General features: G+C 42.4%; 10 protein-coding genes across 17 annotated transcripts; 5 read left to right on the top strand and 5 right to left on the bottom strand.

The window, feature by feature from the left end:
* The first annotated feature begins 56948 nt into the window (after nt 1-56948).
* On the top strand, nt 56949-64880 carry tbxas1 (thromboxane A synthase 1 (platelet)). Its single transcript, XM_070907110.1, has 14 exons — nt 56949-56994; nt 57702-57840; nt 58033-58126; nt 58541-58593; nt 58760-58856; nt 58950-59066; nt 59704-59792; nt 59890-60038; nt 61949-62079; nt 62171-62524; nt 62656-62744; nt 62924-63061; nt 63512-63674; nt 64327-64880. The coding sequence occupies exons 2-14, from the start codon at nt 57737-57739 to the stop codon at nt 64438-64440; spliced, it is 1692 nt and encodes a 563-aa protein (XP_070763211.1). The 5' UTR covers nt 56949-56994; nt 57702-57736; the 3' UTR covers nt 64441-64880.
* Nucleotides 64881-66142: 1262 nt separating this feature from the next.
* Nucleotides 66143-71315, bottom strand: parp12a (poly (ADP-ribose) polymerase family, member 12a). The gene is made up of 11 exons (XM_070907138.1): nt 70968-71315; nt 69867-70002; nt 69471-69720; nt 69234-69380; nt 68912-69101; nt 68574-68748; nt 68179-68414; nt 67964-68051; nt 67723-67853; nt 67116-67267; nt 66143-66905 (listed from the first exon to the last, which is right to left on the bottom strand). The coding sequence occupies exons 1-11, from the start codon at nt 71285-71287 to the stop codon at nt 66649-66651; spliced, it is 2082 nt and encodes a 693-aa protein (XP_070763239.1). The 5' UTR covers nt 71288-71315; the 3' UTR covers nt 66143-66648.
* Nucleotides 71316-71733: 418 nt separating this feature from the next.
* cfap263 (cilia and flagella associated protein 263) lies at nt 71734-75562 on the top strand. Of its 2 annotated transcripts, none has more exons than XM_070907911.1 (9): nt 71734-71888; nt 72408-72543; nt 72939-73100; nt 73198-73347; nt 73907-74017; nt 74198-74296; nt 74436-74543; nt 74779-74934; nt 75133-75562. In XM_070907911.1, exons 1-9 carry the CDS (start codon nt 71734-71736, stop codon nt 75271-75273), a joined length of 1218 nt encoding a protein of 405 aa, XP_070764012.1. In that variant the 3' UTR covers nt 75274-75562. The 2 variants fall into 2 exon arrangements, with proteins under 2 accessions (XP_070764012.1, XP_070764013.1); XM_070907912.1 differs by lacking the exon at nt 71734-71888 and adding an exon at nt 71906-71919.
* A 3329-nt stretch (nt 75563-78891) lies between these two features.
* On the bottom strand, nt 78892-156625 carry srgap1a (SLIT-ROBO Rho GTPase activating protein 1a). Of its 3 annotated transcripts, none has more exons than XM_070908172.1 (22): nt 156562-156625; nt 126887-127082; nt 118689-118851; nt 113644-113706; nt 109673-109852; nt 108790-108918; nt 106980-107201; nt 106246-106347; nt 101580-101777; nt 101023-101107; nt 99875-99902; nt 98465-98570; nt 96339-96399; nt 95501-95578; nt 95158-95292; nt 92821-92926; nt 92391-92615; nt 90749-90828; nt 85863-86043; nt 84059-84196; nt 80125-80497; nt 78892-79299 (listed from the first exon to the last, which is right to left on the bottom strand). In XM_070908172.1, exons 1-22 carry the CDS (start codon nt 156623-156625, stop codon nt 78892-78894), a joined length of 3321 nt encoding a protein of 1106 aa, XP_070764273.1. The 3 variants fall into 3 exon arrangements, with proteins under 3 accessions (XP_070764273.1, XP_070764274.1, XP_070764275.1); XM_070908173.1 differs by having other exon boundaries at nt 80125-80494; XM_070908174.1 differs by lacking the exon at nt 98465-98570 and adding an exon at nt 97748-97781 and having other exon boundaries at nt 80125-80494.
* A 1493-nt stretch (nt 156626-158118) lies between these two features.
* On the bottom strand, nt 158119-162466 carry rxylt1 (ribitol xylosyltransferase 1). 2 transcript variants are annotated; one of them, XM_070907967.1, is made up of 6 exons: nt 162319-162466; nt 161982-162167; nt 160504-160606; nt 160040-160354; nt 159746-159916; nt 158119-159065 (listed from the first exon to the last, which is right to left on the bottom strand). In XM_070907967.1, the coding sequence occupies exons 1-6, from the start codon at nt 162464-162466 to the stop codon at nt 158663-158665; spliced, it is 1326 nt and encodes a 441-aa protein (XP_070764068.1). In that variant the 3' UTR covers nt 158119-158662. The 2 variants fall into 2 exon arrangements, with proteins under 2 accessions (XP_070764068.1, XP_070764069.1); XM_070907968.1 differs by having other exon boundaries at nt 161982-162131.
* Nucleotides 162467-162817: 351 nt separating this feature from the next.
* LOC139286665 (cytochrome b-c1 complex subunit Rieske, mitochondrial-like) lies at nt 162818-165002 on the top strand. Its single transcript, XM_070907552.1, has 2 exons — nt 162818-162997; nt 164279-165002. The coding sequence occupies exons 1-2, from the start codon at nt 162886-162888 to the stop codon at nt 164887-164889; spliced, it is 723 nt and encodes a 240-aa protein (XP_070763653.1). The 5' UTR covers nt 162818-162885; the 3' UTR covers nt 164890-165002.
* A 1180-nt stretch (nt 165003-166182) lies between these two features.
* On the bottom strand, nt 166183-172299 carry LOC139286415 (protein C19orf12 homolog). Of its 2 annotated transcripts, none has more exons than XM_070907199.1 (3): nt 172287-172299; nt 167146-167292; nt 166183-166966 (listed from the first exon to the last, which is right to left on the bottom strand). In XM_070907199.1, exons 1-3 carry the CDS (start codon nt 172297-172299, stop codon nt 166701-166703), a joined length of 426 nt encoding a protein of 141 aa, XP_070763300.1. In that variant the 3' UTR covers nt 166183-166700. The 2 variants fall into 2 exon arrangements, with proteins under 2 accessions (XP_070763300.1, XP_070763299.1); XM_070907198.1 differs by lacking the exon at nt 172287-172299 and adding an exon at nt 167752-167853 and having other exon boundaries at nt 167146-167306.
* uri1 (URI1 prefoldin like chaperone) lies at nt 170369-178419 on the top strand. Its single transcript, XM_070907197.1, has 11 exons — nt 170369-170648; nt 171705-171739; nt 174011-174089; nt 174362-174497; nt 175661-175752; nt 175843-175906; nt 176073-176268; nt 176373-176610; nt 176719-176870; nt 176984-177224; nt 177627-178419. Exons 1-11 carry the CDS (start codon nt 170577-170579, stop codon nt 177813-177815), a joined length of 1494 nt encoding a protein of 497 aa, XP_070763298.1. The 5' UTR covers nt 170369-170576; the 3' UTR covers nt 177816-178419.
* Nucleotides 178420-182178: 3759 nt separating this feature from the next.
* LOC139286318 (uncharacterized) lies at nt 182179-205378 on the top strand. The gene is made up of 5 exons (XM_070907064.1): nt 182179-182212; nt 182365-182538; nt 190978-192609; nt 198016-198951; nt 205143-205378. The coding sequence occupies exons 1-5, from the start codon at nt 182179-182181 to the stop codon at nt 205376-205378; spliced, it is 3012 nt and encodes a 1003-aa protein (XP_070763165.1).
* A 24190-nt stretch (nt 205379-229568) lies between these two features.
* On the bottom strand, nt 229569-246307 carry tshz3a (teashirt zinc finger homeobox 3a). 3 transcript variants are annotated; one of them, XM_070907195.1, is made up of 3 exons: nt 245990-246307; nt 231332-233810; nt 229569-231253 (listed from the first exon to the last, which is right to left on the bottom strand). In XM_070907195.1, exons 1-3 carry the CDS (start codon nt 246027-246029, stop codon nt 230494-230496), a joined length of 3279 nt encoding a protein of 1092 aa, XP_070763296.1. In that variant the 5' UTR covers nt 246030-246307; the 3' UTR covers nt 229569-230493. The 3 variants fall into 3 exon arrangements, with proteins under 3 accessions (XP_070763296.1, XP_070763293.1, XP_070763294.1); XM_070907192.1 differs by having other exon boundaries at nt 229569-233810; XM_070907193.1 differs by lacking the exon at nt 245990-246307 and adding an exon at nt 236786-236837 and having other exon boundaries at nt 229569-233810.
* Nucleotides 246308-274625: the final 28318 nt, after the last annotated feature.

The following is a 274625-nucleotide window of genomic DNA, read 5'->3' as shown; positions in this document are numbered from 1 at the left end:
GACAATAGACCAGAAGTACAGTTAAAGTGCACTCATGGTAAGCCTTCCTAGTCTACTGTTACTATCTACTACTTATAAAATCAATGATTTATTTAATTTGCGACGGTAATAAGGATTGCTCCTTTCTGATTGAGGGATGTGTATTGCTTTGTCTAATACTGTTGCTTGTATTTTGTTTTCAAAGTGCGCACTGAAAAAATAATGTGATGTAATGTGATGACCTACTACTGCTGCTACTACTAGTTCTACTACTACTATTCATACTACTGCTAAATGATTATGAATAATAATAAAAATTATGGTTATAATTTATAAAAATGTAGAGAAATCCAGTGAATAGGCTAATCAGTGTTACATGATGTAGTTATTGTCACAGGTGTTGACATTATTCACAGCCGTGCAAAGTGCATGTGGGTTCGATGACTCTGCGGGTGTTTGCTCATGCCTGCGCGGGGCTGAAGCGCTCCTACAGTCGGCTACAGTATGACGACATGAGATTTGCACAGAATGAACTGGAGCGGAATCGGATTACATAGGCTCACACAAATGTGAGTAATCTGTCATTTACCAGCGACCCCAAACTGCACTTGCAGCAATATGCGCACCAACCTCTAAATTAAACATGTCGATTTAGACATGTGGGCGGTTGTTAATGTGGCAGTGCATTAGAGCAGAGCAATTTCACCCTATAGTCTACCAAAGTAGCTACGCTCACATGAGAATAGATTTGAAAGCAATACAGGTCTCCACAGAAGTGGTTTTGGTGTCACTGTTGTGGGACAAATACATAAAGTGGAATAAAACAACCCAATATTTCATCACAAAGTTCAAATCAGTGATGATCTTTCTTTAGCAGACACTGTGCATGTTCTGAGCCATACAGCTTTGCATCCAGTTATGCAATTACTCATTCAGTTTAAGTATGTCACACGGCCTGCAGCCTGCACACGCATCATATAGGAGACGACCACTGCACGTCTAAGTGGTGATGTAACTGCAGGACGGGTCTAAAACGAGGTCTTAGAGGCCCACAGGGGTGTGCAGACCTATATTTGTTTAGCATTAAAACACCAAGTAATGCAAGTCTCCCATCAGCAGTGCATTGTTTATTCATGACACTTCCTCATCAAAAACCACTAGAATGTTCCGAAAGGGACCTACTGTATACGGCGGTGTGGTGAACTGCTTTACACTGAGAGTATACTGAGTGTAAGACATAACAGTCATGGAACAATGTTGGAGCCAATATTGAGAATATACTACAGTATACAGTATGAGTATGTCTTTATGTCCTTAATTATTCTTAAACTGTCTTATGGTACAACGGTACATGGATTTCTTCTAAGTCCTTCGGTTTAGGTTTATAGGTTTATTATTTCAATTTTATAGGTTTACACTGACACACATTTTTTGTAGTTGCTTTGAGGCTTAAACAGGTTGTGCAGGGAAGGATTAGGCAATAACGAAAAAAATGTTAACTTATGTTTCTTAATTACTGGTGCCAGTCTTTCACTTAAGGATGTGTGTTTGATATAGAGGCACATAAACACTACAGGGCCCCCTTCAGGACAATCAGCAAGTTTAAAAACCCTGAAATAGAGAAATGATACAAATCATTCTCCTGTTTCCTGCAAATCTGACCAGAAACATCTCATTTTAAATAAATGTTGTAGCTATTGTGACTCCCTGAGGCCTTTCAGTCCAATTATAAAAATGGCAGAGACACATCCTTCCTACCTTCCTCTATGGTTCCTAAGAACTATGGTCATTTTTTTATTTACCCATCAGTTGTACTACTAATATTATTATTTGTATAATAATATTGTAATAATATCACAAATTTAAACTTATTTGGAGATTTAAAAAAATGTGAACACCCACAAAATGTTCATTACAGTCATTCATTGCATTGCTAAACTGTGTTCACTCTCAATATGAAAGTCCACACTAGGCCAAAGTTGAACCATGATGTCGCTCTGCAAAAGGCATTTCCCAACAGTTTGGGAAATAACTTAAAAGTTCAATTTCACTTTTCACTTCCCAACAAGTGTTTTATGTGAAACTGGGGACTTCTTGAAAATCTTTTTGACTGCTTGTGTTGCTTTCCAGAGTGCACTAACTTAATCTCAGAAAAAAAAAAGTTTTTAGCTATGAAATATTACTGTTACGCAGAAGAACGGTGGTTAGAACTAGATCCTAGTTGAGGGAAAATAACTTTCCTTTACAGTGTGTTAAAATGTGTTAAGATTTCATCAACACAGTGTGCAACAGGTAATTAAACCAATGCTATATCACCCCACAATTTTCAAAATCATGCCCTGAAGTTTCATTAGAATTCAGTCAGGGGTGTTGAAGACATTGCGCATGACAGACGAACAGATGATGACATGTTGAACGACTGACAGACAGTCAGACAGATGGTCCGGAGGCAATTATGGTGGATTAATGCACCCCCCCCCCAAGTTCACCATGTAGACCAATTATGACTCACAGGCCAGAACTACAAAATCCCAGTGAGTGACAATGACACACAAGTTAATGTGGTGCATGTGGATATATTCAACCCTACAATAAATCAGGTAGATCAATAATTAATAAGAGGTGGGAGGCAGGCTGTGAAAGCTAGCCAGAGATAACTAGAATAACACAGAAAATGTCAGGATTTTCTATCACACTGAAAGTTAATAAAAGTTACTTAGTTGTTATTTTATTATAGGAAAAAAGACAGCCAACAGTGCAGTCTGTGCAACCAGGGCCCATGGCAAATATGTTTGAAGAGATTTGAAATAATCGCGCTGTAGTAATGTTACCCATGTTACCAAAATGTTACCCTGTTGCCCTGTTATGACCTGCTTTTTTATTTTTCACGTTCAATGTTTTTGAAAGCACACGTCTTCCCAGGTCACCTGCAACAACAGCCTCCCAGTAAGGTTTGTTTTCAGTCTCTGATATATGATGCCACATTCCCAGGGTGAGTAAGGACTATAAACTGTTATTAAGTGCGGAAAATGTGGAACATACGCAGCAGATAGAATTAAAACCCTTCTAATTACAGAGACTTACAGACTGTATTTACTCACTCGCAAGTTCTACTTGGTATTGGATGCTCCTGTTTGTGTTGATGCAGGACAGAGCGCAGCCTGCAGAGTTAGAGGACACACACACATTTTACCACATGGCCCGAGTTAAGTCTGGTTAGAGTGTGGTTGTGTCGAGGGTACACACAAAAAGAAAACTGCCTGACTTCAAACACAATATGAAAACAAATTTTTCAGCTCTATTATTACACAGCAATTGCCTATACGTGTGCTTCATAGACTGTTGGCTTCCACTCTTTCATTATCTTCTATTGCCTCGTACTTGTTCAGGTGTATCTCATATGCAAAACTGAGTTACGTAGGTGGTCCTATATAAACGAATATCGTCTTCCAGTCTCTCATTATGTTAATTTGGGCTGCATGTGTGCTCCTTTGAAAATGTCTTTTTAAGGGAAGTCAAGGAACCAAACACGTTTCTTCTGTTTTCCCTCTGCCCCTCCTGTGTCGGAGGGAAAACATGCTCAGTTGTTACTGACCTCTCACCTCTTGTATAGCACTGAAAAAGCCTGTGTGCCAATTCAGACTCCTAACCACGCTGTACTCCATCGTTGAGTCCCACAGGTCCAATTATTACCTCACACATATTAGGAGCAGGGGCCTTTTCTTGGTTCACTGACATGGATGACATCATTGACTTAAATTGACATTTCCATGGGAAAATCTCTTTCACCCAGCTAGATTGCGATGTTAGAAGATTTGTTTGGAAAAAAATGAAAACATGCCTGAATAACAACCTAGTGATTTTTTTTCAATCTGTTTTCATGTGTAACATAAAAAAAATTGATGCATGGATATGTAAAGTTGACATGTGTAAGTTAATGACTTTAAGAAGTAATTACAGCAGGTCATAAAACATCCAGTCACACACACAGGAGCCATCAACATCCATTCAAGTTTTAAAAAAGATGTATTGATGTCTGCATGTTGTTCAGTTCCATGTTGTGTGAGGGATTGTTATATGGTGTCTCAGCTTTAGCATTACAACTTGATTACTTACTCTCAATGACAATTAAGCTTCATAATGAACTCAGTCAGAGGCACCCACTTATATGCCAGAGTATTCATTAAACCATCTATTTGTCTTATAAACACCTGATAAAGACTTATTTTAAAAAGAGGAAATAAAACTATGGCAATAAAAACATGGCTATCTACGTTGTTATATGCGATGATGATATGACAGTTCTCCTACACAGCAACAGTTTTTCTTTTGTATGAAAGACGTTTTGTGGTTTTTGTTGGTGTGATGTTTTTCCTGCCTGTGAGAACTGGTGGTTTACCAGGCATCTCAGCAGAGTAAACAGAATTTAGATGCGTCTGACAATGATTTTTGGCATTGACTACCTTTTTTGATTGAGCTATGATATTTCTTTAGCAACAAGCAAGCCGCGTACATTACAAGCCAAAGCTGTAAATGATTATCCCATATGCTTCACACGCAGCAATGCATGCAGGTCAACAATCAAGCAATTTATGAAACCTAGAGCTCTTTTACTCTTTTTTATATGTTTTCTCAAAATGTGCGCGTGCTTTTGCTGCTGCTCAGCCTGTGATGGTCTTCTGATGTTCCTGAGAGGTTTATCATTGATGCGATGTTACTGAGGACGAGGCGGACATGGCCTTCTGGGTCCCAGTGGAGGGGAAGGGTGAGAGCTTTACCAGGCTTCAGACAAAGCTGCTGGAACAAATAATGGACAGGTTGCCTCGGAAACCAACACTCGTAGCCAACACTAGAAGAAAGTAGCATTTCGCTGCCGTAATTTCTAGTAGCAAGAGGTTGCTTATTAGATAAGGCGTTAAATGTAATAGCTGAGTCATCACATAATCATTACAGGGTCATCCTTCAAAATGTTGACACATCAAGTATAAACAGCTCTGTTTTTCCTGTCATATGATCTCTTTGCTTTGCACTCTGCTTTTCTTCTTCTTTTTCATTCAGATGCCATCTGTCTGCAGTTACATGGAGTGTCACTGACATCAGAATCAGCAATACTTTATTGATCCCGGGGGGGAAATTATACAGTCTATGTGCAACAATGTTTTCACAATCATCTTTTTCTGTCTTCTGCTACGTTCTCTCTAGGAGCCTTGATCAAGGGCCGGTAGTGTGCCACTAAAGGGTCTTTCTTCAGTAGTCTGAGCTGGATCTTAATGGGCACTGCTGGTCAGATGCTGTAAATTGCTCAATCAGATCGCTGGAAGAACAGACAAAAACAGCTTAACTATGATTAACTTGGTGCAGCTTCATGACCGGAGGATTGTGATGATGGTCAGTTGACATGGCTGTTGTGAGTGTTTTGTTTGGGTTTGATGGGTCCCCAGCTTGACCAGTAAGATACCAGAACATGACTATCAAAGACCAGTGTAGAGCACCAAAAGCATTTAATGTGTTCAACAATTTGGTACAAAATGTTGCTGTTGCAAGTTTTTCTGCTGCACAGAAATTGTGGACATGAGTGGAAGTCCTACTCAGTGACGTAACCCAAGCATCACAGTGGAAGTCAACAGCTACTCTCTGTTTGACCAGCGTCTTAACAGACGTATTACTGTAGGCCAAAGCATCTACAACACCTGATAGACTATCAAGTGGTTAGAGGGTTGACGTTCACAGATTGATGTAGAAATCAGAAAGTGGTAAATTGTAAAGAACTGGTGTCTGCTAAGATTAAAGGGACCAGTTTACTCATTGTGGGGAGTACCACTCAGCCTGTGAAAACTGTTGTATAATGTCTTCTGTGGCTCTGGAGGGAGCTTTTTAAAGTCTGAGAAAATAGCCCTGACGATGTCCTCAGGCAGAGAAGGTTTGATGAAAGATGTGGTCAAGTTGCATTATGGGAATTGTAGGATCCAGTGCTTTCAAAGCTTGACTTATGTGAAGGAGTAAAAGTTGGGATACATCTGCCTTCTTTTTTAAATCTGTTTCTTCCAAGTCCCCCAACTTTAACAACACATATGGACATGTCATCTGTGCTGTTCATGGGCTTCTGTCCCAGTGCACAATATATATGTAGTGTTCACACACTGTGTTTGTTTAACCATACTTTACTTATCTGGTTTTGACCCATGAAAATGAAATCCAACCTGCATGCCAGCAGTGGTCTCGAATGTCAGACAAGGGATATTCAGGGCTTTAAGTCTTTGTGTAATCAGTATAGACTAACCAAAACCAACACCACCGCATCTGAGAAAAGTCTTTACAAAGTTAACAAGGTTTCTACACACATTAGCCAGAATTAGCTTGTAACCAAGCCTTGCACGATTGATCAGCCAACTGCAAAAAAGGGAGAGAGCGAATGCAACCCCTCCTATGCTGCTGCTTTCTCTCTGAGCACCGTTTAGTGCTACAACAAACCTTATTTGCAAGCAGAGTGCCTGCCGTGTATGGTGTACCTTAAAGAGACACAGCAGGTTTCAGCTCTTCTATTGTGGGATGAACATTAACCACTTAAGATGTAGCACTTTCCTTCAGTTGGCAAGAAGCTGTGTACAGTGTAAGTGCTTTTGATCCAACTTTTGCTACTACTGAAAGTGGTGTTTCCACTATTTTTATGTGTGCCCATGGAGGTACACAGGGGCACGTTTGCAAACGTGCACACATGCCCATGCACTCATATGCATGCGCAGGGAAGGGAGAGAAAGAGAAACTGTGTCCAGAGCATGTAAATTCCTGTCTGTTTGTGAAGCTGCAGCTGCTGTTGAAGTTATGTAACCTGCCATCAATATAAATGAAGATTTACATGCTACAGAACACTGAAGACGTGTATATGAGTTTACATTGCGTGAAACCGCTGTGCATGAAAGCAGCTGTGCCCCAATGATTAGAAGTGACAGGGTTCAGGGAAGTCAAAGTCCAGAGACAAATAGAGAATTACGCCCACACTTTCAACTTCACTCCTCGGCAAAACAAACTAAAGGTTGTGTCCTTGAAACACAGCCTGTCAGTGGTTTCTCAAGTGCTGTAGGCCTATGCACTACCGTTTCTTTCCTGTCTGACATACTGAACAGCACAAGCCGTGCATGCCCTGGGAAATCAAAAAGCTTCCCTTCGTTTTCACAGAAAGAATGTCTCTCCTCTTCCATTTCCTTGAGATGAATGCTCCCACGGCCTGCACGCCAAAGCCACCAAAGAGCGTTAATGATCGTTATCTCGAAAATGGCTTAAATGCTCAGCTAAAGCAGTTTAGTACGCACAAACACAGAGGTAGGGGCATTTTTTCAGCAGCGAGGAGAAAACATTTCCTCCCCCTGGGGCCGCGGGCTCCGCAGAGTGTGGCAGGCAGACTGGGTTTCACACTGCTCTGCTGGGCAGGGTTGAACCTCTGGTGAACTCTCCCATGGTGAAGGCAGAGCTATGACTGAGTGAGTGATTGACTGACCCCACCTCTTGCAGCCCTAGCCAGGTTTGGTTGGTGGCTGCAGAAACTTGCGTATGTCTGTACTGGAGATCACAGGTTAGAGTGACACCTGCTGGAGTCTGCAGAAAAAAAAAAATTGGGTAATCTTCCCACAACATAATGGTTTTGTGATTTATGATTCCACGAGTGTTGAATGCTGAATAGTGAAATAGTGAAAACACAGGGGATTTAAAATCTTTTTAAAATCATGTTTTTCTGTAACCGAGACACCTGGGACGTACAGAAGGAAAGCTTGCACAAAGCCTACAGGACTTGCTAGATACTAGTCGGCCACTGTGCCCCAGATAACCTTACATACAACAACATATCCTGTTTTACTGAGAGAGAGAGGCATTTGTTGCTCTGTAAATAGAAAAGGGAGGTAAGCCTTTACAGCTCAGGGCAGTGTATGGTTTGGCGTCCTCATAATAAGGAAGCTGATAGCATGATGAATGTTGTCTGAAATACAATGCCCCATGGCACAGTGACTACCAAAGTAATCCCCCTCCTCTCCTCTCCTGTTTTCTCCTATAAAATGCTCTAATGGTAGCTAATCACTTAAGCTGTGCAGTATGCTGCATAACTAAAGCAGGGCCCATTCAGGGTCCCAAGGTTGCGAGTGGAACTGATGACATATTCTCAGATGATCTCACAACAAGTGAGCTTTGAACTATTTTGCTAATCCAAATGGCTCCTTTTGCTCACGGACAGAGTGACTCACAGGTCAGGAAGTTGATGCTGATCTTTTTTTTAAGGGGAATGAGTTACATTACTTCTCATCAGTTATTGAAAAGTGAGATTCAGTGCAGTAATGAAGTTGTGTTTTGGCAGAACAAACCAGTTTCCAGAGTTTAAATGAGATCTTATAATCCACTGAAAAATACATGAGAAAGACTCTCTAATTAATATTAAGATAATGTTACAAAACATGACTTAACGGTAGCAATGCTTTCCCTGTTTTTCCAGAGGACAGATAGGATGCTCATCCTGCTGGGAACAGCTGGATGCATCTGCAGTGTAACTGCTGACTCCTTAGTGGTAATAAAACGCTCAATGTCCTGTCCAGATTGTTCAGGAATGTTGGAGAGGAGCTCAGTGATCCATATGTTCTTTTCCACATGGCGCTGCTATCTGGACTCTTTAGATCACATCCAGACCAATGTGTTTCATTAGAGCTGGCTGTACACGCGGCCTGTGGGGGATTAAGTCTATAAATCACAGCTGAGTTACTTATTGAAATCAGCAGCGGCCTTGTGCGGAGATATTCCCCCGCAAATCTGAATCGACTGATTGCTGATGAGAGTAGTAGTTGCACGATTTTGTTGTCCACCAGTCTGCAGGAGTTTTTCATTGATGGGGACAGCAGTTTTTTAGGGGATGTGTGTGTTCGTGTGTGTGTGTGTTTGTGTGTGCGTCATACATGGAATAGACATTAGGGTACACAACCAGACAACTTTACAAAAATACATTGCAGAATTGCTCTCCAGTGGCAATAAGGAAGTGTCACTCACCCACACATCATAGCTGACACTCCTCTTCATGTGTAAAGAGGTAGCTTTGTTAAAATGTTTAGCAAGCAATGGGAAAACTATTAAATAAAACTGTACTCTCACTGTATTTTTATTTATAGCTAATCATCAGTATCCACCAAGCTAACTAAAGCTGTTGATCAATCATGTACTATGTAAAGTATTCTCTATTAAATGAGTAAATACTGGCAACTTTGGTATATCATACGGCCAACAAAAAGCTTAGGTGGAAGAGTCAGGGGAAGCAGAACACGGCCATAAGAAACGGCTAAAATGATGCAAGTTATCAGCAGGCTACAGATAGCTTGTTTTCGAGTTAGCTTGTTGACAGGCACAGTGTTAATGCCTTAAGGGCTATTTCGCTTTTTATTCTGAATACTTTCTTCTTTTTTTTTTCTTCAGCCACATGTGATTCTACACAAGTGAGGATTACCTTATTGGCCAGTTAGCTTACAATAATGACAAAATTATACTGAATCCTGTTTGATGTTTACAGCATATTGAAATTTGTTAACTGACAATCATTTTACCTGCTATTTTAATTGTTCTCTTCCAAATCGCACTTCACTTTTTGGTCTGCTACCAGTAGAAAGGTATGAGAGATTATCAGTCAATTTTATCTCCTAAATTATTACACATCATATTAGCAAAACATGTTTTGGGGAAACCAGTTCTATCCAAATGAAGATTTCTCTCAGTATCAGTGAATCAGGTGGTACATTCAAAGGCTCTCTGTAAATGCAAAAATTGTACAAAACACAAATTGTTTTTCATTAAATATTCCTTTAGTAGGGTTTGCATGGCAACAAACATAGGCTACCACTTGTTTAAGGTTCAGATTGAATTCATGGCTAAATAATAACAATGAGAATTGATGGGTCTGCAATGCCAAAGGCAAGCAACCTTCACAGTAGTTTCTGCATTGGCACTTAAAGTTGCCATTGGACATAAATCACTAATACAGAGCAGTAATTGTTGGAGACAGGGTTACTACATCATCTCAGTGACAAGCATTGTGCTTTCTGTTTTGTAGCTACAGACAGACTTCATACAATCAGCAGGCTGATAAGCAAAGAATCTTGGAAACCCTGAGCACTTCCTCTAATTATTCCCTTTGCATTTACAGTCATGTTTTCCGGCGCAGTTAGGAGAACACAGGAAGAGACATGATGCCTACATGTTACTTATTCTAAGCTTATGGCATAATAGCATCTGTTTTTATCTTCAAGACACATTTGAAAATCCAAATAAACAAGATAATCTTGTAAATATGTTACAAAAAAAGTAACATGAGTTCATCTGTGCATGTGTTTGTTCAGTAAGTGTGCTAAAGAGGAAGAGCTGCTATCTCTTATATCCTCTGTAAAAACTAGGATTTCTCTTTGCTCACAAAAGGTGAAGCCCTGACAAGAGAGTCAGCAGCTTCTGCTAAGGTGTCAAAAGACTGTGTGCATCATAAAGCAACCCACTGCTAACACCCTTAACACACACACACACACACACGCACACACACAAAGACACACGTGTGGATCACCGTGATAGTGGACGTTCGACAGGTCTGCTGACTAGGCAGCCCCAATGACCTTCCGCTCTCTACGTGCAGTTTGACTTGTGTTGTCATTGGCCGACATGGATGAGTGCTTATTGTTTAATTGGGGCTCATTGGATGACTCAAATCTATCACAGCGTCTTATCATATCACAGCACGCAACTCTGTCACAATTTGCTATTTTGAGAAAATAACATGACTATATGTGATAAATAAATCAACCATCAGAGGAGTAAGATCCTCTTCCAGCAACTAAAAAAAGTCAGGGTATAGTCAGGGTAGAAGCACATCCACTGCTTTCTTTTCACATTTTCAGTTTTGTCCACTGTCAGAGAAATGCACATAAATGCAGATACCACTGATAATGTTGATCCCATTGATGCCATAGTGTGACTTTGGAGCTTTGTGGAGTTTCATAAATATTATCTCACTCTACAACTGCCTTATAAACCACTGGAACTACGCAACTAAAGGGTGATGAGTTTTTAGAGTAATATTTTAAATTACGAGATGTGAAGTAAGGGAATAAGGGGGTAACAAAGTGGGAAGGAAGTTATACTGTAGGTATTTTTTCTATTATTATGGGGTAGATTATGACCTACTGAAGGAAATGAAATAGAACTTAAGTATTTTTACCGACAGGGTACCTACTCTAATATTTTAGAACTACACTGTAAATTGGGAAGAATTACACTGTACGTTGCGGACTGTAATCTCAAGAGTTACCCATTTTTAGCACTAAAGACCTAAAGATGTCATGGCCATACTGGTGTATAGATTGTTACTTGCATCAACAGTGACACCTGATATGGTAGAATGAGCAAAAGGTCCTGTTCAAGTGAACCTGTAAAGAACAATCTGACCTGACAGAGAACAGTTCACTCTATTTCTGTCTGTCCCTGCCCCCTCCCCTCTCTCTAAATATTTCTCTTTTTAAAAGACATTCAGCCATCAAAAGATGAGACACTCAGCGCCTCCTAGCAACAGGAAGAGGGTCTGCCCCCCTCGGAGAGCTCCTGTTAATCTCTACCCTCGTCTCTGCCTTTACGACCACGCTGACGTCAAAAGGCCAGGCCTCTGTTATTGTTTCTCGAGGACTGAAGTGCCTCAGATTCAGGGATTCACACCAGCGTCGTGCTTCCTGCGGGAGTCTAGAATAGCTGTCCTCTCTCTCAGACTGGCAGCAATCATTGAAGTCACCTACAGTACTGCATGTGCCGAGAGGGCCGGCTTCGTGACAAGAAACCCGGCCTCCCGTGGGGGTCTGGCTGTAAATATCTCTGTGGTTGTTGAGGTGGATGATGTGCTCTGTGGGTGGGGGGTGGGTGGGTGCACAGTGTTGTGTGTACGTGTGTGGTTGTGTTTGTGGGCAAGAGTGTAAGAGATGGCGGAGGTAGGGAGGATCCATGTGACTCACAGCGAGTGGAAAGGCTATGGATTAAGGGTCTTGCATCTTTTGCATTGCTATAGGAAGGTAGAAAGGCAGTTTGTCATGTAGGCATGTATTTCTCAGAGTACACCTGGCTGATGACGCATCTGCCTCCTTGGTGTTTATGTCTAACACATGACTTAATAAATCATAAGCATAACCTTTCTCGTTTTCTCTCATTTTTCCGCTCTCTTTTCCTTTGTCTCTCTCTCTGTCCGCTCCTCCCTCTCTTCCATGCTTTGTCATCCGTCTTCTTTCTTTTAGAGGAAAAACATTCCCCCTTTTCTCCTGCCTCAGTGCTTCGTTTCTGTCTTGTGTTGTTTGTGGAGGCTCAATGGAGCGTCACTTACTGGCCCCTCGACAGATTCCAGACTACACACTGCAGCTGCGGCTATAGAATAGACGTTAGAGCTGGCACTGCGTTGCTCCAAATTACTCGCTCTGCTCTCAGTGTTTAAATAATGGTCTTAGCACAGAGCTAATGGCAGTAGTGGGAGGCCAAGTGATGAACACACTGTTTTCGGTGCAAAGTGTTCCAGCTCGTGCAAGCTCAGGATGGCCCGGGTCCCTGGGTTAATAGGGACCGGGGAGTGATATGTTGTCTTAATGGAAATGAAGGCTGCTTGAGGGAGGACATTACTGAGACTCTTCCATGTGTGATGTTTTGAAGAAGTGAATGTGGCTATTATTTCCTCCCATTGCTTTCTCTTGTTGCATCTTTGGGGGGGTGGGTATTAGCGTGAATGGGTTACAGTGAGCTAGTGCCCTTTTGTCATTAGCTTACACTCAATAGGACATAAAGCAGCACATTGATCAACATGCGCATGTGTTTCTTTCTGTCTTTCAAAATTGCCTCTTTCTTTCTCCACTGTGTGCTTTGCAATTGTACATATTTGAGAGACACATAGAGACAATGTATGGACATTCCTGTCGCCACACAGCCTTTTTCATATTTTTTTTCTGACTTCCAGGCCTGTGTTGCAGTAAGAGATTGTTTCATTAGGGGAATATTCATGGGTGGGGAGTGCAGGCTCAGTTATTGATGCAGCTCATTGGCTTTTTGTGAGGCACAATGGGCTCTCTTGATTGATTGCACTAGACGGCCGATGATGTGACACAGAGGAACGCCAGGCATGTAGAACTACAGCGTGAGCTATAGTCAGAGATAAACCCCCACTGAGTTGCACACGTTGACACACACACACACACACACACACACACACACACACACACTCGCACATAAGCATACTGTAAGAACATGTCTCTGTAATGAAGACAGCTCTGTGACGGTAATGAACAACATCTAGTCCTTTATGTTGAGGAGATTGGCCCTCGCTCAGACAAAACAATTAATTTTAATGCTTTGCTGGCAATTGAATAATAGCTGAGATTCATGCTCGAGCCCCAGTAGGTTTCGATGATAAAGGATTGGGAGCAGTGGAGGGGTTTCTGGGTGAGCTGATTTTGGAATACAACTTTTACAGACTGGATAGGCCGAGCTAGGCTGGTCTGATCTGGTCCTGGCTTCCCAAAAGCTTATCAGACTAAAGTAATCTTCCATTTTGGAGGAGCAAGATCAATGATCTGTTTAGTTTTTTGTTCATTTTTGGGAAGGATTGCAGCCTGGAGCAAACCAGATTTGGTTAGAGCGGATTCTTTTGGCTTGTGACTCTGCAGTGCCATAGCTTATTAATCAGAGGAGTGTTCTGCTCTCTGTGATAAGCCTGCGCATTGTGTGTGTGTGTGTGTGTGTGTGTGTGGTGGTGCAACTGTGTGACCACCAGCCAGGATGTGGGAACCGGGGCTGAGCTAATACAGACAATGCTCCACAGTGCAAACACTGACACATGCACACTCATACACGTTCGTTCACCATTGACAAGACGCTACGTTTCAAAGTCAGCGTCACGCGCCCCCCCCCCCCCCCCCTCCTCCATCCTCCCTTTTTCAGTCTCTCCTTCCTCATTCTCTCTTGCCCGTCTGGACACATCCATTTATTCAGCCTCATGTCTCAGTAGGCCAGTGTGGTGGTCTCAGGCAGGCAGATCTGATGCTGGCACCCTCTTGTCCATGTGACTGCCTCATGCACACTCTTTTTCCTCTCTTGGCATCGAATGGGATTGTGTGAGTGTGTGTGTGTGTGCTTGTGTATCATGTATGTTCACCATCTGGGGGAGCTTACCCGGGTGTGCACAAATCAATGGTCATGTATCGATGCCGTTTTTATGAGGCACTTAACAATAAAAAAGCAATAAGCTATGACATGGATAATGCGGTGGGGCATCACAGGCATTGCAAAGCAATTATAACAGCTCTGCTCCTCTCCGTATGATTTACAGACATGCCTGCAGTCTTAAAAAGCTCTTTGATACCAACAACATTTCCAGGAAGTGAAAGGAGGATTTATAGAACTGTTTGCCTCACTCATCACGTGCTACCTCTTATCCATTTTCAGGCTTTAACTGATATTGAGCTGAAGTGATATCATTAATAAATGGAGTGACTTTGCTTCTCCCTGGAGCCTGAAGAGCATTACACTCTGCCGGTGGGTGCGTAGGTGTTTTTAAATTGTCACATATCACTCTTCACAGTCCATCACAGCAGATCTCCTGTACTATATGTTCACCACTAATATCATAAAACCCGGTTATTGCGTGATTGCGTGTGGGTTGATAATATTGTTTGTGGATTTGCCCACAGCTTGCCGAGCTGCCGATCATAATGCCGGATTATTCATGAAGTGAAACTGCAGAGAATTACTGTGAGTGTAATTATACAGCACCTCAAATCAGCCTTATGTGGGCGCCTGAGACGCAAAACTCACAAGACAACAACAAACCTCCATTTGATTAAAACTTTTGTTTGCAGAATGTTTCCTAGGTCACCCCTTTTGATCACAGCCTGCTGTCAGTTTTACCTTTGTTTTATTTATTGTCTCATATGTAATGTTTCTGTGTGTAGGTTTGTTTTTCATAAATTTGCAGTTTATTTTATTTGAATGATAAATTAACACGCTGAGTTTACTTTTTTAAATGTATCCTGTAAACTGTTATATAAATCTATGTGTTGTAAATATGTAGCCATTATGGGTGTGGTGAGATATTTCACAATATGTCCAACAAAAGCCGGTTTTAACAAAATAAAGTGCACTTCAGTTACTGTCACAGTTGTCTTGTCAGTTTGATCAGTGCAGATTAATTCTGTTCCACAAAGATAGTTAAACATAAATCTTTGCGACAATATAAGAGCATTTTATGAGGCTTTCAGGCACAATATTATAAAGTAAAGTGCAGTTTTCAGTCCTTAAATACAGTGTACTTATTAAATACTGAGCACTGTTACACAAGCAGTGGCTTTTAGGTTAAACACACCAACAGTGTCTGTTTAGAAGCACACAGATATACATCAGCTGTTAATATTGTTGTTTGATTGAAGTTTTAATCTCTTTCTTCATGTGCTTCAAATGCACTGCATGAACTCTGGCAGCAGCTCAACCATGTTTCCCGGGAGGAAGTGTGATTTATGATGATGACGAAGCTGTGTGCTCAGGACGCGGTTAATTGACATTAGAGATCGAAATGTGATCCTAAATTAGTGGCTGGCTTTTAGGAAGAAAAAAATCCAGCCCCATCCCCAAGGACCTCTTGACCCAGGCCTGCAAAGATTAGAATTTCGTTCACAGGTTCGCTAACGTCTCTCACATGTCACACGTCATTGTGCCATGTTGCGCAGCACTGTGTATGCGTGTCACAGATTCTGTGTTGAGGAGTATTTATCTAGACATTCATGCAGTCTAGTGCGTCAGTGGCTTTTGTCACCCATGGCAAAAGGGTTAGAGTTAGTTATCTGTGATTCTGTAAAATGCTTCAATTATTTGCCTTAAATGTTAATATAAAATATATTTAGATACCTTTCAGAGCCCAGTAAACTTAAAGGAACATTATGCAAGAATTGGTATTTTTTGCGAATTTGCGCCCCTTCAGTTATCGGAGTGCGATTCACCCTCATGGACCTAATTTTTACTCTTGTCCGGCCTCGTGCTCGGTCACTCTCTCTTTTTCTCTTCTTCCTCTTCGGTGTCTTCGCCTCTGCCATGCCGTCCGTACTGAGAATACTGAGCTAGACCCATGTTTGTCGTCGTGCCATAAAGCGTTACACACTTCTCGTGGGAGATCGTACTCGCTCAACCCAAGTTACATAGTGCAGCAACAGGCTTTTCGGGCGCAGAATGAAAGAGGCACCATTCTCTCTTTTACAAGTCAGTGTACCATCTAAATGACTTTGAAGCTCTTACTTTAAGGTAAGATAGTTACATAATGTTGCTTCACTGTATTGTCTGACTCATATGTTGCATATTGCACTCACCACTGAGTGTAACTAATTGCCCACAGTTTGAGCAACAGCAAGGTTCATTTGCAACATAAGACTCTGCAAAGTAAACTGCAAAGACACATTTGGTCTGCTGAACCTGAAGTGACTGTGCTGATGTTATCTTTGAATCCAAGAACAACCAGTCTGTCATAATCTAATCTAAGAGCCCTTCACACAATCTGAGCTCCCTCATCAAGGGGACACTGTCTGATTACTGCTATGTGTATGCATATCATCTTATATGCAAGCTCTCGATTTAATTCAATTCACTGTGATGATGATTATTGTGATTATTATTGAAAGCTTAGTTCTCACACACGTCTGTTTCTTTCCCTGTTCGTTTCAGATTTTTTATAACTGAGTGGTTTCTACATGGTGTTTGTGTTTCCATGCTTTAGGTAAAGCAGCTGTGAATGTATGAGTGTGTGTGCGTGTCTTATCGTGCGTATGTGTAGGTGTGACGTCTGGATGAACCATTGACGTTGCACAGCCCCTCATCACGCAGCATGCGACCACACCTCCTCATCTTTCTTTTCCTCCCTCCTCCGCTGGCTTTTATCTATCCTCTGTCTCTTCATGCCAGACTTCTGCCCTCCATAGTCTCTCTTTCTCTCTCTCTCTCTCTCTCTCTCTCTCTCTCTCTCCTCTGTCCTCTGGTCTATTCTTCACATCTATTCTCCATCTTTCCTCTAACATGTGTAACCATAACACAGCTGCCCTGGTCTTTTTATATATTCTTTTTACAAAGAGAGTCTTACCCTTCAGTATGGTCTTTATATTTTCCCAAAATGTTTCCACACAGTGCTGCTCAAATGCTTCGGTGTTGTGATTATCCAATCAGCACTGCTTGGCTTGTGTCCTCCTCTATTTTTATTTATTAGCTTAGTTTATTGACAGGCCCAGCGGAAACATTTTGCTTTTCTTTGTCTCATCATAAATAAATCATCTTCTTATCTGGATATTATTGAATTCTGACCTCTTTCTCCTAACAATCAATCAATCTATCAACTTTAACTCAAATGATCCTCCTTTGCTCTACAAATACTGCTCTTGTTTAGAAGGCATTTGAAACGTATTTGTGACAAATCAATGAGAAACTGAAGTCCATATGTAGATCTTGTTTTGACTCTTTTCTTTCATAGAAGTGAGACAACCCTGAGAGCAGATAAAATACAGAGTTGAGACTTGAATTTGATCACTGAGACACATTTCTGATATTGTGCAGGCTCATTTAGAAGCCAGTCAAGTTTTCTTTCAGATCTTACTGTTATCTCAAGAGCTGATTATTGACAAATAAAGATCAGTGAGAGAAAGAAGAAGAGCATTTTAAGATTTTAAATTAGGATTGGGCTGAGACAAGCGGAAGGCTGTTTCTCAGGAGCTGAATTCAAGAAGTGTGAGGAAATCAAAAGCAAATCAAAGTCTCATATTGATGTTAAATTGATCTCAGTCATGTCACGGAGAAATAGGCTTCACAAAGAAGAGATCTTCATTCGAATTTTCTGGGATCACAAAGCAAACTACTTCATAGACTTTACATTTTTACTTGTAACAGGTCATTAAAGTTTGAATATTTAATTTTCTTCAACATTGAACGAATGTTTGAATTTTGAATAAATAGTGACAGCCCTTGTTGTGATTATGAGAAACTAAGACCAGCAATCATGGACAAGGTGGTTAACCTGAGTTTATTGGTTTGTATCCCAGCAACCTAAACAACCCCCCCCCCCCCCCACCCCCCATATTGGGCTAAAGGAGTAGCTGCAGCTCCCAGAGGCTTGTTCCTTATCCCTCCCTTCGTCCTTCCACCCCCACTCCTCTCCTCCTGCTTTGTGTGAGTGCAGGAGATGCATCTCCCAGAGAGGTTTGTTGCTCATCTCTCTCTCTTTCTCTCTCCGGTAAGAAAGGAAAGGAGTCTCTCTCTCTCTCTCTTCGTCCCTACCAATATTCCTCACTCTCTCCACCCCTGTTGCCTTGTTTTGAGGGAGAGAGAGAGGGAGAGAGAGAGAGAGAGAGAGAGAGAGATTCTGGCTCCCAGAGGCAGACTGCTCATCCCTCAATAACTCCAGCTGGCTCCCTGTGGTGCTGAGCCCTGTCCTCCACCACTCAATTACTCCCCTCCATAAAGACGTGCAGATGGGCTGGGATGCATACGTGCACACACACAGTCACACATAAGACTCTCACACACACACACTTAGGCAGGCCTGTGCACGTACCCATGCCAATTTACACACATTTGCAGTGCACACAGTCAGAAAAGCACATATCCGCGTGCGCACACACATGAATCGCTGTACACACACATTACACACACGTCCTGATCAACCAGCAGAGATCCCTTCGCAGGTTGTTTCTGTGCCCTTCCTCCTCTCACAGGCTCACAAATGAAGAAGACAAACCTTTTCCATATTTAAAGGATTTGGAGCTAAAAGCTTCTGTATTGTTTTTCTTTCTTTCCCCTTTTCTCTTGCAGCTGCTTTCTTTTCGTCTTCTTCCTTCACTCAACTGTGCATCCACAGGCGGTTAATGAGAACACAGCACCGATTGGCTCACCTGCCTGCCTTCCTGCCTCTGTTCAGCAGAAACCAGCTCAGAGTCTGACAATGACTCACACTCAGTACATCAAAATCACCAATAAAGGCTGTAAAATAAAGACTACCCCACTTAAATACAGATGCACACACACTCACACACACACAGAAAGAGGTTAATGCAGGGGCAGCACCATATCCAATGGTAATTTCCACAGTTTATAATGGGACAGTATCACTGTCTTGTTTATGCGTGACATTTCGGGAGGTGTACAGGTAAGGGACTTTCGTAGTGCAGCAGGCACATGTTGATGAGACATGACCCACCCATGATCATCAGACCCCTTAATGCCACATGCTGTCTCAAAAGATCTTTCTCTGTCCCTGGTTTACTTTCTTGAGTTACTGTTCTTTTTTAATTAAAAAATTCTGCTGATATTCTGTAGAAAAAGCAGCATGAATTTGAAGTAGTAATACTTCAATAAACTTAAATATTGAAGAGATTAATTCAAAATTTAAATTTTCAACATGCAGTGTAAGTTCAAAAATGAGAAGAAGCTGACTTTAGCTGGCAAATTAAAGCTAACTGTGGTATCAGAGTGCTGTGATTGCATCTTTGTATGTCTCAGAAGGCTCGACCTCAACATGAGTTGAGGGAAATTATTTTTAATTGAGAAAACTGAACATATAATACATACATTATAGATTAAAGTAATCAGAGGGAACTGAGCCTTAATCAAACACAATAGTTTATGCTGTTTATTGTCTCCAGACTGTGATTTTATATGAAGACAGCTCATGAATCCAGTTCAGTTTAGTGGCCAACATAAAGTCCTGTGTGAGATATAGTATCTTGCAAACAAACATAACATTCAAGCAATGCACTTGATTTTAAGCCATTTAGCTCATTTCAAATTGTACCTCAAAGTGCGCCTTGCAGATTTGTTACATTTTTAAATTCAAAGCATTAGTATGAAAACTCTAATTTATCCATTTCAAATACAATATCGGTGGGCATATTTTCCATATTCCTCATCCTATAGTTTCTCAGTTTTCGGCTGCCTCTGCTGATAACGATTATTTATGGTTTCTGTGTTACAATGATGAATGTATTATTTGGAAGGTGTGACACAGAAGGCTAAAACATTCATATCTCTGTCTGTATATCTAACTCCTGTGCAGCGACAGTATGCAGTATCTTGACAGTCGTAAGTCATCAGTGTTATGGATTAGTCTCCGATCTTGTCATTCAAAGTGTTGCAGTGCTGGTCTCGACCACATGCTGCACACAGAGGCCTCCACTCAGACAGCCTTGACTACAACACTGCCATCTGCTCTGATCAGCCGGAGACGCAGTCAAGCACACACAAACATCGCTGCACAGGACTTTTCATTACCTCATGTCTGCTGCGTGTGTGTTTGTCACAGCAGGAACCATAATGTGTATTTTGACCTAATCTGACTTAAACTCGCTGTGCTATTATGCATTAAGTAATGTTTTCCAGAGTGTGAGCACTGCTTGTTTCTCCACCGCTGCAACTAATATTTTCATGCCACAAAGAAATTAGAGCTTGTTTTTCTGTTCTTAAACCTGTGGCTGTTTGTACGGCCTCACATTTGCTGATTTTATCAAATCCAAGTCAAGCATGGCACACGTTCACTGTTGACATCAAGAAAACAAAGCATCTCTCTCACACACACACACACACACACACACTTCTCTCTCTCTCTCTCTCTCTCTCTCTCTCTCTCTGCAACATACACACAGTGAAACTTCTCCTCCACGGCATCAAGGCAAACATCGTTTCTCACCCAGTCTGCGACGCTTACACTCACATTAGACGCCAACCGCTGTGTCACTCAAAGCCACAGAATACAATCTATTGAGCACAATAGCAGCTCAGTGTCAGACGCAGAGCAACAGAAAACTGTGTACGCTATATTATACGTGGGGTTTTACAGCTTAATAATGAGCAGCATTTCTGCTGAGATTATCCCACACAAAATACTGTTTATATCAACACAGCATTCTACAGATGCTCTGCTCCTTTACATTGTTCAGGCCATTTTGTTTACTATTTCTCACAGGCTCTGAGGTTATTTGGGGCACGGGGTTCCTCGGGTACGCAAGAGATGCAAGGAACGTCAGGAGCGCAGGAAGGAAACACTGCTGCTGTTTGAATCCAGTGTCCAACAGCGTTCTGAACAGATGTAACCTGCTACCAGTGGCATCCACATCACCCTCCTCTCCACTTGTTCTGACACACTGGCCCTTGTCTCAGTGCCAGTTAGCAGGTGAATAAGCCAATTTGTCATATTCAAGCCTATTTATAATGCAGGCAAGTTGATTAAGGCCAAGGCCTATATTTAACACGTGGAAGAGGAAGTAGAAGAGGACTCCCTGTGTGTGTGTGTGTGTGTGTGTGTGTGTGTGTGATGTATGCAGGAGCCCTGTCTGTCAATTCTGACACATGCAGTTATAATTATCACACTGTCATTAAAATGACTCAGTCTGAGTGCCTGGCAGGCTGCTTTATTGCCGGGTTTAATCTATGACCGGTTCACATCTCATTATTAATATGGTAATGGATCTCCTTGAAGAGATTAAGGGCTGGAGTGGTTGGTGGTGACAGTAAAAGCTATTTTAGATTTTAGAATCAGAGAGGGCCCGGGGGGGGTTTGATGCTGCTGTAGATGAGTACTGTCGTTTAATGTAGAGTGAGTTTTTTTTTTCATAGCTGCTGTGATCTTTTTCTTTTTGGGGTATTTTTTAGTAAGTTGTGAGATGTGAAAGTGCACTTGTATGTGACTTGTTGATAAATATAATCTGATATAGCATTTTTGCAGTTGTTGAGAGTGCCTTTTTATGAGTCCGTGTGTACAAGCTGGTGTCTGTGTCTTCAGTCTTAACAGCTTTATTTGCTGTCTGTAAATGCCAGCACCGCGCTGTTCCTCCCTGCACACAGCGAGGAAACCCATCCAGTAATTGGCCTTTCATCGGTCAAGACATCCGCTGCGCTCCACCACCAAACCCCTTTCTTTCTTTCCTTTTCTTTCTCTCTGTGGAATTCATAAGAAAGCTGCAGAGCAGACACAAGACCGACGTATTACATGACTGAATAACATCCTGCCACATCCCACAATGTCCCTCAACCTCAAACAAAGTCCTGTAGTCCTCCGCGCATGTCCAAGGACTTGCACGTCAGCAAAAACTGTGCCGATGTATATGAATAATGCATGGAGGAGGTTTTAGGAGTCTTGTTGGGGGGGGATAAATCCATCAAGTGTCATGATGTTATGTGTTTATGTGAGGAGACGCTTATGTAGTATATTCAAGAGATTAGATGCAGTAATGTTGGCTGGAATTTCTCCTTTTATTTGCTTTTATGCATCACTCATCAGGACACCTCTGCACTTCTTTCTTCTATAAATTCAGTCTTTCCCTTTTCCTCTCCCGACATGAAATTAAAAAAATCCCAAGGCATCGCCTTTCCTTGGCAACACAACCATGTTTCAGCAGGTAGGATTAGACTGAGGAAGGTTTGATATAATCTCCAACATCTGCTGCACATTTCCATCCAACTTTTTCCTCTGGCTATCTTTTCTTTTGTCTTTAGTAAAGCATTTCACCCATGTCAAAACTACTTAAGTCCTTGAGTCAAAACCCCCCATACACACACACATTCACTCACATACAGGCATAACACCCCCTAAGGTGAGAGAAATCTTGCTTCTAACATATTACTGCACTTCATTAGATTTGTTCATTAAAGAAGGCTCACAAGTAATGACTTTTTTGCACCATGTGACCACCAGATAGATTACAGTATTGATAATTGCATTAGTTTTGTGATGAATATGTAAAAAGTGGAAAAGGAGAGTGGGCGTGTGTAATATCGCAGAATTAATAACGTTTTATTTCGTATCAGCCTCAATTCCTCCACGGTGACTAAGGCGCCGAGATTTTTCAGCATCGTGTGTTTTACTGAAGGGATTATCAGCTCAGATATAGAAGATGTCTCCACAGGATGAATTATATTCAGGCTGTTATCAACGCAGCTATGAAAGGAAGCAATAACAGAGAAAGATAGAGATGAGATGAGAAGAGATTCACACTCTCACATATATGCATTTATATTTTTTCATCATATTAAAATGACACAGGATTTGATGCCAAGCGGATGTGTCTCCGCAGAGCAAATCCTGATGTGATTCAGGGATCAATCTTCACGAGGTAAAGTGGACACGGTTCTCCTGGAGCTCCACTGCAGACATTTTAACCTGCTTGGTCATGACACATATGAATGGTCCATTCACCCCTCGGCCTTTCACTCCATCTCTCTCCTTCCATCAATCTAAGTTAATTTTCGATTACAATTTCAATTTGAAATGCAAAGGAAATAGCCGGCAAAGAGAAAGCAGACAGAGGTGATTATGATACAAACTGGTTATAAAAGGATTATTAACAGTGAACATTAAAGAACGTCTCTATATATCATGTGTAGTCACTCTTTATGTGTCATCCAGTCTGATTGTACAAATTCAGAAGCTCCATATATGTTAATGTCATTTATTATACATTTGATACATTACGCATATTATGTCATTAAGGACAAATGTATGTTTACAGGCTATTTGTCAGTCCTCTCCCCTCCCCCTCTCTCCCTCCCCCCCCCTCCAACACAAACACAAGTTATACGTTATATTAACGTACACCGCCCCTGTCCCCCCCGCGTTACATTAACGCACCCACCCCCTACTGGACACTTTATCTGGACACTTTATTTTGGTCACTGCACTGTTTGCTATTTATCTTCTCTTATTCTTTTACCTTTATATTTTTACATGCTGGTTTTCTGTCAGATTATATGTTGTATGTAGCACCATCAGACCACGGCAAATTCCTTGTAATGTATGTTACTTGGCAATAAACAGTTTCTGATTCTGATTCTGACAAACTGAGCTGCTAGAGTCGTTACGCCTAAACATTGATAATGTTTATCTTGATTGCACACATACTGGTTCAATGTGCAGGTGACAGTGATTACAGATGCGTTCTCATGAAGTGTAGAACTTCAGAACAGTCATGAGACAACAAGGGGCCATGTGTGTGTGTGTGTGTGTGTGTGTGTATGACAGCAGGATGAAGGCTGTGTCTTTCCTGGTCTCTCCTGGTTGTTGCTGCTCTCCCTCATTGGAAAGCTACAGATCAAACACGCAGACAAAACAAACATTTTGTCCGATACCATGCCTGTTAATGAGTTTTCATACAAGCACAACCTAAATAAATGCTGCGTTTCTTATTCATTCAGGTTCCATCAGCATCACGACCTGCGCCTGCACCCACATGGAAGCTGTTTGCTTTTGTCTCTGCAACATGACCCTGCACAGGCACATGCAAATAGAAAATCTAAATAAGAAGCTATGACCTGAAGTCCAGAACGAACCGAGGAAAAGGCAATGAATGGAGGAGTTGTGTTGGCAGTGGGTTTGGCAAAACGCAGCAGTGGAGCCCTCTTGCTGCGTGATGGCAGGGAAAGCTGTGGCTGTGACAGACTGAGAAGGTGTTACTGCTGCTCCTCTACAATTTCTGAGTCTATCACTCAGAGAGAAAAAATATAACCCATCCATCTGGCCTTTATGCAAGATGATTCAATTTGACCAATCTCAGCTCAATACAGCTCAAATGATGTTTAAAAATGGAAGGAATTTTGTGTGAGTAACAAAGGGCCAGCATGTATACATCCATCATCTCAGACTGCCTTCCTGTAATTCTTCATGTTCATCAAACAAAATAGGAGCGGCAGAACACTCCCATTTGACTGAGATTTGACTTGTTTCCGATGCAAATCAAGTAACATCATCTTTATACCACAGCAAGTTATTGTTTCATGTAATTTCAGGCGAATCTGCATCAAAAACAAGTGCATTTACAGGATTTCACCCCATTTAGCAGAATAATCAGATGTTCAGACTCATTACAGGACTAAATGACTTGTTAAGATGGACATTTTTTTTTTGTAGTGTGGGTTCATGCTTAACCCACTACCACCCCCTCTGGTCCCTGAATACCCAGCAGTACATTAGCCAGAGAGCTACTGTTACAGAGCTCCAGTTCCAGAGAGCAGCTACGGAGAGCTGAGTGTTACAGTAAGCCCCCACAGGTTTAATGGCACAGGACTTCTCTCACCACCTCGCCAGTTCATAGCCAGCTCTCTCCAGGAGCACCAAGGTCACATTAAAATGGAGGACACAGCAGCCTCCTCGTGTGTGTGTGTGTGCGTGTGTTTCTGCATTTGTGCATGTGTGTGGGCCTCATACTACAAAGGCAGTCATTAGCAGGGAAACAGCAAAAAAGGGGTGAGGTTTTCTCCCTCTAGCCCTCTCCCATTTTCTCTCATCCTAAATGTGAATGAGAACGAGGTCTCGCCATCCTCCAACACAAATGGAAGTGTCTAATCCCCCTCAGTAAAAGAAATTCCGATAGGACAAACTTCAGATCATTCTGCGTTGCGCGGAGTCAAGAGTGCCGTATTGATCTGCTCTGTCTGTGATGAATCCACAATTAGAGCCATGGCAGGCCGCTGGGGAGTCTGTCCTCTGTTTGATTGAGCCTGCCCTCTTTGCCTTCACGGCTACAGTATGTGGATGAAACATTAAGCAGGATGGCGAGAGCGGTAAGTGCATGCGTGTGCATGTGTGACAGCTGTGGCAGGCAGGAGCTACTTCAGCAGCAAGGAAAGAAAGAAAGAAAGAAGAAGAAATGAAGATGGAGGCGATAGATTGCCAAGATGCTCACTGATATTACAGACAAGGAAGGGGCTGAACAACAAAGGGGGACAAGGAGACATCCCTTGTGGCCGATGTAGTCCTACACAATGAGGGTATTTGGGTGGCGGATGCACACCTCTTGGGAATCAGCAAACGAAGGGAAAGAGAACAGAGGATAGAGAAGATTGCCAAGAGTAGAGGGGGAATAGAGACAGTGATTCTTAGAAAGCAAAGAGAGAAAAGCAGTATGAAGTGCTACAAAATGAGACTTCTGGTTGTAGGTGTGTGCCCCTTATGTGGTTGGGGGGGGGGGTTCAGCCCGTAGGAATGCCGGTGTCAGGGCTCAGCAGTGCATAGAGAGAGGACGTGTGGGGGGTGGAGGGGGGCATCCTGCCAACTGGGTCTGCAGCTTAATTAACTCTAAAGCAGGCAAGCTGCGGGCTGCCCCGTCGCCTTGCATATCAACGACCTGAGCGCTTTCTAAGCACCTTAGCAGACAAGCCCTCCTTTGTGAGCTGGAGGAGTCTATTCAGCCGGGGCCGGTGGAGCCCAAGGAGCTCCTCTCTTGTCTCTCCTCCTGTGTGATGGGCATGTACTGGTTTTGCTCACATAAACATTTGAATGGGGCCGTGGTTCTAGTCTGCTGACAGCCAAGGCCTGACAGAGAGCCCTAGCTGCCTGTTTTATGAGTCAAAACACGGGAGGGAAACTTATGTAGGTGTCCTGTTTGTGGCAAAAAAAAAAAAAACCCAAGATAAAGACATTCATCTTTTGGCTTATGTGGATATGATAAAGCAATTTTGCTTCAGGTTGTCAAATCAGAGGGTAAAGCTGGTTATTAGATTTCTGAATGTTATCAGAACAACATCAGAGTGTTTGCAGCCACAGTGTCTGATCAGTCCTTTGGTGATCTGTTCTTATCTTTGAGAAGGTCAAACCAGTGCCTTCTCACAGACAAAGCTTTATGTACTAAAGCGCAGCCGTCTTGTTTGATTCACCACGAGCATCACCTCGACTAGCCACTGACCTCTAGTGGCCTGTGACGGAATCAACCACTCATCTAAAATTAATTAAGCGTTTTCTAATGAGGATGAAAATGGAGGTGATGGTCAAGGGGGCTCTAGTTTGCCATTTAAGATAATATATGATAACTGTACTCCCTCATCATTAAATTTACATTGAAAGTGCACATAGCTCAGCGTTTTCTGTTCTGATTATTTTCCATGAGCAAAAGCATCACACTCTGATAAAAGGGCAGCAAGTCGTCTTTTCTCCTTCTGTTACTTGCTTTTATATGTTTGTATCTCAGCGCATGCCCGCTGTTCAGTGATGAGAGATTATGTGAAGCACTGCGCGCACACACACACACACACACACACACCTCTCACAGAGCAGCAGTGCAGAGGTCAGGCCTGATATATTCTGCTGAGAGCTCACCATGATCTGTGATGAGAGCAAGTGGGATTATTAAATTTGGACCTGCTGGCTCCTCCAGGTTGGCTTGCTGGCTGACCTTGAGTTGCTGGCTGGCGGTGAGCATGATGACGGACTGGGTTTGTGGTGGTTGGCCAGTCAGCAGACTTATTGACTACACGCATGTCTGCAGGGAGGTCTGGCCGACAGGCTGGCTGCCTGTTTTGCTGCCTTTTCACTGACTGACTGACTGGCTGATTGATAAGTTGCTGATTTGTTGGTATTTGATTGGCTGGCTGGCTGGCTGGCTGGCTGGCTAGCTGCATAGATGTCTTTCTGCTGTATATTTCATTAGGCCATCAATTTCCTGGCAGCTCCACTGTTACACAGCCAACACTTCACACACATCTGCTACCACCAACACACCTTTATCACCCTGCAGAGCACTGCATGTGTTGAGTGCGCAGATGGACAAACCAGTCTTTTGTTTGATTAAATCTTATTTTATAACACGTATCTCTGAGGCTGAGATGAACAGGTAGGATGGAAGAAAATGAAATGACACTTTCATTTGATGCAGTTAGAGGGACGAATGAAAAGAATGTGTTTGTGAAAATGTGTTTTTTACATTGACAAAGCTCCAAAGACACAGGTAGACGTATACATGAACATACCTACACACATGAACCTGCTGAGGGTTCCCTGGAAAGCAGCTGAATTAATAAGTAAAAATGTTTTAGTCATAAATGTGTATTGTGCAATGTGTAATATACAAACACTTGCATGTGTACTCCCCTTCTTTTGTTTCTTTCCCTTCTGTTGTTTCAGGTTCAGTCAGGGATCATAGTTGAGTTTCAGTGCTGCCTGTTATATGCAGCTCTCATGGAGACAAGCAAAACAACCTGGACTTACAAATTACATTTAATGCTGAACAATTCAGCTGTCACCTTGTTTCGTGGCTGTGCCTAATGACGAATCTCTTACAGGAAATGATTTCATTCTTTTGAATGACTCACATCTCTCTCTCAGGTTTCTGTTTGATCTTGTATTTTTCAGGTGTTTTCTCAACTCTATTACTGATGTCATATAGACACATGGCACAGTGTGTGTGAATAAGTAAATGAGATCTCTCTACAACATCAGTCTGTCTACATTCTGCCAAACAGTTCTATAAACAGCATTGTATTGATTTAATTTCTGACACAGAATGCAGTGAGAAGAATACATGTATATGAGTAGAGAAACTGTTGTTACACATGCACATAGTATAGCATATAGCAGTAGAAGAAATGCTTTTATTCCAAATCCTGTTAGGTAACAATCTCCCCTAACCTAACGTATAAGACTAAATTGTATGTACACACAGTCTTGTGTTTGCTCTCAGGATACTTGTCAGGTAACAGAGTGTATCAAGAGTAGCACCCCACCATATCAGCCTCCCAGTGGGGACGCCGGTATTAAAGTGCCACACTCTAAGATGCTTCGCCTGATCAGTCTGGGTTGAAAAGAGGGGGTGCTTATGAAAGGCAGATTTCTGTCTTAAGAACACATCAAAGCGACCGGGCCTGCTCACTTACCTCCTTCCACACTCTGCCGAGGCTGAAGAAAGAAAACAAGAAAGGAAGCAAGGTTGGGAGGAATAAGCGCAGCAAATTGGGTTTGCCATGGCTGGATTTGATGCCAAGACCGGACGAACTAAGTCAGAATTCAGGGATATATGCCAAAAGAAATTACTACAGCTTTCAGTGAACGTAATCCACCACTTCAGTGTGTATTTCCTTTTCTTTTCACAGCGAGAGAGAAGCTCATGGCTTCTTCACTGAACTTCTGCTGCGTACAGTATCAGCTGTCAAAGCATGAAGCATTCAGTGGAACAGCTCTTTCAAAAAAAGTGTATGTTTCTCTCTGAAGGATTTATAATTTATAAGTGCTGAGGTGAAATTTGCTTTGATTTGAACTGTATTAGTTGATACTGGCAGTCTCAAATATTACAACTCCTCAAGCAGGAAAGAACTGAAACAGTCTGGGATGAAACAAACTCTCCTTGAGGTTTGTCCCTGCAATTACAATGTATACTGTCACCATTAGCTTTTCCAACATGAGCAAAAAGGAGCTGTAATATGATGCTTGCTATCATGAATAGAGGAAAACAATGTTAGTGACCTTATATGACATTTAATAAAGGCCCAATTCCCCCTGGAAACTAATAGCTCATTATCGCCTTACTGTTCAAAAGCTGCCAGCTCACATTTACACATTAAACTCAGGGCGACTTTGTGCACATCCTTCATGTGTTCTGTGTCCACAGGACCTGAAAGGATAACCTGCAACTGTAACATGAACATGATGCCCTGAGAACTGTCAGTTCTTTGCAGAAGTGGAGCTTTTGATTCGTAATTTGTGTGGGTGTGAGTGTGTGTGGCCCACCAGCAGTTAGAGGGCAGCGTCTGCAGGGGGGCCTGTGGATGAGCATGGTTGTCTAAATCAGTACTGACAGCCTCGCTGCTCTTCTTGTAAGTGTGAACGCAAACCGCGCGCTGACAGCCGAAGATCAGCTTAGCCTGTGAAAGATTCTTCCATATATTCATTTTCTGAGCATCTCCCTCAAAAACATTTTCTGAAATCTCCGGAGTAGTTGCTGGGTATCTTCACACCTCGGAGATGAAAATTAAGCTTTTTAACACCATCATGCTCAATTAATTGTCACCCCAGTTTGCCCAGAAGATTTTATATCCAATTATCACTTCAGCAATAAAAGGGTTTAAATTACCTACACTTTTCAGGGTTTTTTTTCTTACTCTCAATTTTCCATGTGAAATTGATTCTCATTTAAAAGGCTCCTGGGAGTAAAGACAGTCTTGTGTTACCTTTTAACCTCCATTTTTATACTTAATGCATTCAATACTCAAGTTAAAGTGTTCTAATACTCATTTGAGCTGGAACAATCTGTACAATATCTCAGATATTTAACTTAATTTTGCACTTTATTGCTAAATTATATTTATTAGGAGTTGCACCTCGCCTCTCTCTTACAATGAGTACTGTTTCAAGGTGCTGAATTACAGACTCAAGGGCTCACTTTTTGTGTGTGTGAGTGTTATTTTAACAGAAACGAGCACTGAAGGCACACTTGTATTGGCTGATTGGCATCAGCTGCTGGCACTATGCTTTACAATGATTGGCTCATTCACAGCTGTGTAGCTGGTAGCATCCAATCATTTTCATGCAGGTACAGCGTGGACATTATAACCTTATAACCTTACTCCGATGATCACACTCACGCCGCCGCTTTCCACCGCACCTCCGTTCTTGTATGGTATTCCTTGGCGCTGATTTAAGTGAGATTTAAAGTACGTGTATGTGTTTATTATATCCTGGTCGCTGCTTGGATTCATTGAGAGTCTTTTCCAACAAATCTGACTGTATAATAATTTGCTATAAATGGTCAGTTTCTTGATGTAAGTATCTCTGAGTGAACTATTTCATGTGATTCGTTCATGCTTGCCCTGCAGGATTCTGTATATGTAGCTCACATGTGCATTCATGTGTTTCTGAGTGTTCCTGCGGGTCAGATCAATACATCAGGCAATGGGATTTGGCTTTATTATATCAGATACGGGTTAGTCATTCACCTATTATGTTGTGAAGGTAAAAACATGTTTTTTATTTATGTCCTGCCAGAAGGGAGGCTTGCCTTAAGATCATTTCACTGAAAAGTCTACATATCCAGTAAAGGTCAAAATGCTGTTTCACAAACTTGTCACCCTGACCAGAAACAGTGAAGGCTTGAAATTTCTACAGAAACAGAATATCAGCACAAAATGTGTGCTCTCAGCAGTTTCAGTATGAAAAGATTTATTTTCAGGCACCATAGGTCAAACCAGTGAGGGCTTCTAATATCCTCAGACTCCACTTCAGGTAGTCTTATTCGGTCCAGAGACCCACAGTGTTAAACTATGACATGCTCAGACAGGTATAGGCAGAAATCAATGGTTTTCCTATCAGATTAAACACGCAGACACACACACAAAACAACAACATGTAAGTATGTTGCTTTTGATACAAACAATAGAGAGTCTACAGCCAAGCTAGTGGCTCTGTGAAGCTGTATTAAGGCACAATTAACGTTACCATGCTAACGGTAACATTGGCTAATTAGATCGAAACACAGCGGAGTCTGATGGGAATGTCATTAGTTTCACAGGTTTTTAGTGGTAAACTACTGTCAGTACTAAATGTCATGTTAATCCATCCAATAGTTGTCAAGATATTTCACTAAAAACAATAATGTCTACTTAATGGCGCTAGATTAAAATTTAGGTGGTCACCAAAGTCATAGGGATTCATCCTCTGTGGACCATGAACGTCTGGGCAAAATCCATCCAATAGTTGTTGAGATATTTCAGTCTGGACCAAAGTGGGGGACCGACCAACCAACATTACCATCCCTAGAGCCATGTCGCTAAGTGTGGCTAAAAACACAAACAGAAGAGGTTGTAAGGCAAAATCTATGTTATCACCACAAAATCACTTAGTTTCACTCTTGCAAATCCTGGATAGATATTTAGTGATATTTCATTAAATGATCCATGAAAAAATATCTCATTTAACAGGGTCCTAAACCATGTGGAGTCATCTGATTCAAAAGCTGCAAAAGAGTATGTCTCTCAGAAAGGATTTTTTACTCAAAAGCCCTGAAGCAAATAAGTATCACTGCCTCATTTTCTCATACAATCCCAAATGAAACCCTCTCCAACTTATTCCATCAAAGCCAGGAGGGGTCGGCCTTGTGTATGCCCCTGTATTGTGAAAGGATGATGTGTGTTTTCTGTACAAGTTCACGCTCTGTGATTTCAGAACAGTCTTTGGGGCTTTGGTGTCCTCATCCTCAGATCCCACAGCTGAACCTAATACAGGGGAGAGGTGTACGGAGGGAAGAGGGCAGGGAACAGAGCGTGAAGGAGCAAAGCAGGGCAGTGCAGGGTGGAGGAGAGCAGGGCGGTAGAAAGGGAGAGTCTGGGTGGTAGAACAGAATAGAGAAAGGCAGATAGAAACAGAATGAATAGAGGAAAAGTGAAAAGACTAGAGGACGATGTAGAATTGTTAGCGTAGAATCGCTAAAATGCTAAATAGAGGAGAACTAGGCAGAGCAGAGGAGAGATCAGGATAAATCAGCATATAGCAGTATCTCAGGATGCTGCAGTCACAGCTAATGAAAGGCTGAGACACACATCAGACAGGGTTCAGAGGTCACAAGGCCACACTGGCTTTTATCATCGTGTATATTGGCTCTGGGCTGTACAGTGTCTGTGAAATGTCAAAGGGGGGATGAAGCCAGCTGGAGGAAAAATCAATGCACTTTGTAAACACTGTGTGGCTCCTGCGCTTTGTTTTCAGCGCACACACACACACACACACACACACACACACACACACACACACACACAAAGGCATGACGCAGACCTGTTTTGACATTTTACCTGAAATAAATCGGTCTGAGCTGTGCTTTCAGCTGGTATTGTGGGAGGCATCTGCTTTAATTTGCTATATCACTTCCCTGTAATGAAACGCTCCAGGAGCTGCAGGGGTGAGTTTTCTTGAATAGTGTAGAAAATGTGGGCCTGTTGTGTGTGTGTGTGTGGAGTGAACATGTACAGATATAAGCCTGCCTCTTCACTAAAGTTTCATGTTGAATTGTGTTTGGCCTATTGACCATTTGATGTTTTTTCAGCCAGCATTGCCACAGTTTGTTGTGTTGTGTTGCAGCTTTTCACTTTCAGTGTCTGAATCAGACAGCAGCATTAGCAGACCCATGAAGAGTCTGTGGAATTACTAAAAATATTAAATTCCCCAATGGCTGTTGTGTACACAGGCACTCTGAGCCAAATAACATTGATTTAGTTAAGTCAAGTGAGTGAATTCACTGTACTGTAGAAATAAAATGTGCCTTGTCTGTGCTTTACTTCTGCAGCTGTCAGATTCGAGTTGAGTTACACGGCCATAGAATGTATCAGACAAATAGCTTTATTTGATATTCTGTGTTTCTGAGAGAGGTTACTACTGAACCTCCTATGGTTATGAATGTCATGCAGTTAGCAAGAGTGTAGACATAAAGTTAAAAGTCAAACCTGATCTTTCTGACTTCATAGGGGTCAATAACACAGGCAACTCTTCAGTGAACTCTTCCTCCAGGAAGTAGGATAGTAAACAACCAAACTTTGATGCACACTTGTCGATTGGATTGCCATTATAACACACAAGGAGGGGTTACAAGTTAGCATGTTACCTCATTTAGCTTATAACAACCAGGGCTATTGATACATATTGATACTGATCATAATGAGGATACGTTACATGTACACACACTTGTCGTTGCAACATTTTATCTGATCCATATTGAAGCCTTCTCATTCCAGAAAACACCATCAGCTGCTGAAGCCTGTCGGGCTGCAGTTTGGTTTGTATTCCTCCTGACTCCTGCTCTCCTGTTGTATTGCTGTCTCCGAGGCCCAGGCATGGAGGGATGGAGGATTTAGCGATGATCAGACTCACTGGATTGAACAGGAAGAACACAACGGGACGGGGCTCATCCATCTATCGTCGTGGTGATTTGACCATCTGGGGTGCTGGGGCCGTGGAATGAAATAATGACCCAGAGAATTGTCGACAGAGGATGGGGGTGATGGAGGGGGCAGCAGAGGTGGGATGTGGTGAGCGGAGGTGTGGACAGGAGTGCTGTTTTTCTGTCTCGGAGGCATTTGATTCCCTCGTGTAATGTGGACACAATTTGGAGGAGGGGGAGCGTCCCGGAGAAGCCTTATCCCATCCTCCAGGATGAAAGAGATGAAAGTGCCCTCCTCAGCCAGCAATGGTCCTTTTTCTTTACATCTGACGTCACCTTTTCTCCATCTTTCTCCTTTTTCTTCTTCTTACGTTCTTACTCTCACACCAGCCTTTTATTTGCACCTGCTTTCTCTGTGTCCTATATCTCCTTTACTTTCACGACAGTCACTCTAAATCCTCGGCATTCGTTTCTTTCATCTGCTTCGGCTCTGACACCCATAAATATTCATCCATCCAGTATTTATTTTAATAATTTGATTCTTACATGCATGTCCACGTTCACATTGTCATCATATGCTCATCTTTCATGCCCATTTATATCTACAGCAGCTGTTTCTCCTCACTATTCACGGTTTGATTGTATCCGACTTGACGTATTGCGTCTTGATTTTGGTCGTCAACTACAGAAGTCTCTGTCACTCCGGGTCTGGATCTGCTATGCTGTTGCAAGACTTTTCAAACAAGTGGAGCCATTTTGCAAACATATTCCCAGTGGGACTCGTGAGTGTGACAATCGAATTCCCTTCTTCCATCTTGGAGGAAAAACCACAGCATACTAGATTCTTGACATGAATCCACACAAAAAAAAGAGTCAGTGGACCAGAGCTGCATGCTCTGTAGGTTTACAGGTTGCAAATGTGACAAAAATGACACCTTGTCGCTTCTTCATTTGTCATTGAGTTCATGTTTTTTTAAATTCCAGCACAGGTAAACCAAAAAGTAGAGAAAAAGATTTATTTTGCCACACGGCTGCGTTTCACCCTCTCTCCTCATTGCCACTGTATCACTCCTGCTCCGTCTGTCTCCTTGACCACTGCATGGGTTGTGACACCGTGACAGAGTGCCATTTGACGAGGCTCTTTTTTAATCTGGAACATCACAGCGAGGGTCTATCGCTCGCTGTGCTCCTGTAGCAGTAGTCTTCCCTCTTCACTTATTTTCTCTCTTCCTCTGCCCTTCTGCGATAGAGAGATAAGTGGCGGTGGCACCACACACCTTTGTAACTCAGCCTTCTAACTGCTCTTCCATTATGGAAATACAATACACTGCCTCTTTCAGTGAATATTTATGCAGCGGGAGCTCATGTTAATAAAATAGTGCAATATTCTTTCAGCAGTCTTCCACTGCTTGCATGAATAGGGAAGTGGTTTACATGACCAGTTCACTGCACAAATGTGCGCCGCATATTGATTTTAATGCTGATGATAACACTGGTACACTAATGTAATGAAACAGCAAACAGCCTTTTAGCCCTGAAGAAAAGAATTCTCTCTTCTTTTTTTGCCTCTATTGTTTCCAGACAGGATTGTTTAGCTGTGAAATAAAAAAGAGGCCAACCACAGTGCTTGGGTGAGCTGAGCTGAAGTCTATAATTACCCAAGAGACGCAGGGGAAGAGGAGAGAGAGGTGGTCATTTAGATGGGATGTTAATTGTAATTACCGTTCTGGTGGGATGTCGCCATAGCAACCTTAGCCACCGTTGGTCTCGACCTGACCATAGAGACTGTGTGAGTGTGTGTGTGTGTGTGTGTTTGTGTGACAAAGTAGGAGCCTCAAATGTCCACAAACTAACAGTCGTGCCACTCAGAGTCCATTTTCAACATCCAGCTCTTTCAGGCACATGGAGGAGATCCACCTCCTTACTCCACCACCCCCTCCATCCCTCCATCCCTGATGTCTTTCTCCTGTGGCCTCTGTCCCTCATTTCCTATTTTTTCCCATCCTCCTCTCATGCTTCCATCTTCTCTCTTGAACCTCCTATATCTCTTTCACTCATGTAGCACCCTCACCTCTTCCCCCTATCCATTTCTTGCTCCCCCTGGCGCTCCCTTCCCGTCCACGCTGACCCAATGTTTTGCTTTCTGCTCCGCTGCTTCCTCCTCTCATGTCAGTCATTAATCATACGCAAGCAGTTCATGAACAGTGTGTACTTACTTGCTTTCTGTTTACAGCATATCAACCAAAGGCTCTTCTATTTTTCCACATTCAGCACGTAGCGTACTTGTGTGTGTGTGTGTGTGTGTGTATGTGTGTGTGTGTGTGTGTTTTAGCTCCTGGGGAGGAGGGCTTTGGTTGAGAACCGTACCGATTCATGCCATCCAAAAAATAGCTCATAAAGGAAATAAGGCATGCTGGGAGCTCAGCACAACACCAGAACTGTGGTCTATTCAATAACAGTTAATCACTCTTTACTGATTTTGGTTTGCATTAGGGATATTACATTTTTTCTTTGCATAAACATGTTTTTCTGGAGCTAATGTTAGTGGTCGGTGGTGAGTGTGTGTGTGTTTTTTGTGTGCAGTCGTAATGCGATGCTGTAAGCAGGATTGCATTATCTTTGTTCACTTTACACGCTGTCCAGCGGATTAATGAGACCACCAATTACAACTTGGTCTATGAATTCAGACTCTGAGCCCCAGTCCACACACACTCATGTCTGTGTCTATCTTTCTCTCTCTCACGCACACACAGGAAACACTGATCCAAGTTTTAACATGGGAGACTGAGTTCAGTGGCAATGATCTGGTGTGGTCATAAAAAAGCGTCTTAAATGGACCTTACAAACCCCGCCAAACAAACATATTTGACTTTCTCACAAATGTTATCTCGTTGCCCAGCAGAGTTTCTGTTTACTGCTTCATGCCTGCTTTGCTGTGTTTGCGGTGCAACATGGAGGGGCCAGTGGTTAGGACTGTGTGGAGCTGCAGTGTACAACAGAAAGTCTTGTCAATGAAGCTTCCAGTGACACATGTGTGTGACTCTGTGCCAGTGTATTTGTATTATTAAGCAATAAGACACAAGAGGTCTGCTGTGAACTGTGAACAGGCAAAAAAAGGCTTATTGAACACAAATGTTGAAATTGTTTTATTGTGACACCCAGCCCATTCAAATGGATTACAATTATCTGTTTTACAGATATCTGTATTACATCACACAATCACCTAAAATGTAATATTAGAGTAACAAAAGTAAAAAACTCCACGCTCAACACCCTTTCACTACTATAGTAGAGCAGATGGATAAATTTAGATGACCCCTGTGGTCTGCTGGATAACACGAACGGGGAGATGAAAACCTGAAAATCCTGACAGACCTGGTAAATGAGGGCCTGCTGTAGTCTAAAGGTGTGCTGGTAAAATGCAGGCCAGCTAACAAATAGCCATCAGGGCAGCTATTAGAGGAAGGGCAGCTACCTAATACACAGTACTATGTGCACATTTTATCCCTCAAGCCACAAGTGACTGGTGAGGTAATCATGCATATCAAGTTGGAAAGTGATTAAGTAAACACACAGGACCAGAAAAGAGGCCAGTTCGCTAATAATTAGTGCTGTGAGATGAAGGCCAATAAGTGGCGGTTGGAAGATAAAGTGTAACTTCTATAATAATCGATCAAAATTGGTAGTTAGCTCACAATCCGCTGTATCAGCACCTCCGCTGGCTGTTTCTGTTACAAACCGACTGTGAGAAAAACACAGACACAACCAGAACAACATGATACCGCCTCTGTAATCGACTCAAACTGTTAACTCATAGTTCTTCAGAACGAACATTTCCCATTTCCCATTACTCAACACTCTGATCAACTAACTAAATTAAAATAAGCTAAATTCATCGAATTCAGTGCCCCATGTTGCTATTTTCTACGCAGCCTCCCTGGGGTCAGCTAAGAACAAAGATAGTCATGTGTAAATCTGTACTCAAGCTTTACAAATCCGTGTGCACAGTTTATAAAGTGTGCTCTTGGATTCATAATTCATGGCAGTAAAATGCCTTTAGCAAGATTGTAGCTAAAAGGAGAAGCTAAATGACTAAGCTGAAGGACTAAGCAAATCAAAAAAAAAAAAATATATATATATATGTATTGACTGTTTTATGTTGTTTTTGTAAATCCCTTTATAAATTGAGCTGTTCAACGGATTAATATTTCTTTCGTAAATTATTTTACAATTCCGTTTTTTATTACCCATTAAAACATTATATAATAAATTGCTTGTAACTGTATTGTAATTTAAGCTATTTATTTACAGATTAATGTATCTATTTGTAAACAAATGGATTAATGCCTATTCTTATTGTACAATTCATTATAAATTCATGAAATACTTAATTACTATTGATTACTACTATACCATGACATTTGTGGTTTTCCATAGAAGAAGTGCTAACACGAAGTCTGACCTTAAGATATTGGAAACTTGGACTGAGACAGCAACCACAGAGCACAGAAAGAAAAGAGGCTGTGTAGAGATCAGAATAAAACCTGATATCAGTACATCTCCAGGCAGATTCAAATAACCAGACTTTTCAGTGGCCACAATATACTGCATTTCTAAAATGAAAATATTTAATATTTAACCATTTAACTTAATAAAATGGCTTATCCATACTCATACTAATTGTGTGGTGATAAAAGATGAATGCATATACAGACTGATATTGAGAAAATGCCAAAGCAGATAATCCACAAACAAAATCTGAAAAAGAAGAATGAAACCTTCAACAGAGCACAAAGTGAGTTTTGCTTTGCCCGAAGGTTCTTCCTCACACTGCTCTTTGACTGTACTGACACCCGTCAGCTTCATGATTAAAGAGGTTATTTATCTTTTACCTGTCCAAAAGAAAATAAGCAACTTTTTGCCAAAAGTCCTTGGTGCATCATCAGAATTGCTCAATATTTTCTTCCATTTTCCTCTTTCCTTTTGTTTTCTCTTTAGGTCCAGGTCCAGGTTTCAGACTCACCATTTCTGAACAGTCTCCCGGGCAACCAAATTCAACCAAAAAAATATTGGATTTGTGCTCTAACCCTCTATTTTGATCTGATGAACTGTGTTGTCTGCTGGTGAGCATCAGCAGAAAAAGAGTCAGGGAAAATGAAGCTTTTTGCCTTTCAAGATGCCGGTTAGACAACATAAGAGAGTCAAAGTAAAAGACTCAAAGGAACAAATATCTTGTATTGACTCCTTTCTTCCGTATTTTCTCAAGCTCATTCAAATCAAACTCAAGATGAACCAAACCCCTGAGTAACCCCAGTGATCAGCAGGTGACGAAAGTAAGGTCTCAGTGACAGGATGGATTTAGAAGAATGAATGAAAATCTAGCAGAGCTGTTGTAGATTAGCAGGACGACAGATTGGATGGTATTTTTAGGAATCATGCAATAGATTGGAGACCTCACCCAAACAACAATTTTCAGTTGCAGATTCAGGTGCACAATTGAGATCCAAGAAGTGCTGAGGTTTAGTGTAACCCTGAAGACCGACAAAATACCTCTGTTGGAGAGCTGAACAAGGATCTGAGTAGCATAAGACTGTGTTTAATTAACTAAGCGAGATAAGAACCCCCCTTCAGCAAATAAAAGAGTCACTAAAGGCTGAATCGACTGCTGCCTTAACTTGCACATTTGATCCCTTTAAAACGGATATGATTTTGATGCAGAATGAGCTTTACTCAGGGAAAAGATAGTGGCAAAGTGTAAGTATGGTGACCAAAGTGACAGCAGTATATAAACAGAGGAGAGACACAGCACATAACTTTGGACCCTTAGAGATTGGTTCCCTGACAAAAAAAAGGAAAGCACCAATTTGGATGAAGTTAAGCATAAGCTTTGCTAGTGGCTGCTGCAGGCTGAATGAAATCTTTGTATTAAGAGCTTTGGGATACCTTGAGTCAGTCACAGACTTCCTACCAGCTATCTCTGTAGAGAAAAGCAAACCCATGGGATGACAAAGGCAGATCAGATGGCGATAGAAAAGAGACTGTGACTGAGACACTGTGAGCATCATTAGATCATTTGTTTTTATTGTGAATATCATCTTTCCTTACTTATTAACATTTCATCAGTGCAGTATATGTGTGACTCTACTTCGCTATGGATGTGTCTATATTTATGTGCAAGTGTTTTCGTCTGTGTATTTGACAATCAGCATGATGTAATGCGTCAGACTAAGATTGGATAAAAAAGCAGGACTTTATTCCGTCACTTCCAAGTATGTGCGTGTGTCTTTATGTGTGTGCCTGATGTGCACTATGGTCCACCAACATTTAACTGACCAGTGGCTTCTTCTAGCCCGTGGAGGTCTGCTGCCGGCGTCATGCCATATAGATTTTCATTTGGGACACTGTGCTGCAGAGGAGGAGGACACTGCTCTTGTCACATCCAATCAGCTCACCTGTTCTTCTTCATCTAACCCCCACCCTCCCTTCTGTCTGCCTCAGCCCATGACCTGACATCCACCCTCCACCCAGCTGCACTCAAACCCCTACATCTCGGCTTTGAGTCAAATCGTACTTGATGTCAAGGAATGGTATTGTTTCAGATCGCAGCATTGGAAGTCATCCTGTCGAGGACATGACGGTGGCCTGAACACGGTGTCCTATCTTTTTCACCAATCTAAAGACCTCATCTTTCATTTAATCCAACATGTATCGATTGGCGGGCAGTGTGGTGTGCCAAAGTGGACAAGAAATGGGAGACAGCAAGAGATGGTGAGGGGAGACAAGGCTGAGATGTGTCTTCCCATTTTGTCTTCATTTCAAAACCTACATGCAAATAGAAAGAGTTAGCATATGTGTCTGGTTTTGCCTGTCTCTTCTCCTCTTCCTTCTTTATTTTTTTGTCTCTCACCCCCCACTTATCCATACAAACCCCTCCGCTAGCCCTGTATCTCCAGGCTGAGGAAGTAACATAGCATGTTTCTGTCATTTCCTTGGCCTCTGGTCCCCGAGCCATTTGAGGAAGGATCAATACCAAACATTAATGTCTGCTGCTCTCTAATCACAGCTCCACTGGTGGGAGATGAAGCGGGGAAACAGACTGTGAAGCCCCCCCCTCCCCCTTTTTGCCTCCTTTCCTTACTTGCACCCCTCGTCTTTCTCCGCAACCAGACTGACACCTAGCGTGTGTGTGTGAGTGTGTGTGTAACCCAGCTGAAAGCAGCTGTCCTTTGTGGTGCCAGAAAATGTCTATGTGTTTTAGTGTCGTTTGAAAAGCAGCCAATACCCTACACTGGCAATAAGTTGCCTTTGATGTTGTGTTCACGTTTCATATTCATATTTTCCGTCTCATGTCAAGTTTTGATGTTTCTGCAGAGACGCTGCACTTGATGTCTAACGCTCCCTTTCCATTTTCATTACATTGCACTAACCATGCTTGCATGAGAGCTGCACATTAATGAATAAATGAATTAATTAGATCTTGTTTGATCCACCATCATCATCAGGCGTCTCTCCCCCTTGGTAATGACCTCAATAATGGTGCTGACTTTAATGGGATTTTAATTGATTTAGCTGCTTTAGTTTTCTGATGTGCATGTATCCTGTGTTGCTCAGGCAGAGGTGAGCAGAGGTGCTGATCCTTAACGGCTCAAAACATTTTCTGTCGTGTCCTCTTTTACCAACACGTTTCTAAACTGTAAAACATCAAATCGAATCAAATCAAACCAACCTTTAATAGCACCGTTCACGTTCAGGCAAAATTGTACAATAAAGTAATTCTGATTTGATTGACTATATAAATGGTAGGATGAAAATATCTTTTCAGCCCACCATTCATATAGTAGGCTGTAATCCGCTGAGTAAAAACAAAGAGCAGGATCTCAAAGGCTGTTATAAAACTAAAACGTGCATTTATTATTCATTGTTCTCTTGTGATTTCCTTTACCTCGCTCTTGGTTACTGTGAGAAGATAGATGATTTATAAGACATACAACAAGAGCACAATCCTAAAGAAACACAACATATAATCCTGGAATGCATCCTGAAGAGAAGCATACTGTACTGGGCTGAGCTACGATAGCTAGATCAAGAATATGTATCATTCCTATTTTTCTTACCGTCCAACAGCTGAAAATACTGAGGAAACTTCTCTAAAATGTATCTTTGGGGAGTATGAAAGCAGTAAGTGCAAACAGAAAATTTAAATTTAAATGAATATGACTTATTCACATACTGAACCAACAAGTCTTTTACAGTAAATTAAGGAACTCACAGATGTAATACATCTCTGGTTTTGGTGGACCTACATCAGTTCCTTTACCCAGTTGGAGTGGCAGCCTTCCGCAAAGCAGCAGATTACTACATTTTTCCACCATAAAACATGAGCAACACTTACATTTAATGTTGTGAAACTATCTGGCAAGATAGTGATGTGTATTAAACAATATTATGTGAAAAGTCAGTATCAGCGGAGTTTCCTTCCATCATCGGATCATCGCCTACATCTGGGAAAGAAGAAGAAATTAACAACAATAGGTCAAAGACGCATCCAAAAGTTCAAATATTTCACCATTCAAATATTTATTGTTAAATCCTGAATTGTGGGGGTTTATGCTTTAACACCAAAATAAGCTGCAAGTGTGGATAAGCACCCTGAGTCAATTGGAACAGAAAACTCAGTTCCTCATTATACTCTCACTCTTTTCCTTTTTAATTGCCTGTGACAGTTTTGTGGTTGTTGTCCATGTGTCATTAGTCCAGGCGCCTCCACTGATAAGCTTCTGAGTGCAGATAGCTAGTAATGTTCCAGCTCCTGTCATAAATAAAGTACATTACCACTGCAGCTGCACTGTAATAACCTCCTCTCTGCCGTGGAGGTAAAGTGGGTACAGAGTTTCGTGTATGTGTGTGCTTGAGTTGAACTCAGGATCTGTTCATCCAAATTCCAAAAAAACAAATCTTCCCCCTAAACCTTAATGGTATCTATTCAAGCACATTGTTTTGTTTTATTTGATCAGATTTTGATTTAACTCATTGAGTTAAATATAATGGAGGTAAATGGAATTTTGTTTGGGGTTAACACAGCATTGAAAAAATTGCATTTGAAAATTGAACAGCAACTTGTCTTTCCAGACACAATAAAAACAATTCCTATTGTTAAACTATCAACAGTGTTGTCAACAGTTTTCAACATCAGTGTGGTGGATTGTAATGTCTTGCCTCAGACACTTGTGATGCTGTCACAAATGAGAGAGCATGTTTAAAGCTGTTTCCAGACACACAATATAATCTGAAGTTATAATGATCAGATCAGATGTTGACAAACATCCACTACTCCGTGCGTGGTGCTATATTTTATTGGAAAATCATAATACTTCCAAATATGGGAATTAGATCAACAAGATTGGTGTTTATGAACTCTGGTTCATAACACTTATACACACCAATACTGCCCTCGTACGTCTGAGTGGCTGTGCGTTTCTGCATGTGTGTGCGCCTTTGGGGATACGTTTGTAGCTTATGAAAGCCATTCTGTCCTCTCCTCCATACTAATGCCCTGACCATGGCCTTGGCTCTCCACGCCGTTCTCGGGCAGCCGGCCGACCGGAAGGCAGGATCAAACACAGGAGGAGGAGATCTCAGTGACTGGAGTCAGACGCTCTTTCATCTCTGCTCTGCCATGCCAGCACACACTCTAATGCTTCATTTTCCCCCACGCACAGGGGAGGGAGTCTCCACAAAGAGAGCTTTCTGAGTGAACTCTCTCTGTGTCTGTCTCTCTTTTTCAATTCCGCTTTAACTGAGTCATCCTTGATAGAGATGACGATCAAGATAAACTTAGTTATGCACTTCACTTTTTACACGCATTCCCTTCTCCCTGATGTGGGAAAGAGTAAATATGTGTGTTTATTTCTGCTTCTCCTCTCAAGAGATTTCAGAGCTCTTGCAGACTGTGACTGCACAGTGCAGTGAATAGCTTTGTCTAAAAGGACTTTTCCCTATGCGAGGTAATGAGGCTAGTAGTCGTTATATTCACAACACATGGCTTCAGCTGCAGTATTCATGGGAGTGTTATGTTAATTGAAATTGGGATGATATTAACCAAAAATTAATCATTTTCTAAGGGCAAGTCAATTTATGCTTTTTATATGAAACGTGATAAGCTACACACAACTTCTGTGGATAATAACCGCTTTCAAGGTCAGCTGAATGAGATCTGGTATCGTTGTGTGTCAAGATTAGCCTCTCTAAATGACCTGCTCTCCATTTCACAGCCTTTCAGACCTGAGAAAGAGAGAGAGTGAAAAAAGTGTGTTTTCATCTTAAATTTCATTCTGAAGCCCACTGAATGTCAGCTGACATCTTTATAGACGGATAGATCTTCTGGGTTTGGTTGGTCTTGCCGGAAAGCTGGTCACTATTTCTGCAAGTTTAGCGAAGATGGGCAAAGAGAAAGTGAGAAAGATTAAGATCAAATGAGGACACAGACCCCTGGATTAGTTGACTTGTTTTCCAGAAAGTCTGAACACCCAGGTCAGTAAAACTGAACTTCACGGACTCTTGTGAAAACCTGGATTATCCACTTTGATGCCACTTCCTATGATGCATACCATTCGTTCACATCATATACATTTACATCAGACTAACGAGGCAAGAAAAGTCCTTGATATCAAATTGCCTTGAGTAAATTCAGTCTGAGCCACTATTTCAGATCTGCAGACATGCAGGATTTAATTATGCTGAATTAGCAGCCTAGAAGAAGATGTGTAAAATTTGAATATTCTCATTAACAAAGAAATAGGAAAAGCCTCTCAGCAAGAGAAACTTGGCAGGGGAAATGAAAGAATAAATGATATAGTAGAGAGAGAGAGAGAGACTGTGAGACGTCAGCATAGTCACACAGATACTTCTTACCTGTTCTGTTTAAATTATGTATTCATATCCTGACAGGCTGGAGTAGAGGAGAGACTGGAGACTCTCGTTGTTATCTCTTAAACACAAATATGAGACCAGTCTTTTTCCTTAATGAAATTCAATAAGCCTCCAGTGAATCTGGCAGGGTGCCTCTCTGCAACAATCCTTGACCTCCGACCTGTAACTGCGCTCTGGGTTCGAAAAGATACTTATAGTATGAATTAATGACATTGACTTGCAATCATGAAACGATAGACAAGATTTACTGGAAAATGTAAACTAGATGTCCCTACATTTTGTTTTGTGATATTTTTTATCTTTTGGATGAGAATATCTGAAAATCAAAGCGTATTGGAAAGCGTCGTGGCCATGGCGTAGATAGGTTTACTAATATCTTCTACAATGGGCGTTTTCTTCTGCCATTCAATACATCATGAATAAATATTTGATTTGTTTTCCCCGCATTGGAATGAGATGAAAGCTGGCTAGCTGTGGTTGGCTGAGTGACCATGTGATGTGTCTGTAGGCCTAACAGTACAGTGAAGTATATGAAAGAGTGCAGAGGTTGGTATAGAGGGCAGCAGATCAGACAACACCCTAAAGGGTTTTCCTGCAGAGATGCCACAACTCTCGTGATAATTTGGACGGAAGGCTGACAGAAGAGCAGTCCAGTGAGCTTCTACTTAGTAGACCTCCAGCACTGTCACCCCATGACCCTAGAGCACACAATAACCTTACCCTGATAGAGGGGGGAATGGAAAGCATGATGTAAAGAAGGGAAACTGGTGAAGAGACAGATGGAGGTGGAGGAGAAATAATCTGTGGGACAAACTATTTGATAATAAAGATCTGACCCCTCAGATATATTTTATAATTGGCTGAAATCTTACACCATTGATAGATTGTGTAATCAACAAAAAAAAAGAAAATCTTCCTGCATTGCCTTTTCATCCCAGTGAGTGGCCTCTCCTCTCCGCTCCCTGGTGTTCACAGATGCCTGTCACGTCACCATGAAAAAGACAAGAGAGAGGGAGAGCCTGACACAGATTCATCCCCCCCAGACGGAGAGACAGGGTGGATTGAGAGGTGTAGCTGATCCCTGAGAAGCACTGCGGGCTTAATATCCCCTCTATATCCTTTCTTCGTGCCGCCTGGTGCCACGAGGCTCGGGGCTGACGTCAGTGTTATTTCTGTCCATCTCTTGGTCAGGGAGGGGGTCATCATCTCTAATGCATTATTCACACGAGCAGCGTCAACCTAGACAGATCTTATCTCGACAGGGGAAAGCAACTATCACCCCTGGCTCAGTGGCTGAATAAACACGAAAAGCATACAATAGCTGTGGCTTCACCGTTTTTGATTAATACTGCTGATTTGAGTTTGGTGACTTGTTGTTATCTGTTCATTCAAACGCATGTTAATGTAATTTCTCTCCGTGGCAAAACTGAGTATCTACTTCACTATTTTTGTGGCCTCGTGTTATGTATGTTTTGGATTGTACAACCTCCGGAGATGAAGATACTACAATGGTTCTCTTGAGAAGGAATTCTGAAAGAAAAAGACAAACTTGTGGGAAACACGCAGGCTCTTTAGCACGCCTGTCTTGAATGGTGCTATACATAATGTTGAGTTATTCAGCGGCGGCTTTCTTACTGATGTTTTGAATGTCAACAGCTGTCATGCGGCACACATTGTTAGATAGGCCGTCTTTTCCACAGTGGACCCATGGGAAGTTGAACCACACACACACACACACACACACACACACACACACACACACACACACACACACACACACACTTATTGAATACACAATAAAACACACTCTCTTCCTCTCTGTCATTAAATACAATACTCAGTCAGGGTAATAAAGGAAAAAAATCCCTCATCTCTCATTTCGTGTGTTTTTACTGATGCATGGTTAATTGTGCCGAAGTTCTTGTATTATCCTCTCCCTGATGACAGTGATAGTGAGCTGCCATCCTCCACTATATCTCTACGATCTGTTCTCTTCACCACAGCTATCTAACAGCTTGAGTCGACAAAGACCTACTCCCATAAAGCCTTGAGGACCGCGCTGTGATTCAGTCATGCTGCTGATGCCTGCTATATCAGTGCTCTCAGTAAAAAGTACAGAAACATCCAGAATAAGAATGAAAAAGAATAAACATTTTCCTGGGTTAGCATGTATCTTTGAAATACAACTACACTGTGAAGGTTTCAACACAACAAAACTGCTGCTTTTACTTTGACATCTGGATTCATGATATGCCATTTAAAGATATCATTGATTTATATTTATATTGTCAGAAGCGGATGTAGACATGATTTGCATTCTAGCTGGATCCTGAGATGTGGAGAGAACTAGAGCAAAGAGCGCCCTCTCTCTCTCTCTCTCTCTCTCTATCTCTGTCTCTCTCTCTCCATCAGATCCAGCTATTAGGAGTAAATATTTCTCTTACTTCCCAAACACAGTGTGATTACCCCGAGAGGTCCTCTGTGATCCTCTCAGAGAGGGAGAGCTCTATGTAAGTTAAATGGAAGTGGATAACCTGTCTCGTCTTTACTCTGACGTTTCATGATTTACAAAATGAAAACAATGATAACTGGAATTGTATAAATTCGTGTCAGTTTCTTGAAGCTGATGATTTGCTCTTCCACTATGGAGGTAATAGTGTTGACCCTAACTAATATTTTTATTCATTTGGATATCAGCAGGGATGTCGAACTCTCAAACAAATGAAAGACATATTTCGGTGATCTATATTAGATTTTGCTAGTAATGCAAACCTGCCTTTTATTCCTCTATATGATCACAATAACAAAAAATGATGAAGATAAGTAGGGTTTTTGTTCTGAATCAAGGAGGTTCTTGAGGTTTGCTTGGCGGCGAATCTTCTTCTTTTTCTTTTACTCTTTCCATTCCCAAACCCAAGTGCCGGATGATACATTAGCTTGATTCATTCTTCATACTTGATTTTCGCTCTATGAAAGCAGCCATTGTAGCATAGCATGACTGATATTTTGATCTTCACCTGGTCAAGATCCTAGACATATTGTGATTTCATGGTGAGAAGATCCAGTTAATCTTATGATAACTCTAAATGAACACATTTTTCTCATCTCATATAGGTGTCAAATATAGATTAGGATTAGGAAGACTCCAGTTCTGTCTCTGCAGCATCTCCTTTTTGGGAGATGTAACACAGACAAAACTGATCTAGGAATGAAGGGATCCAATTAATATCACAAGAGCAGAAAAGCGTCATCATGAGCAACATATTTTTCCCTGTGGGGTGAGCAGTTGGAAGACAGAAGTATAAAACATGTTTGCAGACAACAGCTTACAGTCCAAGCAGTAAGGCAAAGTGGCTGTTCTAAGACGAGAGTTGCAGAGTTGGGTGATAATTCTCTGTGGGTTGATCACAACGAGCAACCCCTCTCACATTACATGTAGTCTGATCTATTATTAATACAAAAATATTAATCATAGCAGCTTTAAAAAGGCTGGCTTTAGTGTCATCTCTTCCTCTTTTGCAACCCCTTTTTGTTTCCCATCTTCGTCTGTGTAATGGGTCTGTGGCTCTACACAGTATTCTCAGTATTTTCTAATCATGAAGGCTACGTTATAAACAACACTCTTGTAGGTGTTTAATGACTGTCCAGCTACCTGCATGTGCGCTGCTCACTGCAAGACCCCCTGCTAGTCTGGCAGGGAAACCCCATGGCTTCTGAGCTCCTACGCTCTTTCATGTCACTCACAGCAGGAGTTTCTGATAGCTGTTAATAGTTCAGGCTTTTTTTTTTTACATCAGCTATTTCACATATGTTTCTGTTGATTTAATGGAAACAATGCTTCCCAGTGCCATCCCATGTGGTCTAATATAAATAGCATCCATACCATCAGCACCATATACCATCACATATGTATGCATTTATTCAAACCACTCTGCTGTCAGATTTTCTGAGTAAATATATTTCTGGTCCTCACAGTACAATGTTTGTCCATGTCTTGAACAGAACAGAAAGGACTCTTTTTTTGCCTTCAGGTAATTCATTATAAATATCATTTCTGCCCCCATCCCTTCCCATGATCCTCGGCTTATTGTGTATAAATGTGGGGTTGAGAAGAAAGGCAGCTGATGGATGTGTACCACAGCCATCAGCCTCCACCAACACAATAATTGAAATGGTAATTTTCTGATACTGCATGATGACCTGTGTTCAGCCAGAAATCTCCGGCCTTATTGGATAGTGAACAGGGAGAGAATCGTCCCATCAAAACTCATTGGCGGAATCACTCACAATTCACTGGTAGAATAGAGCAGTCTGTTCGTGTGTGGTGTGTATATGCACAGTCTATGTAAAGTGTGTATGTTCTTCAGTCAGTGTGAATTTAGCGCTGCATCTTCCTCATCTTCCTCTTCTCTCCGTTTCTCTTCTTTTCCATTCTGCATCAGTAGAAGACTTGGCTCTGATATGCTAATAGATTGTGAAAATCTACCCTTTGATTCAGTGTGTACGCCCTCAACAGCTCTCCACTACTTTGCCTTCATGAAGACAAAGTGTGGGTGGATGTGGGTGTACATGTGTAGCAGTGAATGTCTATGAATAAGTGTTTGTGTAATTGAGTTTCACCGGAATCTTGACTATCCTCTTTTTTTTTCTTTCATTTTTAAATTCATTTATTTTCCCAGAGTAACTTTCATCTTCTGTTCTTTGTTTCCCTCTGCCTCTGTTTGGCATATGGCCTGATAGGCCAATGCGGTGTTATTTGTACTGTATGCCAGGCAGGTATCTTTGTGTTTTTGTCATTCAAATCATTATCTTAATTGCTTTGCATTGCTTTGATGGCTTAAAGGTGGCTAGTCAGTGAACCTGAACAACCAACTCGTAGTGACCGCCTCTTTTTTCACTGCTTTTGTCTCTCTCTGGTCTCTTGCCAGACAATAATACAATCAACCCTCCCAGCGCCCAACACACACACACACACACACACACACACACACACACACACCTTTAGCAATTACTCAAACTAATTAACAATTTGGCCACTGGAATAATTACCTCGAGTAAAGCAGAGAGGCACACTGGAGTTTTTTGTCATAGCCTTATTCTACCATTTGTCTTTAGTATTTGATCAACAGATGAATGTAGATTTATTCTCCACCTCAACACTGCAGGAGCTTGGACTCTTCATTAAATCTGCAATGAATTATTTTTGGTCACTTGTGGGCAGCCAAAACGAGCTGGAAACACAGCACTGACATATTATCAACTGTTGATACAGAGAACTTGTTATTAGCTTTTAGTTGTGTTTCTGGCAACCAGGCAAATGTTAGTCCAGTATTCACTCTCCTTTTAGCTTTGTTATCTGGCTCTTATTTATATAATATTCCACTTTAAGTCCCCCAGCTTGTCACTAACTTTGTCTGTTTGCCGTTTGGTGTTGGGCAAGAAGCGTAAAGTGGGTTTTTGGAGCTTTTTTGCTGAAAACATATGCTGTAACTGGAAACAAGGTTGATGAGAGCGTCGAGAGTGAACCAAAACATAAAAGCTTTGGGCCCCAAAACCGAAACAATGAGCTAAATATGCCAAAATGCTTCGTAGAGCTGAGGAGAACTGCAGAGTGGGGTGATAATTCTCCGTGGTTTGTCACTACAAGCAACAACTTTCACATTACACATCTTATGTTATTAAAATAGTAATTATAGCTGCTGGTATAGTTTTTTGACATGATCTCTATAACTGGCCCCTATAGTATTCAGGCTTGTTTTCACAGTCCCTTCTCATTGTGTAGGATCCCACAATTGACCCCAAATTTGCAGTGAAAGGGTTTTTCCCCTCTGCATTGCGAGCTTATGGGGAAATTAAAGAGACATCTGAACCTGTGAGATCCTGCTCTGCTTTGCTCTGCACTGTGTGTGTCCAGTGTCTCTTCTCGTCTCTCAGCAGGCCTCATTCTAATAGGATGTAATATAATGTAAATAGGCCCGGATGAGACTACAGCGGGAGCAGCCAGGGCCAGGAAGCCAGGCAGGCACTGACTGGAACGAGAGGCAGGACAAAGGAACGTGGAGGCCTGAACACAAAGACAAATCAGGCATGAAAGGGAAAGGCCTACCACAGCTGACATTATTTGCACAGTAATTGGTTGTTTTTGTCTCCATCAAATGGGGCCTGTTAATGAATGGATAGGAAATAAAATAGAAGTAAGGACACCTCGGCTCTTTAGGAGGCAGACCACTGATAAGAGATTGCACTGCATCCTAAGCTTTTTTAAAGCCTTCATTAGGCTAATATAAGCATACACAGGCTGTTTAATGTTCTGGCCTGGCAATGCTTGAATGTCCCTTGAAGTTTTTTGGGATGCCCCTTTGAATACAGGAATATTCAAGGAATTTCTTTATGCAACATTGCATTTGTGGTTTGAGCGGTTAGACGTTATTTGACACGTCGTCTTGCGGTTAATGTTTATTTTGAGGTAACTGCTTCTGAAGGCAGGGTGGTAGGGATTTTCATTAGTTCCCTTGCCCCTGTCTCCCAGCAAACATTTTACCTGGACTCATTAAGCGTCAGACACATCAGAGAGACTGTTCTGCCAGCGTTCAGGCTGTTTTTGTGCCAAGGTCTGCCCTCGCTGAATAACCTGCTAGAGCTGAGAGCTTCTTTTCTCTCATGCCCTAAAAAGCCGCTCTTCTTTTTGTGGAGCACATTTGTCTTAAACTGAGTATTTTGTCCAGGCAAAAGAAAAAAGTGGCTTCTCCTGATTTGTGCAGGACTGTGCAGAGAAGTCAAAGGGTGAAGCTGTATTTATCTCTCAAGAGCTTAAATTCAAACCTTTTAAGAATTTCTTTTGGGCCTCTTTAATAAAGAGCTAAGGGGCCCAAACTGTCTAAAATCAGCTTTCCTTCTCTGTTCTGCCTGCAGGGAAATTCCACCTGAAAATAGAGTTCAGATGTACTCTTCGTACATCTTGAATCAGTCAGTATTTATGAACATGAACAGTTTGGGAGTGTACTAAAAACACACAAATAGCTCTTTCGCATGAATTATAAATTTCAGCACTCATCGTGTTTTATATGAGCTTGGACATACAAATTTTATAAAATCCACTCAAGCACTAGGATGCCCAAATATGTTCTCTTGTGTTTTGTAAAATGAAATGAAATGTCTTGACTTAAGAGATTACTTGGATGTCTTGTTCTGAGGCAACTCTGACATGCATTGTCTGAATTGCAAATGAACTACATTTCTATTTGAATTTTAGTTTTTTTTTTTTTTTCTTATCTTAACAAAGATGAGGACCAGCAATAGAAGAACAGAGTGATATAACAGTAGGCTGTGAATCTGTGTATGACGGAAGCCCTCCTGCAGGTGCTTTGCCCTTTTAAAGGTTGTCCTACAGACGGTGCCCTGATGGAGTCTGCAAAGATTGTGAATGGTTTAAAAGGGGTCTGTGAAGGTCTCTGAAAAGGTCCACGTTTTCAATGAGTCTTGAAAAAGGCAACACTTACTGAAAAATAAACAGTTAGATTGCATATGCTTGCCTATGTATTTGCACCACCAAGTGGGTTTCAGACTGCATTCAGCCATACGTCAAACTTTGACTCCCAGTGGCATTAGGCAGTCTGAGTGGTAGTAGACTGGCAGAGGAGGGGGAGAGGGGTCTTCATCATGTTTCATTTCAGGCTCCCAGTGCCCTCTGGCGGTCCTCAGAGCAGGCAATACCCAGCTCCTTATTTCTTCCTCAGCTAGTCTCGCTATTAATAGCTTAGTGCCGCTCCAGCTCCCATTGTTATTCCTGCCTGGCTGCATGCTGCGCAAAGGATGTCACATGTTTATCAGACCAGAAACATTGTGCATCTCCACTTTGGGAGAATGAACTTTGAGAGAAAGCCTCCTCTGAATCCAGATGTCCTCGTCTTGCATTCTAAAACTTTCTTTATCTCTGTCAATCTCTTTGACCTTTTCTCCGTCCCTCTATGATCTCTTAGAAAGAGCTCGATCACTGAGGCCAAAGGTAACCAGCGCGCCCTCTCTTGCCTCCATCGTGGGCCAGAGGGGCCTTTGAAAACAAATAGGAGTGTGCATTAATTTGTTAGTAAAAGAGCCAATGTGCACAAACAGCCCACAGATCTGTGCACATCCTGTACACTGTGACATGCCTCTCTGCAGAAAGATGCTGATTGATTAATCACGTCACAATCTCACACACACACACACACACACACACACACACACACACACAAACTATGAAGTTGTAGAGTCAGCTTTGTTTAACACCTCAAAGGATTTGGATAAGTAACTGTCATTGAGTCTGCATAATTAGGACACTATGTCATCTAAATTCAAACAGCCCAGTTGCCCTGGTGATCTGTCACTTTTCCTACTCATGAGAATAGCCAATGTGCACATCAGCAGTATGTCACTGAAAGAAGAGCATTGCTTGCACACTTTGTTATGCCATTAAAAACACATTTTTTATATATGTGAACTAAGCTGAAGATGGATGAAATGCACTGGGCTGTTCTTCTAAGTCAATATTCAATTATCCTATGCTGTGGACACTTATGTAGTATCTCAGTGACAGTCTGTGCAGTATATGCCAAAGGTCTTCACATGGTTAAACAGGGAGTCATGAAGGCCACACTGACATGCACCCTTTTATTGTTCCTTCTGAAAAAAACGGATCCAAATGATAACATGAATGAATTGTAATTCATTTAATGCGCCCCGTGAACTTGCAACACTGTCAATAATGAGAGAGAAGGGGTGTGTTATGTGGCAATGCCAAATGAAGATGTTTCAATACTTCTGCAGACACATTGAGCCATGGGTTGAAATCAAGTGTCATGTGTTAAATAGATGGTGAAAGGTGTTCAGAGCTGAGGAGAAATGTGTTTCAGAGATTTACGTTGGAGTTGGCTTGGCCAGCGTTGATAGTGTTACACTTGTTTGTATTGTACAATCATCAGTACATAGATTATATGGTGTGTGAATGCACTCTACAGGCAATTTTAGGAACTGCAACAGGCAGCCTTCTGGTTTTATTAATGTAAGACTACAACCATTTGGCTTTCCACAAGTCACATTTAGGCATTTTCCACAGCAGGAGCATCCATAACATGATGTGTATCCCTTGTCACGGATTCTCTGGATTGTTATCTTTACTTTATCCTCTATGATACAGTATCCTATCCTCTTTCTTCTTCAACATTTCTCTTAGTCTCTTACCTCTTTGTGCTTGAAACTTGCAACCTACCCAATGGTAACCCTGTAATCAATATGTAGAAATGTACAAAATGTGAGGATGACACACCAGCTTGGACTGAATACATGTGAGAGCAAGAGCTGACATTGAAAATGCATCAATATTATGATACACACAGTGAACCCAGATAAAAACACAGTACATTGTGTCAGTGAGTTGTGCGGTTGTGTCACAGGAAAAATCCAGGATAGAAAAGGAAGCGCTCCCAATGACAGCAGCATCAATAGACCAGATAGGAATACAGTGATGTTGCATTTTTAGAAAGTGGTGCAACTTTACCTTTCTCTCAAATGGAATAAAAATTCTTGCTGTGCTTGCTGTGACTATTGCACCTTTTTCTGAAATTACTCAAAGGGCACACTTGAGATAAATATGATGGAATGCAGAAAATATATATTTTGACGACATAACCTTTGAAATGTAAGAGAAGTCTATATGAGGGTGGATCCTTTCATCCTTTCAGACCTTGAATAGTGGTGGGAGATGACCTGCCCTGTGCACACATGCACAGCAACCTCATACCTTTAATACCTTTAATATATAACCCTCCAGATCTTAGTATGTAGATACATTTGTTTGAACATATATGCACATAGTATTCATGTACACTTCTTTTAAAACATGTCATCACATGTTTGCCTTTTGATAAATGGAGCAGGGTGCAAATTGTGCTCTGAAAAAGAGCACCTGAGCAATATGATATATCTAGTGTTCTAGTGTAATCTGGAAAATGGACTGATGTAAAAAGAACTGCTCTTGATTTAAGTTATCTGATTTAAGCTCTGGAAGTTATCTGAAGAACTCTGTATGTCTGCATGTTGAAACAGGCCCCTGGTGACAAACTGTGTAAAGCTGCTTTGAAAGCATTTCAGCCATTATTACAAACATCATGTCACCAGCAAATGATTCACTATTTTATACATTATGGTAACCTAACATCACTTAAAGTCAAATAAGTCACATAACACAGAATCAGTTTAGATGTCTGATGTTGTCTTTTATTGAATTCAACACCAAACCAGTCAAGATGCCAAAAAAATAGTCAACAGTAGGCTGCGTGGGAAGGCACAGTCTGGACCGATCCAGGAGGCTGCCATCCTAATTGTTGACTCACTGGCTCTTCAGATAATGTTCTGGGTCTGGAAGCAAGGAGGGTGCTGAGAGTGGTTCAGTGTGTTCGGTGGACTGCTGCGGCACGAGTGTGTCCTGGGATGATTGGCTGGTCCAAATCCACGCTCAGATGCCCCAGGAATGCCAAAGACACAGGAAGAGTCCTGCCCTGTGAAATCAAAAACATTCATTTTTACGTCAAAGTTCCTCCTTTTGGTTGACAGACATCATGATGTTCTGCCACATTTCTCCTGCAGACTCAATAATCTCTTAACAAACCAACTTCTGTACTGTCACAGATCTGTAGAAAATGTGTAGGTTCCGTCTTTTACAATGACTATTGGGAGCGAGAGAATATTATAAAAGAAGAAAGCTTTAAAAATATGTCACCTTTGCTACTTTTGTAGTCTAAGTAAGGGCTAACTTACTTTCTTACTTTAGTAAAACGCAGGTGACCATCGCTCTCCAGGTTGTCTTGTGGTCAGCCAGTCTTCTCATCTGGATGAACAACTTCTTTGTCATCAAGGAAACTGCTAGAAACTTTTCTCACCCTCACACAAAAACATAAAAGAAAAACAAAGTGAGTCTTCCTCCTCATTGGATATGGTGTTGTAACCAGAGTCATCACTGCTGATGAGAAGTTAATACTGTCATCGGCCTCTTCATCCTCATCATCGGAGGAGAGCGGGAGGATGACCTCACCTTCTTCATACTCATCCTCAACCTCACTTTCCTCATCATCAGAGAGAAGTGGGCGGATGTCCTCAGCTTCGTCATACACAATCTCAGGTTCTCATCCTCGTCATCAGAGAAGAGGTACACAGGGAGATGACCTTCGTCGTTGATCACCGGCAGGAGCACCTCAGCACACTCAGTGATGCTGTCTGAAGAGGAGCCACATGAGGGGAAAAGAAGATACATGCACATCAAAATTGTTTGTTGTATAAATATACATAAACATGAACGACTGCACTCTCAGTCACTTTGAGCCAGATTCAGATTCTAGCACTCAGATCCATTTTTACAGTAAAATGCAACCAATGGGACAAAGAAGATTAAGGGGACAGGACAGAGGAGACAGTGTTCACCCCATCCCTTGATAAGTCCTATGAAACGGGTTTTATCTCTGAAAGTGACTTCCAGAACAAAAGTCAAATTACATTGGCTGGATTGTGTATAAGAGGGCATCCAAAGGACTATTCATGCACAGCAGCAAACTCTGTTTATCTTTTTGTTGGCGTGAGACAATCAAATTCAGCCAAAACAGTGAGTCACAACTCAGCCCTATCTAACTATATTGCAGTTGTAGCAGGTGTTTAAAAAAGAGAGGAGAAGAGCTCTGAGTGAACAGGTGGTTCTGGGGGAGTTTAGTGCCAGAAGAGATTATTTTCCACGGCACTATATGAATTGTTCATATCCTAAATGGCGTCGCTGTCTCCATTACTCCCTGTGGTTTGCAAAGAACGGTGTAAAATACTGAGATGTAGCCAACCAGTTTGATGAATGTGGGACAGCATGCATCATTACGCACACTGAACCCTGGGTACCCTCACCCACCTGTCCCCTCCTACAAATTAATATTGTAGTTTTGGATTTAATTCATTTATTTAATTGTATATTTTGTTTAATTTATTTATGCTATGTATTTATTTATTTTGAAGGCACATGAGGCTGCTGTCAGCTGCTCCAGGTGTAAGGAACCTTTTACTATTATATAATACAAACACTCTACAAACTCTCTCTCTCTCTCTCTCACACACACACACACACACACACACACACAAACACACACACACATTTGTACTCTGTCACTCAACTCTCAAATTCAATTCTTGTCATCATATCGTATGTCATTTATTTATTTTCCTTTTGTTTTTCCACTTCTTGACACTTGATTTCTGTATATAGGCCTACACGCACCAGTAAACTGTGTTGGGCGCTTTACGCTCCCGTACAGCAGGTGGCAGTACGCACCTCAGCTCTCTGTTGGGCTGCGACTCATTGACAGAACGAAGAGGACATAATGAAAACGTTGACAAGGAGAGTGAGGTGAGTGTAACTTACTGACGTCCGTGTTTGACAGATTATGAACATCACAGTATGAAGTTTCTCCAGATGTAACAATGCTGCTGACATGGTTCATGAAAATGTTACACGACGAGAAACAGAGACATTAACGAGTCGACAACCTGCTATATTTTGCTGTAGCTAGTAGCCTAGCTTCACAAATGACCTGCATTATGACGCTGATGTTTTAAACGCAGCTTTAATAAAGATAGGCTATGTGGTAGCTGCTTTACGGGAATGTGCTTTAGCTATAATAATAATATTGGTAGGGTTTTTTTTTCCATTTAACTGTGGCATGTTGACAGGTTCCAAATGCAGCATTTGTGTACGCCAAACAGAGGTGAGTATAGGAGGGACAGACCCTTTGTTAAAAATACAGGGGAAAGGTGACCACTCTCATGGCTTCAGACAAAGCTGCTAAAACAAATAATTAACAAGTTGTTTTGGAAACCAACCAACTAATCTACAGCAGACAAACCAGCCAGAGAGCATAGTCCACAAAGAGATGTATGAGTCACTGTCATGTGATTTCCTCTGTTGAAGAAGTATGGTATATATTATGACATTTAAGACGAGGTCTACTTGTAGAGACTTTAATCTGACAAGTTATACAACATTTTGATTTAAACACCTATTCAGCAGCTTTTACACAGAGCTAATCTTTTTCTGTTCTCCCTTTTTCTCCCCAGTGGCCTTGATCTAATGAAGTGAGAGGAGTTTTTTCATGATGGAGGCTCTAGTTGACTCCCTAAATCTATTCCACACCAAAGCCAGTGGATTGTCTGTGACTCTCAGCCTCTTCCTCATCTTTCTGGGTCTTCTCTACTGGTGAGTAAATGCTTCAAATCCCCCTTCTGTTTGTGATGCTGCAGCTGCTGTGGAAATGAAGTCATTAATGTATCTACTAATAACATAAAACACAATTATTTTTTGGAAATGTTGGTCTGTATTCTTCACTGTATTTGCTTTTATTCTTTTCATTCATCACTCATCAACACAACTTTGTGCTCTCTCTTCTAGGTATTCAATTTACCCCTTTTCGGTTCTTTCTCGATGTGGCATCAAACATCCAAAGCCAGTACCTTTCTTGGGCAACATATTCATGTTTCGCCAGGTAAGATGTTGCTGTAATTTCCATCAAACTGAGATTTACCCCTCGTTCTCTAAACCTTTTTTTTTCCATCTGTCTTTAACTTCTGTCAAAATCTGGACTATGAGACATTTCACCCACTGATGTGGGAAAGATCTGAACTCAAAAGCAGCGATATTTGATATACTGTGTAACCCCCAAATAGGTTAATGTATTCATAATTCTATTAAGATTATTCTGTACTGTGTTTTACTGAGGGGATTAGGATTTTACAACTTGGATAAATTATATCCTTAGTTAAGAAGAATATGCACTTTGTTTTTATATGACATTAAACAATGATGTTCCAGGCTGTATGGTATACAGATGTGTCTCTGCTCAGCAGAATCTGACGAGATTTAGTTATTTAGTTCACACTTCTTTTAACTTTCTTTTCAGGGTTTTTTCAACCCTATCAATGATCTCATAAAGACACATGGCAGAGTTTGTGGGTAAGTAGTAGAAATACTTTCTACATCAGCATCTGATAAAATGATGGTCTGAACATTTTATTGATTTAAATTCAATGAAATGAAATGAATACTTGCTTGGTAAAAACCCATGTTTGCAACATTAAAAGTGTTTGATTTGACAGAGACTCTACTTGGTATATTTTAGGTATTATTTGGGCCGCAGACCGGTGGTGGTGGTGGCGGACCCTGACATGCTCAGACAAGTGATGGTCAGGGACTTCAGCAGCTTCCCAAACAGAATGGTGAGGACTGTAACCAAAGCATGCACATGTACACTATGTGCTTCCAGCGTGTGATGACAACAGACGTTTGTACTCTCCTGTCTCTCTGTGCAGACTCTTCGCTTTGCCACCAAGCCTATGACTGACTGTCTGCTCATGTTGAGGAATGAACGTTGGAAGCGAGTGCGGAGCATCCTGACCCCGTCATTCAGTGCTGCCAAGATGAAAGAGGTGAGATATGAATGTGCCCATTGATTGGGCGCCAATTAGAATATAATATAATATTTATTACGAAAAATCATTTTTTATGGTCTTAAAATTTTCCAATTAGAAAAGCAGATCATAAATGGCTGCATGATCCACCTCACAGACATCTGTGGCGTCCATTCGTTTGGTCCAAATTCTCTTTTCTGTCGAAACACAATTTTGACTTTTTGACATGATCTTCTTTCTTTTCTTCTTTAATTACTCAAATTAATGAAATTGGTTTACTTTAAAGTTCAATTTTATTGAGACCACATAGTCACATTTCATGTCAACCGTCCTGAGTCACACACAATCTATAAATCCTTTTTTAACTTTACTGCACATCTACTTTCAAAGTACATCACATGTTCATCTTTTATTTACATCTTAAAGCAGTTACTGTACATCCATTCAGTGTGTGTATTTATTGTATGTTGATCTACAGAGACATTTTCAGCTGTGTTTTGTGTTTGTGGAACCACATTGACCTATACCTAATTTTTGTGGTATTTAGGGACCCATTTTTCACTAAAGCAACATTTGCAGGATTTGCGTGTCTTCCCTTTCCCAGAAAGTCTCAGCAGCTCTGACAAGTGTCACTGTCTTAAATATTTTCCTGTAGATGGTTCCGCTCATCAACACAGCCACCGGTGCCCTGATGAACAACTTGAATGTCTACGCTGAGTCAGGAGAGGCCTTTGACATCCACAAGTAATCACACGCGCAATGAACAGAGACTATTAGAATGATGCCGTCTTTTTCTGCCCTCCCTCATATTTGCATGTGTGTGTGTGTGTGTGTTTTGCAGGTGTTTTGGCTGCTTCACCATGGATGTAATCGCCAGTGTGGCATTTGCAACTCAGGTGGACTCTCAGAACAACCCAGATGACCCGTTTGTCCGCCATGCGCAGATGTTCTTCTCCTTTTCTTTCTTCAGGCCCATCATGCTGTTTTTCAGTCAGTCCATTTGTATTGTTATTCTTATGAAAATGAATTACTACATTAGGAACATTTATATAGAAATGCAACAAAGGAAAAATAATAAAATATTATTAAAGCATACACCAGAAGCTGGAGGGTTTGCTATCCTGTGTCACATGTAAGATGTACATGTAAAAAAAATGTGAAAATCCAGAGTAAAATGAAAATATGGTAATATATAATTTATATATATATATATACACTACTCACAATAAGTTAGGGATATTGTTATTTACGTGAGTGCTTGTCCTATTTGGTCTGAATTTTAATGAAATAAGTAAAAGTTCCCTTTGATATTACTAATAATGAATGAGAAGAAACACCATTGTCATTAGTTTGATATTTATTACCCCAAAAATTTAGACAATAACAAGGATAGCCCCAAATAGCAAAAATTGACAATGTCAGTCGCGGGTGTTTCCACCATTTGCCGCAATGACAGCTTGACAGCGACGTCTCATGCTCCTCACTAGCCTCATGATGTTGTTCTGAGGCAATGCGTTCCACTCTTCCACAAGTGCTACACGCAGTTCTGCCAGGTCACGTGGGGGTGGGGTACGATCATCCAGTCTCTGCTTCAGCTGGTCCCAGACGTGCTCTATGGGGTTCAGGTCAGGGGACATTGCTGGCCGTACCATATGAGGCACTCCGACTTCCTGAAGTCGAGCTGTGACAATTCTGGCACGATGTGGTGGAGCATTATCATCCATGAACAGAAAGTTGGGGGTGTGCTGGCGGAATTGGGGGATGATGATGGGTTCTGTGATGTCTCTGAGGTAAGAACGTGCAGTGACTGAGCCATCTACAATAACCAAATCTGTTTTGCGCTGACTGGTGATGCCTGCCCAGACTGTTGCACCTCCTCCACCAAAGCGAACCCTGGGGACCATGTTGACCTCGGCGTATCGCTCACCTCGCCTTCTCCAGCAACGCTGACGACCATCATTTCTGTGCAAGGTGACCCGACACTCATCAGTGAACAGGACGGTAGACCACTGCTGCATTGTCCAGGTCACATGGTCTTGTGCCCACTGCAAACGTTCACGGCGGTGTCTTGGTGTCAGTGGAGTCACCTGCAACGGTCGTCTGGCATTCAAGCCAAAGCGGTGGAGTCGGTTGCGAATGGTTTGTCTGGAAACCCTAGTACCCCTCACATCTCGTAAACGGGCCTGCAGCTGTGTGGCAGTTGCATAACGATGTCTGAGTGCATAGGTCCTTAGGTACTGGTCATCGTTGCGGTCTGTCACTCGTGGGGCTCCACTCCTGGGTCTGTCACGAACTCTGCCAGTAGTTCTGTGTCTTGATGCAAGTCTGCTGATGACACTTTGAGACACACGAGCAACATCTGACTGCCTGCCACCGACCCGAAGGCGCGCTATGGCCAGGTGGCGCTGCTCGTCCGTTAAGTGACGTCGTGTGTTCATGGCTGTTTGAATGATGAACTTGGAATGACTTACTGACGATACCAGCTTTTAATACCCACAGAATGTTGAAATTGATGCCACATTGAAAAGGGTTGTCTTTTGGTATTTTTTGGTATTGGCCCCAATATGTAAGGCACACTGTACACAGTGAGACCATTACGTGGAAAACACAAAATGAGGTGTGTCTATCACCCCAATACAATTGCCTCCCTATCCCAAAAATCTCTGAAGTGAAACAAACACCGTATGTATGACATCCACTGAGTCTCTCACAATATCCCTAACTTATTGTGAGTAGTGTATATATATATATATATATATATATATATATATATATATATATATATATATAATAAACAAATATATTTTTTAAACATAAAAGCATGATTGTAAAGTCGTGAGAGTGTGCAAAGTTGGCATTTCAGGTAGGGTTACACTAACAAATTTGGTTTGTGTGTTCAGTTGCTTTTCCATTCATCACGGCTCCTCTGGCGGGACTCATCCCCAACAAAAGACGAGACCAGATGAATCAGTTCTTCATCAGCAGCATTCAGAAGATCATCAAGCAGAGAGAGGAGCAGCCTCCTGAACAGGTGAATCTCATGGACATTTAATAATGATAATAAATACAGTGCAAACTTTTCATTTTTTAAATGATTTTATGGATTATTTTTTTGCATGCAGAGGCGTCGAGATTTCCTTCAGCTGATGTTGGATGCACGAACCACTAAGGAGGGTGTGTCTCTGGAACACTTTGACTCTGCAAATCCTGCAGGCGAGCTCGATCACAGGAACCAGCAGACACAACGGCCGGCCTCTGATCAGGACGATCGTCTTCACCCACATGAGCTGCCCACCAGGCGTCCGCAGAAAAAGATGATAACTGAGGATGAGATCGTGGGTCAGGCCTTTGTCTTTCTTCTGGCAGGCTACGAGACCAGCAGCAACACGCTGGCCTTCACCTGCTACCTCCTGGCCATCAACCCCGAATGTCAACGCAAAGTACAGGAAGAGGTGGATGACTTCTTCACCAGACATGTGAGTGTGTTGCTGACCTTTTTCTTCAGCTAGTTACGACTGATATGTGATAACAAGACAATTTCATTTTTATGTTTAAAGCCTTTACTGAATTATGCTGAATTCATCTTGTGTTTTCCCTCTTGTTGTAGGAGTCACCAGATTACACAAACATCCAGGAGCTGAAGTATTTAGACATGGTTATAAGTGAAACATTGCGCCTCTACCCTCCTGGATTCAGGTAAATTAAGAACATTAAATGAGGATAAAAGATTTTTACTAGAGTTAGTGTCACAAGGAACAAGTTCATTTCTTTTTGTACATACATACAGTAGATGTTTAGCTCACTAATTAAAAACATACAGGAATCACAGTAAAGACGGTATAAAACATGCATCCATGGCATCTTTCCCTGCACAGGTTTGCGAGAGACATCGACCAGGACTGTGTGTTGAACGGCCAGTTCCTCCCTAAAGGAGCGACGCTGGAGATCCCAGCAGGCTTCCTCCACTATGACCCAGAGCACTGGCCCGAGCCTGAGAGGTTCATCCCTGAGCGGTAGGAAGCTGTTCTTACAGTGAATAAGCAAAACTATAGTGCCTGCGCCCCATCATCTTCTAAATCTGCTAGATTGCTCAAATGCATTTGCTGACAGATTTATCAAGGTGACATTACAAATTAATTTTATTAAAATTGAACTGTCTGACAGCTCAAAAACTAAAAACACTTTGGACCTCCCTTAAAAAAATAACGAACACACTAAAAAACACTGATTAAATAACAGAAGGCATTTTGACATGTCACAATAGGAAAAGCACAGGTGTAAATAATAGCATACTGATGGCTGAATTCCATTTAGCTGCTTCAGTTTCAGGGTCCTGGCATTGTGTATGCAAGTCGAAGTCTTCAGTATTAACACGTAATTAATATATACCACCTTGATACTTACTTACTTGGACTACTGCTTTTAATTCATTCAAATAAATCAAACTTGTGGTTGACTTCCAGATTCACACCAGAGGCCAAGGCCAGTCGACATCCATTTGTGTACCTGCCGTTCGGGGCCGGGCCCCGTAACTGTGTGGGAATGAGGCTCGCCCAACTGGAAATCAAAATGGCTCTAGTGCGTCTGTTCCGCAGATTCAGCATCGTGGCCTGCTCTGAGACCAAGGTGGGTCGGCCACTTTAAACAATCAAGACAACAATCTGTTACAAACTATTTGAGTCTGAGAAAGGATTCATATGCACAGAAGACACACTGACACACACACATGTACACTGTAAAAACAAAAAAAAGGAACTGTTAGTGTGCTTTACCACTGGCCAAGGTACAGCCAGCCACATTTAGTAGCTGCTCAGGTGAAAAAACATCTGTAGAGAGTCAAAATAACTATAAAGCATGTCTGCATTTGTATCTGTTGACATCCCGCCATCATCATGCACTTTGGGATTTAATCAACATATGACAATCCAAACAGACAGAGTCGTCTATACAGAGAGTGAGGGCATCGGGGTGGACAAAAGCAACTGCATCACCTCATTTTTTTTTTGTACATGGACTATCTGTATTAATGTAATTTGTTTCTCCTGTCAACATATATGATTAATTATCAATAATAATAATAACTATATATAATATTAGACATTTGAGTTCACTGTAATTTGTAAAACAATTAAAAAATGAAGCAATGGGACTAATTATGTAATAGTCAAAATTCAATATGCATCTGTCAGCTATTTACATATGTGGTTATGAACGTAATCCTACATTTGAAAAACACAAACATATTCCTTTTACATGTTGTGTTCTTTTCTTTGTGCAGGTTCCTCTTGAGCTGAAGTCGTCAAGCACTCTGGGACCTAAAAATGGCATATTTGTGACAATTCAAAGAAGAGAAGAGGGAGAAGGTCAAGTGAATTCTCCTCCAGAGAATTAGAAACTTCTTTATTCTATGAAAAGTTCCCAAGCACGCTGCAGGTCCGTGTTGTGACAATGACACTCACTGTCAGTGTTAAGGATTTGTTCCTTGACATGAAAATATCTCCATTGGCAACCTAAACATAACCGAGTAAATGATAAGCTACAGTACACTGTACACCTCGATGATAGGGCCTTTCCTAATTGTATTATATAGCTTTGATATACTGTAATAATTAAAAGGTGTGATTGGTCCACCTGTCCAGTACTGTGGGGGACAGCGTTCAGGTCCCTCTGAGCTCCCCGCTGATGGCTTCATCAGTTGTTTTAGTGATAAAAAGATAAGTGAGAGAGCGAGAGGGAGCTGGGGGGCATACTGTATGAATAAAGAGAGCAACTCTCAGTGTGTAGCAATAGTGATAAGTTTTTTAGCTGTGCTTTTATGTCATAAAAGGCTATATACGGAAAGCATTAATCTGACCAATGGTTTTAATTTCACTATAACCGGGTTACCATTTTTTTCTTCCTTGCACTGTAGAATTTCTTTTATTAATTTGCAAGTGTATTTAATATTTTAACTCATTTTATGGTCTTCACAAGTTACTGCAGTTAATTCAATGAACAGACGAAAAAGCACAAGTTGAAACCTGTACGGTGTGTGGTTAAATGTAATAATAATGATGAGGTCAGAACTGGTTCAGCCAGAAAACAAGTGCAATGCTCTAGATCAAATCAGTCCTTCACCAAACAGGCCGTCTGTTGTTTAACTGAGCTGCTCACTTTAGTACTGCTTCTTCCCATACGTCCACACACCACCACCAGCATCATCCCTGCATCCACGCGTGCTTTATTTGCTTACATGTGTTTCCCTACACAGCTGGTACTGTTGCTATCACCCTGCAGTTTAGTTTGTTCAAAAATTGATGCTTGCAGGACGTGGTTCACACGTAGCTTTCCTGAAATCTGTAAATCTTTACATTTATTAAGTACGAACTCTCTGATTCAGAAGATGAGTGGTATGGCTGGGCAGCATTCATTCAGCTGCTACTGTCATGTCCAAGGTTGACTTGAGAAGGGTACATGTTTTGGGAAGAGCATAGGGTTGTCACTTGTGTTGGGTGTTACTGATTATATTTGAATATACTGAAGACTTTGTTTTATGATGCCTTACACAGTGCTGTCATGTTTCTGCGTCTTTTCATCTCAACTGAAAGCTGCTATTTTAGAATGAAAGGATAGGAAATCCTGAGTCTGTTTATCAGATGTTTCAGAATTGGAAACTGGACCCAACTAGCCGACGTTTCTCAGTGCATATTGGGTCCAACTGTGAGGCGTAGTCGTAAAAGCATTTTATCACTTTTCTCTCGATGACCTTCTTAAAGGAGAACATTTACACCTTAATGAAAGGAAAACGTTTTTTAACTATTTCTCACGTAGTTTGGTAAATCTTAGCGAGAATTTTAGCCAATGTTTGGGAGTTATTCGGAGATACTTGAATGAATTGATTTTAATTTTGAATGTATACATTATGAGATTTACTGGTGAACAAGTCAAACATGTCTATGAAACATGTATATTTCAGGTTGTGATCAAAGGTGAATAAAGGCAGATGACTGTTTGAATCATGTACGTTTAAACTGGGTCAAATGCTACTTGTGTGTATTTACACATGATGAAATGTCTTTGTTGGTTTGTTCTAATGTTATATAATTACATTGACATGGCAATTTGTAATATGTTTATTACATAACCAGTGAATTTCATTGCCAAACACCAGATAACTTGCCACCCTCAGTATCCTTCATTTAGACTTTCATTAATGACCTTTGGCAGACTTTCTTTATCACAACAAAATAGAAACCTCACAAAAACAGACATTCACCGAGACAAGCTGTAATAATCACACAGAAAAAAATATTTTCTACTTAACTCTTCAACTCCACTACACTTCAGAGGAAGTATTGTAACATCATCAGTTTATAAGGTCTTAAGCATTGCGATATCTCAAACCACCAGAATTGTATGCAAAATTGTTCAAATTAGCTCCACCCCAATCTGCCTCACCTGTTTATGCATTATTGATGCATAATAATCCAATAGAATTACACTCACAGGAACCATTCTGCTGAATAATAATTACTTTTACTTACAAAGTCACCAGCTGCTTCCAGTCAAACTAAAGCATCCAGACCAAAATCTGCAGAAAAGGAACCATCAGCATTGTGCTTTATGAGTAGTTGATAAGATACTCTGGATAAATCTGTTGTTTTTCAAAGACAACATAGATGCCGGGGTCGCTCTCGTTGTCAACGCAGCTGTCGTAGAGGGTTTTGCTGTGTTCTTTTGGCGGGGGCCGGACGTAGCTGCTCCTTCCCTTTGTGTATTCCCCCACCAGGACCAGAGCAACAAACATGATCTTCTTCAGGCTTCTTTTGATACTCGCATATCTGTCTGAGTAGGATGCATCTCTGGCAAAGTAGCTCCCTAAAAAGTAAGATAGAGTTACTACTGACACAGTCCAAAAGGAAAAGTCTGACAGGTTCTTTTCTACTGCCATGGAAATAACTGCTTCCACACCAAAAGACAACACAGCACAGTACATTTGCCGAAAAGACATTTCTTGTGGCTTGTCGATATTGTATGCCGTTTATTCATCATATTCCTGAAATGGCTGCTGAAGCCTACTCACTGTACCTTTGCCGTAGGCTGTGCCGTGGATGCCACACATCCTCCAGTCAAAGTTTTGCTCACAGATGGCCTCAATCAGGGACTCGTCCGTCCCGTGGAACACATACTTCTCATTCACAGTGTGCCCTCCATTCTTCTTCTTCATCTGCTCTCTCTGCCTGAACACACAATATAGAAAATCTTGATGTGAGGACATGTAACACATTTTTTACTTTTGATTAATCAGTTATTTTTTGCTTAGTTGATTAAATGCTTCTATATGCTCTTTTGGTCTCTACCAATTCCTGAGAAATATATTTGGCTCTTCAGCTGCTATATGCTCCACTAAGATCATCAGCTAGTCTCTTTTCACTGAAAATAGCTCCCTGCTGCGGCCCAACACAATGCTATGAGAGTGACGAGAACCAAGACAATAAAGCTGTGGGCCGGACAGCTGAAGAATGAGCTGAAACTCAATATGAAGCTCCGTAAAGATGAGGGGAGCAGCAGATTCCAGTGATAATTCTCTGTAGGTTCATCACTACGAGATGAGCGACCCATTTCACTTTGTCACATTGTCATTTGATACATTGTTATTAGTAAAATATTGATTACAGACAGGGCTATGATTTACCATTGGAAGACTTTCCACAGAGAGGGGTTCTGGATCCTCTGGATCTTGTTAATTGTACTCTGGGGCAAAGTGCGCTTAAACAGCTTCTCCAGCATAATGTACTCGTTTGCAGATTGGGAGAGAGGCACGAGCTGAAAGAGTCATTAATGAAGGGTATAAGTATATATTCAATGTTCAAGAAGAAACAAAAGTAAAGTAAAAACAGAAATATTAAGCACAATAATACATGCTATGAAGATACCTTGTATCCAAAATCTGGTAGGGCATTCTTGTCCCAGTGGGGTGGAAAACTTTCAGCTGTGGAGGAGCTGGAGCTGTTTGATGATGCACTACAGAGGAGATAATAATAAATGTCTGACTAGTGGAGTCACTTGAGACGCAGAGAAATCCAAAACAGCAATGTTTGAATTGCAAGGATAATACAAAATCTTCATCTATAACTGAAAATAAAAATACCCCCTCAGCGCCACCTCCACATCATGAGCAGACAATAAGCGAGGCCTTCGCCTGACCTCTCTCTTGGTTTTGTATTTTACATTCTGCTGATACATCAGCTGCGCTCCCAGTGCATCTTTGAAGTGGAGGATATACTGATGTTTGCCAGCACTAAAGGGAATCTCTGTATCTCTGTCTGACAGGTACACATTCTCCAGAGTCGGAGATGTGACAGAGGCTGGTGTGTCACCATCACCCTAAAGAGGAAAAACAGAAGAGACAGTTTTCCATCAAAGTCTGAATGTAGATTGCAGAGGGGAATGTAGTAAATCAAAATCTACTTGTTCCCTCAACAGGTTCTATAAAGGATCAGAACAAAGACAAATGGCTGTGTTATTGGTACGTGTTCGACTGACCTGTCCAAACTCCAGCCATTTCCCGCTTTCATCCTTCCAGTACCAAAGCCACTGTGTTGTAAAAATGTAGTGAGGGGGCTTTGAGACGGAGGAGGCAGTGGACAGGCGACGAACTGGAGACCCACCATATGTCATTGTCACGAAATTGACTGACTGCACAACAGGGGCTGCAGAGCTGAAAGCAAGCAGGGTAAGTAAATCAACCATTCCCTCAAGGGCAGAAGACATTTCTAAAGACTTGAACTGATGTGAATAAATGGTTAGAAATCTATATGTCGCTCTAGAATACATTTATAAACCAGAGAACTGCTCTGTGGTCTGTTTATTCAGTCATGCACCTTCGTAAAGACAGATATTTGAAAATCCCTAAGGGGGACAACGGTTCATCCATGCAGCTTTTGTCATGTTCTGGGTCACAGTAGGCCTTCTCAATGTCTTCCATATTAGGCAGGTCGTTCCAGGTCACACCGTCGCTGTCTAACACCTGCCATCGGTAAGGCAGGTGCCAGTGGACCCGAGCACACTTGTCTTGGGAAAAAAAACAATGATACAGAAGCACTCATTAGACAGTGGTAGACGTATAAACACCATTGTCTCTTCACACAGACCTACACACACGTATTGACAAGTTACTGTAGATATGACTAGTTTGAGTGCTACCTTTGAAGCTGCAGTGTCTGCGAATGAAGAAGAGGCAGATTTCATTCCTGTCAGCATCGCTCATGGGTTTAGATGGAATAGAAGTAGTAGTCAGGGATCCAGGGTTGCTGTGGGGAGGCTGCTGGATGGGGACTCTCTCTGGCAGCACTGCAGGAGTCACACAGACATATATGAAATCTATTGTGCAGACTACAGCTCTCTTTAGTTCAAAAAGGTTTCTATTAAAGTCCTTATTACCAGCACCAGCAATAGGCGGCCTCTCCTGCTGACCCGTGATGATGAATTTGTTTCTGTAGATCTCATGAAGGTTTTTAATATTCTCCTGACTGAATCCTCTGAAGATCTTCGTTCCATGCACATCAACATTATGGGGTCTCTTACATGAAGAGCCAAACTTACAGTTGCCCTGCAAATAGTGCTGGCAGATGTGCAGCTTGGTGCAGGAGGTGCTGAACTTGCAGGAACCCTTGTTGTAATGTGAGCAGATCTAGAGGGGCGTATGGAGGGGGGTGGCCACATCATTACAGCAAAAATATGACATTTCATTCAGAAACTTGCATAATTTTCTACACAATAACAAGATTCTGTTTCTGATTCCCACCTCTGTCTCCTTCTGTTGCCACTACAACCTACCTCAGGAAGCAGATAAGGATCATTCTGCAACAACAGCTGGAACACCTGTTTCTCCGTCAAATCATCAAGACCATATCTCTTCAAAAGCTCGGCATTGTATGGAACAGCCAGACTATGTGGATTTTTACACTTGTGTCTGAAAAATAACAAAATGAGTAAAACATAATTTCAGTTCAGGGTTTTAGTTTTACTAAATTAACCATTGAAAAAAAGCTTACTGGTATCCATTTGGTTTCTGTAAATATACAGGCCCCTATAGATTTAAAAAGTTACAGTACTATATTACTGTGTTGCTATAGTGTTGATACTGGTGACTCATAGCCTCATGCTGGCCCTCAGTCTATATAGGTTTATAGATGGCAAAGCACTAATGTGTGCACGGCAGCACTCATTGGTGCTTTGTCATTGTTTACTATCAGTACAGTGCCCAGTCAGAGTGGGTTATTCAGGAAAAACGATAGAATAGGATGCAAATTACTGCCATCTCCTGGTCAAACAAAGGACTTACAAGGAACGTGCACAAAACACAAATCAAACCCTGTTTTACATTCTGTTTTAAATGGTTCCGTTTTAAGCAAAGTTAAATAAAGCTGTAGACATATACAACGTTACCTGATCTGAGCTCAGTGTTCATACCCTGCATGTACCTGTAAGGCCCTGCCGTCCCACACAGGTGTTTTCAGTTATCATTGATCAGACCTGAGGGTGGGCGGAGCTTTGCTGGCTAAACTTATTGCACATATAAAATGACAAAGATGGGCGTCGTCCTGCCGCAGCAGAACAAACCAGCCAACCTTTCGGTACACGCCTTAATAGTTATAGAGAAAACGTCTAATCAGACCACAAAAATGAAAACACCTGTGTGGGTGTGGATGGCTTTAAAGTTTAAACCTCCGTGACCCACTTCGCTTCTACCGCACTTACCTCAACATTATGCTTAAAGAGGATTGCCCTACACAAATTAAGCATTTAAACTTGAACACTTACCAACGGTTTCACCATTTTTTGATTGTTATACGGATATTATTATAATTAAGAGTACTGCTTGGCAATGGACACATCACAAACCCTCCAAACGTAGCACAGCAGCAGGCTACTCACCCGAACGTGCACTCTCCGCAGACATAGTACTTGCACAGGTGTAACTGGCCGCACTGTTGACACTCTCCGGCCTTTTTCTGACAGATCCGCAGACTGGTTTTAGCCACCACCAGACTGTCTGGGCTGATTATTTGACTACCGACGACCTTCTGTCGGCCCATTTGAATTGCTATTTTACCGTCGTCGAAGAGGACGCTCCGCAGGACCTGTTCCGCGACAGTGAAACTCTGTCCGATCTTCTCATTCAGGCGAATGTAGTCCAAACTCCCCTGGTTGTCGCACAGGGTCTTGACGATGAATTTAGAGATGACTGAGGTCATCCTGAAGTTAGTTTAGCCAAGTAACCGACACTGTTCTTAGAGCAGGGCTGAGCTAACTTCCTGCAGCCAGGATGACTTTTGATGTCACAGAAATGAAACTGAAACTTAAAAAAAGAAGAACGAAAGAAAAGAAGAAAAAGCCCCTAAAATAATTTATCAACTATATAATCATCAAAAAAACTCAAACATTGAGTTATAAGGGTGGTTATGATATGAAGGGGGACATTCTGAAGAGAGAAAACTAAAGACAAGTTTTCTATAACGTTAGTTAATATATATGGACGTAAGTCAATGTTTCCATGCGATTATTGTAGGTTCAATTAACGTCTTAAAACCACAAATATAGTCCTCAAATGAATGAAAGGTGACATAATGTGATCATTTAAACCACGCTTTATTTTCTGTCTTTATTCGTTGCAAAGTTTGCAGATTAAAGAGTTTCACCCATGCACGTGAAGGCAACACTAGCCCTAGCAACCACTGCGAGGGTTCAGTGTACCATAGCGACCATGGAGGATGAGCTTTCGTTGACGGAAGAAAAAGGCAAAGAAGTCGCACAAGATCAAAAACAACTCATCTACAACCGAGTCGAAGGACTAAAGTAATGGAAATAAATATTCACGAACACCATTGTGTGTAATAAATAGCTCAACCGTGACGTCTCTTAACCTAAAAATGGCATTATTAGCTTAACGTTACCTATTTCGTGCTAACTACGGCCGCTAACGCTAACGTTAGTTCTGTTGTTGAGCAATATGGTCATAGCAGTTAGCTAAATAGTGCTAAATCATAACTATATTATATCTTTGAACCATTAGTTAAGAGTAGAGGGTCAGCTGTGGTGCCACATATTAAAGTAGTGTAGGTTACATTATGACTCAGCATACTTCAGCAGATTTGTGGAGTTATTTTGCATTTGAATATTCTCTGTATACTAATTTACCTAGAGAAATTATCAGAGGTGAGTGGAGAAGTTAAATTTGACAGGTGGTTAAGTTGTAAACACACTGAACCCTCTTTCTAAACCTTTTAAGTTTTCGAACTTTAGCAACTAAACTTTTAGCTTCAAGCATTTTTCTTTAGCTGACTTTGAAGTTGCTGATATTCACTTCCACCCAAGATGTTCCAATGCAGCCCTCCTGGCAGAGATCGACATGTTTGAACGCTTCATCAGCCGCATAGATCCTCAGGACCTGGTGTCCCAGCCTGGGGGAGACGGTCCGGGGCCAGCAGGGGCCTCCCAGCTGGAGGGAGGGGTAAGTGCTTGCCAGAGACAAGACTTCTTTACAAACTCAGTATCTATTGTGATTGTAGATTTTCCACTAAAAACAAACCGGGAGGACAGATTTTGCTCACTCTGCACAGAAAGAAACACAGTATATAGATTGAATATATAGTTTTTTTAAATTATTCTTGCTCAAAGTCGCAAAACTGGATTAAGAATTCAAAATACAAACAAAGGGGCACACTCAAATACCTTTTAGGTTAAAATAGTGACAGAACATATTGCTGCATATTAGCAAACATTTATGTAGCCTGCTGAAATCTTAGAGACAATCCTGATTTTAATTCTGTTCCTAGGACAGATGACCTCTCTGCACTGTGGCCCTGATAGCCCCACATGATTTTGTATATGTGTGTGCCTTGTCAGGGTCGTGAAAGGAGGCGGAGGTCCCGGTCCAACATATCAGATCGCCTCCAGCAGCTGACCTTGGAACAAAAACTTTATGTGGCACAGACGGAAGTAACGGAGACACGACAAGACCGGGAGAAACTCAAACAGAGATATGAGAGAATTCAGGACAACTACAAGGTCACAACACCCCTTGCACAAAACCCCCCAAAACAAACTAACAAAAAATGCACACTTACAGTACATATGTCCTCAGTGATTCTGCTTACCTTTCCAGGCCTCTCTGAAAGAGGCAGAAATGCGTCTTGCAGAAATCAGGAAGGCCAAGAGCCAGTTTGAACACAGACTGCTGAAACCTGTAAAGGACAACAGGTTGGAAATGAAGGAGCCTGAGAAGGTGCTCCAGTACATGGTAGACAAGTCAAAGGTAAAAATTAGGTTCAGTTTAATGACATCAACTTCTGTAAAGTAGTATTTGTATAAGTTTTGAAACATAACTGGACTACTCATTTCAGTTAAGTCATTACATCTGCAGCTGTTCAAAGTAAATTAAATTTCTGCACACTTCTCCCAGTCGAAATTGTTCTGTTATTTTTTCCTGTCAACATATCACATGGTTGTAAGTTCCTGTATAAACTTTTCCACCTTAAAATGCCATGTTAGCATGATTATTATTCCATGGTCAAACCTGTAGGTGGACCTAGACTCTTCCTCTGCTTCCTGCTTCCTGCTTCCTCGTAGCACTAGGGAAATGTCAGTGAAGCTAACATGCTATATAACGCATAATAATCCGATCCCTTTAAATTGTAAATACAAAGGGCAAGGATATTGAGTGACTATTACTTTTACTCTGTGACAGTTTTTTTTAAATTTTTTTATTGATGTTATCTGCTTTCTCCAGTTCTGTCGCAGCCTCTACTTATGTTCATCATCTTCCCCCCTTTGTCCACATTGTCTTTTCTGTAAACAAACACACACACAAACAGATCACCCAGCTGGAGAAGTTTCGTCTGAAGAACCAGGAACTGAAGGTCCATGAGAAGAAGCTCCTGCAGCAGCTTCAACAGAAGAAAGAGGCGGGAAAAGCCGAGTACGAGGTAGAGAATGAAACTGTGAGGGTATATCCAGAGAGGCTAAGAAAGCTGGAAAAAGAGACGGTTTTATCAAGTATGTCTCGATAGTTTGTGAGTTCAACTGTTACCCAAGAGAACAGTGAATCTGTGATCTGCTTTTTTTTGCCAAATGTAACAATGTATGGTGCTGTGTGTTGTTTTTAGGAAATTTTCCAGGAGTACAACGAGCAGAGAATCGTCAAAAACCTGGATGAACTTCAAGTGAACAGTTTGAAAGTACAACGTGTTCTCAGTTCACACAAGGTAACTCATCGGACATGTGGGGGTGTGTGTGTGTGTGAGAGAGAATTTCCTGTAGATGTATTAAACCACCTTTGCAGTTGTCACCCTGACCTTAGCTCTAGCTTTTCAAATCTATGTGTGTATATGTGTGTGTCAACAGGAGAAGCTGAGGAGTGTGACATGGGAGTCCACAGAGCTGAGCAATGACATCACCAGCAGGAAGCAGATGCTGGCAAAAATTGAGGAGGAGATACAGCATGCTGAGGAGGTTTGTCATTACTCCAAAAATGAGTCAAACTTTAAACCAAAGTCAAATGTAATAATTCATACATGTTTTGGTCCATTGGTTACTAAAGAGCAGCAGTCATTTGCATTCAATTATGTAGGGCAGACTAAAACACATGGGTCAGTTCTTGAAACTTTACTCATCTTCAATTTATTTTTATAATAAATTTTTAATTCCCTTTGTGTACCCCATCCTTACTACTTTCCTCTCTCTTCAGGAGCGTTTAAAGGCAGAGGCTCTCAACCAACGCCTTCGCCGCCAGTTGTCAGATTATCAGGCTCCTGATATCGTTGAGTACATTCATGTCAAGGGCAAACACAAGAAGCTGCAGCAGAGCATTCACACTTGGGAGAGGAAGGTTGGGATTGCTGAGGTAAACCGTATTTTTCTCTCTCTCAGATCACCACTGTATAAAAAAAAAACAAAAAAAAAAAAACGGGATATGATTTTGAAGCGTATTATGTTTTTGCTCTACTTTAATCACACCACACCCAGCCTCAGTCCAGCTGGAGAGAAACTGTTGTGCGACAGCGTCTGAAACAATGGGCTCTCTCTTTTCTGTTTTCACCAGATGGCCTTGAAGACCCACACTAAAGCCTGGAGCACACAGAGAGCCACTCTTACTCCTGCAAACAGTGCTGAGGCTGGAGCTAGATCTGGGGAACACCAAATCCCAGTAAAGCTCCCATACATAGCAGAACACAGCATGTAGAGAATCGGAGAGCCTGTTGGATTCATTAAAACAATACGTTATGTGTGCGGGAAGAAACCTTTGTTGGGGAATGTGGAGAGAAAACAATGAAGCTTTCACTATGTGTCCTTGGAAGATTTTTACCATGCACCATTGTGAAGAATGAAATGTACAGTAGATGTTCTGTCAATGTAAAACCTGGCTCCATTAATCCCTTTTCCCTTTAATTGTAAGAAAATCTTTGTGTACTGAATTATATTGAATAATAAAAACAACTGGATTCCCTACCATATGCCATCATCATGGTGTACTCAGTCCACTCTCTTGATGGCTATGTTTACAAAAAGTTGTGAGTCTTTGCTCCTTGTTTGGAATAAGCTCCCACTGCAGCTTCAAACTCTGTCAAGATTTTCAAATGTAGGCTTAAAACACTTCTTTTTTCTCTGTGCTCTGGTCTCTCATAGTTTCACTGACTGGGCAAACATTCAGATGTCTTCAACCTTACAATCAGTAACCCTGGTGCTGGTATTGTCATTGTATTTATTATCATATTTGTATATGATATTTGTATATCAACTGTGTTGATTGGGATTCTGCCTGTGTGTGTTTACTCATACCATAACGTGTGCATAGACTCCTTGGGTGATGTTCCACTATAAACAGTGGTGGAATTCAACTAAATACATGCACTACAGTACATTTTGAGGTACTGCTGCTATACTTAAATATGCTACTGTATACTTCTACTTCACCAGATTTCAGAGGCAAATATTTTACATTTTACTCTGCATCATTTGTCCGACAGCTTACTGTCGGGTACTTTGCATCTTTAGATTTTACATACAGAACGTATGATCAAATATTATGGATTATGGACAATATATAAAGTAGCTAAAATGATCTTCACTTTGACCAACTATAGCATTTAAGCACTGCTTCCATTAACATGGAAGCGACCTTTTACTATTACATTATTAAGAGTAATACAATAATCTATATATAATAATATAACACTGGAAGTGGCCATTCTGCATCATGAGTACTTTTGACAATTTAGGTACATTTGGTTGATAATACTTATTTGTAGTACAATGTTGAATTCAGGACTTGTAATAAAGTCTTTATTAGTATTTCTACTTTTACCTGAATATTTCTTCCACCATGGACAATAAGTAAACTAAAGCTGAGGTTACTTGATATATAAAAAGCGGGGGGGGGGGGGGGGGGGGGGGGGGGGGATCCACCTCAGACTCAACAAACTATTTCCTTTATTAGAAAGAAATCCTTGGAGGTATAAGCCCTCAAAGAACTCTAGATGTTATGATGTTACATGCCATATATACAGTTCTATACATAAAAGTGCAATGTCACAATGGGTAAGCTGTTTATTTATTATTCTTTCTGTCATATAACTGTTTTGAAAATGGCATCATTACTTATTCATGTGTCCTCTTCCTGCACTGCATTTTTCTCAAAAACACAGCATCCGACATGAAAATGCAACAGTACAGAAAGTCTCAAGTTCCTCTAAAACATTTTCAAAGGCACTTTCACAAGTACATACTACAGATGTACAGAACACCACAGAGTAGCTTAAAGCCTACAGACGGCATAACTGAGTCCTACTGTTGATGATGTGAACATGGTGACAAAAGCACACTTTATTTTTATTTTTTTTTGTTTTTACAACTGGCTTCATACTGTAGGTGGGACACCTGTATCTCTGGATATTTATTCTACATCATTTGTTCTAAGTCGTTTCTACCCAGAAACTCAACAAACATAACAAAAAATGATTACAAAAATAGTGAAAGTTAGTAAGTCAGAAATCAATTATCTTTTTGATTATTATACACACAATATCTGTCAAGTCAAAGATAGTGTAAACCTGCTGTTAAAGAGCATCACTTATTCATTACAAACCAAGTCTTTTCTGTGTTATTACATTAGCCAAAACATTCCCAGGACATGCACCCACTTCTGTTATTTCTACAGTACAGAGGTTAGTTTCAAAAAGACATACAGGGGTGCAGCCACACAGCTGGAACTCGGGCACATACAGTTTTGAAATTATTACTGGACCTGGACACACACACGAGCTGACTGACTGACACGGGATGTTCATCACTGATTGTGTGAGACTTCCTCCTGTTTTACATGAGCTGCTTTATGCCACATGTTTAGATGCGTCGTCATCCACAAATGCAGAAAATCCACAGAGAAAGCCTCAATGTCAGTCAGAGAACAATACAAAATCACTATTTGTGACATTCTCACCTGAACATAAAAACAGACTAGCGGGACACAAAGCAAGCTGCTGTTTTCAGAGACTCTAACAAAGAGGAAGCAGGGTGAACACATCAGGAGGCTTTTACACTAACAGTCATTAGGTCCATGGCTACCGGCAGCACTCCCACAGGGCGCTGCCATGAGTCTAAACACGTCAGTCAACATGAAGAATGCCTACATCACATATGGAAGGTCAACATCCATGCTTTTTAACTTGTGTGGTCATGTCTTTGGGTAGATAAAGGCGTAAAAAGAGGCTATGGCATGAGTTCCACACCGTATAATAGCATGTGTGTTGTATATATTGTAGGTAGGAGATGATTTGTCATCATAATCTTTCGCACTGCTCCCCATAGGTTATACAGATGCAAAGTTACAAGTTATTAGGCATATTTTACCCTTGCATCATGAGAATACATTGAAATGTTCAAACAAAGTTCATAATGAAGTAGTGGTTTTATCCATTTGATCTCACTCCAGGTAATAAGTTCAAATAAATGTGAGTGAATCCAGCACAGAGGTGATCTTTGTACATTTCTGAGACACAACAGATGGTATGCCTTGCCAAAGAAAGTTGCAGAGTTTACATGCTAGTGGGGGAAAAAAAGCATACTGCTCTCAAGACTATTATCTATTAACAAAGTATCGTTAGTTGTTATGGGCTCTTCAGGCCCGTAATCAGTCCAACCTTCAAACCATCTCTGTCCAGGCAGTCACAGCACCTTTAGAATATTTTACATGTGAAATCAGTCACACCTCAAAGTCAGTAAGGCCTGCCCCAGTTCACAACACCTTCAAGGGTACGTAAGAGCAAAAAAACTCTAGTATAATCTAGTTCTATGTGTGAGAATGCCACTGTGGTCACTACGGTTCTCATCGAGCTCCAGGTTCAGGTTCAGTGGTAAACAGAGGAGCTACATGCAGCGTTGTTTTGTTCAAAGTTACACAGTCCAAGAATGTCTGGAAACTAAACTAACTAGTGTACATTTTCTAAAACCTCGAAGGAAGCCTTTGTGATTTGTTGTTTGAGTTTACTTCAAAAAAGACATTTGTTAGATAATAATATCCTAGCATATTAACACATAGCTGTGCATGTGTTATTGAGACAAACCTGTCTACGTTACAACTTCTACATCAGTCTCTCAGATCCTGTAAGAGTCCTCTTTATGATCCTGTCTTCGGCTTCAAAACACCAGGAAACATCTTTTCCTGTCCAGGTCCATGTATTTTACACGCTCTTAGATATTATTTGCTGGGTGTCTATGAAGTCTAGACACTGGTAGCATTTTGTGGCCCCCTGGAAGTTGATTGAGAGTTTTTGTTTTACATCTCTGGTTCATGTCCAAGAGGTTACATGGTGCAGGACTTGTCCAGAGGGTCCTGAGGAGATGTAGCTGCAGGCTGCGAGACCTGGCTGGACTTGGGTAGGACCATGGGCTTGGGCCTCAAGGCGGGGGGTTTTAGCTGCACCCCCATGCGGGGCGCTACAAGAGGCTTGAAGGTGCTCATAGTATCGCTGGAGGAGCTGGTGCTGCGGCGGATGGGTGGCTCAGTGTTGGCGGTGGACCTCAGCATGACGCCGTGGATGGGGCTGAGGGACTCGCTGGAGCTGGCCGGCGTGGGACCCCCGCCGCTGCTGCCGGAGGTCTGCCGCTGCTCCAGGGTGTCCAGCACCACGTCAGGGGCGTGCTTGGCTGAGCTCTGCCGCTCCAGCTCGCGCAGCTCATTGAGAGCAGTGTTCATAGTTTCTTCTATGTCCTGCAGGAGACAGAGAGAGCATATGTGAGACAGGAGGGGGAGTATGAAAGGATGATGATGACATTGCTGAGCGAGAGACAGGAAGGCTGGGGTTAAACATGAGAGAACACTAAAACGGAAGGTAGGAGGGAGACATGAAAAGAGTGAGAAAGGAATGAGAGATGATATGACGTGAGAGAAGGGAGAGTACGGTATCGTAGGAAACATAAAAAGCGATGTTAACAGAGGACCACAGTGACACTTTTTAAGAAAACACCAAGCATGCATTATACATGCAGAGAGTTAGTAGAGACTATTACTTTGCACCGGCACCTCTCCCTCTGCATGCTAATGACTTTGGATAGCGCAGGAGATGCAGAGATGACAAGATATGTTCATCTGAGCATGCTCGCAGTAGGCAGACAGACAGCCCAGCACAGTTTAAAGTGCTCTGTGACCTCTGCTTTCCAATGGAGGCTCTCTACAAATGTCAGTCATGGCTTTACTACTCACAATTATGTGACAACAGTCAAACTAGAGCCACCGCCTTCCTATCAGCAGTGATGCAAAAACTTGCAAATTATAACCAGTTGGGCATGGATATATTTTGTGATGGCTTTTGTATGCTCACAAGCAGGACTACAGTCGATATATTGTGATGAGTCCCAGTGTCAAGCTATGCTCCTGCTGTCTGCCTGTGAAGCTAGTCTTTTGCGTGTATTTAGCACACGGACACAGTTGCAGCCAGAGGACAGAAGACAGGGACTGACTATGTTTTTACAGGGCGGGGCAGGGCTTTGATGGTGGAGGGAGCTGCGGTCGGGTCGCCGCTCGTCCCGCGCTGACCTGTGCGATGGTCTCCGGATCCAGGGGCTTGCCGCCGTGGTGGTGGTGGGCATCAGTGAAGCCTGTGTACTGGCCCGAAGAGGTAGAGCGGCGGATCGGGGGGCTCTCCATCTTCTTCAGCGACTCGTGGCGGCTGATGTTAGTCAGGCTGCCGTGGCCGGTGCGGCGCCGGCGTTCAGGGCTGTCCATTGGCATGTGGTTGCGACTCCGCAGCATGTCCCGTGGGCTGAAGTGACCTAAAACTGGGGAGCCCATCTCTGGGGTGCCTCCATGTCCTCCGTGACCATGCTGGGAGGGATGCACCATGCAGTGGACGTCGCTGGGGCGGGCAGGGGGCCGCCGGGATGGCGGTTCTAATCTTTTCTTGTGCCTGCTGGGATAGAAGAGAGGGACGGAGAGGAAACAACAAAGGGAATTTTTTTTTTATTGCGTTACAGATTTCATATTTTAGTACATACCTTGCACCCAAACTCCTCCAAACTGGGTGCACTCGGTTTTCTATATTACAGTATGAGGGCTCACTGAGTCATCTGGAGCCTATAGTGAACCCTCATCAAACATTTGCCACTGTGGAACAAAACAATCATCAGCGGTGTAAGAGGAACCCTGATGTCAGTGCCTAGCAGCTTTGACGATCTTCTTTGGACAGCAGGTAGAGTGGACCTGGCTATCAGCCAGAGGAGGGACGCCTGTGGTTCATCAGAGCACCAAAACAAGTTCCCTGGGAAAAGCTACAGCTGCTTCAGCACTAGTGTCCTTTATCTGAACCTGGACCAGCACACCACCATACACACCTAATCTGACACACACATTTGAAACATGGAGAGACAGTGCTGAACATGAATGTCTGATCAGACACACACACACACACACTCCTTCACACTCATACAGACACGTGTTTGCAGAGTTATGCATGATGTTTCTCCACAGTAACATCTCCTCCCTTGAAGCAGTTCTCTTCCTCCATAAAAGGCCAATAGAGCAGCACATCCTCCTCAGTGTGGCTCTAATAGACTCTGCTCTCCATATTCATGACTGCCAGCAATACAGTAGCTACAGACAGCCTAACTCAAGAGCTGTAATGTTTAATCAAAGGAGCTACCATCACTATCAGTGTAGCAGCTGATGACTGAAAAAGATATTTGAGCCTGACTGTTGGCAAAGAACTAAAATTTAATAATATAGTTACCTCATATTTATCACACGACATCTCCGAAATTCAGATGAATATTTTAAGGTACAAAAAAAGACTCAAAATTGTATTATCATGCAGTCACTTTTTCAGTTGGTATTACAACTTGAAATATTAAATCAATAACATCTGAAAGCTGATTCAGGTCAAATTAACCATTTTAATTCAGCATTATTGGTTCTTTGTGATGATGAACAAGCAGTGAATTACTCATCCTTTAATCACTTCTCGGAGGCAAATGGCTTCATTTGAGAGTTTATGTCTGCCTCATGAACGCCGTCTCAGCCATTATCATTAAGATTTACAGGCAGCTTCATCGCCGTGCTAAACAAAAAGCAATAACGAGGATGGATATGAAGCACTGCTGAGGGAATGTAATTGCAGTTGTTTGCGCAAAGCCACTGTGCTGCGGTGTCTCCCCAATCACATCATTTATCACAGAAAACTACTCATCTACATGAACTAGAAAGTTTCAGGTTGACCCAAACGGCCCTGTGTGCTTATGTAAGACTGTGAAACCCTAACCTGCTCACACACTGCAAAACACTCGGTAGTGTGAACAAAATGTCTTCATGTAAAAAAGTATGAATGACTGTGGACAAAAAAACCTTCCTGACAGCACTATAGCTACTGATGATAGTTCAGACATTGAAAAATAAAGACTGGTGGAGTGGTGCAAGCTGGTGTGCCTGGTGAGAGAATTTTTTTTTCCAGACTGCAGTGAGAAATCTGGGATAGTAAACAACTGCAGGAACCACTGACAACCTGCAGAGGGTGCAGTCTACATTCATAACACCAGTCCAGTCCCCCCCCCCCGGGACAGAGTGAACAACAACAGGCACTGCAACTTACTCTACATGCTGTCACCACACTGACTTGTCACCCTTTGTTTATTATGGCTTTGGCTAATAATAATGTAAATCACAAGACATTCCATGAGTTCCTCTCCCTCAGAGCAGAAAATGGATTAACTGTAACACTTTGGTATGATCACGTCAATGTGCATCCTCTCCACTAAAAGAGGCACCAACATAACTGTCTTGTTTACTGACGCTTGCTATGATCGTCATGCCAAACTCCACTAGACGTCCCGTCTGGTGAGCGTGTTGTTGATTGAGAACACTGGGAGAGGAGGATATCTAAATAAAGCTCAGAGTATAAATGATTCAACACTTATGAGGATTGTTTGAATGGAGGAGCAGAACAGTGAGTGGGAGGTAGACGGGGGAGATGAAGGGAGAGGTGGGTGTCACCTGGGAGCTGGTGACAGGTAGAGAGTGTTGTAGACGCGGGCTTTGGGAGTCAGAGGAGCTTCATTAAGGCTGATGGGGAAAAAGATGATTCATTCAGATATATTCTCCATCCGCCTACAAAATACCTGCAGTGGTGTAAACATTGCCTCTAGTATGAATCATCAACATTTCAACAGTGAAGCAGAGGGAGTGAGTGTGGCTCTGAATAAAATAGCATTCGTTCATGTGTTCGGCGAGAGCCAGTAACAGACGTTTCAAGGTCGCTCACTCCACCAGCAGAAATGCAGCAATGAAGAGAGGAGCAGGAGACAAAATACTGGCACGCAACCAGCAGACGCTGCCAAAAAGACTGAGGTGTGACTGGATATGTGTGTGCCATCCCTCCCCGTGCATGTGTATGTACAGTATGCTCCAGTGTGAACAGCTGTTGACTAATCGCCACTGTGAAATGGGTATTTAATACTCATACTTTCACAACTGTCTGGTCACTGGGAATAAAATAGAGTGGGAGAAGTTTATTTCTTCGGTGGCAATTAGGCTGAGGTAGGTGAGCCGAGGATACAGAATGGCAGGGGGGAGCAGCGTATGTAACACTAGGGACTGGGTGCATACTGCACAGGTCTTTCCTGCTTCCTTCAGTCTTGTTCAATCATATAACAAGGTGATAACAGGCAAATCAAATACATGCTATTAACAGTCTCGGTGCTAGCTTACTCTGAGGACCAATCACTCTAAGAACATCTCTATATTATAAAAATGTAAAGTTTGTTCATTTTTCAAGTGTCTTGAGTTTATGTGTGTTTGTGTGTATGTGTGTGTGTGTGTGTGTGTGTGTGTGTGTGTGTTGGTATTCACACCTGAGGCTGTTTAAGCTTCTTGGATGATGCAACACTGAGGTTGTCGTAGACATGCTACTAGACTGTCAGTCGTTATTGGATTGGCCGTCTCTCATTAGATAAAGCCAATGTTGAGGTCATACATTGGTTGCTATGGTGATAGGAGAACTGGCACTAATTAACACAGTGTGATTGCATTGTTGAGTGAAGTAAGGAATCCTAAATACCCATCTTTATAATGAGCACAGTTATTCTAAAATACTGCAAGAACCTTTATGAACTTTGGTGAAATCACGGCTGTTTCTCGTCATGTATTGTGACATTGTTTCCTTTGGATTTAAGTGTGAGTTTCTCAAGATGGTGCTCTTTCTCTGTTCAGCAGTAGTGTCTATCACTTTTCATGCTAACATTCCCTTTCCAAGCAGATTACTGCTGCTGTACAACCCAGACAAACACATAAAACTCAACATTCCACACAACACAACACCAGGTGTTTAAAACAGCAAATGTTCAGACTTTTGTTAACTGTATAGAGAATGCAAAACATTTGAAATGCTTGATTCCCAATGTAGGTCCCTTCGAAAACTTGTTTATGAGAGGCTTTAATATTGCAGTTCAATATAGAGCAGCTATACGGCAGTGTGAAAACCAACCTGGTAATATAGGCCTCAGAGATCCTGGTGTCAGTGGGCGAGCCGATGTCTTTTCCCGAGCATTTATCCTCTCCAGCATGGCCGCTGCTGGCCTCGCTGTCAGCCTTCTGACTCAGAGTGTCTGAGAAGTTGTCATCTCTGGGACACAGAGACAGAGTGACATTGAGACATGGAAAGAGCAAGGGGAAGTGACAGGAAAAAAAACGACAGACAAAAAAGGAAAAAACAAAAAAGCAGAAATCAGCATATCAGTCGATCTTTCATATTTGCACCATTCTTCGATGACAGTATTTGATATCAGTTTCCTGCGAGTCAGCACGTCTCCCTCTCTCCCCGAAGGTCCAGAGAGTCAGATGAGTCATATTCCTGGGGCTCTCAGTATTCTGGTGATGCAATGTGGTGGTGGCACGCACACAGACACAAGCCAGCTGTATGTGTTTCAGTGAGGTGTGTGACTGGATACTGGGTACAGTTGGTGTACCTGTCGGGTGGCAGTAATCAGAGCTACTGAGCTGCACTGCTGCTTATTAAAAACACTTATTTAGTGTATCCACATGAATGCACACAGACACAGACAGACGGAGCAAGGACGAACAATTCTCCAAAGCAGAGGCAGCAATAAACTACATTTCCAGACAGAAACGAGAAAGTTTAAACACCCCAACAGTCGAGTCTTGAGAGAGACATCCTGTGCTGAAGTGCTCTCTCATATGTATCTCTGCATGTTTTATTCTGGGCTCTTTTATGGGACAAGTGAGGATCACAACCCTGTGTGCTCTTACACTCCTCAGCCTGCTCTGTTTAAGGATGTTATTACGCTAGGGGACAACCCGTACAGCTGTAAATTCCCCTGCTCTTTCATTAACTAAGACGACACCCCATCAGCAGTGCCCCTCCTGGTGAATTATTGATAGAGGCACACTGACAGGACAGCAGCAGGAGAAAAAAGAAGGGGGAAGAGGGGAAGGCATTCTAAATGGCCGTTTTGTCGGCCAGCTACTAAGTGATTGGAGTGATCCTGTTCCCGTCCTAACGAGTCAGTGAATCCAGTCCATTAGGCACCAACAGTCGCCATGGCAGAGTGTATGCGGGGGACAGTGACAGAGAAGGTCTGGCTGAGGACCCCAGACATGGAGAATGCCCCACAGCTGAGTGGGGACGACAGCGTAGTGCGGGACAAACGAGGCTGGAGGTCCTCTATGCACGACCCTACAGTCAAGTGATGGCCCACGGCCTCTTATAGAGCAAAGTCAACAAGGACAAGTTTGTTGTTTGACCTGCAGGGACATGATCAGGGCTGGAGGATTATTCTTTAGAGTGGAGCTGAGTAGTTCAGGAGTAACTCCTCCATTAGTTTTGCAAGTAGTAAACCATAAACCAAAGTATACCTGATGTTGGTGCTAGATGAAAAGTGAAGGAATCATCAAAGTTATTATAATTTATCCTGTTGAGACCATGAAGATCAGTTCCACATTTCATGTCAATCCATCCGATATTTGTCCAGACATTTCATTTAGCTTTAAGGCTACAGCACTCTCACACAGTTTATGGATAAAGAGATGTCTGCTCTATAAAGTCATATTTTTACTTTGTGTCTTGGCTAAAAATTAAAAGACGAAGTCGTTAGAAGCGATCCCATATCTAAAGACAACAGTGCAACCTTTAACCTTTAATCCCTGTATCAGTATAAATTCATCTGCTATCGTTCAGCCTTGAATCATACTCTCATAAGCTTGACGCTGATTGGATACATCTATGCATTGCTAAGTCACATCTAAAATTATGCTCAATGAAAAACACTCACATGTCTTGGACCACAATATACTGGTGTGGCACCAGGCCATCGATGCCATTGTGCCGTCCCTCCCACCAGTCCTCTGACGCCCGCTGATACAGCAGCAGGGAGGCGCCCTTCTTGAAGGACAACTCTCGGGAAGACCGCCCAACGTAGTCAAACTTGGCAATGGCTTCAATGGGCTCGCCCTCTGTCAGCGGAGAGAGGATTAGACAGGTCAGGTATGTCAGACAGGGCAAAGACATCAAGTACAGACGGCTATTATCGCATGTGCAGACATTTATATTGATTGATACAAGTGGCGCAGTCTTATGAAATAAAAATCTTAATCCGCATAGACAACACATGCACTTAAAACACATGCTGGCTCTGATGCAGGAAAGTCTAGTATCAGGTCTAATACTGGCATGTTTGTGCACGTGGAGTTCAAGTGTGCTGAGCCAGTTGTTTATTTTAGTTGTAGTCAATAGTAACCCGGCTCTACAACACCAGGCCAGGGCCACAACAGGCCCTGAGGAGCTTTAGCAGGATAATTATAGAAGCTGGGGAGAGGAGATCTATATGACTCAGGGGCATGTCAGTCACTGTATGGATCATTAGACTGGGCTGATATCTGCTCAATAACTGTACAAGTAGAGCCCTGGATCAGTGACATGGGAAATGAACATGGGAAAGACCAGGACAAGTTATTACAGACAATACTAACCAGTGGTAGATTGAGTAGTTACTATTATGCTTTATTTCAATCTATCTGTATTGATCGATCTTTTCAAGTCCATAATGTTTCACCTGAAATCAGTCTTATGTTGATATCTATACGGAAGAAAACATCTGTGGTTTTAACAACAGCTTCAGTCGACTCTCCTGTTCAAAAGGTACACGTCTCCAAGCCAATGTGCATGCACTACAGCAACAAAGGTCTAAAAATAGCTTCTTTATTCCTTCCTCACGCCTACCTCTGCCCTCCTCCCATCTCACTTCGAGTCAGACAGGGGGTCCCTGGACAGACGTAGCCTCACCCCAACTCAGGCTCTCTATATACACTGGGAACAGAGCAAATGGCTGAAGCTTGTATCGGCTGTGAAAAGCCATCGTGGTAAATCTTTCACTAGAGCTTGAAAGTAATTCCCAGATGAGAGGAAATACTGGAGTGATCCTGAGCAGAGCGGAGGTTTCTTAATTTCTCTCAGTGTCTATTCGACCTTATTTATATTTCTTCCAACCTTTAACTTGCCACTTTCCTTGCTTCACTAGGTTGTCAGGATCGACAGGGTGGATGTGACGTGGCTCCAATGAAATGTGACAAGCGGGAATTTACGGTCTGAATTAATTGGGTTGCACTGCAGCGGACAAGGCTGTTAATAAAGTTGACGGAACCCTTATCGGTGCAGGGGATTTCTTTTCCTCTCTTCCTCATCTATTTCTCTCACTTCAACCTATCCATCCATCTGCAAATGTTTATCCAAGGCGGGCGCACACACACCAATACTGCAGTGACGTGGCTGCGGCTGAAAGCACCAAGCCATAAAATCAAATCTCAGTGCAGTAAAGGATCCCCTCTGTCATGTTGTGCAATTATAACTGAGAATGGCTTCAGACCCAACCACCCGAGGTTACACACACACACACACACACACACACACACACACACACACACACACACACACACACACACACACACACACACACACACACACACACACACACACACACACACACTGTGACTGGAGTTAAAGAAATCTTGAACCATGAGAGCTGGAGGCCTGTGGTGTGAGGGATACGAACTGTCAGATGTCTTACACAAGCCAGTGAAGCAGAGTCTGTGTGGATGTTGCTCTACTTCCATGTTCATACATAGAAATAGGGGAGCAGGAGCCTGTTGTGAGATATGGGTAGGATCAATACAATAGGAGAGGGGATAAAACACTTTGTCATCCTTTTTCTCTTCTATCTACTCTTTTCTCTGAAGACAAATATTAATCTCAGTTGCTTGCTGCTACGAACAGAGCAGGAGTCTTCATGCTGGCTTTTTATGGGGAAAAAAGGATGACCCTTCTTGTACCGCCCTGTAACATCTGCAATCCAATATACAGTATGCCTTCAGGGACAACAAGGACATCCGGCTATACTCGTGCAAAAGTGATATATAATCAATGTGCCAGTTAGTTCACCTTTGACCTTGTGGCGAATTTACCAGCAGATATAACATCAATGTATTGATGGTGTACGAGAAGTGCCCTCTCTGAAATCAGGCAGTTCATCTCCAGGCATGACAGCCACGGTCCATGAGACTGTCATGTGTGTCAGCCCTGAGCAGAAATATGCTGAGGGACAATCTATGGCTCTATTTAGCCCCAGTTTGAGCCTCGCATGTATCAACATTGTTGTTCCTTTAATCAAGTGTTAGTGGACAAAAAAAAAGCATCAAATTGTCCGGAAAATATATTCCTGATGATATTTGAAAAACCCAGAAGGTCATTTAACAACACTTATCCCTGTTCTGAAAGAATCTCAAGAATCTTCTAACTAGTTTAAGGATAAACTATTATTTTGTTGGTTGCACGATATAAAAAGATGTGTCACTTCTTTCTCAAATTGCGATTGTATTTCCTAATCCATGAAGCCAGAAATGACATGTCTTTGTTAATTTAGTAAAACATTAACGAAAATAAAAAATATTAACGTGTTATTTTGTATAAAATATCAGTAACATCAATACAACTGATAATAAATGTTTTATTTTTGGTTCATGTTGTACACAAAGGAGAAAAGTAATTTCCGGCAACCATCTTTGTTCGAATCAAGAAAAAATGTGCTGCCGACAGAATATTTTTCAAACAGATGGTTAGAAAAGTCTTTGAAACCCCCAGAAAGTCATTCAACAGCACTAACCACTGTTCTGACTGTATTTCCATAATCCTCAAAGATCCCAGGGTATTTATTTTTTTGGTAAATTGGATGCTTAGCTCTGTGACTCGAATGTAATGGTGATATGAGACGCACAAACCCGGGCTAGGCTTTATAAAACGCCAAACATGACACCATCTTTATCTTAAAAATCACCACGCAATTGTCCTCCTCTTCATTATTTGTCTGCTAACACCCAATTAAAGCAACAAACAGTTAGCATTACTTTCGATGTGTGCTCTGTGTAAATCTGGCAGGTCTGGATCATCTATCTGAGCTAATGAGCGCTAACACACTTGGGGGGGAACATTTCCGGACAGCTACTTAGACCAACATGTGGAATGACTTTTACTCCTCTCTCTCTCTCTCTCTCTCTCTCTCTCTCTATGTCTCTATGTCTCTATGTCTCTTTATGTCTGTCTTGTGTTCACTTGAAGAGGGCAAACACATTTTAAGCCTTGAGAAGGGAGGAGAAAGAGTAAACATAACAACTATTTCAGCCTGCGGAATCAAGTGCTAGTAACCAAACAGGAAAAGAAGTTTGCTTTTGTGTCTGAAATCCAAATGAGGTCATGGGGATTTAAAAATAACTGATGACAATAACTTGACCACAGTTCAGGACTCCATAGGGAGGAACTCCAGTCAGTGAGGACATCCTCTGAGTCCGCTCAAAGAAACTTTTGGAACAAAACCATGGTAGCAAGGGACTTCTAGAAAACATAATCTTCCAATAATTACTCAAAGAGTTGATAGCTGCCATCTGTGTTTTGCAGTGGGAATCCTCACACACAGAAGTTTCCCGGTCTAATCAGATGTCCTTTTTAGTTATAAAAGACGATGAGATGAGGACTTTAATCTGTAAGCAGAGTGATTAACAGCTGATATATTGAGAAGAGATCAACCATATTTGCAAACTCTGGTGAGACTGGTGACAGGGAGCCACTAAAAATCATCTCTGGGTGTGAAAAGTAGACAGGATTGGGGCCATTGTTGTCACCATGGAAACAGGTTTAGGGAAGTCTGTTACTAAGGTAAGGTATGAAGACTTTGCTCAACTATAGGTTGGCTCTTTTTTACTCACATTGTCTACATCTGGTCAGCTCTCTGATATTTAATCACTTTTTAATGAGCTGGAAGTTTTATTGTCTTTTCCTGCTTTTCGCTGGATGTTAACAGCAACGTCTGACCTCGGCTGATATTTCAGTTTCAACTAACTCACTCACTATTTGATTTGGACCGGGCCAACTGGTATCCATTTCACTCAAACAAAGGACCACATGTATGATCACACAAATACACCGTATCCCACCATGTCTAATAGAAGTATATTGTATCCTCCAGTGTCTACATGAGCCTGGTGTTTTTTTCCCCTCATATTTTCTCTTGGACACATGGAAATGTTGTTTAAGGTAGACAAAACACAGACTGTATTATTTTTAAAACTAGTAAAACCTGACACTTTTGACACATACTCCATATGTTTGCTATTCTTTTACAAATTACTATAACACTCATTTCTCACAAGGTAATGAAAAAATAAAATTGAGGGAATTGAACATTTTTAACTCAAGACTGTGACCCATGGGAATCAAGATTTCTCTCCCAAGGGGTCCAGTTGTGTAGACCACCCTGGAATTTGTAAAAGGGGGATATGGAAGTGTCCCCGAGCCCCCGAGGGAGAAGCAGAAGCATTAGAATATGAATGGCCGTCCATCATTGTGAGCCCAGTTCCCTGGCCCTTCAAGGTTACTGCATTTAACAGGCTGAAAGGCAGGATTAGCTGCAGAGAGCTGGGTTTAACCCTCGCAGCACCAAGAACATGAGGGAAAGCTTAAATTTCGACACAGCATATGGACGAGACAGCCTTTTACTTTATGTGTTGTGGCGTGACAGTTAAGCTTATTTAATGTGATTTTCAATGAACGTTAAGAGTTTAAAATGCTTGGTGGAAAACCACAAGATACATACATGTTTGTATAGTTACTCACCATCCTCGCTGGTGTGCGTCTCTGTCCCTCCCTCGTTTTCTACCTCCTCCAGGGCTCCATGCTCACTGTAGGGGCTCTCACTGTGGGGGACAACATGAGAACCATCAGGGTCACAGCCAAGGCAGGGTCAGGGGTCAAGGGACAGTTTCAAGAGTGTAGTTTTTTCCTTCACTTCTTTTTCTTTCAAGAGGTGAACGTAGGTTGAGGACAATTTATCTCCTAAGTCAGTTTGCAAGACTTTTATTCAAATCTTATTTTGATGAAGATGACAAGGAGGAAGGGAGGTTTTTACAATTAGTAAGTCCAGTAAGGGAAGTTCAAATAGCGGTCATTGTCAGTATTCTGTGAGAGGCTTAGATCCTCTATCTGAGGTTGGGCCTCTTTTTCTAAATGGTCTTCTTCTGGCATCATGCTGAGAGAGCTGGTAGTAATGCCACACACACACACACACACACATCTCCACAGATTACCCCTGCCAGAAACTGAGTGTCTCCTCCCATGCTAACATGTCACCAGCCGCCTCCTCTTCTGCAAAAAAAAAAGGAGGCAGCCAAGACAACAAATCTCCCCAGGGCTTCTTGTGCCTTGCCGGGGGGACATGGTCTTGCTGAGATGGCTGATTAGCTCTAGGCAGGGATAAATCCCTGTCAGCCTACGGTGATGTGGGGACATAGAAAAGGAGAAACAGAGACAGATAACGAGAGGAAGAAACAAGTGATAAGCACTGCTTACAGATGTGAAGCTGGCAAGGGCCTCAGGTTTGATCTGTTTGACTCCAGCATGTGCTGCAATTCATCTAATGATCCTTTCCCTGCCAGGTGACCTTTCTTTTTCCTCCTTCTGTGATCGTGGTAATTAAAGTGATTGTTTCAGCCTGTCTCACCTAGAAAAGAGTCCACCATCTAAAACATGCTCTACCTTGTCATGTCCCTTAACCACAGACGCCTAATTGGTGTATGTAATTACTCCTATCAACTCCACTCACATCCTACAGGAACACGCATACCTGCACGTTGAGTGAGTCCCTAATGAAGAGGTTTGGCTGCGTGCCTTTGTTCCATTCACGGTACATTAAAAAAATGTGATAAAAAAAACCCCACCAGCGTCCGTCTGACTCTCAAACCTACAGCTCGTTGTGTCAATCTGTCCAGCTGCATGAAGTGACCTCATCAGAATGCTTTCCATCTTTGCGTTTAAATAAATGGTAAATGGTAAATGATCTCACTTATATAGCGCCTTTCAACCTTCACGGTTCCCAAAGCGCTTTACAGCTAAGTCTCATTCACCCATTCACTCACACATTCACACACCAATGCAAGGTGCTGGTCTCCATCGGGAGCAACTTAGGGTTCAGTGTCTTGCTCAAGGACACTTCGACATGACGGGGGCAGCCGGGGATCGAACCCCCAACCCGCTCTAACCAGCTTTACCTCCCGTGCGACAGTGCTAACCACTGTGCCACCATGCCGCCCAATCGTGGAAAACCCACAACTTGACCTTCAGACACCAGTGACAGGGTGGCCTAGTGGCTAGACAACTGAAAAATCATGTAACTCAAAGATCAGAGGTTGAAACACCATTTGTGAAAAAAGCCATTAGTGTCTTTCAAACTTGTTTGGATAATGCATGCATCACTCCTCACCAATAGTCTCCACCAGCCATACACTTCTCATAGATGGGCCCGTCTAGTTCTTTGGCATCAGGAAAGATGGTCTCATGGTGGATGATGATGGTCTTGATGATCTCGTTGACATGGGCCTGGCAGGAGACCTGGTCCTGGCTGTCTGGCGTGGGCATGAGCGTGGGGCCGAAGCATATGGCCAGGTTGTACGGGTCCATCATGTTCTCGTCACTGTACTGGGACAGACTGGAGAGAGGAGGGTGGATGGAGGGAGGTAAGAAAAGGGAGATAGTAAAGGCTGACTGAGAAAAGGACACAGCACTGGGGCCAGTATTTCAGATCAAATCATGAATGACACCTGTGGATGCTCATAACTTAGAATGACATGAGGGAGCAATCCTTAGAAAGTGAAACACATGATGGATTTACTGGTTGGTGTCTATAAACGTACTGGTTGAGGAAGGCAAAGAGGTAGCGCATGACGATGAGGACTGATCTGGGAATGGTCAGGAGGATCTTACGGATGTACAGCGCTCTCTCATACAGGTTGTCTATTCCTAGAGCAGCAAAAAAAAAAAAAGGACAGAGAGGATTTGATGTTAATGCAGTAAAATGCTATAATACAAGCAGAAAAATATTGTTAAATTAATAAGGACTGCTTTGTTTCCGTCCTTTCACCTCTGCTGCACGTCAAATGCACTACCTTTGCGAAGCCGTATATTTAAAACACTCATCTATCTTATGAAGTCCACATATTGATTATCAGCACACCACGTCCCAGCATATAAATACAAGAGTATATTGAAGCTGTGCCAATTACTTATCAGAATTGCTGTAAGTCTCTGGAGGATCAGCAAAGATTTACTAATGCACTGATATGTAAAATGTGTGTGCGTGTGTGTGTGTGTGTAGAGGCAACAGGAAATGTATCAGCTGTGGTGGTGACCTTCACCTCAGCCCTCAACCTTGCTCTGCTCTGATACCACAGAGGAAGAGGAGGAGGAGGAGGAGGAGGAGGAGAGGGAGGCTCTAAATGAAAACAGCATCTCTCCAAAACCATTTGCTTAAGTTCTCTGCACTCTCTTTTTTTCTGCCTTGCAGGAATGAGGATATTACAACACAGGAGTAAATGTTTTTCAATCAACATGTTTATTGCAGAAACATTATCATAACTTTAAGTGAAAACAAAAGCATTTAAAATCCTTCTAATATTGTGCTTTATCAACATGCTACAGAATGCCAACCTCTGTGTCTTTCATTACTATCTCATTTGTTCTGCTGTGGCACTTGAAGCAGCCTATTTTATTTGGCTGAGCTGGGGCTCTGCTGGCTGCTAAAAATAGCCCTGTCACCCTCCAGCCACTCTGTGCCATCTGGGATTTGGGCTTCTGGGATAGTGGTGATGTATTTCATTTTTCATGAATCCCTAACTAGGATTCGGCAAGGCTCCTGAGCACTTCAGGGGCTACCATTTAAAGATGTACTTCAATGTACGCTCATACATCACCTACAAACACACACGTAAGCACACCCGCACAAAACATCCCCGCTGCAAATTCCAAAATGAAAGATATCAGAAGCTGCAGTACGCGGCTGTGGCAAAAAAAGCCCCGTCAACTGAGAGGAGTTAAATGGAAAAGTGATCTCGTAGCTGGTCTGAGCTGGTGGGCATTCAGCCCACGCTGCAATCACTGCCATGTTGAACTGGGGAATGTAAACAGGGAATCCCCATCACTCATCCTGCACAAATGTGTAGCAGTACACCCAGGAAACACACACACACACAGACACACTTGCGACTACACAAAAGCCTACATGAACATAAAAACACACATGGCACACTCAAAGCTGCACAAGGTATTACAGCACACGTTGGGTCCATGTGACTCTGTTCATGTTCAATTGTTCTTCAACAGAGGCTAAAAGTCCCCCATGTAATGTCTTAAAAGATCAGAAAAAGCCACACAAAGAGCTGCCTGATCTGTGAACTGACTCACAGCAAAATGACAATGTGACTTTTCTTATGAGGACTTCAGTGTAGATTCAGCTCTGGATTCAAACGCCTAACATTCCACCACGATCCTGTAAGCACGGCCAGCTTTGTGCCACTTACGACAGGTAATATCCTTCTCAGTGCTCAACCAAACACCAAACAGTGCTATCAACATAAAGTGTCAAGGACACATAATAAAAAATATCCAGGAAAAGCATTAGAGAGGTTTCACCTACACAATTATCAGACAGTTTCAATATAAACAAACATAGAATCTGTACAGCCTCACACTGTGTTCCTGACCATAGCACACTGCAGTCCTGCAGTTGTAGGTCTGTAGGAGATCAAAATGAAGGCCAAGTTCGAAGATGGGTGTGGTGTGAGCCAGGGCGCCGGAAGTTGGGGGGTAGAAAGTAGAGAAGGGGCCATTGGTCCCCCCCACTTTACACCCCTGGCCCACATTCATTTTAAGTTGCGGATCACTGTATCACTGTATAGATCCCATCGCAAGATGCTCTCTAGTTGTATAAATGTTTTTCAAAGTTTCAAAGGGAGAAAAGCAATGTGAAGTGTATAAAATAAAGGAAAACTGTGCTCCAAAACTACTGGGGAAATATATTTTCACATGTGCTGTACACTATAGCTTAATTTGTACATGCTAATTTGCTTTTTAAATAAAAAAAAGAAGAAAAGATTCAACAGAAAAACATGTTTTGCCATCATCATCAACAAAGCAATGCACACAGAATAAAACTACCTCACTGAGACACTAAGTGAAAATATGTGTGTTCTTACTGATGCAGGACAGCAGGTCATTGAACCTCTCTTTGGGGAAGAGAGGGTTCTCTAGACCACGGAAGTAAAGTTTGAGAACGCCAGCCACCGAGTTGATGTCATGATTATTCTCGTCGTCCGTCAGAGGGTCATTTCCTAAAACACAGACAAGTGAGCTCATGAATTTATGTTAAACATACCTAATTAAAAACTCAAAAAGCCAAATATGGTTGATACAATGTGTGATAATTAGTTCCTAATTGTACCAAACATTTGGATCTGATAACAATGAAGCAAAGACAAAGATCATCTATAGTTCCAGGTGATAATGTGTAGTTAATATAGTTTAACAGACATCATGTACCTCTTTCAAATGAGTTCTTGATGTCATTGACTTCCAGGTGGGATCCAGATACACGAAATATTCCTTGGTGTTGGAGGCCTGCACAGAGAAAGACAAAGAAAGAAAGTAAAGGAAGAGCACAGACACACTCAGTAAGTCCACTCTGATGGTCACAGAAAAAATAAAGCCTATTTTAGTTGGACCTAAGAGGCACATCCTGTTCGTTAAGCCCCTTCACTTTTCTAATTAAGGATAATTAATGAGTCAGGGAGACCGCAATCAAGCTTTACTAAAGTGTCTTTCAGCTGGGATTAGGACTTAATAAGGGGAGAGGTCAAGGGTCAGGAGGAGGCATGATTAGTCTGCTGCTTGTCTTTTTTCTCTCTCTGTACGTCATCAAAGATGCAGAGGACGAGCCTGCAGACCATGAGATCTCACAACTGTCATATCTTTAAGAGTTTACATTCTCTCAGAGTGTCTTTTTCAATCTGGTTTAAAACCAGTACTGTAACTCATCACTTGTGCCAGGCTACGCTGTCTGTCTGTTTGTCTCACGGCATGTTTGGGAAGCTGGGATGGAAAAGGGCTGCGCCGTTGTAAACAGGATGGAATCTGCATTTTCCCATGACTGCAACACACTGAAACTCTGACATGAAAAACTATGTACACGCCCCAACAATTAACGCCTGGCAATCACTGAAGTGTCACTTTTCACCAGAGTCAGATAGACTTGGAAATGAAACAGGTTGCAGTTGATTTATGAAAAGAATTAATCAAAGAAAACTAGAGATAAATAATTTATGGTTGCTTAACTGAAGTGACAAAATGTCTATACACTGTACAACAACAACCAACTCACCGTATAAATTTATGAAGCGAATACAGCTTTCAACCACACGGGGGATAGCTTGTCCAGAGTCCTTTGAAGGCAAAGTAAAAATACCCAACTGTCAAATCATGTATGACTTTTTTTATTACACGTACAAGAACTAGAGCCCGACAGATACTGGACTTTTGAGAACAATTGAGATAAAAATCTAACAAAATGTATTGTCTTTTCTTTGTTTTTACATAAATTAAAAAAATACATTTTGTGCTAAATATATATCAAAGTAGAAAAAGTTGTGTAAAAAACTTTTTTTTTTAACCAAACAACAACAAACCAGTACCAGTAAATATTAAACATTACATTTTGATCAGTAAACATAATATACAGATAAAGATTTCATATATCTGTGATGTCCCTATACAGATACAGGTGATATCGGCCTGCTGGTGTATCGGTCGGGCTCTAACAGAAACCGGTTAATGTGATGTTAAAGTATATAAACATGCACACCCAGTGTAAGTGAAGTTGGTAGGTTAAGATACAAAGTGAGGGTTACCTTTTTGAGATCTTACTGAGACAGACTGAGTTCTGACTTCTCCACCTGTTTGATTGTTCATGCCCAGTCTCCTATAATAACTCACTGATTATGAAATTTCGCAAAGTTACAAAAACAAGCATGTACAAACCTGTTGTCAAACACATGTCAGTTGGCCTCCAGTGTTGCTAAATATACTTTATGTCTTGTTATGCTAGCAATCAAGTGCACCCTGTGTTTAAATCAACGAAACCTTATCTAAAGAGCCACACACTCAGTATGGAGCTCAGGGCAGAAGTGGTGAGATGAGAGGAGCTGCACTGTCCCCCTTCAGAGAAAACACATTCCTCTCACGTACTTAGACGTGGACTACACTCCTGTTCCACCTCGATGCCAGCTGCTCCTGCGGCTCAGTGCTGGACAGGGACTCAGTACATGCTTTTAATGATACAGTGGATCTGTTTACAGCCCTCGGGGGTATACACCCGGTCCAAACACAGCGACCATGCCAAAATCGACTATCTATCGTTGGAGTGGAGCTGTGAGGGTTGAAGCGCAGGCCTGGTGCTGCAGGATTATGTAATACTATCCCTTTGGATGTGTGAGACTGGGGATGACTGCTTTGTATCACATGAATTCAATACCAATTTTGAAGTTGGGAAACGGTTCATGCTGGGAATTTTCCAAACACAATTGAAACTAAAGATACAATTTGCTGCAACATCTCTGTTTAAGGAGAAAACCTTCAATTCAGTCTGTCTCAGTCTACTCACAGAAGTCAGGTAACAAATACAAAATACAGACAAACACAGCATGAGGTGAAAGTGTTGTTAAGGCAGGACAGATAAAGGAAGTGAGCGCAGGCAAGCAGCATGGGCCCCCCAAGACGCCTCAAGGTGTCTACCTGATGTCGAGCGTGTGAGTTCCGTCGTCCGCGGCTACAGAGAAGTGTCGCAAGAGCCAGAGATGGACGGAGAGACAGAAGAGAGAGAAAAGCAAGACCCAGATTAGGACCACAGCAGCTGCCCACCAAAGCTTTTACTAAGAGCGCACCCTCATTCCACTCTGTGCTGGCATCAAACCCGAAAGTAAACGATAGGAACTAGACAGGACCAGGCGGGGCCGGACATGGTCACCAGCGAGAGGTAGTGAAGAGGCCGGAGGAGGGAGGCAGCACACCTTATCAGTCTGGCATCCGCTCCATGACTGCCATTTATCCTGCTGTTTTTCACTGGCCTCTGCCCTCGCTCTGGAGGAGGAAGAGAGAATATCTCTGCCAGAGCAGCTCAGTGATGCCAGGTCAGCAGTGAGTCAGGGGAGCTGACTGAGACAAACATTTATCCCTCAAACTGCTGCTCCTCTCCTCCTGCAGCCCTCCGAATCTATCAGTGCCACCCTTACATCTCAGACGCAGACCGACAGAGCTCACTGACTCATGAGGAAGGTTTCCAGAATCCATCTTAGCACAAATATGTTGTTTTTTGTTGTTGTTTGTTGGTAAAAGATAAATCAAAGCTAAGATGCTTTGGGGGAACCCACCAAAATGGCCAGAAAGCCAGAGCAAGACAGAAAATAGATAGGAGGAGGAGCAATGTCAAGCGAGCAGACTGGTAATCAGTACCTTGATAAATGACTCCAAATTGCCATTAAATAACCTAACATTAAAAACAGAGCGGGGTCTAGCCCGCCGGGTGCCAGTGAGGGTTTTGAACGGCCCATTGGGATGTCTAGAATACAAAGAATGCATCAGAATAAGTAAACAATGCAGTTTTCCTTTCAGAGTTGGTTCATCTATTCTCCAACAACCTTTGTCCTTCACAAACTTGAACTGAAGTTGAGGCTGACTCATCTTTAAAACCCCTCGACTCAAGATGATGGACAGGTGAATGAAGGTATTTTCAGACGCTGCTGAAACCCGTGAATGAACTTTCTATCTATTCTATAATCCTGTCTTTTCTTTCTCCACAAGATATCACAGGCCAGTGAAATATCAGACCCACTGGGAGCATCGTATGTGTCAGCATCCACCTCATGACGGGCCCCGCGGGGGGGTTTGCCTCTCTTAGTTTGTGTGGATGTGTATGTGACTTAATGCAATTTGGCTTCTTGTAACCTGTAGGACTGAAATAAAAAAGAGTCAGCGACTTTGCTGCTCAATCATAGTGACAGAATTATTCAGCGAGAAAGGCCTGAAGATGTTTTAAATATCTGATCATGCCAGCACAAAAGATGAAACCCTTGCTAAAACATCATTAGGCACCCCAGCAAGGAGTCAGCAAATGTTCTACTGTCCTTCAGCCTTGACTGTTTTGATTATAAAAATAGCAACAAAAAAAAAGACAAAATAACATGTAGAGGCAAAGTACAATTAATCTTCTCTTTTCTCCTGACTGATCATTCACTACGAGTGGCTCCATAACTGTTAAGCCTACACAGCTCATGGTATATATATTTAATTTCTGTAAAATCATATATAAGTGAAATATGCAGCCTCACTAAAAATAGTGACCAAAAAAAAACTCAATTACTTAATTAGCTACTTAATTACAGTAATGGGAGTACAAGTTGATTCCACACTTGAACATAAATGACGATCTGCTTTCAAAGATTCAACTGATCCTTCTGTTCCTATTCGCTCCTCTTTTGTTCTTTAAAATTGGCTCTAAAACATTTACATTTCATGCAAATTCTTTCTCCTCTCGTTTCTTAGATTTAACATTCTCCACTCCACCACCTGTCATTCTCTTTAAAAGGCCTGACATACGGTTCTGTTGGGAATGGGAAGAACAGTAACGCCGCCACATGACACCAGGTTGGGCTTAGAAAACATGGAGGCTGGCACATCTGCTCAGTGCTCCTCTGCTTTCATGGTCACAGAAGACTTGACTACATGAGAATTCCCTGAGGCGGACTGTCGTCGCCTTGATGAGCTGCAACACGTCACGAACGTTTCTGTCGCTGCTGAAAGGAGAGTGGACTGGATGTGTAACTTGAATATGCACAGGTCCTGAAGTGTGAGTGTGTACTTTACCTTGTGGTCATGTAGTCAGCTCTGTGGCCTGCGGGAAAAAGAGAGAAAAGAGAAGAGATGACAGGGGAAGTTAGACGTGTGGACACGCTAGGACCTGTCTCTGAGGTCCCTGCGGTGCATTTTGCATACGCCTAGTGAAGCATTTGAAGCCTGCCATCTGTCCGCAACCGCTGGCCTCTTGAGCAGCACAAACAAAACCCATACACACACCTACTCACACAAACAACTCATAGCTTGCACAGAGACCTCAACAGGCAACACTTAAGCTACATTACAATTACAACACGAACAAACATCCAGCAGGGACACAGCTGTACATTTACAAGTGACGTAGGCACACAGACACACTCATCATTATAGTAATACACAGAGCTACAAGTTTGGACAGGCAAAGTAAGATTAAGCACAAAATAGCTTCCAAATGGTTTTTGGAGAACAGGAGTAGTTTCGAATGTGTGGACATCTGTTCCCATGAACATTGTCTGACCTGTCTGTGTGTCTGAGTGACTCATACTGCACTTCAGCTCATTGACAACAATATGATTAAAGGAGCATGTGGGAGAAGCAGGAGGCTTTTCTCTTCCTCGTTAGCATGCGGCTCCATTTGTCATTAAGCGGACAGTTTGACTGAGACCACCAGGACTGCTGGTTAGAACAACGGCTGTCAGACACTCTCTGGTTGACAGAAGATTAGCTGAGGGCCTCCAGGAGATCCCACCAATGTAGAACAAGGAGAGAGCGTCGGTAATGACCGCCACCCCTCTAATACACGGCAGTCCATTAAGTTGGGAGCAAATCAATCACTAAGACGGATAATACAAATTCACAATCCCCCTCAGCTCTGGCTTGCCTGGCTAAAACCCAGATTACAATCTAGGAGCTTTGAGTAGTGGAAAAAGAAGGCAAACAATGGGAAATTTGCCACGGAAAAGACTGAAATTGCTCAGTAAGGAGACAGAAAATAAAACAGATAAAATTCAACAATTATTAGTTATGTTGCCTGTTTAGACACTGATTAGGGCTAATACGTCCTTGTTTTGGCTGGAGGACGGCGACACACAGACGGGTGAAAGTGGATTTGACATTGAGAGGTAAGAATCACTCAGTGTGACAACAGGGGTATAAAAGTAAAGGGATCGTGACTGTACCTTCACCGAGTGTCCTCTTCAGCAAGTCATGTTTGGCCTGCAGTTTGGAGATGAGATTACTGCCCTCCAGAAACTCCCGGAATTTCTGTGGAGAATTGAGAGTAATTACACGGCGGCCCCAAGTGCCAGCCAGAGCACCCGCTCTTAAGACAGCAATCTACGAGCCGAGGGCAAAAGGCACGCTGAGAGTCTTTTTAAAGCCTTTATCAGAGCATGTCCATCTTCAGACTGGAACAGGATAGCAGTTAGCCTTACAGAATGGAAATATTTTGGGAGACTTACCTCTCTGCCAGCTGATCAAAGTTTTCAAAAGCGGCTTGGTGCATGATATTCAATAATAATCCTAATAATAATAATAATTTTCCAGAAATTAAAGTCCAGATAAAAGCTTTGAGTTCATTTTCTCAGAGTATATAATCCGGCATTTTCACTTCTTTAAAAACATCAAGTATAGAAAGCTAACCAAGGCATCAAAGAGAGTCTATACGAGAGATACATTTCTATTTGCACACAGAAGACATCTCTGAAGTCTTTCGCCTTTGTATTTCTCCACTCACCATGAAGTAGAACTGCTCTGTCTCCTGCTGGTTGGCCCTCCTCTTGGCAATGCTGGGTTTGCTGAGGTACGTCTCCGACACAGTGGACTTGACCGACTCGGTGGACCGGCTGTGGTGGAAACACTCGGACACGTCGTAGTCTTCGATGGTCACCATGTCCTGGATGGTGGTCAGGGTGGCCTCTGACGTCTTTTTGATCTGGAGACACAAGTGATGAGGGGGAGAATGAGGAAGAGTTGAAGAATTGGTCGGAGCAAATCTTCACTATCACCCTGTTACCATTACAGCATAGCTTGTATATCACACTCCCTGAAAACCTCTCTTGCTATCCCATGACACTGAAACATTCAGGTGTTTTCTGACAAGATGCATGTTCCTAAAAAATCCACCAGCCCCTGAACATGACTTCCAGCCAAAGCAATCAATTTGTGTGCACTCAGAGGGGCCAGAGGTGAACAGTGTCTGCTGGAGATGGTCCATTCAGTCGCAGGCTTTTAAGATCCATTTTAATAACCGCCTCTTCCCTGTCAACAGGAGTGCTTCTGCCAGAACTTACAGACGTTAGGACTTTGCCACGCAAAAGACGTTCAGCCAGTGCAAGTGCTGCAGGACTTGACTGTGTCCAGTATATGATGACATCAGATGACAGAGGATTTGACTAACAAATGAGAGGGCAAATGAGTTTGTAACAGTTCCATAAACATTTAAGAGACCAAAGCAGACACAAATTGATTGTATAGACCGTAAATAAAGAACTTGCAGAACATCTGTGAAGCATTACTTTAGCATGGCGGTGCTTTGAGCTCAATGCTAACATCAGCATGCCAACAAGCTCACAGCGATACTGAAAATGTTACTACGGGGATGGTTAGCAGGTGTAATGTTCACCATGTTCACCATCTTAGTGTAGTGTATTAGCATGATAACAGTTGGTAATTAGCACTGAAAGTGCAGCTGATGGGAATGTCATTGCAGGTAATACCTTGAACCAATTAATGGCGCTAGATTGAAAGTCAAGGGATCACCGAAGTTATTCCAATTCATCCTGAGGCGACCGTGAATGTTTGTACCAAATTCCAGTTCAATCCAGCCACAGTGACCATTCTGCCTTATGTTTAATCCTTCAAATTTGCTGACGAACCGCCCAGTTTACTAAAATAATACCATATAGAGCCATATAGGCTAGGGATATTTGCAGAACAAGGAGAAATAGGAATAGGAAGAGAGTTAAAGATAAAGGAGACAAACAGACAGAGAGGAAGAGTCTAGAGACTGTCAAGTGTGAGAATGAATCACTGATGTGGAAAAGCTGCAGAGGGAAAGAGACCATGCTGATGTAGAAATGGCAACAACAACCTCTCAGGAAAAATTCAGCAAAGCGCTTCATTCAACAGAGACACACCGGGGGGGGGGGGCTCGATTGTGTGTGGTGTTAAAAGGTGGGGGCACCACAGGTCAACGGGGCCCAAAGTGAGATGCAGCTGGAATTCCTCCTAATTATTCTTAATGGTCAGGACCCCCACTCAAAGGTAGTGACCTCATTTCTTAGTCATTAAGTGAGTCTGACCTCTGTGCTAATGAAAGAACAAGGTTGATTCCTGGTATAGCTGTTACACACACCGAGACAACAGTCTATTATTGCATGTTGTTTTTGAACAGCTTGACCTGTGACTCATTTGGCCTACAAAAAAAGAACAAAAAACCCACCTGAAAAGCAAGCTGGACATCTCTCTCATGTGCTACACTGATGGATGACAGTGCTGACACACATGCTTGGGCACACAATGTGGATGTAGTTACAGTGTCATCCATCCCATCATGAAGCAAAAACAAACTGCAGGTTTGAACACGAATAATGACAGCGTAGAAAAAGTAAATGGGGGATTCTGCTATCAAAAAACTTTGCAAAAACATCATCCTGTCTTGGGACAATAGTCGGGGATTGTCATTTGGTGATCAAAGGAGTGATTTTCTGCACGAGAATGAGATAGACCCTGCTGCCAAAAACAGACACAGGAAACATCACTTTACATGCGCTGGTTTTATCCACGGCCCCTAAAATAGGTAACTTACAGTGACTACAGTACAGTATAGTCATTAGTTACACGTTCTGAGTGAGTTCGGTCTCTGTCGCCCCGTGTCCCTGGCCCCCGTGGAGGCGAGAGGCCCAGCTGTCATCATGAAGACAGGACCCATGCATGCGAGAGAATCGCTCCCAGTGAAAAAGCTGTCAGGTTTATCCATTATTCAGCTGACGAATAGTTACCAGTGTTCATTGCTGGGCTCAATTACAAATAGAGCTCTTAGTGAGACTCGGTGGATATGCCCATTAGTCCTTGTAGCTGCACAGCAGACCTGACGAGAGTTCCTGGGATTGAATGAAGTTTGTTTATTTTTAATAAAGAACCATGACTCAGGTATTTCCTACGGTGGCATACAGACAGTGCACCAATATGAGCAGCTATATATGAGTCTGGCTTTCTTACAGCTGTCATTCACTGGACTGAAAATAACTTCTGTACTGTCAAAGTCCAAAATAATTCCCTCGTCGCACTTTAAAATCAATGTTATTCTGCAGGGCAGCGGCACAACATCACTAACAGTTATTTCAACATCCATCATCACATCTCAAAAGGCAGACTGCTGTCCATAGCTTTCAACGGACACTGTCGTAAGTGTGTAATCTTCTGATCATCCTGCACACACATACAACCCCCCCCCCACACACACACACACACACAGGCTTTGATGTGCCTCCCTGAGATTTATCCGAAGAAAAACAAACACTCCCTGCAAAGGAGATGGTAGATTGCCAGAGTTTAGCGTGAAACGTCTTGAGAATAACCGTTCAGCGTGCTTGTATATCTTGTGAGACGAAAGACGAAAAAGAGCAGAGGAGGAAGATCAGTCTCTCTTTCACACGGAGGCAAACGAGATCTAAATGGCCAGATTATTACATCGAGAAAAAAACCCGAGATGAACCACACTGACTGAGTAGCTGAAATGAACGATGTCCTCAGAGAGCAGACTTTTTAATGAAGAAAAATTCAATTGTAATTTCTGCTGTGAGACACCCAGCAGGGCTTAGAAAGAGTGAGATCCACGTCCACGAGTTTTCTCTCCACGTCACAAACCCACCCACCACTGAGTAAATTATTCAGCAATGTTTTCTTACAGGAGTCAAAGAGGTTTGAGGAAACAGCTGCACTTCTATTAAGCACTGCCCTGCAGCCTTTCCTGGCCGGATAAAGACAGACTCTCTCTTTCTCCCTTGTACATTTGACAGCCGTGCTTGTAGGTCGTCACAGTGCTTTGAAAGTTCATTTTTCAAGGATGTATCTGGCACACTGTGCCCGGGGAAGAGAGGCCATCTGGTGATCCTAACACAAGGCAGCAGCGCCCTCCAATTCTGACCCACCAGGACATCCGCTTCAGCGAGGCAGGCGGAAAAGGACATCAAGCAACCAGGGCTTGTCATCATACCCTCACACACACAAACACACAGGGGTGCATGTGTATGTGCCCAGTTACAGAAATACTGTGCTGTATACTGAACTGTGATGACACCAGCAGGACCCTGACCAGCCCTGATACACAGCATAAAACAAAACACTGGGTCTGAATGATACTTGGTGCTGCAACTTCAATTTAGAACGATAGAAAACACAGAAAAGCAAATCCTTACATCTGAGAGGCTGCAAACAGTGAATATTTGGCACTTTTGATTGATTAAATGACTGAATCTGTTATAACATTGTGACTGATTAAATGTCAGTTGATTGACTAATCGATTAATTGACCTTTTGTTTCAGCTCTAGTAATTAACATACTCAAATAAGCCCAAAAATACAGCTATCCTATCCATCATCTATCATTCCAGTAGATGTATTTTCAGTCAATATAACTAAAGTGTCGACAATGTGATCAAAAGGAGTCTGAAGTCACAGTGGATATATAGGAAGTTGAGTGAGAGTTGACTCCTGTGTTTGTGTTAGTCTTTGTAGCGGGATAAAAGAAAGAAAGTGCACTGATGTGGAGGGAGGGAGAGAAACAGAGAGGCAGTGAGAGCTCAGAGAGAGGAAGCAGGTCAGACGTGATTCAAAAGGGCAGCCTGATGGACGTGATTGCACTCTGTGAAGCTGTGGCGCTCATGGTATTTCTCCCCTATTGGCTTTTGTTTTATGAAAAATGTTGGAGTTAGTCAAGCATGCTGCAGACAGATTAAAACAATACAGCCTGAGAAGCAGAGACCCACCTCCAATGTCAAAACAGAGAAACACAGGACAGGTTTGTGCAAATAAAAAGCGAGACAGTGAATTCTACCGGTGGGAGCAAAATGGAGACTTCACAGAGAGGGTTTGATGGCTTCCTGCAGGGCATGAGAGAGAGGAAAATACAGAGTGTGCATGTGTGTGTCTGTGTGTGGTGTGTATATGCAGAGATCATCAGCAACTATTCTCCGTCTCACCTTGGATGACTTCTGGCTAAAGTTAACTTTCTTTAGTAGCTGTAACGTTCTGTAACAGTTAGCATCTTGCAACCAACAAATAGCAGCATAACGAAACTCCTGCATCTCTGGCAGACAACTAAACGGGAGCAGCAGCAGAGAATAGTTTTGACCCCTTCACACATCACCTATATAATTAATTTATTTGCGCCATTTTACCTCTTCGTTCTCGATCTTCAGAGTAGCCAGGCGAGACTGAAGCTGCTGGAACCTCAGGATGAGCTCTCCATTCACCGGTGGCTGCACCGAGATCTGACACACCTGGAGGAAAAAAAGAGGAAACACATTGTCAATGAACAGGAACCTGAAATTACAACCTGCTGAAGGAACAAGGAGACCATGTAACCTCTGGTTTAAAACAGGACGCAGGCATCCAAATTCTTCTTCAATTGCAGAGCAAACCGCAGTGACTTCTGCCAAATGAATGCAGACAGCCACACAACAACAGCTAGTAAACAGACATGATATCAGCACTGGTAGTGCCAGCCAAACAGTAAAACTCATAACACATGTTGAGCTACATGGCTGCAGGGGGAGAATTAACACATGATTTGTCAAATTCAGTGCCCCATAAAACCTGATCTGGCAGCCCAGGCGCAGTAAAACGCAGCATTTAAGCCACTGAAAATCAGACCTCATTAACTTTGAGACTTTTTTTTCATCAACTCCAAATTCACTTCCATGTTATTCAGTGTCTTGTAAACAAAGCATCTTAAAACTAATGATATGAGTAAGGTTTATTTTAGCAGTTTTTTTCTCCAAATACAGTTCTGGGAATTTTAGAGTCATTGTAATTTAACAAATTAATCAATTTAATTATGAACCATAATATAAATATAAAATTATCAGATATTTTCAACATTATAGCTGCTATTGTTGACAGAACTATTTACCTCGTCTCCCATGTGAGGCTGGAACTCAAATTTTGTCGGTGGGCAGAAAGCCGTAGGGTACATCTCCATGAACCTCTGCCGGTCACTTCGTGGGTCCAGACTGTCCACGGCATTCTCTATGATGTCAAGACCCTCGTGGCGTGACGTCTCCAGGTTGTATTCGGCCGACAGGTAGGTCCGCAGGGCCCGGTTCAGACTGGCGTGGTACCCCAAATCACAGCACTGGAAGAAAGGAAAGAAGAGGGTCAACTTCAGATGGAAAATCAGGAAGATGAGAAGTTGGGCTAGGGGTTTAAAGAAATTATAAGAAATTAAAACTTGAAATAAAATCCATGATCCACATGAAAACAAAAGGTTCAGGATCCCACTCTGACAGGAAAGATCCTACAGGTCTCATAATACATAACACTAGACTACGGCTACAACTAACAGTTATTTTACTTATTTTCATGAACGACCTGCTGATTACTCAAATAGCTTATTTTGTCTGGTCATCTGTCCAAAATCCAAAAATTATATGTCCAAATGTACCTGTAACTGACTGTTATCGAAAGGTCAATCTGTATTTTTTGACCATATAAGACAAATATCACCAGTAAACAGTCCAGCATTTTCTGAGCCAGCAGTGTTGTCTTGTGGTTACATAATGTTGCCTCCAGGACCTAATGCTGATTTTTAATAACTAGAACCTGGGCCAAGGACTCTCATGGGAAGACACACACGCCACAGGCACCCACAAAAACAGACACACAAGCACGACATGGCCTGAGTGATAGACAAACACGATCACTACCAGCCAGCTTGTACACTTTGTTTTCGACTATAAAAAAGTCTGCTTCATCAATAAACAAATGTGTGTGAGCCTGCACATACAACCCACGCAGAGCGCATCCCACACAAGCACACACACACACCCTGGTGAGATGTGAAGGCTTGTGAGCAAAATGGGGAGAGGGGTAATTTCAGCGCACAGCATGCCTCTGAATAGAGGTTGCATTTCTCTTCTCCTTCAGTCCTGTCTGGAATACAAAACCTCAAAACGATGGCCTTCTCACATTTCCTTAGAAATGTCACAGAAAATGGTGCAATTACTTTAATTCTCTAACAAAACAATAACAACCCAGGTGAGCCATTATAAATAAGTCATGTTTATCTGTACGGTGGCAAAAAGGTCAAACAAAGCAAAGTGCTTGTGAGGCAGAGTAGAGAGACGTGAGTGCTGTAGTGAATGGAGTGATGGCCCACAGCTGTACATGGGTCAAGGCCACTCCCACTCTCTATTCAGACTGTCTGAAAGATGTGGAAACATTTCAAAACAGTGACAAAATGTCAGGAAAACACAGTAGAACTGAATATATTATGTGGGTTTTCAATAATGACGTTAAGAGAAGGAAAAAAGGAAAGAATAGTCTTCATCACAAAAGTTAATAAGCTGCTTTAATTCTGTCCTGCACTGTAATTTCCATCCCACAGTCTGGTGTCCTACGATCTCTTTTATATCAGGCCCGGCTGCTAAAGTCATCAGTCTCTCCTCTGATCATGATTTTTAATCTCTTCTTAAGGTCTGTGAAAATACCCCTGAATAGCAATAGGTCTTCTGCACGAGGAGCACAAAGAAACATAATAAAGTCTACCTTAGGAGAAGGGGGTAGGAGGGTCGGCCCATAGAAAGACGACTGCAACGTGTGTGTTCTGTTTATGTAAGAGTGTCCTCAGCAAAACCTTTTCCCGGTCTCATTGGAGACAAAGAAGGCTGCTGAAGAAGCCGTCTGAAAACATGGCTGACAAAAGCATGCGGTTTTATACTCACATCAATTAAGTCTGACAAGTCGTGGATGTAGTATTTGAAAACGGAGGAGTTTGACGCTTCCAGTGTCAGCAGGTACTCGTTCCGTGCTTTGATCGACTTCAGCTTGTTCTCCGAGTACTTGGCTTGCCGCTGATGAGAGAATTAGAGGCAAAAATGAGAAACAGACAACAACAGAGCAAACGAGGGAGGATGAATTTAATGAGTCGAGAATTGCCTTTTTGACAAGTGATCGTGCTTTTATGTCTCGGCACGCACTGTGCGTCTCAGAGCTGAGGCTGGATTACTGGCAAAACAACAGCTTCAATAAACATTAGAGGAGAAATAAGTTAAATTCTGTTAAAAATAGCAACAAAAAAAAGGAACAAGAGCGAAAGAAGAAAAGCCTAAACTAAAAGCAGACTGTGTCCTTCACTTCAACTAGGATACCTCAATGTGAGCCATCTGTCTTTGTCCGACACTTCCTCTCTACCAGACAAACACAAGGCTGGTAGTTAGTCACCATCTACTGACCAATGGGCTCTGACTCACGCACTTCCAAATCATCCATATTTTAACACTTCCTGAATGCATTCCGTGAAGAGTCATGTTAAAAGGGCCATTTAATCATTTGTCACAGAGGTTTAACAGAAAACAGGCCTGTTCTGAGAACACAAAGCCTGCTCGTTTGGCTGTGACAATGCTTACAGTGTGTTTTCCTTTACTCGGTCAGCTGGACCGCTGAGAGAGCTGCGGCCCAAATGAAGCAAGTTGTTTTGTCTTGTTCAAACTACTAAAAGAAAATGCCTAATGGAAAAGTGAATGGTGTGACTGCTAACTAAGTTTAAATGCAATTGTCACAATTGGGATTCAGGTTGTTGAGGATTGTGATCCTCTGGCGTCTTACCTTCTCTTTCATCTTCTCGATCTTCTTCACAGAGCTGCGCCTCTGGTATTTGTCCTCCATTCGGATGCTGAAGACCTGTTCTCCCCTGCCGATCTGCTTCTCCTCTTGCTTCTCAGCCTCCTTCAGCTTGCTCTCGGCGCTGATGCTCTCCGAGTGGTACATGTGGTAGGTCTTCATCACCTGGAGACAAACAAAAGTGTCAATAAGCTGAAAAGAAAAGGATCTTTAAAAGGCCAGTTTGTCATTATTTCCTTTACAAGATTGGCAAAGGGCAACATCCTGAAACCGCATGCTGCATTAGTTAAAACATGTTGAGTTTCAGGTCCGTTTCTGTGAGGTCAGAGGTCAGAATAATCCATCTTCATGGTCGAGACTGACCTTTTATAACCCACAACTAAGGCTTCCATCGTTTGACCCGCTCATTCATCACAAATCGATTCATCTCATCTCTCAGCATTCGGTTCGTCTCTCCCTGAACCACAAACCAAAGACAGATTCTCTCCAGTCTTTATATACCAGTTGCTCATACGACCACAACAACCACAAATCACTGCAGCTGAATCTAACATGCTGCCTTCATTGCTCTGTGTTTGAAAAAAAAAACACTCAGAGGAGATTTGGGTTTGCCCTCTGGTTTTGACATGAGGTTATTAAGAGGGAGGTTGACTGCTCTCTGAGTGACAATTCAGCTCCAGGCTTTAAAGTCAATATAATTAAAGTCAAAACAAGTAAATGGGATTAACAACACATTTTAAAAAGGGGCTTTAAAGTATTTTTATTCAGATGGTTAGGGTTAGAGATCGGCCTCAATTTTGGACAGCAAATGTAGCCATTATGGATCCATGCCACAAGGACTTCTGGGAATTGAGGGCAAATATTTTTTTGTATATACCATTTTATTTCATTTCATTTCATTTTTTTATGCCTAAATCATTGTATTTTAAAACATTAAACGTACTAGTCCTGTGTTGCACCTTACTGGCTCTAACAATTGATATTTACGTCAGTTTAATATGGAGCATATACTTCTTTAATATGTCTAAATAGAAATAATTATTTTTGTGAAGGCTATAATCGCAAGTAAGTTTAACCCTTCCGCCCATTGTGTTATCACACTGTCGCTATTTAGCACAAGGGAAATGCATTGCCTTGATGGTGAATGGCTGATTAGCACTACTTCCTAAAGTTTGAGTCATCGTCATCATCATCATCATCATCATCATCATCATCATCATCATCATCATCATCATCATCAGAAGAGTTTGGAGTGTGAGCGTTACTCATACATACTCCATGGATCCATTTAGCAGTGACTCAACTGTTAAGCAGCAGGTAAACCACGAAACACAAACAATGAGTTCTTCAAGAGAGCTGAGAGATTATAAGAGTCCCACGTCGTCAGGAGAAGGGAGAACAAACACACATCTGGGGGCTCCGAGGACAGAGGAGATGAATCACTGGCTGTGGGAGAAACGTCGAGGCAAGTCCTTGACGCTGACCGGAGGTCATCAGCAAGAGGACTCACTGACCCTAACAGATGCATGAAGATTAATACGTAGGATTCACAGTATAATCACTGATTTTAAAATAAAATAAGTAATAATTATATGGGTCCCCTGCCGCCCAGACACTGCAGATTATTTTCCCAAACAGAATTCTGGTGTTAGGTAAGCAAGTATAAATCAGCAAAAAGCAGGCGCACTATCAAGAGAAAACTGCATTCAAATGTTAAATGTTTCATCTCATTTGTCCTCCGACGTCTCACTGCCATCAGCTGTCGACTTGCAAAGTGTCGAGCGCAGAACACAAGTTAATCCAGACCTTACAGAGATCACGGGTGGAGATGGGGAGGGGGTGACAGGAAAGGAAAGGTGACAGAACCACCAAATAATCAACCCAATATAGTTTTTTTTTAAATTAACTATATTGTGTTAATCTGTCATCAGGTATTCCATTTAATCAAACTTTTTCTAACATTAAATCGGTCTCCTGTAAAGCTTTACGAGCCTGGGTTCATAGCAGCTAGCCAAATGTACTGAACTGAGCACAAAGGCAGAAAATACATTCAAACTCCCAGGAGAAGGCAGCAATATAGAGCACCAGTGGTTTAACCCGGAATGAACCAACTCCAGCAAATTACAGCTCCACAACCTGTGTATGCAATACACTTGTCTGCACAAGACCTCAACTTCAGTACAAATAGAGACTCACCCATCTCAAAATCTAAACATCATTCCCCCAAACTGGGTTATTTCTGTACGAGTGGAACAGCAGAGCAAAGCCTGATTTTGTCTGGAGCCCTCGGCCTTTGGAGGGGTTTGGCTTAACTGGAACCAGTTTAGAGATGGGTGACTGACCTTGGGCCCTGTACTCCTCACTTACTGGTCTGGAGTCTGCCGCTGCTGTGTTTACTTTGGTGTTTCTTTTAGAGGGACATATTTAGAGACGGAGCAGACCTGTTATTTCATTGGCGGAGGCCAACATCGGGGCTGTGGTTGTCTGATGCAATAGCTACCCAGTGTGTGTGTGTGTGTGTGTGGGTGTGTGTGTGTGTGTGGGTGTGTGTGGGTGTGTGTGTGAATATGTGTGTCTTCCCACAAAGGCTAAACCAGGTCAAACCTGGAGTGTGGACTGTGGTGAGAGTGACACACATTGAGTTTGGAGTAACACATTGTTGTGTTTGGAGCCATCGGCTGGAAGTGTAACCACTGTAATCCTCTATAGAGACTAACTGGAGACTACAGTAACAAACTGAACTGCTTTTCACTCCATCTCTTGGGCAGCAGTAACAACTGCCTCGACTTGTATCTCCATCTGTGTACATCCCATGACGACTAATGAGGAGGCTAACACGATGCCATTGATTAACAGTATGGCTGTTTCTCTAATACTTTTACTTTAGTGACACGTTTTTTTCTGATTCTGAAATCATACTGCCTGATCAGTGTTTGTTGATGCCTGTGAGTGACCTTAAGTAGCTTATATGACACCATAAACCCATAGCAATCATACATAAACAACATGGCTTCTGACTTACACAAAATCAGGCCTCGATTCCATCCAGTCCTATCTAAGAATATGCCTGCATCTAAATGTCCAACAACCTGTATGAGGCATTAAACTAAGCCAGTAGGCTAGCGGGGCAATCAAGGCAGTGGAATTAGGTATTGATTCATGATTTAAGTACCTTTCTCCACCAAGGTCAGAGCTACACGCAACGCAACGACTTACAGCAAAGTCATTGAACAGAGGAGCCTTTATAGAAACCAGACTAAAGATATATAGTTTGTTTGATGGTCTGGTGAAATGTTACTATGGCCCAGAGAAAATTTAACCTCTGGGTTCAAAGATCTGCATTTACCATTTTGTGTTTCTCAAAATATATATGGCGGGTGTTCCTGTAAGCTAGTGGTCTAAGGCACATACCATGTAATCATAACATCCCTGACTCGATTCCGACAAGGGACCTTTGTTTCATGTAATTTCTCTCACTCTCTCCTATCTGTCTCTACTGTCAACTATTGAATAAAGGCAAAAAAACACATAAAAAAAGAAAGAAAGAAAATGTATACGGCAAGTTGCTACTTGGTTCCAACCCCCTGGTGAGGCTTTGTGTGAATTTGTTTTGAAGAGCAAGAAAACTCGGCTGATAGGGGCCATTAAAAACAGAGAATATGACCTCTAATGAGCCAAGCAAACATAAAGTTGATACTTCACAGTGTGAACAGCCAGTTCATGAGGCTAAAAGAGATTGTGTTTCAAAATGTTGTGCTGTAAAAGAAATTAGACAGACTTCCCGTACAGCTTGAGCAATCTTTGGTAGCAGTCTACTTGCTTGAAGGTTTAATATTTGATCCCTCAGACATCTTTAAGCCACAGGGTTAAAGACAGCTAGAAGCTAGTTAGCTCTGTGCAATAAACCAGTCTCAACCACAGCAGAGACCACTGTACTTGAGTGCATTACTACTTACTGTGTATAACTCATTTAGGACCTTCATTAAGTCTTCCTGGAGCTGAAAGGCTATTTCCTTGCTCTGAAAAAGAAACACAGAAGAAAAAACAATTCAGTAAGTTGACACAACATATAATAAAATATTGTTAATACCCCTTTCAAACACTGATGTTAACCTTGTCAAATCTGTTTAGCAAATGCACCGTTGTACTGTACATTAGATTTTATATGAATGGTGGACCACGACCAGACATTGACCGGTGGTTTCAACGGTACAAATACAAAACAGTGGATTTATCATCCTGTGTCAAATACAGGGTTTCTGTGTGAAATTGGTATCAGTGTCACAACGGCTTTCAACTGTCGAACACAGCTTGAGTTTCACTGTCCACATGCTCAACACATTATCTGGCTTCTACGCCTCAATGTGAACGATTTTCCCAAATATGTTAACTCAATCACCCGTGCCACAAAGCTGACTCAGTAATACTATCACAGACACACACGCCCGCATTAATGCATCTCACGGTTGTGGGATACAGTTAAACAGTGATGCCGTGATGGATTTAGAGGCTTTCACTATTAATTGAACTGTGGAGCTCCCATATTTCCTTCACACCGACTCATATACTGTATCACATGTTTATGAGATTATGAGTCATGGCACTGAATATTTGATCTCTCTACTACAGTTGATACCACGCACTGCTACCTGGAAGATGTTACAGCCTTGGCCCGCACTCCAGGTCTTTCTCTAACCCAATTATCCTCAGACAAATCTCATTCTGGGAGCCGCTCCCATCAAAAGAGGGTACTGAGAGGGTATTGAACCACCTAGTGTAGTGGGATAGAGAGGTGATTTACTTCTGATCAAGAACGGAGTGCGTTGCAGATTTTTTTTAAACGGCAAGGATTTTGGGTGATGTTTTTGTGAGTGGGTCCCCATTATGTTTTGAAGATGTACATAAGCAAAAAGGCATGAAACATTTGTCTTTGCAAATGTTTTATGAGTACATAAATAAAAAAATACATATAAATGTATTTAACACATTTGTTAAACCTCAGGGTTACACACGATAACTCAGTGAAATACTGAACATAAACATAACCCTTGTTTGTATACCAGAAAACAGCACAGGGTGCCTGCTTTATAAAATATGCGTTAAACAGGATTCATGACATATAAGCCATGTTTTTATAATGGTTGCAATGTGACAACCAGAATTTGTGAGCAGTCCATCTGCTGATATTGGCTGCAGGGTCCAGTGCATACTCAGAGGTAAGCTGAAGCAGACCAGCTAACACCAGGACCAAATAATCACAAACTCTCAAACTCAACACATTTCTTTGTTACATTGCATGCCTCTGGTTGTATTTGAGCTGTCTTCATGAAATGACTACCAGTTACTCAAATCCTGAAGCAGTGTTCATGACAACACTGAACAATATATGGGATTTCCTGACCCAACATTAGTTGAGTCAGGAACACCCACATGAGGCCACACGTGTGCGAGGTAACAGATAAGGTGAGTTTCAGACATGCTCCTTCTGATGCCAATTTCCAGCTCTAAAAAGGACTATGCTGAACTGTCAACATGCAACAGACCAAGACAGCAGCAATCTTGTGAAAACTCTCACTCTTGTTCTTCACAAGTCACTTGCAGGTAAAGCTGCACGATGTCCAAGCATGTGAATAGACAGCAAAGAGGATTACACTCTCAGTTACCGGCTGCCAGGCTGGTGTCATGCTGGGTGACTTGGCCGATTGGCAACATCTTCCCAGCCACCACCTGACCTGTCAGTTCCCTGATTTGTAGCTCTTACCTAATCAGAGGGATAACCAGAGCTGTAGAAGCACCAAACTTGGCAAGCGTCAAACTCAGGCATGTTTGAGAACTGAGTATAGATGATAACAGTACATATTTTAAGTAAATTGCCTATTAATTGTGGATTCGTGTATATCATACAGATCACAAAGCCCTTCCCCTGTGGGAAAATCCATTAGCAAGCGTCAGCTCAGAGGACAGAACCTTTGACTATCTGTCAGACCTAAGACTCGTCAGCTCTTCTCCATTGAGAAGGCTGGGAAGTGATCCAGAGCTCAATGAAAAGCCTTCTCAGGGATCACATGAGCTGCGAGAGAGACTGTGTGTGTGTGTGAGAAGTAAAGACAGAGATGAAAGTAACGAGGCATTACATTCAAGACATGTTTAGAGTTCTTTCACCGAACATGATGCTTTTACGAAAAACTCGAAATAATCTCTCTTTTCAAAGTGTCGCTACATGTAACACACACTGTATACCTCAAATTACAAGCAATATGGGCTGTTTACTAAATGCTGTGCTGTGTAACTCATGTCATTGATTTAATTTGCCCTATCATTTTAAAGGAATCTCAGCTGGGGGGTGGGGGGGTGGTTTCCATTTTGGTCTAAAATCATTAAAAAGATCCTACAAATGGGTTTCCCCTTTTAAGCTCATACCATCTGCATTCCAACCACATTAGAAAGATGAAAGAACCCCAGAGAGGACAAACTAAGTCAGCCTTTGGGGAGTGGTGGGTTTCATATTGCCACTGACATTAATCATGGTATAGAGATGGCAGTTGTACACCCTGCAGGGACCGCGCGCGTGTGTGTGTGTGTGTGTGTGTTCTGAGTGTCTTGTCACTATAAAACAGACACACAGTTAAGGTACACAGTGGAAACTCTGACAAGGTCTTAGCTGATGTGTTTCGTAAAAACAATCTTTTACCAAATGACATAGATATGTAACCCTTTTATTTAAATGTCAAAAGAACAGTTTAGAGCTGGAAGTGGTTAGCTTAGCATATAGACTGGAAACAGGGGAGGGAAGTTATCCTGGCTTTGTCCAACATCAAACAACTCTTAGCTGTCATATTTACACACAGTGTATTTTGTTTGTTTAAACTGCATGTGAACAGAAATGTAAATAATAACTTCAACAATAAACTTCATTTTATTATTTACACCTGAGCTTTTCCTACCATGAAATGTCAAAAATTTCTTACTATAAAATAAACACTACCCCACAACCCACCAAGCTTTGCCTGCAGAAAAGTTCAACACTGCCTCAAGCTTTGAGAAATCCACCTTGTAGCTGCAGCCACAGAACGTGACTTCCATAAATAAAACAGGGCAGAGTAAAACAAAGAGCCAGTCGTATGAATAATGAAAACTGAATACATGTGATAAGATCTGTCCAAGCAAAAAAAAGAAAGAAAGAGAGTTCCACTACTTGACTCTTGGATTCAAATAAAAAAAAGCCAAATGGGATGTTTCCAAAATAATTTGTGGCCGTTAGGGTTGTTTGAAAAGGTGACCACAATGCAGCACTGAAGAAATAAATGCACATGTCAAACGGGTCAACCGCAGGATGTTGACGAAGACATCGGGGCTACTCTGGGGTCCTCCTCTGCTGTTCCACCTCACAGCATGACACCTCAACATACAAGGAAATAAAAACACAGGTCTTTGATGTGTTGGAAGGATGACAACCATACAGCTGTCTCCTCGAAGCTGTGAGCGAGCCCATGTAACATGGGGGACTTCTCTGTTGTTTGTGCCTCGTTACTGAAGCTCTGCTGAGATCAAAGGCTCAGGGAAGCTTTAATTAGAGGGCGAGCGGCGTCTCGGGTCTCCTGTGAACCGGGACCTCCCACCAGTCTGCCGTTTGTCTTCACAATGTCACCTGGATCCACTGAGAGAACTGCATTACAAACTTTTAAAAGGACATCTATTACACAATGACTGCAGATTCCACTGCAATAACGATGCAGGTGGAGCAATGATGTGGGGGTGCACTACCCTGCAGATTGTGAAGATTTAGAAAGTGAAGTTCTGAAAGTGTTTCACCAAAAATGTAAATCAGCATTTGATCATCAAAGTGTGCTGAGTCAGGGGAGGAAACGAGAGTAACATCCGAAAAATGACTGTCTGTTTCACATCTGGCCTCATTAGCAGAACCATAAGCCTTTAAACACTATCAAAAGGAAATGACTGCTGCAGCTTCCTGTTTGTGTGTTGGGGGTTCGGGTGAGTATTTAAAGACCACGCCCCCATACAATCAGATGAAACCACAACCATCAAGAGATGTTAATTACTTTGAAAACGAATATAAGAGCCTCAGTTTTAACTTTTTGAATCTGGAGGTTAGATGGTCAGAGTTTGCAATAAAGCAGAGCAACAAAAAAAAGAAAGAGAATCAGAGATAGAAAAAAAAAAGTCACACAAGATTAACTGACACAAAGGCGCTCCTCTGAAGAAAAGCCACTTTGTAATTTAGGCCTGCGGTGAGTTCATGTGACTCCTGCAGCATAGGAGCTCATAATCTTGTAGGGAGTTGTCGTCTTTGTGGTGGAAAAGGCAGCAGAGGCCCGGTTTCAGTCATGAAGCCACAGTCTTCAGATGGGAGAGTGAAGGCATACTGATCTGACCGAGGCTCCTCTACATTACTCTTAATTCACAAAACTAAACCACAGGAGCCCAACAGAGTATCATCCCATCAAACGCAAAGCTGAATACATACTGTATATATCCAGCATATCATACAAGTAAATATACTCTGTTGTCAAACGAATGGGTTAATTGAAAGTGAAAGACTGTTTATATAACATGAGTGACTGGAGACACTGCTGACCGATCTGACCATGATGAAAGATCTGGATTGCGTTAGTGGTGAGTTCAAACTTCTGCTTTGTTGATCAAAGAAAAGTCACATGTGACCTCTTCTAGTAGAGGTCAAACATCAGTACAAGAAAGTTGAAGCAGGTTGAAGCGGTCAAAACGAGACTTCAGGGGCGTAAAAGAGACGTGCGAAATGACAGCAGGCTACGTTCACGTAGTCAGGTTGTCCATTGTGGTTCTGGTTCAGGCCATAGTTGAATCACCATGAAAACAAGGAAGTCACTTCAGTTGTAGAATATAGTTGTCGCTCTATTTTATGACCAAAATGACAACAATGTATAAGCGCTCTCTTTAGAAGCGCCCTGACAATCACATTTAGCTTCAGTGTGATCACAGTTTATGTGTTTTCCTCCCTCACCTTCTTGAGTAGCCGTGTGGAGTCCTCACTGATCTGCATGAACCTCATGATGACGTTGTTGAGGTAGATGTCGCTCAGTGTGGCGTGGTCCTTACTCTCCCTCCTCACCTGGTTCAGCAGCAGGTACCAACAGTTGACTGGGGACAGCAGGTTCTGGTCTTTTCTAAATAAAAATCAGGGAAACAGTGAGGTGTCAGATCAGTTGGCAAAGATGGATGTGGATTTACTACATTTTACTAAGAAGAATTAGAAATAGGAGGCATCAGTGTATATGACAGAAATGGTTTTAATGACTCAGCATTTTCTTTGACAGCTTGTCTGTAAAGTTACATGTGTAACGCATTAATAAACAAGAACACGAATGGCCACAGACTCTCCATAGTTCGGCAGTATTGCTGAGACTAGCAAGTACAAGTACCTGCCTGTGTTTGTGGTTTGCATCAGTGCAGTTCAACATTTTCCTGTGTGTCTGCATCCATGTCAGTGTCTCAGCCCTAATTCCTTTAGACGATATTTGTCATTTTCACAAGAAGATTGTGGCAGTTCCTCGACTAGCAGGATGTCTACAAACAACTCAAGTGCACCAGGGCCTGCTACAGAAGCAGAAGAGAGATGCATCACAGACCTCCCTTGGCATTAAATGTCCCATATACTGCTGGTTCAGGGCCTGAAAAGCTCTCCATATATTATATGGACTACGCAGTTAACTTGGAAATACTTTGTATCAGTGACATTTCTGGGGCAGAGCTCTTGCAATTCTCTGAGCCAACCTGACTTCCTACAACCAGAGAGGAGCATGCCACAGGCTTTAAATACACTTAGTGAAATGAAGTTAGAGATGCCATGTATGCATTTTAAGTGTAATTGAAAAGTAGAATTATGTATGAACTATGACAGCAGAAGACAGACAAGCAAGGGAAGAGAGGTCACACAAACGGGGAAAGATAGAGATCACAGCGCTAGCAAGCTAACGAGTAAAATAGTAGAGCCGGAGTGCTGTTTCCTGTGCTGTGTGCCGGCTGCTTCCAACTGTAGGACATTGTCCAGGCCAGAGCAAGCTGGGGCCCTGCGTAAGCACTGGCCTGCAGGCTTACTTCCTCTATGTTAATCTATAACATTCTTCCTGCCTGCTAAGAGCAGCACAGAATATGAGTGTGTGTGTGTTTGGGTGAGGTTTAATGCTTGGGCCTGGGGTCAAGTCTTGCAGGAACCATATGGAGACTCGCCTCTGCTCTCCTGTCACAAAGTTAGTTTGCATAGATAGGCAGCACTTGTCAACACAACAGGTGAAACTCTGCGCTCGGCAAGTGACCCAGCCCTGAACTAGCCTTCAGCCCTGGCATAACATGTGCTTGCAAGAGCAAAAATGAAGCATCTCTCTAAATGAATAACCGGAGACTAACCACATGAAATGCTCCCGGAGGCTCTGCAAAAACAGGAAGCAAACTACATTTGATAAAGACAGAGCCAAACACGCTGACATGAAAAACATCCGAGAGCATTCGAGAGCACAGTCGTTTCTCAAAGACAGCAGGAAAACAGTGAATGAAAAAAACTGATTAAGCTAAAGCGGAGTGATGTACTGATGCCACATGACCAGGCTGCAGGACACGTGCAAAAGAAGAGAAAGCTACAAAAGGAGAAAATAAGAGATGCAGTCCCAGAGTGCTACAGCAGCAGGACTGCTGGACAGCAACACACATACACACTGTCAAAGAGCAATTACCATAAATCCTTTCTGCATTATGTATCAGCAGAGTGCAATACTTCCATTCTGTGGCACTGAATCTAGATATGTGAAGACAGCCTGTGTGCGTGTGAATGTTTATTAATTCATGCTGACTGTTGCATGTGCAGATGCATAATGTCCAGGTGGCCACTGACATGAAGCTGGCCATAGGACATCATGAGCCTCTGCTTAAGTGTATAAAATAACCTCCTAGATTTTGTCATTTGTTTATGTCCCTGTTTCCATCTGTGACCATTTTGTCCCAGTTGTGAAAAAACTAAGCCAATTTGATTGGGGATACAAAACAGTGAAAGCAGCCTATTGGAAGGATTAACCAGACAATTTCAGTCAGGACTTGAATTGTCTGACCTCTTTGCTTCAACCCACAAAACACAGGTCTTATAGAAATTCAGTATCATAATAGACAGTCAACAAAAGTTCTAATGAAGTCAATTTTCTTTTAAGGGAATGTTACATCAAACACAGGAATGACCCAGGATTCATTATAAAACAGTCAAAGAATAAACTTAAAAAAAATAAAAATTTTGTTGCACAGTAGAATTGGAACAGTGGAAGTCATTGTTCCCACGAACACTTCAACAGTTCTTAAAGTACCTTGTATGTTTGTCAATGGGCTGACCTACTAAATCAAACTGGAGGCCTGCAGCGAAAAGAGGACAGAACGAGAAAACAAGGGGGGTACTGACACAGGCCGTGACGACAAAATAACCTCTGGGAGTTGCTTACCCCACATAATGGCAGGAAAATCTCTCAATGTCATCATTTCCCCCTCAGCCAGGGCAGGAACTGGGTCAGACACACTCAGAGAGAGATAGACGGGCCCCAGCGGGGCTAAAACACAGGTATGAAAGGGAAAACGAAGGTCCAGGAGGGCAGGAAGAGAGACGAGTGAAAAAAAGAACTCATTAGCAACTTACTGCCTCCTATCAATGCATGTATATGTGTGTGTGTGTGTGTGCTGTCCACTCATGCAGTCTACATCCAGGAGTCACTGGGTCAACGTCAACATACTTGCACTCTCATACAGTAGCAAGATGCTGACAATGGAGGATAATTGCCACTTCAGTATGCAGGGTATTGAAACAGGAGCCCTTATCAGCATCAGAGGCAAAATGGCAAAGAGCCTTCCTGATAACATCTTTCATTAATGAACAGCGGTGGCGGCCTCCATAGCTGCAGCACAGTGAATGGTGATCACCTGTTATGTAGGCGTACTGTAACTGGTTCAATTTGGAGCAAGACTATCACGTAGCCTAATTAATAGTAATTCTAGTTCCAACAATTCTGTGAATACGTTTAAAAACAAATGGTGCTAAACTTTACTCAAATGAGAATGTTATTAACTATTTTCTCCTCTTTGCCACTCAAGCTGAATGCAGTGCAGATGGTAATGTCAGGCAATATGCGTATGTAGCATGCAGCATGTTCTACACCTTCTCTTTATCCTCACAGACAAAGAGAGGAAGTCCCTTAACCAGGAACTTAATTCTGGATAAAAGCAGCATATTTAAGATGATCCCATCTGTGGCTTTGGTATTATAAATAATTTAATGATTCCTCTGCTCACCATCTCCATGTCCCTCCCTGAACAAACTTTGCATAATACAGTATCTGGTTTGTGCATGGGTGTGTATGGGTTTAAGAAAAACAGAGAGAGAGAGAGAGAGAGAGAATGTTTGGCCATATTTGTTCATTTATGTGTGTGTGTGTGTGTGTGTGTGTGTGTGTGTGTGTGTGTGTGTGTGTGCTGCAAACACTGAAACACAAATGCAGTAGGCAGACAGGACTGGATGGCTCTCTAACAGACTGCCGCTGTGGGCCACCGTGACGTGGGTCTGTTGTTGTTTTCTCACAGGAAGGAAAAAGGAAGACACTAGTGGAACTGAACGTTTTCCTTTTTCCTCAGAGAATTTTGCTGCAATACAACACATGACATACATACATACAATACATAATGTTGAACAGCATGTGTTCTGTAGAGTTTCCTAACTACACTATTTAACAGCTAATTAACAAGTTTAATGGCAACTCCTTGCAGCCTCTTCATATCTAATTCTGGAGCAAAAGAACAATGTTTGAAGTGCAACTATAGTCAATATAGTGTCACTTAGTCATACCACTAAAAAATGTAGGCTAATACATGTTATTCAAAAGCAACGGGTGTGTTTGGGTTTTCAGCATGTAAAACAAACCTGCAGCAGAGCTAACAGCAGTGGCTTCTGAATGTGGCAAAGAGACTGTTGTGTTTAGACTGGGCATATAATCATAGGCAATAGTGTTAATAAGAAACTAAATAAACCTTCTGCATTGTCACCTCTTATCTCATAGTGAACTATTCTATTGTTTCTGTATCCCTGTGAAAAAGCAAGTATTCTTACGATCATAAAAGCCTAGCAGAGCTACACTCACCATTCAGAAACAAGCACTATTAATTATTAAAAAGGAGACTTGATTCTCAGGAGGCTATTTTTTCACAGACCACCACTCTAAATAGGAAACTCTTTGTTAATCTGCTCTAAATATATCCCTTTAAAAGGGGTGTGATAAAATAAAAATAAAAATATGAATGATATGAAGTCTTGACTGTTGTGTGTCATGTTGAATGTTTCTAAAATTGTTCTATTAATTCAGCAACAATGTCTACATGTTTTTAAAAACAACAATCTTTACTTTAGAGTTGGCATCATCCATCTTCCACCACTGTCTTGCCACCAGTTTTGTCAGACTCAGACACACAAACACAGCTCAACACGGGGCTCCTCTCCAGCAGTGAGCTGGCGCTATACTCCCACAGGTGAGACAAAGTCACACTAACTTCATCTCACTACTGTAGAGGATTCTGGACTGAACTCCTGCTGTGCCAAAACTTTTTTTCCTAGCTCAAAGGAGCACGAGAGACAGGCAGATGTAGACCTGTGTGACATACAACATATAGGTGGTGCAAGAGCAAAATGTTTGCCAGCCACCAGCAGAGGCCTTGGTTCAATCCCCAGTAGGTATAAGTGGCCATGTTCACAGCTTTTGGAAGCCAGTGTGGGATTATGTCTGTGTAGTTTTACTGGCAACATGGCCTGTATGGAGGGGGTGGGACCATGACGGGATAGCATCAACCTCCACATGTATTTCACCCTACTGGTAAAGGTTCTTGGAGGCAGCTAAAACAAATACCCCATGTACAGTGCATCCGGAAAGTATTCACGGCGCTTCACTTTTTCCACATTTTGTTATGTTACACCCTTATTCCAAAATGGATTAAATTAATTTTTTTCCTCGAAATTCTACACACAACACCCCATAATGACAATGTGAAAAAAGTTTTTTTGAAATTTTTGCAAATTTATTAAAAATAAAAAACTAAGAAATCACATGTACATAAGTATTCACAGCCTTTGCCATGAAGCTCAAAATTGAGCTCAGGTGCATCCTGTTTCCACTGATCATCCTTGAGATGTTTCTGCAGCTTAATTGGAGTCCACCTGTGGTAAATTCAGTTGATTGGACATGATTTGGAAAGGCACACACCTGTCTATATAAGGTCCCACAGTTGACAGTGCATGTCAGAGCACAAACCAAGCATGAAGTCAAAGGAATTGTCTGTAGACCTCCGAGACAGGATTGTCTCGAGGCACAAATCTGGGGAAGGTTACAGAAAAATTTCTGCTGCTTTGAAGGTCCCAATGAGCACAGTGGCCTCCATCATCCGTAAGTGGAAGAAGTTCGGAACCACCAGGACTCTTCCTAGAGCTGGCCGGCCATCTAAACTGAGTAATCGGGGGAGAAGGGCCTTAGTCAGGGAGGTGACCAAGAACCCGATGGTCACTCTGTCAGAGCTCCAGAGTTCCTCTGTGGAGAGAGGAGAACCTTCCAGAAGGACAACCATCTCTGCAGCAATCCACCAATCAGGCCTGTATGGTAGAGTGGCCAGACGGAAGCCACTCCTTAGTAAAAGGCACATAGCAGCCCGCCTGGAGTTTGCCAAAAGGCACCTGAAGGACTCTCAGACCATGAGAAACAAAATTCTCTGGTCTGATGAGACAAAGATTGAACTCTTTGGTGTGAATGCCAGGCGTCACGTTTGGAGGAAACCAGGCACCGCTCATCACCAGGCCAATACCATCCCTACAGTGAAGCATGGTGGTGGCAGCATCATGCTGTGGGGATGTTTTTCAGCGGCAGGAACTGGGAGACTAGTCAGGATAGAGGGAAAGATGAATGCAGCAAAGTACAGAGACATCCTGGATGAAAACCTGCTCCAGAGCGCTCTTGACCTCAGACTGGGGCGACGGTTTATCTTTCAGCAGGACAACGACCCTAAGCACACAGCCAAGATATCAAAGGAGTGGCTTCAGGACAACTCTGTGAATGTCCTTGAGTGGCCCAGCCAGAGCCCAGACTTGAATCCGATTGAACATCTCTGGAGAGATCTGAAAATGGCTGTGCACCGACGCTTCCCATCCAACCTGATGGAGCTTGAGAGGTGCTGCAAAGAGGAATGGGTGAAACTGCCCAAAGATAGGTGTGCCAAGCTTGTGGCATCATATTCAAAAAGACTTGAGGCTGTAATTGCTGCCAAAGGTGCATCAACAAAGTATTGAGCAAAGGCTGTGAATACTTATGTACATGTGATTTCTCAGGTTTTTTATTTTTAATAAATTTGCAAAAATCTCAAAAAAACTTTTTTCACGTTGTCATTATGGGGTGTTGTGTGTAGAATTTTGAGGAAAAAAAATGAATTTAATCCATTTTGGTATAAGGCTGCAACATAACAAAATGTGGAAAAAGTGAAGCGCTGTGAATACTTTCCGGATGCACTGTATATCAAGAGGAGACATGTGGCCGTCTGCAGGGGAACTGGGGAAATGATCTTCCAAACAAACTAAACATGTCACACATAGTGTACATTAATGCACTCTTGACTGTTAGAATGACATCTTATCAACTTGTCTCAACATCAGTTACGTAAACCAGATTTTAAAAAATCAGTGGCCCCCTTTTGAATGCAGCTTGTCTAGACTAATTACCCACAGATTTAGCTCCTCATTTTAATGCAACTTTAGCGTTCTGCTGCTCTGCTAAGCTGACCTGTCTTATGAATAGTGGTTTACGGCTACAGGCGGAATAAAAACGCACTTTTTCACACCACGGACAAGTCTGTCCAATGAAAACAACCTAGAGAATATGGAGAACACAGAAGCCTTACTGTATGTGTGTTGTTTATGTAAATACAAAAATATAGGCCACATGATTTAAAACCCACAGGAAGGTTTTAAATGTTATTCAGACGTCTTGTATTTACTTAAGAAATATGCTGCTAGGCACTTGCCAAATGTCTAACCTGTGAATGAAGTGACCAGACTGTACATCACGCGATGAAAACCACAGAGCGCCATACCAGAGTCCCTCACCAGCTACACTCATGGGCACACACAGCTGCTAAAGCCATCGAAGCTTCAGACAGTGAGCAGGGGCTATTTGCAGACGGCGAGGACAAACATGCGTTTTATTTTCGTTCCCACCACAAGTTCAAACAATATGCTAATGTCGGCTTTTTCCATGAGCAGACTCCTACAGTGTAATAAGGCCAAAAACTACAGCACTCTTAACTGTGTCAAGATCCTTAAAAAGGATCAGAGTCAAAGATAGAGGGAGAGAGGTGAGGGAGGGAGACAGAGGGAGAAATAAGATGGAGAGAGAGAGAGAGAGAGAGAGAGAGAGAGAGAGAGAGAGAGAGAGGAAAAGGTGACAGACACAAACTTCCTCTAGGGAAGTTTGATGAAGAATCTCAATTCATTAGATTTCCATTGACAGGTTAAATTCTTAGTCTTGCTTATCATATATTGTTACGACTTAAATCATTACTTAGACTAGACTGTAGACTATTTTATTCAGGCAAAGTATAGCTGGTTCTGTTACACATTAAACACTGAAGACTTGAGAAGTTTATTTAACCCCAAGTTAAATTCTTCTTTTAGGATTTTTAAAATAGTAAGTAATAGTTTTGTATTGATGAATTTCCTGTGCTGGAGAGGTAACAATAGGACTAAAAAAAGAGAGCAGCCTGTCATTAGAATTTCAGATGACATAATATTTGCAATTAAGGCATTTGAGAATGACCGAAAGATAAATGACAGAAACTAACATAAAACATCACATCTGAGCTGTTGCTCTGTCTTCATTTGACTGCCTTTCAATGTGAAACAAAGATTGCTATAGCTCATCAGCACGATAATCCCATTAGAACATGGAGATCCTATCAACATTACACTGAAATCCAGTATGACTTCCATCTGGCTGTCACAATAAAATTACTTTTTTAAGAAACAAATTAGACCCACAGACTAAGAATGACATCCTTAATTCTGATACTCAAAGAGAGGCCCAAAAATGAACCCAGATGACATCACGAACAAATTGAGCGCACACAAACACTAAGAAAGCTTCTCCTCACTTGTACTGCTGGTGATCCTTGGTGCTGCGAGTCTTTGCCATGAAGCGTTCGGCCAGTTTCTCCAGGTTTCTGGAGTATTCCATCTCAATCTCTGCCTTCTTCCTGAAGAAGTCCTGGAGGTCCTGCAGCAGCTGGACCCTCATCTCTGTCTGCTGGTCCAGACATTTCTGCTGCTCCACCAACTGGGCCCGGATCTCTGGAGGAGAACCAGGAAGAGAACAAATAGATTAGGTTGGAGCCAGAACCTGAAGGCTGAGAAATTAGGTTTATATATTATGGAAATGTAGAGAGATCAGAGAAACACAAACTCTAGGTTTACATGGTAGATATGTAGTGTACTGTGTCCATTCTGTGTCTACTCTCTGTCTTTTCAGACAAGGACACCATCTTTGAGTGAGGCGGCATTGTAGTAAAGACACCAGCACACAAAGGCAGACAACCAAACAAAAGTCAAGAGTTTCATGTTTTAGCTAGCTTAAATTTGGCCATTAGAATCAGTTATAAGTGCAACAGTTGCAGATGTTTATCATGATCACAGCTCTTGTAGTTTGAAAATTACCTAAAATCTTTAAAACCCAGCAACTGTTCAGGTGAACAACCCAGATTAGCAAATCAGCATGCAAACATTGTACATCCATAATCTATCGATTGGTGTAAAAAGCACAAAGAATCAGCAAGATGAGTTGTTACAGTACAGCATATGTACACATCAGTACTACAGAACAGCCCAATGCAGCTTATTATCCCTCAGTTATGGGTCCTCTGAACGCTTGCAGAGATGTGAGGTGAGCAAAACTGGTCTCAGGTGTTTCATTAAGGATGAAGATAACCCCAGGATGAATGGAACCTGATTCCCATCACACCCAGAGTTACAGCACAGAGCAGGACACACACACACACACACACACACACACACACACACACACACACACACACACACACACAATCAGTGCCTGTGACTGAAAATCCATGCCACTTATGAAAGCAGAGGGGTAACAGAAGGCCTCACTTAAACAACTTGTATGTGCAGGTAAATTACCCTCTGAGGTCCTTTCTGAGGCATCACGTCTGTCAGATCACCCCTCATTTAAATTTACATCCTCAACAACAGGACAACTGGGATCTAACACACACACACACACATACACATACACATACACATACACACACACACACACACACACACACACACACACACACACAAATTGTTTCCTTTGTGTGTCCTTTCTGGCCAGGGCCATGTATAATGGATTTCTCCTAATGGAAGGTAGCCTGGGCCAGACATCTTCAGCAGAGGAAGCAGATTAATGAGGTGATTTAGAGCCATGTGGACACCAACAGAGAGGGACACGGAGCAATCCCTTGTAATAAAAGGCAAAAAACACTAAGGCTGCAACATGCCTTCACAAATTATTTGTACAACTCACTGGACTGAGTGTCATTATATGTATACTTTTAAAGATGCTTTTTTGGGAGGATTTTTCACCTATATTAGACAGCAGAGGCTGACAGGAAACAGGGGAGGGAGATGCAACAAAGGCCATAACATATACCTGTCTATTATACAAAAAAATGGGAAAAGGAGCTGCCAGTTAAAGTGTCCCAAAACGTAAAAAGGACAAGATGAACTCATTGGGATACTACATGAATAAACACACAGATACACATTCAGACCACGGCAAATTCCTCGTAATGTATGTTACTTGGCAATTAACAGTTTCTGATACTGATTCTAATTCATATAACAAACAAAGCTGATTTTGCACTCTGTGACACAGAGATACTGTATACTGCAGAACTAATTATAAACTGGTGTCAGTCTGATCCCAGCTGTCTGGATCACTAGTTGATCAGCCACAATAAGATATGTAGTACTGTTGGGAATCTTTACTTCCAAGTTAATCTCAACAATTTTCATTTTGTTTTGTCATTTTCTTTACAAATGTGGGAATGCAAATGGTGACCGGAGCACAACATATTTTGCCATTCCCTAAAATACAGACATATTTTGGAACATTATACTATAAAATTACACACCGCTTTCTTAGGCATTTATCACTTTTCTTAAGAGAAAAATCTAGTGCAGTGCAGGAATATTACCAGTGATTTAACTGTTTATTTAACTGAATTAGTTGAATGATGATGAATGATGATAACACTGTATTCAATGGAGGTATAACCCAGTAATCTTATGCCTTCGAAATTATTTTTACTACATTTATACTTTCATTCATGAGATTGAATTTGATTGATTTGTTGTACATTCTTCCAATTTTGTTGCTTTTTGCTCCTATGGCAGGTTATGCAGTTCTGCCCAGTTTCATATGTAGGCCAGTCCTGAATAACAGCTCTGCCACAATTACCAGCTTGCTGAATGTTACAATGCATCAGTTTTGCTTTTGTTACTCACAGTTCAGAAACTGTCCGTCAGTCCCTGGCAGGGAGGTTCGACTGGCGACTAAAATAATTTGGTTGTTTTTGTGGTGAATAGACTATCATTTTGGCACTGACTATTTTTCCTCCTTTAGTGACTGGAGATCTGTGTCACTGCTGACACTTGCTTCTACCAACATACACTTTTCAACATAGAGTTGTGTCGCAGTCTCTATAATTGTGATTTACTTTAGTTATTGTAGCAACATCAGTGCATGTGCAGTTGCTCTTGTAATTATCTACCTCCCTGTTTGTGGCAACAGCACTCACTCTGATCTCCTAATGAGCTGTAAAGTTAAAAAGGAAAAATTCTTTCAGTTTATTTCCATGAGAAACTTACCAGTTCAAATGGTAATAAACATCACTTGAACTAGAGACAAAAGTAAACCAGAGCTAGAGGAACTGCTACAGTGAAAACGCAAGCTTGACCAACCTGCTGCTTAATGAATACTCACATTAATATGTAAGTAAAGTGGACTGAAACAAAGATGCGTATTTGACGAGACAATTAGACAGCAACAAATGCCTTTGCAAAAGGCTCTACTCCATTCATCAGCTTTACATCTTCTCACAGTCTTGATAAATTAACGATTTACATCGGGTCTATTAGAAAATGTTGATTATTTTTTGCACTTGCAAGTAGCAACTCCTTCTGTCTGGCACTCACAAGGAAATAAACCACTTAGATAGAAACAGACGGGACACAAGGGAGGCGTTTCAGCAATACTAAATCTGAAAGAATGCTTTAACAGCATTAACATGGACGCTGCAGAGGCTTGACTGTAATCAAGAACTCAAAACTCCAACATCAAGAACATCAGGTCATTGACAAAACCAGGAGACCATCAATGAACACTGAGAAGGAGGCTGGTTTTAAACGTGAATGCATTAAAGTCCACCAGGCCTTTTTGATGAATGGGTAAACCTTGCAATTGTTTCCATCTCCAGAGGATGTGGGGATTAAAACAAAGCTTCCATGGCACTGACACAAAGAAGTGTACTGGATCATTTAACACAATTACATTCATGACTGCACACGGAAACTCATTAAATCATTCATTTTCCGAGTCAAACATTGGCCATTGAAGCTGTAACACCAAGTTGAAGTTTGGAGAATTTAATGTTAAAAGGCAACCACCTGTCAGAGGAAATTACAAGTTTGGCACTTCCAGAAACTAGGACGCGCTATGAAAACACAGTCTACCAGCGCCGTGACCACAGTAAGGCAGATTTATTTGAAAATGCATCTTTTTCTACACTAAGCTGGTATTTCAACCCAAAATTAAAGCTTTTTTAAAACTGCCTTCTACAAGATTTCACCTGCATGTTAAGAAGGCTGCTTTCTGTCGCCTACAACTCTCTCTGTGATTCCTGATTTTGAATCTCAATATAGAGAATCACACAACACAGCTGTTGTCATTTATCTGTGTTTCTGTTACTATCATCAGAGAATCTGCAAACATAAAATTAATGGTTACATTACAGCTGCTCAGGAATTGCAAGATACTGAAAAATACAGTGTGTCAATGAGGACAACTTCTTCCAGATCTCAACAATTTGTTATGTGGAAATGTGCATGAAGCAAGCTGATTGGTTGCTTCAAGTCCTTGATGGAGGTGGGCTAGAAACAGAGAAGAGAATAAATGTCAATGTAACACAAGTTGTACTGTTGTACAAGTAAAAAAGAAAGAGCCACGCAAACGTCTCTGAACAATCCCTGTGCACTCCTGCCAAGGTAAAGCCTGTTTCAGTCTCACTTCTCACCAGGTGATGGCTGTAATGGACAATATTGTTGTTTACCAACCAAAACAGAGTAAAACAATGCAAAAACAATCCCCAAAACAAAGTTAAAAAAGCATTGTCAGGTCTATCTGCCTTAGTGTGGACATGACCTTAGATTATGATCTGACAATTACATAAGAGACGTTATCGAATCTGTAGGCAAATATCTGAAATGAATAACTAAGCCACTTCAGTGTTTGAGGATAGCCGAACAGCTCCCTTTGATCATACTGATGCTCCATGTGAATCCCCTGCTGCAGGCAACATCAGCTATCTGACTGGTTTCTTACTAAGCTAACACGGCCAGCCGACTGGCACACGGGACTTCTTTAAAAGTCTAACCACTGTAATCCTCGAGGTAGATCCATGTTACTGTCATAGCCTAGAGTGTTCCTCTACTATAACATGGTGCATTCCTGTCGTTCTGAGGTCATCTGTATGGTAAACACGTGTGGAGGCCTCTGTGCCAAGGGATTTGGGTGTGGGGAGAGTGTGTGTGTATGTGGGGGGGGGCATCAAAGCCCTTTGTGATCCCTTTCAAACTGGGGAGCTGAGGGGAGATGAGAGCACCTGCGCACTGTGTTGAGAAATGACGTTACAGGATACAGAAAGAAACAACAGTGTAATCTAGACTAGCAAACAATATGACAAGGCTCCACGGGCTTTTATAACCATATTCAGCTACATGTTGACATGAGTGGATAGCAGCTTGCAGAATTAAAACAGAGCCTATAAAGTTGTCAGCAACTATTTCAGCTGACTGATGGACATCCAGTCAATGTGGCCCTGAATGCACATGATGTTGATATGGACAATGAGAGAGGGCTGTTTGGTCTTTGTGGTGATCAGTTTGGACCAAAGCCCTTTTGTTTCTGAACTGGATGTTATCCAATTGCTCCTTTGGAGGCCACATCACATACTTCCCATAACCCCATTCATGGCGACAAATATGTCCAAAGTTTGCAGTTCAGAATGGCTTTTGATTTGCCAGATAGGCCTGTTCTATTGTCAAAGAAACTGCCTTGTAAGCAGGATGGGTACTGACCCACACTGTTGACCTCCAGAGAGAGAAACTGGGCTACAGTAAAAACAACTCACCCACTGTCGGAGGGCCACAGACATACGTTTTTTCTTTCTCCCTTGAACCCAACAATATGCTCTTCCCTGATCCTCCCAATTAACCTTACTATGAATCAATCTGTCTAAAAGACATGTATTACTTTTGCTGAGTGCAGAAACATGTTCCTCTATGGGTACCATGAAAGACAACAAACTCTCAGAGTTTCTATAGTTTCTCCTAGTTGATTACAGTCTCCACCAACAACAATCTGGGACATGGCCTTACCACATCAGTCCCAGGGCTTGCATTTCCATTTTCAGAGTGGCTCATCAGCAGCACCTGAAATAGCAGCTGAGGTCTGGGGAGGGACGATACAGGAGGGTGCCCAGCCCCACCATCTGCTTCAGATCTAGGGTTTGGGACTAGGGGAGTTGTCCGTGCCTCTTCTGGAGGCTGGATACAAGACAGGATAAATACCATCAAAGGTAATTACGAAATGGCCGATCAGTTCTTAACGGAGCACAAGCTTTCAATTACAGATGGAGTGGGATCACATGCCAGAAAGAGCCGAGTATCTACAGTACGTCTTCCTCTGACATTTTTTGAGTAGTCTGATAATCCAACAAGGATCGACTGCCATACTTAATTATAGCAGGGCTATTATTCATGATCTTGCTACTTTGATAAACGCATACCATATGGCAAAAGTTGTACAAAAAGTAGTCTCATCCAAGCAAGTGGACTGGTAAAAGATGGGCCTACCACGTTGCTAATTTCCATTCAGCATGACTCACTATGTAGTGAGCTGGTTTTTATGTTGAGTCTTGTGGTAACCAGGGATCTGTTGTTTGATTTAGTTTATCTTCTAATGTCTGTACACATTTTGTTTGGAGCTTTCCAAACAATGGACTATACTCATGTGCATTCCTGCCAGTGAAGAATGCCCTGTTGTTGTTAATACATTAATGTGCCAGCACAAAAGAAGGTCTTTTCTTTGAATAATCAATGCAAACCATGTGACAATGCCATGTTTAGATTGGATATTAAAGAGAAGAAACATGCAGGAACTATTGTAGATGGGAATTTGGGAGATATTAAGTTGGACTCGTTCCCAAGGCAACACATGGCACACACCTGTGCCAATGAAGCTACCAGCACAATCCACACAGTCTCAGTGTTCAAGAGATTCCCACTGATGAAAATTGATGAGCCTCATTCCTTTTGGTTGGATGTTTAAACCCAGATGTAAAATTCACTACTGTAAGCACTCCGATCCTCTTGGCCGTCGTCTTCTATCTTCACCTGAAGCTCTCTCTGCCTTCTCTGCCACAACGTTAACGAGAGGCAGATGGATGTGAACTCAAGGCCTGTAGGGCAACTGATTCTTTACCAGCACTGTTGCACTAGGCTGCCATGGAGCGCTTTATCTCTAACACATGGCATGCCAGGCCCAAGAACAGATAGGGAGACACTTTAGGGACTGCTACGACAAACACTGACAAGTGTCTTGTGACCGATGGAGGCAGACAATGGCTTTTCGGGAGGCTACAGTAAAGGTAGGTACTGTAAAAGTTGTAAACGGCAAAGTGATTAGACCAAGCAGAATCATCAGAGGAGCAGACAACATGCAAGTGACAGAATCAGGAATTTACTGGAAGCACACTGTGCTATGTCAACATAGATTTGTAAGCAAATCTATGAGAAGTCCTTTCATCAGTTCAATATTATATCCTTTGTTTTGTCATGTATAGTATTACATTTTTGTTGCTTAGTGACAATAATAATGGAGGTGCAAACCAAGAACAAGGTACTTTTGTAAAATGACAACAAATGCAATTTTTTAATAATTATTTTGAACATGAACAGAAACATTTCTACCACTTTTTATTAAAACTCAAAAACAACATTGAGTCAAAACCCTCAGCCAACAGTGGCCTGTAAGCCACTGGTCACTTGACCATCATGCTTGCTGTATCATCCTCAATAGTCTCCCAGACGGGAGAAGTTTCTACATTTGACATCCTGACTCATTAGGGCCAATAAGTCATGACCCAGAGAGTCACAAACAATAAACTTGTGAAAAACATTGTGCTGTGACTAAAGCTATAGAAACCACATGGTATCCTTGTGATGGAGGACTTGTGTAATGACTTCACTACGTTGGTGGGACCAGTAAGAAAATCATCATGTAATTGGTATGTCAGACATTGTTGGACACTAAGGCAGAGGGGGTGCCTTACATCTGGGCACGGCGGCGGGAATGTGTCACCGCTTCCTGTGTGGTTTTTAGCTGAGATTACATCACTACTGAGATCAAATTACTGATATCCAGGTCTCCTGTTATTTACCAACATGTGTCATACCCGCTCTGCCTGTGATAAAAGATATAAAGCACTGAAAAGGTGACGCATCCCATTTTTGGCTGTAATATAGCTGGACACAGTTATGACTTGAGGAATTGTAAGGTCTGTCTGTAACTTGCCAACAGGGCTAAACAGATTCTCTCCAAAAGCCTAAAGCACAGCCAAACTACGCACAGCCTACTGCCAGCTTTGCTAAAGCATTTTATCTCAAAATATTACAGAACTGGCAAAGTGGGCCCCATTACAACATCTGACTGACATGTTAGCAGCTTCCAAAACCACAGACAGAGTTCCAATGGAAGCACTGTAGGCTACTGTGATCCAGAGAACGACTGTTAAATCAGAGTGGAAAAGAGCCTGGCCCATAATCCCCTGCTTCTTTCAAACACTGTGAGCTGAACCAATGTCCTTTGGGATATTTCTATGATCCAATAGGAGTACAGTGCTACCCATGTGAAGTGACTTACAAGAGTTGTGTTATACAGCAGCTTATCTGCACTGGTTCCGCATCCATACTGCTGAGGAGAGGAAGACTATCAGCTGCTATTAGCTCACGTAAATTATGATTTCCTCTGACATGGACACACACACGTAAATGCTACATCCCTCAACAATTCCAACACACACACACACACACACACACACACACACACACACACACAGGAAATGCAGTAGTGAGTTCTTGTGTTTTCTCTCAGGGCCCAGGAGCATTGTGGGCGGCAGACCCAAAGAGCTTAGGTTCCTTCCTGCGCTCTGGTTTTCATAGTCTGATTCAGAAACAGCTCAGCCATGGCAGCTAACTGTTCAAACACAATACACTCCAGCAGTCAAAAAAAAAAACAGATGTTAGACTAGATACTTCTAACTGAGCAAAATAAACAGTTAAATCTATGTCAGTACCATTCAACGACGCAATATTTAAATGTGTAATTTCAATATGTGAAATGTAATAATCTCTGCCAATTAGATTTAGCTCTGCCAAATGGCATATGAGCCAAAAAGCCACGGTTGCTAAGGCAATGCCCCCACAGACGAGAGGCCTGCAGCGAGCAGGCGAGGGATCAATCACCGCTGACATTATGGTGGCCTGTGAGGACCACCGTTTTGATCCAAACAAAATAAGAGAGTGAGGAGCTGAATGCTGGGATAAGTAAGCACACTTTAGAGGCAGAGCTGTTTGTTCAGCTGCTGGTTAACATCTAGACATTCTGTTTGATCTGGACACCAGTCTGCTGTGTGTTTGGTCCGTCAGATGGGCCGGCCGAGATTTGTGTGGCTGGATGTGTGCTTGTGTGTGTCTGTTTGAGTATGTAGGTTTGCTTCTGTGTCTTGGTACATGAATGTTCATGTGTTTACTTTCTTAAAGGAACGCTTCACCTGTAGACTTAGAAGTGGCTCTAAAAAGTTTGTAGCTTCTTCCTTCCAGCTGAAACTGCAGTCGGTTTGGATTCACAGGAGTAACAATGGATTGCAATGCGACTCATCCACATCCACAGAAACTTCTCACATCAGTATAATCTACTTCTCCACTTTTGATACGTATGTTAAGTATGTTCCCAACAATCATAGTTTCTCCACAACAGAGCCGAATACTTAATTCCTTGCAGTTAGCAAGCTAGTTAGCTTGGTGGAGTTCACACAGTTCATTCAAAAAACATAATTATATCACAGACTTCTGTCTTATAACTGTATGCAAACCATTCCTCTTTTGTGGACCAGTGTGTTAAATAAAACAACAGCAACACAGCTGATAAGCTACATTAGCTTCCTTCATTTTGGACTCTCCAGCTCTCCATCCTCAGAGGTCAGCACTGTCAAGATGGGTTGCTTTTAGTTAATGGCACAAATATGTGTGTCAAATATCACCAAAGCTGAATTTAACATGAGAAATTTGTGCCAATGTACTTTGGCCATGTGAGCGATTCAACTGATTGCAGTGATTTGCAAAATGCTGCTGTTTAAACACTGGTGTGAAAAGGCCTTTATACAGCATAAGCTGTTTGAAAAGTTTCCATGGACAATTTGCTTCTTCTTCTTTTTTTGCAGTAACTCTGGGTCACCAGTGGAATCCTTTTGTAATTGCCGTGAATCAAAGCAGACCACAGCTGCAGGCCTCTGCAAAGAATCAAGCTACAAACTTTTCACAGACACCTTTAAAGCCTGCAGGGGAGTGAGAACTTGATACTCAAAAAATACATTTTTCGGCAGAACATCCCAAACAGAACGAGAGACAAAATTATCAATGCTGCTTCACTTTAGCGCTTCATGCTGAAGTCGATAAGAATGTGGACGTGGAAGTAATGCTCAGGACGGGAAGCGGTTACATCTGTGTGGCTCAACATCAGAGAAAGGGGAATCTATGAGAAATACATTGATCTCTTTCAGTATCGTGGCCAGACCTAACCCACTTTTTTCATTCATCTCTAGACCATAGCCAGCTGCTCTGTCTGCTGCCCTAAAGGGACCATTGTGGGTGCTGGTGTGTGAAAGAAAGAACGAGAGACATAATCTGTATACTGAAAACCAGTCCAGGCAAAGGCATGTTGTAATTGAAAGGCCAGTCCGTACACTGAAGTTTAGAAAACTCCACTGGACACAGCTTCTACACCTCAGATTTACAGACTATTTCCATTTTCCCAAACGAAAAATGACACCTCGCCTTGTATCTGGCCTGCCTTTGTCCTTTTGTTTGGGGATATTAGTGATGGCAGAGATAAAGGGGCTAAAGCTCATATGTCAAGGCAGCCTCTCATTCTCAACAAAGCTAACCTCAGGCAAAAGACTTGGCTGGGCAGGCCTACAGCTCTTACAGTTGGGATGTTTGTTTGGGGTAACAATACTATGAAAATTCTGCGGTCGGACAGCTGAAGAGATAAATGCCTTTAAAAAGGGTGTCTCACGAGAAACATCTGGAACGGAGGCGCACAGGCTTTCATCTATAGGAATATTTACTTCCCCCCGCAGTAAACAAATGGAAAATGAAGCATGCTGGCAGAGACTAACTCTGAAAGATGAACCTAAAGAATGGCAGAGCAGTTATGTGGCCTGCGGTGATAAGCGTTTGAAGGAGGTGCTGTTTCCAAGAGACTGTGGATATATTCCCTCCTCATGGGCCCCAAGGAGGCGGGAAGGAGAGACAGAGAGAGCATATAAATGAATAGTCACACAATGTGGTTCCTCACCCACGCACCTGCATACACTCTCAACACACACACACACACACACACACACACACACACACAACAGGTAGAGGGGGGGAGTGTGTGCACCTGTATGGGGATTGAGTGCATTACATTTCAGGTATGCAGACCTGACTGCTGAGACATTTACAGCGGGGGAGATGAATCAATTTGACAGCTCTGACACCAACAAGCTCCCTGCCATCAGTTCCCAACACTCCCGTGTACCTCCTGACCTCTGCTCTCCACCCGTCTCCCACTACTGCACACTGGACAGTTTTGGTCTCGGGTCAGGTTTGTCAACGGCCTCTGGTGGCACTCAGATGTGCAGAGGTGTGCCCTCTAATTCTGCTGCTTATTTCTGTCTGTAAGTCAGTTTGTTGGTGTCTCTATTACAGTGCATTTACCTGCAGAGAAAAGCAGCAAATCAATTTTTTGATAAATCAATTGCCAAACTGTTTAGGTAATTTCTTGTTGAACGACTAATCAAGTAATACTATATATCATTTTATCACTAGAAATATAGCATTTTATGAATGTTTGTCTTCGCGCTGTCAGCCTGTTTGCCTACCTGCCTCTATTGTCCATCCATCTGTTTGTCTCAATCCAGACAGTCTACATAGCTGACTTCCTATGCCATCTGTCTGTCTATCTGTCTCTCTGTCCAGCTGTCTATTCTCCCGATGTGTTTGTACATCTGCCTTCCTTCACAGTGTGCACACCTCTATTTTCAAAAGGCCCGTTCTTTTGTCTGTCTTCCCACACAGCAGCGTGGAGACACCAGAGCTGGGCAGGGACACCAGGATCCATGGCCCGGAGCCAGCTGGAGCCGCTGCCAGCTTTGGTTGACAACGTATTCCCACAGTCGGGACACTGTGGCACCGTTGGGCCAGAGGAAAGTATAGGGGGGGAGAGGAGATGACTGTACACAGCTACAGCTGAGGTGTCACTGACAAAGCTGGACCACCCAGCCAACATACAACCAAAGAAGAAGAACTTGGTAACTCAATCAAGGAGTCAGATTATAAACAACTTCTTTATGTGGCAAGCTATTATATTATTTCCATGCACTGCAAAGCATACAGGCATAACCATGTTTTTTTTTTGTGTGTGTGTGTGTGTGTGTGTGTGTGTGTGTGTGTGTGTGTGTATGTGAGAGAGGTGGTTATGAATCCAGCTTCCTATGAACTCTGACTCAGTGAAAACCCTGTAATCCCATCATTCAAAGCCAAGGAGCTCCCTTCAGTTACACGTTTTCTGAGCCTTATGCAGGAGATCCATCTATTATTGTTGAAAAGACCTAAACTAAAGAACTAAAAAAAAAAGCAGATGACGAAGGATGCCATGCAAGAGACTAAAGAAGCTACAGTATTATTGCTGAGTGCTTGCTAACATCCAGGTTAGAGCAGCCTGCTGGCTCAGGAGCTTAGAGAAACGAGTCCCACTCTCACAGTGATCTCTGTTAAAGCCTCCCAGTCCCCCCTTTCTACACACTCCATCTCCATAAACACCTGCCTTGATGTGTCCCTTCAGACTCTTCAGAAAGGTTGAGGTCCTTAATGCAATCTTAGTGGACAGCTCTCTTAAATGAATTCTACATATTGCCGCAGCAGAGGAAGGGGAAATACCTAGGGGCTATTTTTTCATTCTCCTTCCCATGCTCAAATGTTTCATCTTTCAGACTTTATGAAAACAAATACCAGCAAAAAGATTGGCCTGTGATTAACTTAATCCATCTTTTAATGACTCCAGGAAAAGATCAGTAGATGAAGGGAGGATGTGAACTTCAAAAATATGTTAATGCAGAAGCAGTGTCAAACCTGGGCTTTAAGAACACAAACAAAAACACAAACAGCACAGCCATAGAGTAACAGACAAGCTCCTAGTGGTTTGAGCTTTGATCAAGGTTTGTCCTGCAGTCACAGCCAGCATTTTCACTGTCTAAGACTGGGGTCATGCGGATGAAAACACTATTTCTTGTTTTCTTGTTGTCTAACATGATAGGAATATTAAATCTCTTTGGAAATTTGGACTGTTGGTCTAACAAAAATAAAAACATGTGACGACAACACCTTGGGCTCTAAAAATTTTTGGCATCTTTCACTGTTCTCTGTCTCTGTCTGTTTTATAGACCAAACAATTAATCCATTATTTGAGAAAATAAACGTCAGATTAATCGATAATGGAAATAATCATTAGTGGCAGGCCAACAATGTTCACCATCTTAGTTGAACATATTAGCAAGCTAAAATACTCACTTAAAACAAAATGCAGCTGAGGCTGATGGGAATGTCACTGGTTTTTCAGGTTTTTGGTCATAAATCAAAGTATTGGACAAATTAAATATCTGACCTACTGATGGTGCTGGATGATAGGTGGAGGATTGCTACTACTAACTTACTACAATCCATCCTGAGGGTAACATGAGTGTCTGTATCAAGTTTCATGGTAATCATCCGATAGTTGTCGAATCATTTCACAAATGTCAAATGTCAACATCATGGTTGCGCCAGAGGAAAAGTGAGGGGATCACCATTGTCATAGGGATATACCGTCTTGGAACCTCAAATGTCTGTTCCAATTTTGTGCCACTCCAACCCGTAGATGTTGCGATATTTCATTGTTGAAGTGAAACATTTGACCTACTGGTGGCACTAGACTAAAAGTCTGGGGATCAGCCAAGTCTTTAGGATTCCGCCCTGGGCACCATGGATATCTTTACCAAATTTTGAGGCAATCTATCCAATATGTTATGTGTGGAGCAAAGTGGTGGATCAACAGGCCAAGAGACCGACCAACACTGCCATTTCTAGAGCCATGCTGCTCACTTGGCTAATAAAAAACATACTTCTGAATTAGTCCACACTGCAACTTTACGTTTACTGCTTTAAAGGTCCCATATTGTAGAAAGTGAGATTTCCATGTCATGTTTGCTTATAAAACAGGCCTACGTGCTATATAAATACTGTGAAAGTATCAAAACGCTCAGTCCACAGAGAAATGCACACAGCCCGTATTCAGACACTGTGCCTTTAAACCAGCCGTCGGGACTTCCGTACGGTTGTGATGTCACAACTATACAGTCACCGCACTCAGCCACGCCCCCAGCAGGTCATCTGATCTAGGCACAGCACACCACCAAGTACGGGATGCTCATCTACCTGCTCAGTCTGTATAAGTTATTCAACCACTCTGCTCAGGATGACTCTTCAAGTTTTTGGAGGTTAAAAAACGGCTTGTTTCAGACAGACGGTGAACTGAGGGGCTGCATAAAGGACCCATATAAGATAAATAAGGACTTTTCTGAACTGTGAATCATGTAAAGCTACTCTAGTGGAGTCCCAGAATACAAATATAGAGCTGAAACGAGCATAATATGGGACCTTAAAATGATATAGGTTAACATATGGAGCATATTTCTTCCAAAAGGTCATAAGTCCACAACAGTCCATGTTTGTGAATGAAAAGTATTGTCTGTCAACACAGAGTGTGTGTGGTTATTTTCCTACAGTCTGGAGGGAAAAGATTTATCTCCACTGATATGTTGTTTGATTCCTCCTCATTTCTTTCTGTGGTTGGGTCAATGATTGACGACACCCTTCAGGAAAACAAATGGTCAGCCAGCACGTGTGCCAGAGAAAGCAAGAGCGACGGCCAACCTAAAACTTCCACATTAGGACCAACATCAGAGGGGCGCACGAATACCCTGAATTCAGGGCAAGCATCAGCCATTCCTTCATAATTTGTACTGTATCCACAAAACAGCAAAGAAAAACATCATCCTCCACTCATGTATTTTCCCTCTCGTTACTGACCACCCCTTGCTGCGCCCCTCCCCTCACCCTGCCACAAAAAACAGCACCTCGCAGGATGTGTGGTTTCTGGGCCTTTGATAGGGTTACGCCAGCAGAGGAGCTGGAGGGACCGAGAAGGAACAACCCTACTATTCAAGACCAGGCCTGTAATTCCAGAGGCAAGGACATGTGCTGCAAGCCCGCTGGGGAGAGAGAGGGAGCCAGAGAAACAGGGAGAGACTACAGAAATGGTACAAGGCCGGTTATTAGTTGAAAAAGTGTTGGGGAAGAGGGCTGAGGGCTGAGGGCTGTAGTAAATTCTCAGACAAAAAGGAGCTGAGTTGTACAGTTTGTTATGGAGGCTGTATATTTGTTTCTGAACGTTACAGAAAGACTAACTCTAAGGTGACTTATTTATTTTAAACTGACATACTAACGTAAACTACAGTTGGTCCAGGACAGAGAAATGCCAAGGCACATTCAAGGGCACTTAAATGTTGGTGCACAGATCCTATACAGTCTGTACACCAACAACAAAGACAATGCAAATACACTGAAACATCATGTAGAGAAGGACAGAGTTTCATTGGTGGGAGAGAGTTCAATAGAAAGTTAAACGGACTGCACTTGTCAATGTTCACACCACAACAAACAATGGAGTCTTTTCTCAATTGTACACAAAAGCTTCCATCTGTTGCTCTCTTCTAGCTAATCTGCAAATCTGATGATTGCTTTAGTAGACTTTCTTGTCCCCCTATTCCTCATCTTGCTTATCTCCCACTTCAAAACAAAAGTTTTGGAAAAAAATGTCTCCAAATTCAATTTAAGATTTGCTAAATAAAACACAAAGGCTTTCAAAACTTGTATGAGCTCCAGTCCTCTCTTATTTGGATCTTCATGGGACAAGTTTATGGTCAAAAAAGATGGATAACGCATCATATCTGCAAAGAAGCAGCTGGCTGAGACAAAGCACAGCTGAAAGTTTGTACTATCTATGCACACACTACGCACAGACACACGTGCCCATTCAGCCTTCTCTAAAAATACTTTTACAAACCCCACTGTGTCTACACACAGGCAGTATTGATTACTAGGGTAATGCCTTTAAATTAGACTCTAAAGTGGCACACAATGTCCTTGTGTGGTAGCCTTGTGAGTGTTAATTGGATGCATTAATGTTTGTTGCTGCTTCGCTATCTGTACACACTCACACTTTATACACTGTCATCTTTCCAATCTTTCTGTGTGAATTGGGTCATTTGACCAAAAAGGTTTTTACAGGTCAAGTTCTACAGTAGTGGAGTGGATTTAGTACACACACATGTATTCACTAATCTCATAAGTACGTTTATTCCATCAATTTGTTTACTATAAAAAAATAAAATGGGCAGCAGCCAAAATTAAGTAAACCATTGGCCTTGAAAATGTATTTCATAGGTAGCTGACCATAAAGGGCATTACAAAGAGATGACATAAAGATAAAACCAGAGGCTGGCTACCAGTTCCGGTCTAGCTATGAGTGGCAACAGGGACAAGGGAAGAAAATCACTCCAGCACTAACAACCAAAAGGCATCCATCCTTCTATTTTAAACCTTTCTGGGGTGTGGATGGGCTGAAAACATTTAACAAGAAGCAGAAACTTCCCCCAAACTCCTCTGAGAAAAAAAAACTGTTCATCTTTTCCCACCTGGTGCTCAGAGTTGTGACAGCTGAAATAATCCACTCGTGGAGACGGCTTCAGCCTCATGTAAACATATTCACTTTGGGGAATGTGGAGTCTGATCTCTGGCAGGAAGGGTAGAGTGATACAAGAGCTGTCTTTCAGCTGTACTAAAATATACAGTCTTCATTAAACTCCTCAGAGTGTTTAAGATGTCTGAGCGAGAATACATTTTATTGAGATTATAACTGCCACAGATCAGTATTAGTACACTGAGAACATTAATAGATGTGTCAAAACGTTAAATTAAATCTCAACAGTGTCTCAAGGTTAGAGTCTGTCTGCCTGCTAATGTTCACAGTGCTGGATCTGCTAGATGTTGTTAAATGTCATGGCCGACAACACCTGCTGAATACAATTAAGAATTTTGGACATAAGAAACAAGCTAAACTGAAAAACTATCTCTACATTGGTTCCCAGTGAGGTTACGTGGTCATCTCTCTGCACAGTGGATGACTTCACCTCAGTGGGACATGGGGATCAGAGAAAAGGCAGATCACACACCTGACGTATCTGGACAGCTGCTGTCCCATGAGGAGAATGTGAGAGCTGGAGCCAAGGTCCCTGAAGCCAGATGAGTCAGATGAAGTCTGCCTCCTACTTTCTCTGTTTAGCTATCTCCCTCCCTCTCCACTGTTTTATTAATCTACAATGCTTACAAAAAGTCCTGTAAATGTGCATCACGTTGGTACTATCAATCCATACACCATCTTGTGCACAGAACCACTACTGAGATTTCCCACAAGATTAAAAAATCTTGACACCAGTAGGCTAACAGAGGGAACCTCAGATTGGGAGCAGTATTGATGAGGAGCACAGGGAGTTGAGCTGAGAGCACTTCAAGAAGTGACCAGCTGCTCTGTCCAAACTAAACCTGGTCTGATCCCAAACTAAAGAGACTTGTTTATGGCCTCTATAAATAAAGACCTGGTTGACCATTGACGCCTCAACTCAGTCTGAATGTCAGAAGAAGAGCATCAATATGACTTAGGCCTTCAGGATGAGGATTGAGGACACAGGGGTTGAGGCTATACGAGGGGCAGGTTGGGGGTTAGAGTAATGAGGTGCGTGGATGGGTGAGCTAAAGCTGGGATTGAAGATTGAGGGTAGAGAATTAAGGGCAGGTGGAGGAGAGGAGGGGGGGGGGGGGGCTTTGCCTAAGAGCTGGAAGTTTAAGCTGGGGGAAGGATCATTTCACATACACAAGAGGAAAGGACTCCCCTGGCAGTGAATCCACTTGTGCACAAAGCCAAATCTGATTAAGTGATCTGTATAATGATATTATGGACAAATGGATACATAACACTGGTTCACAAGAAAAAGAACAGATATTTTGTTTACTTTAACAGCACTATAATTAGCCGATGTTGACATTGAATGAAAACTGAGAAAACTAATCAAAAAATGTAGATTCAAGCTTATTTCCATCAACGCAGACATTTGTGGAGGGACTTTTCCTACAGCCACAGGAAAACGCCACTGAAAATTTGCCAAGAGCCAAACTTCAAAGCAAAAGCATAATCTAAAATCAAAGAGATATAATTATGCTGATCTGATACACTTCAGAGTTTCAACCAAATATGCACACATGCATTTTTAATGGCTGTTTAAGAGCTGTGAATGAATCGTCAGAGCCCAAGAAAGAGGAACCATCTTAAGCCTACAATCATCATCATTTTATTATCATGCAAGTTTCAAACGTTCCGAGAATCGAACAAAATATTAAGTAGAACCCCATGTTTCTTGAGCTGCAACTAACCAAACTGACAGCTCAAAGCAAACTTTAAAAGAGAGGGGGGATTTAACGCTGTACTTGAGGATTCCATTTTTTTTGCTCTCTGTCTGATGCAACAACATCTGTAAGGCCAAAGCCGCACTGCGAGGGCATAATAATGAGGCTTCCTTGATCGAGACAGCTCACTGCAGTGCAGTTGAGTTTGCGGGTTTAAACTGAGGCACGGATAAATATTTGCTTCACATTCCTTTTCTCAAACCTTGAGATCAACCTTAGAGATCCTCACCTGACAAAGAAGGCAGGATAATTACAAGTGTGTCAGATTGAGATTACACACAGAAACACACAAGCAACACAGCACATCTCTCAAGACAAACTCTCAGTTGTACCACCATTTGATAAAACGGAGGTTTCGTTTTTTTCCACTAAACTTAAATTTGTGCTCACAACTTCCCTGTGCACTGGGAGTGGCTGAATTCATGTCCAAATACATATTTAGCCATGCTAGCACCGTGGCTCTAGGGATGGCAATGTTGGTCGGTCCGTCAGTTCACCACTTTGGTCCAGACTGAAATATCTCAGCACCTATTGGATGGATTGCCATGAAAAGTACAGCCTCGCTGAGCTGCTAGTATGGCTATAGACTCCTAGTTTTATTTAACTTATAAATAATATATAGCTTTCTCTCAACTTGACAAATACAATGAAGTTGTGAAGTGGCGAAAATGAATGAATGAATGAATAATGCTGATATTCATTCACCCATGTTGTCTGCTATATGTTGAGCTTTGCTTTTCTTTTGTTTCTATGTTAAGCCATTGTCATTGTCTCTAAACGGCTTTTCTATTTTCCGGGTCTGGGTAAATGACAAAATATCTGACATCACTGAAAACCTTGTTCTATATATAACATATATAACAGGGGATTTGTGCATGAACACAAGCTCACACATATATTTTGCTGCTTATTTGCTTTATATCAGTTACTTACTGACCATTATGCATAATGTCATCATTATGTCTTGCCCAGCATTGCTGAAAAAGATGTAGCTGTAGTTCAAATCACACCCCTCACTCAGGTTTCAAACTGAACGCCCTCGCCGCGTCCCGCACTTCAGCCGAGGCCCAATCAGGCCCCTCGTCACAGTCCCAGCCAGCAGGGATTGATTTCTCACAAAGCATCTGCGGTGAAAGCCAAGCCGTGGAGAATGAGGAAGTCCACAATGACACCCCCCACAGCACCCTTCCTCACAGGGTGCCAGAGGCCAAGACATGCTAACATGATCAGCTCCAACACACACACACACACACACACACACACACACACACACACACACACACACACACACACACACACACACACGTAGAGAGAGGACGAGAGAATGCATTCACAAAGACCTCATTTCCAGATAATTATAGTGGAAGCCAATATGGAGGAAGTGACAGAGTTACGTGCTGTTATCTCCTCTGACCTACCCTCAGGGAGGCTTTAACTGCCAATCCTCTCCCACTTTTCTAAGTACCAGTGGCCGACTCTCTCTCAGCCTGGCTCTCAGACACTGAGATGACACGTCTCCCACCGAAAAAATGTCTGTCAGAATATCTCATTAAAGGCCTTTGTCATCTTCCCTGCGTGAACACAAATTTAACAAGACGGGACAGGTGAAACCGGACGCCAGTTTTGCCTGCAGGGGGCAACGGCACACAGATCCACCCAATGCTTTCGGATTACCATGTGAGATCTGAGCCGAGCCCGGCCACAGAATGCGATCGACCTTAGGGCAGCTGCTCAGAGTGCGAGAGCGAGGAGAGAGAGGGACAAAGAGGGAGAAAGAAGAAAAGAACAGACAGATCAGCTTTCACTGCTCTTTGTTTCTCTACACTATAGCGAGCAAGACTGGGGCTTTCTCTTTTCTGTCTCCCACAGAGCCGGGAGATAGAGGCCATCCTTTCCTGAGTGTGTGTGTGTGTGTGTGTGTGTGTGTGTGTGTGTGTGTGTGTGTGTGTGTGTGTGTGAGCCCACTGTCCAGTCATGCCAAGTGCCACACACCCAGCCAGGTTGCCATGCATCACACCCCTGTGACACGCCATTAACCTGGACAAATCACAGGACCCCAGGGGAGATGGTAGCTTCCTCCACACTGCCTGATTAAAAAGTAAGATATATGAGGCATGTCCACAGAGTCTGTGTCCATGCTGAGCAGCTGACTGAGCAAGTGTATGCACACACACACACACACACACACACACACACACACACACACACACACACACACACACACACACACACACACACACACACACACACACACACACACACACACACACACACACACACAAACTGTGCTGACATTTTTGAATAGTACTAAACAATCTTATTCCTCTAGCTATAGTGGTGCTTCAGCAATTTCTGTCATCCTGCTCTAATAGCAGATCACAATCTATAATTAAGGAGGAGATAAAAGTGTCCTCTGTACTATTTTCTTCATGACCATTTGTGTCAGACAGGCTTTGCTCTACTTACGGTTATGAGAAAAGGGGCTGACCAGGACAATATAACGCTTGTTCTATTTCCAGACCAATCCGATCTAAAAAACTAACTTTGCTTTGCAGCTCATGCCACTCCTATTAAACTATAATAAAATGGGCTGTTGGGAGTCTGCAGGGACTTCTTGCAGAGAGCGATGTGCTCCACTTCATCCTAAGCTAAGAAGAATCCACCAGAAGAAGATATGACACAACAAAGATTTCCAAGAACTGAGTTGCAGCTACTTGCAGTGCCACTGAACTCTGCCAGGCTGCTTCCTTCACAGGATGTCCTCATACAGACATCATTGAAACAATTAGTAGATGGAAATGTGGTAACAGAAGCTTTTAATGACTTTGTTAGTCTAAAGATCAGTCTCTGACTCTACTGTGGAAAAACACTAATGGACACTGTAGGAACTTTTGCCCGTCACCCAGGAACAATTAGAAACTTTTGTTTTCTTCGTTCGAGTGGAATAACCCAGGACTACATTTAGTTTTGGTTGCCACTGTTATCAATACTAGGACGGGGGACAGATTTGTAATGCAGCCTCAATCCCTGCGGTCAGCACAGCAGGCATACCCGTCTCTAATTGAACAGAGTTGGCAGAGCTGCGGTCCAAGGATTCAGGTCAAGGAGGTCAGTGGTTTGGTGACCAGAGGGTCAAGTTGTCCTGGACAGTGGGCCGCCAGCAGGGGGGTCAGTGAGAGGACAGAGACAAAGGGCAGCACAGACAGAAACTGGATACCAGATAAGTTGCATGTCGATAGCATGAATCAGTCTCCTGTGTGTGTAAGAGGTCTAGAAATAGTTGATGACTCCGTTGGATTCTTTTCTTTCATCAGACTGTAAACCATGGACAAGAAGAAGATGCAAAGAAATACCAGCCATTTCATCTATTGCATAATAACCGCATGACATGCAGTCTCACGACAATAACATAATTGTGTTATTTATGGAAACGGATGACCAACGTTGCAAAGCAGCTAGGAGAGTTTTCAGGGAATGCAAAAAGCTTCACAAATGCTTCAAAAAGATAAAAGAACTATAAATACATAACTTCATCATCATCACTCACCTTTAGTTTATTTTACATTAGCTGTTAGCCATGGAGAAACTCTTTGAAGTGTAGAAACTGAGTAAGTGAGAAGGGACATGACATAGCCAGAGGACTGAGACTTTCTCCATGTGTGACCACTGGCAGTGACACAGTGAGCAGTGGAGAAACATGGCTGACAGATCTTTATCCGTAAATGGCTCTTTTTTTAATTTCCAAGCACCCCACACATCCGTGGCTGGAACCACAGCTATGGCTCCAGTTTCCATCTCGGGGGAAGGGTGGAGGAGAGTTCAGGCCAGAACTCACAAGACCTGCCTGGGGCTGCTAAGACACCAGCCATGGCCGCACACTCGTCTCGGGTCTCCTCCTGCTGCAAACCCACAATGAGCCTTTATTGTGAGGCTGATAAGCTAAGAGCGGAGACCATGGGAAACTCTTTGTCTCTGGTTCTCTCAATGCACTTGGTCTGTTTTTAGTAGTGCAGAGAGGAGTTGGAGAGGGAGAGGTGACCACATAAAGCAGTGTAGACATCTTGGGATGTCCGCAGCAGCGAGACTGCATTATATTTTCAAATAAAAGACGGGGTTGGCTTCTTTGCTTTGAGCTATAATCAATCAAGCTTGCAGACACAAAGGGGATGAAGCCTTTAGTTGACATTTCATTGACCGCTTCTTTTTATAACACTATTTCCTTCTCAAACTTCTCCTCAGGGCAGCAGCCCAACATGGCTGCTGTGCCTCAAGGGGTGGTCTCTGGCTATTGATTAGGAGGGCAGCCAGCTTGAAGCCTGCTTCCCTCAGGTCATGAGGTCAATGTAGAAGAAAGGAAAACGGGGGAGGGGGGACCAGGAGGAGTTGTGCGATCAGTAAATTAAACTTCTGTTCATCAGTGTTATGCGTGGATGAGAAAGACTGTTTACGACAGAGGGTGGAGGGAGGAATTGTTTTGTTTTATGTCTCCCATTTATCAGACCCAAAAAAATATTTGAGGGTTTTTTGTATGTGTGTGGTTTTTGAGGTAAAAAAAAATTGTGACTTTACAGTGGCTTTTAAAAATGTGATGCAATTTGCAAGAAATTGTGGTCTGGGCGTAAGGCCCGCCTGAGAAGACAACTCCTGGGGAGTCCGGAAAGATATAATGCATCTGTAAAGAAGTTGGGTTTTTATCATCAGGGATTGATTTAGTCTGACTTGTGCTCGTAACTTTAGTTACAAATTAAATTCTTTATGCAGAAAATAACAAGGAGCCTTCCTCCTCTGTGATACTTAGATAGGGAATATATGTCTGCATATATATAGATATACATTTACTATATACCAACTCAAGCATACAGTGGGAATGATATAAGAACAAGTGTTTTTTTCTACAAGTCTTCAGCAAGTCGCTAATGTAATTTGGCAGGTGCAGGAAATATGACCATTCATTTGATGAACGCAGCTGAGGCTTGACTTGTCAGCACAATAAAAGCCGCCTGGTTGTCATTCCTGCCAAACATTTGATTGTTTTGAATAGCATTATTTCAGGAAAGCTGGGAAGCCTGCCAGCTGAAGGCAGTCTGAAGTACAGAGATATACAGGCACAAGAGAGGGCGTGTACATCTTCTAGTTTTTAAATAAGGCATTTCTTATCACTTTTGGTTTTGGATTGTTTATGTCTCACTGCTCTAATGAAGTCAAAATACTACACAGGGCCTTGTATCATTTTAGACAAAAAGGTGGAACAAAGGGAAAAAGTTCTCAGTCTGGCACTAAAATGAGCCAATTTCTTAGAAGAAAACTTTTTTTCAGTTCAGCCATCTGTTCTATCTCTTATGATAATATTGTACTAACAAAAGGAATTGCTGAAATCTAGTAATGCAGCAACCTGCAATAAACTGTAGTTTTCCTTTAAGAGTATCCTATCCCTGCACTGCATGCACACAAACAAGTACTGTAGATACAGAGATTACAGTGGTAGTTCAAATAAGACTTTCATTACCCAGCAACCAGAGTCTATACAAGATGTTGGTAGTTAGATTAAAGGGTCCCTGTGGAGTTTTTAGACCTCTAGCAGCGCTATGGAGCTGTTTTTGTATGTGTCCCCGTTTTGTTTATCACATTCGTGCACAATGCACAATACAGATTCCTTCCAATGGAGTCACACTTTTCCACTGATCTATAAGTGGCAGTAACAAGCCAAGATATGCAGCAATGCACCAGCAAAGGCATGGAAGCTACTTAACATGAATGTACACAATGCTGGATTTAAAATACTTACTAGGAACAGGAAATAGGAATATAAAAACTTTTGGACTTTAGCTTTGTTGCAGTGGGCTACATTTTCCACCACTGCTAGCCATGTAGCTGTCTTCAAATCCAAAGCTCTGTAGCCATTTTATGTAGTGAAACCAGATTATGCTGTACACACGCCAATTGTAATTCAAAGGACTGATAAGAACGCCAATTGTCAATTTAGTTACGCTTACTACAGTTACAAACTTAATGTGAGTAGGATAACCTGATTAAAGTGTTAACATGCCTGTTACAATGATCAGAGAACTGCCTTATTTGGGTCATAATCAAATTAGTGGAGTGGATGTACAAGCAGTGTGACATCCACTTATGACACTCCTCTCTGAACACATCAGTAGTTGATCTGATGACTTAATGACTCACTGGTTTACATCACTTAGACATCAAGAGTTTATTTGTTGTCATCTATACATACATCCAAAGTAAATGTAACCAGGAGCAGTCTCATATGGAGTTGAGGTAACATCTTGAGCATAGTGAGGCATTGCCAGTGGGGGTGGATGGAGGACTTGGGACCCTATAAAACACAGCTTCAGTTCCCAGAAAGGCTGATAAGACTGGAGTACCTGAGCCAAGCAGCAAGCCACATCTTGTGAACAGATTGTTGTGATCAGTCAAAGCTCCGACACAGAAAAGACACGGCCAAAGTGACAGATGTCACACTGTTTAAGTGAACGCAGGAAATAAGAGCCAGCGAGAGACTTCACTTATAACATGTTTGTACTCATCTTAAAAAGATTTCGCCACCGCTAAACACATAAACGGCTTACATTTGGCAAATGAATCGGCTGAACACACACACAGACGCAGATTAAAACAAGTCAACCAAGTCAGAGCTTATGACCTCCTCCTTCACTTATTCCTGCACTGACCTCATCCCCATCCCCCAATCTCCTTCCCACTAATCCAGCCCTACTGGGTGGCAGACAGCAGCATGGCCTGATGGTCAAACTGTGTCTGTCTGCCTTCCTGTCTGTCCATCTGCTTGGACCCAGCAGAGGTTCATAGGAATTAAAGTTGTCTAGAAAGTTGCCAAAATCTCTCCAAATCCCCCTTCAACTCTCTTTTTTATTTCACTTTTCCCTCCCTTCAGTCTTAATTCCTCTGTTTTACTTTCCCTAAGCATGGTCCAATTCCATTAACACCCTGCACCTCCTATTAACTAAGCAGTACAGCTACACACTGAATCTCATCCAGCTCATTACCAGGCACTCCAGTCCCACACAGAGATTCTTCTCTACGCCCAAACACCACCAACAGAGAGGGGGGGACTAGCAGCAGAACATGGCACGCGCAGCAACTTAGTCAAAGGAACGGTACGTGGGTTTGACTTGATCTCTGGGAAGAAACTGAATTAACCAGCGTCAGTAACAACACACCAGGCTTCTTCTTTTGTCGTCATTTGCAACAGTGCCACTTGAATTGCAGCCTTTTTGTTTGGTTTAGGGATGCAGGGGCATGGATAGGGGATGGCTTTGGGATTTTTTTAGGGGGAGGTGAGGGGTCAGGGGGGGCTGCACTAATGTCTTGGTGGCCTTTAAGGCTACATTGAAAAGCACAGCAGGGAAAGTGAAGCCTTGCTTGTGCTCAGCAGAGTTTATTAAAACTGCAAAAAGGGTGAGTGGCCACAGATGGTGCCGTCAATAACCATTCACCCACCCATGCAAACGAACGCTCATGCACAAAACACACAGCAATGCCACACCCAATACCATACCACTGGGTGGAAACACACACACACAGACAGTTATACAGGGGGTGTAGTAAAAACAGATGGTAAGAGTGTGGATGGATGTGTGATGTTGTGGAGTGAAGTGCTTCAGGGGGCGTTAGGATTCCGTTAGTCTTTCAACCTCTAACCTCCATCAACGTTGTTAAGACGGAGCATCACAGATCCACCAGTATCCACTGTTAGCTACAACTTAATGCCAAAATGACAACATCTGCTCATTGAAATAGCATATTGAGGACATTTAGATTGCTAGAATGAGAAGACAGCAAGAAAAGTAGAGGAAACTTAAGCTAAATTAGACTATTTTGTATATTTATAGTCCAGTATCACATGCAATATTTCAATGGGCTTCATGGGCCCACAGTAGCAATGTCTGCCAAGTTGCCATTCCCCTTCAGGTGTCCTACTTTCCCAACAGATTTTTGGTTGACTGTACACGCAGAGAGAGGCACTTCATCACATGGCTCCGGCACGGTGTTAATGGGACTTGACTGTCAGAAAAGGTCAGGTTATAGTGACAGCTGGCCTCAAATCTGCTCACACTTCCAAACTCACAATTAACAATTTACTAATCAAGAAGGAAAAGGTGACATAAAGACACGGGAGTCAGACAGCTGCAGACAGTAATTTTCATATTCGTTCTATTCTCAAAGTGCATCTATTGATAAAGATGGACTTGTACCCAAAGCACGACATCATGTCGTATGATTAGTCAACTTGAGCCTGAAGAACCTTTCTAAATACAGAGAAGGCAGCTTCAGCGCACCACACTGACACACTGGATTTATGTCACCAAAAAAACATGAGACACCCATTTAAAGCTTAATTAAAGTTCTGACTCTGCATAATCCAGATGTCACACATATGTGACATCTGGATTGTGTTATGGACAGTGATCAACACATACATGCTCAGCCACGCAATTGGACACCATTAACTCTCACTATTACTAATATAAATAAACCAATGACTTTTAACCACAAGACAAATCCTATTAATTGGAAAGATAATCAAGACCGCAGCACCTCAGAGCAGTTTTCTGCCTTTAATCCCCCTGCATACAAACATGAGCAGACTTCTCTCTTTGAGTATGCAGAGGGGCAGGGCACTGATTTCAAACAGCAGTGAAGGCAGGTCAAAGGGGACAGCCTTTACGATGATCTGGGAGAGGACCCCTGACAGAGGCTCGAGGGGTCCTGTCATCGGAGTCACGACCCCCAGGCCACAAACAGCAAGCCACGGTCTGACATCAAACCAACACTTTGCCCGAGAGAAAACGCGGCAGTGTTGCTATGCCCTGATCCACCAGTCCACAGAAACAGAGGCCCGCAGAGAATGCCAATGTGCCCACAACCTTTCCCTACTCCGCTTAAAATGACTTAAATTGACTGCAACCGATGTGCGCTGTAAAGCCCAAACAAATTCCACAGTCTTAACCCAATCTTCTTAATGTTTTTGTTTTTCCAAAACAAGCTGACTACTGATACCGATTTTCAAAAATTAAATCCTCATGCTACAGAGCTTTTCCAATAAAAGGTTAATTTTCTTGAATTGCCAAAATGACGTCCACTTTCATTTCATCTGTGGGGGGTAGAAAAAAGGCTGTTGGTGGGTACTTAAGAAGTGAATGTCAGCTGAATGACAAGTCTGGCCTGAGAAAGGTGGTGTCAGCCATCATAGAGAGGCTTTCAGACAGTCACCATAGAAAACTTCATTAAATACCTCACATCGACTGACTTGAATAACAATGCCACTCAGCACACTGTTGCTGTCATGACTTATACGGAAAATGCATGGATATAAAAATGATGGGAATTGTAGGTGTAAATCTGCATAACTGCTGGATGACGGCAGATGGCTGCAGCGCACATGACATTTGTCAAAATCGGGACAGAGGGCTTCAGGCTGCAGATCAATGTGGTTTTCTGAAGATGAGGCTAAACTGGCCACCAGATGTCTATCAAAATATTGGGAGAATTTAAACACATTTCTAAACTGTGAGATAGAGGGGATGTGGCCCAAAAGATCAAACATTGGCTCTGGCTGTTTTCTGAGCTGCTTGTTGTTCTACTTCTTGAGTAATCAATGTCTGTTCACCAGAATCTGCCTCTGGCCGTCAGAGCTACACTGCAGATGAGATCCCGCTCATTATCACTGCAAACTCTTAACTCATAAAAGGCTTTACAGCTGCAAAATCAGGAGCTGCTCTAAAAAAAGAATATTTAATGGTGACTGAATGCATTTTCTTCCACTACCAACTACTGATATCCTAATGAGCCTGGCAGCTTTGCATTATTCCAAAACAAACAGGGTCTGCGTTTGCAGGAGTCACCTGACCTACTAAAAACTCTCATTGTTATGCCTGACAACAATCATAAACATATAGAGACAACACAGTATGTTGTGAGAATACGTAACATAATGTCTCTGTCGTGGTTGATTACAGTGAGTGGTGTTTGTGTATTTGTCCAAAATTGTATTTCAATGATAATAAATAAAGCAACTCTCAAATTGAATACCAGCAGAATATTTGCAATGCAAAAAGAACAAGTACAGTATTTTATGCAAATAGCTAGGCACTACCTGTGATGTTCGTGCAAGGATAAAATAAATAGGAAATATCCTCACAGGACTATTTACAATGCATGACAAGCCTCAGTGCATTACCTTCCGAATTGAATTCTACATCGTCAACAAAACAATGCACCTTAACACTGATTTACTGAGGCTCCGGTGGTCCTATCAAGCAACAGCTATTCTCAGCAGCATCAGGTTGTTGTTGTTACCCCGCTGGGTTCTGCTTGACAAATGGGAGGCTTCGCCTTCTCTTGTTCAGCATCCCCTATGACTGTGCATCATCCTCTATTATAGCCTGAAAGGCCTTAGTCATCCTCGCAGGGAGAAGAAAGGGTGCTGAACATTCCTTGTAAAAGGGAGCTTGTGCTCAACCTCATGCTATCTTGTAATTCCTCAAGCAGCACTGGTCCCTTCTCTACTCTACCCCCACTACCCCCCCCCCCCCCAAACCTCCCCCCTTTCTCTGGATTTAAGGTTGTATAGGGGGAGGTGAATAGGTGGTATTTCAGCATGCTAACGGCGCTGAAGAACAGAGCTGTCTGGCTGGGGGCCAAGTCCCCATGGTTACCCTGGAGCAGCAACTGCCTCTTTCCTGTGCTGGTCTGTCTGGGAATAAACTACCTCTGCTCTGCATGTATGGGGGGGAGGGGTTGAAGCAGAGGAGACAAGATAAGTTAGGGTGGCATCATTACGGTGCCTTGCACACATCTAAATCACCTGCCTAAATCAGGGCAAAAAGCAGATTTATGCTTTGTAGTGAGTGTGTGGGCTTGTGTCCTTAATCACAGGCAACCCGCTCTTCTGAAGTGCTGATGAGCAACATGCTGAATCTTCATGCAGGTGTGCTGCCTGAACTTGTGCTCTTCCTGTATTCATCGTGCTGTAATGCTGTGGGAACACACTCACACCAACTGAGAAAACTCAGTGACTAGCCTTGATAGTAACAGGTTGTTAAACACCTCAACATAATAAAATGCACTTGGCCAAGAAGTAGTAAAAACAGATTACTTGATGGGCCATACCTGTGAGTGAAAGATAGGGATCTCAAAGTCTGCTGAGCACTTTGATCGGCTTTCACATGCAAAACTACCAAACAAAAGACTAAAAAGCCCCCCTGAACTCAATTACCAAGCGTTTTATTTTGCTAATGAAGTTGACGCCCCTGTAATGCTGACATAACTACCACTACATTGTACCAAGCCTGTAAGTAATCTCACCACAATCCAAGTTATATGAAGATGTTCTGGACATGTGCTGGTCTGCCTTCCAATTGGAGGTCATATTTTACCAACTTACACTACATTAATGGCTATGACTCACATGCAGGTAACTTAGTGATGAACTAACGTTAGCCTGGTCCCAATTAGTCTCCCAGCGCCTCCAACAAGCACATTTCCAAGCGAAACATTCACTCTCTCTTACCTTTGACTTGACTCTCGTAGTCCGCGATGATTTCTTTATCCTTTTTGAACCTCGGCGTGGACATTTTCTCAATTCTCGTGCCCGAAGCTTGTTGTAAACTTCTTGTGAAAACTGTCAACAAGATCCTACAGCAGCCGACGCATCCCACACAGGACGAGAAAAAAATGAACGCGACAGTGAAGAAGGAGCGCTAGACAAAATGACACTTTGGGGAAAAAAGGATTTAACTCTGCAACAAGCTCGACTTGGAGCGAGAAGAAGACGTTTAGTTCTTCATTGTTGCTCTTCCCTCCGGATAAACGGTGGATATACAGCAGGGCCAATGCGCAATCCTGCTCCCACCAATGAATCCACTGAAGTATCGGAGCAGTCCGCGCGGCGCAACAGCGCTGCTGCCACCACAGAAGAAGAAGAAAAAAAACAATCACGCAAGTTTCAGGGTCTCTGTGGCGGCTTTTCACAGCTCTCTGTAAAGTGGTGCCAACAACCTGTCCGGAGGGCTTTAAAGTCCTGTGTGTGTGCTTTTTAGGTAGTGGTTTCCAGTTTGGGACCCGCACACACACACACTCACACACACACTTCCCCCCTGCTCGCTCTCCCTCGACGGTCTCTCCCTCCAACTCCCAGCAGGCTCAGAGGCAGACAGGGCAGGCCGACTGCAGCACACAGCAGCTGGAGCCCGGCAGGGAGAGGAGAGGGAGGGATCTGCACACCCACATCCAGCTAGTGGACACCAGTGGACTGACAGCCCCGCTCCCAAATCTGATGGCTTGTTTTATTTATCCATGTTAGTCAGCTGTTGGAACATAATATATATATATATATATATATACAGCCAGAGGGACTAAAGGATTCTGCAAATTATACATAATGGGTTTCCTTAGTGTTACTTGCTATAAAAACCGTTATATGTTGTGTTTTCATTTAATAACAAATACCCAGGCTTAACTGTGGCGTTTAATTCACATAATCACATTAAGACATCAAGGATTTGCAATTACTTTTGCCCTTATTTAATCAAAAGAAAGATCTCATTTTGTTGATATCTTTTAGTATTATACAGACATCCAGTGCTGTACAAGGTGGAATAAAAGGTATGTACAGGAGCCCACACCTGCAGAGGGCCCATAAAAGGTCCAGTTAAAATTCGCTCAGGGGCCCCATATTTCCTCACCACACCCATGCACTCATATAGGTTGCAGCTAATATAGGTGTGTCCCTAAAGTAGTATATTATACATACACTTTGTTAAGAAGTTATTAACCAAATATTCCAAAAAGACAGTAAATACATTATTTGTCTTTTAAAGCCCCCCAAAACAAGCTTTGAAGATGCCACCATGCGTCTGCTCCACTGATGACCTGATCTGTGTTTATTTGGTAAAGTCAAAAGTTGAAGTTTTTCCCCTTCATTTTTGCCCAACTTCAAAGGTCTTTTGCATTTAATTTCCACTGAGATCATTGTAGCCACTGAAACTTAACTGGTCCACAGCGCCATCTGCAGGGAAAGTAAAAGCAAAGGACAAGCACATCCACAGATTTCTCTTCAGGACAACACTCTTATTTACTTTATTGCACTTTCTTAAGAAATCCATGCAGCACTGCACTGAAATAAATAGAACAAAGAGGAAATGTTTTTGTTATGTTTTGATCAGAAAAGCGACATGCCACAGCAACAACATCCATTTTCAAGCTGGTCACAATACAAAATAACTATGTACCATTTTCAAACAAGGCCTAAAAACACATTACTGTCTCATTCTACACCTAATGTTTAGTGTTCCCTAAAAATCACACATCACATAACATAAGGACTTTAAAATGCAAAGGCAGTTTATCATTTGGACATTCCACCATTGTAAACATTAAGATGATAAATACACAGTAATGTCATGGGCCCTTTACTGACTAGTAATGGCAGCTTTACAACTTTACTACATATATAAATGCTTTAACCCACACAGGAATATTTCACTGAACATAATCAGGTACACTACACCAGAAGTATGTCACATTTCTCCACAAACCACAAAATATATTAAATCAATATTGAACGTCTACCCCTGTTTATCTTTTAAAGGTTTGTTAATTGAGCACCACAGTCAACCGCTTTTGAAGAAAGTCTCCTCGATGACCTCAGTGAACCTCTCCTTCATCTGCTGACGGAAGCTGGCATACCACTCCAACAGCCTCCTCCTCCTGTCCACCCTCTGCTCCTGGCTCACCCCCCTCTCCCTCTCCAAGATGGCCGGCAGTTCTTTCCAGTCACTGATGAAGATGAAGGGTGCCCCTGCAGCTTTGAGCAGACGTAGTGGGGAGCTGGGTCCGGCCGCACAGGTCCCAGGTGTCAGTACGTCTTCTACCACGGGCACTGAACCATAAGAGCAGGCCTCGTAGATGCGGTAACACTCTGTGTTGATCCCGACTGGGCAGAGAGTGAGCTCACTCTGGGCCAAAGCTGTCTGATAGCGTCTCAGACTGTCTGCTGTCTCCTGAGGGAGCCACCTGAGGCAAGGAGAGAGGAAAGGATACTTTAGTCAGTTTAAGCTACTGTAATATTTAAGCAATTCATGTTGTATATTGTAGATATCTCACCTCAACTCCATTTATAATCTGTAATTTGTCCCTGACAATATCAATATTCAATTGTATAGCAAGACTGCCAACTGTATATACATCATGATATAAATATCTCAACCGGAGACATTCTCACACTGCATTACGTACCAAATACAGGAGTGAAACCTGGTAAAAGAAAAACAATTAACCACATCCCTCTGTGTGTGCAGCAGCCCTAAAATGTGTACGTAAAGTTTGCAAACTACTTACATCCAAGTCTGTCTTAAAACAAGAATTGCCACTGTGATTTTAACCAATGTCATGTCAGTCCCTGAAATGTAATCTAAGTACTTGAATTAGGCCTCGAATTTGATGTCTCAGTAAGTGTGAGAACCCCAATGACAATGAAAACATAGTTTAATCATGATTAATCTAATTTTTTATGTTAAAAAAGATACAATAGGAGGGTCTCAGTCAGAAGTTATTGATGTTAATAATCACAATATCCTTATTTTGTTATCAAACATGGCAATATACAAGCAATACAGTCATTAAAACAAAATCCAAAAGTTTTACTCCTCCATATCAGTCATACACAATCACTCAACAACTGAATAATGACTTACTTCTCCCTGGCAGTGGTGATGCATTCCTTATCCAGTCCAGATTGTTTCAGCACCTGCATGAGAGTTTCCCTGGAGGAATTTTTGTAAACAGTTCCAAGGAAATTGCAGAGGTATGGCCTGTTGGAGGTGATCAGTTGGGCATTAGGCCTGATCATAGGAAACTGCCTGTATCTGCTCAGACAAGCAAAACAGAGCAACATGTTAGACAATGTAACTCATTTAAAAAGACAACCACCACAGTTTAATGTACTGATATTGAGCACTAATGATGTACACATCTAAGAAATGACATACGTGGCGACGCCAAGAGGCCACTGGAAGACATCCTTGTCGTTGATCCAGGGGCTGTCGTACACTACAAACAGCAGCTCCACAAAGCCACCATTTCTCTTTAAGTAAGGGCCGATCCAGTCATTGTTGCAGTGTTCATTTCCCAGCATGACCACAGCCACATGTGACACTGTGTGGGACTGTACCAGAGCTTGGACATGCTCCAGCCACCGTGTGGAGTAAGAGACCTTCTGCTGCTCACGGCCATTCAGAACCAGAACCAGGCTGTTCATTTCCAGAGGGACATGACCCTGGACCACAGCAGGACCAGTGTAGAAACTAAAGATGGAGAGGCAAGAGGTGAGGGAGGAAGAACAAGTCAATTTGATTCAGTCAGGTTCTGTCTCATTAAGTGGTTATTATATAACGTGGTGTATTTCACAGAGTTGTTTTCACAGTTTCTAAATATCACCTCTTTGACTTGTTACCTGAAATCAATCTTTCCTGACTGCAGCTCTCCCTCTCTCCATTGTGCTACCTTGTCAGTCGGATTGAGGGGTCCCTCTAAAATATGTTCCCAAAGGTAAAGCCCTGAGGAGAGAAGAAGGCTTCAATGCAATTTGCTAACAAAGTTAAAATGTCAACATGTGCAGTGCCGTTATGTTGTACCATTGCCAGGCTTCTGCAGCTGAGCATAAATAATCATCATCATCTATGTATGTGGAGTATATGCAGTTAATGAGCCCCTAGCAGCAAAGGGGAGGGGGAAAACTCTAGCTAAAGCTAATCACAACGGGTTTTGACTAAGACATTTTTTACATTTGAAGCCTTACTTATTATTCCAAATGCAAGAAAGAGAATACTTTTTGCCCAGAAGAAGAAAGAATTATGAGTGAGCAACTCTTTTAGTCTGGTTGACTTTATTTTATTTACACTCTGAGCTACATCAATATGATTAATCAACTACTACATCTACTTTACTTTGAGAAAAATCTTTTTGATTCTGGACATTAAGGCACTCAAAATTTCTTAGATTTTTCCTTATTAACATTTATAACATTATTATTATGTTTTTTTAAGATCTATTTTGTTGTTTAAATCTAAACTCTGTTAACCTTCATCACCATCATCAAGTATCTTCCTGCCCTCTGCAATTACACTGGACACTGTAATGTAATAACAACATCCCGAATCTCTATTATATTTATTATCAGAATCAGAATCAGAAATACTTTACTGATCCCTGGGGGGAAATTATACAGTTACAGATGCTCCCATTCAAGAGAAGAGATTATTATGTTAATTTAATACATTTAATCATGGATTTAACATATGAATATGTTTTCTTATTAATGTATATTCAACATCTCCATATCCTCACCATGTACATCCATCAAATTTAAAAAGTATCTTGGTTGTTCCCATCATGTATGTTTTGTGAGGTTTAACAATGAGAGTTAGAAATGATGGGGCAGGGGCAACTAACATAAGGTCCGAGCTGCCAGAATGCAGAGCTTTTTTCCTCAGGCTGTTAGACTTTCTGCTTTTTTTCATCCCACTATTCTACATTTGTTGTTATTAACATTATGTGCAGCTTTAGTCGTAATTTTTGATATGACACACAGACTGTACTGTTATTTCTTATGTTGTATTACCCAGTTCCTGCATCTCTTGCACCTCAGCCTCAATGGGGAATTCCATTCTGTTTGACTGTATAATTTTATATGAATAAATAAAAATACCTTGAACTCCAAGAGCTTTGAAAAAAAAGGTATATTGTTTAAAGCTGAAACAACCGGAAGTCAAAGTAAATCAGAGAAAACATTTTTAAAGTTCTGTAGAAGTGAATGCACACATGCAGATGAAGAGTGCCACTGTAAAGTCACAGTATTGTAATTTCACGCCCACATCACATCACAGACCTTGTCTGCAGGCTGTGATAGATTAATAGCATCTCATGACTTACCTATGGCAGCTTTCCCCCAGATTTGGACCCTATGTCTTTTTGGTTTGTTCTTGTCTATTCGACCCAGGTGCTGTTTGAAGGCCTCTCTCTTTTTGATAAGATCAGAGTTGTACTCCACCTGTTCATCCTCCCATGGATTCCAATCATCTGCTAAAAATGGAGCAGCACCGCCATCTCTGACACCACCTACAAAACACACAACACCATTCCGCTTATGGGCATGCACTTCCTTTATCTACCATAAAAAAGAAATGAGTTTCTAACTGTCAATTTATGAAAATTGTAGGCAGCTTATCTGTAATTGGGGCAAGATGACGGTTGTGTTAAGTGAAATTACCCGAGAGTGCTCCTGTCTCTTTCTTCACCACCCTGTGAACGCGGGAGATAACTTTGGTGCTGAAGAAGACATTGTATGCAGCATAGAGTGAAAACGCCACATACGCAAAAATAATTAGAAGGAATAGTTTTCTTTTGGGTATTTTCATTTTTTTTTTTCGTATTTTTTCTCTCAAGTTACCATTGTGTAGGCCGTCTCCGGATTTTGTGAGAGGACCCTTGTTTACATCACGAGGACCGCTGGGTGCAGCTGACTTAAAGAAATGCCTGTACCAAATTAGCCGTTATTGTAATTTATGTATGGTTTCTACAATTTTCGATCACATTATCACCATAAGTCAACATTAAATATATAATGTTTAATTTTAGTGTTAATTAATAACTGTAAAGTTATATAATAACTCGATGTATTAGAAAAAACGAAAGGGAGACTTCGGTCAGACCTCACGTAAAGCGGAACGTTGTATAGGCGAAGCGGGTTTCTGGTAAAGCAGATTAGAGAGGTGCACTCAAGTTTTGTAGGTCGTATTCCCAGCTGCTGGGTGGAGGTCTTTTATTTTGGGCAAAGATGATGTCCTTAGCCGCTCGTCCCGGGGCTCTTTCCCCGTACTTGCAGGCAACAAAACACACACTTAAAAGCCTCGCGTTCCCTGGAGCTAAGGAGCTGGTGTCTGCTGCTGGTAAGGTCGAAGACGGACATGTTGCTACTCAACGTTACGTTGGTCTGAGTTGGTTGTGGTGTTGAGCTGCGTTATGTAACGATACAACTTAACATACCTACATCTTACTGACTAAGTTAGCATTTCCATGTTAGACAACGTGTACATCTGATGTATCTTTCTTTATACCGCCCTTGTCTGCAAATTAACACAACACTGGTGTGGCTAGCCGGAAATAGCCGAGGTGTTATAACTGAAATCTGTGACCTGACAGAGAGGGTCAACTATGGATAAAAAGTCTTGGTCGGGTTGGCAAAATATAGACTAGTGAGATGTAAAGAGCTCAACAGATAGACATTAACACTACTGTCCACCAGTTTCTGCCATGACATCAATCTTAATCTGCGACCCTATAACTTTGTGTTAAACAACTGTCAAAGTACGGTATGTAACCATGGTTAAAAAAAGGTTTGCGTTGACATGCCGATACGGGTGAAATGCCTACTTAGGTCAACTAATACGGTGTATTGCTGGTTAAAGTGCAGATAAGATAGTACTCAAATAAAGATAGTTCCCATGATTATTCAGTTCAAGGTTGTTTACCTCCAGATAAACAGTTTGTCGAGTATTCGGTTAGGGGATCAATTAGGAATAGTAATCTATAATTTAGGTAATTGTGTAGGCCGTTTTTTGAAGCAAAATGGCCAATCTTCCAGCTTATTAAATGTACATATTGGCTGGTTTTCAATGATGGCATTGGAATATCTTCAGGTTTTGGACTGAAAAACAAGCAGTTTGCAAATGTCAGCCTTGGGAAATCGTTATTTTTTTTTACACTTTATAGACCAAACGATTAATGTGTTGATCAAGGAAATGATGTCACATTAAATGAAAATGATAATAATTGTTAGTAGCAGGTATACTGACAGTATCATAATTTCTTGATCTATACATGATATGATGTGCTTTATGGTACGTGGGGAAACCATTCAAATCCTGATTTAGACTGGTATCATGATGTTTTTAAAAATGGTCTCTTTGGTTTCAGTACTCTATAATGACGAATGTTATCCAATTTCCAAGGTCACATAAATGCACCAGAAATCATCTAGTGCGCATTTTTATCATTATTAGATCTATTATTAAGATTTTGAAGGAGAAATGTGGTAATTGAATGTTATAAATACTAAATGTTAAGCAATGACAGATGAGCATTACTTTTAAATGTTTTTGTAATTTGTAGTTTACAATCCATTTGCCAATCTGCTGCTTTTGTCTTTAAAAACTGCGTCTCATTTCCAGCTCCTGCAGGACTCCGCCTTGCCCACACAGATATCAAGATTCCTGACTTCACAGACTACCGTCGCCCCGAGGTCACCGACCCCAACAAGTCCTCCCAGGACAGCAGTGAGGCAAGAAGGGTGTTCTCTTACCTTGTCACAGGAGCGAGCACCGTGGTTGGTGTCTATGCAGCCAAGACGGTGGTCAGCCAGTTTGTCTCCTCGATGAGTGCATCGGCAGATGTCCTGGCCTTATCCAAGATTGAGATCAAGCTCACTGACATCCCCGAAGGCAAGAACATGACCTTCAAGTGGAGAGGAAAGCCCCTGTTTGTCCGTCACCGCACAGAGAAAGAAATCGCCACAGAGGTGTCTGTGAATATGGGAGAGCTGCGTGACCCCCAGCATGACAAGGATAGAGTGATCAACCCCAGCTGGATCATCGTCCTCGGCGTGTGCACCCACCTGGGTTGCGTGCCCATCGCCAACGCCGGAGAGTACGGCGGCTACTACTGTCCTTGCCATGGCTCCCACTATGATGCTTCAGGAAGAATAAGAAAGGGACCTGCTCCTCTTAACCTGGAGGTTCCCTTCTATGAGTTCCCTGATGATGACACAGTTGTGGTGGGATAAATACTGGAGCTCTGTCTCAGTTCCTCTCTGTAATATGTATTTTTAAATGGCTCTGTGTGAGAGTTGGGGGTGACATATGTGTATTTAATAATAAAGAGACATTTCCAACTCTATGATTAAGTCATCTTTGCACTCTCAAAAAGTGAGGTGTTTTTTTCCCCCTCCATTGTTCTGCATCATTTATAGGGTTTCCACAAAGTCTTGGAAGTTTGGAAAATGCTTAATTATAATCGTCATGTCGTCAAGGTTAGGAATATACATGAATTTGAATATACTCCTTGAAAAATGCTTGATTTTCAACATAATCTGGAGTTTCATATACACAATCACTCATGTAAACTACAACTCTTTTAATATTTGAAATGAAACAATCTCGTCGTCATATTTGTTTGTTGTGTCCGGGCGTCTCACACCAAACACGGAGCTGACCGGAGCTATATTGACTGGGTGCTGAAATGAAAAGAGGGCCGTTCCACTTCCGCGTCTTGTGTAAACCTGTCGTCATGAGGGCGACCATCCGCACTCAGAATGGAAATTTTTGGTTTAACTGCCTTGAGAAGTGCTTGAATTTACTCTTAAAAAGCTGTATGAACCCTGCATTCAGCTTGATGTCTTTGATTCACTGCAGTTTTCCATTGGGATTAATAGAGTACTTCATCTGACTCAACAGATTTCTGTCATTGCACACTACTTTTAGCTTTTAGTTGCAGTGAAGAAGGAAGCAAAATAGAACTAATGTCAGACATTGACTGATTGAGTGCAGAAAATGCTAAAAACAGGAGAAAAACAACGAGAAGCAGAACCAGAAATGCAGAACGAATCCACAGCCACAACAGGTGGATGAAAGTAAATTTTAAAAAGGCTCCACTCAGGCTTTAAAAAAAAATAACACAAGTTTCAAGAGAGTTCTACTTTGTACTTAAGAAGACATAGTCCCGTTGATTGCAATTTTCAGATTGGTTAGATTGGACACTGACTTTCTGTTTTCCACCTTCTTTTAGGGGGTGGTTGGGGTCTGTTGCATGGTTATATACATACAGTTGAGTTGTCTTAAGTGCTCATGATCTAGAAAAGCCACTGACAACCTCGGAAAGTATCTGCAAGATGTAATCAGATTCAGGAATGTGTTACACAGCTGGAAGGAACAATATTGAGTTCAAATGAGATGACAATTTTATACCAGTAATGGCAGTAGCAAGGAGTGTCTAAAAATAAAGCGCAATTGTTTTATAGTCGAATGACAAATGGATTTCATGCTGAGGACTAAAGTGTGCCATGTAAAACTGCATGAACCACTGAAATACACAATTTTATTGATGAAATCATTGAAAGCTCAGTGATTGCAATACAATATCAACATCAACTCAAAATACTTCACACTGTACAGTTACAACTCATTCAGTGCACGATCCTTTGTATATAAATATTACTTAAATTATAATATTGAAACAGTACTTCATTGTAGTAGAACCACTCGATCAGACTTTAATTCAGAGTAACTTTGGACACCAGACATGATTATCAGTGCCATTAAAGGCTCAATGAATACTTGGTTCCTTCAACTGATAAGTGCACTTCCCATGTTAAATAATCCAGTTATACGGCTGCTTTAATTCACTATAATGTGCTAACCTCATATTAACCAGTGTTACCTGTTACCAGGACTGTAATGGTGCCATTTTACAATATGTGATTTCACCTTTGATAAAGAGTCTCTCCAGCTTCACAAAAACAGCTCCCATTCTCCGTACTCCTGAGAGTCCGTCCTCCTGAGGACGTGGGCCCCCCCTGAGTCAGGTTATCCACAGACACTAATCCACATAGTGCACGTCTGCCTGGAGCTCCTTGGTGATGTACGCGAGGAGGGCGCCTGTCAGCTGCTGCTTCAGAGTGGCGTTGCCCATCACTAGAGCAGTTAGCTGAGCCAAATCTGTCCACTGAATGTTTTCCAGGATGACCATTAGATCACCATAAAGCCTCTGCTGCTGCTGAGGACTGAGCTCCATTATGATCTGAGGCAGTGGTTTGAATTGTCCACTGGTCAGCCAGCAGCCCAGAAGGCCTCCGACAGCACCACCTGCAGGGGAAGAGGGTTTCAAACTTGTGAAATTTAGCAGCAGTATTCATCAGTCCTACAGACCAAACATGTCTGCAATAAAGCATGTGCCTCTGTGAATACCAGTAGTCACAAATGAGTCAAGATGATTGTACATGTTTTTCTACAAACTAGAGAAACTGTTGCATCTTTCCACTCACCGACTGCAATGCCAAGAGGACCCCCGACCAACCCCCCAGCGAAGGCCAGTCCCCCCGCTGCTGCTGCTCCCTTCCCTGAGCCTTTCACTGTGGTCTGGATCTGCTGATTGGCAGATAACTCACAACACAGCTTCATGACATCATCAACTCGATGACACATACTGTGGATCAGATTTACAACTTTAGGAGACATGGCAGAGATGTGAGCTGGAGGCTACTTAACAATCTAAAAGTAAGAATAGAATAATAAGAAATCAGGAGAACGCTGTCAGCTAAAATACGGAAGATACAAGTATTTGTTGTTAGCTATTCACAAGTCAACTATTTACAAAATCACATCAGACACAGACACCATGCAATTTGAAAGACTACACATGGTCCTACATATATTGAACATTGTGGCACACGGTCATTATATAATGTAATTATCTAACCTTACAGATAACAGTGCGATAGTGCAGTAGTCCTGATTGCATCAGACAGTATTATAAGACGTAGGCTAGCGTTACACAGTGTGGCATCTATAGCTCCTTTCTACACAATATAACCGCTTCATTAGACAGACCCCGCTGTGACAAACAGCCACAGCAAACGTTGTTAACGTACCTTGCTGCGTTATGAAATCCTCATCAATTTTTGTTGGGCTTATTCTTCTAGTGTTATTATGATATCAACTATGCTCTGTACCAAACAGCTACTCTTGATTTCTGAGCTTGCGTGCCCATTGCCGCAATGCTTGATGGGAGCAACAATAATGCTACGTTCAGGGACATTCGACCAATCCTGTATTTCCCTGCTTGTTTGTCGAGAAAAAAAAACAATAAGTGCATACAACCATGCACAACACACACACACACACACACACACACACAGTTGTTCTTCTATACTCGTGAGGACCCTCATTTACACCAGAGATATATGTTTCACATACCATTTTTTGGCAAAGTATCTTCAGATATGTTAAAAATACATTAATTCTAATAGATTTCTAATAGATATACAGATAGAGACATCAGCTCTAGATGAACATCATAAATACCTTTATCTAAATATCCAATATCCAATCCAGTGATCAGCACCTCACCACAACCCTTGGTGTGCCTTATTTTTCTATTACAAAGGTGTTTTCTTGGGCATTTTGTTTTCACTGATGAACCTACCTACCTGGATACTATACTTAAGGTGTTTGTTTTCAGGGGTAAATTAAGAAAGAATTGAGGAGGACCCTCTTAATCCATTCATAATATCTTGAATTGATAATTATAGATACTATATCCTATACTATATATATACTAGATCTATTTATTGAAAGCTTTATGAATTGAGGGGTTTAGTATTAGCCTCTTATACTTTAACCACACCTACAATTGATAATGAAAATGTACTTGTCGATATATTATGTGTAATTTGTGGGGAAAGTCATGTACCCCTTCAATTCTTCTTAATTTGTTGGGTAGGGTTTTTTCAAATTAATATTTGTTAAAGGGGTGTGGGTTTTGCCTTTTCAAAATAATGGACACATTAAGGGACCTCTGGCTACACAAGAGGTAAATCATGGATTATTTGATGTTTTTAAGGGATTCTTGATTCTTGTTTCACAGTGCATAGTTTGCACTTCCATATAAACTGGTACTTGTGATTTTTCCGACAGCAAGTAAAAGCAACAAAAACAACCAATGAGCGTCTAACAAGAAGGGGGCTGGGACCACGGGTGGATTAATATTTTGAAATCAAACTTGTCCGTAACAACTGCCTTCTCTGAGCTCATTTATCTCCACTGATAGCTATGTGGACTCTTCTATGTATATGTGTGTGATTAAATATAATGTGTAACTACGATGTTTGTGCAGCTACAGACAGATCCACCATGTCATGTGAAACCCACCGACACTTTTATAATAGATGCATCTCTGAAAATGGCCGTGCTTGTCATTGTGTCACCGTGTGTTGGTCAGTGCAGCAGGATGTTAGCTCGCTACAGTATGTCGACTGTTTACATTTGTGCAATTGTCCACATTTACCCAGAGTACACCGGGAGACACAGAGGAGCAGCTGCGTCAAGTTGGCTGAATGCGGCTGAAAAACGGAAACTTTGTTTTATTTTCAAAATAAAAATATGAAACGGGACTGAAGAGAGGAGAGTGTGTATGTCAATGACATAGCTGTACTGCTGTTGACAGCTGTATTGGTTATGCTGTATATTAACAATTTACACACAACAAATGTGATCACCTTGTAAAACACAATACATTGTTGTAGACATTGTAGTATATTAATGCATTTTTATCAACTCCACCTAGACCAATTACAAATTTAAAATGCTGCTAACACAGTAATGAAGGCATGCATATTCAGAAAGGAATCCACCAATACAATAATAACAAAATAGTACAGCAATAATTTAACACTGACCATTCTGTATGATTAGCATTTTTATATTTGACATTTTCAATACATTTTGCTGGCTTGATTACTCAAGTCTTGATTGCCAATCTGGTAAAGCTGGCAGCTGACCTGAATACTTAGACCACTAGGGCCCAAAAGGCTTTGAGCTCACAGTGTGGCATTTGTTTTGTGGTAATTTACTTAGTTGTCATTTTGTCTTGGAATATGGGAATAGGGGCTTATGGTGGGTCTTGCTTCATTACTTGATCTTGAGGTCCTGGGTGACAAAATCTAGTTTTTAAATTACCACATAACAAATATGGGTCTGTGTTATATTCCAGGAATAGGGATATTGTGCGCATTACCCAGACAATGGGAGGAGCTGGGGGTTAAAAGGGGCCCAGAAGCCCATTTATATCCCGAGGGCACCCAAGCAGATGAATCTGGCCATGCTTTTACTTAACTGAATTTTTGAATGCTGACATTTTACTTGTAATGGAGTAGTTTTAAAGTGAGGTATTTTTTGTTAATGAACCAATTAAATTACACGTTTACCTCTGTTCATCCCCAGGTGTTTTCCTTATTTTATATTAGTATTGCACCTTCAGACCACGGCAAATTCCTTGTAATGTATGTTACTTGGCAATAAACAGTTTCTGTTTCTGATTCTGATTCTATTATATGAAAAAGCGACAATGAGGTCTTTTACTTTGAATATTTTGACCGGAAGTCCCGGTGTTATTCCCGGTGTTCTGACGTTGGACCAAGGTGCACGTCGCAGCAAGAGTGTCGAGGAATATTCGCTAATCTTTGGAATATTAAAACCGTGGATCTTTTTGGAAATCATGCAGAAATCTTGAAATGAGAGTGTGAGATGGTATCACTATCGAGAGTGAGGATAACTACCAACGCCCCATTGATGAATACGAGCAGAACGGGTCTCAGGAATAGCTGCTGCTGCATTCATAAACACTTCTTTAGGACTCACAACAACCCCTGAGCTTTGTTTTGGGGTCACATATTCCTATTGTGCACGTGGGTTGACAATGGCTGATGAAGATAAAATGAATATAGAGCATCTCGGCGGAGTTGTCAGGCTCCGAGAGGAACACAAGAAGGTAAATGAAGCAGTTGACACGAAACGTTTTTGCTGGCTAGTAACTAACGTCTAACGTTAGCCAAACCACAGTCAGCCACTGGCCACGCGGTGGACCAGCAAGTCTTTGAACCACGAGTGGATCTGCTGAAGTGGCTTTTACATTAATATATATAGTAATAAGTCTGTGCACTAACTGTACTAACCTATATGTCATAGTAGTAAGTTGTTTTGACTGTCCGTTTTCGAGAAGCTTCCTCCCCCTTCAGCCACTCACATGTTAAAGTTCTTGTTAAGAAAATGTTACCTGGAGGTGTGTTTAGTTTCGTTTCTTTGCACTTCTGAGCTCCTTCTGCTAGTTTTACGTGTAGGCATGTCGGATTTGTTGGCCTCTTGAATTTAATTTATTTGGGGGAATTTAATGACCTGTCGGTCAGCTAGTTAGCTAACGGTGGAGGATGTAACGTTAGCTGTTTGCTAGAATATTCCATGTCAACGTCCCCCAACAGATACTCAGCCAGGAAGTCCAGTGGTACAAGTTTACAACAACACGAGCTATGGAGTTTCACTTCTGTGTAATCGGTATAGAGAGAAAGTTTCAAGTGTAATCAGACCAGGCTTTCTTCTAGTACATCCTCTTACTGTCCAATATTCAGATTATTTGATGTTGAAATTATACTAGTATTTCTCATTTTGTGTGGGACGTCATGAAGACTGTAACACACTTTGGAAACCGTTGGTTTACATAAACTGTATGTACCACCATATATCAGTGTTTGTGCAGATGTCCTGACCATTTGGATGTCGTTTTGGCAGCTGTGTTTGTCTTCCTCTCCTTTGATTTTGTTGGGTATTTTGTCTGTTTCCCTGTGTGTGTGTGTGTGTGTGTGTGTGTGGTAGTATTTGCAATACCTGTCAAATGAATGTGCTGATGACAAAATGTTATTGAATTGGGAATCTGCTTGTGGCAATAATCAAAGTTAACACTTAACACGCTATTAAATCCTCGACACAAGACTGTGCTAGTTGCATAGGTTTTCAACGTGATTCATATTGAAATCATTTGTCCTAAAAACAGGTGGTGAAAGACTGTGAAAGTCGGATGCAGCACTGGTAAGCATTACAAAAGTCCCATGTATTATTTCAGCAGTTGCATAGTGATGGCATGCTTTAGTTTTTTGCTTGCTTTTGAAGACACAAAATCTTGTCACACAAAGCAGCTGGTCAATACAGGATCTAATATGATAGCCTTTTCCTTGAAGAGATAGAAAACATTTATATCTGTGATAAGAAAAGTCATTCTAAAGTTCTGTGTTATTCTTAGAATTTACTTTGTAAATGTTAAAGACGAGTCCTATTCTGCCCAACTCTTGCTAACTCCTGGTAAGTCCCAGATGAGATTTGTATGTCTCTGCATTTGTTTGTCTCTGAGTGATCAATTTCTGCAAATCTAACCAGAATCACCCAGAAATTGAGCTTCTGTCACTATCCACTCTCAGTTCTTTCAGTGAAGTTTTTTGTTAAGTCAAGGCACAGGTGGTAGAGCTGCATACTTTATTTAATGATAATAACCTTGAGTTTGACTTCCACAATTAATCAAACATGATTCTGTTTAGAGTGCTGGCTCTGGTCAAAATCAACCAATTAGACACTCCCTGACCAATCAGAGGCATTTGTTTCAAGCGTGCCGTAATTAGCCCGTTTATTCCTGATTCCCAAACACGGTTTGCAGTAGTAAGAAGGATCAGTTCTCAGGCAACCTTAAAGGCCCTGCAGACCCCCACAGGGGTTTTCAGTCATTATGTCTGATTAACTACCAGATGGACCAAAACAGTTTCCCACCTTTTGTGGACAATAAAGTTGTATTCCATTCTATTCCACAGCATTAGACCTCTGCTCAGGTTCAAGTCGGGACAGGGCTATGGTGGGAGCTGTGTGATGTCATCAAACTCAATGTACCAACAGACGTTTTGACTGGTCACAGTAGGAAAAGCGCAGGTGTTACTAATACCATTAACAAAAGCTCCGTTATATTTAGGTGCCACAGTGAGCCAGCATGCAGGACCCTGAAACCAAATCAGTTAATTGTAATTCAGCTGTCAGTGATTTTAATGTTTTCACCTGTGCTTCTCCTGCTGTGACATGTAAAAAATGTCTTCCCTGAAATAAGGCTATTTGAAAGATAAAGCTGTTAGTTTCATGACCCAAACAGATGCAACAAACATGGCGCACCCACGCAGGTGCTTTCACCTGTGTGGCTGATTAGAGCTCGTCTCTGGACTGTGTGGGCTGGACAGACTGTGCTTGACATCTCTCTGACTCTCCTGTCAGTTTTATTGGGCCAAATGACACTTTTGTCATTCGTATTGGTACATCGAGTCTTGCGACCTTCCCAATAATAATATATATATGCTATACAATAATAAGCCCCTTGATACAAGTTACTTTAGTGGTGACTTTTTAAGTAAAAAAAACAAAAACAACAAAACATTGTAAAATTGTTCTCGCTAGTTTGGGAATTTGAGTGTTGTGATGCCATATTATTGTAATGTGGGTCCAAAATGCACCTACAGTCGGTAATTACAGGAAGAGCACACTTGGTTTAAACCAAGTGGAAAAGTTTCTTTTTCATGAAACAAAGTTGAGACATTCTCTCTCTTTGTTTCATGTTTATGTCAAGCAAACACCAAGTTTAAGTCAACAATATTATTAAAATGCTGTATCAAATGCAAAACTCAATGTTCCTACTTCTGTAGCTAATTAGGTAGCGTAATGGTAACAGTCACCAAAAAAAAAAATTTAGTTTGGGCCACTTTCTTTTTTGACTAAAAACTACCTGAATTTATGATAAGTTGTATTTACACGAGACTATTCCAACTACTATTCATCACAATAGAGCTATGAGATAAAGTCAATAATAAGGGCTTTTGGAAGCACACTGCTTTCATCTTGCTACAACACACTTTGTTTATGTTGCATTGGCATAACTTCCTAGGTGTGTTAGCTTTACAAACTGTGCTTTTTATCTGCATGGAAGAAGGGATCATAGTACAGTGTTAGCTGCTTTCTGTCAGTTACTCTTGTTGTCATGTTTTTCTCTGACGTTTTCCATTGTCCAGTGGCAAAGAGATACAAATGAATAAGAGCAACACCATGAGGCCACTTTGGTCACACCAAGTCTCTCTTCTCCCCCTGACAGGGAAACGGTCACTCCTTCATTACTCTATAAGCTTTTTTTTATATTACTTCCCATTGTTCTGTTCAACATCCCAAAAATAAGCCAAATAAACCGATTTGGACAGAGGAGAGCCATGGCTTCAAATGAAAACACATTTATTTGAATAGATGTTGGGCTGACATCATTGTAAATCCATGTTTTTGCAGGAAGAAGGTGTCAGGTGACTATGAAGCTCTGAATGACCGCCTTCACACTCTTCCAGATCAACTGTCTTATGACATAATGGTGAGTGCTAACCTTAAAATACACAGGAAAGAAAACATGTGCATCGTGGGATAGTTTTAAGATGAATTCTTGTTGCAAATGGTGTACCATTTACCAGTGGTTGATATAATTAACTTTGCAGAAGCTGACCCTAAATATATATATTTTTATGACTTCACTGAAAGTTTTATTTCTTCTTTTCTCCCACTTTCATGTCTAACATTCTGCCACCTGCTTTTATGTCAACTGCCTCTGTCGTTCTGCTCTTTTCCCCTCCACTGTGCTGTATGCAGGTCCCGTTTGGCCCTTTGGCCTTCATGCCCGGGAAGCTGGTGCACACCAACGAGGTCACAGCGTTGCTCGGTGACAACTGGTTCGCCAAGTGCTCCGCCAAGCAGGCTCAGAAAATTGTCGATCATAGGATGAAATGTGAGTCTGTGTTCGAAAAGACTGTTTGTTTGTTGTCCTCTCTCTCAAAAAAACGGCATTGTGGGATTTTTAATGTAATCACTCGACAGTGCTGTTATTCGTCCAGCAGAGGGTGTTGCTGCGTCAAGTCTGAACACTGAAGACTCACTGAAGTGACAAACTTACTTTTAGCTGGGCCTTTATGTACCACAAGATTTTGGGAGGAACTTTTTAGGGATATGTGTGGTGAACTGTAATGCCACTTCTAATAACTGTACTGAAATGCTGGCGCATGCATGATGTTTGACACATGCAGGGTGCTTTATTTCACATGTGGGCTGCAAGGCACATATGCAGCACTCGTTTGCTGTTCTGCTCTTGCATTCAAACGTCACAAGCCTCTGTTGTAAAGCAATTCTCCCGTGGTCAAATCAAGTCCTGTATATGCAACATTTTTGTTTGATTGAGTGCAAGAAACCTTTGTAGAAGAAAAAAGAAAATGTGTTGGTTTTAATGCGGGTTATGTGAAGCCACACTTTGCCTGCGTTTTCCCTGCTGCTCATTCTAGGGCTGAAAATCTCATATCAAGTCAAATGGGCCCAAGTAACGATCTCTGATGTGAACATTATTAGAGTGTTTAGTGAAGCAGAAATGTGCTGCCACAGCCCATCCGCAGCCGTCTGCCGCCCCTCACCCTCCTCCTCCTCCTCCTCTTCCTCCTATCTCCTGACCCTGCCCAACCCGCTATTACAGAGCTAAGTGCTGTAATACAAACATAGCTAGCTGAAATGTGTCAGACAGCGGCTGAGTTGTCAGGCCTTCTGTGTTTGACCTTTCCTCACTTCCAGTTGATGCACTGACTGGAGGGGCTCCAGATCGCCATGGAAACAAGGGCCCTCTGCTGCTATTAGTAAAAGGGCTTAATTGTTGTCAAGATTTAATGATCCGGAGTAGTATTCAGGGCAGAAGATATTATGAACTGTTTGTGTCATCATTTTTCAATTTTTTCCCCCCAACTTGTTCAGGATTTTTAACTCTTTAGCAGCTGGTTGTCATTGTTACATTCAATGTGTTCTTTAAATCTCTGTTAGTCTGCAGCCATTTTTTTTGCACGTTGGGTTTTGTCAGTCTGCCTCCAACTCTCTGAATGCACATTGTGGTGATAACGCACCTGTTTTCTGCAGATGTGAAGAGTGAACTAGATAATCTGTCAAAGACGATGAAAGACTTTGAAGCCAGAATTGGGTTTGTGAAGGATCTGGAAACCATCTCCACCGTATGTTGCATTACTACAAGTAGTCTCACAGATAACATATTTCGTAAGACATAAATGGGGACAGATGTATTGACTTTTCTTCTTCTTCAGGGTAAAGGAGACTATGTTGACATTAGAGAAGATGCCGAAAACAATGATGCTGCTGTCACCAAAGGTATCTTTGTCAGCCTTTCTTCTGCCTTCATTTTACTTGCACATCTTGGCTTATGAGAAAGCAGAGAAAGCCTTTAACCCTTTGTTAAATTCTGCACCAAACTCAGATTGACATTTAGGCCACAAAAAGGTTCAGGAATAACTTTCCCATCTTGGTCTGTTTTAAGGAAAGCAAAGAATAGCTCATAAACCAAACTCCAAGCCCAAGCTGGACGAAGTGTTGAATCTAAAAGAGGAGGATGAGGAGAATGAAGGAGAGGGCAGAGACGGAGGGAGGCGAAAAGGCGTCATGACTGAGGAGGAATTGTGGGCTCGATTGGATGAACTCGAGAAACTGGAGGAGCTACAAGATGAGCAGGACAGGTAGATGAACACACTCGGGGTGTTTTATTAGTAGCCTTAATAATTGCATGTTTTTCTAACCTCTGGCGAAAATGAAAACATCTCACGGAAATGTTTTTCTCCAGACTGTCTGATAATGCAGACATGAATGGTGAGGACACCTCATCCATTTCCTCAGAAGAGGAGAAGGAGGCAGATGCTGCACCTCCGGTAAATGGACTGAATCTGAAGCCCAGCTGGACCTCCGTGCCTCACAGTAAAGCGCCATCCAGCATAGACAGGAGAGAGGACGAAGATGATGAGGAAGAGGAGGGCAGCTGTTTGCCTACCATCTTTTTTTCTCACACAGTCGAACCCAAGAAGGTCAGAGGGATACATATCTTTGAACATTTTACAGATTTGCTTTTTAATTTGCAATTTCATTTGGTTTTGGTGACTTTGTCTTTAGCCCGCTTCTGTCTTTTGCTTCAGGTGAGGATAAACACAGGAAAAAACACCACCTTGAAGTTCAGTGAAAGGAAAGAGCAGAAGGAGCACTCGAAGAGGAAAAAGAAAAACGGCCACAATAACGGACACTCCCATCACGAACTTCACAAAATCACAACACCAGCAGACATTTACAGGTAAATCGAGTTTACTGAAGTACCGACACCATGAATCTCTTACCAACTAAATTTAGGCAAATCCCAATTTTCCTCTCCTCTGACTGGTGAAACTGGTCTATTGTTTCCGTCAGGTTGTTTGTGGATGTGAAGAACGGGGAACTCATCCCCAGGAAGTCCATCCTGAAGTCGCGCAGCCGAGAGAACAGCGTGTGCAGCGACACCAGCGAGAGCAGCGCGGCTGACTTTGAAGAGCGCCGGATGATTGGACGCAGTTTCAGCCACGATGAGGCAACGCACAGCGACACCAGTGATGGCATCACGGAGGAGGACAGTCCCACAGCGGTGCCACTGCACCCTGCCAGCCGATTTGAGGTAAACGACATATAGTTGTCTTTAGTTCTGGTGTTACTTACATTGTATAGTCTGTCATCTCAATTACAGTGTGAGGGAGTCTGCAATATACCTATATTATGAAGCAGTTTATGAAAATTACACCTTTGAGCCTCAGATCCCTTAATGAGAACATAACAAAACTCCCACCAAAGCCTCTTTAAGTTAAAATGGGAGCTGCATGTGGTCGAACAATCATTAAGTGTTAGTCACAAGAGGCGATATGAACAAGTAAACGCAGCATGGAAACAGTATAAACTCTTTTGTGACCCTGAACCTTTCCCCTACGCTCAGTTTCAGTGAGATGAAAGTGATCAGTCCTGGAATACCAGGAAGTGAACACCGGCTTCTTTACTATTATTTCTCTCTCTCTGTCTCACATAGGCCTTTTCTGGTACAGTAGTAGAAAAGGACCCGATGCCTTCAGCTGTTCCCCATCTCACCATCGCTCCACCAGCTCTGCCGACCATACTGGAGAGGAAACAGGAGGAGGTGGCGCCCGACGTGGCCCCGCCCCAGCAGGCCCCCAAAAGGGTGTCGAAGTTTAAAGCTGCCAGGTTGCAGCAGAAATGACTGTTAACGAGCAAAATATCCATATTTCACAATAACTTCTTGTTTTTTTTTTTGTTTTTTTTAAAAAAGCTTTTGATTCTTTTCTACAACTGATGAACTGGACAGACCATCCTCTCCTTTCTTTCACTTGTAACCATACAGGTTTTCTGTCGGTGAGTATGACTGTTCATTAGGAAAAAGCACAGTAGCAATGTTAACGAATAAGCCTTTTGTGTAACACTGCTTTTTAACACTGGTTAATGCAGTCTCTCTTTCTTATCTACTCCTACTGTATAAACGGCACTTAACAATTGTCCATCTTTCTGTGGGGTTTGTTTAAACCGATTGCTGTCGGTCATATATTTACCTGTCGTCTGCTTTCTGTTGATCCACTGCCTATTGCCAGTTTAGGTAAGACTCTGAGCTTTGCCACTTAGGATGAGTTGCCTTGTTTCTTTTTTTCAAGTATTGATCATTAAACGGAATCAGGTGCCCACTCGCTCTCGTTTTACCTTCTCTTGACCTGCCTAATGAATGTATGTATTCCTTTGTGACAAGCTTTATGTAAAGACAAAAAAAGAATATTGATGGAAACTGAAAGGAAAATAAACGATTTTGGCTACAAGTCTACTTGTTTCCTCTTTCTTCCCTGAAAGAAAATATGTTCTTGTTCTGGGTGGATTTCATTATGTTTTTCATTCTGTATCTGAATATCTTAGTCAGAGACAGTCTGGAAAGACTTTCTCAAATAATAGTTACACAATTTTGCTCCTGATACCTAGTGTGATATGTTTTGGTCTCTAAACAGATATTACCAGAGACTGACTGAGCTAATATTGGCTTTTATGAATTATTGTTACTCCTTGTGAATTTCCTGTTGCGCATTAAAATTTGAAGAGCTAAGTAAAGCGCCGTCTCTGCAGCCAAACTTTGTAAGCGAGCAATAACATTTCATCAAAGCTGTAAAGCAAAGTGAAAACAAAATGCCATTTCCAGTTAGTAAAAGTACAATCAAACGGCAGCCTTAATGAGAGAGGGGGAATTTTCAAGCCAAGCGCTCCAACAACAAATCAAATTTAGCATAGGCCCAAAAACCAAATTGAACTGCTGAGGACCAGAAGAAAGGTTGATTTAGAGACTGAAGTCTGCAGTCAGTCAGTGAGCTCAGGAAAAGCATACGGTATAAAACTGCCATGACAACACTTATAAAGCTGAGCTCTTAGACAGCAGTGCAGCAACACCTTTAAAATGCAACACTTCAGAAAAACTACAGGCAAACATGATAAAGAGTAGATCCTGGCATGGGGATGTTTTCACCTACTACCATTTTGTTTTGTATAAGCATGGGGTCCCTTCTGCATTCAAGTTGTGAGGAAGAGAGTTAATTTTCAAGCAGGACAATGAACATAAACGCACAAAAAAAATATAGTTAGAAGTACAAGGTTGAGCAAGGAGTGGTGGTAAGATACTTAGTGAAAATGTGAAGTGCAATGGTGGAAGAAGTATTCAGATCCTTTACTTAAGTAGAAGTACTAGCAAGTAAAACAAGTAAAAGTCCCAAATTGAAACTCCTACTTCAGTAAAAGTACAGAAGTATTGGCAGCAAAATATGCTTCAAAAGGAAGTATCAAAAGTAAAAGTACTGATATATTAATATACACATGTGCATCAACATGTCACTTGGCTGTTGTAGCTGGCCACGGTGGAGGTAGTTTTAAATGCTTTAAATACAGTAGTTTAGTCCAGTGGTTCCTAAACTAGGTGTCGGACCCCTAGTGGCTTAGTGATTAGTGGGGGTGGAAATAAGAAAAAAAAAATCTGCCAAATAAATTTGTATTTCTCTCTAATCTTTACTTTTTGCATTTTAGATAACTTGCACATCAAACAGTTAGATGAAGCCATCTGAGAAGCTGCTTAGCTGCTGGAACTGCTAACAACTCACAGACATCTGAAAAGTGACAAGGAGCCTCAACCAGACGCTGCTTTTTAATAAGAGGTCACGAGCCAAAAAGGCTGGAAAATACTGATTTAATCTTTAACCATGTACTGTATTTTAAATACATATTTTTATCATATGTATTTTTCATCAAAATCTGAAAAGTAGGTATAGCTGTCCAATAAATGTAGTGGAGTAAAAAGTACAATATTTTCCTCTGAAATGTAGTGGAGTAGAAGTAGAAAGTAGCAGCAATAGTATCTCATAATTGTACTTAAGTGCAGCACTTGTGTAAATTGTTTATTACTTTGTGGTTATATTAATAGTATTAAATTATTATGGTCACTGTATTTGGATCCAAACGGATGTAAAACACTAATTCATTATTAAGGAAGATCCAAGTTTTTTTTTTATTAGTAATTAGTTATTTTTTTCTGGCCACTGACAGTTTGGTATAGGAGTTGCTTACAATAATCATTTTCAGCCCAGATTAATATGTTTAGAAGCAGAGGAAGACATTTTTGTTTCTTCTTTGATAGTGAACTCTAGACTGAGCTGTATTGTTTGATGTAATTTAGATTTTTAGCAGGGCAACTCATACACACCACTGTACTTCTTCTCCCCCACAAGCAGCTTTAATTAAAGCTGCGGCTTGTGAGTTGAAAGGCTATCACTCCCCTTTTAGTGAAATGGTGGGAGTGCAGGTCTCTGATAAGAAGCTTTTAAACAGGTCCTGAGGTGACTCTGCCCCCCCTCATCAGGATTATTTCTCCAATATGAAAATCCAGGTAGCATGAGACAGATTAGGCAATGCTTAACATGCTAGCGTTGTGTTGGTGAGACACGGATCAATGGATTTATGTAGGTTAAGCTGCGAAGGTATACGCTGGAACATAGTAGAACTACGTTGCAAAAAGAAATCTAGCATACAAACTATGTAATATTCTGAACACACACCAGATCTACATTTCAGGGATTAAGAGGGATTTTAAGAGTTGTGTGATGAAGGATTCAAGCAGGTATTGTTTTCCAGACAGGTGCTCGGGCCTGAGAGGGGGAGAGGAAGAGTTGCACTTAGCTCCAAATGTCAGAGGAACGGATTTAACAGCAGCCAGCATACCTGCTGCACTGCTGTTTGAACATGCGATATTACAGATCCAGCCACGAAGTGTCTCGTAATCATTTACAGCCACGGCCTATAAGAGGAACTGTTTTTTTGTTTTTACACTAATGAACCCCAGGTGGAAATCACGGGAGTGAAACAAATGTTCAGGTGATCCACCGCGATGTCACAGCTCCGCAGCTTCATGACACTTTGATCCTTGCACTGCTGTTTCCATCCTCGAACTCGACTCCAAGTCACTCAGAGTTCACCTCAAACAAATTCAAAATATCTCTGTCATTTTTCAGCCAATCGACAGGAAATCAATCGGCACCTTTTTACTGAAGGTTTAATAGTAATCTTTCAAGCAAACATGTCAAACATTATCTGGTCTCAGCTTCTCAAATGAGAGGATTTGCTGCCTTTACTTGTCTTACATTATAGTAAATTGAATATCTTTCTCTTTTGGACTTTTGGTCAAAGAAAACACGCAATCTGAAGACATCATCTTAACTTGTGATGGCCTTTTTTCCCACTATTTTAATTTAATTAATTAATTGATTGATAGACAAAGCCATGAAGTAACCATTAGTTGCAACTTTAATTATTATATGACTACCTTTGAAACTATGTGGACTGTTTGAAAAACTGTGCTTTCACTTCCAAGAAGAACACAGAATAAAGCATACAAAATAAGCACCTGCCCCAATATTTTAAGTGTAAACTACTGCAAGTCTGCACCACAACATCAAAACCAAGGACCTGTTGCTGTGTTGGTGTCCTTTATGTTGTTTCTTTATTTCGAAACTTCTGATTATGTCTGAGATATTTTTTCCCCTGAGAGGAATATGTTTGGCATGCACTCACTTATTTGAAGTTCTCGCTTTCTCGGAGACAAATCTCCGGTGAAGGTCAGGAGGATGGTAGGAATTTGACAGATGTTACAAGCATCCAGGTAACCAACGGTCTGTCATCATTTCTTCCTTTATATGGGACGCCAACAAACACTTTAGGGTACATAAAGCAAGAAGCAGCTGCCACATAACACAACGCACAGGATCAGCCTGTGAAAAAACCTGCATCATGTTTATGTCTATAAAGAGAGCAAGTTTGAAGATCATGTCTGCATGATCCGTCCATCATGCTTTCATGGAAGTTTTCAAAAGAATGTAAAAGTACTTCTCCTGCAGGTAATCACCTTAACCCAATTTGGCATGCATAACACCACATAATACCTTCGCATGCATGCATCTCTGAGGAAGGATTGACGGGGTCTGCGTCCTGAAGACGGCAGTGCACATTTTACGCACGGCGCCAGTCTGTTACACTTACACACCAGCGGCCAGATGAGGGAGACATACGGCTTCGGGACATGTCGAAGTATCCCGAGTACATTTTTTGATAAGATTTCATTACCTTTTTCTTCAACTGGAAATACCACAGAGCAAAGCGCCTCCGCTGCCTTCGTCTGGCGAGAGCGTTTAAAGGTTGTTTTTTTTTGTTTTTGTTTTGGTTTTGTTTGTTTTTTTTAGAGAGGAAGCGGCTGCTCAAGAGGAAATCTGGGTCCGACTGTGCGCTGGGCGTTCATGATAAAGCGTGCGAGGCGTGCAGTCCGTCAGTCAGCAGTCAGTCATCCAGTTCAACATCACTCTCCTCTGAACTCCAGCTGTCACCTCGTCTCCTCCGCGCCTCCCGGACCCGGCCAGGTAAGAGGAACCGCTGCACATTTACTCGAGTCGTTAGTGAGAAGTGAGCGAGTTTAAGTTTCTGACGAGTCGGATTCTGACAGACGTGTGTGTTTCCCAGAGCTGCCACTGTTGGCTTTTTTTTTTTTTTTTGGGGGGGGGGGGGAAGCTGAAAAATAAAGTAATGGCGAGGGCTTAAAGGTGACTAAAGAATCCAACTCGATACGTTGCCGTAAAAAATAAATGAGGCGAGAGTCTTTCAGAGGAATGTAAAAAAACCCCAGCAGATGTGTGTGTGTGTGTGTGTTTCCTGGGTGCTTATTTGTACATACAGTGTGTTGTGTGTACAGTAGACCACGACATGTTCCATATAATGTTTTCCATACGACCTTCTATCATATCATGTTATATTAAACCATTACGTTTGTTCATTTCATGTTAATGCCTCATTACAATTTACGAATATGAAGTAGATGCGCCAGACCTCATACAAAATACGAGCAAATTAAGTTGTGTGGTTGTGACTGAGAATAATGATGCAAGGTTTCTGTACATTATAGTTTATTTAAATTGTTTATCCAGGACAACGAGTACTCTTACATTAATTACACTAATCACATTTTTTTTTGATGTATAACAGTTTTTGAGTGGCCATGATTTAGAGATTGTAACCTTTTTTTTTTTCTTACTGTCACCTGTACAGAGTGGCACAGCTACTTTCAAAGCCACCCTCACCCTCTGCCCCCGCCCCCCCCCCCCTCACCCCCCCCTCTTCCTCCTGTTTCCAAATGCTCTCCTTTGAAGCGATGATGCCCCATCTGTCATATGTGAGCAAAGAGAGACCATGCTCTGCTCTTCTCAATTACTGAATTCTCCTCATGCCAGCTCCGGTGGGACAGGAGGAGGAGCAGGTGGGTGGCAGTCAGTGCGATCAATCAACATGAAATATTCAGCTTTGAATATACACATCATTTACTGCTGCTGCTGTTGTCCTTGTTAGAAACACCCCAAAAAGAGTTGGGGCGTTTGTCTGAGGCGTTTTTGTAAGTGGGACCATGTGTGCACAGTGACACAGTTCCTGATGAAAAACTGGGCCCTATGTATGTTCAGGTGACACCATCTTTTTTTTTTTTATGTAAAACTATAGCCTGTATGGAGACTGGTGGGGTGTTTGAAATTATTATCATCATTGTAACTGAGACGAAATTAGAGAGAGGGAGGGTGAGTGGATGAAACTGTATTAAATGTAGCGCCACAGCCGTTTTCTCATTATGTTGCAGTAAATTCATACAGCTTACATGACAAAGCTCTGCTTGGCAACTTTCTCCCCTGATAGTGGCACTTGTTTGAACACGAGGCACATGATTTGAATATCTATAATCCATGCTGAAATCAACAGGCCAGATGAACTTTTTGGCACCCTCTTACCACCACATTGAGTAGGATTTTCTCCCCCCCTTCCCAAAAAAATGCCTAAGCTAACCTAGACTTAGGCTTTAAATCACTTGAAAGGGGGGCCGGGTAATTGAGGCAAAAAAAGTTATTTGATTTGTCTTTTCCCCATGCGGACCGCGGAAATCCTGGAACTTTGAAATCTTATCGGAGAAGGGGTCTGAACCTTTCCAATCATTCAAACTCTTCAGGAAACTTTTAATCTCCTAAGTGTCTGCCTTGTGATAATAATATCTCTGTGATGTTGCCTCGTGAAATTTGCCCGAGTACCATGGCCCTAAGTATTTGAGCTATGAGGCAACACAGTGAAAAGCATAGCCCCCTCATATGAGAACACAACAGTGAATAATTAATAACCTTGCTCCCAATTCCAGGAAAACAATAGCATATTGTAGGAACACTGCGCTAATTTAACTAGAGGAGAAAAGAAAAAAAAAAAACACGGTCGACAACTTCGACAAAATCTGGAATGCATCGCCATTGTTATAAAGCATGTCTGCATGAGTTTTGGTCTAATTATTCTAGCCTCTGTAGCTGTGCATGTGCATATATACTGTAGTGTTGCATGCTCTATGATATTGTAGTGTAATGTTGTTTGCCTTCGAGATTAATCAGAACCCATTAAAAACCCCCTCTCTCACCTGCTGGCAGTATGCAAGGTGGAAGTGCACACGCAGGAAGCTATTTTCCACAGGCCTCCTCTCTTGGCTGTCAGCTCCCATTAAGGGGGAAGGTGTCATATCTGTAACACAGCTGAGTGCAGATGGCAGAGTGGAGGGGATGGCTCACCGATTTAAACAATGATTAATGAACAGAGATGGAAAACAAATTACATTGGACTATTGGAGGCAGGGAATTGTTTTTATGAAAATGTTAATTGTGTCTGCCAGGCTGATACCAGGAGTGGGGGGAAGGGTGGAGTGAGGGCAAGGCAGCGAGGCAACCAAGGGGCTACTGATAGGACGTCTACTACTCCCCTGGCTCAGATTATTGGCGTGTCTCAGCATGCGATGTTTAGTGCCGTACCTTGGCTTTAAGACCTCTAATGTGCCATAACTTTCAAGGTTTGGCTTTTTATGACGAACCCCGTGAAGAATTGTCGCCCACCACTGCACCAATTAGCGTTATCTCTAATAATAAGTGGTTGTAAGTGACGAGAGAAGGCGCCCTGTTCTAGTTGTAATTATTGCAGGCGGGTGCAGCTGCACTACTTAGGGAGATGATGATAATTATTTTTCTTTTTTTTTTTTTTTTTTTCATTGCGGGTTGATTATTTAAGAGCATCATACACTCATCAGAGTAATCAGGAGAGAGTGATTAGTGGAAATCCACGAGGCTAACAGCTGCCACATTAAACACTTGCCTCTGTTGCCAACACAGAGTCAGAGCCCCTTCCACAGGACAGAGACGAGCGAAAAGCACTTCACCTTCAACTCCAGGACCACATGTGTTTGTTAGAAAGTCAAGGCTCGGGGCACGCCGAGAATTAGAGTAAACACACCGGCGCCCCAGTGAAAAGACACGTTGTCGCGCGCGCCAAGGTCAATCTTCAATGCGTCCATTCACACGCGGAAGGGGGGAGTCAAAGTGTGATGTGGCATTTTTTTTTGGGGAAGTGTGGGAAATAGAGTGCCCAGTGACCTCCTCCTGAATTGTCTTCTATTGTATTAAAACAAGTAGAATGCTCTGGTGCAAGAGGTGCTCTTTTGATAGGGCTCGTGATCTAACACCCAATCCCGTACACAATCCAAAAGAAAAAAACGAAAACAAGTCTCAATTGGAGATGTGTGCCACGGCCATGTCCGGTGCTCGTGCTGAGTTGCTTGCCACTGTGTAAGGCCTGCTAAACTAAGGGCTAATTCTCTTAGCCCAGATGTTGCCTGAGCACAGTCCTGGGATCCCACTGGGTTGATGAGCTCAATCAGTGAAATGATGAAAAGATGATTTTGTCCCTGTAATTACAGTGTGTAAACTACTTAGCCAGGATTGCAAAGGAAGTCATTTTCTAATTACGCTGGTACCCCGTTGTCTAATGGTGGATGTTTTGTTGTTTTAGAGAGCGGAGAGAGAGAGAGAGAGAGGGAGAATATATATATATATATATATATATATATATGTGTGTGTGTGTGTGTGTGTGTGTGTGTGTGTGTGTGTGTGTGTGAGAGAGACAGAGGAACTTCAGGAGGGGTCTGTGCGGCTGCTGCGGCTGAAAAAAGACCATCACAAGGGCAAGATGGCTGCCAAATGAGAGTTCATTGAATTATCAGCCCAGTTAATGTGCCTTGGATTATGCTCTTTGTTTGTCAGTTTTTTCCTGTAGATGCCATAGCCTAATGAGATACTGTAAGTGGCATTACCAGACTCCTGCTGTGATTTTGTGATGACTCGTTTAATGACTTTTGTTTTAGTGCCTCCAAGTGCTTCAGCAACTGAAAGTAGACACAGTTTTGCCTTCGTTTTTGCCATCCCTTTGCAGTTTTGCAAGTATTGAGCAATGTAGAGGACGATTGTGATGTGAAAACAAAATGATCCTGTCTCTTTAAATGATATAGTGACAAGGGTTAGCATTAGCAACCCTGCTTTCCTTGGGGGGAGGGGGGCTGTACTTTTTAAGACAGCAAAACATGTCAGTATGTTGCGGACTGAAGAAGCTCCATTCTTTGAGATCTGCGTGAGTTCTCTTGGAGCTGGCTGCCGTCCTGCAGGGCCCAACCATCTGATGCAGCCTACACCATGTGGATAGGCTTCTCTTGTGCAAGGCATCCCCTACGCACCCCACACTGTTAACACACCCCATCGTACGCCAAAGCTTTGTTTGTGTCCAGAAAGAACAGGTGGTCTGTGCAAACAAGAGCAACTGTTTACACATTAGTGATTTAAAATACATTCTATATGCACGTGCCTGTGTGTGTGTGTGTGTGTGTGTGCATGTGTGTGTAGTGTGTGCAGAGAGAGAGACAGCATGTGAGAGTGGGTGTCTTTGCATGTGAACGATGAGGACAAGTTGAGGAGACAGTGTTTATATTTCGTTGCGCTTCACTGTGTGTGTGCGCCATTGAAAGCATCAGAGGAAGCTCATGAATGCAAAGTTTAACTATGTCACACACACACACACACACACACACACACACACACAGTCTAATGAGGCTATGATGCTGCATGTTTCCTCCAGAAAACTCATGTACACTTAGTCATTTTCACACCTTTTTCCGTCTGTATAAATGTGACTTGTGAACAGTTTGTCATTTGAAAGATTTATAGTGAATTAGGATTTCCACCAACTCATACAGGTACAAACACAGCTGGCCACCACGTAGCAAGCCTGCTGTTTGCAGTCTGACTTGCAGTTTCTAGACCCTGTAGCTTATAGTATGTTGCCAGAGGAACTTATTTTTCCCTCTGTTGCATTCAAGGCCACTAATCTGCATTACTGAACGAGACAAACGGAATTAATCGAAAGCCCCCTTTTGCTGAACATGTGGAATAGCTGACTCCCAAATAACTGCACATCACCACTGCACCACATGCACGCCAGATTTATTTTTACAGGGCACAAGCCAGGTTTTTGATAGTTGTGAAAGGAGTGGCATAGATTTACTGCATCCACAACAAATGTGTATGTATTCCTTTATGAGTTCTTTAGCTATTACTCACAAGGAGCTAGTTTGTCAGTGCTGTGTGTGCTCTTTCTGTGCTCTGTACTCCTGCAGTAATGAATGGTGCTGGTTAGACTATTCTGTCTCCGTCAGGCTTTTGGGGGGCCAACAGAGAAGCTCCTATAGGGTTTCATTAATCTGGCTGTCAGGAAGTATATGGGTGCTATCTTTTGTACAGGTCATGGTGGGCAGCTGTGTTGCCACTGCCCTCTTCCTTGTGCTGCCTCTTCATCCCCTGACAGGGAAGTCCACAGGATGGCTGGCTGGCTGAGTTGGTGGGTGGGCGCGTGGGTGAAGTGAGACACAGGGGGCATAATGCATGGCATGAGGCATTTACTGTCTGCACATAAGCCTGCTCTGTAATAATGAATAACACCGTTGTTATCTGCAGGCTGGGAAGTCAAGGAATTCCTGGAATTTTGAAAGTTATGGGATTTTGAAGTAGGCTGAAAAACATTACAAAGAATCTGGGACATCAACATATACATAGAACATCATACTATATCATTAGTTAGTGTACATGAGGTATGGATATCTCATCTGTATATCAGAGTGTATCATTAGATAAGTATTTCATGACATTATGACTGTATTATCACTCATGATTCCCATCTGATATCAGATATGTTTATATTATCACACTGTCTACTAGTTTTTCTACCTCTACTTGCTTATAGATAATCATTGTTTTAAGTTACATTAGATGGGTTACTGTAACTGTTGGTTGCAGGCTTGTGTAGCTGCTTGTTGTGCATTCATTGTAGCTTTCAGCTCAACCATCCACATAAATTATGAATGCTTTTTAACTGCTGTTAAAAAGAAATGTGAAATATGCACTTCTGATCTATAAATTTCAGTCATGTGTTTCATTCCAGTGTCACCTCTCTATGGATTTACAATACTGTCCATCCATCCTGGCTGACAATATGCTGCAACTACAGAGCAAAAAGATTACACCTCCACCCTCCTGTAGATTAAATACTGAAATGCATAATCCTTAGCCTGACTGCAGTAAAGAAAATAAATGTAATGATGTTTTATATTATTTTGTCAGAACTGAAATCATCCAGAATGCACAGCTCCCATGGCTGGTTTAATTGTGTGTGTGTGTCACATTTTTTCCTTTTATTGCCTGTGCTAAATCACACCTGCTCCTTGTTCGTCTATGCGCAGCCACACCTAAGAGGCGCTACTGTGACACGATGCTTAATAACAATCAAGCTCTCTCTCAATCGGCACCAAAAGAGCCTAATCCACCCTGACAGAGAAAACACCTGATGGCCCTGCGTACTGCTCCCATCTCCACCAATTCCTACATAACCTAGCACACACACACACACACACACACACACACACACACACAAGTGATGAAGGTTTTATGCCTCCTTGCCATGCTTAGTTAATCAAAGGAATACCACTTTAGCAAATATGAAGTGGATCTAGTGTATGCTAATATCATTCGCTCACTTTCTCCCTGTCAGATATGATTAGGTCAGGCCCGTATCCTTACATTGATCTCAGCTCACAGCAGACATGCTGCTCACACCGGCCATGGCTACAGCCACGCCAGCTTTTTATCTGTGTGGTTTTTTGTACAACATTTTCATGACTGACTGAGGTTGCTATGGACCATAGGCACTAGCAGCAGCAGCAGCAGCAGGTGGCTCAGACTCCTTGTCAGACATTTTATTTGAAAGGCATTATATGTAGTGTCTTGGTTTTGAATAAGGTTGTGTTTATTTTGGGTTACTCTCTTATTACCGGCCTCACTCGTGCTTTAGCTACTCAGCTAGTTAGATGTGACAGACAGGTAAGAAAAGAGCACCCGTGCATTGCTTAATAACAGCAATGCACACACAGTTACACAGTAGTTATTTCTTAAGATGCTGCAGACCCAAAGCCATTTGAAGTTGAGCTTGATCAATCGTTATTGATTGGGTGCAGACTTGAGATTGGATACTCTGTACAATATTACACATCCAAGGCTACAGTACAGTGATGACATTAATAGAGGCAAATGCAATAATAGTTCAAATGACCGTAATCCTTGAAAGTGGGTGGGTGGTGGGGTGAACGTCCTCTGCTCCCCTCTCTGATTTGGCATGACTGCTAAGGAATACCAGGTTGGAAAATATGAAGTAGATCTACAATATTATGATATAATTTACCCACTTTTTCCCTGTCAGATATGATTTTGGTCAGTACCATATGGTTACATTGATTTCTGATCCACAGCTCAGTGCAGACTCACACCAGCCACTGCTGTCAGCCTGCCAGCTCTTTATCTGTGTGTTTTTTGTGTACATCATTTTCATGACGGACTGAGATTGCAGTCCAGGATGATGTAAGCCTGTGTTAATTCTGTGCGGACAGTGCAGGCTTTGTTCTGTGCCCTTTGGTGCTGCACTGGAGCTGTGCAGGGCTCGCTTATGTGACCTCTACCATTGTTGCACGATGTGAATTTGAAGCTTTGTTTTTGCTGCTACAGTTGAATCAAAAAAAGGGGAGGGGGGGCTGGGCAGAGGAAAGTGAAGCATGTTTTAGCTTTCTATTTGGATATTCTTCCTTCGACTTTAGTTTGCATTTTGCATCATCAAGTTGTTTATTTTCCTTAGTACTCCTGTGACATAATTATCCTGGTAAAGGTTTTATTCAAATATGCAATAGACCTGCTGAAAAAGCTTAACTCTCTTACTTTAATCTTTTTTTTTTTTTTAAGCATTTCAAGATTTGTGAAATGCAAAGGAAGGCCAAGTAGAAGCAAACAGTCTTTGATGTTTGTGCTGCCTTAGTATTGTGTGTCAGTACAAAATGAGATCTAGACAAAGATTTTCACCTTACCCTTTAGTAAAGATGAGATATTTGTTGAGGAAGCCTTTGTGGTTAGACTTAATCAGCATTTTTACAGTCTCCAACAATAATCTAAAACCACAGGCATACTTAACACAGGATGAGGAAAGTCAGAACCTACTTTGCTCTATTTCCTGACCTATTTGTGGTGCATCACTGGCATTATACAGAAGCTGCAAAAGTACAGATTTACACACTTAATTGACAGCTCATAACCTCACTGACATTTTACTCACCTGTTCTTGGGCATTCTGGCCTGGAAATTAATGAATTTGAATAATTTATTTGTTTTGGCAGAATTTGAATGCCCTTAATGTTCCTTTGTTTTCTCTTTAGGTCTGAGCTACAACCAACAGACATCTCATCTGAACAGCATGAATCCACATCCTGTTTCAACTGAATAAGTACAAACAGTCAGCTTACAGTTCACTGCTAACTTTTGGACTGCCCCACATAGACACCCCAGACCACCATACTGTAACATCAGCCAGTCCCTGAAAAGACAGCTTCATTACCCCGTTCACCCACCCAATTAGGAGCCAGATGGCACTTCTGGCCAATCAAATCATGGATGCAAGGATTCTCAGCAGTATGAACGGGAGAGCAGAGCTTTCTCAGTTCTTGAGAGTCACCAATCAAAGCATCGTCTCCCAAGTAAATTCCACCCAGGACGACAACCGCAAGAACAGGAAGTATCCCTGCCCGTTGTGTGGAAAGCGCTTCCGATTCAACAGCATCCTCTCCCTTCACATGCGCACACACACTGGCGAGAAGCCCTTCAAGTGCCCATACTGTGACCACAGGGCTGCACAGAAGGGGAACCTGAAGATTCACCTCCGTACTCACAAGCAAGGCATTCTGGGTAAAGGCCGTGGGAGAATTAGGGAGGAGAATAGGTTGCTTCATGAGCTTGAGGAAAGGGCGATACTAAGGGACCGGCAGACGCGAGCTGGTCATGTGGGCCTACAGCAAACATCGAATATAAACCAACTTCAAACGCTCCAACAGCCACAGACTGTCCCAACACAACCGACATTCTTAACCAACTCTGGTGCTGCAGAGAGCCAGCCACATGCATCCACATCTCCTAAGGTGACTGCCATCCAGGATGATCCCATCCAGCCCCAACCCACCGGCTTCCGCTGCTCATTCTGTAAGGGAAAGTTCAGGAAGCAGCAGGAGCTTGAACGCCACATCAGGATCCTACATAAACCCTATAAATGCACGTTGTGCGAGTTTGCTGCCTCGCAAGAGGAGGAGCTCATTGGCCACGTTGAGACAACGCATATAACTGCTGATTCAGGCTCAGGGCAGAAGCCTGCGATGGGGGCCGGTGACAAGAGGAAGCCTGTGGGTGAATTTCCCTGTGAGGTGTGTGGCCAGACCTTCAGCCAGGCCTGGTTCCTGAAGGGCCACATGAGGAAACACAAGGACTCTTTTGAGCACTGCTGTCAAATCTGTGGCCGTCGATTCAAAGAACCCTGGTTTCTGAAGAACCACATGAAGGTCCACCTCAATAAGCTGGCTGCTAAGCGTAATCTCCCCACGGAGCATGACTCTGTTAACATGAACAACCTAACACAAGACCATCAGAGCAACCTCTACTCGCAGTATATCTCACGCATTCACAACAGATTCCTCACAGCTGAGAGAGTTGACCATCAAGACTATAACCAGATGCTTGCCACATCAGGTGTTGACATGAAAGTTAGGGAGATGTTAGGGAGGATGTTTTCTTCAGGTCCAGGCACTTTGACAGATGCAGAGAGCTCCTCTTTGTTAGGTTTAAATCATCTCCACCCTCCATTGAGCTCCACTAGCATGGAATACCTGCAGAAAGTCATCTCTAACAGAGATACACTCAACAGCAGCAGCTACCCAGGCTGGCAGATCATGACTCCGGCACTACCTGTTGAGCAGCAAATGTTCAGTCCTAAAGACCAGCAGCAGTGCTCCTCTTACCTGCCGGAGAGATGTCTCCCTGTAGACGATGGGAAAGTCAAGGCCACCAGCAGACCCGGTAGCCCAGGCAGCGTGAGTCATCATGGGCCAACAGAGATCATCACAGAGACTGGGAACTCCCTCTCTGGCAGTGCCCTCGACCATCCACCACAATCTTCTTCTCCAACCACAGGTAATTCAGTCAAGGTATTTTTTTTTTTAAGGCAATTTTAAGATCTTGTTAAAGAGTTACTGCAATGATTTTACACATTAAGTTCAGTTTAGTTGACAGGAGACGTACTAATCAGCCTGTGAAGATAGCCAGATAATTGTTGCTCAGGAGGGAGCTTTCCAAAGTTTAAAAAAAAAAACCCTGATGATGTCATCAGAGTCTAATGAATGATACCATCCTGTTGCATTATGGGACACGTAGGATCCAGTGTTTATGGAGCTTGACCCATACTAGGAACTAAAAGTCAGGATATCTCGGCCTCTGCTGCGATTTTGACCTTAAAAAAAAAAAAAAAACATGTTTGGGGCATTTTGCCTTGTATACAAATACAGGGAGAGAGAGAGAGAGACAGGGATGAAATGCACACGTTTTACATGGTACACGCTTCAGCTCATAGGCTACCGTGACACCCGGATTGTTCTTTTCTTAACATACTGACTCACTGGAGAACCCCTTTTGTCAGTTCTTTACAGGATTACATGTTTCTAGTCTGAAAATTGATACGAGGTCTTTGACAACAAAGGATCACATTTATGCATCTTAATTTTCTATGTTTAAAAAAAAAAAAGAAAAATATATATATATATGTATGTATGTAATAGCTAAGTGACAGCTGTGGCCTCATCTTTCTTCCCACTTAGTGTAGGTGGACATGAAGCGCAGGGTCAGCAAAACCACCACAGATATTACTGTCATCCACAAGGACTTTGTCTTCCTTTTAAAGATAATGGCATCATGTTGAATTGTAGGGATAATTAGTACCCTCTATTTTTTATCCGTCACATCCCCACCCCTTGCCTACGGGGGCACAAGATGTTAATGCATGCCATCTGGTGTTTTTAATGATTTGATATATACCACCCAGTGATTTTTATGATTTGATCTACCACCTGGTATTTTTATTGATAGTCTTCTGTTCCACCTGGTGATTTGGATGATTCGACTCTCTGGGTAAATGCCTTTCTTGTCATGGCATCCTGCTAACATGTTATCATGAGCCTAAATTACTGCTATAACAGTGTTGTTAAGAGCAGAAGAATAAATCCAAACTTTTGTTCTGTTTCTTCATAGCTTATGACTATGGTTATTTTCCTCTGGAGCGCTGCTGTTATGTACATCTCAGTCTGATGCACTGTTTTGGGATTTGATCCAGTATCCTCTTAAATGATGGCCGTATAGCCGAGATAAATGGATCAGGTCTAATCTCATTAGATGTTTTGTTTCCATATTGTACACACATACTGGTATCTGCATATTTACATGTAAATGCTCACAGTTTATGGCCAAATCCCTCTCTGGTTGCTCTTTAAGAAACATATTCAAGCTCTGTTGTTTTTACTTTCCCTCTTCTCCCCTATCTCCAAGACCATACGGTGTCACTTCCAGAAACATTTATGATAGCTGGCTAACTGAGGATTTGAGCGCACACAGTTCTGGGATGGCACATTCAGTATCAGACTCTAATTTCAGTCAATATTAAGCATGGAAACTAATTCATTGTAAAGGTCAGGCGTCATTGCTTTAGTCAATGATGGATCCGGCAGGCTCTCTCTCCCCCTCTCCTCCTCTCCTCTCTGTTCTTAGTCTTGTGTAATGGTAGACTCACTCTGGGGGCTTAGCACCGCATTGTTTAGCTCTGACAATATATCCCAGAGACCTCTGCAGCTGCTCCCTGCGCTCACAATGACAGATTAATTAACACAATCACACGCTGCTGGCCCTGGCTCAACACACAGGTCTGCTGCGGGACAGATAGGTAAATCCTACACATATGGAGAACACGCACCACTTGATGAGGGTTTAATAACAGGGATAAGTTTTTTCGGAGGTGGGGGGTTGTAACTGATCAAGTCTGTCTGTCTCGACGGTCTGGACGTGGAGGAAGAGAGAGGAAGAGAGCGAGTGTTTTCTAATTCAGGAGAGCGGAGATGCTGAGGAAGAATTACCACTGCCAGATGTTCAGCTTGAGGAACATTGATTAGTCCAGAATTACTGGCTGCATTATTCATAGTCAGCCTATGGTGGTCATGAAGTTATTGATGTTCTCAATATGGATAGCAAATATTACAGTCATGGCTGTCAGAGTGAGAGACGGCTTCTTTGCTTGATACATCCAGATACAGTGCTGGATTTAGATTTTTTTTTAACAACAAAACACCCCAGCATCTTAAATTAGAAATCACGCTTTGATTTCAATAGAAGGCGCGTGTCACGAAAATTACTTCTCTCAATATCTCATCAGGACAGATTTGAAAATGCACTTTGACTTTAATTATAATCTGAGATTAAGAGTAACGACTCTTCTTAAGATGATAAACTAATGAAGGGTGCATGCTTCAGGCCTCTGACCTACATTGGACCAGTTAGATCCCAGCTCAGAATAAAAACATGCCTAACAAACATAAAATGCTCTGACAGTTATTAATTAGTCCCATTCAATACTCTTAACCTCAAGGTCAATGAGCAGACACCATGTAATGATGTTGTCCACACATGTGTTTTCTCCCTTATTTCCTGCTTTTACACTTTTACTGTAAGCTCAGAGCTGAGAGAGCCTGAAATGATAAGCGTCTGTAAAACTGTGAATGGTAATACGAGCATGAGGTTTACCCAGAAACACAGATAAAGCAGGCTGCTGTATCACTTTTCATTTGGCTGTTCCAGTTACATCAGTCTATTCTTTGTGATTGCTGACAGTAAAAGCATCTTTTAACCAAACGGGTCCTTATCTAACTCGGTCCTGTGTCGGGCTTAACAAATTCAGCTCTTATTCAGTGATCAGAGTCAGTCTGACTGGTTTGTCTAAACTGATTACCTGTTGGCTTTTCTGTCTCCCTCTCACTTCTGTCTTTTAATCCTCTTTTTAATTATTATTGCAGATATGAGGCTCAAATTAAGCTCAAAATGCTTGTTTTCCTAGCATGCAGATAAAAAGATTTACCCAGGGAGTTCTGAACACCTGCCTTGAAATATTGTTCCACCGTCTCCTGAATGCCATTTGGCTTAATTGACTTGGAAACGTCCCAAATGCGTCATTGACTATGTGGTCTAATTAATATTAATAATATATGCTATTATAAACATCAAAGAACATCTGGTGCCCCTGTTTTTCTCACCAGTCTTGTGTGTGACTCTCGCTCTCACTCTGTTTCATCTTAAACCGAACCAGCCACTATGTATCTCTGCTTTGCATTTCAGGTGCTTGATTGCATATATCGAAAGAGCCAAAGCCCCTCTGTATATAGAGTTAAATATCTACAATATAACTGCCAAATGCCTATGTAAGCATATAGCATGTGAGCCCGTGATTGCTTTGACGGTGATGTATGGTCGTAAATCTTAAAGCCTATTTTCATATGAAATGAATCACTTGTCCAAGCCCAGCTGCATGCTTTTTTCCATAGACACGGCTCACTTGAGGCACTTATTTATTTATTTACCTTATTCCTCCACTTTGCACATCCAGTAAGGGCGGATAACTCATACGCATCACTTCATTAGATGCTCTGTGTTAGGTGAGAGAGGCTGGGGTTTGTAATGATGCAGTAATTGGAGTTTTGGTTGATAAATCTAAGCTCTAAAATTACTCCCCTCACATAATGTGAGCCTCGGCAGTGTAAGTAAATCTTAAACTGATTAAGTTAGCATGAACCAGGCAATCACAAAGATGGCACCCGTCCAAAGGAAGAGAAAAAAGGCAGAGTCTTCAGTCTTTGTGTTGTTTTACCACTCTCATGTAGGCTGGCAAATGGGTTTAGGAAGGTCCACGCTGAAAGATGAGGTCAGATATATGTGTTTTCTGCATTTGGAGCTGGCCGGTAATGTCATCATAATTTAAGCCACAGAATAATTGAGATATAGTGCGTGTCTGAAAGAGTTCCATTAAGCTGTTTGGATTTTTTTGTCTGTTACTGGAGACAAGGGTGTGGCACTGTTGAAGTCTCTTTCCCGCTCTTGCACGCCCACACACGTCGCCACACACATTAAATGTACGCAGACATTAAAACAAACATACTGTACCCACTGTAGACACACACACACACAAACACATATACAGTACAAACTGACTGTCTTCAGATCAAGGACACAAATCTGCCATTTCAGCTGTGATTTCATTAGGTTCAGCTCTATTTGATTAATATGTCAGTGCTATTTTACGGGTTTGTACTTTTGAAATAGTAAAATCAGCCCTCCTTTTACTACCATTCAGCTCACAAAGGTGGTTTTTCTATTAAAGTTGGAAACAAAGTAAAGTAACAACTACAGATCATTAGATTTAGATTTACCTCTGAGAATTACCTCAGGGTCAGATCTTGAGGTGTATGAAATTGATATTTCTCTGGCAGGGATGAATCACCGTTGTAACTCAGATATTAGTCCATTAAAGAAGAACAATAAGGCATCAATATGCATAGAATTAAATTAATGGTGGTGGGTTTATCTCCCTATCCCAGACGCATCCCTAAAAGACACAGTATAATGTATGACCTGACCTTCAAATGCCAGGAGAGTGTTGGGCAATAAACTGCCAATATTTGTGGCTTAATGGCGTCGGATGACTTTTACTGTAATTGGAATGGCAGCGAAACAGCTGGGCTGTTTAAAGACAGTGCAAGGCTGAGGTCTCAGACAATCACTAACTCAAAATGGTCACAGGGAGTGTGTTTAACCCTGGAGGGAGTTTCTGTGATGGCTATAAGGATTAAACTGTAGGTAAACAGAGGGAAGAAGGCATTTAAATTACCTTTAATTAAAAGTTATGGTGAGCAGGATCAAATCTTATTTCAAGATGGATATCTTTCACAGGCTAAGAGGAGAAAAATTACCCTTTGTCATTCTCCACAATAATACACTTTGTACTTTTTGAATTATGGTTCCAACACACCATTTTTCAAGTATGAAGCAAAAATAAACTCAGCTACAGTACATGGTGCGGTTAATCAGAACCGCTCACATGTTGGACTTCGTTATTTCTGACTGGGAAACCCACTTACTGGTTTTGATGGAATGAGGTTCTTGTCTGCGACATCTGCCTTGTTCTAGTTGCTTTAAATTTGACTGTTTATTATTTCTGGAAGAATCTTGTTTGGTGTTAACATCTTTGGCTGTATTTATTGCACATGGTGGTGGCGTCCATACTGTAAAATGATGGATCACTGGAGCTGAAAGCTGATTACAAGCTTGATTTACTGCAGGGCAGCGCTTAAATCATTCAACTCAGCCTGGTGTGGGATTGCAACATTTTTCATGTTTAGACAACGGTTGTTGGTACATACTTTCCTCAGAACAAAATGCTCACTATGCCTCATATACACATATTTTCCTAATCTGATTTGGATTGTATTGTATTTTTGCTGTTATTGTTAGGTGAGAAAGTCTACAGGTGTCCACTCTCCAGTGACTACACCGCTGCACAGACAGCCTCCCTCGGCTTCCATCTGGATCGCTACCACTTCCCGCACTGGCAGAACAGTAGGGATCTTTCTTCTCCATTGCAGCCCACCAGCAGCAGCAGCTCCAGCCCCAACCCCAAGCTCAGACCCAGATCCAGGGAGGACTGGAGCCCAGCTGCAGGTCACTACCTTGGTCTGGAGAGCCACAGTGAAAACACCCTGCTCATCAACAAGCAGTCTGACCTCACTGACAAAGATGCAGGTGTAGACGGCTCTTTATCTGCTCAAACCAGAAAGTCCCAGTATGAGCCTTTAGATTTGTCTGTCAGGCCAGAGTCTGTCATGTCTCATTCAGCTGTGTCTCCTGCTGTACTGGTACAGATGTCTGGCGTTTTTAGTAATGGACTCTCCTCCTCCATTACCCGCCGGCTACAAAGTTACTCTAATGCCGCAGCTGAACTCAGTGTGAAACCTGCATATCAGTGTGACCTTTTGGTGCAGGGAACAAAAGAAGAGATGAACACACAGAATGCGGGCTCTGCAGGTCACGGCGGTGAAGGTGAATTTGAGAAATCTGAGCAAGGGAGGGAGGACGAAAGTGACGATGCTGCCAAGTGGAAGATGCTGAAGAATAATGTCCTCAAGCCAGAGGAGCCGGGACCGGCCAACCCTGATTTCCAGGCCCCTGGCGAGAAGACACAAGACAAGCCGGGGCATTGGGGCAGAGCTGTAGCTGAATCTCCCATCTCCTCTCTGGAGAACTTGACTCCAGGACAGGCCGATCATCTTCAGCACCAGGGCGGCCTGCTCTCCTTCCTCAGATCCCAAGGGAGCCTGAGCAGCACACCTGCCGGCGCACACAAAGCCAGTCTGAACGGTGTGGGGGACGTGGAGAAAGATGTTGCATCAGGTGAGCATCAGCTCATTTATCATGTATGTTAAATGCAGCTGTCACTGTTATCAAGATGTAGCCAGGGCTGCCTTCAGATTTAAAAGTATCTATTGCCACCTAGTGGACAAAGACAGGCCCTGTCTTTTTTCTCCATCTTGTTATCGCCTTTCAAATGCTTTGTATCACCCCATCTGAATGTGATAGACCACTGCAGATGGCAATATAACAACATTACAATTGGTTAGCTTAATTCTATATATAAGTGGATGACTGTGGTTGTATGTTTTGTAACAATGTGTGACATCGTCAGACACAAGGATTTTGCTATAGAAATACCAAAAAAAGTTTGTCAGTCAGTACCTCAGTCCTCATCACCTAACAGCGAAGTGTGAAGAGTGAGTGTGAGTGTGTGAATAAGTCACGCCAATTACAAACAACACACTTCCCTTATACTTATAGCACTTTAGTTTTTTGTTTTTTTTCTTGCCAAATCTTATCTCTGATCTCAAATAAAGGCTAAAGAAGACACAGGTGTGTGCCACTGATTACCCCAACACTTTAAAAGATGATATAATCTCCTTGTGTGATAGGTTACAAATCGCCCAGGCCAACGGAGCCCACTGATGGAGAGGCTTAAGCTCTTGTGCTGGTGTGATATGCTTGCTGAGTGCAGATTTAATAATGCTGTCTCTCAGGAGAGGGAATCCAACAGCTGGGGTCTTTGATATGCATGTATTATGAGTGCAACATGATACACCTTCCCTCTGATCCCCCTCTTATTCAGAAACTCAATATGTTCATGTGAAAGACAGGAAAGTGCCTGTCAACTCCATTAGGGATTAACATCTGTTCCCTTTCTTTATGATTCTAACAGCAAGATGTAGTTTTCTATTTGATTGTACAGATGGTTATTATAATATGCCAAAAAGCACCCCTCCACTTCAGCTCCTGTCATGGCCATCACACTATTCATGTTTCTTTCTTGCTTTTATTGCGTATAATGCCGTTTGAATTAAACAATTAGATAGGATTTGGAAAAGCCAGTTTTTAGTTGTCTTCGAATAAACCCTTATGTTTTTAATTCCTTTAACAATCCAAGAACAATTGTCATCATTAAACCATTTTTTTTTTACGTGAAATACAGCATATTATACTGTGGCTATTGCTGTTTTTCAGCATCCCTCGCCTTTTGTTTGCTGCTGATTGATCCACCATATTTTTCTCTCTCCCAGAGGAAGTAGATGTCAAAGACACAATAAACACCTGTCAGTCAAACTGGACATTGAGACGGGTAACTGACATTGAGAGTCCAACGAGTGTCCTCTAAAACTGAACTAAGCAGGTGGCCCGGCAGCCTGTCCTGTCTGCAGTGCTGACCAGGTGGCTTTGTCATGGGGCTGTCTCCTGTTGCCCCCATCTTCTCCATACTGTATGGCACGTCGAGTGGCATGGTGACATATTGCCGGGCAGTTTGGACATGGAGTGATGTGTTTGTGATGACAGTTCAGGTCGGCTCCAATGTGCCAGCAGTGGTAATTGGCCAGATGGTGACCTCTGGTTGAACCTGTCTGCATGCTCATTAGTCTCACTGAGCCCTCCCTTGTGTTTTAAACAGACACTCTCATCACTGCACTGCTCAGACTGAACCACTAGATGGCAACATTTACCACTCTAACAGTTAAGCTGCTGTAAAGCTTCAAAATATTTCTCTATCAGTTATTATAGCATGCGTTTATATTTCACAGGCACAATTAGGACAGCTATTTTTGAGAGCACAGTCTTGTAGCACCGTGGATGCCTTGAGGTTTAGAGCATTAGCTAACTTTTAACCAGTTAACCAGTCAACTAAACCAGCCATCTCTTCTGTGACATCAGATCAGGCCTCTCAGACGCCTGAGAACAAGTGAATATGAGAAGATCGATAAAGAAAGGATTAAGAATGAAAGAACGACAGAGGACAGAGAGAAAGAAAAGACCCTGATTTGAAAGGTTGAAAGGGGTGAGTCATTATCTCATTGTCTGACCTCTGTATACCCTCCGCGGAGAGGGTGACAGAGAGCGAGAGAAAAAGGAGAGAGAAAAGGAGCGAGAAAGATCACCATAGATGGAGATAGATGGAGCGACAGCGAGGTGAAAGAGGAGCGGTAGTGCGGCTGTCTCCATGAGCAGATGTCGTTTGAGGGCAGCGAGAGGGCAGCGCGGCCTGCCTTTGTGCCGTGCTTCTCCCCATAGAGATAATGAAGGGTGGAGCACTGGGAAGGATGTGCAGTCATCACTCACTGTCTGTGTGCCATCAGAGCTCAGCCCTGTGTCATCCGTCACCATTCAGCTCCTCTGGCCCCCGTCGGCCCCGCCACTGTCATCATGGTCATTATCTCAGTCTGTGACACACAACACACTCTCACCGCACACACACACACAACACACAACACACACACGAACACACAGGAAAACAAGCATGTCGGCGCAAACATATACTGTACATGTGTACAACCTCACACAAACATGCACTTAGGTAGGGCAGGGTGTGGTTTGAAATGTTTTGATACTAGTGCCTATACAATATATGAGCTGCGATACCAATACCAAAATAAAACCTTTCTTGATACTTGAAGGTTTTTCTTCAAATCCTTTTGTTCATCGAACAAAAGAAGCCAAAGTTATCAATTTGGCTTAAATGTTGGTAAGAACTGCTTTTAGCACAAATTAAAGTCTAAAATTTGCGAAATTATTATTTAAGTCAGTAATCAGTAATTATCTGTTTAAATAATACAGAGAGAAGTAAACAAATCTGACCAGAAGTTTAATGCCAACTCTTGATATTTGTTAGTTTTCAATACTCTGCGCTACGAACACATTTAGGTCAGTAACGCAGTATTCTGAAGTCAGTCACAGTCCTACTTATGTGCAAACTTGTACTTAAGGGAATAGTTGCTGTCAGCTTTAGATGTTTTTTTTTTTTTGACATTTTGGGAAATACGCCTTTTCTCCTTCTTGCTGAGAGTTAGATGAGATTATACCACTCTCATATCTGGTCTTTAAATATGAAGCTACAGCTAGGAGAAGGTTAGCTTAGCTAGCATAAAGACTGGAAACAGGGAAACAGCTAGCCTGGGTCTGTCTGAAGGTAAACCCCCCCCCCTCTAAAGCTCACTAATAAACATATCATATCTGGTTTGTTAGATTTATACATAAACCTAAGAGTTAAAACGACACGTTGTGGTTTTACAGAGAGCTACGCACTTGACGTGGCGGGTGCAGTGACTTTCCTAAAAATACGTCGGAGGAGGCAAGAGGCGCAAGTTCTCAAACAATCATACAGCTTTCAAACAAACACCCAGGTTAGCTTAGACAAAGTATAAGGTGAATGAAACTGTCCATTGTAAACATTCATCACAGTTGATAGGGTTGACCTGTGCAACAAGGCAATATTATTATTATTTTATGTGTGCTCACTTTCAGTTTAACCTCCAAATAAAGTGGTTTAGTTAATCTGGCTAAACTGTTAGCTTGTGTACAACCTGTCTGATTGTCTGACTGCCCGTGTTTCTTGCCCTGTCTGACTTTGTTGTAGTGATGGTGCCACGTTCCCAGATCTCAGCATTTACTTTGGTGAGTACAATGTTATCATAACAGATGGAAATGATGGCCCAAATTACATAAGACCCAAGTTGTAATAAACCAGAATTGTCCTTTAATACAGTCCAATGTCAGTATTATATAGAGTCAAAGTCAGTAATCACTCATTCTGCTTTTCTTTCTTCACTCTTCCTCTCAACACCACACAATCCCACCCCTCTCATTTCCTGTCCAGTCTATTTGTGCAACTGTGTACGTGCACATGTATAGGAGTGCATGTATGTCTGTGTGTGTGCGAGTGTGTGTGGCTGGTCTGACGCTGTGGCTGCAGCCTATGAATGGAGGATCATGTGGTGAAGAGATGGATGGCTCGGAGCCCACTGCTGTCTCCTCTAATTGTAAAATATTAGTTACATTAGACTCTGGCCTGTGATTAATGGAACTTATTTGGAGGTTGCCCTCTCGTGGACCTCCCCTCTCCTCTGGTGGGAGGGAAGACAGAACAGCAGACCCGGGGAGGCGAGGAGGGAGAGGAAGAAAGGCGATGGAGGCAGAGAGGCAAAGACAAGCAGGGCAACAAGCGACTGATGTAGACATGAGACCTTTTGGCTTGTTATTAACCGACGTTATGAAATTGTAATAGCCTACAGGATTGTTCACATCGTCTGAGTGCATTTACAAGATTTTAACAAGATTGAGGGAAATGTGTTCAGTCTCTCAAGTCACAATGGATGTGTAAAATTTTGGGAAAGCGGGATGACAGTGTTACAGTTCCCCATATGCCAGGCTGCAACTTTTAACTTTTAACTTTTTTTTTTAAAGAAAACTACTTTAAAGTTTTATTAAGGGAATTTAAGAAATGCACAGAATCAGAGATGTTTATTTTCCCTATTTCCTGTTTTTCCACCTCCATTGATTGAGGCTCAGAGAAGTTGAAGTGAGACAGGTAGAGTTTAACAAGCGCCACAAACTGCTCTGTACCTGGATTTTGACAAAGCTTTTCTTTTACTATTGTTCCTCTTAGACAGCCCCCCCCCCAGTAAGACTACTCTCTCTGACACACACACACACACACACGCACACAACTCTCTGTGCCATCCTGATGATATTCAGATGTGTCAGGCCTCATCCTCTCTCTGACTAGTGTGTGAATGTCGATGTGTGTCCTTTACGGCCATCAGGTTATTATACACCAACAGATGGAGCATTACCTTTTATTGCTCACACCTTCTGTGAGTTTTCCCACTTTTCCCCCCAAAAACACATTTTTTTATGTAGATGTGAAAGCGAGTGTTCAGCTGCCTACAGCTGTCTCGGCTCTGATGAGGAGCGAATAGAGAGGAAGAGGCGAGGGCGGGGTGAAAAGGCTGAGACAGCCCTCAGTTTTTGGGAAGTGATGTCAAATGACATCAGCACATAATGGTTTACTGTAACCATGAATCACAGAAAAACACATTGAAGTATTAGACAGAGGGGAAAAGAGACAGTCATTATGTGAGGTAACATCTCAAAATAGCACAGCAGTGAACAAGGACACATGGCTGTCTAGGTAGACAGGTAAATGAGTCAACCAATGCAGCTTTTGTTTTGATCTTAGCAACACCTTCAGGCTTTGGTGTCACACAGATTTTTATTGAGGTCAGATAAACTTCTGGAAGCTATTAACAGTGTGCTTTGTTGTTTGTATCTTAAAGGTACACTCTGTGCTGTGTCATGTAGGTTCACAGTATTTGTAGTGGAGTATGTAGTGGGCGCTAAAGAGGGGGACAGACAGGAAGTTTTGGCATGCCTTGCTTCCCAGCTGCAGACGTCTGTCATTTCTCAACTCAACACTTGTGTGTGTGTTTATTTGTCTGTGTGTGTGTGTGTGTGTGTGTGTGTGTGTGTGTGTGTGTGTGTGAGAGTGTGTGTGTGTGGCTGTTGCGAGCAGGAAATGTGTTACAATGAATTAGAACTTGCTGGCCTTTCTTATAAAAACCTGTCAGCCCATGAAGTGTCACAGTGTTGTGGGAAAGTTGGAGTGTTAGAAAGTGCAAATTGTTATTATGAGACCAAATCAATGTCACACTTTAGACTGGTATTTTATTTTTTATATTTTTCTACAAAAACCACGGTGACTTTCGCTCATAACCAACAGGAAACGTATTTGAACCCCACTGAAACATCTATGTATGTGCGTGGTTTTATTTCTCTCTCTGCTCAGTGTCAAAGTTTAACTTCTCACCTGCCAACATCTGGTCCAGAATACTGGAAAAATGTAATATCCAGAATTATAAACATACATTTTTCACAGAAGTCATGTCACAAATCTTTTTCATGAACAGAAACCCTCACTGTGTGAGACATTCAGTGAGGTTTTGTCTAGAGCCAGAGAACCGTTGGTTTGTTTTAATTTGATTGGTTCGCAGCGGTCAGCTGGGATGAGGTTTGAGCGCAGGCAGACGGTATAAACAGTCAAGTGTCATCATCTCAAAAATCGTCCAATTGGAGTTGATGTTCATTGATTTACTTTTAAAAGACATACATTCCCACATTTGGCATTCACCAGGTGGTCATTCCCGACCCCACAGAGGTTAAACTGTACCAGTATTAAGTCTGTTTCTTCTGTCTGCCTTCTTTTTCTTTTCCAGCTCGGAAGCCATTCCAGTGCAGGTACTGTCCCTACAGCGCCTCCCAGAAGGGCAACCTGAAGACCCACGTCCTCTGTGTCCACCGCAAGCCCTTTGACAACAGCCTCTACCCCGACCGCCGCCTCCGACGCTCACACACACCCCAGAGGCCCTCCAGATTGCCTCAGAGCATCACAGGAGATAATCGTGCGCCGGGGAGGGACCAGATCGGCATGACATCACTGTGTGGGACTTGATGTTGTCATGGCAACAGCAGACACAGACAGTTATGATTATTGTTTTAGCTTCACCTCGAAGGGGTTAGGATGATTGAGATTGTTAAAAAAGAAAAAAAAAAAAGAGTTAACAACCAACCTTGATGTACATTCCAGTGTTTACTTGAAGAGCCACAGTGCGTATTTATCTGTAGCAAAGAAGCTGCCTATAATAATAAAGTCCATTGTGATGTGAAAGTGTAGCGACGGTATTTAGTGCCGTTCATTTTTGTCAAAAGTGTCCAAACGATTTACTTGTGTTTACATGCATCTATCAGTTCAACACTTGTCTGATAGGGAGAATGTACCGTGCCTGCCCAAAGCACTTGTTCTTTCATCCAGTAAATACCCTGTGTTACATTTTTGTAAATATCACTCGATTTCCCTTCCAGTCCAGAAGTCTTGTCTATCTGTCAGGATATGGTGCCAGATGTTCGGGCTTTAATCGCGGCAGATGTAATGAAGTAGAATGTTGCACATCGGAGCTTCCATTTGTTCTGGATTCCACTCCAGGGAGAAAGCCTCTCTCACATATAATTATTGCCCATTAACTCCTATGCTTCATGTCCTCGTGCTGGAACAATGCTCAATTAAGGGGAACCAAGGAAATGGAAAAACTGCAGAGACGCATTGATAGTACATTCAAATCCTTTTTTTTTTTTTTGGAAATTGAGTGGAACCACCCATGTGTGTACATACCAGATCTGCCCACTAGAGTAAAATAGTCCCAATCAACACGGCTATTGTATGCTGCTGCTGCCATGTATGGTAATTTTAGTATGATCTGAGCTGCCTCTGCCTCCCGTGCCAAAAGTCTGCCTGTACACCCAGAGATCACCTTGGGCAGCTGTGTGCCTGTTCAGCCGGGGCCTTGTAGCCACAGCGATGTGACTTTGACTGACAGTCGGCCTGACAACTCCATTCATGCGCCACCTGCTAGCTGTCAATCAGGGCGGCCATCCTGGGGCTATTGACGGAGCTGTCAGCCTGTGTGAGATGTGTCTGTCAAAGCCCACCCACTCTGCCACTCTGTCTCCCTGCCTGGGCAGTCTGACATTCGTTTACTGTCCCTCTTCCACCCTGCCATCTCTTTCTCTTTCTTTCGCTCTCTGTCTGTCCGTCTTCTGCCTGTTTCTCTTCAGAGACACGACAGCCCCTTAATCCCAGATCCAATCACAGATTCTTTGGGCACACATTTGTCATCCTCAAACCCTCTGGTTTTTGTAATGGAGTGCTTCACAAACACTACTGCAGGTGACTCAGGCCTGATATTCATGTGGTTTTTATCGCTGCTTCTTGTATTTGTGTGTGCCCCGTCAGCGCCGAATGCCACCGCCACCAATCCTTTCTCTCCCATCTTTTTTCCCCTTAAGTTTCTCTCTCTTCCTCTTCCTCCTCCTCTGCTCACTCACCCTTCATCTCTCTACCTGACAGGTGACAAGGTCTGGGCCTCCAGCTGACTGGCTAATCGGAGGCCTGTCATACCTGTCAATAGTTTTTCAGAGCCATGCCAAGCTAAATCAGGCCAGACCAGACCATCTTGTGAGTTGACCAAGGGCACGGAGTTTTTGTGGGGAGGAAATGCTCCAAAAACTTGCAGCTTTGTGGAAATTCTGTCACTTGTACCCCTCCAACAGCCCTCTGGATATGGATCATCCCTAAGGCCTCATCCTGTCAAACCTCCTAATTAAGCGCAGTTTCCCTTAAAGCAGGGCCCTTTAATTAATGCTGGGGAAGTTTGTTAATTACTACTAATGGTGATGAATGTTTTAGTTCACATCTCACTACCATAGTCAATGTCATACTCAGGCTTTTTTTTACTGCTTTGTAAGGGTTCATCTTTCTAGTGTATGACCCTGTTTTTTTCCCCTCGTTCCCAGTGTTGTTTTACATTTGAACTCAAGGACTCATCGTGCGATCGCTTCATCTAAATCTCTCTGTTATCAAGTTCCATCATGCCTTCCCAGCCTGATTGGCTTGACAGGCAAGTGAAATACAGACGCCAAATTCCTCTATTTTACCCACCTAAGCTTTGGCTCACCTTGACCTTTTGCTGAGAATGACTTCCTGTTGACCCTTCTCTGGAGAAAAGGCAGACATGTCATCTCACAGACTTGTCTGTGTGTGGTTTATCTAACAACCTCAGATCAGATTCATGCCATTTTAAATTGATGTTACGTGAAAGTTAACTTTTGAAACCAATTAACGATCAACATAACCAACCAGTCTTTTTATTGTTTGTTCTTTCATTCTTTTTATTTTCTTTCCATCATGAAAATGATCACCATAATCCTCTTCTTCCTGTTGTCCTCTTCTTCATGCTCATCCCCTCATCATTATCCTCCTCATCACTATTACTATTTACAGTTGCTTATCTGCAGACCATGTTTGAGGTCTCTTTCTCAGCCTCATTGAGAGAGGCGGGCCATGTACAGCTAATCAGCCTGAATAAGTAAAGGAAACAGTTTGACAGGCCAGGTAATGAGAAGTAATGAATCACTAATCACAGTCTCTTACAACCCTTGGAGCACAGATGAAAAATTAAAGGTAATTAGCTTGCACAGTTGTGAAAACAATATTTAAGACTGTTGGCATCACATGGCACAGACTTAACAGATTTTCTCCGCCGACAACATACATCAACACTGCGCTGAAGTCCTAATATCAAGCTGTTATTGGAAAAGCTTTCGCGATGTAATTTTAGTGACTGATCTGATCAGGGTATACAAGTCTCCCTTTTTTTCCCTCTCGCAGGCAATCTTGCCAAAACGCAAGCATGAAAAAGGTTTCATGTAGGATTTTCTCTACTCCTTTTTCTCAAGGAAAAGACAGAACATGCCAGCAACATGCTTCGGAGACTCAGCTTTGGTAAAAGTAACACTGAGGAGCAGCAGTGTGAGATAATATTCCTTCTGTACTTCACACACACACACATAGAAAGCATAAGGTAATTCAGAGACATGTGGCCGGAGCTGCAAACCCTCTGCAGCTCTCCGTGGTTTCCTGTGCTTGACAGCAGAGTGAGGGATGCTTTGACAGAGCCCGTGTTTGACAAGTCTGCGAGAGACTCAAAGTACAGGATCCAGACATGGGCTGTCAGTCAAAGCCGGCACATCTCCCAGCTGAGACGTGCCAGTTTAGTCACAGTTACAAAGGAACTAATATGCGTTAACTGGAGCAAGGCACACATATGGGCCTGGTAGAGCCCTGTGTCCCGAGGCTGGGATTGAATGGATGCCAAAGAACATAAGCCCAAGATATAAAAAGAATTACAAGGGGACAAATAAAACATGGGGATTATGTCAGTGTGAGAAATGGAGGCGTTGTAATTCTGCATGTGTGCCGGCTCGCCTCTACTGTTTCAGCATCCAGGGCCTGTAGCCCTGCAGTCCTGCACCTGTGCTCCAAGGATCCAGGAGCTTTCAGAGACAGAATGGAGTGGTTATACTGTATGTGTTGGAAAAAAAAGAGGGAGAGACGGAGCGCTGGAAGAGAAAAGTGGGACAGGACAGACTGATTGGGGTTGTTGGTGACAAGCAATCAGGCCCCAGAATGCTGTATCTGCCAAATCAGATGCCAGCACCCGTGTTTTGAGTTTTAGGCGTACTTGTAGGAAAGTAACCCTCCTCACATCGTACAATACACATGTTCAGCTAAATACCAGCGACAGGAAGTGACTAGATTCAAGCCCACAGCTACTCCCCTGCTCAGCCACTCGTGTCGTGTTATCGCCCAAAGTTCATTTGAGTTTCAAGCGTCCTCTCTTTCTCTCTCTCTCTCTCTCTCTCTCTGCTTTCTGCTGAAAAGGCCTGTCTCGCATAACAAACAATTCCACCAAACTCCATTAAAATCACTTCATGGGGATGTGATAGTGCCTCAAGTTAAAGGCTGTAATTGAAAAGCATTTGACAAACCACGCACTGCAAAGCGACAATAGACAAGCTGTGATTCTCACTTGAGTTATTCCGTGGAAATGATTATCATCATTTTATTCGGCGCCCTACACAACTCGCTTGAACAGTACGTCTCTAAAACAGTGATCCTCGGATGTGTTCATGCTAACGATCATCAGATGGATAGACGCCCAGATAATGATTTTCTTCTCCACTACATGAGTCAGTATATAATGGCCACAGGATCCTATACACAATCCTCCTGATGAAATAAAAGCTAAAATGAGCTACTTGGGTGATTTTTTTCTTTTTTTCTTGGATCTGATGACACCCAAGCAGGACTCCCTGAATGCCACTTTGACAACTCACTGTTCTCCAGCCTTCACTGAAGCGCAGTGTAGCCAGTCAAACCCTAAGAAGTGGAAAGTCTCCCTGGGAAGATGCTCCCGTCCATTGATTTGAAGTGACAGCCACATCCTTGACAAACACACCTGTCATTGTTCGAGTCACATCACATTTTCAGTTTCATAGACAGAAGACAGTAGAGGTGTGCAGGTGTGTGTGCTTATGCACATGTGAGCTTGAGTGCCCATAAGAAAGTTTCTTCATCCCTTTTTTTTTGTTTGTTTGTTTTGTGGATAGATACGCCCACTCTGCTCCAGCTGTTGCACAGGAACACAGCCAGATTCTTTCATCAGCTTCCTCGGCCGATGTTTATGAAACAAGACATCTGGTATATTTATTTTCAAACACGCGTCAGAAATGGATTTAATGTGCCAGAACCTGCTGACCATCGCTCTGTGTGAATAAGTTAGTGTCTCCGAGCTGGTCAGAGGATTTCCTTCTCTGTGTGCCTCTGCAGTGGGGTGGCAAGTTTTTTATTTTTTTGAGGGGGGGGATGGGCTGGTTATGGGGACTGAGGGAGGGGGAGGGTGATGAGCTGCTGCAATAATAAGCAGATTTTAATGATTTACTATAAATCAGCAGCCGAGGCCTCTGCTTGGGGAGACTGAGGGGGATGACAGCTCCTGACTCACACACCTCGCAAATGCCTTGCTGATGATGTGTGTGCGCTTCAGATCATCAATCACAGAGTATACACACACACACACACACACACACAGGCAGACATCACACTTTTACAAAAACATGCTTTCAACACACGTACGCAGGTGCACAAGCACACACACGTGTGGCCGCACACATGTTTCTTGTCTCTAATGTCTCCTCTGCTGTGGCAGGGGACAAATCAATCACGGGTACATAAGTTCAAGGGGGTAAGAGATTGTCTGGTCCGTTTTTCCCTATGCTATTGATCCCATTTTACTGGCATCATCGCCAAGCTGTCTCGCAAACCCCGGGACGGCGATGGATTGAAAGTGGATGATTGAGAGAGGAGGTAGGGTGACATTCACTGTAATCTCAGCCCCCCACCCCCCACCCCTGCCCCACCCTCCTCCTAACACACAGACAAATCCAATGACATTGAAAGTTAGCATTGTACAAGGAGTTTTTTTGAGCAGATAGAATCAGGCCCATCAACTTAAATCTGCACTATCTCGCAGTGAAGGAAACACACTTGGCAGAGATAATCAGTGTGTGTTTTTTTTTTGTTTTCCTGTCTCTTTGCATTCCTTCTCCAGCCGTCATACTGCATGTCTGAATGTCTGAAGGTGTTGTGCCGTCTCCTGTTCCCCGAGTTTGATGAAAAAGACATTGGATAGAACGCCTCATGACAGCACATCCCAAAGTGTGTGGGAGACTCAGAACAAGTGACACAGAGCATTTCTTTAACATTTCAAAATGAGACTTGTGTGGAAACTATTGACGCATGCTCAATTTCCACATAAGCGCTGGCAGTGTTTCCTTATCTCTTGTGCATAAACAAATGAGGGGGGATTTTCCGAGTGAATGATGGAGAGCCGCCTGGTTTGTGAAAAGTGAAAGCAATACTGTTCGTCCGAGGGATCACAAGATAAGCATATTGCAAACAGATTTTCAAAGAGGTGATCGTTTCTGCCGAATCCTGGGAAGGTTTTATGACTGTGTCTTCCAGTGAAGCCTTAATTCCCACTGGTCACATGACACAGTAAGATGATCACCTACATATTCATGTGTTTACAGTAAGGAATCCTGTCCATCATATTTATAGGAGCTGTTTGCTGGGGCTTCATCAGAAAGTTCATTTTGTGTTGATTAAAATCATCCATTCCGCAACACTGAATTATACCTAAGCTATACAGTAGTTTATATCATTCAGCACCAAGTTTCACAATGTAAACCCATTATGCCAATATAGCTATAGAATTATTTACCTCCTGTATTACAATGCAAACTTCAAGCAATGATGAAGCTCAAGTCACTCACTGCACTATTAGTATCAGTATATCACTGTCGGGCTGTTTATCACATTATATCTACATTATGATGATGCACAAGTTTAATTACAGATAGATGGATGCTTCATTCATCTTTCCTGTTGCTGACGTCTTGATTAAAAATGTTTAAAGGATTATCTATGGGACTCCTATTTGTGTCCTTGTGTTTGTCTTTTCAACTTTCATCCACTTGCCTGATTTATTCCCCTTGTCTATAAATAAGTAGACAGGGTCCATGTGATGGATTAGTCTGTTGACATTGTACCAACTGCAGGTAAACAATTACTATTCATGCTTCATCGTCGCAGAATCTATACCAGGATACTGCCACTTAGCAAAGGGACAAAAGGTTAGGTTGCGAGCTATTGTTCCTCATTTGGTCAAATGTCATTCATTTCATAATCCACTGCAATAAGAAAATGTGAAGTTTCAGGAGGTGTAAAGGATTAAACTTGTATTGTCCAGAACTGAGAAACAAAACTTTTTTTTTTTCCTGAAATATATTGTGTAAGATGAGTCTTCTAATCAACAGCAGGCCTGTTTTCACATCAGTGCAGTATGGTCAGCGTCTGTGGACTATGAGTATCCTTTTACGTTGTGAAACACACACTACTTCACGACCACATACAGACCCTATTCACACGTCATTCATTGTTTATTCAAAATCCAGCGTTGCTCCAACCCTCAGCCCCTGTGGGCTGGATCAGTCTGCGGTCATTATGCTGATATGAGCAGTGAGTCACTGAGAAAAGACAGAGGGGGTTAAAACTGTGTGTGTGTGTGTGTGTGTGTGTGCGTGTGTGTGTGTGTGTGTGTGTGTGTGTGTGTGTGTGTGTGTGTGTGCGTGCGTGTGTGTGTGTGTGTGTGCGTGTGTGTGTGTGTGTGTGTGTGCGTGCGTGTGTGTGTGTGTGTGATTATATGCAGTAGGCCTACATCTGTCAGAGTGTGATTACTGTGCTAGGAGTTTATGAAACAGCCTCTGTATCAACAATTATTCATGTCCCTTAGGCCACAGAGTGAAAGGCCTTTTTCAGACTAGACTGTGGAAAAGAGGATTAGGCAGAATACTATGAAGATGTGTGGCAGAGGAAAACATGTTGTACAGTACCAGCATTCAAACGCTATTCAACCAATCTTTCCACTAAAAGATGATTTGTTTGCTCAATGAGATTCAACTAGATTGTCATTGTTTTCTTTTGTTGTAGCTGCAAAAATCAAAGGAGAATGTTGTTGTTCATAAGCAAAAGCCAAATGACAAAGACTCTCACGAGTCAGAGATCAGGACCATATTTGGTCATATTCAGACACTGTCTATGGTGGGTGTTTGAGTGCTCGAGCATACAAAATAAAACCAGTTTATGATTCTCAGGAAGACCACCTACATAGGATTGTTAAAGGATAATTCTGTTTTTTTTTTGTTTTCATAGTTTTGGCTATTGTTTATGACAGGGTTTTGATGCTGTGGTACTGCACTCACCAAAGTAATCGCTGAGGTCTGGGAACACGGTGACATTGAAAGACCAGTGGACAGGTGATCAGACAGATTGTAAACAAACCAACAGTTTAACCAGATTAACAGCACTTTAAAGGGTGTAAAACTGAAAGTGAGCACACCTGTAATGTGAGTAAAATCCCTCATTGCACAAGAACATTGTGTGCATGTGCAACTACCATAAGTACAGAAGGTCATCTGATCTGTGAACTCCACATTTTGGCCAACCTGCGTGTTTGTTACAAATCCTTGTGATTGTCTGACTGTTTGTGTTTCTTGGCCCAGTGGACTTCTTTAAATTGACGTTGCATGTGAATCTTTTATTTAAGTAAAAGTAGCAAAACTACAATGTATAAATATTGCAGTCTTATTTTAGTAAAAGTATGTATAAAGAGCAAAAATGTAAGTAAAAGTACTCCTCATGCAGCAGAATGTCCCCTCTCTGTGTTAAATCATTATATACCGTATGTATTATAATATTGTTTTTTCTACGTTATATACTGCAGGGTAGTTTAATTTATGACAATACATCATGTTTTTCAGATTGATCCAATGCTTTGTATGTAAAACAAGTACAGTATTTTTTAAGTATAAAAATCAAATACTCAGTATGAATTGGTATACTGTAAAATTTTTGCAAATGTACATAGTTACATTCCTCTACTGGAGTACAGTGTTATTATTACCAATAGGAATGGTATGGCAAATGGCATAAACTAGGAAAATATGACCCAAGTTGTATTTACCTGGAATTATCCTTTTAAATGTACTATTTATATTGACACATTTAAAAATCATAGATGTCCTCCAAGTCATGATTTTTTATCTTTAAAATTGTGTTTTTTCACCTCCTACAAAGACCCAAAACAATGTCATATGGTCTCACTAACGCTGACCAGCACACATCCAAAACGAGAACCCAAAGCGAGCTGAAACAAAGCGATAACGATAACGGGTCACATGAAAGTGAAGCATTGACGCGGTTAAGGCAGGTGTTTATGTGGAGGCACATTAACAGACAGTGACAGCAGCAGGCTGCTGGTTGGACTCAGCTGTGATGGAGGGACAAAGCTGCGGCCCGTGGTTCATCGGCTGAGACATTACTGGGCCATTTCTGTCTGAGGTGGCGTGATGCCTTGTCACCTGACACTGGGCTGCTTTGACAAGCTGCAGCACCTTAGCTGAAGTGTTCAGAAGACCTCGTGTACACACACCATCAGTTTCTTATGATGTCGCATGCAGAGTGTGCCTCTGTGGCTGTGTGTGTGAAAATTACACTTCTAGGCTAAGTTTTATGGATGATCACATGCACGTGGGATTAAAACAAGAGAAGATTTTGTCAATTTTTTTGAACTAATGAAGACTTACAGGGTAGACAAAATCAGAGACACCTGACAATGTTAATATAATTAATATGAATAAGTCCTACCTGCCTAAACTCTGTAATGTCACAAGTAATTTGTGGTGGCATTGTATTGGATTGAGCCATATTGTCAGTTGCTTTTGTCTCACTGTCCACCTCTGTGTAGGTCTATTGAGAATCAATAATAAATATGGAAATGGTGAGTCCAAGTGTCCCTGTTCTTAAACATAAAGCTTCATCATAAAATAAAACCAGGTACATTGCACAGCAGAAACCTTAAAACTGAAACCTTAGAAATAATGTGTCTACAAAGGGGCTAAGTCCTGAGAGGACAATTCGACATTTCGGGAAATATACTTTCTTACCATGTTAGAGGACGAGATCAATACCACTCTCATATCTGTCCATTATTAATAAAGCTACATCCAGGAGACTGTTAGCTTAGCATGGGAGCAGGGGTAAACAGCTAGTCTGTTCAAAGGTTAAAAAAATCCACCTCAGAGTCTCACAAATAAAGATGTTATATCTTGTTTGTTTAATTTGTACAAAAACCGAAGTGTTAGAATGGCAAGTTGTTGTCAAGACGCCAGGAAGTCACTGTGCCCGGCCAAGAAGTAGTCCAGCACATAAACCCCCATAAAACCACAACTTGTTATGTTAACACAGAGATATAACGTGTTCATTGGTGAGATTTAGAGGTGCTAGTAGGCAGATTTTGTTATCTTTGGAAAAGCTCGCTGTCTCCAGTTTTTGTTAACCATCTTCTGGCTGCAGTTGTAGCCTGATAGATAGAGAGATTTTTCGAAGTTCATTGGGTATAAAACCTCACTGTAGTTCTCACCAGTCAGCCTTTTATTGTTTAAAAGCTCTCTCTTCTTCATTGTTCAGTCGGTGAACAACTTGTTTGCTTGTACATTGACAGTCAGGACAACATGAAAGGTCAGAAAAAGGATTTGGGAGACAGCTGCTCATGTTGTAAATATTGATTGAACTGTAATAGACCATGGGGAAAACATGTGAATTGTTCAAGTGAGCTGTAAAGCCCTTTAGTGTCAGTGGTGTGTTTGGTTTAAACATTAACCTGTAACTTCCTGCAGTATGTATAGAGTTTGGTGCTTCCAGGTATTGTACATCTGTTTCCTTTCTTCATGAAAGATGAATAACAAGATTTACTATACATCTATTGTTACATTTTATGAGCTTATGAATTCTCTGTGTGTTTTTGTGTGCAATAGCACAGTATGAACGCTGAATATGTGTGTGTATGTGTATCGACATGTGTCTATAAAGACAATACATTGTCCAGTAAGTCTCAGGAGGGATCAGTTTCATGTCTCCTCCTCTTCCTCCTCCTCTAACCCTCAGGAATGGAAGACATTTCTTGTGAGAACAAACCTTTAATTGTCTGCCCTGTCGACATGTAAGGGAAGTGATGCGTTATATTATATCATCACTCTCCCTGACGTCCCCTGGATGACCCCAGAGTCAACGATTCGGCTAAATGGACCTATTGTTGCTCACATTTTAATCTTAACCTTTCAGTCATCTGAGGAAATGTGTATGTGACTTTAAAAAAAAACATCGGTTTAAATCACCTCCTGTGTCTATTTAACTGACATCACAGATATCTGATCAGGATTGACTCGGGCTCCAGTAGCAGTCTGCTCCTGAGGGCCACGGTCGATGGAGAACATCCACCATCCTGGTCGAGCCTTAAACTGTTCTTGCTCTTTCTCTTTTGTTCTTCCCTCTTCGCGGCGGCACCAGAGGGGAAGAGCTGAAGAGGGACTGCAGCTGAGAGGCAACACTGACTGAATTACCCTTCACCCTGTGAGGGTGCAAGTTTGGGTCAGTTACTATCGACAAGCCTCTGCCAAGCTCTGGAATAGCTGGAGGGAAGAAGGGAGGTATTGTTGTCTTGTTTTGTGCAGCTATTATTGGAGTAAATGTTACTGCAGTCAGACAAAACTACAACTCAGAGCCACAGAAAGTAAAGTGAACATACAAATTTCCCCAAACACAATGTCTGCATTAGCCTATTCTCTAGGGGTAGTGGGGGGCACTCATTCTTCCCTGTGACTGACAACTAAATAAGCTGTGGAATTACAATGCTATTTCTCCTTTTGTACATGTTGCCTCACACAAGCTGGGCCCGTATTGGATAACTAATTAGGCAAAGAAAGTAAAGTGCGAAATCCTGCATCGCTGAAAGGTTTGAGAGGGGAAAGCGGCAATGCATTCTCAGACAAGCGACTGTTTGGTGGACCTTATTGATTCCGAGGCAGAGGCAGAGATCAATGAAAAGAAACAGACTGAGACAAAGAGTGGCATTTAAGGGTGGAAAAAGCTGACATTTTCTCCATCACTGTCACAGCCGCGGCCATAAAGCAGCAGCAAATATTAAAACATTTCTCATCTGTGCCGGAGTATTGGCAGCAGAAATTGTTTTCTCCGCGGTGTGATACTCAGGCTGAACTCCCAGTAGAATCCCCGGGGACTGCAGATTGGTGCCTGTGACATATCGGCACCAGCATTTACACACACCTGCCACTCATTCCCAAACAGCCCAGGAGCAGGGCTGTAGAGGGCAGATAGCAGCCGAGGAGGCTGTCGGTTGGACTGCTGTCAAGGTGGGTAGGTGTGGTGGAATTCATCACTGATAACGCGCTTATGTTTGCAGGCCGCATAGAGTGCTTCTATTAGTCAGCAATGCCCTCGACACTGCATGCTGGTTATGCATATGTAATGAGCATGTGTGTATATGTGTGAATGACGTTTGTTATCTGTGTCTATGTGCGCTTGTGCTCATGCGGCACCATTAGCGCAGAGCACAGGCATGTGTGTGAAACGTAATGTATGTTTATGCGTGTGCTATGACCGCATTGTGCGTAATTATGAGTGTGTGTCCTGTCCTTCGAGTCTTGAACTCTGAGTGACACGGGTACTGCAGGGTCATGTGTCTATTTGTGGGATAAATGATATTATGCTACACTAAGAGAATTACAAAGAGGATGTCCCTTGGAGTCACCAGGCTCAGCGATCAGTCATAGTTACTTTGTGTGTCTCCTAAGCCCCTCTATCTGTACTCATCCGCTGGTCTGGAACGGGTGTTAAATGGATCCTAGACCACATCCCGTCATTATGAGCTTATGATTTGAGCCTTATGACTGAGAGAGAAGGAGAGGGAGAGCAACGCAGAGGGTAATTAAGAGAAAGACATCGCTGAAAGAATCCAGCACATTTGTTTTTTAGTGTTCCTTCTTTTGCACCACCTCTGTTTGCAGAATTACACACACCTCCCTCATCCTAACTCATCATCTCTTCACCCCCCCCTTTCATCTTTTCTTTATCCCTCCCTCCCATTTATCCCCTCTCTTGCTCTGTCTTTCTTAACCCAGCTCTCCCTCCCCTGGCTTGCAACTTTTCCTGCTCCTCCCTCCCTCCCTTGCTCCTTCCTTCCCTCCTTCGCACTCCCTTGGTGGTATTTGATAGCAGTAAAGCAGGAAGCAGGAGAGCAAACAGCAGGTGAACCCACTCTAATACTCAGCTGTGCCATCTGCTGCGGTCACATGACTGAGCTGCAAACCCGCTCTAACGCCATGATGCCCCATCATACCTGACACATCGATCAATCATGGCCAAAGAGAGACGGAGGAAGAGAGAGCGAGAGAGGAAGAGTCAGAATGAAACATTAAACACTGTATGTCCTGTGAATGAAACCCAGCCTATTATGACTCAATATATTACCTTGTTTTGACTTGTAATTTTGGCATCTCATCTGGACTATTTAGTATAATTAAAACAGATAGTATCTGCAGCATAAATTTTGTCAAAATCTGATCAGTTGTTTCTGAAGAAAATGCAAACAAGACATGGAGAATTGAAGGAATAATGTTCCACCCTTGATTAATTAGTGTAATTTTATGCGATATAACCCAAATATCAATCAAAAACTGATCACTGAAGTGGGATTGCTGTGTGCCCATGCAACAAATGGATAACCAATCAGACATGAACAACAACAATGAAACCATAAGTCCTATTATTTCGCCAAATAAGAAAACAAATGAGGGGAAAACCAACAAACCACTGCCTCAACCCGAAGGTCTCGATCGGGTGTGAAAAACACATTCAATTACAGTAACAGTGGCCACAGGAAATGATTTCAGTCAAAACTGTCCCTACCACAATTAAGCTGTGTTAATTATGTATTTCATTAAATAAGTGGATTAGAAGCAGTGCTGATGAAATCATAACGGGGTTTGCCGGAGGCCAGGCTGCAGAGAACAGACAGGAAACGACTGATATCTCTCCCTCTTACTTGCACTTCTCTGTTATACCCTGAAATAACCCTATAAATACTTAACACCTTTACCGGCCTATCTTGGCTGTCTTCATTTCGCACACAATCACATGGTCTCTGTATCTGCATACTGCTTTTGTGTAGGATCATATAGTGTAATTGTGCCATAGATACTGTTGACATCCACATGCTGTTTGCAAGTCCGCTGGATACGATGAAGTCTCTCCATTTCATCTAAGCCAGTTCATTACCATTCAGGTGCAAAAAGGAGATAAAGCAAAATGCAGATCGCTCTTTCTGTCTCCCCCTCTTTCACACCCATACTCTCTCCCTCACTCACATGCACTCTTTCATTCTATCTCTCTCTCCCATTCTCTGTGTTCTCTGATGTTTTATTTGATATCCCACAATAAAGCCTCTCTTTGAACTGCCATCAATTGTGTATGGATTTTTCCTCTGAGGAGAAACAGAGAGCTGTCTGAAAGGGCTCCAGTCCCGCAGGCTGCCTTCATATTGATGCAGAGGAGTATTGCCATCTTCATTGCTGGATCAATCACTCACGTCAGTGTTGTTTTATGGCTGGGGCCACTTCACAGAAAGAAGCCTGACAACATCACCGCAGAGGTTTGCAAAACGATACAGCTCTGATAGTTGAGGAGGGTGGAAGGGGCGGTGGAGGGCTGCGGGAGGCTTTCGGAGGCAGGAGGGGATGAATTTAGATTCTGTAACTGTTACACACATGCGCACGCACAGCTTCTGGTTTATCGCTCGGTGTGGTTAAGTCAAACAGAAAGCATCAAGGATGTGAAATCTTCGTGATGTCCCTCCATTTCCACTTCTTGCAGGTGTGTTTGCTTACAGTATATTTTTTGGGTGCTGAACTTCCCAATTTACAAGGTGCTCACTAAAAACAGTATACTAATCAACTATCTGATCTCTACACTCTACACTACATTTTAAAGTATTTATTACTATCCCATTTAACTCCCCCCCCCCCCCCCCCCCCCCAAATAATTACCTCCAAGCATGTTATCATCTCACCTCCACCTGAAGATTTGGGAAATACAGACTCAGTCGAGGCGTGCAAGCCACTTACAGCTTAATGAAAAACTTTATCTCTCTTATAAATCAACCCAAACTGCTGTCTTTGAGTCAGACCAGAAGTAAACACAGAAAGCAGTCCCCTGGAAAAACCTAGCTGTTGAGTCTCTAAAAACAGCTGTAGATTTCAGGGTGAGGTGTTTTCGATCTGAGCTGATGTAGGTAGTCAACTCTTTCAAACTGTTTGCCACGTACACAATAGTCCTATTCATATTTAGGTCAATTAGCAAATAGTCATCTTTAGCAAATAGTCACAGAAGAAAACTGCATAGTTTTTTGCTATTTGGAAACTTGCAGACACAAACCATCTGCTTGTGTTCACTTCTACTTATCTAGCGTGCACACAGGCAACATCAAAAGCAAGCCACCGCCTCACACTGATGTAAACAAGCCGACATGCACATATGAATACAGCAGGAAAGTTAGCTGGCGAGTTTCCCAGGAAATACAGCCTTGCGTTGCTTCACGCTAAGCACAGTATTACAGCTGATGTAACACTTGAATTAGTATTACATCAGCTGATGTAATACTTAATAATTTAAGTATTACATCAGCTGATTGGTGTCAGCTTCCTCATTCATGCTGAGTATCATGCATCTCCTGTTAGACCAGCAGCTGACTAGTAACATCCAATCACATTCATTCTAGTGTACTAGCCGGGCTTTTTGAACCGTCAGGTCTCTATTCAATTCAATTCAATTCAATTTTATTTATATAGCGCCAAATCACAACAAAGTCATCTCATGACACTTTACAAAATAGAGCAGGTCTAGACCGACTCTTTATAATGTTATTACAGAGACCCAACAGTTCCCACCATGAGCAAGCACTTTGGCGACAGTGGCAAGGAAAAACTTCCTTTTAAGAGGCAGAAACCTCGAGCAGAACCAGACTCTAGGTGGGCGGTCATCTGCTTTGACCGGTTGGGTTTTAGGGAGAGAGAGAGAGAGAGAGAGAGAGACAGAGACAGAGAGATAGACATAGAGACACAGATAGACAGACAGACAGACAGACAGACAGATAGGTAGGCAAAGATGTATGGCAGCACTAACAGTAGAAATAGCTGTAATATTAGCTGAGATTAATAATAGGAGCTTTAATAGTGACAGAACTACGACTAAACATAATAACTGTAGAGATGAGAGTCAGGCAGGCCCATGGCGGCAGCAGCACCCAGGCGTACCAGGACCACGATCCACAGCGACCTACGAGTCGACAAAGCACAAAGAAACTCCGGGGAAGAAATAAAGTTAGTAACATGCATCTAGTCTGCTGATTCCCTCATGCTTGCTGCTGCAAATGTAAACTGTATAACCATTTGCCGTAAATGGTCAATTCCTTGACATAAAGTGGATTTGCTATGCTCTGCAGCTCACTGCAGCAGGTGCAGGGCTTTTTAAGGGACTTCTTTCTGTGTTAACTTTCAGTTGTTGGACAACTATCAGTGTTTCCCAAATCTCTGCAACATAGTTGGTGAATAAAATGTTTTGGACAAAATATGAGAATAATTACCCAAGTTGACAAATATCAAAATTTCCAGTGATTTAGGATTGAACTTCTTGTGATTTCTCAAGGGACTCACAAGAGACAGAAAGAATGGTCAAAATCAAAGCAGTAGAAACCGAGGTATCCTGACATTTAGTCCCTGGTGTGAGTCAAGCTCCAAAAACACTAATGACATATTTCCCCTCTCCCTTCAGAGCCACTTAAGACAGTATACAACAGTTTTCACAGGCTGAATAAAACTCCTTGTGATGAGTAAACTGAACTTCATGTTCTTCAGCTGGAAATACGTGAAAGCTGACTGGCTGTTGATGCGCAGCGTCTTCCAGAAGTTCATCTTTGGTCAACTTTTTACAGCTGACAAGCTAGCTGATGGCTAGATCTTTTTTCATGCAGAGAAAGAACAGGCTTTCCATGGGTTGTTGATCCAGTTAATGGCAGTCTGAATGCACTGTGACTTAAGTTCAGCCCTGGCTGTCCTTGGTCCAGTCCCAGCTCGGCCTGGCCTGTTCACAGCCAGTGAAGCCTGGTCTTTGAGGTGGAGCAGCAGACACCAGAGTCCCTCTACAGCCATCAGTCATCGCTCTCACTCTGAACTCTATATGACCTTCCCCTCTGCTCTGGAAGACAAGTTGGCTGTGTGCACTCTGGCATCTCCATATTCACCTTAAAGAGACAGAACCTGCTTTTCTTTTCCTGAATGAACCTCAGTGGGAAGTTTTCTTCTTTCAGCCTCTATTAGGTATGAGAGTTGATCTAAAAGGAGTAAGAGCAGGGTGAGAGGAAAGATGTGGAAGTCTTCATGTCTGGTGAATGGCCCTTTAATTCCCTCTCCTGACAGAAGGCAATGGCAGCCTGGAGGAGGGTCAGGACACCAGTTGGCATGAATAGACACATTTTTGTCTCGTCTCCAACTTTCTCTGCTCTGTGCCTCCACTGACTGTAACATCTCATTTTTTCCCCCAAGCTGGAAGTCTCAACAGCCATTCTCTTGTCATTGGGAGGCGGGCGGGCAGCTCTCTGTCTCTTCACTCACAGATGAATAGAAAACATTGTGCCAAAAGCTTCAGAATCACCAAGCTGTTTTCGATTGCATATAAAACACAGAATTTGAGAACATGTTTGAAAATGACAGGCTGATTGGCTGTGGTCATTTCAGGCTGTGTGGGCCTCATTTTTTCCTGTGTTTCATCAGTGGGTGCATTCATCCATTCAGGATAGATTGAAGCAGTAGCCTTTAATAAAGTCACTAGGCTTGAAAATATATGAATAAAATGACATCCACTGCCTTGGATGGATCAAATTGACTTATCCTGGTAATAGCCCAAGGATAATGTGTGCGTGTATCCGTGTGTGCGAGTGAGGGAGAGAGTGTGTCTGTGCAGAAAGAGACGGGAAAAAAAAGATAAGAACAGAAACAAAGATGGATATAGTGGTAAGACAAAGGCAGGAAAGACAAGAATATCAGAGAAATAAAACAAACCTGACCTAAGGGGACAGAATTCAATGAAAACCTGGAGCTGGACACATGACTTTGAATCTTATTTGTATTGGTGAAAGTGACCCATCTCTGGTGCTAGCATTATTAGGGATGCTGGGAAGGAGAAAAACAAAGCCATTAAAGGAGAGAGCAGAAGAGAGGAAGAGTGACAAACTTGATCCTAACAAAGTTAAAGGGTTATTCAACACAAAACATAAAAATTATGAGTCCAATTTCTCCAATTCTACAGCAATTTGATTGCGCTGAGCCACTGAGGACTCCCAAATCCAATGACACACCAGAGGAGGCATAAACAGTTGAACAAAGGGAGCAATGACGACAAAGAAAGTTTTATATTTCAGTCAATTACAAGACAAAAAAACACATAAACTCATATCTTGACCCATCACATTGCTTTCCTTACATTTTCCCCCATTTTCTCGTCCTCGTTTGGCAGATGGGTGTTGGACTGCGATGTTGATGGAGTGGTCATGAACCACAATAATGACAGTCAGAAGCGATGGCTGTACAAGGAGACACATGTCTGTTCTCTGCTCTTCAAACGTCCAGCTTAAACTCCTGCTATGTGTGAATAAAGAGGACAGGAAGTGGCAGTTTGGCAGCTCCAACCAGGAGTGTCACTCTCAATTGCGTCCCCTGCCAGCTCCAGACACATCGCACGGCCGAAGAGGTCACGGGTCTGACTCCTCTTTTTCTCTCTCTCTCTCTCTTTCCTTCTCTCCCCTCTTTCGTCTGTTTTACAGGACATTCAATTTCAATGCCACCTACGCAATGCATAACAGTCAAGGAGAAGACAGAATGATGTACGGAAGACGCGAGCCAGAGCGACGGCGGCACATTTTTTGAACGCTCCGATAAAACATGAGGCTTGTCTTGTCAGATTACCCTGACACCCTGTGTCAAAATCCCTGCCATGTCTCCGTGAAGCAGAGAAGCAGATGTCCTGAGTTTGCCTTCCTCCTCTGGACAGAGCTGTCAAGATTTGCTCGTGAAGGACACTGAAGACAGCGCAGATGGAAAGAATGAGTTGTCTGAGGTTTAGTTTGCTTCTCTGTCAGGAATGAGTTTTATCATGAGAAACAGTAAGCTCTGTGTTGAAAATGGTGTTGGTTTTTCTGTTACAGGATTTATTCGTCTTAATAAATCACACAGCTGAGTACTCAGTCTTTAAAGTATTCCTTTTGAGTGAAACAAGTCTGCCAAATTAGTCGTTTTGAGAACTGTTTTGTGTCAGTCATCACTTTTGTAAATGAAGTAAGTTACCTACCTTAATCTGTTAATCTTTGGCATACCCAATGACATTTATTTGTAAAAGAATCCTGAAATGTAAACGGTTGCCCCAAAACCAATATATGACACTATATGAAGGCATTGGTGGAGTGTAAATAACTACATTTAGTCAAGAACATTATTTAAGTATGATTTTAAGGTACCTGTACTTTACTTAAGTATTTAAATTTCATGTTACTTTATAATTCAGGGATAGATGTCATATAAACTTTAAATAAATAAACTTTATAAAAAACTTCACAACTATTGTTACTTGTAACTTTTCAGATTGAGATTTTAATGTAAACATATGGCCAGTTTATGAAATATGATGGATTGTTACAGACAATATATAAAATTGTTGGAACTTTTTCTTCTCCTTGACAACATCAAGATGCTGCTTACACGTAAATGCATCAGTAATAATATTTCAATCAAATATGTTAAAATATAACATTTTGAATGGTGCCATTTTGTATAACGAGAATACTTTTGTACTTTTACTCGAAGTTGTAATCCTGGTTGGTTTGGTGAAAACTGTGACCACCGGAAAAACTCCTTGAGCAGCTTATTTGTCAGAAATACAACAGAATCGCTGGAATACATACCTGCATAGTTTACTGTGAATCCCAGTGCAGGAATGATGGACTCTGCCACTAAGAATGAAAACTATATACTGCAGTAATTACAAAATGTAAATACATTGAATGGTCATCAATGACATTGTGAATGCAGGACTTCTTGTAATATAGTATTCTTAACTTAGGTAAAAGATCACAATATTTCTTCCACCACTACTGAAAGTACAACAGACCTTTTGCATTGCAGGCCTGTGTTCACCCACACTGGAAAAGTCATACTGCCACTTCTCTGCTTCAAATGTCACTTCTTTCATTAGCTGCTGATAAAACAAAGCTCCACATTTATAGCATTATATATATTAAATGCAGGGACCTAGATTAAAATGCACTCATAAATGTCATTTGTTTCTGATAAATAAAAGGATGTTAATAAGCCCTTACCAAACAGAAGGGAAGTCAAATGGAGTTTGATTCCCTTCCACATCATTCAGTAGCTTCCCACTAATGTAACTTGATCAGAGCACTCTCAAACCGGAGCTCTATGAAACGACAGTTGAGATTAATTTTGTCAGCCTTGTAATCGCGCCTTATTGATGTGTTTCCTGTGAAATGGCACATTGGAAAGAGCAGCTTCAGCCACGGGGCAACTGTGTTTCATATGGTAGTCATGGATGGACATTTGATGTTGACCTCCTGATCGCACACCTTCATACTGTCGGGCAGGCAGGCACGCACACACACTCGCAGGTAATGCTCTATTATGTTGATTTATTGAAGGTTAATTTAATCACTCTTGTAATACCTGACCAGAGGGTGTTCTTACCCGTGAAAAACCCAAGTAGCAGGAAAAAAAAGGAGAAAAACATGACAACAAATCAAAAAGTGATTTCATGAAGGTGGCACCAGAGACAGGCCAATCCATCAGAACGGCGGCAGAGTGTGGACGTGTTGCCACGCGTGGTGCCAGGCGAGGTGCCAGGCGGTCCAAGGCACATCCTCCATGCCAGCGCCCTGAGGCTGTGTGTCCTCGTCACAAGGACAGAGAGGTCGTTAGGACCAACTGCACTAAATCACATACCTCCTCCCACCCACTGTCATGGCCGACAAAGCAGGTTGATGTAGAAATACTGGGGGAGGCAGATCAGCTACTGGTCGAATCTACTGGTTTTGTTCCAAGCAATCATCACATCCTCTTATTCCGATTGATACAGTGATATATGATGTTGTTATGACACTTCCCCTGCTTTTGAGAGCACCCCAATGTCAACAAGGCTTTACGCAGAGTGAATGATTCCTCCTAAATGCATTTTAGAGTTTTGCACAAATACATTTTCAGAGCTAAGTAAACAATGCAGGCCATTATCTAGATGTATTGTTTATGCATTTTTTTTTTTGCTCCGTGGCTGGGATGAGCAAGTGAGCGAGAGAGCAGGGAAGAGGGAGACAGAAAGACAAAGAAGCAGAGAGAGAGAGAGAGGCAGCCTCCTTCTCCAAAAGACATCAGCTCCGTGAACAGCACAGGCAGATTTTCCATTCCGTCAGCATTTTCCTTTACGTGCCAAACAGATAGCTAAAGGTACCACTTAATGTGATGGGAGACAGGATCTAATGGATTGATACACAGGTTTTGACATGCTATTTGAGCATGTAGCTCACTATAATTGGTCATGTCATTGTGCATTAAACTAACGATATATAGAGTAGTGCCCTGAGACGAGTGTCTTTAGCAAATCTGTCAGATATCACACCAAAATGCCTCTGACAGCTATCTCAGGCAGCGGCAGCGCACTGCAACACAGCAGCATGAAAACCTGCACCCACTAGTGAAGGCACATTTGGAAATCAGACCCCCTTAAACTCACCTCTCTGTCTCTTTCTCTTGGTGTCTCTGTCTCCGTCTCTTTTCCACTTGCTCTCTCACAAATCTTTGCATGTTATTGTTAACTCTTTTGTGCCATCTACAGAAATTATATTACAGTTGATTTCTATAATACTGCAGAAAGTAAAGGCAATGTTTCCTCTCTGGCATAAATGGAAACAGGCCAATGACCTTTACATTGGCTGACATAGATGCGTGTGACTCCTCCCATACATTAGAGACAGGGGTCAGAGGTCCAAGGTGAAGCTAACTTGGCTCTACCAATGACTCCGTCTCTGCTGTCAGAAGACATCATGTCACTTTTTCTATGGAGGCTGCGTGAATGGACAACACTTCTGACTTCGTCTTCCATCTTGGCACGCAAGGATTTAGGGAGACTTGAAGCTTATTTGTAGCCAACGACATGGTTGTTTATCAAATGCAAGCCAGAGACGTTTATTTGTTGCTCCTTTTTAATAAGCAGTTAACTCATTATGTCCTCTTAACCTGTTGATGTTTTTAAGACTTTCTCTGATTAAAGTGAAGTATTAAGACACACGAGAGAGCTGGCCTCTATAAATCTTACTGAAATCACAGTTGATGCACTTACAGAACCACACTGTTTGTGTGTGACACAGCTGCCTGTTTCAGTTTGCACAACTGTACAAGCACACTCAGACAGGAGTGATATATATCAATGTGCTCTAAAGACATCCGCCGCTATTTTGGCAGCCATTTTGTTTTCCTAAATACATAGCCTCTCCTCCTCAGCTGTCTGTCTGTCGGTGCTGTCAGCCACTCTTGTGTGATTGGTCTGATGGGCTTGATGCTCATCACTCTGTCAGGCTGGGCTCGCCTTTCATTAGTCTGGGCCCCTCCATCCGCCACACTCACACAAATCACATTGACATCCAAACTCCTCAGATCCACAGAGCAATTTAACTGATATTCATTAGAGGGATGACAAGAGCTGATGGGAGATCTGTGGAGTGGAGGAGTGGGGGGACTCATTCTCCTCCTATCCTATCCCTGTCCTGTCCGCCTCCTTTCTTCCCCCTTCACTGCTGACTTTGTTTTAGGAGCATTGAGGCGCATCGGCGTCTATAACTACCCAGCCCTCAAGGATAGTCAAGACAAAAGAACAATGGATAACACATCTAATCTCCTCTTTATTATCGGAGAAAAATACAATTGAGAGGAGTTTTGTGTCTTTCATGCTAAATAATTGGCTACAGCAGATCCACATCTTCGGCATTGCTCTCCTCTAGCAGCCACTATAATGCTCATCCAAGCAGAAGTCCAATCATTTAGCCCTCTCCCTCCAGCCCCTCATTAACCCCCAAAGTGTCAACTATCTCATTAACGCCCCCAACCATCCTCACCCCAAGTCCATCACCAAGCCTAAAGCATTCATCAACACATACAGTGTTGAAAAAAAAACATATCATGTCTGAGAGATCATTTTATATTTGCAAGGACTCGGTAAGCTCGGAAAATTCACAAGATATTCAATAAGGCAGCTCAGCCTTTTTCATTTGCATTATCAATGGCTACTGGTCTGAATCCCATCTTTCAATTATCATCCTTTGTTAAGGGCTTTATTCTGCTTGTCAGATGTGAGTCATCACTGGGTTCTCCCACAACGTTAGACCAATGTATCCTAAACGTCGGAGGGCCGGGAGCAAGTCTGAGGCGGTAATGAGTTTGTGTGAGAAGACGGGGTCAGGACACAGTGTGTGTGTGTTAATTAATCTGTTCCCGGGTGGGAGGAACTGAAGCGAGATGATGAGATTTAAGAGAGTAAATGGGTGTGCTGCACTCGAGCTGTCCTCTGTTGAGTGAGCGAGCAGGGTTAGAGGCTGGGCAAATGGCCGTCACCATAGTAACCAGATAACTTCCCCGGCCCCAAGTCACTCAGTCAGTCAGTCATGACAAGCAAAGCCTGGGAACATCAAACAGAAAGAACATGGTGTCCCCAGGCATCCTCAAATAAGACAAAGTTAGATGGTAGAAAATCTTAGAGGTAAATGTGTGTGTGTGTGTGTGTGCCTTTATCATGCATACTGAAAAAAACATTAAAAAAAACCAACTTTCTCATTACATGGCACCGAGCCTGAATTGTGACTACTCTGATAGCATCAACACCTGCCAGTAATATTGTTAGATCCAAAAGCCTGCTTTGAGGGAATAGCACCTGTCTGTGCATTCTGCACCACTGTCAGCTCGTCTCAGCGCGCGTATATAGGATCCGCTTTATTTTTTCCAAGGGACAGTCTTGGAGTCCAGGTGTGTGCCAGATCTGCTGTCTGTGCCCAGGGCTCCTGATGGCATCCAAGCCCCCGTGGTAATCAGCCCACTCTGCCTGCTGTTGCAGCCCGCCTGCCTCCTCCTCCTCCAGTGGCTCGTTTCAGAAACATCTGGTGGTTTACATGCAGCACACACCACCTGCCAGACGCCTTGCAGGCAGTGGCACCGCTCGCACCTCTCGAGTCCGCCCCACAACAACGCAACGACACAGAAATCACCGGCAATATCTTGAATCAAATTGTGTTTGTGGAGACAACTGCAGATGAAAATGCTGAGGGTTTTTAAGTTGTGCTCAGTGTTTCTGCAGATGTAGCCTCGTGAGCAATCTGTCAGCTCACTTGTAAATGCTTAGTCACTACAATGTGGGACAGCAATTGGGAGGGGTCAGTTTTTTTTCTATGACGCGTGATTTTCCAGTAAGCCAGGTGAAAAATTAGATAACAGCTTGGAAATTACATTTTGGACAATAGTGCGCTGTGTCACTTATCTCTCTTCATTACCAAACTGCTTTGAAATGTTGCTTGTTGAAATATTGCTTTTTAAATTAGAGATTCAAACTGCACCTTGATCTACACATTTCTCTGATTGGTAAATATGAAAGAAAACAAATGTTTTATGCAGCAGTTAATTCAATTTAATCATAGAAGCACAAGGCATTAACATATTTGTATTGTGTTTTTTTTTATCAAATAACATTTATAAAACTATTGTGCAAAACAATGTCCTTTTAATATTCTTCAAAGGCTCTGCACCAGTGGATAGTCATAGTCCTCTTAAATTAGGAAATATAACAAGTATGCATAATTTAAACAGCGAGTTGTAAGCTTATACACTATATATACATTTTTACACAGACCTGGATTTTAAGTGCCCCTTACTCAATGATAAAGAACAAGGCAGCTTTTACAATCAGCAAGAAAATCAATAGGCTGTACAGAGAAAACTATAAAAACAAGCAATGAACTTTTGCTGTTTGGCAGATTCTTTTAAAGGAGCTTTCCCAGGCATTTGGCTGTTTTAAGGTGTTAAAAAAATGACCAGTTTGAAAGGGCATTTTAAAATCTGGACAGGACAGGACAGGACTGTACAAATGTAACAGTAAAATTTGTTGAACATGCAGTCTACCAGCAAATCAAAACCAAACTCACAAAAATACAAAATAAATACAATAAAGTTAATACATTTCAAGTTATTAGCTGACCTTCGAGTCAAGAGATTCACCATGATCATGAAATAATCTGTCCTCTGCTGTCTCACATTACCAAAAGGTGTACATATAGTGAGGGAGACAACAAAGCTAACAACAAATCGGGCTGAATATCTTTGACCTACAGTATATCTTGATGTGAAATAAATGTCTTTTGAAATACAGAGAAATCAGAAATGTTTATAGGCCGAATAGATGTAAACACCTTGTGCTGACATTTTTAACAGTAGTTCATGGCATCTTTGTGCATTACCACACTTTCAAATATTCTCTGCTTTTATTTTTTGTTTTTAACAGCCATTCTACATGTGTTTTCCAGTATGTCTACTGCTGAGAGTAATTTAGTGTTTCTCTAGCTCGCACACATACAGCAGATGGTCCTCTGGAGACTTCCCATGGCTCTTGCTGAGGTGAAGCTTGATGGCGTGCTTAGAGGCAAATTTACGGACACAGAGCTGGCAGCGGTACACCGACCCATTACTACTGCAGTCATCTTGTGATTGTGGAGAAAGGAAGGACTCCAGGGGCACTAGTTTCTCAGTGAGAGTGTGGGAGTCTCTGACAGTCTGTTTGGGGGACAGCTTGGCCAGGTCCCTGATTCTGAACCCTAGGTGGGCTTCCAGGTGGCATACATACGCTGCTGGGGTTCGGATCTGTGAGGCACAGTCACTACAGAAGAATATAGGTTGACTGGAGTCCAGGTTCTTGAGGAACTTGGTTCTGCCAGTTCTCCTTAGCTGGTACTTGACGTTAGCCAGCCAGTGGCTGATGGTGGTCATGGAGAGGCCTGTGAAACGAGACACATGCATTCTTTCCTGTGGGCTGAGGTCGTTAATGATGTACTTCCCCTCTGATGTCTGCCTCAGGCTCGAGGCAAACTGGGCCTGCAGAAGGAGGAGGTGCTGGGGGTTCCAGTTAGAGTGACGACCTTTGCGTTTGTGTCCATGCAGGGACGCGTCATCATCGTCATGTGTAGAGCCCACAATCTCTGTTTTATCTGTGACCCGGGACCGTGAAGGAGGCTTTGGGACATGGTGGGACTGCGTCAGATTCCTCAGCATGTCTGAGATATCCGACAATGCATTTTCATGTAGAGGGCTGCTGGATGTGTAGGGAGAGACCACTGTTAGCTTTGCAGGGGTAACAAGGGAGGGGGGGGAGGTGGAGGAGGCGGTGGACGAAGGGGTTAGGGGGGTTGAACCTACGGAGCCTCCTCTGTCGCTTTTCCCTTTTGTGAGGTCCATAGGCTGGTCGTCACTGGGCTGGCAAAAACGATTATCGACTACACTTTCCGGCTTTTTGGTCTGTGAGGGAGAGGCGGCCACAGCAGCCCTTTCAGCCATGCTCTGGCTGAGCCTGGAGAGCAGGCTCAGGGGATCTTGGTTTGGCAAGGAGGGCTTGGCTGCTTTCCCCAAATGAATGTTCATTACTGACTGAAGAGCACTTAGAGGGTTGACAAAGGGCTGCTCTGGAGGAGTATGGCCTGTGATAATGGCGGTACTGCATCTCAGTGTAGAGGCGAGCGGGGATTTGACTGCTGTCTCTCTCTTGGGTTCTGTTGCCGGGGATGCTCTGTCGCTATGGCTTCCCCTGTCGCTATTGGCTGGGGTGACTGCCCTCCATTCCCGAGGTGAGTCAGCCTCTCCTCCCTTATGCGATTCTCCAGCGTCACTACTACAGGGAGAGAGATGGTTCTCCATCTTAGGAGACAACTGCTTCACCCTTTGCTCTACTTTTGCGACTTTCTCAGTCACTTTTTTCACTAAATCTTCCATTGCTTGGAAGTTGTTGCTGGGGAATGGAGAGGACTGACTAAGTGGTGGGGAAATGAGGGGCTGGTTCTTGGCGAGGGAGGACAATGCTCCATCCCCTCCGTTGAACAAGAACTTCAGTGGGGAGGTCTTTTCCATGCTGCTCTGTTGGAGCTTGAGGGCACTGGGGAACTGGTAGGCTGCATGAATGCTAGGGTAGCCGCCCCAGCTTGGATTCCCACTCTGTGCCTTGTTGATGGCTGATGTCACAGTGTTTTCCAGTGATTTGAGAATATCAAAGCCCCCTTTAGGGCTCTCCTTCAGGTCCTCTTCAGTAAGATAGTTATACATTGAGATGTCATATTTCTCCTCCTTCTCAGCATCCTCCTCCTTCCCAACTGAAGCTGCAACTTGCTTCTCATTTCCAGCAGCCTCTTGCTTAGTGCACTCCTCCTCAACCTCCTCCTTTTTGATCTCTTTAAGAGGAGGGGAGGTAGCGAGAGGAGTCGTGGTAGTTTGAAGAGGTGGAGGAGAGAAGGTGGAGGGTGCGAGTGGGACTGACTGGACCCTCTGTTCAGTAGGTGTAGTAACCCGCCCAGGGTTTGGGGAGGTGGCCTCAGGAAGTGTTTTGATTCTCTTTCCCACAGAGCTGGTCACCCTCAGGAAGTGTCCTGTCACCATCATGTGGGTTCTCAGCTCTTGTAGTGTATTATGGGAACTCCCACACTCCATACACTTAAGGATCTGGAATTTGTTGGATTCAAACTGCCAGGCATAGCTAGCGCCATTCTGGTGGCCGTAGCGGTTATTGGGGGTGGTGTAGGGGCTAGAGGAAAGTTTCTGTGAGGGTTCACTCAGGTCTGACAGTGGATGCTTAGCTTTGGGTGTTCCTTCTCTAGAACGTGGTGAGGAAGTGACGTCCAACCCCATGATTCCCCTTTTCTTAGAAGACATGATTTTGGCTGCCACAGGGGCCATGGGCTCCTTCAGAGGCACTTTCTGGTAGTGTTTGGTCTTGATCATGTGGACACTGAGGTCCTGGAGGGATTCAAAGGAGTGGCCACAATACATGCACTTCAAAACTTTCTGGGCATCCTCCTTTCCCTCCATCTCCAACAGGGACCGTTTGCGTGGTTTAGACCAGCGCTTTCCACCACTGCCCGCCCTGTCCTGGTTGTCATCTCGGTAGTGGCCTGTATCATTCATGTGAACTGTCAGCTCCACCAGGGTGTCATAAGCAGCACTACAGCCCTTACAGCGGAATTTACTGGCCCCAGTGAAGATTGAGCCAAACAGCTTTGGGTTTTGCCTGTGGAGCTGGACTGTACTAAAGAGGCTGGGCTCAGACTGACCAGGGTGACGGCTCTGGGGAGGATGCTGTTGTAGTGTCTTTGCCACTGCAGACTGGTGCCAGTCATAGCTACCGCTGCTGCAGCTACTACTGCTACTAGTGCTGTTGCTGCGAGCTGGCTTCTCCGTAGGAGCCAGCGACTGCGCCTGTGGCGGTGTGGAATTAAAGTTCAGTGGTGACCACAAGGGACTGGTCAAGAAGCTGGAGTAGATAGACTTCATTTGTTCTAAGGTGTCCATGCCTATGGGAGGTGTTTTAGTGTCACCATTCAGAGGTGCTGTGACCAAGTTGCCCTCTGCTTTTCTGGAGGGGCTCTCAAAGTCTGAGAGACGGTCACTGGTCTCACTCACATGTGACTCGCTGTCCATCTCTTGTCCCGAGAGCTCTGCAGCCCCAGCTGATTCCTGGTCACATGCCTGCTCCTTGGCAGGCCCTAAGCTTTGCTCCACAAACTCTTCCATGGGAAGGTCATCCTGAGGGGCTGAGGGCAGGTCGTCTGCTTCCGCCTCCTCATCCTCTACCACAGTGTGCTCTGTCAGCTCCTCAGGAGAATAGGCTGCAAGGAGAATGGAGACAAAGAGAGAAAGAAAGAGATGAGTTAAATTGCAGGGAGTGAACACGCTATGTTAGAATAACTGGAGAAAAAGTTTCCCTGCTATGTGTGCCCGAGGACTCCCAGGGATAAATGAGCCATCTGTGTGGGAGCCTTTAAAGCTGAGCTGAGAAATTACAGTCATCCCATTTCACCTCATCAACCGTTGAGGTGTTATTTTCCTCTAGGCGAGCCTGTATTTATATACTACCCCAGCCACACGGAACTTATGCCTCCCCTCTTTTCACTCCTTCTATTGGAGGAAAACAAAAAAGAAATATCTTGGCAAAAACATAATGCGCCATTTTATTTATCTCAGGGCGCAACAGCTTGAAATGAAAACTAAATCTGAAATTAATGAAGCCCAATCTCACTGTGGCATTCTCCTCTGGGGTAATAAATGAGTTGGATCAACCTCCATCTGTCAGTTAATATGTCTGACGCCTCTTCATCTGCCTCTTCTCTGATTACACACACATACGTACAGACACGCACACACATACACACACACATGCTCGCACAGACAAAGAGCATATCTTGAAGAATTTCAAGAAAGGGATGTCAGAATTTTGGTGATGAAATTTTGACATGTTGAATAGACATCCCACAGTGTCATCTGTACTAAAGTGAGTTCATTAGTTTTTGAATATGTGGAAGATAGTCAATACTCTGGGTTCAAGCTGCATTTTTAAAAGCAAATCTCCGAAGTCTAAACAGGTGTTAAATGGCATGCAAACGTAATACAAAGACATTTCACTCATCATAAAAAAAAGAAATGAACAAAATAAAAGGAGGGAGAAAATGAGACTGAATGGATAAAGAGGACGAAGTGAGAGTGAGGAGTGTCAACATGATGGCAAGGCATAAGCGATCTGTCACTTTGCATGTTGCCGCCCACTGCCTCCATGGAGAGAGATGATAAGTGTGTGTGCCTGTGTGTTTGTGTGTGTGCTCTGCCCCCCTGACACACATACAAATACACACAAACTCCTGTGTCTACCCACCCAGTGCCAGCTCACCCCCTTCTTCCGCAGAGTCACCGTGCCCCCCTTTCCTCATTTCCTGTCCACCTCACTCATGAAGCCGCTCAATTTAAGGAAAAACAAATAATCTCTGAAAATAGTGGATGGCCTGTGGACAGGTCTGAGGCCATTTGGACAATATTGTAAAGTAAGACAATTGCCACAGAAAAAAAGATGTAAGTATGGGCTTTAATAGTTTGGGCACTCACACAGTCAAGCTTGTGCATGTGGGCACAAACAGGCGCACACACACACACACACACATACACACACACACACACACAATGTGACTAAATCCCTCATTCCCTCCACTGCCCCACGCACACACGTCCAGTCTAAACAAAAATGTCATAGCTGAAATAACTCTCATTTCCAGTGCTAACAGCCAATCTCTAGGCAGCCATGCGGCTGGCGCTGGTCTGATTTGGGCCCTGGGGGCACAGTCAGCAGGCAGCCCCACTGAGAGGCCAGCCTAATGGAGACCTGGCAGGTGCGGCCCACTCTCCGTCCTCCCGGAGATTTGGTTTGTCACTGGGTATCCATTACCTGCCATTCTCCGCTGATAGGCCCCGACAGCCCTGATCAAAAGATGTCGTCGGGCCCCAGTCCGCTTGGCAGTCAGTGGCATGTCGTTTGTAAAAAGGGCCAAGCAGGGTGTAAATAAAATGACATGATCACTTCCCCGGCCCCTCATGTTCTGGACACAATTATGATAATGTGGACGTGGAGGGGAGGGAGGGGTCTGGGAGGATGGAGAAGGGGGCGAGGAGGTAAATCGTATCTCGCTCAGGCAAACACGCAAGGCAGACATCTCACTGCTACCACTGCTCAAGTGACTGCCCACACCCTCTTTCCATTCGCTTTACTTTCTCTTCCGCTTCTCCTCTGGAAGGTATTCATGTCAGATTCTCATTTGAAAGAGGAAATCCAGCCAGGATGAGGTAGTTAATGTGTTTGTGTCCTGACTAGCTGGTCACAGATGTCAGCTTGCATCAGGGGAGCCTGGAATGCCGCTTGACCAAGTTGTCAGGTCACCTTCCTCAACAAGAAAATATTCCACATATTTCTTCACATTGTCTGGCTGTTTCATCAAACTATTGCTGTATCCAATTTCATGTCACGTTATCGCATTCGTAAGCCTTCCCTTGGCTCTCTCTGTGCTAACTTGGTAGTAAATGTTTTACATTTCATACTAATAGAGCTGCGGCCCTGTAGGTTATTGTTCATTTGTCATTAAGGCTAGATAGCACAGAGAGGGGGAGAGTCCAAAAGGACCAGCTATAAAACCTACAGTGTCTAGCCGTGCTCCCAGGCAATTTAAAATGCAAAACAAAAACCATTATGTCTGAGCACTATCTGTTAATTTAATCCCCAATGACTGATAATCCATCACACAGGGCGACAACCACATCCAATTATTCTCCCTGGCTTGACTGACAACAGAGGTGATTTATCAAGCTAATAAAAGGTGATGGGAGTATAGAAGCTCCCTTAGAATGAAAAAAGAAGAGGATTATGAATACAACAATACTCTTGGATGCAGTCTTAACTAATATCTAAGCATATAGTGTAGGGCCAATGTATGAGTTTTCCTGGTGTGTGTATGTGAGAGGGAAAGAGAAAGTGTGTGTTCTTGTAATGACAAAGTGAGCTGATGCCATGTGTGGGAAAGACAAGAATCATTAGGTTCCATGAATGATTCCTTGGGGGGGGGGGGGCATTTTCACACAATCAACATCACAAAAATAGCAATAACACATTCACACAAGCTGCGGAAAATATAAAGCAGAAACACGCATTTCACCTTAAGATAGGCAACCTCAAACACAAACACACCCCCACGTAATTATAAATAAAGCTCGGCAGTCAGTTAGGACACAAGCTCACACACACACACAAAAACACACGTACACGCACGTAGATGCAAGCGATGAGGAAAGACAGTGACATCTTGGCATGCAGGAGGCATTCCTGTGGAGTATCATTTTCATAAACATAAGGGCCGCAGACGAGGAGGGAGAGATCATCTGATAGAAATACTGCAGTGCTGCTCTGACGATCAGGAACAACAGACAGGGCAGGGACAGGGGGTGATTAAGCAGGAAGGTGCTGTGGCTGCTTCTAAAGCAGAGCCTCTCAGTGTCTCTCTCTCTGTCCCATGGGTTATTCCTCCTCAAGTGCTGCTGAAAGCACGGTCTGTTTTTAATGCTGTATTTTTAAATGGGCCTCGTATGCAAGAGAGATCGTATGAAGACCTAAAAAATAAAATCAATCATGTAGAAGTAGAAATCTGCCCTCCTTTTTTTGCGAGATTATCACAGCTCGAATCAGCAAAGAAATAATTTTAGTGGATGTAAATTTGTGATTCAATACCTCTTCATTAGGCTACTACTAAATCCTGTCCCTTTTCTTAAAACTGTCCTTTGATGACCAAAGTGCATATTCCTGGTCTGGCCTCCACAGCTGGAAAAACAGTCTGGGAGCGTGATCACACCCAACAGCAGCGGGGTAAACAGGATGCGTCATTAAAAACTCTACCTGTGTCTGACCCCCATACTCAAATGACTGCTTGGTATCTGAGGAGAAAAAAAAAAGAAGAAAAAAGGACAACCTTGCCACAGGCATCGTGATATAAAAAAAGGTGAGCCCTTTGTGCGGTCATCATGAGTACAATATTTCATCTGTGCTTTTATACGCTAAAAAAGGCAGACAGCAGATGTCTGTACATTATGGCAAAAGGTACATTCGTTTTCTGAAATGATTGTGCAAAGATGTGGTGAAAAGAGGACATGTTTATATTCACAGGGAGCTATTAAATGGAGCTCCTACTGTATGAAATAATCTCTAAAAAACTGTGCTTACCCACTTCATAAACCAATGTAATGTTGTGTGTATTATACAGACAGAAGAGAAGAATAACAATCGTACATCGTACAAGGACTTTTAAGAAAATAAAACAAAACTAATTCTATTGCAAAGGTAATGTTTATATGGGTCTCACAGCTTGATTACCTCTTTATTTATTACTGTACGTAGAGAGAGTACCGTGCACAATGAAGCAACTGGGATCCAGGGAGGGGAGAGGAAATTGTCTACATGGGTGGCCCCTTATAGCTTACTGTAAAGATCGCAAAAACGTTTGATGCCGTTGTTCAAAGACAGCAAAAAAATCGAGCAACAGGAAAAAAGAAAGCACAGAGATTGCAGTCTATTATTACTGGTTTATTAAATTCTACAAAGACGCATGATCATGGGATTTTGTCCCATAGACATTATATATCTATTATAATAGAGTTATAGAGAGCAGGGGAAAGGAGGTTAGACATAGTTGCCAAGACCTTTGATCACATGTTGGTTGAGATATTTGAAGTCAGTTGGTGATCGGATAGGAGAGCTCAGAGAGGAGAGGGTTAAACTGTGTCTCAACATGACGAGTGTTTCTTGACATGTGTACAGTATTCTAACCGGACCTTGACGCCCTTAAACCAACACGGCCCCTCAGCGGGGGGCTCTCACTGACAGGAAACGGCTCCAGAACACGAAAGGACAGGAAGTCACCTCAGTCTCAATCAAATAAACCACAAACCACCGACTTCCACTCACTCTCTCAAGTTTCCCAGCAGCCTAAAACTCTTTAAATAGATTAGAATAATTCAGTCCAAAACAGCCCCATTCTGTCAAAATAGCAGCAGATCAGTAACATACCTAAAATGCCTTTCTGTTGTACACATTTGTCAAAGTAACACACTCAATCAAACTTAGTTCTCTCCCTCCTTTCCCTTTGATCTTTACAGGCTGCCTGAGAGTCCCACGAGAAAATACGTAACAGGTGATCTGTGGCCATTTGAAAAATTAACAAGTCCTGACATAATTCGCTTTTTTCAGATATGACCAGAGAAGGCTATCTTGTGCTACTAATTTTCTAGGTTTTATAATGCACAACTCTGCTTCTACGTTATGCTTATACAGGGTATCGTGTTACAAGCGATCATGGGTGTCTTTGTCAGCTTTTATTTGTGTGTGTTCTCTACCCCCTGATGGCATTGTGAATACATTGTGTCCGCCGATTGTAGTGCAGGATGTGTGATATGGGAGATGGGAAAAACAGAGAGATCATTCTGGCCCCAGGCAAAGCTTAGGGCTGAACCTTGTCAATGCACATAGTAAGAGGGGAGAGAGAGAGAGAGAGAGAGAGAGAGAGATAGAGAGAGAGAGAGAGAGAGACAGACCTGAATAGATTCAACCCTCGGCTGATTGTTGTTATGAGTGGACCTCAAAGCTGCCAGCTGCACATATAGACCTTCAAGACCCGAAAATTGGTCTCGTTTATCTGACGTGAGATGAGCCACAAACACATAAAGGCCTCCTGCTACCAAATCTAACGTGGAAGAGGACGTGGTGACCAAACTCATAGTTTCAGCCCATGCTCCAGTTGATGCAGCCACAATAAGTGATAAAAACAAAATGGAAACAAACAAAAAAACAGCTTCCACAGGTGCAGAACCAAGGGCAGCAATAAGGATCAAGGTGCCGCGGGAAGGCGGTGTTCTTGTCCGACATCCACATCAAGCCTGTTTCGTCTGATGATATGTAGTCAGGCAAACTTCAAACTACATCTCTGCCTCCTTCTTTCCATCCCTCTCTCTCTGCTCTATGAAGCAGAACTGCAGTTTATTTATCGTTCCTCAAACTGTTTAGGTCTTGTATAAAAATGTTGTTAAAAGGTGACCAGGCTGTGTAAATGGGGCTAGAGGCTAACGCTGAAGCTAAGCTAAGGATTCTCTAAAACTAGGTCCAAAATTCCAAAAAGAGTTTATCATTTTTTTTTTAATTTTGGTTCTTGATTTCACATTCCTGTCTGCTACATTGGACTCTTTAATTATTCAAAACACAGCTTTACACCACCTTAAAAACACTAGTTTCACTAGATTAGACAGGATGTCCATTTTAACCCAACAATCTAAACTAGTTAATTCATTGTTGTCAACTGCATTGCAAAACTGCATGTACTCAAACTACGGGAAGTACAGTGAGTCAGTCTCACAGTAGTTTACAATGATCAGTTTAGTTAATGGAAGGTTCATATTTCTTTTCTATTTCTTAGTTTTTTCATAAACTGAATATGTTTAAAACTAGTCTCAATTTTTAACTTCCTTGTACTAAAAAAACATGATTTTCCTTAAGATTTGTGCTACAACCTACATTACTGTAGGTCTGAAATTAAGGCTGGTTTGAACAAAGGTTAGTGTAGGGTCAGGCCTACTGTGAATCTGACACTGCGCCAGGAGCTCAAACTGGGGCTTTAGTTGAGAATAAGGCATGGGTTCAGGTCTGAAACTGGGATTAAATTTGTGGCCTTGTAGCTGGGACTAAAACTGGGACTGTGTTTAAAGTTGAATCTTTGGGTAATGGAGGTGGGGGGGTGGGGGGTGGGGGGGGTGAAGGGAATAAAGTCAGGGCTTGGGAGTTGGACGACCACAAACCCTCTCACAACGCACAGCTGCTGCCATGATCGCCTAGCAACGAGGAGGTGATGGACGCAGCCTGAAGATGGATGGCCACCATAAATCACAGTAGTGAGTAGGAGGAGGAGGAGGAGGTAGGAGACAGAGAGAGGGAACAAGAAGAGGACAAAAAACAAAACAACTGGGTTTTTTTCTCGCTTTTCTGTAGCAGAGCTGGCCTTGCCTTGACCTCTCACTGTACTCTTTTATTCATGATTGTTGGGGAATGACGCTGGGCTGGGGACTCTTCTGGGCAAAGCTAAATGGAAACTTCTGGGTAATCATTACAGTCAGTTAGATTGGATCCAATGGATCATTTCATAATGTATAATTGCAATAAACTCCATTTGAGGCGTCCACGTGCCCTTCAGTGTCTACAGTTTTTTCATGGTTCCAGTAACTTTTTAAAGATGATAATAATGATAGAAGATACCTTTCATAAAGCAACCCTCCAGGCAAGGCAATCTGGGTAGTGTAGTCGCGGGATAAACATCCCTGGGCTATCTGATTATGGCCTACTGCTGCGGCGCTGGTGTCTAGTAACACTCAGAGAGAGCGCTCAGTCATCCATCACACAGTGAGTGTCTGTCTAAGGCTTTCCACCCTGCTTCTTCTCGTCCTGGCTCTCCAGTTACAGCCATACACGGCCGGCCTAAATAATATTCTTCATGATAAATGGCACTATAAGCCTGGTATCCATCATTAATCTGATTTTTAAAGAAGCATCCATCTTGGAGAGAGCCTGTTAGGGCCACGGGAGAGCAGAGCAGCTCGGGTTCATTTAAAGGCCAGGCTGCAGCATGAGTGATACCTGTCAGCCCTGCTCATCAGGGAGCAGCACACACACACACTCAAACAGCATTAAACATTGACGCCATATGGCCTAACATGCATGCGCACACACACACACACACACCTCTACAATGCTCCTATGTTCGTCGTGCATATATTATGAGTACATAACACCAGCACACTTGTCGGACTTGTATAAAGTATATTTCTCCCCTTCATTCAGACATCTAGAGACGTGTCATGGAAGAACATTCTGTCACTCATCAAAACACAACTCGGTGTAACTCAATCTCCACCCTGTCATCTCGAAAAAATCTCCTCCCAAACACTTCTCCTCAAGGGTTTCAGGAAAACTCACTCTTCCCTGGAAAAACTCACACACACACACAGACAGACAGACAGACAGACACACAAACGACAGTCTCTTTTCCTAGCTCTCCATTCCTCTGTCTCTCTCCACTGACTCTGCACCTCATTCTCCATTCCTCTCCTTCTCTTTGTTTCTCTCAGTCCGCTCTCTGTCTTGTTTTCCCCTCTTTTCGCTCTCTCCTTCTCTTCCTCTCTGCCCCCTATCCACCTCCCTTCTCTGTGTGTCTGGTAAAGCCTGTTTGATAAATGACACACGTCACCGTGTCAGAAGCGAAGGGTGGGTCAGTGATAAATGACTCTGTTGAAAAGGAAATCGGCTCTCTGGCATGGCCGGGCTATTCTCCTCCTGGATTGGGTTTCAGGACCCCTGAAGACCGGAGCAGCTCAGTTTCCCCCCCGAAAAAGAGAACACATCCAAGCAGGCTCTGACGCTCGCTACCTCTGGGAGGGGTGGGAGACCGAGAGAGAGAGAGGGTGGGTGGGAGGTGGGGTTGGAGGGATCCAGCCTGTCCCAATTGTCGCCACAGTGCAGCTGCATCTATCACAACAGCGGTGGGACTATTTTTACAAAGCCTCCGACTCAGTACCCAGACAGCAGCCCCGGCTGAAAACCTCGGCTGAAAGCACGCTGAAAGCTGAAAGGGAAACGGTTTTCTATTTGTGACACTACTACAGCACTTACACTCCTCTTTCTCTCCCGGAGCCCAACCCTATGGCTTGACATCTGCCAAGTGTGTGTTAAAAAGGAGAGAAGGCCCATTTCACCGCCCCCACTCTTCTCCTCCTCATCGTCCCCACCACCAACGCCTCCTCCTCTTCCTCCCCCTCTGCCCTCTTTTTCTCTTCTCTTACACTCTCTCTTTCACTCACTTGCTGGCAGGGTGGCACTGTTATCATTACACAGGCAGGATTTATGGAGTCAGGGCCTATGGCAAAAACAAAAAGGCATCTGTCAATACCTGTGGGAAACGCTCTGTCAGCCCTCCTCCTCCTCCTTCCACTGGTGCTCACAGCCTCATTAGGTATGCACTTATCAGACACATAGATCACAGACGTGACTCAACCTCACCGGAATCCAGCCACAGGACTTTCATTAGCAACGGGGCCTGCAAGGCCAAAACATTTGCCGCGCTCGCACCTGCAAACAACGCCGGCGGAGGCTTATTGTTGTTAAAGCTCGCTAGCGCTGTCAGTCCGTATGTCGGCCGAACAATTAAGTCCCAACTCGTGCTCCCCTGCTGCTTCCGTAAGGGCATGCTTTTCGCACATAAACAACAGGAAGGCAGACAGATATAAAAACAGCTTACTTCATTTCACTTGCTGCTTTTATAACCCAGTCACAACATGTGCGCATGTGTCTGCAATGTGTGCTGTAAATGCTTGTATCTTTACTAGCGCCAGCGCTGTGTGTTCGTGTCTCTAAGGTGGAACAAACGTATGCTCCATGGGTGATGTGCAAAGAGAGGAAGAAACTGAGCTACGTAGAAGGCCTACAGGGTCCAGAGAATTATGGCCTGACCCCAGCAGGTGGTCCACAGTTACAATTCCTTTCATCACTATCACAAGCCAAACCGCACACACACACACACACACACACACACACACACACATTCAAACCCAACAAATCAGAAAGTGCATGCCCACTGATTTGAGAGCGCACACACACACTCACAGAGAGACATGAGTGATGGCTGCCAGTCTGGCAGCTATAATCCTGACCCTGCAGAAAGAAGAGACTGTTGCTGTGGAGCTCGGTCCAAATCAGACTAACCCCCCCACCTCTCTCCTTCAGTGTCGGCCTCTCTCTTACACACACACACACACACACACACACACACACGACCAGAGCACAGGTTATGACAGAGAAAAGGGGAGGGTGGCTTTCTATACGGTGGCCTGACAGTGCGCTGACACATGCAACACTCTGGATACTGTAAACACACTGACACCATCCTGCAGACATACTGTACAGGTTAGACATTCCAGTCAAATAGCAGCGTCTTTGCCCACGCGTTGTAAAGCTGATATCGACTTCCTGTTAAGTCGGTGAAGTATTTCCACTTTCTGCAGCCGTATCAACAGCTTCGGGCTCCGGGGCTTGCGGCAAAGCTAATCGCCAGCCACAAAGGAAGGAGGTCTGTATTTCCACAGCTGGTACAGTCTCTTTCTCATGTTTGCTCGGCTGTTTACGTGGCCAGCTGCCCTCGGTTGTTAAGAGCACTCAGACCTGACCCAGGTAGGCAGGCCCATTTGTCACCTGCAGCGGAAAATTGAGTTACAGCACAACCAAAGGCGAGCGGCTCTGTGTAATATCAAGTTGATTACATCAAAGTGGTGGCAAACCTCATTGGGCTGGGCACCCCGAGCTTGTCATCTCCAATCACAGGGCCTGTCAGGACTCCATCAGCCTCACGGCTAATTGGACGAACGCTAATGAAGCAGGCAAAACAAGTTTTCTACTGTGGAGAGAGAAACCCTCTCAGACAGAGGAAGGAAAGAGAGAGAGGGAGAAGCTGCGAGAGAGTGTGTGGTGGAGAGACAATGAGCAAAGCAGGGTGTGTGTGTGTGTGTGTGTGTGTGTGTGTGTATGTGGAGCGCGGGGGGGGGGGGGGGATTTTCATGCAAGTCTCAAGGTTGCAGTGGGCTGACTCTCCCCCTAAGTCCCTAATCAAGGCCCATCATCTGTCATCCTTTTCTTTGCTCTCTCTATCACCATGCTCTGTGCTGCAATCAATTCATCATCACCCTTTGTGTGCCACTGAACAGTTGACAACTTTATAACTTGCAGCTGCACGGGCTGACTGACAGGGGTGGAAGGGGAGCATGAAAAAATGAAGAAATGAATAGATGAATGAATGAACAAAGAAGCGTGGTTTCAGGGAGAAAAAGTTGTTTTCTAAAAACACAAAACGATCTACATTACAGCCTTTATTCCCTTTCGTCAACAGAGAAACAGCAGTGTAGCAGGGAGGAGAGAGTGGAGAGGAGAGGAGGAGACGAAAAAAAAACATCCTTCTCACTGATCTGAAATCAGAAAGCTTTCAGTCATTCTTTATGTGCTCCCCGCGGCCACTCTGAGCCAGTGAGCATGTACATTAGGCTGGGGCATTTTGATGAAATAAAAGCCCAGGCCAGCTTATGGCTAAACAGAATGGGAGCACTCACTCAGCCTGTCTCTGATTGACCATTAAAGCCATTGATGAATGGGCCTGTCAGGGGAGAGACAATTAAATCAAACATGAAACAAAGCCGTTGTGACGGCCCGGTCTGACAGAGCAAACCCATTCCTCCCCTCCATTACATAGCACACGGCTCCTTTTACAACCTCTAACCCACTCCTCCCGCCTCCTCTACCCACTCTGTGTGTGTGTGTGTGTGTGTGTGTGTGTGTGTGTGTGTGTGTGTTCAAAGTGAACAAGTGAGCGTGTGCACATGGGAGTGTGATGTTCTCTGCTGGAAGTGCGTGTGTGTGTGTGTGTGTGTGTGTGTGTGTCTGTCTGTTGGTGTGTGTGATGTCTCACAGTGAAACCACTTTGTCCCCCCTTCTTTCACTTTTTCGTGAGTCAGTTGACCATCAGAGTGTGTGTGTGTGTGTGTGTGTGTGTGTGTGTGAGAGAGAGAGAGAGAGAGAGAGGGAGAGAGAGAGAGAGAGAGAGGGAGAGAGAGAGAGAGGGTAAAAAGTACACAGGGCCTTTCAAAGTGGTTTAAACGTGACGTCAGGGGCCTGCAGCACATGGTGGGAAGTGATTTTCTGATGCAAATCGGGAAGGATCAGATCAAAGCCGCATGACAGCCAATCAATCAACCGTCAAATCAGACATGGCAACTGTCGATTATGGCTCCTTCCAGCCCACGAAACCCCATTGTCTGCTCTCAAATTGTTTATCTTATCCCAAGAAAAGAAAAGAAAAAAAAGCTCAGAGGTAGGGCTTTTTTTTCACCCCCGCTTGTGCAAAGAAGTTATGCGCTCGGATCAAATGCGCACAAAGCCCTAATGTCCCCCTTATGGCACGCCTCGGGCACTCACCATCGGGAAAACACTGCTTATTTCCAGAGGGCTTACACTCTTACAGATCAAACATTTTAGATGGCAGCTTGGATCGGTGAACTACCAGGGATCGGCGCCGGGAACAATAGGAAGCGAAAGTTTACAGCAGTCAACTCATCCGATGGGACTAACAGCAGAGCTGCTCAGCGTGGAGAGCGAAACCCGCAGAATCACGGATTGTTGTTGTACACAAACTGTTAACATCCGCCTCAAAAGAGAGGTTCACAGTTTCAATGAGGTCTCACAAGAGTAGCCAAGAGTGACAAAGCGCAGCAAAAAAAAAAAAAAACACCAAGTGGAAACGGAAATGCAGTGACTGTAAAGTGAGCTTTACAAAACAAAGGTGACATCCGCAGTTTTATGACAGTAAACCTCATTTTTACGCACATTATAGTTGGATACACGTACCTGCTGCGCGCTTGGGCGCTTCTTGTTTCCTCCGAGGCATTCTTTATTTGTGGGGATTTCCGTGAAAGTCTTCTTTCTTTCTTTTTTATTTAATATACCCCCTCGCCGTATCCGGGAAGATCCACCTCTACTCAAAAAAGATTCACGCCTTCGTGTAGTAGACTGCACAACATCGGGGAGTCCGATGGGAAGAAAAACTAAAAATCATCGTTACGGAATGGCAGCCTGCGGGGAAAGTCAGCGGAAAAAGAAATAAATAAACGAGGCAGGAGGAGGGGGGAGAGAGTGAAGTGTTTTTGGTGTGATCGCGTTGAGAGTGTCAGCGGTGATAGCCAGCGTCCACCTCGGCTGCCTGGTCTGGCAACAGGCAAAGTTGAGGGATAAGAGAGATGATCGCGTCACTCACACAGCAGGAGAATGGGCAAACCCACCGCTCCGTTAACTCTTTACGTCTCAGAGAGAGGGGCGGACACCACGCGCGACTGTCCTCCTGCCTACCGCTTTTCACATGAATCACGGCTCACGAGCTATTAGATGATTATTACACACAGTAGGCTGATAATTACCAGCCACAAAAACCACAAACAATCTGAGTAATATTCCAATAACGTCACCAGACATGTTGGAATTTATCCTTTGTCACGTTTTAGTTTTCATCTGTCACTGTAATACTTCTATTGAAATGTATGACTTTGCTGTGTTTATTTCTAATTATAATAACTGGCTCTTTTAAGTGATCATAATTGTCCTTCTTGTGACAAAGCACAGGCTCCGTCTTAATATGCAAAACACACTCAGCCACTAATAATATTTTATTAAATCTCGTAAATGTTCAAAGCTTTTGTTTAGTTCATGATAATGATTAGATTTGAGTTGTTTTGTGCAATGAAAACCCCCAAATATAGGACAGTATTTATTAGATGTGTTACATAGTAGGATGTTACAAATATAGAATGTTTCTGATAAGCAAAAGCAGTTTATATTAGATTTTCCTTTACATTAGTTTGCAACTTTCTTGTCATTGCACACAATAACTGCAGTAGCAAACGTGCATATAGATATATTTAAAGATAAACAAATGTATAGAATGAAAAATACACCAGTGGGCTTTGATATATACAAAATAGACAAAGCAATACACAAAACGTGCAGAATGAAGCTATGGTTTTTATTTTGTATTTGTATTTTGTATTTGTATTTGTATTTATGTAACTATTACAGTATGAACAGGAACCAAAGAATAGTATATAGAGTAAAATCAGACTGGTTATGTTGTATAAAATATTAACAGCAGTGTAAAAAAGAAAGTACATAGAGTGAATTTGTTAAATAGAAAAATACTGTAGATAACAGGAAGTGCTAATGCAGGAGGCAATGAGCCCGAGTGGAATGGCCTTCATATATGTTGCTTCAAGTAATTTTTGTAATTGTATTTATTGGCTAAAAAAATTTGCTTACACAGTCTATATATCTTATAACGGGTGCAAAACAATTTGCTAAGCAACCCCCTCACCACTGCCCCAAAATGCAAACATGCCTGAGGCCTTCTCCTCGCTAATTTAATGTGAGCAGTTAAATGTTAGCTTTCATCACAGTAAAAGCATCAGTTCTCCCATATATCCACATTAGGTAGAGATCAAAGCCAGTTCAAGAAAGGAGCGTTAAGTCTTAGTGCCAAGGTAATGCGTTTTTTTTTTCACTACTTGTCTCGCTTTTTTCTCGAGCCAGCAGTATCTCTGCAGAGTGGGATGGTCCCAAGTCTCCCCCTGAGCCTCTGATGTGTGCTGACCCCTGCCAGCAAAAACACACATACAAATTCCAAAACATGCTGCGTGTGGGTGCTCAATACTGCACGCATATTATACACGCACACACACACATGCAGTAGAGAGTGCTCACAGTCAAGGATCTGCCAACTCTCTCAGATCCAAATCTACAAACATTATGCGCACACAAATGGCAACACACACACACCCTCTCTCTCTTCCTGTCTCTCACACACATACTTGCACACACTCAAGCATCCTCACTCAGAGGACAAGAATTAAAGGCCTCTCTGATTAGGACTCGCCCCTACCTCCCCGTCTCTAAGAGCACCGAGGCTGGGTCCATGTCAGTTTAACAACATGAAATTACAACCCAAATGGGATGTCAGGGGTTAGCAGTGTCTCTAAGAGAACTATGTGAACATATTTCCTCCTATGGGCTTGCCCCCATCATGACCTCCCCCAGGAACAAGAAGTAACCCGGTGATTGGCGTTTTTACAGCCAAATTAAACCGTCTTGCAGGCTGCTGAAGGCAGGAGGAGAAAGCAGCCGGTCCAAAATTAGTGAGCCATCATCATGACAGAAAGTAGCGGGGACATGGTGTCATCCAGCTACTGTATCGATTAACCCATAAATAGTATATGGCCTCTACACTGTGGCTCTCCCAGGCTTACACTGTAAATGGAAGTTATCTCAGCTGTGCATCTGTCTTGCTTTGCTCTGTGCATTAAAACCCTGATATCTGCAGACTGGTTGTTTAGCACATCGTGAAAAAGAGGACATTATGCATATAATTAGTGAAATGCAAATTGTATCTTGGATGCTTTTAGTGCTTTAACATTATTGTACTGATGAAAGTGTGTTTTTAATTAAAGCAAGAATGAAAGCACTCAGGTCTTACAGAGTGGGTTACTCCGTTGTTTCAGGAAATGCATTTTGATACAGGAAGTGTGCATATTTAAAAAAAGATATATTCTGATTCTCTTTTTTTTATGGACTATGTGTGGTTCCCTCTTATGTCAGGTAGCCCTGCTGCATTATTCCCCTCTTCCTGTTCTCGACACCAGGATTATCACAAAAGAGGAGCGTCTGTCAAGACTGCATTGATTTGCACACAAGTTCGCCTGCTCAATCTCAAAGTTGCGATTAAAAAGCACGAGCTGCTTCCATTTTTCTATTGAAATCTTTGGCAAAAAAAAAAAAATGGGAGAGGCCTTTCAATTTCATAGCCTCCAGAACACTCAAGTATTCATTGCGCTCTACTTTTCGCTTTCAACCTCTCTGCAGGAGGCAGGACTCATGACATCTATGTATGCTGCTCCTATTCAGATGCTCTTCAGCCTTCAGATGTATGCTGCAAGAGATCCCTCAATACCATCACATCATCCGATTATTGGCATGCACCCAGTTATGGGCCTGTCCAGAAAGGCGGCGCAGTGCAGTGTCAGAGTGCAAACAGACAGTTCTGTGCTCATGAGGAGTCCCATTCAGCTCCGCTTTGTCCAAACTATTGACTGATCTTCTTTAATGTGGCAAAGTGTTGCTGCTCTTCTTCAAAATGCATCTGAATAAAGCTTAAAAGGCAGAAAATTGACTCTGACTATGGTTTCCATTTGTTTCCTGCAAACAGATCTAAACGTTTGTCTGTGTGCATGCATTGTTGGCTTATCTGTGTATTCATGTGGGTATGTTCATGTGTGGGTGTGATGGGTGCGTAATGCATGGCCCTGTTGAGAAGAGTGATTGCTTTATTCCTGCCTTGTAGGTGCTATGGGGGCCAGAGCTGTGTCTTTGGGCAGCTGTATGGATGGCTTGAGGAGGTCTCCATCATTCATAAAGCGCACTCCTACATGTAGAATTGATCTAGCAAAGAAACAGGGTGGCAATAGCAGTTCATCAGTCTTCCCCGACCACAAATCACTCGGAGGTGTCCCCCCGGGGGAGAGGTGACACCATTGTCAGCGCGGCGGTCCCCTCGGACAACAGAAGGGGCAGGGCTGGAACCCTCGCTCATACGGTGGCTCCAAAGTGTCCGGTGAAATGTGAACAGCATTCGTCGTGTAAACATGCTGCATCCATAGTGGAGCTCAAAGGATATCTGCGCGATAAATAACATGAACAAAAGACTATTACAAGTACTTTGGCTGACAATGCGGCTAAATCAAGCCATAAAAATAAATAACTGTCTGACTCTTTTTCTATTATCTGTTTGAATACACATTTTCTTAATTTATTGTCACGGTTTAAAGCATGTAGAACAAATATATTAGAAGCGACATATGATTCAAAAGGAGAAGGAGGCACAATTGCTTTATTAACTCTCATTTTTCAAGAATGGGATTAATTTTGAAAATGCACCTACACGCCAGGCGCTGAAGTCAAACAGGTTTTATAAAGGATGCATAATTAAAGCTACCTTTACTCATAGTGTTTAATATATGCATCTCTGCCTATTAATAACCCAGGTCATTAATTTGTATAAATCAGCTATGTATGGCATCGAGTAATTTCCACTCCTGTAAAGAGAATTGGTGAGATGAAGCTCTTGCCTTTGGCCTTGGGTTGCGCATTACACTCATCTTACATTAGGGCACATGCTTCTCCTCCTCCTCCTCCTCCTCCTCCTCCTCCTGCTGCTGCTCCTCCTCATACCGTTTGGACTTTGTCATTGATCTTCATTCTAAAATAATCTCTTATCATTTCTCATTGTAAGCCTGCAGAGAAACCTTTTCCAGATCCCAATTCATTAGCCTCACACTGAAAATAGAAAAGCTCAGGGAAAGGTGGACATGTGATGAAGGCTCAGAGTAAGCACCTTTAAAATATGTCCACCAATCCACCTTAAACACTCATGATCTTTCTGTAAGCCTCTGACATACTAGATATTTCTCTTTTGGGCCTTTTGTGCCCTAAAGCATGAGCCACGCGCTATAGAAAAAAATACTTTTCAGATATAACGTTGTCACTCTCCTCTGGGTTTTCAACCCTTTTCCCCCGTTATCAAGCTGTATAGTTCAGTTTTCTGTTCATGTCTTCATTAAAAAACACTAACATTCACAGACTAAATGGGTCAGGCATTGAAAAGGTCTCCTTAACATTTCTCACTGCTTCTCCCCAGACAGCCAACAAGCAACTCTTTCACAATCATTGTCCGTGCAGGAGAGCAGAGGCACATGTGAGACGAAAGAGGATTTTATAATTTTGTGGTAAATTATTATGAAAAATCTGATAAGGTTCATCCTTTAGGGCTGCTAGATGACTCCACACCGTTTCAATTAGCGCACTTCTGATTGTAGAGGCAGAACTCAGACGATTGATCAAGTCTCTCTCTCTTCTGCTCTTTCCCTGCCTCATTGCCCAAAAGACCCTTTTAAAATATTCAGGTAGATTATGAATGGTTACACCCCTTATCTATTTATATCTCCTTTATTGACAGTATTACATTTATATGGAGTCAAGGTGAGGGATTTAATTTAAGACTCTTGCAGAACTGCTCAGAATATTTAGAAAAAGACTGATGAAGGAACAATGATTTATATGATTAACACTTTTCTGAGAGAAAAAAGTTCAAGTCAGGATCAGCTGTAACTCTTTTATAGGTTTGCCGGTAGTCGCAGTTCTCAGCAAATTCAGGAATATTTCAATATCTTTTAGTGTGACTAATGACTGACTGAGTGACTAATAATTGTGGTGTTACCTTGTTATGGAAATTCAAAGCTACGTCTAGCACTTCGCTCCTCTGATGTCACGTCAGTCTGCTTAGTGCTGTCAGCTTGTGTTTGAGAGAGGGCTGATTCCTCTCTTTCCCCTTCCTTCACAGGCGGGGAACATAAAAGGGAGGATGTTTATGATGGACGGGCAGCTTTTTAAAGAGAAGCATCACAGGGTGTTGGATGGGAGGGATCCGAATCAGGACGGCTGTGATGTGACGAGACAGACAGGAACATCCTTCTCCTCATGTCGAGATGTCAAGCGGGGGGAGTCTTAGCAGAGTAGACAGTATCATCACTCTCCCAAGTGAAGCAAGAATTTGCAGGGGAGGAGAGAAGTGGAGGGACAGTGGTGCAGAGCGGGCGTTGTCTCAGCCATGTTGGCTTGACTTTTTGCGCCAGGTTGGGCTTTTTTCTTTGTCGTCTTGCACTTCTGCTTACTCATTGTTACCGTGCTCATTTGTAGTTCTGGAAGTATATGTGTTTGCATGTAAATATTAGTGCTCACTTGTAATGACAATTCCACATGTAATCTCACCATCTGTGTACAACAATTACACAGTTTTTATCTGTAAAGACAAAGTGAAATAGATACTGATGCGTGTGTATGAAGTACTCTTAAAGGTCAATAGTTAAACATTTTTGGGAATAAAGGTTTATTAAATTTTTTGCGGAGAATTAGATGAGAAGATTGATACCACACTGCTAAATATGAAGCTACAGCCAGGATAAGGTTAGCTTAGCTTAGCATAGAGACTGGAAATTTGGGGGAAACAGCATGGCTCCATCCAAAGGTAACAAAAGCTGCCTACCAGCACCTAGTTTGTTTAATCTATACAAAAAACTATGTATAAAACAACAAGTTGTGGTTTTCCAGGAGTTTTTGTCCCAGCCAGGTGCATAACTCAGTCCAGTCTTTATGCTAACAGAAACGACTGTAGGTTTATATTACCGTGCAAACATGAGAGTGGTATTCTCATCAAACTCTCTGCAAGAAACTGAATGAGCGTGATTTCCAAATGTTGAACTATTGCTTTAAGAATATATTATAACAACAGGTGAGGTTGTAAGACGCAGTAATACGTTGGATTTAATTTGATCTTGTTTATTCATTTCTTACATGAGATGAAGCCGAAGATAAGCTCCAAAACAGACTGTTAAACTTTACTTGACTCATGCCGTTTGTGAGGTGCCTCTTCCTCTTGAATTACGGTTGAAAGACATTCCAGTCTTAGAAATAATCTGCATAAATTTACACCTTTTAAAAACGTGAATGTTCTGTCTTTCTCTTCCTCAGCCTCTTATCCTGTTTGGTAATTAGCCTTTGACCCCCCTGGGCTCATGCAGGCGTGAAGATTGAAGGACAGAGATAGTTTAAGCGATGGATTTGTCATAGAAATTTCTCATCAGTCTGAAATCTTGAGAGCAAAGCTCCCAATTTATTACATTATAGAGCACATCTTGTAGCACTATCACTTAGGAAGGAAGTGTCAAGCAGAATCTGGCTTTGACTGTCGTGCCAACTCCATTTACCTGGCTTTTACAGCGTGCCCCTTGACTTTGCCATGTGTGGAGAATCACTAGACGCTGGTGATGGGCAGTAATTCCCTTGCCTATATGAGTGAGTGATCAGAATTCATATTAGCATCTTTACACGCTGATGGCAGCCTGTCACTCCAGGTGCCAAGTAGTCTCCTTGGACTGCAGTCAGTCACTCACAGGGAGGAAGCAGCGTCCCATTTTCATCCTGCTGAGAGAAAAAAACATGGTTAGTTCCTTTCGTTCCATCTGGAACACAGAAAAAGATATTTAGACAGATTTTAGCGCAGAAAAACCCCCATTTTACTTTGATAATACATGTCTCCATTCATGTGATGTATATGTTTGCAGTATGAACATCCTTTTGTATTCATCTTCAAAGGATTTCAGCACTGCAAAAAGTCTTTTTCTATGTACATTTTCTGTTAGCAGCCTCTGATTCTGTTTTATTGGTTTCTCTGTCTGTAATTTCATGAGATTAATGACACTGTCACACACTTGTGAAGCGTCCTTAACTAAGATTCAGCGGCATAATGTCCACTCCATCTTTGTTTCATTTTTCCCATTCAAACGGCATTCCAATCAGCATTAGGCCATCTTGAATCCCTCCTCGTTCTGGCTACTGCGCAGCGATGGTGCCAGTGTTGGAGGGGGAATGTTTTTGCCAAACAGATGGAAAAGCATCACTGTGTTGCACACACACAGACACACATACTTCCCTCTTGGTGATTTCACGGCCTGCATTGACATTCAGTCATTCATTACAAAGTGAATTAATGTGCCAGAGTTGCAGTTTCCCCTTAAAAACAGATGTCGCCGGAACATCTAATTAAGCAACACACCAAATCATTGCCTCTCGGTCATCTCCTGCCATTTTGCTTCTGTATGAGAGAGACCCCCTCAAGAAGCGTCTCAGCATACAGTAAAGCTGTATCTCATCTGGATCAGGCTAGGTGGGTGTTGTGGCTGTGACCTCAGTGCCCAATAACCTAAATCACCATTTAAATTATTCACACAATAACGACATCGGAGCACTCCATTATGAACATTATTGCTGAGAAATGGGCTCGGCTGAGGTGAAGGATGAGTCTTATCTTTCGCTGTCAGTCGGGGCATTAGTCATGGTAACGGGTCCCTCAGACCTGTGTTTGAGGGTTTTCATTGAGCTTTACATAGCAGATTTATCACAGATCACTAGCTGATGTCAACGTCCTAACAATGAGATGAGATGACCGTCTGAAGCTGTTTAGCTTCAGTATTGTAATTTAAGATCTGGATGACACAGTGTGTGGATGTAGGTATGTGGTCTGTGAGATGGTGTCAGTTTCATGTAAACTATAGGGCGTCAAAATGGTGTCAAAATTGCAAAATTGGGTTTTACAGATTCAAATTTGCCACTGCGCGACTTTGACATTAACATCTACATTTATTGTGGCTCAGGAGTAAATGAAACTTCACAGACAGAAAAACTTTCTATTTGAACCAAACAAGACAGAAGAACGGAAAGTGTTTTCTCTGTCATTGCTCTTTTTTTCCCCCGTCAAGAAGCCAAACTCAATTTATGTCAAACAAGGTTTAAAGGACCTTGGGATTAAAGCCATAAACTGGCTGCTGTCAGACCTGAAGCCCTGCTAACAATTTAGTGCCAAACCGGCGTTGTTCAATATCATTTCATATTATATCATGTCACGACACAGTGACAGCTACACATCAGCCCAGTCACAGCTGGTTTGCCCTGAAGAACTCTTCCGATGTCGGCTCCAATCGAAGCTGACTCCACTTTGCTCTGATCTAAAATGGGAAATCTATCTGAAGTACTCTGCGGGGAGCGGCTACAGCTTTTGGTAACGAATGCTAACAGGTCGATCAGGTAATGAGAAGAGATATTTGGGTGGGTGGTTGGTGGAGTGGGGGGGGACTGGTGCTGTAATGGGCCTGCCAAAAGCCTTCACTGGCTCCATTATAACGGCAAGAGACAGCGCTAATGGAGTACTCACCTATACAGAGATACAAAACAGCTACAGTGAAATCAACAGCATACGACTGGAATGTATCTCCTTCTTTCCTGCAAATGTGTTTGCGATGCCAATTAAGCTTAGTCCTATTTCAAGGCGTCAAAGGACACGTTCACACTAATGCAAATGCATTTGAACATTGGTCAAAAGTTTTCCGTGCACACCTGCATTTTCAAATTGCTATCTAGAATTTTGCCATTCACACTGAAGTGCCATCACATCAGACAAATGTCTAAATGTCTTCTCTCTTCAGGCAATTTCTGCCAAGCAGCTTTCTAAAGTGTTGTGTAACAAGCAGTGTGCCAGAAAGATTTTCAACAGCAGACATATGACAATCAAATGTCTAAAATCACAAGGCAACTGTACCTAAGCCTTTTGAAAAGGTTTCCTGATCCACAAAACCTGTTGAAGAAATGATCCATATAAGACAGAAAATATATATTTTTTACTGTTTCACATGTAAAGAAGGAATGGCCGCATTTGCAGCAATATAATACATGTGGGTTTAAATATGTTATTATAATAATCTTTTTATCGTATATCTTAATATATGTGTTCATATATGCATATAAAATGTATATACTGTGTTATGTCTACATGAGGGTTTGTGACAATGCATATCTCAGCCATTCAAGAAGTATGAAGGTGGAAGAAGTACTCAGATATTTCATTTAAAAGTTGAAAGACTACAGTGCAAAAAAACATCTGCCTTCAAAATGTTACATATGTAAAAGTATATAAGTAATCAACAAAATGTACTTAAAGTATCACAAGTAATAGTACTCACTATGCAGCAGAATGTTCTTTATTATATACTATATTAATGGATTTATATAACAGATGCATTAAAGTTTACATAGAATTTTCATGTTGTAGTTGCTGGAGGTAAAGCTGACATTACCTACCTTATATATTTTTGGGTAGTTTATTCTGTGACAATGTGTCTAAAATCTAAAATGTAGTGGAGTAGAAGTATCACGTAACATAAATTGCCAATACTTCACTAAAGTACAAGTACCTCAAAATTGTACCTATGTACAGTTCATGAGTGCTCAGTCCACCTCTGCAGCCAAAACCACAGGGTTTTTAGACACTTTATTTAATTTAAGAAGCAGGAGAATTGTCTCAAACGATAAAGGAACAAATAATACTTTAGTTTATCTGAAAAATCTAAAATTATCACATTTTGAGATGCATGGTTTTCTTTAGGCAACAACAATATACTGTTCATATAAATGTATTGAATTATTGTATTTTTTAATTGCTATTTTATAATCGGTTATTTTGTTATTACTTATACATTATGAGTCATATAGAGTGTAACGCAAGATATATTATTATTATACCATGTATGATCATTTCTCTTTATATGCTTGGCCATATATACAATTACTGTAACTCACATGCTGTAACTTCTGTTTATTTTTATATATAAACACTAATATACCGGCCAAACATATATTTTATTTTTAAGTTTACTAATATATATGTTCATACACATAATGACTTTATATGGGTTTTGCACATGTGGCCACATATGCAACACATGTTATTATTGTGCATACATGAATAAAAATATAGTGTATGTTTTCACAAGAGGTGAACGTATATAGATAGATGTTCTGCAGTCTGACAGCGATGTTGACACAGTGGCTCAGTGGTCAGCAGTGTCTCCTCCTCATAATAAAGAGGCCCTGATTTGGATGTGTGGGAAATTTGTTCACCTGGGTTTCATCCCGTAGTCCAAAGACATGTTCTCATGAATGTGCCAGTCTCTCAATGTGCATTTGTCCATGTCTATATCGGCCATCGTGGCCCAAATCAGAATCAGAATCAGAATCAGAAAGACTTTATTGATCCCCGGGGGGGAAATTGTACAGTACTGGTGCTCCCATTCAAGATTAGAAAGCAGCATAAATTTAGAAATAAAAGTATGTACAAAATATAAAAAAAAATATGATAGTCTCAAAATACTCCTTTCATGTCATATCCTCCGGTTTCCCTTTTCCCCAGGCCTCTCAGTGCAGGCATCCTAGATGTACATTGGTCAATAAAAGACTTGGGCACTCATTTTAAGCTCATTCCTCACATTGTACGTCATTGTTTCTGTGCGTCTTTTGCTGTCTGTGAGTCCCTTTAAGTCGAACCTCTTGAGCGTAGAGCGACAGAAGAGATGCGAGAGTGCAGGAGCAGAAGGACGATGGGACAATTTGTACAATCGGAGGAGAAGGCAGAGAAGGAGAGTGACAGAGGGAGGGTGAAACCTCCACGTGTTTGATGGTGATTGGAGACATCACTTACACAAACAATGAGGCGGAGGATGACAACATCTTCTGCATGACGAGTGTGTTTGTGAAGGCTGTCCTCACACAACGAAATGGCACTTTGAATCATCCTCACGCCCCAGACGTGTACGCACAATGACACGCACAAACACATCTAAACACACATGCACGCACAAAGAGATTTCACTTCACATTTTCCAGCCCAATGTCATATAAAGTATGCAATTACAAGAGGTGGGGAGGAGACACGGGGTCACTTTGTAAGAGGGGGACTATGCCTTGTTTGTCAATCAATATACAAGCGTTCTAAGGAGAGTCATAAATGCAGGTGTTGGAGTCTCAGAATTTGAAAGATGAGCACGTTGGTAACACAGAAAAACACTACATTGTTTGAAAGAACTCTGCTCACGCCGCTCTTCTCCCTCCTCTCTCCATCTTCGCTTACCGCTTCTGTCTTTCTCGCCCAAACGTAAATGGCTTTGACAACTCACTGGTCTATGGCCATTCCACAGCACTATCCTTTCATTTGCCTTCCCCTTTAGGGTAATGTGATTTTACACAGTGGAAGTGGAGGCTCTCGCATATCCAGGGCCGGGGGATCAGTGAGCTGAGCAGACAGGCCAGCGTGCTCCAGAAGCAGAGTATAAACAGCTTCCTGAGATGTGGCTAGCACGTTGAGAGGCGTTCAAAAAATGAAAAAAACAATGTTGTGGCTCCTGTTCTCACTGAGCTGCTCGAACAGAATTCACTGAGCGATTCTAATGTGCAATTTAGCCTAGAGAGATGTTGAGAAAGTTGTTAGGAAACTGCAATTTCCCGATATTTTCTTAAAATCTTCTTTAAATCTCTTTTTAATTCGTTTTAATTTGAAATGTCCAAACCAGAGGAGACCAAAAATGATTTTCAGTCATATTAATGCTGTATTTGCTGTCTATATCAAGGTGACAATGATTGGTTGAAACATTTCAGACCATTTGAGTGACAATTTGGACATTTATTCAGGATGATGACATTTTGATTTATGTTTCAAGTAGTCCTACTAAAGTCCTACAAAGGCCTCAGACAGTGCTGCATTTTTTGAATGAAGGGTCTTAAAGCCCCTGAAAACATTGTTTCAACTCTTCAGCATTTCTCTATAAAATTAAAAAAATCACAATAAAATCAGCAAATAATGTGCTTCACATCAGCACATTTGATCAGATTGGATTGACAGTGTCCGTGCAACATCAACAAACAACCCACCAACAGTCGAATTGATTGCATTTCATACGTAGCCCACTTTAAACCAGTGAAAAGAGCACAGAGCTAAAAGTAAATAAATACAGAAATCTCTCATGAAATAACCAACAACTGTGTTCATTTGCTCATAGTAAGAAGCTGATTGAGAATATAGGTTTACCTTAAAGCCATGTCTATTGCTAAATGTCCGTAATATAAATTACACACTAACGATACAGGAAGTAATATATTGATATTTTCAAATACAGTATCTAGGTAGTTGCTTCAAATGTTAGTTGCTTCAAATGTTAGTTTAGATTAATTAATTGAGAGTAAGTAAATAAAATAAGACGATGATGTGATAAGGACAAATTTATTTTGCAGGCAGTAAAAAAAGAATAGACGGATGACTCTATTCTGATAACCATTATCTTTCTGAGACTTTTCTCTAGCTAGAATTTAATGAATCTTAATCCAAAGACAAAGTGATCAGGCATTTGCACAGGCTTCAGGATGCTCTATATGTGGAGTTTAGGCTGAATAATTAGCGTCACTAATTAAAACATTGTTTGTTTCACCTGGTCTATGCTCGTTCTCCCCGTCTGTTTTCATTCTAATGTAACCCATTATAACTCATGTTATTTTACTTGCTTGTTGAATGCTTGTTTTTAATTACTGACTTTTATTATCGTTATTGGTGATGATTTCTCTCTCCTCCATCTTTCACACACGACAAAAGAGCACTACAATGTGTGTGATCACTGGAGAAAAAAAAAGTCGGCTGCTTTTTCTTGCCCTTTCCACAGGGAGGTCAAAGTGCAGAGTCACACACACAATAGCATCACTGGAGGTGATAATTCTTCAGTGCTCAGCGGAGCAGATGATGCAAACATGGGGCTTGAACACGATCCTTTATGTCAGACTACAATGCATTGTGGTGCCTGGTTATATGGATGATGTTGTAGATCTAAAATTGTATGTTATTAAATGTCCTATGCAGCGTGGTTACAACAATATGCTGCACACTTTTAGTCATTACCACACAGTCCAGTGCTTGCTGCTCTCTACAACACGACTCCTCCTCAGGTGTGGTCCTCCCAGATACAGACCATCAGCTGTGCAATCCACCATATTCTGCTGCCAGGCTAATAAATGGCTTGTGTCACAGGCAGTGTCAGTCTATTGGTTGCTCATTTTGAGTTTGTCTAGGGGTTGGAGAGGAGCTTTGCATTCTCCACTGCTCTGCTCAGTGACTGGCAAAGTCCTGACTTTATTGATTTCTTTCTTCACTGCTCTTTGTCAAAATATCCAACTGCAGACCTTAAAGACCTCCGCCATTGCTCGACATCTGCAGCCACACGCGGCTCCTCTTATAATGGTCGACTCCTGCACTTTGTTTTTCGAAGGGGGAGGAAGGGATGATAGGCTGTGTGAGTGGAAGATGATTGGAGAACACAATCTAAAGCCTCAGCATCTCTCTCTCTCTCTCTCTCTCTCTCTCTCTCTCTGTTTTTCCTCTGTATCTCACTCCCTCTCTTTCCATTCTGACACAGAGAAAATATTGTACACTGACTGGCTACCATTGAATCCACGTTGTGATTCATCGCCCAATTTCAAACTGCCAAGCAGCTAAATTGCACCAGGTCTGCCAAAATTCATCCCAGGAACACGCAGGAGATGTGAAAAATTAAATGTCATCGTGGCACAGTGGAAAACTTTCACCTCTCATCGAGCAGAATATGCTCGCTTCATTCTGTACTGATGGATGATGGCTCGAGGCTATACTTAACCTACTTAGTAATGTCATGTACCGCAGAATGTGTTTACTTTTGAAAAATAGTGAGAAAACATAAACTCTATCAGAGCTTGACATCTACGCATTCTTCCTCCAAATAAAGTGGCTTTTTATGTTGATGCAGGAATGAATTTTCCCCCTCATCAGACTTGTTTGCTGTATATCATGTACTAACGCTGGGGGTGTAAAATAATGTAGGCGAGATGAAAAGACAGATACTGCTTCTAAATATTAAGGGATATCTATTAGACTTCACCGCTTAAATATCTGGATAAACTACTCTTTTAGGTGCCAATTTGAAGTTTTATCAAGGAAAGTTATGCCGTCCAGACGTTTTGAAGGGATAAAGGTACATTATTGAGCGTGAACGAGAGAGGGTGAGAGACAATGGGCTGAAAAGCCGAGAAAGGATGAGGTTGGGAGGCAGGGAGAGGGTAGGAGGGCTGAGCGATGACTGGCTACTTTAGCAATTAAAATGTGGGGCAAAGACACAGAGGCTTGGTTTGACCGAGAGACTGCACCATTCATCATCCCAGCTGCCATAAAGCAGCAGTAGATGGAATCTTTGATTTGAGCTTCACAGGAACATAAATCAAAATCCAAACCATGGCCTGTCAGGGCCATCGCCAGAATAACCCATTTGAGAGAGGGAGAAAGAGGAAGAGAGGGGAGGTAAGGTTGGAGAGAGTAAAGGTAGTTACTTTTCTGGCTTTGCACTCCATCCCACATGTACACACACACACACAAACACAAACACACAAAGACAGATGCAGTTTAAAGACACACACCTTTGTCCCTCCATATGTATTTGAAGTTCAGACGCAGCTGCCGCACACCCCGGCACAATATCGAATCCAGGGATCATTGATCAAGTGGCTGGGTCCTGTCAGTGGCCAGTGGTGTGCCTGACCCGCCCCGCCCTGCCAACATCTCCCCGTCCACCCCCCTCTTCTCTTCATACCCTCCAATACAAGGCAGAGAACAAGGAAGTGAGGTCATGCCGCGTGTACATCCATCCATCTAAATAGCATGACAACGACAGCTAATAAATCATTCATTCATTGTTTAATCTATTGTCTGCCCGGGCAAAAGTCATGTGGCTGATATGAAGACAGATTTACCCCATGCAGGTGGGGCCCATTGGAGGTTTTTTTTTTTTTTTTTGTTACTGGTTTCCTTATCAATTAGTAATGTGTTCATTATACCTTGGAGCAATTAAAACCACTAATGATTGAAATAACATGGAGGGTCTTTTATCAAGTCAGTGCCAAAGTAATTTAAGCCAATTTAGTCATACATTTTATTTTCGCTGGAGGCTTCAGGGTTTCAAACATTGTGATTTACTGGTGCGCAGCGGAAGTTGACTGAAAGATGAATTATTGCTCATCTACAAGTTATTTCAACATTACATTCACCTGCACATAAGCAGGAGTGACTCTAATAATATATTCATTTGTGAGGGAAGGGAGGGTTGGGGGGGTGTGTGTGGGTGAGGCTCCTGACTCACTAGCAAGGTCAGTGAATGTTCACTTTAAATGCGACGCACAATCCCAGAAGGATGAATATTTAGGTTCATCTTCACCACTGTGAGCCATGTTTAATTTATTATAATTACAGAAAGTCTGAGTGAAGGCAGCGTGTAACAACCCTAACATAACCCTATTATGGAGGGGTTACGTTTCCCCAGTGTTGAATCAATGTAAAACACGTGACCTGAAACAGCTCAGGACAGGTTAATGAGGCTACATTTGGGATATGCATCTCATTATGGCAGCCAGAGGGAAGGTCACCAAACACCACTGTTTACCTTAGCCCGTCGCTTAGCAGACTCATCATTGAAAAGTAGGGCGAAATGTACCAAAAACACCGGCAAATCATTACAGTGTTATGGTATGACTCGGATGCAAAAAGCACCAAACCTCACATTCCATTTGGGAAAGGTCATGTGCTCATGTCCTGCGGCGAACGCAGCCGCCATGTTTGACCTGTTGTTAAAGCGGCGACAGCAATTGTTTTACGCCAGATGAGTCTGATACACAATATGATTTAGAAGCCATAAAAAGCGATGAGGTAGTGTTGATCTCTCCGACAGCTATCACCGCTGATGAATGATTGAGCTCGGGATGGGCTTGAAGCCGGCGATGGGAGGCCATGAGAAGGTGCGTGTTCATTTATGTGGCGGCGCATATAGCAGCCAAAAGCGGTGTGTGGCACTCCTGTCTGTGCCCGCATGCGGAGCGTGGCATTAGTCAGAGTGTGTAAAGCCCTACCAGTCAGACAGGAGATGGGTTGAGGGAGATGAATGGGAGGCAGGTTCACTTTATTACTGTCACTCTGCTCTCTCCCAGTCTGCCTCAACCTCCCCACTACCACCCATCCATTAATCACATGTTACTGCCTCCTCCCTCCCTCTCTCACTGTCTATTTCTCCTCCCTCCACCTTTCTACTCCTCCTCCATCGCTCCAACAATCCATCTATCCTTCTATCGTTCACAATTGCTTCACTTTTTTTCCCCAAACCCTCACTTACTTTCTCTTCCTCACACGCCCTTTCTATCATCCCATTAAGTCCTGTCTGTCTCTAGTTTGCCGCTCTCTCCCTAATCTTGAGGCCAACACAGACTTTGACATCAAAATGTGGCATTACGTAAGACACATCAACCTCTAATATGACATATAGCAGCATAAATAAGAGAATCCTCTTCTGCTGGATTGGTTGGCCCCAGCTTTTTGTAGATTCATTTCCAAGTTCATTTTCAAACTACTGATTTACTAAATCAGGTTTCATTATTGAAATAAAAGAATGTCTTTAGTGATGTGTAAATTGCTTTCTAGGAAACATTTGTAGCACCGTCCAATCAAAAGCAACCAGCTATGTAAACAGGAAGCCAGCTGTAACATAAAAAAATAGTTTGCGATATATTAAACAGCCAAGTCTTCATAAATGTTGGTACATCATTTTTAAAAAAATCATTGTTTTGACCTGGCACTATATTTCATGTCACTGCTTTATTCTTCAATCCAAACGGGTCAGATATTAGCTAACGTTAGCTTTGTCAGTTTGCTACACAACAGTTACACCTGGCACTTACTGGGTGTAAATAAATAACTCATCTCTACCTAAGAATTAGTTTGTGTGGTGCGACCCGTTTTAATTTAGACATGCGTAAGTCTCCCCTCAATAAACACTTTCAACAAGTTTGAACTTAGGAAGAGCTGTTGCAACTGGCTTCTGGTCCATAAACATGCAGACTGTTAGAGTTGAAAGACTACATATCGGTGTGGAGGAGCAGCAGCAGCAGCATTACCCCTGCAGTGATGCCACCAGCTCTCCCTCTGTCCCAGCAGCTATCAGCCTCTCTGCAGCTCCCATGGGCCACAAGTCAGACAGTAGTGCTGTGTTGATGCTTTTGCTACATACTGTATATATATATATATATATATATATATATATATAGCCAGCTAGCTCTGCCTCTCTGGGGTACCTGGATGAGCTGTGTGCTACGTGGATACCAGGGCTGAGGGGGAGGAGGGAGGGAGGGAGGGAAGAGAGGCCCCCATAGGCCGGCAATGCCGCCGCTCCCCCGGATCCTATCGGCTAATGGGTCGGCAGGGATTTGGGGAGGGGGGTGGAGGTGGACAGAGACGGATGGCTCCTGACAAACTCACACTGACAGCCAGTGAATACAGGGCAGCCTAGCAGAAAGGTCAGAGCGGGGATGGATAAAGGACCGCTTGACTTTCAAAGTTTCACCCTGCTTGGTGCCACCGCACTGTCAGCGCGGAGAGAAAAGTGTTTACGGCTCGTCAGTTGGTTTTTCTGTCAAGTTAGCCAGGCGTCTATGCTAACTGCCTCTTCTTCATACAACAAAAAAGAGATTCCTCCAAACATTTACATCCTGTGCACGAACGTATTTGTAGTTGCAGGCAAAAAAAATTACAGCAATTTTCAAAATTACTATGTCTTTGAAAAGTCCAGTTCCAGGTGCAGCACATATATGCAATAGCACTGACATTCTCATTAAGTCCTTGGTAAGCTGTGTACCTTCAAGGAGAAAGAATCAAACTCCCTCTAAATGAACTAATCTGGTGTTCACCCTAGAGGCTCAGTTACTGTGTGTGTATATGTTTGTGCGTAGGTGATGTGTTTATTGACTCCAGCAGAGGAGTGGATAAGAGGAGAGCCTCTGACTGAAGAACACTGATCCAGTCAGATGTCACAGGCCCTCAGAACTGCCTCTAATGGGGCCCCAGGGACTCTCTATCTCTCTTTCACCCTCTCCCTCTTTCTCTCCCTGCCTCACTAGCTCTCTATGGTCCATCTCTCTGTGTCTTTCTGCCCCTGGCCCTCTGCTCCTATTACACTTTGTGAATCTGCTGTTACATGTGTAAATTACACACCTGATAAATCTACTATGCTGCTTTTTTGTTTAAAGAGCCAGATTTAGCCAAGGAACCCGGGATTGAAACATTTCATAGTCAGAAAAAGAAGAAAATATTTTAAATATTTTTACATTTTGGGAAATTGCTTTGCTTTCTTGCTGAGAGTTAGTTGAAAAGGGGGATACCACTTTCATTTCTGTACCGTAAATATGAAGCTAGAGCCAAGAGACAGTTAGCTTAGCTTAGCACAAAACCTGGAAACAGGGGGAAACAGCTAGCCTGGGTCTGCCGGAAGGTAACAAAATGATCTGCACCACTGCAACATGAGGTTTTCACCCTTCAGTTTTTGCATTTATTGTTTATGAATCTTATTGTCTTTTATTCAACCAGGTAAAAGTCTTAGATTAGAATCTCTTTCTCAAGAGAGGCCTGACCAAGAAGACAACATAAAATCAGTGAAACAACATTAAATACAATACAGACAACATAAACAAACTAAGAAAACAGTATAAACAATACCAGTTGTACATACAGGTATTCAACTTTTTTTTTAAATCATCCAACAAATTAGCAGTAGCTAATAGCTAAGTTGCTGTGTGTCCATGGAATATCCTATATGTTTCACAACCTACTACAATGTAATGTATGTAGCAATACATGTAACATAGTCATGTTATGGTGAACACATCATCTCACATTTTAGAGTAACAGCACATAGCAGTAGATTTTTAAGCAGAGTTTGGTACGGCTGATGAGCTACCATGAGAATATCTACTAAACTTTTGCAAGCACCGCTCTGATTACAAGTAAAACTGTCCACACTTAACCACATCTGATTTGCCTACTTAGCGTGAGCCTCGTCATGTGAGATCAGCGAGGACACCACTCGTCAGCGGGACGGAGGAACCGGAAGGGACAGTTCCTGGCAGGACGTCCACTCCTCCCACCGCTCCCAGAAGGCCATGCTTCAGCCATGTGTCCATCATCACCGTCGGGAGGCGTCCATTTTTGAGTCCTTGCGTCCTCCATCTGAGGCACCCCTGTCTCTTTGACGAGTCGTGTGACCTTTTCCCCACGTCAGGTGTCGCGCTCGGTTACGTCAGGGCGGCGGCTGAGTGTCAAAATGTGGTCCTGTTTGTCTCTGTTGTCTCTGTTAATGGTTTTACCCAAAGAGCACTGCTTTGGAGTGAAACAGGATCTGATGTGAGATGACAGGGGTGACACAGACGGGGCTGGCCTGGCTGTGTTCGACGAGGTGGCCCTGTCTCGGTGGGAAGCGTCCTATTAAGACGGACGCACACTGTTCATTATCAACGTGGTGGAGAGCATTTTCCAGCATGAATGCCAAAGAAATAGTGTATTTGTAGGTGTGCGTATGTGTTTCTGACACCTCAAGATTAGCAGAGGGCACTGAGGAGGCCGCAAGGAGGTGCAGTCGTTTTAACATAGATACATCAGACAGAAGTACAGTCACAGATTGTTGTGAGAGTTAGCATGCATATGTGTTTTGGCCAGCTCTCTCTCTTGGGAAACAAGGCTTTTACCTGCTTAAATGAAGGTTAATCTAAACGTTTGTTTTTTTTCTTTTAAAGCGCATGTCCATGTTTATGTGAGCATTTCTAAAGGCACAATAGTGTACATGCTGACCTTACACCCCCCAAATGGCTTCATCTAATACATGACAGACAGTGTACGTCTCTCTACTGTGTTGTAACCCCCTTTCTTCTCCCTCATTAAATTTCTTAGGGAGGACAAAACACATTGTGCTCACACACCATTGCCTGATCATGTTAGAGTTGACTGGGACACCAGAGCTGGGGTCCACTGGCCTCCCCCTGAGGCTTCTTCCTTACCCCCCACTGCTACTGTACAATCACTGGAACAGGGGTCAACCAACCAAACCCTTTGATTCAACCACAACCTTCATATGTTCCTGTACATTAGCAACACACTGCAGCAGTAATGTCCACTTCTGCTACAGACCTTTTTGAGGGCTATGTATCATTATCAATATGTCACGGTTTCCAGGGAAGTACATTTAAAAGGGTCTTAACAAATCGGCATTTGTTTCAGCACACAGCCACTCTTTTGTATGGTTTATTTTGGACACATATTTGCTCCAGTAAAACACTTCTTAACTGATGGTTGTGTTGCAGCGTTTAAACCTGTTTGAAAGACCTGTTTGAAGCCTCAAACATTTGGTGTTAATAGGGCAGAACGACGGGGTGTATTTGATAACCACAGCAGCTACAGTATGACATCCACAGCCAAACGATGGCTACCAGCTCTGCAAACAACCACCACACCCTCGATCCATTTTTATTGTATTTGAGCAGCAGTGTTATATTTCCTGGCCTCCCCTTAGCACCACACACACAGGGCACTCCAAACAAAAAATCCATACTATCGACCCGCCAATGTCACCACAATTACTCTTCCCAAACAGCCATTGAGGACAAATTACATCTGCACTGCCTTTTCACCCGGTCACTATGGCTGAGCAGTAGCCCCCTCACACCACTGCCTCCTCCTCCTCCTCCTCCTCTCAGCCTCCCGTCTCCATCCCTCCATTTGCCCCCTAACTGAAGTCTGGATGGAGATATGGAGAGAGGGGTCACAACAGGGGACGGGACAGCAAAAGAGCTAGCAGCTTAGACTAAGCATAACTGAGACACTTCATGAAATATTGCTTTAGCTTATCACTGATCACACAATTTCAAGCCTTCTAGGCAGCTGCTACTAAATGTGCAACAGTTATTCTGCTTGAACACTCACTTATCAAAGCAGAGATTTTTTTTTTCTCCCCTACATTGACATGTAGCGTGGGCGACCAGAAAAAAAAAATTGCCTGATATTTGCATACGTCGTATTGGAATAGGCAATGTTCAAATATCATCTTCCTGCCGGTGGCAGACTCAAGCTGAGAGCTACATCTTCCTCTGCACCCGGGCAGGCCTCCAGTGGTGAGAGGTAATCTCGCTCTGAGGTGTGAAGAAAACCACTTCCCATGTTTACATGAATACAGAAGCCCAACGCCACAGAAAACCCTCTGGTATTGATTTCCCTGTCTGTATACACTGCCAAAATCATTTATTCACTATTGGCAGCAGTGCTAGCAACAACCAGCATTTAATGCTCTTAGCTATTAAGTTTCTTTGCAAGTAATCTCAGAGAACGTAGTCCCCCCTCCAACAGCAGACAGGGTGATTGAATTTCCCTGATGTTACGATGGCCCAGGAGGACATTTAAATGACTTCTGGTGCAGGTGGTGTATACCTGGGTGTCGGAGTTTGATTCTGTTTCAGACAGTGTGTAGGTCCCCTTTCTAAATCAGGATCATCAGTCACCACCCACACACCCCCCCCCCCCCCCCCCCCACACACACACACACACACTCACATTGTGCCTTTCACCTTCACCTTAAACAATGAAAGGGTTTACACTCTTTTAACTGTAATAGCGCCAATGCCATCTACTCAGTATTTCTTCTCATAGGGGCGCTCGTGTAGAACTATTTCTCTCTAAGGGACTTCAGTGGCTCCAGAGATATTTTTTGCAATTGTAAGGCTGGAATCAGAGCAGGGTTTTCTTTTTATTTATTGTTCCCATATCTAGAACAACATGCAGATAGAGCATACATAGGTGTTACTGCAGCAGCCAAACGAGATAGAGTATATGACTTTTCATTTAACATGTCGGCGGGTACATTTGAAAAGAAGGAAAATAAAAAATCTATTGGGATGCATTTCTCAAAACTAAATGAGGAACTGACTGGCATATACATGAGATTTCATCCTTACAGGTATAAATGATATTCATAAACAACCCCCCCTCATAAACAAGCTTATTTTCACTGAGAATAGTGAAAGTGAGAGAAATAAATCTTTGTTTTGGTGGAAAATATGGCACCGTCAAGTCATACATCAACAAAATCTCCTATTCTTGAACTTGAAGGATTTGAATGACAGAAGATATTTGACTGAGTCAGTTTCAGAGCATCGTATATACAGTGTGTCACTAGGGGACTCTCACATTTGAGTGGGGAAGAGATGAAGTTTGAAGTTGCAATTGCACCTCTGCAGTGTTTCAGGCTTGAGATGATGGAAGCAAAGCAGACATTTTAAACAATTTTGTAACACAAAATGGCAACAAAGATTTATACAAATAAATCAAAGAGCCTCCAACTCGCATGGCAACCTATTACGCTCACTCCCTAGATCCTGCATTAATGCACAAATCTGCATTATAACACTAAAGCTCCACCTATCAAGAGCTTGTGTGTTTGTGTGTGTTTGTGTGTGTGTGTGTGTGTGTGTGTGTGTCTGATTGTGTGTGTGCGTGAGGGAATCATTCATGCATCTGTAAGTGTGTGTATGTGTATGATATATGGTGATCAGTCACAGGAGGGGTTTTTACTGCGTGATTATTTCTGCTGTGACACTAACGAGCTTCGGCTGCAGATCCACTGCAGACCAATTACACTGGAGAAGAGGCTGCTTGCTTATTACACTCAGATAATCAGCGGGTTTTACCCTCCATGTTACAGCTCCTGCTACACACATGAAGATTTGATTTTAGCAGGACGCACATGACTGATTGCTGCTTATATATAAATATATATATATACATACATATGTGTGTGCTTGTCTTGCCGCCCTGCTATTCAGATGGACGGCAGGCTATTGTCTGTGATGCTCTGCTGTCTATATTGGGGAGCTCCAGCTTGTTGATTTATCACTCCTGCATTGTGTTGCCAGAGTTCTCCACTCGATTGTATCTTTGGTGCACCAATATGCCACCTCTGCATGTGTCAGATTGTGGCCGGGCCCAGTATGAGGGATTTGTGACTGGAGGGGGACCTTGCAAACAGGAGACCTACGAGGAAGGAGAAGATGAGGGGAGAAAGAGGGATCAAAATCTCTCTGTATTCAGTGATTGGGTTATTCTAGACAGCACTGTCAGCACTTTCAAAGAGTTGCAGAAAACCAGGGAGGGCGGTAGGGGAGATCTTTTGATGTATACTGTACCAGTGTGTGTGTATGTATGTGCATGTGACGCACTCTAATCACCTTAATTATTTCCTCTAATTACCTGCAAACAGCTAATGAATTCCTCAGGAATCCTATCATGTTGTGTATGTGCTCACATCATCATCCGTTTTGCACGGCTGCCATTAATTTGCTCATAAACAAATACAATTAGCATAAAATGTTTCATTACAGGCTCATATATCTGGTTTAGTCTCTGGTAAGGAAATAAAAAAAGCGGAACAGTGCACACAAAAAAAGCATCATTTTGTTGCATTTCCTCTCCTGCTTTATAAACAGTGTGATGAAATGAGCGTGGTTTAGAAAAATATTTCATGGTGTGTATGTTTGCTCTCCTTGGGGATGTTGATGTGTGCACTTGTATGCATGTTTGCGCGCGACTGTGTTTGTATTTGTGTGTGTTGTTTTTTTTTCACTTTACAAATTTTCCATTCAAGGTCGTCCAGAGAAGAGGGACAATGGACTTGGTCCTGGGTGGACTGATGATGAATGTGTACATTTCATGACAACAAAAGCATAATGACCTTATTCTATAATGAATGGATTCATCATTAAAAATCTCTGGCCTGCGGCAAAGTCTTTTTTGCATATTCTGATGTCACCTCCTTTCTGAACATCACATGCATTTGTAGTCTACGCCTCTGGTGTACTGTGTGTGTGTGTGTGTGTGTGTGTGTGTGTGTGTGTCTGTGTGTGTCTGTGTGTGAGCATGTCCATGTGTGTTTGCATTTTTGTTTGTGCAGGTCTACATGTGTGTATCCTCTGTGCCTCTGTGGTGCACCAACAGTCCAGACATAGCTAACTACTCCACCCATTAACACAGCCAGACATGCTAGCTCGAACAGACTGGGGTTCAATCACTCTTGTCACATGTTTATGGAAATACTCCTGTTTATGTAACTAATGCCCTCATGATTGCAGCGTGTATATGCAGCATCTTTCCTCACATAATTAGTGATGAAAACCCCCGACCAAGGTTATGTCCTACACAATGTCTCCAAACCCAACAGTGAGAAACCATGTTTATCGAATCATGAAACAATGTTGTAACTGTATTGTGAAATTCCCATTGCAAGTTATGGATGATCTGAAGCGTTAAAAATGTAGGTTGTAACTGTACTAATGATGTTTCTGGGCAACTATTCCACAACACGCGTCTCTGAGGGGACAAAGAACAAAAGGTCAAATCTGCTAAGGGAATTTCAAGCAACAGACAGAAAGTAATGAAGTAAATTTTCTCATAGTCCTGTACTCAAGTATACTCTTGAGTGACTTTCCTTAAGTATTTCCATTTGATGCTACTTTATCCTTCTACTCCACTTCATTTCAGTGGCATATTGTGCTTTTTACTACATTCATCTGACAGCTACAGTTACTAGTTATTTTACAGATTACATTGATATAAATGAAACTACCCACCAGTAGATGAAATCATTAAAATTAGCTCCATGTTGACCAACTACAGTAAAATGCTGCTTACATATTAATGCAAGCAACAGTAATAATAATCCAATAATATAACAGAAAATAGTTTAACACAGAGGTAATTTTTCTGCATTATGAGTACTTTTATTTTTGATGCTGAGTACATTATCTATTTTACTATTTTATATACTAAAAGTACAAAAGTATTTGCTTCAAAATATACTTAAAGTACCAAAAGTAAAAGTACTCTTTATGCAATTCTCATTATTGGATCATAATTATTGATGCATTATTGTACACATCACTTGAATGTTGCTTTATGTATTGCTGGATGGTTGTATCTATAATATTATAGTATCATTATTTATTTATTGATTATATTTTATATTAATGATATGAATCAGCAAAGTAACTAGTTAGCAAAGCTTATAAACACATGTAGTAGAGTAGAGGTGTAGAAGTATGACGCAGCCCAAATGGAAGTACCTCAAAATTGGACTAATATGCTAAAAATGACTTTCCACCATTACTCATGTGACATTTTCAAGGATCTGAGTACTTCGTCTCGTACTGTAGATTTTATCATCATAATGGGTGGGAGGAAAAGTCCATGCTTTTATTTTTCACGGTTTTCCTCTGTCTCAGCCTACTAGTACTTCCTCCTCCCACAAAGAGACGTTTAATGGCTGCACAAACACAGCGCTGATTGATTGACAGCGGCCAATTATCAGTGCCTCTCTGTGCCGTATTGATCCCCGGGCGAGATTAGTATCTTTTCTGTAGCTCACTGTCCTGCAGGTCATGTAACATGGTCTGACCCTGCCATGGATACAAATGGCACATACATCTCCTGAACCGCTCCAAATGTCACCTGTCAGACTGGGACATAGAGAACGGGGGGCAGAGAGTGGTTTGGGGTAAACACACACACACACACACACACACACACACACACACACTCAAGCAAACACTCCCATCGGGGATCACAAGCTGTAGAGATGTCTCTTGTTATAAAATGGCAATTATGTCATTTGACAGGTTTGCATCTCCTCCTCTTGTAGGACTTGACTGCTTCACTATGTCTGCCCTGCAGGTATACATTTTCAAGAGGTGAAGCAGGTAAAAGCACTTGAACTGAATCACCCTTTCACAACATTCAATTGGAATATCTAATACAGAGCAACACTATTACTGAGCCAGCCACCACACCAATGCATTTCACAGATAAAGAAACCGACTGAATTTAGAAGCCACAATGGATGTACTGTACAGCAGCAGGGGGAGGAAGCAGCGGAGTCCGGGTGCCAAGTTGAGAATTCAGAGCTTCCCCTCTGTCTGTAGTCAGGTGGGATGACAGGGGGCGAGTGCTGGTTGGTGGCTCTCCGGTGGCTCTGACAGCCTGTCACAGGGAGATCTCTGCCACATGCCTGTCTGTCCACAACGCTGACGGCTGACCCGTCCAACACGGCCCGGCCCGCTGGTCATGCCATCCCTGTCTGCTGTCGGACGTCTCTGACAGCTGACAAGACACCTGGGACACGGCAGGCAGGGGCCAGAGCACTGCTACCTGTATAGACATCAGGATTTACTGCTGCCAAGGAGAAGAGAAGAAAGAAAAGTGTGGAGGAGGAGGAGAGAGAGAGCACACACAAATTTTCAAAAGGATCACATACTGTAGCTGCTAAAATCTATTATTATAAACAATAGGGATTTGCCTCCAATTAGCGAGTCTTTGTCATCAGTTCTCGTCTAAACATAGATACACACTACAGTTAATACAGCATATCCTGGCTTTTGACAAAAAATGTGCATGTGTGTGTCTAAGTGTGCTTTGTTTGCATGTGTGTGCGCATTGCATTTTTCACAGCATAACTCCCTTTAGATGTGGAGACAAAGGAGGCTGGCGGCTAGAGTCTAGGCTGCTGAGACATATGGGCCATGTCATTTATCACGTCTGCTGGTGAAGGAATGAGAGCCCATCAGTGGCCTGGCATTGATCCCTGTATGGGCCAGCCATTGTTTCCAGCAGCACCTGGTGGAGTTCTGTCTGCAGTAATGGGGAGGAGGAGACACACGGAGAGGGGAGAGGATTAGTTTGGAAAGGGAGGCGTTAACATATTCTAGGCTACTCTGTAAGAGCAGCAGAAAGTTTGAAAAAAAAGTTTGATTTTTGATATTAGTTGTCTGTTTCTGTATTTCAGATAAATTTTCTCAGATTTTTCTTCTGCGAAAGTAATAATCCTTCATTTATGGCCGGCTTGATTTGGCGATACCTGTGGTTACTAATGGCTGGTGTGCTTTAAGACTACAAGTCCCAGAGTTCAAAGGGGAGCTAACACTCTTCAGCAGCTTCTTTGACAGAAATACAACAGAACAGCAACCAGTGAGTCTGTTTACAGTGCAACAAAACAGACTCTTATTGCAGGTATGGATAGGTAGGCAACGGTAATGGCGGACTAACAATGAGGAATACTACATAGAGAGGTAATTAGAGAAAGTAAATACATTGAATGACTTGCTGAAAATGCCAAGCAGAAATAGTATCAAAAAAACGAATTTGAATTTAATTAAAATCTTATTTAATAATACTTTATACTTTAAACTATACTAATAAATATTATTGGTATTATTATCATGTCATGCTGCAGTTAATGAAAAAAGTTGGTAAATTACAATCGACTCTATGTATTTAGCCCCACTTTCCAACAACTGGCATCAGTTTGATACCAGTTATTAGGACATACCTGTTTTATGCCTTTACATTATATTTTTAGATAAAAAGATCTGTAAGAGGAAAATACAATAGATTTAACCTAAAGATAATTGTTACAAAATCTCGAGATTCAAAGGTTTTATTCACATGTTCATATAATATGTGCAGTGAAATTCAAGGTGGCATATCTTTGAAGCTGTGCTGAAAAGGGTAGTGTGCAATAAAGAATGATAATTACAATAAGCGTAAAAGTTAAGGATTAGAAAAATGGATATTAAGAATAAAAGATTTAAATTCAATAATTCAAAAATAAAAATAGAAATATATGTGATGTAAGTATCAAAACGCTATGCTTCATGCTTTGTCGTTGCTTGGCTGTGTGCCCTCATATATGCAAAAAATGAGGCGCACATGAATACAGCTTATGTTTTGATGTCTGAAGCTCTGAAAAGAAGCTGTAATATTTTCACCTGGCTTTGTTAAAAGCACATTTGCTTACTCAGCGCTGTTTGTCTGCAGTAATTAATCACACAGGCTTTGAGCTATTGATGCAAGCAGCATCGGTTAGCAGGCCCCTGTCAATGATTCACTCACTAAGCCCATCTGTCAGACGCCCTCTGCTTCTCCCCTCTTCCTCTCCACCACTGCTGTTCTGCTCAACCCTCCTCTTCCTCAATGATGGATGCATAAAGTCCTTGACAGCCTCAAACGGCTACATTCAACACAAGAACACCTCAC

This window comes from Enoplosus armatus, chromosome 6, assembly GCF_043641665.1.
Source record: "Enoplosus armatus isolate fEnoArm2 chromosome 6, fEnoArm2.hap1, whole genome shotgun sequence".
Lineage (NCBI taxonomy): Eukaryota > Metazoa > Chordata > Actinopteri > Centrarchiformes > Enoplosidae > Enoplosus > Enoplosus armatus.
The sequence above is the reverse complement of the archived record's forward strand: the minus strand, read 5'-3'. Positions and strand labels throughout refer to the sequence as shown.

Bases quoted from the DNA above. Each gene is read 5' to 3' on its own strand.
- tbxas1 (XM_070907110.1), top strand. From the start codon at position 57,737: ATGATGGAGGCTCTAGTTGACTCCCTAAATCTATTCCACACCAAAGCC. The intron at 58,127-58,540 runs GTAAGATGTTGC...CTTTCTTTTCAG, and splicing joins ACATATTCATGTTTCGCCAG to GGTTTTTTCAACCCTATCAA. The intron at 60,039-61,948 runs GTCAGTCCATTT...TTGTGTGTTCAG, and splicing joins GCCCATCATGCTGTTTTTCA to TTGCTTTTCCATTCATCACG.
- parp12a (XM_070907138.1), bottom strand. From the start codon at position 71,287: ATGACCTCAGTCATCTCTAAATTCATCGTCAAGACCCTGTGCGACAAC. The intron at 68,415-68,573 runs GTCAGTCGAACA...TTTCCTCTTTAG, and splicing joins AATGGCTGGAGTTTGGACAG to GGTGATGGTGACACACCAGC. The intron at 66,906-67,115 runs GTACAGTGAGTA...CTTACTTTTTAG, and splicing joins CGGCACAGCCTACGGCAAAG to GGAGCTACTTTGCCAGAGAT.
- cfap263 (XM_070907911.1), top strand. From the start codon at position 71,734: ATGCACGTGAAGGCAACACTAGCCCTAGCAACCACTGCGAGGGTTCAG. The intron at 71,889-72,407 runs GTAATGGAAATA...CTTCCACCCAAG, and splicing joins AACCGAGTCGAAGGACTAAA to ATGTTCCAATGCAGCCCTCC. The intron at 73,348-73,906 runs GTAAAAATTAGG...ACACACAAACAG, and splicing joins ACATGGTAGACAAGTCAAAG to ATCACCCAGCTGGAGAAGTT.
- srgap1a (XM_070908172.1), bottom strand. From the start codon at position 156,625: ATGTCCACGCCGAGGTTCAAAAAGGATAAAGAAATCATCGCGGACTAC. The intron at 127,083-156,561 runs GTAAGAGAGAGT...GTTCTCCTCCAG, and splicing joins CTACGAGAGTCAAGTCAAAG to AGATCCGGGCCCAGTTGGTG. The intron at 118,852-126,886 runs GTGAGGAGAAGC...ATTTTTATTTAG, and splicing joins AAGGATCACCAGCAGTACAA to AAAAGACCAGAACCTGCTGT.
- rxylt1 (XM_070907967.1), bottom strand. From the start codon at position 162,466: ATGAAAATACCCAAAAGAAAACTATTCCTTCTAATTATTTTTGCGTAT. The intron at 160,355-160,503 runs GTAACAAGTCAA...CTCCATCTTTAG, and splicing joins TCAGGAAAGATTGATTTCAG to TTTCTACACTGGTCCTGCTG. The intron at 159,917-160,039 runs GTATGTCATTTC...TTGTCTGAGCAG, and splicing joins TGGCCTCTTGGCGTCGCCAC to ATACAGGCAGTTTCCTATGA.
- LOC139286665 (XM_070907552.1), top strand. From the start codon at position 162,886: ATGATGTCCTTAGCCGCTCGTCCCGGGGCTCTTTCCCCGTACTTGCAG. The intron at 162,998-164,278 runs GTAAGGTCGAAG...TCTCATTTCCAG, and splicing joins GGAGCTGGTGTCTGCTGCTG to CTCCTGCAGGACTCCGCCTT.
- uri1 (XM_070907197.1), top strand. From the start codon at position 170,577: ATGGCTGATGAAGATAAAATGAATATAGAGCATCTCGGCGGAGTTGTC. The intron at 176,611-176,718 runs GTCAGAGGGATA...CTTTTGCTTCAG, and splicing joins ACACAGTCGAACCCAAGAAG to GTGAGGATAAACACAGGAAA. The intron at 176,871-176,983 runs GTAAATCGAGTT...TGTTTCCGTCAG, and splicing joins ACACCAGCAGACATTTACAG to GTTGTTTGTGGATGTGAAGA.
- LOC139286415 (XM_070907199.1), bottom strand. The intron at 166,967-167,145 runs GTGAGTGGAAAG...CTTCCCCTGCAG, and splicing joins TCCTCTTGGCATTGCAGTCG to GTGGTGCTGTCGGAGGCCTT.
- LOC139286318 (XM_070907064.1), top strand. From the start codon at position 182,179: ATGAGGGAGACATACGGCTTCGGGACATGTCGAA. The intron at 182,213-182,364 runs GTATCCCGAGTA...TGTTTTTTTTAG, and splicing joins CGGCTTCGGGACATGTCGAA to AGAGGAAGCGGCTGCTCAAG. The intron at 182,539-190,977 runs GTAAGAGGAACC...GTCCCTGAAAAG, and splicing joins CGCCTCCCGGACCCGGCCAG to ACAGCTTCATTACCCCGTTC.
- tshz3a (XM_070907193.1), bottom strand. From the start codon at position 236,837: ATGCCTCCTGCATGCCAAGATGTCACTGTCTTTCCTCATCGCTTGCAT. The intron at 233,811-236,785 runs GTGCGTGTACGT...TTCTCCTTGCAG, and splicing joins TCCTCATCGCTTGCATCTAC to CCTATTCTCCTGAGGAGCTG.